The sequence below is a fragment of the Sus scrofa genome, chromosome 2 (assembly GCF_000003025.6).
Source record: "Sus scrofa isolate TJ Tabasco breed Duroc chromosome 2, Sscrofa11.1, whole genome shotgun sequence".
Taxonomy (NCBI): domain Eukaryota; kingdom Metazoa; phylum Chordata; class Mammalia; order Artiodactyla; family Suidae; genus Sus; species Sus scrofa.
In genome coordinates this window covers 7,390,811-7,672,479 of record NC_010444.4, presented here as the reverse complement: position 1 = coordinate 7,672,479, position 281,669 = coordinate 7,390,811, and the positions used below count along the sequence as shown (strand labels likewise).

The 281,669-nt window shown below is 55.6% G+C and overlaps 6 protein-coding genes across 10 annotated transcripts; 2 read left to right on the top strand and 4 right to left on the bottom strand.

The window, feature by feature from the left end:
- Window positions 68,913–82,089, top strand: SLC22A11 (solute carrier family 22 member 11). Its single transcript, XM_021083780.1, is given in 11 exon segments — window positions 68,913–69,532; window positions 69,535–69,746; window positions 71,460–71,563; window positions 74,173–74,327; window positions 74,430–74,598; window positions 75,524–75,647; window positions 77,224–77,339; window positions 79,553–79,767; window positions 80,845–80,926; window positions 81,856–81,932; window positions 81,935–82,089. Coding segments are annotated over 11 exon segments (1,578 nt in total). The 5' UTR covers window positions 68,913–69,363.
- On the top strand, window positions 106,679–114,658 carry SLC22A12 (solute carrier family 22 member 12). 5 transcript variants are annotated; one of them, XM_005660741.3, is made up of 11 exons: window positions 106,680–106,955; window positions 107,304–107,426; window positions 108,120–108,223; window positions 108,770–108,924; window positions 109,000–109,168; window positions 111,092–111,215; window positions 111,359–111,474; window positions 112,130–112,344; window positions 112,819–112,927; window positions 113,149–113,352; window positions 113,881–114,658. In XM_005660741.3, exons 1-11 carry the CDS (start codon window positions 106,914–106,916, stop codon window positions 113,942–113,944), a joined length of 1,425 nt encoding a protein of 474 aa, XP_005660798.2. In that variant the 5' UTR covers window positions 106,680–106,913; the 3' UTR covers window positions 113,945–114,658. The 5 variants fall into 5 exon arrangements, with proteins under 5 accessions (XP_020938533.1, XP_005660798.2, XP_003122618.2 ...); XM_021082874.1 differs by having other exon boundaries at window positions 106,679–107,426; window positions 111,380–111,474; XM_003122570.4 differs by having other exon boundaries at window positions 106,680–107,426.
- NRXN2 (neurexin 2) lies at window positions 118,300–217,709 on the bottom strand. The gene is given in 25 exon segments (XM_021082873.1): window positions 118,300–119,186; window positions 130,926–131,004; window positions 132,868–133,193; window positions 136,571–136,660; window positions 140,333–140,504; window positions 144,808–144,989; window positions 157,620–157,739; window positions 158,066–158,239; window positions 159,834–160,024; window positions 160,621–161,002; window positions 161,350–161,469; window positions 162,887–162,913; window positions 169,789–169,992; window positions 170,169–170,555; window positions 175,049–175,411; window positions 175,414–175,486; window positions 176,117–176,278; window positions 183,912–183,956; window positions 192,466–192,767; window positions 197,018–197,059; window positions 197,062–197,088; window positions 199,254–199,283; window positions 204,182–204,199; window positions 217,029–217,139; window positions 217,142–217,709. Coding segments are annotated over 25 exon segments (4,791 nt in total). The 5' UTR covers window positions 217,419–217,709.
- Window positions 232,076–247,675, bottom strand: RASGRP2 (RAS guanyl releasing protein 2). Its single transcript, NM_001244158.1, is given in 17 exon segments — window positions 232,076–232,290; window positions 232,709–232,773; window positions 233,848–233,872; window positions 233,875–234,023; window positions 234,390–234,426; window positions 234,697–234,838; window positions 239,034–239,149; window positions 239,478–239,600; window positions 239,820–239,897; window positions 241,528–241,809; window positions 244,227–244,343; window positions 244,496–244,669; window positions 244,882–245,032; window positions 245,789–245,920; window positions 246,239–246,301; window positions 246,809–246,911; window positions 247,559–247,675. Coding segments are annotated over 16 exon segments (1,824 nt in total). The 5' UTR covers window positions 247,632–247,675; the 3' UTR covers window positions 232,076–232,290; window positions 232,709–232,714.
- PYGM (glycogen phosphorylase, muscle associated) lies at window positions 251,224–263,150 on the bottom strand. The gene is made up of 20 exons (XM_003122588.5): window positions 262,478–263,150; window positions 261,299–261,400; window positions 261,132–261,210; window positions 260,933–261,036; window positions 260,447–260,578; window positions 259,067–259,178; window positions 258,898–258,980; window positions 258,061–258,204; window positions 257,622–257,714; window positions 257,229–257,375; window positions 256,876–257,039; window positions 256,242–256,356; window positions 255,626–255,727; window positions 255,135–255,282; window positions 254,768–254,826; window positions 254,510–254,651; window positions 253,870–254,077; window positions 252,043–252,177; window positions 251,756–251,822; window positions 251,224–251,647 (listed from the first exon to the last, which is right to left on the bottom strand). The coding sequence occupies exons 1-20, from the start codon at window positions 262,718–262,720 to the stop codon at window positions 251,498–251,500; spliced, it is 2,529 nt and encodes an 842-aa protein (XP_003122636.2). The 5' UTR covers window positions 262,721–263,150; the 3' UTR covers window positions 251,224–251,497.
- SF1 (splicing factor 1) lies at window positions 267,787–281,185 on the bottom strand. Its single transcript, XM_003122587.5, is given in 15 exon segments — window positions 267,787–268,432; window positions 269,812–269,991; window positions 270,120–270,179; window positions 270,523–270,796; window positions 271,061–271,241; window positions 271,942–272,049; window positions 272,149–272,264; window positions 272,354–272,537; window positions 272,866–272,955; window positions 273,149–273,301; window positions 276,354–276,429; window positions 279,122–279,250; window positions 280,613–280,775; window positions 280,778–280,839; window positions 280,842–281,185. Coding segments are annotated over 15 exon segments (2,025 nt in total). The 5' UTR covers window positions 281,026–281,185; the 3' UTR covers window positions 267,787–268,367.

Here is a 281,669-nt window from a genome sequence, read left to right as displayed (position 1 = left end):
GGTGTCTGTTTCACCCTCTCGGGCACCAGTGCCTTTGCTTTTGTCTTCACGTGTCTGTATCGTGTGCTTCTCCCTGGACACTGCCTGGAATAGCATCTGTTACCCAGAAGGTATTGAGTCCTAACCCCGAGGACCTCAGAAAGTGACCTTATTTGGAAATAAGGTCTTTGCAGACGTAGTCACGTTATGATGAGAATCTTAGGATAGACCCTAAGCCCATATGACTGTATCCTCATAAAAAGAGGTATTTTTTTCCTACCATGTGGTTTGAACAGATGCAAATTATCTCCTCATAGGAGATGTTTCCTTAGCTGATTCCCTGTTGGATTTTTTTATCCCCCCCGGCACCAAAAACAACTCTGGGATGAACAAACTTTTTCCATCATGTCATTTCACTTGTTTGCTTCTCAACAAAAGGTAGAATTGTTGAGCCCAAGGCAATGCATATTTTCGGGGTTTTGGTACCAATTAGCCTCTGAAAGACCAGCACTGTTTCCTTTCAAGCCAGAGGCACATGCTCCGTGACTGTGTGACCGCAGCTTTCCAATGGCCTCAGCCTTGGCCATGGCGACTGTGAGCATGGACCCTGCATTCTCCTGGATGTTTACAGGCTTTGTGTCCATGGCCTCAACACTGACCTCGAGAGGTCGAGAGGGCAGGAACCCATCCCTACGGCAGATGGGAGACCTAAGGCCATGGGACAGTGAGACTGTCAGCTCAAGCTCAAGCTCTAGCTGCCATAACAAAATACCGCAGACCGGGCGGCTTAAGCCGCATTTATTTTCTCACACTTCTGGAGGCTAAAAGCCCGAGATCGAGGTTGGATTTCTTCTGCGTCCTCTCCCTTGGCTGGCAGATGGCCACCTCCTCCCTCTGGCCTCACCGGGTCTTCCTCTGGGTGTGAGCAACCCAGGGGTCCAACTTTTCTCTTCTTGTAAGGACATCAAACAGATTGGACTGGGAGTTCCCACTGTGGTGCAAAGAGGTCTGTGGTGTCTTGGGAGCGCTGGGACGCAGGTTCAAACCCTGGCCCAGAAAGTGGGTTCAGGATCTGGTGCCGCTGCGGCTGTGGCTTGGGTAGCAAATGTGGCTCGGATCTAAATTCCTGGCCCCGGGGAACTTCATATGCTGAGGGGCTGCCAAAACAGAAAGAAACAACCCCCCCCCCCAAAAAAAAAAACCAGATTGAACTGGGTCTCACGTAACGGCCTCATTTTACTTTAAATTTATTTTATTTTATTTTATTTTTTGTCTTTTTGCCTTTTCTAGGGCTGCTTCCTGTGGCATATGGAGGTTTCCAGGCTAGGGGTCGAATCGGAGCTGTAGCCGCCGGCCTACACCACAGCCACAGCAATGCGGGATCCGAGCCGCATCTGCGACTTACACCACAGCTCACTGCCACATCAGACCCTCAACCCACTGAGCGAGGCTAGGGATCAAACCCGCAACCTCATGGTTCCTAGTCGGATTCGTTAACCCCTGAGCCATGACGGGATCTCCAATTTTTTTTTTTTTTTAATTAAAGTGCAGTTGATGTGTTTCTGTCATGACTCAGTGGTTAACAAACCCAACGAGTATCCATGAGGACACGAGTTCGACCCCTCACTCAGTGGGTTAAGAATCTGGCGTGGCTGTGGCTGTGGCCTAGGCCGGCAGTTGCAGATCCAATTCTACCCCTAGCCTGGGAATCTCCATATGCCGCGGGTGTGGCCCTAAAAAAGTCAAAAGACAAAAAAATAATAATAAAATGCCATTGATTTACAATGTTGTGTCAATCGCTGTACAGCAAAGTGACCAAGACATACATGTATATATATATTTTTTCTCATATCACCTCCCGTCCTATTCTATCCCAAGAGACAGGATATAGTTCCCTGTGCTGTACAGTGGTACTCATTTTACTTCCATCATCTCTGTAAAGGCCCAGGCTCTAAATATACCCACATTTTGAGGTCCTGGAGGGTGGGGGTTAGGGCTTCAACATATGAATTTTAGGGAGAGTGCAATTCAGCCCCTAAAAGCAAGTGAGCCAATTCTATGTCTGCTGCGAGCCAGCCTCTGGCAGGGGCTGGGGAACTGAATGTAAAAGCAGAGTTCCGTGCTGTCCGGGAGCTGGCAAGTCACCAACACAGGCTGTGCTTCTGTTAATTTGGTTTGGGAGAAAGGACACACTCACCAGGGGATTCTCTCTTGCCAGCACCGCCACCCCCCTTTGGGAGGGAGGAGGGATGCTGCTCGGATCATTTTACCAGCCTTTGTGGCAAGGACTCTTCCAGTCCAGAGATTCTGATCAGTTTTCCAGAGTGATTCCCATAAGCGGACCCTCAGGTCCTTTTACTGCCCATTCGCATTCATTAGCTTTAGGAGAAAGCAACACAGGGGACAAAGCCTTGGAGTGAAGATGAGAACGCAGATTGGCAAACTTGGCTTCCTAATCAGTACCTGCACAGCCTCATCTACAAAATGAGGAGGGCCCTGTTGTCCGGGAAAGCTGTAAATGAAAGGCATTATTAACATTCATAAAAAAAATGTAAGATCGACCATGGGAGTTCCCTGGTGGCTCAGTGGGTTAAGGACCTGACATGGTTACTGCAGTGGCTCAGGTCACTGCTGTGGCTCGGGTTGGATCCCTGGCCCGGGAACGTCCCCATGCTGTGGGTGTGGCTGAAAAAAGATAATAAAAAAGATATAAAATAAAACAAGAAAGAAAGAGACCAGAATCTGAATCACTGAGGTCTATAGAGGCGATAAAGTCGGTACAAATTGAAATAGCCTGGGAACTTCCAGATGCCACCCCTTCAGCCCTAAAAAGCAAAAAAAAAAAAAAAAAAAAAAAGAGAGAGAGAAAGAAAGAAAAGAAAAAGTACGACCTTCTAACTTAGCTTTGAAATTCAAATCCATTTTTGTCTGCTCTGGGCACTAATCACCGGATTGAAAGATAGACTTCTGACTTCGAAAGAATGTGTACGCAATGCTGACAAGCGGTTGCATTCTGGACCCTAACGAGCTAGGCTGCTGGGGATGCTTCTTGCTGTGGGCATTCGTTATCCAGCCATTGCGGGTGTTGCTGAGCTGCGTTAAGTGTTTCTTGGGGAAATTAGAGCCCAACTGGGTATTTGGAAGAATCTCCCAGTGGGCTGATTACCTCGGGTAAACTAGATCTGGAGTTCAAAACCCAGCTGCAGTGAATGGGAAAAAGAAGCTGGAGACACATTGACCACTGAGATAAGGACGAACGCCGTCTGCTGCGGGCATTTCCCAGGAGTCGCAGCAGCTTTGGGGCTGGCGAGATTTTAATTAGCATCAAGGTCTCTTGTTTAAGTCCTGGCACCTCAGATGTACGCCAGTCGATGAACTGAATCCAAATGTGGAGAGCATCATGGGACATTTGGAACTGGCCCTTAGGAGAGGAGCAGGGGCTGGCAGTATCGCCTCTGCATCCTTGACTCAAGCTGATAAGGAGAGCCTGGGAGGCACTGGGTCGTACTGCAGATTTTGGCCTTGCACTTGGCAGGCCTGGTCTGGACTTTGGAGGTGAACTTGGAATTCTCCTGGGTCAAGTAGGCCCAGCAAGGCCTCGGAGGTTTCGAAGATGAAATACGAGCCTGTAGTTGATTGTTTTGCTGAAATGGTCAGCCGGCAACCATCAGAACGCATCTTTTTGTCCCCACCACCTTACCTCAAATTCATTTAGTGAGTGTATTAGTTTCCTAGGGCTGTTGTGACAAAAAGCTATGAACCGGGCGGCTTAAAACAGCAGCATTTTGGGGAGTTGCTATTGTGGCTCAGCAAGTTAAGAACCTGACATAGTATCCCTGAGGATGAGGGTTTGATCCCTGGCCTTGCTCAGTGGGTTAAGGATCTGGCGTTGCCACAAGGGACAGCCTAGGTCGCAGATATGGCTTGGATTGGGTGTTGCTATGACCATGGCATAGGCTCCAGCTGCAGCTCTGATTTGATCCCCAACCCAGGAACTTCCATAGGCTGCACGTGCAGCCCTAAAAAGAAACAAACAAACAAAACAACAGCAGTTTTGCAGAGTACAGGGGACTCTACCCAATATTCTGTGATTGTCTATTAACCCCAGACTCCCAGTCCATCCCACTCCCTCTCTCTCCCCCTTGGCAACCACAAGTCTGTTCTCCAAGTCCATGAGTTTCTTTTTTTGTGGAAAAGTTCATTTGTGCCCTATATTAGATTCCAGATATAAGTGATAGCATATGGTATTTGTCTTTCTCTTTCTGACTTACTTCACTTCATATGAGAGTCTAGTTCCATTCATGTTGCTGAAAATGGCATTGTTCTTTTTTATGGCTGAGTAGTATTCCATTTGGAGTGGATAAGCAATGAGATCCTGCTGTATAGCACTGGGAACTATATCTAGTCACCTGTGATGGAGCACAATGGAGGATAATGTGATAAAAAATGTAAATATGTATGTGGTGCCTGGGTCACTTTGCTGTACAGTAAAAAATGGACAGAATACTGTAAACCAACTACAATGGAAAAGATAAAAATCATTTAAAAAATTCTGTGATGGATGGGCCATATGGGAAACGAATCTGAAAAAGAATGGATGTGTATACATGTATAACTGAGTCTCTTTGCTGTGCAGCAGAAATTATCACAGCATTGTAAATCAACTGTACTTCAATACAACTTTAAAAAATGAAATAAACAGACAATCCCCCAAACACCATGGCAATTTGTGCTCTCACAGTTCCAGAGGCGAGACATCTGAACTGAAGGTGTCATCAGGGCCACACTCTCTCCAAAGGCTCTGGGAGGGTCCTTCCCGGCCTCTTCCAGCTTCCGGTGATGGAGGTGTTGCTGGGCTAGAGCCACGGCCGTCGCGTGGCTTTCCTGCCAAAGCGTCTTCAGATGCCTCCCCCGTGTGTGTCTGTGTCCAAATTTCCCTCTTTGTATGGGGATAGCAGTTGCTGGATTTAGGGCTCACTTTTTTTTTTTTTTTGTCTTTTTGCCTTTTCTAGGGCTGTTCCTGCAGCATATGGAGGTTCCCAGGCTAGGGGTCTAATAGGCGCTGTAGCCACCGGCCTACACCACAGCCACAGCAACGCAGGATCCAAGCCACGTCTGCAACCTACACCACAGCTCACGGCCACGCTAGATCCTCAGCCTACTGAGCGAGGCCAGGTCGAACCTGCAACCTCAAGGTTCCTAGTCGGATTCGTTAACCACTGCGCCATGACGGGAACTCCCCTAGAACTCACTTTTATCTCACCTCATCTTACCTTTTCTTCTGCAAAGCTCTATTTTCACATAAGCTCACATTCTGAGGTTCTGGGTGGCTGTGAACTTTGGGGAGACACTATTCAACCCAGGACAGCGGGAGGTGAAAATTTGGGTAGCCCTGTGACTTTCCCGATGACCCTTGGGGAGAAATGTCCCATAGCCCCTTCGGGTCCAAAAGGGTCTCACTTCAGAAATTCGAGGTGTCCACACAAGCTTCTTCCTCCCGAGCCGAGGCATGTGGACCTGGCTGCAGGGGGCAGGTCTAAACAGCTTCCTCTCCCCTCCCAGCTGCAGGAGGGGGGCCCGGGGAAGAGTTTTGTGTGAAGGGGTGGGTTTGGGGGGGTTGCCTAGGATAGCTCTGCAGCCCGAGGTCTGTGAGATTTGACGCTGCCACTTTCTCCCCTGGGGGCTGGCATGGGCGAGGTGGGGACACTCCAGGGCAGGGGTCCCTCATCGCGGTCCCCTTGTTCCTGACCCACGTCCTTTATTCCACGCTCAGTAACTCCCGTCTCAGATCCGGGGAACTGAGCAGCCCTCAGAGGCCCGCATGTCCTTCTAGGTGGCCCACTGGACTCCAGAGCTGCTGTCTCACACGCGTGGCCCCTCGCCGCCTCTGCCTGGACAAACTCTGGAATGCGGCTGGTCCCTGCTTGGGACATCGGCCGTGAGGGCATCCCGGTCTCTCACTCCGTCACTGTGCCCCTAATTGTGGGGTCCCCATCAAGGCCTTTGAGATGCCCAGGCTCCTCAGGCTGAGTGGGGTGGGTGGGACTTCCAGCTCTCTCCAAAGAAGTCCTTTTGCCAAAGACTTTGCCATCTTGGTCCTTTTAGGGTTGAGGGTTGATAAGCTGGGAAACCTCTTCTTGGCTGCCCCGCCCTCCTGGGGCGACTGCCGGTCTGGGGTGCGGCTCAGAGATGGAGAGGCCAGCCTCTGGGAGCTGTGGTGGTGGAGGCTGCGCATGAGGTCACGGGGACAGGGCCTGCAGGAGGACTTGGAGACTGAGCCAGCCTTGAGGGTCCCCTGGGGTTTGAGCAGGAGAGCCTGTCCCAGACATGGGGGCTGCTCTGGCCCTGCCCCCTAAATGCCAAACACAATCCCGGCAACGAGCAGAACTGCTCCTACTAACTTCCAAATGCCTCTGGGGCGGCAGTGAGATGAGAGAAGCCTGGTCCAGGGTGGGTGCTGGGGAAGGAGGGAGGGAGGGAGATGAGGTGGGAGTCTGGATTTATTCTGAAGGTGGCACTGGCCAGGCGTGCTGGTGGGGTGTGTATGACATATGAGAGGAAGGGTGGAACCAAGCACGGACGAGCCACTGGCCACACGCAGCTGCCATTTCTGCGAGGGGGCCTGGCCGCCTGGCTGATCCAGTGGAGACGTTTTGCAGGAAGCTGGACATCAAGCTGTTGAAGGTAGACAATGCAGCTGGAGTGTGGATCTGGCTGAGCCTCCCCGCCCCCTGCCCCAGGTGGGTGGGCAGAGAGCGGAGCCTCAGTGTGAGCCCTTAGTGGGCAGGGCAGGGCCAGCGAGGGAGAAGAGAGAACATTTCCAGAAGGAACGAGCAGCTGTGTCAGGAGCTACGGGAAGTCCGGTAGCTGAGACGGGAGAGTTGCCCTCTGCATGTAGCAGCAAGGAAATCTCTGGTCGTCTCGACAAGAGAGGAAAAAGCTGCTTATGCGGGAGGAAGGGAGGGATTCAATAAGGGAGAAGGGAGACTCCTATTCCCTGGCCTGGGAACAGGTGCAGAGTGTGGGGGGCGCAGGCAGGTGGGGGCCGGAGGGCTCACTCGCGGAGGTTCTGGCAGCGGGCAGGAAGCTCGAGGCAGGAAGCAGTGCCATCAGCTGAGCGTGACGGCGGGAGAGGCGGCAGGGGCTGGAGGAGGTGAGGGGAGGCGTGACACTCAGGGCCTGGGGGACACAGCTGCCTGGTGTGGGGTTCTCTCAGCGGCGCAGGTGGAGGAGGAAGGGCTGATTTAACCCGGGCCGAAGTTTTGCGAAGTCGGGAGCAAGGGCAAGATGGGGAGTTGAGCACAACAGGTGAAGGGCAGGGCGGGAGGGGACGAGGACCGACCATCCTGGGCCTGCGGAGGAGGGGAGGTGAGAAATGGAGACGGCAGAGGGCTCTGTCATCGGTAATGACAAGGACAAGGGCGCGGCTCTGGGAGGCAGGTGGAGGACACAATGTCCCTCATAGATGGAGACTCCCAAGGATGGTCATTACATAATTAGGTCGAGGAAAGTCTAGCCGCCTGATCACTGCTTTTTAAAAATGATTTATTAGGAGTTCTCGTCGTGGCTCAGTGGTAACGAACCCAACTCATACCCATGCGGATGCAGGTTTAATCCCTGGCCTTGCTCAGTGGGTTGACGATCCTGCGTGGCTGTGGCTGTGGTGTAGACTGGTGGCTACAGCTCTGATTTGACTCCTAGCCTGGGAACCTCCATGTGCCGCAGGTGCGGCCCCCCCCCAAAAAAAAAAAAAAAAAAAAAAAAAAGCAAAAAGTAAAAACTATTTATTTATTTTATTAAAGTGTAGGTGATTTATAATGTTGTACCAATTTCTGCTGTACGTCACAATGACCCAGTCAACCCCCCCCACACGTTTCTTTTCTTGTATCATCTACCATCATGTTCTATCCCAAGAGATTGGATATAGTTTCCTGCCTTATGCGGTAGGACCTCATTGCTTGTCCATTCCACATGTAATAGTTTGTATCTACAAACCCCAAACTCCCAGTCCCTCCCTCCTCCTCCTCCTTGGCAACCACAAATCTGTTCTCTATGTCTGTGAGTCGGTTTCTCTTTCATAGATAAATTTCATAGATTTTAGATTTCACATATAAGTGATATCATATGGTATTTGTCTTTCTCTTTATTCTTTTTACATTTTATTTTATGGCTGCACTCGCTGCCTATGGAAGTTCTTGGCCCAGAGATTGAATCTAAGCCACTACTGCAACCTACACCACTGCCAGATCCTTTAATCCATTGTGCCAGGCTAGGGATCGAATCCACACTTCTGCAGCGACCTGAGCTGCTGCAGTCAGATTCTTCACCCACTGTGCCACGGTGGGAACTGCTGTCTTTCTCTTTCTGACTTACTTCGCTTAGTATGAGAATCTCTAGTTGCATCCATGTTGCTGCAAATGGCATCATATCATTCTTTTTTGATGGCCGAGTAGTATTCCGTGGTGTACCACCTCTTCTTAACTCATTCATCTGTTGATGGACCTTTGAGTTCTTTCCATGTCTCGGCTCTTGAATCACTGCTTTTTTGACTGAGTGGGAAAGGAGCTGGGGGTGGGGGTGAAACGGACAACAGGCCTTGCCCATCAAATATCACCTTCTGTCCAACAGGCGGCGAGGGGAGTGGTTAGCGCAGAATCTGGAGGCACCGCTGGGTGTCCATCCGAGCTCCGCCACCACTGGCCCCGTGACCGTGGACCAGTCAGTTCACCCCTTTGGGTCTCAGTGTCCTCATCTGTGGAATGGGATGATCACTGGACAGACGTGAGGATGAGGTCAGTTAAGGCCGGGGAGGCACGTAGAACGGGGCGGGGCACACAGCACAGGCTCCAGATGGTTTGCTCTTGTGTTTGTCTTGAGAGGTGCTTTTCCCGGCCCTTTTATAGGATTTTTATTCCCAAAGGGCCTTTCCCTGTTGCCCTGTCACTCTGTCCCTTGACTGTTCTGAGAGCTATTCCCTCTTCCAGAGTCCCCCCTCAGAGGTGCTGCTGGAATCTCTCCAGCCCCTCCTCACCGTCTTCCACGACCCCCCTGCTGGACCTCTGCCCCGTCCTGCAGCCAGAGAGGACCTTCTGGAGGCCTCTTACGTGGACTGGCCACTGACCTCACTGCCTGGCACTGGTGCTGCTGGACCTCCTCACTCTCTGCTTTCTTGCGAGGAACCCCTGCGGAGAGTTTCTGGAGAAGAAAACTCAGGAGAACCATGGCTTGGTGGGCATGGCCCAGGGCGGAGCTTCCAGGGGTAGGGCCTGGTCCCTACAGAGGGACTCAGGATGGTCCCACGGGGCTCAGCACTAAAGCACCTCCGGGGTGGGGGTCAGCCTGGAGGGATGGCACGCCCACCAGCTCCTGGAGACACTGGGGGGGCCCCTCGGGCGAAGGCAGGTGGATACCGTGGGTGCCATGGACCTGGTGGTGCCAACCAAGGAGCTGGTAACTCCTAGGAGAGTAAGTGAGGCCAGGGGTCGGGGTGGGGGGGTGTCCTCCTCTGGGGGCAGGGAGTGGGGCGGGGCATAAACCCGTAAATGGAGAATCAGAGCACAATGGGGTAGGAGCCGTCATGGTGTCACAGGTGTGTGCAGAAGGCGAGGGACTGCTCCGTGGGCTGTCAGTGGGGGCATGGGCAGAGGGCAGAGGGCAGGAGGGCAGAGGGCAGGAGGTCAGAGGGCAGGAGGAGAGTACATCGGGGGCGGAGGGGGGGGTGTCTGGTCTCCCAGCTCCTTGGCTGCCGAGCCCAGAGGTTGGCTCCATCAGATTTGAGGGCCCACACATCCCACCCCCTCAGCACCCCCAAGATCCTGTTACGAACCCTGTCCTACCCAGGGGCGGGGACAGGAGCCGGGGAGGGGGGTTGGCAGACCAAATACGTTTCTGTTTCTCCCGCTGGAGACCCAGGCCCTGCCCCGTGCAGTGCAGGGAGCCTGCTGGCCGCCCTGGAGAGTGGACCTGGGGTGCTGGCCAGGGCAGCAAGGACCACCGGGATGGGAGGGGTTGGGCAGGAGAAGGGCCTGGGGGACTATAGGGCTTTGAGGCCAGGCCTCGTACTCAGAAGGGTCCATGCTGGGTCTAATGCTCTTGAATTTTTTCTTTTTTCCTCTTTTTTTCGGCCGCCCCTTGACACATGGAATTCCCAGGCCAGGGGTCAGATCCCAGCCGTAGTTGTGACTTGCACCTTGGCACCGTGGGAGCCTTAACCCTTAACAGTCACCGCCAATCCTGTTGCACCACATCGGGAACCCCTTGAGATTCTTAATTTGAAACTGGTTTTTCCTGCTTTTTCTTTTTGTAGCGGATCCTGGTCCTGCTTTGAGGAATTAGCTGAGGAGGGTGTGGGAGATGCTGAGAAGAAGCTCTGAGCAGGGACTGGATACACTGGGGGGTGGGAGCTTGGCTGGTGTGTTCTCTGCTCTGGTTCAGGGAGCAAAGGGCCTGCAGGTGACTGGGGACCAATATCCTTGGTCTCTGTCTTGAACACGGATGAGCACAGGCCCCAGAGGTGGACTTTGGCCTCTTTTTATTGCTTTTCTCATTAGAGAAAAGAAGAGTGAAGGCCTAGGATGGAAATGTAGAAACATTCCTTGGGCTGCTGGGGAAATGCCCCCCCATCCCCCTTGAGTTCTCTCAGCAGGTCTGATAATTACATCGACACAAGACAGATCCACAGGAGAAAAAAGAAACTGAATTTTCACTTACGAAGCCTTATAGAAATGGGACCCCTGAAGTGACCCAAGCAGGCTGTGTATATGTCATTTGGGGTGGGGGGTGCCCGCAGCATGCAGAAGTTCTGGGGCCAGGGATCGAACCTGCGCCACAGCTGTAACCAGAGCCGCAACAGTGCCAGCACCAGATCATTAACCCACTAAGCCACAAGGGAACTCCTTATATACCATTTTTTAGACAAAGAAAAAATTATTTGTGGAGATATCATCAAACAAAGGGACCGTACTTGGGGCAGCAGTTTAATGAAGTAACAAAAATTCGTCTACACAGCTTTCTTAGCCTTGGGTTCCGGAACTCTGGTGATAAGGCTGCTCTCTCTCCTCCCAGTATAGGGAGGGTGAGAGGGAAATGCCCCTCACATGGGAGGGGCATTTCCCGATTTCAGGGGGAAAGAGGAGAGTCAGAGTGCTTTTTTTTTTTTTTTTTGTCTTTTTGTCTTTTTCTAGGGCTGCACCCATGGCAGGTGGAGGTTCCCAGACTAGGGGTCGAATGGGAGCTGTAGCCGCCAGCCTACAGCACAGCCACAGCAACACCAGATCCGAGCCGCGTCTGCGACCGACACCACAGCTCATGGCAACACCGGATCCTTAACCCACTGAACAGGGCCAGGGATCGAACCCAAATCCTCATGGTTCCTAGTCGGATTCGTTAACCACTGAGCCACGAAAGGAACTTCCAGGAGTGCTTTTTTAGATACCATTTCCCCCACTGGCTGTTTCTCAAGTAACTTTATTTATTAACTTTAGTTATTTATTTATTGCCATGCCCACGGCATGCAGAAGTTCCCCGGGCCAGGGATCGAACCCAAACCACGGCAGCAATAACACCGGATCCTTAACCCACTGTTCCACCTGGGAACGTGTCCGGTAATTTTAATTCAAAATAATCACTAAGCCAGTGTGACATGTCTTGGGGTGGCCTGCTCTGAGCTCCAACAAGACAAAAGGAAAATCAAGTTCTTGGCATTCCATCACGGCTTTGCCAAGGTGACCTGAGCCCGGGGCAGGCCTGCTCCTGAACAAGCCCTGTGAAAGGCTGTCACCAAGGCTCCCAGCTCAGAGCCCCATCTCACTCCAAAGCTGTGAAATGCTCCAGGCTCCAAAGAGGGGCCAGCTGATGGAGGCCTGGAGAAGCCAAAGGCAGAGGCGGTGGAGCCTCATTATTCGCACATCTGCTTCCTGCTAAGATTTATTTGCAACCCCAAGTCAACACTCACCACGGTGTCCCAGTCATTTGCAGACATGCGCAGAGTGCCAGAACTTCTGAGCTGCCTGAAGGGCATGTTCCGGCCTGGAGCCCAGCAAGGCTTCTTGCTTCGGCCCTTATGCTGTAAACGGGTGTCCTTTTCAATGTCTATTTACTGCCCCCCATCTGCATTTTTCTGCTTTCCCTCAGTGGTATTATTGTATTGGCTACACCTGCTGCATGTGGCTGTTCCCAGGGTGGGGTGCGACCTACACGGCAGCTGCGGCAATGCCGGATCCTTAACCCGCTGCGCCACGGCAGGAACTCCTCGGTGATTTTATTGTTTAAAATGGTCCCCAAGGGTAGCGCAGAGATGCTGTCTACTGTCTACACGATGAAAGGACTGGCATGTGACCGAGAGAGAAAACATTTGTGTGGGGGACACTTCGGGTGTAAGCTGTTGGCCGTGGGTTCAATATTAATGAGTCAACAATGTATGTTAAATAAGGGACTTTTGAACCGAAATACACATAAAACAAGGTTATGCAGGGATGGGTTGATAAAATGCCGGGACCAGAGGCTGGCAGGGTTTCCTAGCCCTATATTTCCCCTTTGGACAATGGCTGGGTTTCGATAATTCTGTGTTTGTGGTGAATTTATAGAATATAACTACCTCGAATAATGAAAAGCAACTGTAATCTGAAATTCCTAAGATGTTTAGAAATGTGTTTCAGGTTTCTTTGCGTTGTGGAAAATAGATATAATCTCCATTTAAAAATTTTTTTTTTCTTTCATTTTGCTTTTTTATGGCTGCGCCCACAGCATGTGGAAGTTCCCAGGCTAGGAGTCGAACAGGAGCTGCAGCTGCCAGCCTACACCACAGCCACAGCAATGTGGGATCCAAGCCACATCTTCGACCTACACCACAGCTCACGGCAACGCCAGATCCTTAACCCACTGAGCGAGGCCAGGAATGGAACCTGCATCCTCATGGATGCTTGTTGGGTTCGTTAACCACTGAGCCATGAAGGGAACCCCCCCCTTTTTTTTTTGCCTTTTTGCCATTTCTTGGGCTGCTTCCGTGGCATATGGAGGTTCCCAGGCTAGGGGTCTAATTGGAGCTGTAGCCACCAGCCTACGCCAGAGCCACAGCAACGCGGGATCCAAGCCGCGTCTGCAACCTACACCACAGCTCACGGCAACACCGGATCGTTAACCCACTGAGCAAGGGCAGGGATCGAACTTGAAACCTCATGGTTCCTAGTCAGATTTGTTAACCACTGCGCCACGATGGGAACTCCCCCCCCACCGCCTTTGTTTTAATCTCCATTTTTTTAGATGAGACCACAGGCTCAGAGAGATTAAGCAACTCATCCAAGGTGGCACAACTGGTTTTAGGCTGAGCTGAGGGTTGAACCCAGATCTTTCCGATTCTAAAGCCTATGCCACAATTTTCCACTCTTCCCCTAGAAGCATCCTCCACACAGAAGAGTAATGTGTCCCCCTGGGAACACAGAGAAGGAGCTGGAAATGACTCTCCCAAGGGTAAAATTACTTGCAAGTCTGATTACCTGGAAGATCCTCATGCATCGTTCATGCTACTCTCTAAACTCTCGGCTTTCATTTTACTATAAAAATGTAAAATGACTGCTGCTAAGGTTTCACCCCAGCGAACTCGACGTGCTCACTCGAGTGTCCTACACCTTCCCTGAGGGCAGGGGCTTGATGAGTCTTGTTCACTCCGGGGTCCCCTGGGCCCAGCAAGTAGAGGATGAATAACAAAGCCAGAGCATGACTCATCGCCAGCCGCCAAGGTGGGGCAGGGGGGGAGCCTGCACGTGGCATCACTTCCCCTGGGCATGGGCTCGCTCAGGAAAAGCCCCCTCTGGCCACTTTCCTAGAATCCTTCCCTCTCCGTGACCCGTACACTCATGCGCCTCTGCCATGACTGGCCACTTGGGGGCGCCCCACACAAGCGGGATCCGTATTCCCTTAGGATTTGTTTCCCCGGGAGGTCTGCACCCTCCCCTGTGGTCCACCATGGTGGCCATGGAGACGTGGCCACCAGCCGGAGCAAGTCTCAGGGCTGAGGGGCTCTGCAGGTTTGGGGCCTTCAGTTCAGCTTCGGCCATTTAGAAGACTTCCGGAGTTCCCGTCGTGGTGCCGCGGAGGCGAATCTGACTAGGGAACATGAGGTTGCGGGTTCGATCCCTGGCCTCGCTCGGTGGGGTAAGGATCCGGTGTTGCCATGAACTGTGGTGTAGGTCGCAGACGCGGCTCGGATCTGACGTTGCTGTGGCTGTGGTGTAGGCCGGTAGCTGTAGCTCCTGTTAGACCCCTAGCCTGGGAACCTCCATTTGCTGTGGGTGCCGCCCTAAAAGGACAAAAGACAAAAAAACAAAACAAGACAAAACTTCCATTAATAAACACGGCCCCGAAGGGGCCACCGGATGTCCGGGGGCAAGAATGAACACAGCGCTTTCCTGGCACCACCTCGATGAGCCCGCCGGACCACCTCGCTGGGGCAGCCACCCTTCCTTGGGGGGGGGGTTCCTCGGACGCATCCCAGGGTTTCTCCCAAGCAGGAGGGGCCCAATTCCATATTCGCACTGACCCAGAGCAAGCCGGTGGCCCTGCAGGTTCTAGGGTCAGGGAGAAATCTCCTCTGTCCCTTGTCCTTTCCTGTCACCTCAACTTAGCCCTTGATTGCTTCAGCCTCACGCTGACCAGCATTGGACACTGTGGACATTGGATCAATACATCCAGAGACAGGTGTTTTTTCATTTAATGATGGTTGCTTTTCCTGCTTCATCTCCTGGAAACTACACACACACACACACACACACATGCTCGTGCGTGCTCTTTCTCTCTCTCTCTCTCTCTCACACATACACACACACACACACACACACACACACACACACACACACACACACACACACACTTGTATTGCTCAAATCCACAGTCCTGGGTTCCTGGGACCCGTCTGACTGGTCAGTTCCATGTCCTACAACCACCTATATTCTGATTAGTAATAGTTGTGCACTCGGTTGTGTAAATTCAGTAATTCGTGGCTCTGAGGGAATCGTGCGAGGGATCTTGTTGAAAAACAACGTACAGGATCCCACCTGAGGCTGCTGAATCCCACCTTTGGGAATCTTCCTGGAGAACAGCTGTGCTATCTGTCAGCTCCCTCTGGCACCCCCTCTCCGCCACCATCTGTGTGATCTGACACTCTTGGGTGTCCCTGGCCACCCCTCCCGCATGCACCCTCCACCTGCGGCCACAGCCATTTTTGAGGAAATACCTTCTGATCGCATGGCCATGTTCAGTGGCTTCTCTGTGCCCCAAGGATGGGGGCAAATTACTGGACTGTCCTCCCTGGCCCACTTCTCCCTCCATCAACAGCACTTATTGCCTTTGTTAATTTCCCCTTACTGTTTCTTCTCAGTAGTTTTGTTTCCCTTTCCTAATTTATCGCAAGGAATGTAAGATTTTCATTCTTTAAATTACTTTTCCCTTTTTAGGGCCGCACCTGCCTCACATGGAAGTTCCTGGGCTAGGGGTCAAATCGGAGCAGCAGCTGCCCACCTACGCCACAGTCACAGCAACGCCAGATCTGAGCCTCCAACCTATGCTGAGACTTGCGGCAATGCGGGATGCTTAACCTGCTCATCGAGGCCAGGGATCAAACCCACATCCTCATGGATACTGGTTGGGTTTTTAACCCACTGAGCCACAGTGGGAACTCCTAAAAATTTTTTTAAATTAAGGCATAGTCCATTTACAATGTCATGCCAATTTCTGCTGCACAATAATGTGACTCAGACACACAGACACGTGCACACGCACACACATACATACACATTATTTTTAAAATATATTATTTTCCAGCATGGCCTATCCCAGGTGATTGGAGGTATGTATATATTCTCATGGATGCTAGTTGGGTTTGTTACCACTGAGCCACAATGGGAACTCCGAAATGTATGATTTTACAAACAAGTTTAAAAATGCCCATTAAAGAAATTTGGAAGATATACAAAAAGGAGAAAAGTTAATTATGTATCTGTTTCCATTTTATTATCTGGACATTTAGGTTGTTTCCATGTCTTGGCTATTGTGAATAATGCTGCAGTGAATATAGAGAGGTGCGTCTTTGTGTGTGTGTGTGTGTCTTTTTTTTTAGGGCCACACCCTTGGCATATGGAGGTTCCCAGGCTAGGGGTCTAATTGGAGCTACAGCTGCTGGCCTACGCGACAGTCACAGCAACTCGGGATCTGAGCTGCGTCTGCGACCTACACCACAGCTCACGGCAATGCTGGATCCTTAACCCACTGAGTGAAGCCAGGGATGGAACCTGCATCCTCATGGTTGCTAGTCGGATTTGTTTCCGCTGAGCTGCGATGGGAACTCCTAGAGGTACGTCTTTTTGAATTATAGTTTTGTCCATACTGTTTCCCATAGTGGTTGTACGAAATTACATTCCCACCAACAGTGTAGGAGGGGTCCCTTCCCTCCACACCCTGTCCAGCATTTCTTATTCGTAGACTTATTCATGATGGCCATTCTGACCAGTGTGACGTGGTATCTCACTGTGGTTTTGATTTGCGTTTCTCTAATAATTAGTGATGTTGAGCATCTTTTCATATGCCTATTGGCCAGCCGTTTGTCTTCTTTGGAGAAATGTCTGTTTAGGTCTTCTGCCCATTCTTCAATTGGGTTGTTTATTTTTTAGTTGGATTTTCATTCTCTTTCTTTCTTTCTCTCTTTCTCTCTTTCTTTCTTTCTTTCTTTCTTTCTTTCTTTCTTTCTTTCTTTCTCTCTCTCTCTCTCTCTCTCTCTCTCTTTCTCTCTATCTCTCTATTTCTCTTTCTCTTTTTGCCTTTTCTAGGGCCACTTCCTGCGGCATTTGGAGATTCCCAGGCTAGAGGTCTAATCGGAGCTGTAGCTGCTGGCCTACGCCAGAGCCACAGCAACACGGGATCCGAGCCGCGTCTGCAACCTACACCACAGCTCAGGGCAACACCGGATCCTTAACCCACTGAGCAAGGCCAGGGATCGAACCTGCCACCTCATGGTTCCTAGTCGGATTCGTTAACCACTGAGCCACGACGGGAACTCCCATCTTTCTATTTTAACAGCAAAAGCATCTAAAATAATGAGCTTTCATCCAAGTGTATTTTTTGTAGGATTCATATAGATTTTGAGAATGAAGTGTCCTCTTTCTCTTTGTTTTCAAGATAGTAAGCCACTGTTTTAAAATTTCTTCTTTGAGCTAAGTGTGAGCTAGGACCATGCCTCTTACTTTTACAGTCATGAATGTTTTGGGGTCATCTCTGTATTAATTTTTTCTAATCATTTTGGATCATGTTTAGAAGATGTGGTTTAAAAGCCTCTACTTTTTTTTTTTTTTTTTTTTTTTTTTGGCTGCATCCATGGCATTTGGAGGCTCATGGGCCAGGGATGGAACCCACACAACAGCAGCGACTTGAGCCACAGCAGAGAAAATGCCAGATCCTTAACTGCTAGGTCACCAGAGAACTCCTAAAAGCCTCTACTTTTAAAATATTCTCACGGAGTTCCCATCGTGGCGCAGTGGTTAACGAATCCGACTAGGAACCATGAGGTCCCTACCCTTGTTCAGTGGGTTAACGATCCGGCATTGCCATGTGAGCTGTGGTGTAGGTTGCAGACGCGGCTCGGATCCCGAGTTGCTGTGGCTCTGGCGTAGGCTGGCGGCTATAGCTCCGATTCGACCCCTGGCCTGGGAACCTCCATATGCCGCGGGAGTGGCCCGAGAAATAGCAAAAAGACAAAAAAAAAAAAAAAAAAAGAAAAAAAAAAAAAGAAAAAGAAAAAATATTCTCAAGGTTTTCTTTCTCTCTTTTTGGGCCACACCAAGGCACATGGAAGTTCCCAGGCTAGGGGTCAAATTGGAGCTGCAGTGGCTGGCCTACACCACAGACATAGCAATGTGAGATCTCAGCCGGATCTGAGACCTACACCACAGCTCACGGCAACGCTGGATCCTTTAACCCACTGAGCGAGGCCAGGGATGGAGCCTGTGTCCTCATGAACACCAGTCAGGCTCCTTTCCGCTGACCCATGACGGGGATTCCTCAAGGTTTTCTTGTTGGACAAAAATAGGAATGGTTTCTATGGACGTGAAAAAAAAAATTTCTCCATTCAGGTGATAAAAAGTTCTAGATATATTTCTGTTAAATGAAGATTTTTAGTCTTTTTTTTTTTTTTGGTATTTCTTTGGGCCGCTCCCGGGGCATATGGAGGTTCCCAGGCTCGGGGTCGAATCGGAGCTGTAGCCACAGCCTACGCCAGAGCCACAGCAACGCAGGATCCGAGCCGCGTCTGTAACCTACACCACAGCTCACGGCAACGCCGGATCCCTAACCCACTGAGCAAGGGCAGGGACCGAACCCGCAACCTCATGGTTTCTAGTCGGATTCATTAACCACTGCGCCACGACGGGAACTCCCCTAAATGAAGATTTTTTATTGTACTTATTGTATATATTGAAATTTCCCGCTATACTTATGTATATGTAAGTTAGTGTATGTATATATTATTATATGGGTGTGTATACGTATACACATGTTTACCTCTCTCAAGGTCTCCTACCATTTCTTTTTTTTTTTTCCTTTTTGGCCACACCTGCAGCATGCGGACATTCCTGGGCCAGGGATGGAACCTGAGTCACAGCAGCGACTAGAGCCGCAGCAGTGAAAATGCCAGATCCCTAACCCCTGGAGCCACAAGGGAACTCCCTTTTCTACCAGTTCTAATAGTATTTCTTTATATTTAGCTGCTGTGCTGCTTTCTGGACACGAGCTTACACCAATTTTATTTTCTTCATAAATAGGACCTTTATCATTACATAGATTTGCTCTTTTTTCCTAGGTAGCGTTTTTACCCTAAATCTCACGTTCGTGTCAATGGCGCCCTTGTGTTTTCTTTCTCTTTCCATCTGCCTGGATTTATCGTGTGCATCTTATCTGGGGTTTTCTATCGTCTTACTTTCCCTTTCCTCCTCTTTCTTGCCTATTTTTGGATTAATTTTTGCTCTTCCCCCTTTTTCTTATTATTTGTTTACTCTTTTTGTGATAACCATAGCTTTTAAAAATACATTTTTAAATTAATAGCATCTAATAACTATCCAATTTCTTAATAATAAAATGCTTTAATTCCTAGCATGACCCACCCCACTTATACACCCTTGTCTTCTGGTCTTTTAACCTCTCTCTTTTAACCCTTAAAATTACACATTATGTTTATTATTTCACAGTCGATATTTGGATTTGCCCACACAGTTAGCAATTTCTTTGCTTATCATTCCTTCGTATTTGTTATACCAAAGACAATTTCAATTTAGAAATGATTTGGTACTTACAGAAAATTATCATAGTACAAATAGCTTTCCCTCCGCCCCGAACCATTCGAGAACCCATTGCCAGTTGGATGCCCCATTATCTCAGATAGTTTAGAGTGTATTTCCTACAAACAAGGACTTTCTCCTGCATAACCACAAGGCACCATCAGAATCAGAACATTAAAACTCACACATTATCGGCATCGAATCAACAGAACCTCCCATTCAAGTTTTAGTGATTTCCCAATAACATCTTTATAGCCTCTTTCAATCTATGGCAGCTTCTCAGGCTTTTCTTGACGTCCATGACCTTGACACTTTCCGAGAGTAGAGGTCAGCTCTTCTGTAGACTGTCCCTCCAGCAGGGTTTGTTTAATGTTTCCTTTTCGTTATTTATGTCTTTCATCTTTCATCTTTTTAGGGCCTCAGCCGCAGCGTATAGAGGTTCCCAGGCTAGGGGCTGAATCAGAGCTGTAGCCACTGGCCTACCCCACAGCCACAGCCACAGCCACGCCAGATGTGAGGCATGTCTGCGACCTACACCTCAGCTCAAGGCAACACCAGATCCTTAACCCACTGAGCAAGGCCAGGGATCGAACCTGCGCCCTCATGGATGCTTGTGGGATTCGTTTCCACTGAGTCACAACGGGAACTCCTAATGTTTCCTTTTGATTAGAGTCAGGTTATGCATTTGGGGCTGGAATAGCACAGAGCTTGTGTTATATTTTCCTCTTTGCATCTGATCAGAGAGAACATGATTTGAATTTGTCCCATGACTGGTGGTGTGACGCTGCGACTTTGATCTCTTGATTAAGGCGGTATCTGCCAGGCTTCTCCACTGTAGCGTTACTCTTTTCCCATTGTAATTATAAGTGTTTTGTGGGGATGGGCTCTGGGGCCGTGTAAGTAACTCATCTCTGCAAACTTTCACCCACCAGTTTTAGCATCTATTGATCCTTCTAGGCTAACTGATTAATAGCTGTGATGGTTGTTAAATGATCATTTTTCTAATTCCATCATTCTTTCTTCACTTATTAGTTGGTGTTTTAAAGTTTTTTCCTCTCCTCATTTATGTATTCATTCATTTTTATCTGCATGTTTTTCCACTTCATTCCATAGGCTCTAATCTGTTCTCTCTCTTTCTCTCTTTCTTCCTTCCTTTCTCTTTCTCTCTTTCTTCCTTCCTTTCTCTTTCTCTCTTTCTTCCTTCCTTCCTTCCTTTCTTTCTTTCTTTCTCTTTCTTTCTTTCTTTCTTTCTTTCTTTCTTCCTTCCTTCCTTCCTTCCTTCCTTTCTTTCTTTCTTTCTTTCTTTCTTTCTTTCTTTCTTTCTTTCTTTCTTTCTTTCTTTCTTTCTTTCTTTCTTTCTTCCTTTCTTCCTTTCTTCCTTTCTTCCTTTCATCTTTTTAGGGCTGTACCCACAGCATATGAAAGTTCCCAAGCTAGGGAATCAGAGCTGTAGCTGCCAGCTTACACCACAGCCACAGCAACTCCAGATCCGAGCCACGTCTGTGACCTACACCACGGCTCATGGCAACACTGGATCCTTAACCCACTGTGCGAGGCAAGGAATGGAACCCACATCCTCATGGATACTCATCAGGTTCATTACGGCTGAGCCACAATGGGAACTCCAGTTATTTCCTTGTTTATGTTGGTGTTCAAGTCCTCTCAGAGCCAGTGGGAGCCCCTGAGAGCTGGCTCCTCTGTGCTTTTGATCTGTCTACATCAGTTTCTGAGCACAGCCTTATTTTCTGGCACAAAAGATGTTATAGGCTCATCTTGTAATTTTTCTGCCTCTATCTTGAAATTGGCCATTTCCCCAAGAAGCCCTGGTTCCTTTTAGGGGAGAAACCAAGCTCTGGGTACTGGGCAGGCTGGTTGCTCTTTCTCCCTGGCCTTGTCTGTGTGTAAAACTGGGGAATATGGGAGTTCCCTTGTGGTGCAGTGGGTGGAGGACCTGGCGTTGTCACTACTGTGGCTTGGGAGGCTGCTGTGGTGCAGGTTCCATCCCTGGCCTGGGAACTTCCACATGCCTTGGGTGCAGCCAAAAAAAAAAAAAGGCAATTTATTCCAGTAAATATTGAAAACCATGAGTGCAGTGATATTCTAACACACACGCTTCAGTTCTGTCCCATTTTTATAACCCCTTCCCTGACAGTGAGCAATCCGGCTGCCATTATCCTCTGTATTTTACTTATTTGATCAAATGTCTTAGTAACGTCTCTACTGCTGTGTTGCCACACGCCTCTCAGAGGCTGGGACCGTGGCCCTGACAGCCACACGTGCCAACCAACAAGGAGTGCTGTATCGGTGACACAAATATCAACAGGCTGTCACTGCCGCTGCTGACATGGGCTCCCACACCGGTGACCAAGTCTCGGTAAAAACTGGCACATGACAAGATACAATTTCCCTTTGTTTTACATGGTAGCTGTGGTCTTGAAAAACTGAGTGTTTAGTGAAAAAAAAAATCCATATAAAATGCTGTTAGGTTTTAGGTGTTGAATAATTATAAACAGGGACTTGTAATAAAAACTAATTTTGAGGAGTTCCCATCGTGGCGCAGTGGTTAATGAATCCGACTAGGAACCATGAGGTTGCGGGTTCCGTCCCTGCCCTTGCTCAGTGGGTTAAGGATCCGGTGTTGCCGTGAGCTGTGGTGTAGGTTGCAGACGCGGCTCGGATCCCGAGTTGCTGTGGCTCTGGCGTAGGCTGGCGGCTCCAGCTCCGACTGGACCCCTAGCCTGGGAACCTCCATATGCCGCAGGAACGGCCCAAGAAATGGCAAAAAAGACAAAATAGTAATAATAATAATAATAAATTTGAAATTGTAATTGTCACCTTTAAAAATCACAGTACATTTATATAATGATTTTAAATGGTTGGAAATCCAGTCCAGGGACACCTGAAAGCCTCGTGTGATGGGGGTGATTCTTGCCTCGTGCAGGAACCTCTCTGTCACCGTGACACCAAGTGTCCCCCCAGGAACTCATTTCCAGTTCGGTATGTTGAGGACGGGGTTTAGAGCAGGAGCCGGGCTGGTACTGTGAGTGGTACCAGTTCTGCTGACTGCCTTTGGGCCTTGCCACCTCAGGGGGGCTGTGGGGAAGCTGTGGCTTGTGTTGTGGAGCAAAGCGGGTCACAGGCTTGCCAACCAGTCCTCGTGGATTTCTTTTCAAACAGGACCCCTGGGATGGCTCCGGCAGGTCTGACAATGCGGAAGCCTCAGCCCGTGTGTTACCAAGTTCCAGCTCATACCACTGGCCACACGAGAGGCCAGTACATCGAGAGACAAGTTGTTGGGACAAGACATAGTGACTTGATCTGGAAAGCTAGCAGATCAAGACGATGGTGGCCTAGTGTCCCAAAGAACCATTTTCCCCGTGTTTCTTTTATACTAAATATACTAAGGGGAGGGAGGGCGTTCCCGTTGTGGCCCAGTGGGTGGTTGGTCATGAACCCAACTAGAATCCATGAGGATGCAGGTTAGATCCCTGGCCTCGCTCAGTGGGTTAAGGATCCAGGCGTTGCTGCAAGCGGGGGCATAGGTCGCAGATGCAGCTTGGATCCCGAGGTGCTGTGGCTGTGTGTAGGCTGGCAGCTGCAGCTCTGATTTGACCTTTAGCCTAAGAAGGGCCATCTGCCACAGGTGGGGCCCTAAAAAGTAACAAACAAACAAACCCCAAATATAAATAAAAGGAGAGGGAGGTGAAATCCTGTTTCTAGCCAGACTCCAGAGGTGATGTGTTAATTTCTTCCTTCCTGCAGCCACTTTCCCCCCCGGTGGGCCTGGTCAGGATGTTTCCTGGAGCTCAACAGATGTATTTTAGCTTAATGCTCATGACCTGGAAGGCAGGCTTCCCAGAGATGGGCTATTATGTATAATTTGAGTTTATAGGCAACATCCCTTTGGCGATTAACTTGTAATAGAATACAAAGTTATGACACATGTCCGGCCGGAGTTCTCCCCAGCTCACTAGAGAGGGACGTGGAGCAGAGAAAGGCTGGGAAGGGCCTGATTAAAAGCAAGAAGAGCTGCTGCCTCATCTTTCCCAGTGAGAGAAGATGCACGTCTGCAGCTGTGCCTGCTGTGGGCCAGAGTGAGTGCCGGGGCGGCTGTCAAGAGTCCTGCCCTCCTAGACTGGGCAGGACTGGGTGTGGGAGGTGGGGTGGGGAGACAGACAACGAGCAAGAAAACAGGTAAACACCAGCACACAGACAACAGCTGGAATGAACAGCTGCCAGGCCTTGAGAGAGAGCATTTTTGGAGGGCAACCCCCTTAGGGTGGCCCTTTGCTGACATGTCGTCATGGAGACGCACCAGAGAAGTTGTGGACAATTGAAAGAACTTCCTGTTAAGTTGGACCTAAATGCTGTGACCTCATTCAAATAAATACCCAACCCTATCAAATTCGGATACCCCCACCCCCCTCCCTGCCCCTCCCTGCCCCTCCCTGCCCTCCCTGCCCCTCCCCTGCCCCTCCCTGCCCCTCCCCTGCCCCTCCCTGCCCCTCCCCTGCCCCTCCCTGCCCCTCCCCTGCCCTCCCTGCCCTCCCCCCCTCCCTGCCCCTCCCCGCCCCCTCCCCGCCCCTCCCCGCCCCCTCCCCCCCCTCCCCCCCTCCCTCCCCTCCCTGCTCCTCCCCCCCCTGCCCCTCTCCCCTCCCCCCTCCCTGCCCCCCTCCCCCACAGTTAATGAATGGGTCAAAAGCGGGCGGTGGGGCCCAGCCCTCTGATTGGTGGGCTCGGGTCACATGGTCCTTGCGGAGGGATTCCCCAGCCTGCGAGATTCAAGGTGGCGCCCGGAGTCCGCCTGTGGGTGGCGGCTGGAAGGGCGGGAGCGAGGAAGCGAGGAGGCTGCACCACTGCCTCCTCCCGACCAAAGTGTCCCGGGTCATGGATTCTCCAGAGGGTCAAAGGGAAGATGTCTGAGGACCCTGGAAGTGTTGCTTCTTCCTTCCCCACGACTCTAGAGCTTTCTTTAGCATAAAAGGATTTCCTTTTCCAAGCTTGCACAACTTCTGAAATGGATTTTTAAAATTTTTTTGATTTTTTTTATTCTGTGCTAGTTGATTTACAATGTTGTACCCATTTCTGCTGTACAGCAGAGTGGCCCGGTCATATATATCTGTATATGTATATTACTTTTCATCATGGTTTATCCCAAGAGACTGGATATAGTTCCCTGTGCTGTACAGCAGGACCTCATTGCTCATCCACTCTAAATGTCATAGCTTGCGCCTACTAACCCCAACCAGTCCATCCCACTCCCTCCCCTCTCCTCCTTGGCAACCACCGGTCTGTTTTCTATGTCTGAGTCTGTTTCTGCTTTGTAGATAGATTTATTTGTGCCATATTTTAGATTCCACATGTTAGTGACATCATATGGTATGTGTCCTTCTCTTTCTGACTTACTTCACTTAGTATGATAATCTCTAGCTGCATCTATGTTCCTGCAGATGGCATTATTTCACTCTTTTTATGGCTGAGTAGTATGCCATTGTATATATGTACCACATCTTCTTAATTCCTGCATCTGTCAATGGATCTGAAATTATGATTTTAAAAACAGGTTTAAAAAGAAATTTGGGGCATTCCTGTGGTAGTGCAGTGGGAAAAAATCTGACTAGGAACCACCAGGTTGTGGGTTTGATCCCTGGCCTCAATCAGTGAATTAAGGATCTGGCATTGCTCTGAGCTGTGGTGAAGGTGGCAGACGTGGCTTGGATCCTGTGTTGCTGTGACTGTGGTGTAGGCCAGCAGCTGTAGCTCCAATTTGACCCCGAGCCTGGGAACCTCCATATGCCATGGGCGTGGCTCTAAAAAGCAAAATAAATAGATAATATAAATAAAAAAATAAAAATTAAAAATTGTTGCAATTCTCACTTAAAATTAAAAAAAAAAGAAATTTGGAAGGTATACAAAAAGGAGAAAATGTATGCATTTGTTTCGTCTTATCATCCATTTATGGCTCTGGAGTATAGACTCTGTAAGTGTATGGCCTACCACTCCCCCTAGGCACAGAGAGGCTAAGCAACTGGCCTGAGATCACACAGCTGGTAAATGTCAGGGCAGTTCATCTCTGCCTTGCAGCGGGGAGGGGGTAACCAGAGGAGCCGGAGCAGACCACCCTGGCTGACTCGAGAGAAGAGCAATGGCTTGCCTCCGCAGTGACATGATTTGGAGGGAGAATGTGTGTAGGAGGAGGGAGGGTGGTGGGGCCAGGAGACCAGTCAGGAGGCCATTGTACTTGTTCAGCTGACAGCTGATGGTTGTCTGAGTTGGGGGCGGCTAGAAAGGTGGGGAGAAGCATTAGAGGTGAACCTTGGGATTAGGTAGTAGATTAGACGCAGGATGTTTATTTATTTTCTTTAATTTTTATTTTCTTTTTTGCTTTTTCTGCCATGCCCATGGCACATGGAAGCTCCTGGACCAGGGACTGAATCTGAGCTACATCTGTGAGCTATGCCACAGTGGCAACACTGGATCTCTAAACCACTGCACTGAGACAAGCCAGATCATTTACTCACTGTGCCACAGCAGTAACTCCCTGGATGAGATTCTTGCAGATGCAGATGGTGAGATAGGGCTCACAGGCAGAGGACGGATTGAGGAAGCGCTACCGGGGGAAGCTGGAAGTGGAGCGGGGAGCAGGATAAAGAAGCTGAAGCCAACGGAGGAGCAATCCCAGGGGTACTCAGTTAAAGTGGCTCCAGGAGTCGGAGAACATGGCAGGTGCCAGCCCAGGAGGGAAGTGCTCAGTGGCTCAGGGAGGGCACACAAGCAGGAAAGAGGGTCTCAGGGGAGCACAGATAGCATTCTTTGCAGGGGGTGTGGTGGGGGGAGGAAAAGGACTCACAGGTGGCACCTGGGTTACCTGCGTCCAGGTGGAAGCTGCTGCAGGTGGGAGAAGATCGGGGGAGGATCGAGGATGGGACCTGTTATGTTTGAGAGGCCTGTTAGGCAGCCCAGTGCCAATGTCAAGTAGGCAGTTGGGGTGAGTCTGAAGCCTGAGCTGGGAGCCATCAGGGAATGGCTGGTGTCTGACGCCACGGGACCAGGCGGAGGTGACTGGTCAGATGTATGACGGTGCATATTTTATTGAAGGACCCTACCTACCTCTCTGCCTTCCCCTCATTCAGCTCTGGCCACATTCCTTCTCCCAGAATGCCCCACGCTCTATCCTGCCACAGGGCCTTGGCATATGCTGCTCCTTGTGCTGCTTCTTGTGCTGGGAGTGTCTTGCTTCTCCCTCTCCCTTGGTGAATTTCTATTCACACTGAAACCCTTGGCTTCCTCCGGGGGCTGTCTCTGACCTCTGCGGCCACAGCAAAGCCCCCTGTATACCCTGTCCTGTGAACCTGTATGCTTTTTGGAGTCAGCAGCCACAGTGGTCAGTTTCCATCTATTTGTGCGATTTGGTGAGTTTTGTCCACACCTGGTCCCTCTGCCCCTCTCCTCCATGCCTGGTAGGGAAACAAGCTCCCACAGCCCCACTCTGGCTGTGCCATTCCTGCCATAGAAGCTCATGCTTCAGTCCCCACGTCTCCCCAGCGGAGCCCAGGGGCCTTAGTGGGATTTGGGTCCCCCTGCCTGCAGCCTGCCATTTGTCCATCGTCATCCCTGGCTGAGACCTTCTCTGCCCAATGCAGCTCTCACGGCTCAGCCTCCCTGAGCAGGCTGCGTGCCTTTCTGCCCAGATGCCATGTGACCCAGTTAGCGGGCCTCCCTGTCCCCGCTGCTGAGTGCTGCCACCAGCATCCACATCTCAGGAACCCTTCCAAGGGCCTTTCCCTCGCCAGTCTCCCCAGTCCTCCCTCCTGGACACACCGTATTTCCGGGTATTCCCTCTGGGGCCTGTGTACCATCCCCTGGGGCCCTGAGAGCCTCCGGCCCTTCTGGAACACTTCTTGGCAGGTCTTTCTTGTGTCCTTTGTTCCCCGAGGGCAGCGGCCAGGCCTGATCACGTCACTGTGCCCTGGAACAGAGCCCAGGCCTGATGTGCGCTGGCTGGGGCAGGAGGAATAGATTCAAGCCAACGCAGAGTGCTTCTGTGCTTTGTGCGTCCCCAGAGCTTAAAACGTGACCGCATGTCCTCATCTGGTGTCCACAAGATCCCTTGTTAAGGAAAAGACGTAAAATCTCAGCCAGGATCCTGGAGCGGATGGGTCATCCTGACCTTTAGGAAGAAGCCCTGCCAATCACGGCCGTGCTGTTTTGTTTCAGTTTATCAAGTAGTGTCTGAAAAGCTTAGTGATCTCAGAAAACATGTTCCTTGTAAAAGAGTCAGCGGAGAATAACCCAAAGAATCACATACACTTATGTATGTAAAAGAGGTCTTTTAATATCATTGGGAATTGGGTTTGTTTGTTTGTTTTTTTTTTGCTTTTTTGGGCCGCACTCGCGTCATGTGGAGGTTCCCAGGCTAGGGGTTGAATTGGTGCCGGCCTACACCACAGCCACAGCAACGCCAAATCCGAGCCTCATCTGTGACCCACACCACAGCTCACAGCCACGCGGGATCCTTAACCCACTGAGAGAGACTAGGGATTGAACCTGGAACCTGATGGTTACTAGCCGGGTTCATTTCAGCTGCGCCACGACGGGAACGCCTCATTGGGTTTTTTATTGGGTAAAATATACGTAACATTAAATCCACCATTTGAATCATTCGGTGGCATCAAATACATTTGGATCGTTGTACAACCATCACCAAGTCCACCTCCGGACTTTCTCCTCTTCCCCAACAGAGACCCTGTACGTTAAACAGTAGCTCCCGTTTGCCCCTAATAACCGCCATTCTACGTCCTATTTCTATGAATCTGACTCTAGCGACCTCCTCTGAGTGGGATCGTACAGTGTCCTTCCTTTAGTGACTGGCTTGTCTCTTGACAATGCCTTCAGATTCCATCCGGGTGGTCGCATGTGTCAGCTTTTCCTTTTTAAAAGGCTGAATGATAGTCCATTGTATGTCTATACCACTGCATTGACTATCTTTTCATGTTTTCGTTATTCTGGATACTCTGGCCTTTGGGGCTTTGATCCTAGAGAGTCTGCCTCTCTCAGGGCTTATTAATTCCTGGACATAGAAACGTCTCTCCTCTGAGTGCACCTCTGACCTACAAACCACCAAGCCAGGGCCTGCACGGCCAACCAGCTTATCAGACTCTGCCACAGGCCAATATCCTCCCTGCTCTCATCACCCAGGGCCGGGTGCTGGGCCACTCAGGACCACCTCTCTAGCCCGGAGCCTGCTGAAATGGTTCCATCTATCCGATCCCAAGCTTACTCAGCATCCCCACCCTCCTCTCCCATTCACTCCCACAAAACCCCACCGCTGTCTCGGGGCCCCGCTCCTCCTTTGCTTCCATCTTTCTGCCTTCAGATGGACCCTGGTGCTTCCCCATGTGGCCCTGTCTGGAGTTTTGTGTCTCCTGTTTCTAGGGATCTGTGAGTATAAACTTCTTCCTGACAATCTTTTTTTTTTTTTTAAAGCCACACCTGAAGCATATGGCAGTTCCCAGGCTACAGGTCGAATCAGACCTGTAGCTGAGGACTATATCACAGCCACAGCAACACCAGATCTGAGCTGTGTCTGTGACCTATGCTGCAGCTTGCCCTTGCCACAGTGCTGAATCTTTTTTTTTTTTTTTTTTGTCTTTTTGCTATTTCTTGGGCTGCTCCTGCGGCATATGGAGGTTCCCAGGCTAGGGGTTGAATCGGAGCTGTACCCACCGGCCTACGCCAGAGCCACAGCAACGCGGGATCTGAGCCGCGTCTGCAACCTACACCACAGCTCACGGCAACGCCAGATCATTAACCCACTGAGCAAGGCCGGGATCGAACCCGCAACCTCATGGTTCCTAGTCGGATTCGTTAACCACTGCGCCACGACGGGAACTCCAACACAGTGCTGAATCTTTAAACCACGGAGGAGGCCAGGGATCCAACCCGCATCCTCACGGACACTATGTTGGGGTCTTAATCCACTGAGCCACAGTGGGAGCTCCCATGATCATCATTTTTGAGTCTGCATGTCTTACTGTAGTTGATGAAAACAAATCCTGGGTACGTTTTAACTAAATCACATTTCAGTTATCCATCCATCTGTCAATGGACATTTGGGTTGTTCTACCTTCTGGCTGTTGTTTTTTTAATGAACTATTTCAAGCATGCAACGAGAAGCAGCAAGAGTAATATAATGAATGTCCACATCCAGCCACCTGCCCTCAGACACCACAGGTGGCCACCTGCGTCCCCACCCGCCATCCCTCTCCTCCTAGCTCCCTCTCTTCAGTTCGTGTTTTCCATCCAGCAGGGGCTCAACTTCTCCTCCACAGGAAAGCCCTCGGAAACAGAGCCTGGTAGCGTGTGGTATGTTTTTTGAGATTTACAGAGACAGCGTTCGTTATCTGATACAGCCAGCAATGTGCTTTTTGCACTCAGCATGAAGAATCTGAAGTTCTCCCATGTTGAGGCTGCTGCTCTAGTTCCTTCTTTTTACGGGGCTGTTCAGAATCCCCTTGTTTGAATTGACTTTCACTTCCATATCATTCTCTAGCGATGAGCATTCTGGATGTTGCCATGTTTCACTAGAACACGAACATCCGTGTGTGTGCATATGCGTGTGTGTGTGTACGCGTGTGCACGTGTGTTGCATATCTCTAGGGGACAGACTGCGGAGGTGGGGGGCGGGGAAACAGGAGGGCCTGTAGGTGCATCTTCATTTTATCTGGTCTGGTCAAACTGTTCTCCCAACCAAGATAGCAGTTTCACATCTTGAGCAGCAAACAGAAGGGTTCCTGTGGAGACTGGAGCCGACTCCAGCCCTCAAATTCACCCCCAGACCAGGCCCCCCCTCCACCCTTGGCCATGCGGCTGCCTTCTCAGAAGCAAAGCCTCCTGTGTGGCTGGTCTTGGCATCAGCAGAGCTTCTTTCAGCCTTGGAGGCATCTCTCGGCCCGAATGTTTCTGCTGGGAACCCTGTGTTTCTGCTGCAGGAAGCCCCTATTGTGTGTAAGGGCACAGAAGGAGCCTGGCTGACAGCAAATTGTTCCTGCCTGCGAAAGCCTTCTCAGGGGCCATGCAGTGCCCATGGGTGTGCGTGCCAGTCCCTACCTGTCCCTGGGAGCCAGGCTGGCTCTGACCTGGGGTTCTGCATCCTGCCCATCTCAGGCAAGAATGGCTCCATCATTTGCTGGCAGTCGGTGTGGCAGATGTATGGGCATCAAACAAAAAACTGTTTGCTTAATAACTTGCTGGTTGTGAAGTGCCTGTGTGCAAAGGGCTTCGGCAAATTCCTTTGAAATTAGGACATTCAAAGTAACTACTCAACGCAGGCCTCGTGGTGTTGCTTTAAGAAATCTGTTTTGCCCATAAAATCATGGCTCTGCTGTTTGTGCCATTCCACCCACATTATTCCAATTTTCAGAGAGCAGCCTCTTCCACTTTACCTTCTGTAATTCAAAATCCGAATCTTTTAAGTCCGTGGGAAATTGTTTTTGTAATATTCGAAAGCGAAAACACTTGCAAATGTGTACTTTTTAGAACCAGTGTAAGTTTTAAATTTAGGACTAAAGTAACCTTTTATGTGCAATCTTGTCTGTACCATAAATCACCAAGTCTTTTATTCTCTATTCTTTGAGCAGGTCTCAGTTGCCCTTGTGTTTTCGTGAGATTGGAACTGCTAGTTAGGCAGTTTGATGGCCTCAGAAGTTGTTCTCTGTGCTGTAAATGCTGGGAGCATCTGCTGGTGGGGCTGGTGCCCCCGCAGGCCTCCCCATCTGTGGACACGAAGGATGCCTAGGGGTGGCTGGTGTCACAGGTCTGGTAGAACCTGGGATGGGCTCTGGTGCCACCCTTGTTGGGGCGGGGGCTCCCTCCCGCAGAGGTCTCTCAATGTGCATCCCCCCAATATCCTGGGCAGCCCACTGTGCTACCAGCTGGCTTCTGCTGGGTATCAAGACAAGTTAGCATACCAGCACCTGACTCTGCTGGGCCAAGCTGTCCCTTCCCTTGGCCCAGCCTCCTGGCTTCTGCTCCAGGTGGCAGGTGGGGGAGAAACCCCTCTCGCTTGTCTGCAGAGGGATTAGGCCTTGCCATTGAGCCCCCTGTGCCCAGAACATTTCAAGAACAGCTGTTTCAAGAGGTCCCGTTGTGGCTCAGCAGGTTAAGAACACGGCATAGTATCTGTGAGGATGTGGGTTCAATCCCTGGCCTCGTACAGTGGGTTAAGATCCGGCATTGCTGCAAGCTGTGGTGTAGGTCACAGATGCAGCTTGGATCAGGCTGTGGCGTAGGCAGGCAGCTACAGCTCCGATTTGACTCCAGCCTAGGAATTCCCATATGCCGCAGATGTGGCTCTAAAAAGAAAAAAAAAAAATAACAAAAAACAGCTGTTTTATGTGTTCCCGTCATGGCTCAGAGGAAACGAATCTGACTGGTGTCCATGAGAATGCAGGTTCAATTCCTGGCCTCGCTCATTTGGGTTAAGGATCCGGCATTGCCGTGAGCTGCAGTGCAGGTTGCAGACGTGGCTTGGATCTGGCGCTGCTGTGGCTGTGGCGTAGGCTGACAGCTGCAGCTCCAATTCAACTTCTAGCCTGGGGACGTCCATAAGCCATGAGTGTGGCCCTAAAAGGACAAAAACCAACCAACCAAACAAACAAAACCAGCTGTGTTAGGCTTGCCCTCTAGGGCCCAGATGTGTCCAGGCCAAGCAGTGGCCACCTGGCCTTGATCTTGGGCCCCCTCTGCAGTGCACTCCCCTTGTTAATGGGTCAGTGCCTCCTGCTCCAACTCCTTGTTCTTCTTCAGCTTCCTGCTCTTCCAGGAAACAGACCTCTGGGTTGCCTTCCCATTTGCCAGAAATGTCTTCATCCCAGCCTGAGCTCATCGTACTTGGGGACAAAGTCTCCTCCAGGCCAGTAATGCCTGTGGCCTGGTTCACTGTGTCCTGGAGGCTTCGTATCTCAGACCCCTCCTCAGAGCACCATCCTGATGCTGTTTCCCAAATGGTATAGCCAGGGAGTTCCCTTGTGGCCCAGTAGGTTAAGGACCTGGCGTTTTCATGGCAGTGGCTCAGATTGCTCCTGTGGCTTGGGTCTGATCCTTGGCGGGGGAACTTCTGTATGCTGTGGGTGTGGCCAAAACAACCCCAAACAAAACCCAGAGGGTACATGAGCCCAGGATGTGCCATGGGGACATTTTGGAGGGCTCAGGACAGACGTAAGAGAAGGTGGGGACAGGAGGACTAATGTCCCCAAACTCCCAAGGCCCTACTTCTCCAACCAGGAGTGAGTGATTGTACTAGTTGAGCTCTAAGGACTCTAATCTCTTTATTTTTAAAAATTAATCATTATTTGTTTTAAAGGCCGCACTTGCAGCATATGGAAGTTTCTGGGTTAGGGGTTGAATCCCAGCGGCAGCTGCCGGCCTACACCACAGCCATGGCAATTTGGGATCTGAGCCACATCTGTGGCCTGTGCCACAGCTTGCAGCAATCCCGGATCCTTCACCTGCTAAGCAAGGCCAGGGATGGAACCTGCATTCTCATGGATGCTACATCAGGTTCTTAACCCACTGAGCCACAGCAGGAACTCCCCTTTAAGCTCCTTCATAACCACTCAGGGATGGAATAAAAATTTGTTCTTTTTTAAAACAGTAGTTAATGAGAGTTTACTGGTGGCTGAGAGGGTTAACAACCCAGTGTTTTCACTGCTGTGGCTCAGGTTGCTGCTGTGATGCGAGTTCGATCCCTGGCCTAGAAACTTCCACATGCTGCAGGCATGGCCAACAGAACAAAACCAAAAACCGAAAAGAGTGGTTAATGGACAGATTCGACAAACATCAAGGCACTTCTCTCTTCAGTGACCTTGTTGGAAATGCCCATTCATTCTCTGCCTTTGTTCTTTGGGTGTTTTTTTTGTTGTTGTTGTTCATTTTTTTGTTTTTGTCTTTTTGCCATTTCTTGGGCCACTCCCACGGCATCTGGAGGTTCCCAGGCTAGGGGTCGAATCAGAGCTGTAGCTGCCAGCCTACGCCAGAGCCACAGCAATGTGGGATCCGAGCCGCATCTGTGACCTACATACACCACAGCTCACGGCAGCGCCAGGGATTAAACCTGCATCCTCATGGTTCCTAGTAGGGTTACTGCTGAGCAACGATGGGGACTCCCGGATCTTGGTTTCTAAATGCTATTCCAACAAAAAGAATTAAGGGTCCTTGGAGAAAAGGCTGATTCTCTGGGGCAGGAAAGATGCAAGCTAAGCCTGGAACCTCTTGTGTCAGGATTAAGAAGTGCTAAAAAACAAACAAAAAACCCAGTTCACATTAATAGGGGAATATCAAAGGTCACAGGAGTCAACTGAAAAAGTGCCCAATGGCGAAAGTTGGAACTATATGAGCAGCAAAATAAATGCAATATTGGACTACTTTTGCAATTTTTCTGTATGTCTATTCCTAGATAAAAAGTTCATTTTAAAAGAGTTATTGTATTTCTTTGTATTTCTTTTCTTTTTGAATAGTTATCTCCTTTGCCAGTTTTTGTTTTTTAGGTTGCTGGTGTTGCTTATTTGTAGAAATTCTTTATGTACTAGGATTTCACTGGAATGTAAATCCAGTTTGACTTTGTCCTTTAATTTTACTTGCAGTCATTTTTTCCCCCACTCAAAAATGTTTCAATTTACATAGTCAAATCTATTCATTTTCTTGGTGTATTTCATGGCTTTTATGTTTGTGTTATAGTTGAAAATACTTCCTCTCTCCAATAGTACAAAATAATTCCCTCATGGTTCACTCAAATGCCTAAGAAGTGTGTGTGTGTGTGACATTTCCAACATTAGACGATACAAACTTTTAATTTCTAAAACCGTCTCAGAGCAGTCAGGAGACAAAAACCATTCCAGTTCTTTGAATAAAGTGTATGATAGCATGCAAAAAACAAAAAAGAAGAAGAATCTTGGAATTCCCTTGTGGTGCAGTGGGTTAAAGATCTGGTGTTGTCACTGCTGCAGCTTCGGTTGCTGTTGTGGTTCTGCTTCAGTCACTGGCCTGGGAAGTTCCACACGCCTCAGGCTCAGCCAAGAAAAAAAAAAAAAAAAGAATTCTAGGTTTACAGTGTTAACTAGGTAACAGAAAAGGTAAAGAGGAGTTCCCGTCGTGGTGCAGTGGTTAACGAATCCAACTAGGAACCATGAGGTTGCAGGTTCGGTCCCTGCCCTTGCTCAGTGGGTTAACGATCCAGCGTTGCCCTGAGCTGTGGTGTAGGTTGCAGACGCGGCTCGGATCCCCGCGTTGCTGTGGCTCTGGCGTAGGCTGGTGGCTGCAGCTCCTATTCACCCCTAGCCTGGGAACCTTCATATGCCGCGGGAGCGGCCCAAGAAATAGCAAAAAGCTCCCCCCCCCAAAAAAAAAGGTAAAGAGAGAATTTTAAGGTATTGGAGGGTTAGCAACCACAGGAAGGAGCTACCACCTCCAGGGCTGAAGGAACAAAGAGAATGGAATCTCCATGCTTAGAAACTGAGGGGCCACCCCTCCTCTAGACTGGTACCCACACGGCTGAGGGGAGGTACTGACTACCTGCAGGGTAGCGTGAAGGCATGATGGAGTTGGTTTGCCAGTGTTGGCAAAACCATGTTGACCTGACCATGTTAAAATAATAAAATAGCCAGTTACTTTACCAGCAAAATGGGTTTAAATGGGAACAGCAAAGCATTGCCACTTGAAACCGACACTCTAGGGCACACCATAGGCAAGTCCAAGAAAAAGGAGAAGAATGTCCTTATATAGAGAAGGGGAAGCTGGGCCGGGCTGTTATAAACAAAGAGCCCATTGGAGGAAACTGGGTATTCAAAGTGTAGTGACTTTTCATTGGCTGAGTGTGGCTGTCTCTCATTGGTTGGGCTGTTGCTGGGCAGGGAGAAATTCTTCCTTTCTCCTGCTTGGGTGGTAAGTAGCAACCTTCCTGTTGGACATTCAAGGAACCTCTTTCTGTTGGGTCTGCAATTGAGGTCAAGGGGCAGGGCATAAGAACTTCCCCTTCTGGACTCTCAATGCCTTTTTTTTTTTTTCTGCACCTGCAGCATGTGGAAGTCCCAGGCCAGGAATCAAACCTATGCCACAGCAGCGACCTGATCTTTAACCTGCTGTACCACAAGAGAACTCCTTTCCTGACTCCATTTTAAATGAGGTTTCTGTTTATTAATATTCACAACTGTAAACTGGTACTGTGGTCAGGAACTGCTGCTGCCGGATTGAAAGCGGCTTTACCGGGATAAAGTTCACAAAACAGGAAGCAAACAGGAAGGAGTTAGTCCCTTTGCCCTCCTCTAGCTTTGCAGTCTCCCTCTCTAGTGCCCCCTATGGGCAGAACTGAACAGGGACCCAGCTGGCAAAGCAGACACGTTTGCTGAGTTCCAGCCCTGGGATCACAAAGCCACACGAGTGGTTTGGAGGTGGGTCAGTAATTGCATAACTGACCCATTTGCCTCAATGACTTTTGCACATTTCAGTCCATCCTCTTCCATCTCATAGTGGGGCAGCAAATTACAGCGGCTACGTGAACGTGCCTTCATCGTGTTTGTTTATTTGCTTATTTATTCATTTGGCCTTGCCCATGGCAGGTGGAGGGTCCCAGGCCAGGGACTGAAGCCATGCTATGGCAGCAGCACAAGTCACAGCAGTGACAATACTGGCTCCTTGACCCACTGAGTCACCGGGGAACTCCTAATTTGGTTTTTCAACCTTTCCAAGTAAATAGTAGCATGACTATTTGACACAGTCTGAGTCAGTGTAGACTTACCCACATTGCATCTTTCCCGACTGGCTTGCCCATCATTCTTCTTCCATCTCAGACCTTCTCTTATGGGATTGTATTCCTTCCTCCTGAAATGCATCCGTTAGAACCTCCTTCGGTTGGTGTCTATGGCTGGTAAACTCTCGATTTTTACTTGGTTGTAATTTCTTTATTTCATAATAACGGCGGTTTGAAATTATCTCACTGTCTTCTGGCTCCCACTGTTGCTTGCGCTAAGTCTGTTTTCAGCCTAATGGTCATTCTTTTATTGATAATCTATCTTTTCAGATACCTTTTATATAAGTGGAAAGACACAAAGGTAAATTAAAAAGGACACTGATTTGGGAAGAAAGAAATGGCAGTTAAACTCCTGCCCCATCTCTGAGACCTTAGGCAAGTTTCTAACCTCTGAGTCCCATGAAGAATGAATGTGTAGGAGTTCCCTTCGTGGCTCAGTGGTTAGCGAATCCGACTAGGATCCATGAGGAAGTGGGTTCGATCCCTGGCCTCACTCAGTGGGTTAAGGATCTGGCGTTGCCCTGAGCTGAGGTGTAGGTCACAGATGCAGCTCCGATCCCGTGTTGCTGTGGCTGTGGTGTAGGCTGGCAGCTGTAGCTCCGATTAGACCCCTCACCTGGGAACCTCCATATGCTGAAGGTGTAGCTCTAAAAAGCCAAAAAAAAAAAAAAAAAAAAAAGAAAAAGAAGAGGAGGAATGTGTACTCTGCATGGTGGTTTTGGAAACAAGAGAAGCCGCATACACAGCCTGGACAAATAGAGACACTCCACTGACACGGTGAGGTTTACTCCCATGGATTCTATCTCTTTTCACGTTTTTATGACACTTCAAGGTTACATTTGAGTCAGTCAACAGTGATGCTTAGTGTTTATTTTGAAACAGCAAGACATAATTCCAACTATGGCTCATTTGGTTATTTCCTGTTATATAGAATTTTCTTTGCAATTAACTTAATAAGAAAACTGACAAGCCTCTGCTAATTAACTTCTCTGCATCAACTACAGCAACTCAAACTCAGAATATTATCATGTCATGTCTCATCATGTCAAAATGGGACAAAAGGAGAAAGGGAGTTTCGGGTCCTCCTTTGGGCAAAAGACTGTGTTTTTGGTTTTTGCTTTTGTCCTTTTAGGGCCCCACCCTCGGCATACGGAGACTCCCAGGCTAGGGGTCCAATCGGAGCTGCAGCTGCCGGCCTACACCACAGCCACAGCAACTCTGGATCCAAGCCGCATCTGTGACCTACGCCACAGCTCACGGCGACGCTGGATCCTTAACCCACTGAGTGAGGCCAGGGATCGAACCTGAAACCTCATGGATACTAGTTGGGTTTGTTACCATTGAGCCATGGCGGGAAGTCCAGAGACTGTTAATTGCCCCCTCTTTCTATCCACATGGTACCACACTGGTCCTTTGCACATGTGTGGCTGTGGTCAGAACAAGGAAACCAACTAGTCTTGGGCTTGACAGCTTTGTGTCACAAATTTTGATTTAGAAGTTTTTCCTAAAGCAGTGGTCATATTTGTATGTGCATTGGACAACTCGACATTCAAAACAAGCCAGCTTCCCTTTGAATTAAAAGTAGAATATTCATGGCCATCATCAAAAAGTCTAGAAACAATAAGTGCTGGAGAGGGTGTGGAGAAAAGGGAACCCTATTACACTGTTAGTGGGAATGTAAATGGGTGCAACCACTGTGGAAAACAGTATGGAGATTCCTCAGAAAACTAAAAATAGAATTACCATTTGATCCAGCAATCCCACTCCTGGGCATCTATCCAGAGAAAACCATGACTCGAAAAGATACAGGTATGGTGCATTGCAGCACGATGTACAATAGCTGAGACATGGATACAACCTAAATGTCCATCAACAGAGAGTGGATAAGGAAGATGTGGTACATATACACAATGGAATATTACTCAGCCATTAAAAGAAAGAAAAAACGGCATTTGCAGCAACATGGATAGACCTGGAAATTATGCTAAGTGAAATCAGACAGTGAGACACCAACATCAAATGCTATCACTTACATGTGGAATCTAAAAAAAGGACACAATGAACTTCTTTGCAGAGCAGATACTGACTCACAGGCTTTGAAAAACTTTTGGTTTCCAAAGGAGACAGGTTGGGGGGTGGGGGTGCGCTGGGGGTTTGGGATGGAAATGCGATAAAATTGGGCTGTGATGATCATTGTACAACTATAAATGTAATTGAGTAATAAAAATGCTATAAAAATAAATAAAAGTACACTATTCATCTGGGAAACGTTTTACCTTCGGCTGAGTCGGCTGCTTGCTCCTCCAGGCCTTTTAACAGCCCTGCTCTCCACTGACTCATCCGTGTTCCTCTGCAAAGATCGCCTTCTCACCCTCGCCCTCAGCACGCAGACATTGTGCTCATTTGGAAATCACACCTTCTCATCTATTTTAGTGTATTGACGTTGTGCAAGGAAAAAAAAAAGATATATAGAGAAATAAATTGTGCAAGGACTGAGGAGTCCTCAACTATTAATCTATGAAGGTTTGTAATGAAAATCTCTCCCTATTCCTTAAAAGCATGGATGCAAAGGGACAGTAGTTTTTATTTTTATTTTTTTTTTGGCCAAACCCTCAGGATATGGCAGTTCCCAGGCCAGTGATCAAATTTGAGCCGCAGCTATGACCTACGCCAGATCCTCCATCCGCTGCGCCACAGTAGGAACTCCAGTGACGGAGTTCTTCTTCTTTTTTTTTTTTTTTAATTTTTTAGGGCTGCCCCTGTGGCATACGGAAGTTCCTGGGCTAGGGGTTGAATCAGAGCTGCAGCCACAGGCCTACGGCACAACCACAGCAATGCCAGATCCGAGCCGAGTCTGCAACCTACACCGCAGCTCATGGCAACACCACAACACCAGATCCTTTAAACCACTGAGCCAGGACAGGGATCCAACTGGCATCCTCATGGATTCTAGTTGGATTCTTAACCCACTGAGCCACAGCGGGAACTCCAGGGACCATCTTCTTGATTGGAACAGAAAACATCAATTCCTACCCAGTTGCTCAACAAGAAGTTCATTCGTTTGTTTGTTTGTTTGTCTTTTTAGGGCCGCACCTGTGGCATATGGAGGTTCCCAGGCTAAGGGTTGAATCAGAGATACAGCTTCCGGCCTACACCACAGCCACAGCAATGCCAGATCCGAGCCACATCTGTGACCAGCACCACAGCTCACGGCAACACCGGATCCTTAACCCACTGAGCAGGGCCAGGGATCGAACCTGTGTCCTCATAGGTACTAGTCAGATTCATTTCTGCTCCTACATATATGTCTGTATTTTCTGATAGCCCTTCTCTTTTTGTTCTCAGATTGTCTTTGCGGATGACGTCAACCTGCCCACTGCAGGGGGTCTATGGGACCCAACATCCACCTGAGTTACTCAGATGGCATTTAGATCAATGGAAGAAGAGTGACCTAAACGATTGTTCTACGATTCAACAAGGGGATGCTCAAATCATGTGTGCCCTGGGACCTCCAGGTGCATTTTCTGGTGACTGCAGTTTGTGATGGTGATTAAGATTGAAAATCACTGGAGTTCCTGTCGTGGCTCAGTGGTTAACGATTCCGACTAGGAACCACGAGGGTGCGGGTTCCATCCCTGGCCTTGCTCAGTGGGGTAAGGATCCGGCGTTGCCGTGAGCTGTGGTGTAGGTTGCAGATGTGGCTCAGATCCCGCGTTGCTGTGGCTCCGGTGCAGACCAGCGACTACAGCTCCAGTTAGACCCTTAGCTCGGAAAGTGGCCCTAGAAAAGACAAAAAGACAAGAAAGAAAAAAAGATTGAAAATCACCTTGGCTCTATCTGAAGAGGTAGCTGGAGAAAGAAGGCGAAACCCACTGGGACAACATGGGTCCACTGGGTTGTGTGTGTGTGTGTGTGTGTGTGTGTGTGTGTGTGTGCATTGTGTGTCTGTTTCTAACCGTTTACACACACCCTGTTGGGCATCAGAGGGGGTGCCGCAGGGCTGGCACGGCAGAGCGGGTAGCCGGGGTCGGGGCCCTTCTCCTACCAACTCTTCCAAAGCCTTTCCTCCCTCCTTCTGGGGCTTGGTCCCCATTTCCCGCCCTGCATCCTGAGAACGGCAGCTCCCTGTCTCGTTTCTTCGTGTCCCGTCTGGATGCACTGTCCCTGATCAAAGATGGTCTTTCTCAGCCCCAGTCAAGTCCCATCCTAGTGGGTCTCTGCATTTAGATGGGCAATTGAGAGGAATTTAAGTGGGAAATGGCTCAAAGAATTGACCCTTGGAGAGCCTTTGCATTTTCCAAGACAAAATAACAAAACTCAAAGGAGTCTTTATGAAGGGAATTTTTTTGCGTGAGGATGTCTAAAATGTCTTGATTCTGGAGTTCCTGTCGTGATGCAGTGGAAACGAATCTGACTAGGAACCATGAGGTTGCAGGTTCGATCCCCGGCCTCGCTCAGTGGGTTAAGGATCCTGCATTGCCCTGAGCTGCAGTGTAGGTCGCAGATGTGGCTTGGGTCCTGTGTTGCTGCAGCTGTGGCGTAGGACGGCAGCTCCAATTTGACCCCGAGCCTGCAGATCCCATATGCTGAGGGTGCAGCCCTGGAAAGCCAAGAAAAAATAAATAAATAAGTAAAAGGTCTTGATTCAACTAACTGGACATTGTCAAGTATTCTCTTCCTGATCTCATGTTGGTCATTCAATTTTTTTTTTTTTTTTTTTGTCTTTATAGGGCCGCCCCTGCGGCATATGGAGATTCCCAGGCTAGGGGTCTAATTGGTGCTACAGCTGCTGGCCTACACCACAGCCACAGCAACGCCAGATCTGAGCTGTGTCTTCGACCTACACTGTAGCCTGTGGCAACACTGAATCCTTAACCCACTGAGCAAGGCCAGAGATCGAACCCGCAACCCTATGGTTCCTAGTCGGATTTGTTTCTGCTGCAGCACCATGGGAACTCATTCTATTTTTAAAAAAATTCTTTCTCTCCATGTGTCACTTCCTCGGGGAATTTCTCTGGTATTTGCCTCCTAACCCCTGACCTTTATCTGACCTGTGACATAGATGTTGGCTCTGAGTCAGCATTGCTTTTGGTGCACTCTCTGGGCCACTTTGAACACTTTTTTTTTCTTTTCCTGAAAAAGATAAATAAATAAACGAGTCTATGGCTCCAGGTCTCAGACTTCAGTTCTGCTTTGTTTCTCTTTTTCTTTTTTTTTTTTTTTTTTTTTTTTGTCCCTTCTAGGGCCACACCTGCGGCATATGGAAGTTGTCAGTCTAGGAGTCTAATTGGAGCTGCAGCTGCCGGCCTACACCACGGCCACAGCAACTCGGGATCCGAGCCGTGTCTGCGACCTACACCACAGCTCAGGGCAACGCCAGATCCTTAACCCACTGAGCAAGGCCAGGGATCGAACCCGCAACCTCATGGTTCCCAGTCTGGTCCATTAACCCCTGAGCCACAACAGGAACTCCAGATCTGCTTTGTTTGAACGGAACTGGTCATCTGTATGCACCTGTTCACTTTTCCGCATCCCTTCAGTTGGTGGAAAAGGAATAGGTTTGCCTCGTCTAGCGCTGCAGGGCAACAGGGAATCCTGGAAGAGGGACAGGGCGGCATAAGAGAACACAGGAGACTCTTACATCTAGAAAGTGGGGGACCAGGAGGCACTCTGTCCCGCAGAACAAAGGCCCCTAGGCTCTAGCCCACATGGCTTTTATTAGGGAAGGGGATGGGATTATTATTAGTGAGATTAAGGAAGGTGACAGGATTCGTGGGCAGGACCAGGCACAGGCAATGACGAGGTTATCTTCTTAGTGATATCAAAGGGGGTGTCCTTAGGACATAGGGCAGCTGTTTATAGAATAACCTGGTTAATGCATAAGTCCTTTATCTTGTCTTGGAAGGAGACTGTACTTTAGAACTCTGCATCCATAGATATTTGCCTTCTGCAGAGTTCAGCTGTTCCGTGGTCTCCAACATAGGCTGAATCCACAAGGTCACAACCTAGACTGTCCAACATCTAAGGAGGGGGTGGAGGTCCCTGGAACCCCCAGGCTATAGGCAATTGGTCAGGAGCATAAGTGACCACTTGGGCATATGGTGGGCATCTTAAATGGGGGAGGGGAAGAGACTCAGGAGACCGAGCCCTTAACCTTGGACTCTGATGCTACTCGGGGTAGACAGTGGGGGATTGGGTTGAGAGGTAAGACACCCAGCTGGTGTCCGGAGAATTGACTGGTGATACGGGGAGCGCCCCAGCCCAACCCCTTACACACAATGGCTTTGGCTTCAGAGTCCCTTTTGTGTGGTCAGTTCTGGAAAACGGCCAGCGGGCACTTGAGAAGAACGTGTATGCCGCTGTCGTCGGGTGCGGTGTTCTGAGGCCATCTATTAGGTCTCGTTGGTTCATCGTGTTAAGCCCTCTCTTTCTTACTCATCTTGCATCGGGTTGTTCTATCCGTTACTGAGAGTGGGGTATTGAAGCTCTGACTATTATCGTAGAACCATCTCTTTCTGCCTTCAACCCTACCAGTCTTTGCTTCATGTATTTTGATGGTCTGATATTAGGCATTCATTGGCAGGGTTGGGGTCATATTAGCGTGGCATGAAAAACCACTGTGATGATGGGAAGGAGGTGTGCTACTGTGCCATCCCAACCACCAAATAGCGTCTACTTGATTTGTGCTTCATTTATGTCTTCCCTCTATAAATGCTTCACTTCTTCTATTTATTTGTATTATTTTTAAATTTTTTTCTTTTGCTTTTTAGGGCCCGAGGGATATGGGAAGTTCCCAGGCTAGGGGTTGAATCGGAACCATAGTTGCCAGCTTGCACCACAGCCACGGCAGTGAGAGATCAGAGAAGCATCTGCAACCTACCCCACAGGTCACAGCAATGCCTGATCCTTGACCCACTGAACAAGGCCAGGGATCGAACCCTTGTCCTCATGGATACGAGTAAGGTTTGTTTCTGCTGCGCCACAACAGGAAATTCCTGGGTTTTATTTTCCCTCTTCTTTAATATGTGTGCAATTTATTTCCACGCGTGATGTGAGGTGTGGATCCAACTTTCTCCCCATATTGCAGCCACTTGTCCTGGAACCATTGTTACAGACATTCTTACTCTTTTTTTTTTTTTTTATCTTTTTGTCTAGGGTCACACCTGCGGCATAAGGAGGTTCCCAGGCTAGGCGTCTAATTGGAGCTATAGCCACCGGCCTACACTACAGCCACAGCCATAGCAACACCAGATCAGAGCAGCGTCAGTGACCTACGCGGCAACGCCGGATCCTCAATCCACTAATGGAGGCCAGGGATCGAACCCATGACCTCATGGTTCCTAGTCGGATTTGTTTCTGCTGAGCCAGGACGGGAACTCCAGACATTCTTACTCTTGCCCTTGGGATATGATGCACTCATTATTTCTGGTAGGCTGATGTGTTCATTGACCTGCTGTTCATTCATGTACAGAATCAGTACAAATGTGTTTGGTTGCAGGTAGAAAACCCAACCCGCAAAGTCTTAGATTGACAGGGCTTTCTTTCTCATGTGTAGCAGTAACTCCAGAACAGTTTCTGGCACTGGTAGATCCCTAACAACGCCATCAGGGACCAGGCGCTTTTCTCTTGCATCCCCCATCTCAACCACATCTCTCACCTCCTGGTCACAAGGTGGCCACCTTGGCACCAGGCTTCATCTCTTCTTTCGGGACAGGAAGAATTGAGTGGAGATGGGGATTCCAGCAGCATCTGCCCCTTTTCCTCAGGAAGCACAAGGTTCCAGAACCTCAGCAGAATTCTGCTCATGTCTCATGCTGAGGTCAGTGCTGAGTCACGTTCTGCTTCCTCTAACTGCTGGGTGCTCTGGGAAAGCGGGTAACTGGACTGTCCTAGGTGGTTTTGAATAAACCTTGGGCTATGAATGTGGGGGCTTGACTCCCCACCCCGACCAGCCTCTGGACTTAGTTATGCAGCATTGTAGTCCTCTGAGAGTATACGACTGGGGCACCTGTGCAGGGAAAAAACAGACATAGGCTGGAACGTCCAGACGATAAGTTCCGTCAGTTATTTTTCAGCCTGTGGAGTGGAGGGGGCATGTCCAACCTTCCCCAGCAGGACTGGATGGTCTGTTTAAGCCACACCCCCACCCGATCCCACAGAGAGAAGGTAGAGGGCCCTGCATCGCCTTGTAGAGGCCAGAGCATGGGTGGGGCAGAGCACGGGGGTGGGATTAAGAAGGACAGTCTTCCCCTGTTGGTGGAGACTTGCTGCTTCTGCTACCCTGGCGTATGTATGAGTTTCCTACTGCTGCTATAACAAATCACCCCACATTGAGTGGCTTAAAGGCAACAGAAATGTATCTCATATTTCTGGAGGTCAAAAATTTGCTAAAATAGAGGTGCTACTAGGGCTGGAGCACCTAGCCTTCTCCTGGAGGCTCCTGGCATGACTCTGTCCTTGTCTCCTTCCAGCTTCTAGAGGCTGCCCCTCCATTTTCTAAGACGGCCGTGTAGCATCTTCATCTGCTTCTGTCTTCACGTCACTTGATTACATCAGGCCTACCGAGATACTCCAGGCTAATCGCCCCATCTCAAGATCCTTAATTTATTCAGGTCTGCAAAATATCTTGTCTATAAAGTATGATTTACAGGTTCTGGGGATAAGTCACTACTTGTTGTCCCAGGGGAAGGGCAGCAGCTGACTCTCCTTGGGGAGGAGGAAGGGATCTGAGGGCAGGGCAGAGCTGGGAACTTTCCAGAAAGGCCATGGCTCATGGGGCTCAGGGCTCAGCTGTCCGCTCAGCTCTGCTGTTGATCTGGGATTGGAGGGCCCTCAGCGTGGTTCCTGTTGTCGGGTCTCTGCCCTGCCCGCCACCCCTCCTGGCCCCCATCCATCCCCACTGCCTCTTGGCTGGTCTCCCTCGTCCATCTGGCCCAAGCATTGTGGCCAGAGTGAGCGTTCTGAGGTGGAAATCTGAGCAAGCCGCTCAGCTTACAATCCTGCTGACGGCCCTGGGTTACCTTTTAGGATGAAACCCTACATCCCAGCCTCGCAGACCCGCCCTTCGGGACCTGGTGCTGATTCTCGCTCCATCTCCCAGAGCGCGGAGAGAACTGCGCTTCCCCCAGTGTTCCAGGTCGATTCTGCCCTCTTTGCCTCCACACGTGTGGTTCCCTCTGCCTGATGCCCTTCCTCCCATCCCTCCTCTGCCAACTTCTATTCATCCTTTAGGGCCCGGCTTGGCTGTCACCTCCCGGGAAGGCTTCAGGATGTCTAGGACCCTGTGGATGCAACAGAAATGGATTCAGTCTGGTCCACATGAGTGGGGGAGAGTGGTCCCCAAAAGGCTGATGTTAGCACAAAGGGAAAGGACACTGGAAATCTGGGGACACTGCCCAAGTCTACGCCACCCTCTCTGATACATGGGCATGGGCCTGATGCCCCTGTGGGCATGGACGACAGTCCTGGCATTGACCACAGGCTGGTTACATGTCTGCCTCCCCGCCCCATGCCCTCCGATGAGGACCCAGCCTGGCTCAGTCAGGCCCTCTGGATCAGCACAGTGCCCAGTACACAGCTGCTTCGAGACTGTGGATGTGGCAGGGGTTTGAGAGGCAGTCAGAAGCTCAGAAACACAAGGAACTGAGAGGCTGTGAGCACTGGGAGAGCGCTGAAGCAAGGCAGGTGGAGGGCAGACAGGCTGGTAAGTGGGTCCTTCCTGCTCGGGCTTTCTTGCTTTGCTGTCTTTTTGCCTTTCCTAGGGCTGCACCCGAGGCATATGGAGGTTCCCAGGCTAGGGGTCGAATTGGAGCTGCAGCCGCCAGCCTACACCACAGCCACAGCAACGTGTCTGTGTAGCCACGTCTGCGACCTACACCACCGCTCACGGCAACACCAGATCCTTAACCCACTGAGCAAGGCCAGGGATCCAACCCGCAACCTCATGGTTCCTAGTCGGATTCGTAACCACTGAGCCACAACGGGAACTCCACGGGCTTGCTTTCTTGAGAACGGGAGATAGGTGGGGCATACTTTGGAGGTGTGTTTGGTGATGTCTGGAAAGATAAGTATTTTTTTTTGCTTTGATTTCTTTTTTATTATTAAAGTATAGTCGATTGACAATGTTTTGTCAAGTTCTGCTGTACAACGAAGTGACCCAATCACACGCATTTTCCTGTGCTGTACACCACGATGCCATCGCCATCCACTCCAAATATAAAAGTTTGCATCCAAAAAACCCCAAAATGCCCATCCATCCCACTCCCTCCCCTTTCTCCCTCGGGAATCCCAAGTCCGCTCTCCTTGGCCATGACCTGTTTCTGCCTTTTTTTTTTTTTTTCCTTTCTTTTTTTAGATAAGATCATCTGTCCCATATTTTAGATTCCACAAATAAGCCATATCATACGGTATTTGCCTTTTTCTTTCTGGCTTACTTCACTTAGTATAAGAGCCTCTAGATCCATCCATGTTGCTGCCAAAGGCATTAATTTATCTTTTTTACGGCTGAGTAATATTCCATTGTATATATGTACCACATCTTCTTAATCCACTCATCTGTCGATGGACATCTAGGTTGTTTCCATGTCTTGGCTATTGTGAATAGTACTGCTATGAACATAGGGATGCATGTATCTATTTCAATGAAAGTTTTGTTAGGAAAGCTAAATAGACACTCGTGCTCTGCCCAGCAGCTCCATCTCAGTGTAGACCCAACATAAATGAGTGTGCCTCCCCCTGAGACATCCCACAAGCCCCCAGAGAAACTTCATCTATGAGAGCCCCACATTGGGAGTTCCCCAGTGGCTTAGCGGTTAAGGACTCAGCATTGTCCCTGCTGGGGCATGGGTTCGATCCTTGGCCCAGAACTTTCATGTGCCATGGGAGAAGCTGAAAAAGAAAGAGGGTCCCAAACTGGCAAGAACCTGGATGTCCTCCTGGTGGAATGGAGAGAAAGCGTGAATTTTCTATTCACAAAATGGAAAGGAAGTTTGTGTCTGAATGGACTGGCCCTACACCCTTCCACGGATGAGAACCACCATCCAGTTGAGAAGGATGTGCTCGCGAGGAAACCTCAAATCTGTGTGGGGAACACTCGTAACCAGCGAAATTTAGAATTGAATTTAGAATTAAGTAGCGTGATGCCGAAGGAAATCAGGACGATAGCATTTATTTTCTTGTGTTAAGCTCAGAAAGAGACTTTGTATCATTGGCATTTTAAGAACTTGAACAGTTGAAGTGGGCACATCTGACGTTAATATCAGACTTGTGGTTCTAATTTTAAATGTGCTCTCGAGTCATTGGTTTCGACCTGTGATGGTAAGTTGAAATCTTATTAAGTTGGTAAACAGTTTTTGAATATTTAAAAATCTCAGCAATTAGAAGTTTAATGTATCTGATTGATGATGCTCACTTAAGGACTTGGGAAGATTTGTTAGATAATTGGAAAACTTAGAAAACTGAATATAATACACTTTGATTGCAGCTTAAAATGTTTAAAGGAGTTTAATTAACTAAGTAGGTAAATGCTACAAACATTAATCAAAGTTCACCTTAAAAATGATTGTTAAAATTGGCTGCATCTATTCATAGAATAAGATTTATAAATTGCATTTGAAAGCTCAGTGAAGATTTAGGGCTTAAAAACCAAAGTACTTCTGAAAAGTCTTTTCTCTGCCCAAACACTGCCCTCAAAAAATGCCAGAAAAATCCTTGGACCAGGACCAGAGGAAGGCTGGAGGAAGGATGACTCAGCAACCACCTGGCCAGCCAGGGCCCCAGACCAGTAGGGCCACAGGTCTGACAGGTGGTGCCCACGAGGGGGTGCCTTGAGCCCTCTCCCCATCCCCAGCTCGGAGGGACTCCCCAAAGAAGCCATTGGCATTCACCGGCAGTCCCAGCCCCTGTGCCTCACAGCCACTGCGAGAAATGAGCTTGGACGCATCCCAACACCCTCTGGACTTCGGAGCCTTTTTTTTTTTTTTTTTTGTCTTCTGTCTTCTTAGGGCCGCACCCACAGCATATAGAGGTTCCCAGGCTAAGGGTTGAATCTGAGCTGCAGCCGCTTGCCTACACCACAGCCACAACAACATGGGATCGGAGCTGGGTCTGCAACCTGCAGCACAGCTCACGGCAACGCCAGATCCTTAACCCTCTGAGCAAGGCCAGGGATCGAACCCGTGTCCTCATGGATACTAGTTGGTTTCGTTAACCACTGAGCCATGATGGGAACTTCGAGGAGCCTCTTGTCTGCATGGCGTTGCCCTCTGTGGTGTGGAGAATAATGCCTCCATGTGGGTAGTAGATGCAAACTACTATTTTTTCTTTTTTCTTTTGTATTTTTAGGGCCACATTGGTGGTTGCGCCAAGTTCCTAGGCTAAGGATTGAATCAAAGCTGCAGCTGCCGGCCTACGCCACAGCCATAGCAATGCCAGATCCGAGGCGGGTATGTGACCTACACCAGAGCTCATGGCAACACAGGATCCTTAACCCACTGAGCAAGGCCAGGGATCGAACCCATGTCCTCATGGATACTAGTCGGGTTTGTTACCACTGAGCCACAATGGGAACTCCGCAAACTATGACATTTAAGATGGATAAGCAATGAGGTCCTGCTATATAGCACAGGGGACTCTATCCAATTACCTGTGACAGAATACGATGGAAGATAATATGAGAAAAAGAATGTGTATATATGTATGATTGGGTCACTTTGCTGTACAGCAGAAATTGACAGAACATCATAGATCAACTATAATAAACTTTTTTTTTAAAAAAGGATTGTGCCCCCCAAAATATCCAGATCATAACCTCTGGAACCTGCAAATATTACCTTCCATGGCCAAAGAGATTTGTAGATGTCATTAAATTCAAGGTTTTTCAGTGAAGGAAGATTATCCTGGATTATCCAGGTGGAACCCGAATGTGCTCACAAGTGTCCCTGTGAGAAAGAGGCAGAGGGGGATTTGATGCAAAGAGATGGCAGCATGAGCACCAAAGCAGGAAGCTACGCTCCTAAGCACAAGGAATCAGCTCTGGAAACCGGGAAAGACGAGGAACGAGCATCTCCCCACGAGCCTCCAGAGGGAGCAAGTCCCTGCCGTCACCTTGACCTCAGCCTGGGGAGACAATGATTGTGGACTTCTGGATGCCAGGCTGTCAGAGAAGAAACGTGGTTTTAGGCCACCACGTTGGTGGTCACTGTCACAGCAGCGAGAGGAAACTGGTACACCTGCACGGAGCGTGTCCTTGCCCTTGGCTCCTGGCGATGCCATAGCTCTGCCCTGGGGCCCCGTGGTCCTTGCTGACCCCATGGACCAAGGGGGGTGGCGCTGGGGAGATGTCGGTCCATCACCTTCCACAGCGAGCTGCTGACATCTCACCATTGAGTGAAGGTCTAGGCGCAGGGTTCCCAAACTTGACCGTGGCACCATTGTTGGTGGATATGGCTGCCCTGGTGATGAGCTCCAGGCCTCTCTGTAAGTCTTTATGGGGGACATCCTGGGGCCTGACTGTGGGTCCCTTTCTTAGCCCACTGGTCTTTTTTTTTTTTTTTTTTTTTTTTTGTCTTTTCTGTCTTTTTGCCATTTCTTGGGCCGCTCCCGCGGCAGGCATATGGAGATGCCCAGGCTAGGGGTCCAATCGGAGCTGTAGCCACCGGCCTACACCAGAGCCTCAGCAACTCGGGATCCGAGCCGCATCTTCGACATACACCGCAGCTCACGGCAATGCTGGATCCTTAACCCACTGAGCAAGGCCAGGGATCGAACCCACAACCTCATGGTTCCTAGTCGGATTCGTTAACCATTGCGCCACAATGGGAACTCCAGCCCACTGATCTTAAGGCTGCCCTTCCCTGAGGGCTTCCTTGCAGCCAGAGAATGCTTCCCAAACTGGGCCTGAATCACAGCAGTGGCCATCATCACCTGTCACTATCAGTGGGCCTCCTACCTCTGGGGGCCCAGGGCTCCTGCACCCCAGACTGGCACCTCCTGCACCTACCATCTCTACCCCTTTCTTGTACTCCTGGCAGGTGCGATCTGGTTCCATGGCAGCTCAGAGATGCCTGGTGTTAAGATTAGAGGAGACAAGCCAAATACTTCACAACCGACCCCAGAGGTCACACCAATTCAGATTAAGCGGAAGTTCACAGGAAACGAGGTGTGATCTAGAGGTCTCCAAATGGGGGTGGCTAGCTTCTGGGGAGCCACAAGACAATCAGTTGGGGTAAGGGAAAAAATAGCAGAACTCGCATTTGTGTGTCTTTTTTCTTTTTTAGGGCCGCACCTGTGGCACATGGAAGTTCCCAGCCTAGCGGTCAAATTGGAGCTGCAGCTGCCAGCCTATGCCACAGCCACACCAGATCCGAGCTGCATCTGGAACTACACCACAGCTTGCATCAATGCCAGATCCTTAACCCACGGAGTGAAGCCAGGATTGAACCCGCATCCTCATGGATACTAGTTGGAGTCTTAACCCACTAAGCCACAAACGGACACTCCCTGTATTTCTTTTTAGCTCATTCTTTTGCATTTCCATGTCTTGAATATCTTTTAGATTATCTTTAATATATCAGAATAGGACTCTAAGTATATATTTATAACCACATCACCATGAAATGGTGAGAATGAGGCTTTAAACTTGTTATTTCATGAAGATGATAAGTAAAGAAAGTTTTCACACCACCAATCTCATCATCAAGCCTTTGATTACGGGGAGACAGAGAACTGTGCTAGGTACTGTGGGGATTTTGAAAAAGAGAGAGAGCACAGGGTATGGTCCTTAGCGTGGAGGTTAGCAGTGCTGCTCGGAACCACAGCCTGAGAAGAATATCTAACTCACATCACAGAAAAGCGCTGATTTTCCTAGAATATAAAGAGCATTTACAAATCAACAAGAAATTGACCGACAGCCCAATTGGGGGAGGGGAGAGGAGGGCTGAGAAGAGTCAACAGAAGTGAACTGCAAAGGGGCGTTGACCATGTGCGATGCTCAATGACCATAATCCCATGTCAAAAGAACACTGAAATACCAGTTTTCTTTCATCGTGTCGGCTGGGATCCACACGTGGGAAAAGCAGGCCGAATGGGTGATAAAGGAGGCAGGGCGCCCACGGCAACAGCAACAGCTTCAGAATTACAAACACACACCTCCTCCAAATTGGCCGCTCATCTTCTGGGACTTTACCCACCAGTACACTCACCTGTGGGAAATAACGTGCATCCATCCATACAGTGGGGAGTCACTTGGGCTTAGAGGAGAGGCAGGAGGCTCTATAGGTACCAATGTGGAAAGAGTTCCAAGAATTATTGGTAGTGGCAATGGACAGGGACTACGATGTGTGTAAGAAAGAAGGAAAGGAGTTCCCATTGCGGCGCAGCGGAAATGAATCCGACTAGGAACAATGAGGTTTCGGGTTCGATTCCTGGCCTTGCTCAGTGGGTGAAGGATCCGGCATTGCCGTGAGCTGTGGTGTAGGTCGCAGATGTGGCTCAGATCTGGCGTTGCTGTGGCTCTGGTGTAGGCTGCAAGCTGTAGCTCCGATTGGACCCCTAGCCTGGGAACCTCCATATGCCCTGGGTGCGGCCCTAAAAAAAAAAAAAAAAAGAAAAGGAAAGAAGGAAAACGCATATTACACACACACACACATGCACACACACACACAGACAAATCCGTGGAAGGCAGAGTGCAGATGGGAGAGGTGGAACCAGAGCCTCCTCTGGAGGGGGGGGTTGCTCCCCAGAACAGGACAGAGCCCTGAACAAGTCCAGAGGTGAACAGGAAAACGACCCACAGAGCCCTGCTCCTGGGCTTGCTGGATGTCCCATTAACAGAGACCCAGCAGTGTTTGCTGTCTGTACTGGGGCTTCTCCATCACTAGGCTCTGGTGGATTATCTCGCGGAAACCCCACAACAGCCCCGTGAGGGCGCTACTGTTCGCATCTCAGTGTCCAGGTGCTGAAAGTGAGGCTTAGTAAAGAGGTCCAATCATTGGTCCCGTGTCACACGGTGACAAAGCGAGATTCCAAAGCTGAGCCACATTCCTTTTCTTGGAGACAGGGAGACATGGAACATGTCTGGGATGGAATTCTGTTCTGTCTCATATCGCCTCTGTCCACAGCGCTGAGCCAACCTTGGGGTCCCCCAACCTACCCGGTTCGGGAGGGGGCTGCAGCCTCACGTGCTCTCCTTGTTCCCACGGGTTGGTGCTGGCTGCGGGTCTGCCCTTCCTGTGCCTCGGGAACAAAGCACGTGGCTGATGAGGGCTCCCAGGCGACATGGGGGCAGTGCTGTGAGGTAGAGCAGCAGGGAGATGGCAGCCCAGCAGCAGAAGAGTAGAGACCTCAGTTCTAAACAAAGAGGAAGAAAGCCGCAGCTACTCCTCTGACGCTTTCCCCATCATCTGAGTTAGAGGATCCCCACCTCCTCGAATTCCCCCCCACCCCCACTTTATCATCCTTTGCCCTCTGTTTCTACATCTGCTTGTTGACTGCCGTCCCTCGTCCTCTGCTGGAGTGGAGGCTCTGTGAGGCAGGGCTTGGGGGGGCGGGGGGGGACACCCTCAGGAGTTGCACAGCAGGAGTTCAGGAAATGTTTGTTGAATGAATGAATGAACACAAATGAGTGGGTAAGGTGTTCACCCCAAGTGCTCTGCCTGCTCCCAGGATGAGGACCAGGAGGATGAGGGCCGGGAAGGACACGGGGAGAATTCCGGGGCTACCCTCCAAGGGCAGATCTGGGGGCCTGAGAGCCCTTGCTGCTCCCTCAATCTCACATCGCTGCTTCCTCCCACAGGTGCTTCATTGGAGGGGGGGTCAGGGTTCCAGGATTGGAGTTTGTCAGCATGGGGAAGCTGGAGATGGGTTCATTAGAAGTGGGGCATTCTATGTGATTGGTCAGGGGAGCAGATTTGGCTTTCTCTGGCTGGTCCTAAGTTGGAGTGGAGAAAAAATTAGGGCGGTGGGTAGTTACTGATCTAGTCCTGGCCGTTTAGGGGTGTTGCTGCAGAAGCTGTGGTTTGGCTGCCAGGGCTGGTTTGCTGCAGCTCGTGCAGAGTTCTATTTTTATATGTGGTCTGGCCCTAGTCGGTTTGTACATTCGTGCCTGGGACTTGCTTGGTACACGGCTCCTCCCTTTTCGTGCGGTTGGTGGTGCTGGGGCGCTGTCCCACCCCAGGCAGATTTTCGGCACCGGCCAGCACGTCTGGCCGCCCCCGGAGCCCTGCAGGCTATGGGGAGCGACGGACTTCGCTCCCAGCGCTGCTGGGTTCAGTGCACAAGTCTGCAAACCCGCCATCGCCTCGCGCGGGCGCTGGACACGCTCCTGGGCGGAGCCAACTCTATTCCCCGGGCGCCCAGGTGAGTGCGCCAGGTGGACGGGGCGCCATCGCCTGAGCAGCGGCTGCTGCATTCAGGGTCTCAGCCCCTCCCTCCTCCTGGAGCCGGCTAATGGCTAACAAGCAGTTCACGTCTGCTGGTCCTGCTTGGCGGGGAAGCACCGCCTGTGATGCCAGGGGTACAGACTGGCTCACGTGTGCTGGGAGCAGCTGGAGTCTCCAGGAGGCCGGCCGAGAGGGTCTGGGAGCCAGGGTCCGCCCCCATGCTGGCCAAGGCCATGGGGAGACCGGAGGAAGGGGGCGGGGCGGAGCCGGGCACCCCGCCTTGGGCGCTCGGGAACTTCTTATCCTAGGGTGTTCCGCGGGTCCCAGGCTGTTTTATCAGGTCCTGCCCTGAGACCCCGCGCGCACGTGCTCCTCCTGCCCAAAGGCCGCTGGAGGCTGGGTCTGCAGCCGCCAGAGGGCCCAAGTTAGACAAACCCAGTCCGGGACCGCCCGGCCCTCCCGCCTCACCTCGTCTGGATCAGCGCCCGCCCGAGCGCACCTTGGCACCTGGGAAAGCGCGGCCCCTAAAGGCTTCCCTGCAGGGGGCTGAGCTCCCCAGGATGCGGGCGCCCGCCCACCAGGCAGGGGTCGCTCTAGGTGGTGTCCCTGGGCGTGTGTGGCGGGGGGGGGGGGGGGGGGGGGAAGAGGGGTAAATACATGCCTTCACGGGGGTACAGGTTGATTCCTTGGTCGCTTCTCTTTCAGCCCCCGGATTGGCTGATGGGAGAATCTTTTCTTAACCCTTGCTGGTGCTTTATTCTTAAAAACAAAGAGAAAGCTCAGAGTCCTCCGCAGGCAAAGGGATCCAGCTAGAACCCAGACTCTGGTGTGTTTCCACAGGATGTGTTTTTATAGTTTCCTTCTATTTATGACAAGTGATACTGGTTTTCCAGTTATGGTAGTTGATGAACATCCTGCAGAAGATAAATTATTTAGAAGTCAGTTGACTGAAAGAACTGCATGAATAAATAATAGTAGAACAAGGGAACTGAGGATGTGACAGAAGACAGGAAGACATGTTAGCGTTGGAAGTTTAAAAAAACAGGGCTCCCAGGCAAGGGGGCTGGGTCAGAAATGCATTTTATTACCATGTCTTCCGTGTCTTCGTTTTGGGCTCTTCTGATGCCTTGATCCTGGGCGGAGAGAATTTTAGAAATCCGGAACAAGTATTTCTTTATTAAATAGGAACATGGCTATTCTATGCAATTACGCACTGATCTAAGTGCTTTACAAATATTGTCTATTTCATCCTCACACACTAGGAGACCAGTGCTATTGTCCCCAACTTACAGATGAGGAAACTGAGGCACGGTGAGGTTAGCAAACTGCCCAGAGGTCAGAGCTGGGGGTTGAACCTAGACGGGTGGCCTCCAGAGTCTGTGCCATGAACGTCCATGGGGTCCTGGCTTCCTAGCCCTCACGCTCAGCGGCTCAGTGTCAAGATAGCAATTTGGTTCCCAGGTTCAAAGGCAGAGGGCGCTCTGCAGAACTGCAGGCCTCCCGCCAGGCTTTAGTGGTGGCCGGCTGTCTCTGAGCCTCTTGGGTCTGCATGGTCCTTCCTGCGCAGGTGCCCCGGGGCTGCAGCCTCAAGAGGGGGCCCTGTGTTTGGGGGACTGGAGAGAGACACGACGTGTTTGGGGTGGAGATCCCGTCTCGGAGTACGGTCACAGCTCCCCTGGCTGGTGTCCCCTGGTTGGGACAAGCTGATGGCACGGAGAGTGACGGTCATTGTCCTTCTAGGGCAGAGTTAGGGGAGTGCTGGTCACTGAAGCATAAAACTGGCACCCACAGGCTCCCCTCCAGGATGCAGGTGTGGGAGGATGTCCCAGCTTCCCAGGGCAGGGGAGTGATAACGTGTCTGCTGGCCTGGGGAGGAGCCTGGCCTCGGGCCCAAAGGTCACAGGAGGGACGTTACCTCTGTCCTGCGTGTCATCTGTGGTACCCTTCCAGCCTGAGGCTTCTCTCCTTCTTGAAACATCTTCCACTGCCAGATACCACCCGGGACATGGAGGAAAGTGAGTGGGACCCTAAGGAGGAAGAGGAGCAAGGTCCTGGTGACAAAACCACCTCCTCGGAGGTCACAGAGAAAGACCAGAGGTGCTAGAGTCCCCAGGGACCAGGAAATCTTGTCCTCAGTGCTGGACAGGCTCTGGGGATCTAGCTCTGCCCCTGGGCTCCAGTTCATGGACAGCCCCACATTGTAAGCCCGGGGGAGTGGGGGGGGGCTGTAGTCGGCCCCCCAAGGCCAATGTGGGGGAGCTGGCAGGGGGCCTCAGGTCATCGGTGCATCTAGGGACCCACCTGGCCCTGGGAGCCTCAGAGCCTCGGAGCCCGGGCTGCAGGTCCCCCGACCACATGCCGAGCCCCTCGGGAGCTGCATTTATCTTTGTGTTCATCGTTCCTGAAGCAGGAAACAGAACCCTCGGAGCGAAGCGAATGGTCGAGTCAACCAGTGTTTGTCCTTCTCCTGGGGCCTCCCGGAGACCCAGGTTCAAGCCTGCCCACCTCTGGAGACCTCGCTCAGAGGTAGCACTTCCCCGCCACCCCAGATCCCGGGTCCCTGCAGACAGGCCCTGGGAAGAGAACGGGGCCTAAAGCCCCTTCTCCTGGCTGCCCGTGGCCTGGCTGCCCTGCCTCTCTTCCTGATTCCGCTAAGAGTCCAAGAGGCAGCCCATCTCGCAGCCGCCCTCCTTGCCACGATGCCAGGTGAAAATAACAGCCCACCTCCCCCACTGCCTTCATCTGTCAGGGCCCTCCGTGCCCACACATTAGCCCTGGCCCTTGGCCTTGGGCTGAGGATTGTGATGAGCTGGAAAGAAATCAGGTTGGGGATGAGCAGAAGTATCTAATGAGATGTGAAACATTTAGAGTGCCAGGGCTGCTTCCTCCAGGCGCCGGTGCCACTGTGGTCCTCGTCAGCATCACCCCGACAGGATGTGACAAGCCCACGTCCCCGGGAAGCAGGCCTGATGTCCTTCCATGAGCGAGGCAGACAGCAAGGCCTTGGTCCGGGAGAGGCAGCGGCGGCGCTTGCTTAAGTGCACCTGGGCCACAACCTCCCCAGAGCAAAGCCGTGCCCAGGCCTGGCCAGGCGGCTCCCACTTGCCTTCAGGGCCCCCGGGCCTCATAGGGAGGGTGAGCCACCTCCTTAACGCTGCCCTGATCATCAGCATTTATCACTGCCTTTGTATCTTCATCAGACCTGTATGTGGCGCTCACTTGCCCTGTGTCCAAATCACCATTCTGATTGCTTCGCTTACGGCCTCAACACAACCTAGGATTCAGAAACTGCTCTTAGAAGTCCCACCTTGGAGTTCCTGCTGGGGTGCAGTGGGCTAAGAATCCGGCTGCAGAGGGTTCCCGCTGTGGCTCAGTGGAAACGAATCCAACGAGTAACCATGAAGAGGCAGATTCAATCCCTGGCCTCCATCAGTGGGTTAAGGATCCGGTGTCGCCGAGAGCTGTGGTGTAGGCTGCAGACACAGCTCGGATCCCGTGTTGCTGTGGCTGTGGCCAGCAGCTGCAGCTTTGATTCGACTCTTAGCCTGGGAACTTTCAAATGCCACAGATGCAGCCCTAAAAAGCTAAAAAGAAAGAAAGAAAGGAAGAAAGGAAGGAAGGAAGGAAAGAAGGAAGGAAGGAAGAAAGCAAAGAAAAGAAAGAAAGAAAGAATCCAGCTTCAGTAGCCTGGCTTGCTGCAGAGGCGTGGGTTTGATCCCCAGCCCAGCACAGTGGGTTAAGCATCTGGCGTAGGTCGCAGCTGCAGCTCAGAGTCAATCCCTGGCCTGGAAACTTTCATATGCTGCAGGGGCAGCCAAAAAATAATAATAATAATAATAATAATAATAATAATAATAAAAATAAAAGGATTCCCATGTTGCAGAGCAGCAAACTGAAGCACAGAGAGCTTAAATCACTTTCCCAAAGTCACTGAACTGGGAGGAGGCAGAGCTGGATTCGCACTGCAGAGCCCACAGGCTCTTACCAGCTGAGGGATGCACCTGTGCCCTAGCTGCCTGCCTTTGCGTCTGTTCCCCCTGGACCGGAAGCTTGGCGAGGTCAGGCGATGTCTGTTTTTCCACTTTCACGTGCCGGTACAGGTTTCACCCGTTATCCGAACATAGAGCTTTCCTCTGAAGTTATGAGATGCTGAATGCAGGTCCACTCTCGCTCCTGGGGTGCAGCGTCGCCTCTATCAGTGCTCACTGCAAAACATACGCTGATTGCTCTTTTTGCCTTTTTGCTGTAAAAGTGAAAATCCCCTTCAGATTTCTTTTGGTTAATGAAACCAAGGGCTAATATAGGTCTTTGTTAAAGAGGAGTGGCCTATAGGTAACTTTTGAAAAGTGGGGATACCTGTAATTGGCATAGTGCTCAGGTCCTCAGTAAAGCTTTTCCGTTGAAATAATGAAGGCCAAGGTTACCTAGTCATCGCAAGAGTCATGGGGGGAATTTACTCTAAATCATCTCTAGTTTCAGAGTTTAGCCATTTCGTCAAGTGTGTGTCATTTTTTCATTATTCCTGCTCAGCCGTCCAAACCATTCAGCTCAGAGATAGTTTTTCTCCTCTACCTTTTTTCTATAATTTCAAATCCTATGTTCAGTGTTTTCTCCAACATCTACTAGATGTCGAACACCCTAATTCCACATCTTGTAACTTTTTGTTAGTATTTTTCATCTCTGGATCCTTTTGCACTGGATTCTGGGAAATTCCCTTAGTGTGAATGTCTGTATCCACTTCACCATTCAACCCCTTAATTGATGGTTTCAAAACACACCCACAGCCATAGCAATGCGAGATCCTTAACCCACTGAGCAAGGCCAGAGATCGAACCCACATCCTCATGGATACTAGTCAGGTTCGTAACCCACTGAGCCACAACGGGAACTCCCTGAGCTGGTTCTTCTCTTTGCGGATCTGGCATCTCTTTCAGTGCATTGGAATCCCTAAGTGTTGGTGTTTCTTGGTTGTCTATTTATATTTGTAGATGAGGAGGATCTGGACAAAATTGTTGGATGCTGGAACATCCTTCCTCAGGCCACGTGGCCATTAGTGCCATCTGGCCGTGCGTGAAATCTCCGTCTGCAGGAGCACTGGCCGTACACAGAGCCTGTGAGGCAGGGGCCAGCGGGCAATGTCCACGACCAGGTGGAGGGAGTGGACGTGAGTTCCTGAGCGTAGGGCTCCGCTGCCATGTGGGACCCTTTCGTTGTTGGGGTGCCACCCTTTTTCTCTGGCCCTGGCATCCTGTTTTGGAACCCCCTTTATCTGTACTTGAGCCTTTGGCCCTGGGCAAACACTGAAGGCAGTGAGGAAGGGGAGGGGAAGGGGGGCTGGCATGATGAATCTGCTGATGCCCCTTGTATTGGGTACCCAAACACCCTTGGTCCGCTCTCCCCTCCCCCACATCCTCCCACATGGCGCTATTCCGCTCCCGCGAAAGCCCCTCCTTTTCCTCCTGTGTCGCGCGGTGGGTCCTTCGGTCTGGGGGTCTTCTTGTCCATGATTTCTATATTTCCCTGTATTCTTTCCTCCTTTGCCTTTCTCAGCTCTCTCAGTCCACTTTAGGGAGATGCACAAGGTCCCCTTGAACCTCACGCCCACTTTCGTGCCCCGGGGAAACCAGACCCAAGACTCAGGAGAGCCATGTGAAGCAGGGCCAGGCCCCCCACCCCCGCTCAGCCCCTGGGGGATGTCACCCAGCGGGTTCCTTGACAGCAGGCTCCGTGGCTGAGGGAGGTCCCTCTGTAACCGGGTCCAGTTCAGCGCAGAGGAGATACGGGATCGACCCGCGCCAAGGGCAGAACAGGGAAGCGGGGTGGGGAATGCACGTCCCCAGGTGTATGTCTCTGTGGATTTCTCTCTGCGAAGCACAAATTCAAGCTGGGCGCTGACAGGGGCAGTGTGTGCTGTCTCCCTCACATGCCGTCCAGGTTCCTGCGCCTGTTACCTGACCAGGCAGAGAATAAAAGTTGGCGAGGCAGGACTCTGCCAGCCTGCTTCCTGCCAGCGCTCCTTCCCCCACACCGCAAACACCCAGCGAGCACCCCAGTGCACAAGCGGGCTTGGGTGCTGGGGAATTTAAGGACGGGGTAAGACGCCCATTCTATTCCATGAGACAGTGGTGTAAACACCGACGAAGGCCCTCTTAGAAACCCCCATGGAGGAGGTGGAAGGGCTGGACCAGCAGGGGCTGCGGAGGAGGATGGTTTAGGCCAGTGCCCCTTGAACTTGAATGAGCCACCATTTCCTCGGGGATCTTGGTAAATGCAGATTCTGACTCAGGAGGTCTGGGTGGGGCCTGAGAGGCTGCATTTCTACAGGCTCCGGAGTGACGCCGATGCTGCGGCCCGTGGACCACACTTGGAATAGCCAGGGGAGAGGGAAGCTGTGGCTTCCTGTGACAGCCTCATTGCCATGCTCTGAGTGATGTGGGGGCCCCTGGGAACCCCAGCAGGAGCAGAACCCTGTGGCCTCTGGCCCAGACTGCCCTGCATCTCACTGGCCATGGCATCTCACATGCCATCCCAGGAAAGGTGCTGGGTGGGGTGGGTTGGCCTGGCTGGGACAGTGACCATCATTGTGGAGGCTTGGGCAGGTGAGACCCCTTTTTGGAATGGCTGGCCCTTTCTGGGAGGGAGCCTGGGCCAGACTAGGTCGTTTAGGCATCCACGTGTTGGGTTTCAGAGTTTGTCACTGGGTCCCCATAACTAGGTGAGGTCTGTGCATGAAGCCAGCACACGTGGTGGGTGCCAGGAACCTTTGGTTGTCTCAGGGCCGAGTGACTCAGTAGCCCATGACCTTGACTAAGGGCCAGAGTGTGGTGGGCCGCCTTGGGACCAAGCTGGCAAAACCCTCCCCAACCACAGAGCTCTGAGGCACTTTTCAAGACAGATGTGTGGGTGGGGAGTGTGGCCGCCCTGTGGTTAAATGGGCTTATAAATTAGGAGTTCCCGTCATGGCACAGTGGTTGGCGAATCTGACTAGGAACCGTGAGGTTGCGGGTTGGTCCCTGGCCTCGCTCAGTGGGTTAAGGATCCGATCCGGCGTTGCCGTGAGCTGTGGTGTAGGTTGCAGACGCGGCTCGGATCCCGTGTTGCTGTGGCTCTGGTGTAGGCCGGTGGCTACAGCTCTGATTGGACCCCTAGTCTGGGAACCTCCATATGCCACAGGAACGGCCCAAGAAATAGCAAAAAGACAAAAAATAAATAAATAAATTAATTAATTAATTAATTAATCCAGTGTGTGGCCAAGACAGGCTCACTCTGCGGGGGCTGGAGGTCAGGACGCTGACCCAGGACCAAAAAGAGACGCTTCTGAATTCTGACACATGGTATGTGACAGCAAGACCTTCAAAAGCCTCGTGCATGGGGACACGTATCTGGAGGCGTGTCACTGGGGCCCGCTAGTCATGTTGTGGGCGGTTCCTGTCGTTGCCTCTTTAACATTTACTGACTCGGCACTCCCTTCACCACCCTTGGCCCTGGCCCCTGGCACGAGGCCTGACAAATGAACGCCTCTTGCTGCTTTTTCTCTGTTGAGCCTCAACTTGTCCTAGTCCATCCCCACACTGGCCGAGAAGCTCTCTCCGAACCGTGAAGGTGGAGCTCCTGTTGTGGCTCCGTGGGTGACAAACCCGACTCATATCCATAAGGATGCAGATTCGATCCCGGACCTCACCCAGTGGGTGAAGGATCTGGCATCGCTGAGAGCTGTGGCATAGGTTGCAGATGCAGCTTGGGTCCCACGTTGCTGTGGCTGTGGTGGAAGCAGGCAGCTGCAGCTCTGATTCCGCTCTAGCCTGGGAATTCCATATGCCACAGGTATGGCCCTAAGAAAAAAAAAAAACAAAACCCAAAAAACTGTGAAGGTCATTGGCACTGGAAGCCGTACCTCACCCTCAGGGGCAGGGTCAGCGGGTGTGCTCAGGTCCCCCACCCACTCCAGTCCTGTTCCATCTCTATGCGTCCTTCTGGGGCCCAGACCTTCTCCTCCCAGCTCTCCTCAGTGCCTCTGCCTCAGGACCTTTGCACATGCTGTCTTTCTTCCTCAAATACATGCCCCCTCTCCCACCCACCTGTGCCCTCTCTCCCGTCTTCCTGAGTCCCTTCCCCAAGAGTTCATGTCACCTGCTTTGTCCTGCTGTGTGTTGGGTCCTGCTGCCATTGCACCATCAGACTATGTCGCTATGACCTTTCACCTCTGTCTCCCCACCGACGTAGCTCCTTGCTGACTCCCCTTCAGTCCCCAGGGCTCAGCATGGGCCTGACACATGGTAGGCGTTGAATACCTATTTGTAAGCCAAAGCAGTGATGAATTCTTCCATAGACTTGGGGATCTGAGTCTTGGTAGGTGGAGGGCACTTGCTGGAAAACAATTTCAAGAACCAAGTGGAATAAGTAAATGCGTGTATGAATTTCCTGGGGCTGCAGTAACCAAGTACCACACGCTGAGGATCTAAGAACAGCAGACTTTTATTCTCTCGCCGTCCTGAAGGCCAGCTGCCCAGAATCAAGGAGCCCGCAGACCACGCCCCTCCACAGGCTCAGGGGGACCCTGCATCCGTGTCTTTGTTTCTGGGGCTCCAGGGGCTCCTGGCCTGTGTCCACATCCCTCAGGTCCCTGCCTCTGTCCTCACCTGAACGCCTCTTCTCCTTGCGCTTCTCTGCTCTGCGTCTCGTACAAGGTCGCTTGGCATTGCATTTTGGATGCTTGATAAGCCAGGGTGTTCTCATCTCTAGATCCTTCCCTTCATCGCATCTGCTGAGGGAGACCCCTTTGCCAAAGAAGTTCATGGTCACTGATTCTGGAGCGTAAGACGTGGACGCATCACGTGGGGGCCACCATTCGAGCCTTTACAACGAACATGCAGTAAGATGAGTCCCAAGCCCTCGGGAGCAAATGCAGAGCGGGTCTTGCCACAGCTGGGAGCAGGTCAGTCCTGGCAGGAAGAGGCTGGGTGACCAGTGACTCTGTGGTCATTCTCCAGTGACCGCAGGCAGTGCAGAGAGAACAGAGTGGGGACACCTGCCTCTGGGCCCCACCCCATCGCCCTGCCATCCTGGGGCCAGCTCCTCACGTCTCTGTGCCTCTTATCCTCTGTGGCAAGATGGGGGGTGAGAGGGAGTTCCCGCTGGGGCTCGGCGGTAACGAACCCAACTAGTATCCACAAGGATGCGGGTTCCATCCCTGGCCTCACTCAGTGGGTTAAGGATCTGGCGTCCCTGTGAGCCGTGGTGTAGGTCGCAGACGCAGTTTGGATCCCACGTTGCTGTGGCTGTGGTGTAAGCTGGCAGCTACAGCTCTGATTCAGCCCCTAGCCTGGGAACTTCCAGATGCTGCAGGTATGGTTCTTAAAACACACCAAAAAAAAAAAAAAGTGAGGGGTGTGGATGCAGATCAGGATCCTTCCGTCTCTAAGTCTCCGACCCTGGCGGGGCCCAGAGCCTCCTATACATCATGCACAGAGGGAAAGCTCTCCGTTGTGTAGACTGAGGCAGGGTGCCAGAAACACAGACAAATTGTTATTGGTATTATTATTATTATCATCGAATTTACAATCTTTTTGGGGGTCTTTTTTTAGTTTTAGGGCTGCACCCATGGCATACGGAGGTTCCCAGGCCAGGGATCCAATCGGAGCTACAGCTGCCGGCCTACACCACAGCCACAGCAACACGGGATCTGAGCCATGTCTGCGACCTATGCCATAGTTCACGGCCACACCAGATCCTTAACCCCCTGAGCGAGGCCAGAGATTAATCCGTATCCCCCTGGATCCTAGTCGGGTTCATTACCTGCTGAGCCATGAAGGGAACTCCTGAATTTACAGTCCTGTGTTAATTTCTCCTGTATAGCAAAGTCACTCAGTTATATATACATATATATATATATACATACATATATTTTTTCCTTATTCTTTCCCACTATGGTTTGCCACCGGATATTGAATGTAGTTTGCTGTGCTAAATAGTGGGATCTTATATCCATTCTATATATAAAAGCTTGCATCTGCTAATCCCAAACTCCCAATCCATCCCTCTCCCACCCACCCCCATTCTTGGCAACCACAACTCTGTTCTCTGTCTGTGAGCTTGTTTCGGTTTTGTGGATAAGTTCATTTGTGTCATATTTTAGATTCCACATATGTGATATCATGTGGTATTTGTCTTTCTCTTTCTGATTTACTTCACTTAGTAAGATGTCTCTAGCTGCATCCGCATTGCTGTAAATGGCATTAGTTCATTCTTTTTTTATGGGCTGAGTAGTATTCCATTGTGTATATGTACCACATCTTCCTTATCCATTCACCTGTTGATGGACATTTAGGTTGTTTTCATGCTTTGGCTATTGTGAATAGTGCATAGGGGTGCATGTATCTTTTCAAATTATAGTTTTGTCCAGATATATGCCCGGGAGTGGGATTGCTGGATCATATGGCAATTCTATTTTTGGTTTGTTGAGGAATCTCCATACCAATTTCCATGGTGGCTGAATCAATTTACAACTCCATCAATAATGTAAGAGGGTTCCTTTTTTTCCACACCCTCTCTTGCATTTATTATTTGAAGACTTTTTTTCTGCATCCACAGCATGTGGAAGTTCCTGGGCCAGGGATTAAACCCAAGCCACAGCAGCACCCAGCCATCGCAGTGACAAGGCTGTATCCTTAAATGGCTGAGCCACCAGGGGACACCATGATTATTTGTAGACTCATTCATGATGGCCATTCTGACCAGCGTGAAGTGGTACCTCATTGTAGTTCTGATTGCATTTCTCTAATAACGAGTGGTTCTGAGCATCTTTTTATGTGCATGTTGGAGGCCAATTTTTTTCTCCTTCTAGGGATGCATCTGAGGCATACAGAAGTTCCCAGACTAGGTGTCGAATTGGAGCTGCAGCTACCAGCCTACACCACATCACAGCAATACTGGCTCTAAGCTGCATCTGCAACCTGCACCGAAGCTTGTGGCAACGCTGGATCCTTAACCACTGATCGAGGCCAGGGATCGAAACTGCAACCATGTGGATACTGGTTAGGTTCCTAACCCACTGAGCCACATCAGGAACTCCCCAAATTAGTTTTAATGAAGTATCACTTTGATATCAAAACCTGCAAGATTATAGGAAGGAAGGACAGAGGGCAGAAGGGCAGGAGGAAACCACAGCCTGATCTCACATGTGAAGGTTTGTAGAAAACGCTACATGAGACATTATCAAGCAGAACCTAGCAGCACGTTGATGAAATAATACACCTTGTCTAGGTAGGTTCACTCCTGGAATGAAAGGATGGTCTGGCATTCTTTGGAAAATTCATTCGCTGAAAGTTCAATTACTTAAAAAAATTCTACCTGCACAAAGATCAATAGCAAGAGCATGGTAACAAAGTCCAAAGAAACTGGAAAAAATATTCACGGCTTTTATCACGGGCAAAGAGCCAACCTCCCTAACATATAAGGGCTCATAGAAATTGTTAAGGAAGCCACAGACCGCAATTGAAAAACGGACCAAGGACACGAAGAAACAGTTCACAGAAAAAGAAATACAACTACATCTTAGGCATATTCAAAGATGCTCACCCTCATGCATAAGAAAAGAAAGGCACAACAAAGCCGCATTGAAGTACGACTTGTTGGAAGTTCCCTTGCGGTGCAGTGGGTTGAGGATCCAGCGTTGCTGCAGCCGTGGTGCAGGTCACAGCAGCAGCTCAGATTCCATCCCTGGCCTGGGACTTCCACAGGCCACAAGGGTGGCTGAAATAGAAAAAAAAAATAGTTGCAATCCACCTGTCCAGCCTCAGTAAACCAGTTAGATAAATTGTGGAAGTCCATTCAATGGAATGGAATACTACGCAGCTGTGAAAACGAAGGAGGATGTTCTCAGACACACAGGGTATATTGTGGGGGGAAAACACCAAGTGCAAAACTACCTTTTGATCAAAGGAAGCAAAATAAGAATGCACATGTACCCTTGCTTATGTTTTTTGGAAGAAGTCTAAAAGGATGCACAAGAAGCCAAAAAAGGGTGACCTGAGGGTGGGGGTGGCAGGTGAGAGCTCTGTGGAAATGGGCGGATGGGAGAGCCTTTTCATTGTACACCTTTGTTGCATTTTCTATTTTGAACCATGTGACTTGACTCCCTTTTTAACACCTTTAAAACTTGATGCAAATATTTAAAGATGCTCTAAGATTTTTCTGGAAGAATATACATTGTTCGTGACAGGTGCCTTCAGGCAGGTGAGGGTGGTGAGGGTAAAGGACTTTCATTTGTCATTTCAGGAACTTCCGGACCATTGGGTTGCTTGTCGTGTATACGTACAACTTCTCAATTAAAGACAATTATTAATGTTGACGTGTTTCTGAATCCAGAGAAAAAAGCACCTGTGGAGTTCCCATCGTGGCTCAGAGGAAATGAATCTGACTAGCATCCATGAGGATGCAGGTTCGATCCCTGGCCTCGCTCAGTGGGAGGATCCAGCATTGCCGTGAGCTGTGGTGTAGGTGGCAGATGAGGCTTGGATTGGCGTTGCCGTGGCTGTGGTGTAGACCGGCAGCTGTGGCTTCAATTGGACCCCTAGCCTGGGAATCTCCATATGCCATTGGTGCAGCCCTAAAAAAAAAATAAAATAAATTTTTAAAAACTTAAAAAAGTAAAATAAAGGAGTTCCCATCGTGGCTCAGTGGTTAACAAATCCGACTAGGAACCATGAGGTTGTGGGTTTGATTCCTGGCCTTGCTCAGTGGGTTGAGGATCAGGCGTTGCCGTGAGCTGTGGTGTAGGTGGCAGACGAGGCTCGGATCCCATGTTGCTGTGGCTCTGGCGTAGGCCCGTGGCTACAGCTCCAATTAGACCCCTAGCCTGGGAACCTCCATATGCCGCGGGAGCGGCTCAAGAAAAGGCAAAAAGACAAAAAATAAAATAAAATAAAAAAGGATTTTGTGTGGATTTTTCTGGGGTCTGGGATGGTTGGAATCAGGGTGGCAGAGACGGGGCTTTCTTTCTTTTTCTCCCATGAATCTGTGATGTATACAAGGCCCTTCCCCAGCTGCCGCATGAGCCCAACTCCAGGTTCTCCCAGGAGTGCAGCGAGGGACCAAATCCAGTGAGCCCGGCTGCATCTGAAATGCTATGACTTCAACTGGAAAAGGGGAAAAGGAAGAATAAAGAGCCAAGTGCGATGCTGGTGGTGACAACGGTGTCTTCGACCCGTCGTTAGGCCTGTGCATTATCTCATGCGACCTCAGTATAAGTGGAAGGCCCCCGCCTTAGAGATTCAGAGAAAGGACCTTGGAGTTCAGGGAAGGGACGTGAACTGCCCAAGGTCATTTGACAGCCAAACTTGGCCTGGGCTTTGATGGAGCCTCGGCTAGAAAAGTAACCCCAATGACCGTTCTGGTTCTGTAAGAATCAAGGGTTCACTTTACATGAATTAACTTAATAAGATACCCTGGAGGGCTTGGTGGCTACAGTCTGAAGCTGCGTGCATCCCATTCCAAGCCTCTTCCCACCTCTGCTTGGGAACTCTTGGGGGATGGGCACATAGGCAAGGATGAGCCCCACCCTGGGAAGACTGCAGTATCTGGTGTGACCACCAGGTGGCGGAGCAGCTGCACCCAGCCCTGCCCCCAGCCACCCCAGAAAAACAGAAAATAACAAATTAAAAATTCCTTGGCCTGGAAAGGGGAAATCAGTTGGAGATTCCGGGAACCTTCTGGCACATCCAGGAGGTTTGACCTTCTGCTGTCAGCAAAGCCTAGTGGTGTCCTGACAGGCAAAGGGCAGGGAAGAAGAGCATAGATTTTAAAGTGTAGAATCCTCTTGCACACCGTGGGATTTCAGGAGCCACCTCCAGGCCAGCCACAATTCATATGAGGCCCAGGTCCCAGTGCAGCAGAATCACCTGGGGGCTTATTTTTAAATGCAAATTCCTGGGCCCTTAGGGCAACGGCATTTTCACCAGCATTCCCGTGCTTTCTGAGCCCTGCAAAGGTTTGAAGGACCAACATGGTAACACTTCCTTTCGAGGGTCTGAAACCAGAGGCCAGAGAGGGGAGGTCACTGCTCCAGGTCCAGGCCTTCTTCCCTGTGAGGGTGGTGTTTGCACAAACAGGCATGAAACGCAATCCTTTCCACGTAAAATTTGGCCTGGGGCTGCCCTGGGTGCAGCAACTCTCCCGATCAGCCCCTCTCTCCTGGACTCCTGGCTGGCGTTTGGGCCGGTTCTTTCGCCTCCTCTCTCTATTTGCTATTTTAAAATTCATAATGAGTTCCCGCTAAGAGGCAGCAGTCCAGGCTTTGAATTCCAGGCCCAGAGCCCCGACTCCCAGCTTCCTGGCTGGGCACCATCTTGGCTGTGTTCCCCAAGCCTTCTGGGGAGTTTCTTGGAAGTTCAGGGTCCAGATCGCCACCCACACCTCACCCACACTTCCAGCACTCCTCAGGATCCACCCCAGAACTGACTCAGCCAATTCTTCTTGCATCCTGGGAGGTGACTGGCCCTACTTCTGACTCAGATCCTGAGTTCCAGCCTTTAGCAGGGAATTGGTCTATGATAGGCTGGAGGCCAAGCAGCAGCTGGCCAGGGACACCAGAGAGAGCTCAGGCTGTGGTGTCTGGTGCAAATCCTGACTAGGCTGTGTGGCTCTGGGCAAGCTGCCTGCCCTCTCTGAGCCCCAGTTGCTTTGTCTGGGGCATTCAGCACTGCTGCGCTTCTGGGCTGCTGTGAGGAATGAATGAGAGAGTGCAGGCAGCATGGTCAACACGGAGCTGAGCACACACAAGCCCTCCGTGCCAGGAGCAGCTGTTACTAAAAGGCACAGCACGGGGCGGGCGGGAGCCTTCCCACCTCCTCCCACCAAGTCGGGCTGGCATCAGACACTGGGGCAGGGGGGCGTGACTTTACTCACTTCCCCAGTCTGCACACCTGCTCAGCCCCAAGGCCCCAAGGCCCTTCTAAGAGATGCCAGGAAATGGTAGCTATGGTTTCCACCCTGGGGGAGCTTACAGTCTAATAAAGGCAGCTTGCAACCTCGAAATAGAAACTTCCTGAAATAGCGTGTCTGTCTGGGATCTGGTCTCCCCCGTGCTGCCTGGTGCCAGGCCCATGGTAGGGAGGGGCAGAGGATGGGGTGGCCCCCCTCCCTCCCCTCCCGCTTCGCAGCTCCCCTCACCCCCAGCCTCCCTGCAGCCTCGGGGCGGTGGAGACCCCCTACCCCATGCTCAGGAGGTCCCTGCCCAATCCTCACTTCTATGCTTTAGCCAAATGGACTGAAATGGTCCAGGAAGGGTGAAAGTTAGCCCCACCGTTTCCTGGTTTCAAGGACCGCACGCATGCTGGGGATTCTGAAAGTTGAGGCCAAAGGATGCCCTCTGCCAGCGCGCGGGGAGCTGGTGAGACCGCTCTTGGTAACGGAGCCTGATGCTCTCCCCCCGGCTCCCCGGCCCGGAAGCCTTCACCAGGATTAAGCTTTAACAGAGGCAACGAGGCCACTGCCTGGTTGATGTTTCTCCCACGGCCGTAATTCAGTAACATCAGCACGTCAAGTCTGTTTTTTTTTTTGTTTAACCTTCTTGACATTTCACTTGGTGCCGGAGAACAAGCCTCCCCAGATGCCCCCCCTCCCAGCGAGTTTGGTACCCTGAAGTCCCCTCACCAGAGCAGCGGGGCATCCAATGGGCACTCCTTTGTTTGAGGAGGCGTTTCTTTGAAGTATCTCAGGCATCTCGGGTCACAGGGCACCAGCAGCAGGACAGCCGCCCCATCCCTATGAGCGGTGCGCGGAGGCAGGTCCAGCGAGGCTGCGCTGGCTCGTGGTTCCCAGCAGCAGGCCGGACACTCACCAGCCCCCCGACCCCCAGGAGACCCGGCCTGTGCTGGCTGCTCGCTCCATGGCCTTCACCGAGCTCCTGGAGCAGACAGGGGCTGGGGGCCTCTTCCAGGCCCTCCAGGCCCTCACCCTCCTCCTCCTCTCCATCTGGATGCCCTTCCTAATGCTTGTGGAGAACTTCTCAGCAGGCCACCGCTGCTGGGCCCCCCTGCTGGACAACGGCTCTGAGGTCCCGCACACCTCACCCCGGAGGCCCTCCTGGCCGTCTCCATCCCACCCGGCCTCAACCAGGAGCCCCACCAGTGTCTCCGCTTCCGCCAGCCACAGTGGCAGCTCCTGGACCCCAATGCCACGGCCATCAACTGGAGCGAGGCTGCCACGGAGCCGTGTGTGGACGGCTGGGTCTCTGACCGCAGCGAATTCACCTCCACTATCGTGACTGAGGTGAGGGACCCCCTCAACCCCCTCCCCACCCCATCCCACCGCTTCCTTCCTCCCAGGCTCCCAAGGACTGGGGTTAGACGGCCTCCATCACTGCTGTTAAATGACATTTCTCTCCCCCAATACAAAATTACTGATTACTTAGCATGGCCCAGATCCTGACCTGGGGCCAAGGTTACGGGATAGACCGGGAGACCTCGAGCAGCTCACATTCTGCAGGAGAATTTCAGACTCAGCCAACGTTTCCACCAGTCAGAACGGCGGAGCAAACCCTCGCCCGCGCCCTTTAAGTGGCAGCCACCGTTCTGATGCTTGCCCTGCAGTCCCCATCTCATTCATTCTCATGAGCTCTGTCTTATTATTGAGCCCACTGAACAAGTGACAGAACAGAAGCAAGAGGAGTTCCCGTCATGGCGCAGTAGTTAACGAATCCGACTAGGAAGCATGAGGTTGCGGGTTTGATCCCTGGCCTCGCTCAGTGGGTTAAGGATCCTGAGCTGTGGTGTAGGTCGCAGACATGGCTCGGATCTGGCATGGCTGTGGCTGTGATGTAGGCTGGCGACTCCAGCTCCGATTGGACCCCTAGCCTGGAAACCTCCAGATGCTGCAGGAAGCGGCCCTAGGAAAGGCAAAGAAAAAAAAAAGGGATCAGTCACAAGAAGATTGGAGAGAGCCCAGTGGGGATGGCGACCCAAGGGTGAGCATGTCCCATGGTGGAGGGAACAGAACCAGGCCCGGTGTGTCCCGGCACAGAGGCTGGGGGGTCAGCCGATGGCTGGGGGACATGGGAAAGGGCCTGGACCTTCTTCAGGTGCTAAGGAGAGTCATTGGGACAAGGTGTCATGATCTGATTTGCATATTTAAGAGGTGACTTTGCAGGGAGTTCTTGTCATGCCTCAGTGATTAATGAATCCAACTAGTATCCATGAGGATGCGGGTTCCATCTCTGGCCTCGCTCAGTGAGTTAAGGATACAGCATTGCAGTGAGCTGTGGTGTAAGTCGTAGATGTGGCTCAGATCCTGTGTTGCTATGGCTGTGGCTGTGGTGTAGGCTGGCAGCTATAGCTCCAGCTGGACTCCTAGCCTGGGAACCTCCAAATGCCAAGGGTGAGGCTCTAAAAAGACACAAAAAAGAGAGATGACTTTGCAGAGTGGAGACTGCCTGGCGGGGAGGTGGGGGTTCTACTGCAGTAGTTACAAGAGGGAGCCATGGGCAAAGCAGCCAGGGTGAATAGAAGGGCTGACTTGGGGGGTGATGGCTGCCTGGTCCCCGCAGGAGGCAGAAGAAATCACGGTGCCACGTGCCCAGCCCTCTGTGCTCATCTTCAGAGCCCTGTGGCAGAAGCAATTGTAGGGCCCCGTTTTTGGAGGAGACAGGCTCAGCCACGGGCCAGAATCTACCCAGGCCCACCCAGGCGGTCAGCAGCAGCCTCAGAATTCCAGCTGTGGTTTAACCACCACCAACCACTACCCACTGCAAGTGGCCATCGTACCGTCATCAGACCCAGAGCCACGTCACACATGTGTCGCGCTGCTGGCCGAGAGTAGGGGGTTGAAGCCTGCTGTCCCCACACACCTTCCACCTGGGTGCCTGGCCCTAGGGATCTGGGGACCCCAATGGGGGGTGGTCAGATGGCTGAGGGTCCTGGCCCTTCCTCTGCCGCCTGCTCTTCCACACCCCCTGAGTCAGGCTGACCCGCTCTCCTTCTCTTCCAGTGGGACCTGGTGTGCGCCCACCAGGGCCTGAAGCCCCTAGGCCAGCCCATCTTCATGGCTGGGACCATAGCGGGGAGCATCGTCCTGGGCCTCCTCTCCCACCGGTGAGTATCTCCTCCCTCCCTGATCCTTCCAAACAGAGTGAGCCCCGTGGACAATGAAGTCGTATCCCCTAAGAGAGGGCCTCCCCTGGTCTGTAGTCTGAGTCCCAGCTTCCCGGGGGCCCCAGAGGCCAACATCTGAACCTTGATGCCAGGTTGAGCTGAGAATTTTCCCCAAAAGTTCGCTCTGTCCACAACGGTCTCCTCTTCAAACTTTATGGAGCACCTACTGTGTGCCAAATGTTATTGAGCACCTACTGTGTGCCAAGCGCTACACTGCTCCTGCCCTTGGGGAGCTGATGGTCTTCTGGGAAGAGACAGACACCTCTCTCTTTTAACTCCAATACATGAAGGCAGTGAACTGGAAATACTCGTCTCCCTCCCACCATCCCCCCCCACCCCCCCACCCCCGCTCCAGGACCCTGTTCAAGGCTTGGCTTCCTTTCCTGGGTCTGCGATTCTCTCCCTGCATGAGGCGCCGCTGTCCAGTGCTGAAATGCCCACAGTACACCCTCCCAGCTCCTAAATCTAACTTCAGATTTGAAGTTTCCACTTGGAGGCACCTCCCCTCTACCATGGCCAAGTGCTGTCTCTCTACCCCCAGCCCAGCCCCCTCCCTACCAGACTCCATCCTGGAAAACCGCCCCCCAGGAGCCGGCCCTCATCCCCGATGTTTGGACGGCTCATCCTCCAAAGCACAGCCCCAGCCCAGCGCCCCTGCTTGGTGCCATCCCCGTGCCCAAGCCAACACCCTCTCTGGCCTGGGCTGGCCAGGGCCTCTTCTGGGGTCTCCTGCCTCTACTGGCCTTCACTCTGCTGCGGCGCTCAGAGTGGCTTTGCAGATCAGGTGGCTGCCCAGCCTGAGGTCCCCCGGGTCCCCACCCTGAGGACAGGCCCCGCCCACCCCACCACCCCGGCTCTGCATGTGGCTTCTCCCCTTTGCCCTGCTGGCCCCTCCTGGAGCACCCCCTTCCAGCCCACAGAGCCCACTGCAGCCTCGCCTAGAAGTTTCCACCCACGGCTGCTTTGAGCGCAAGGCATGGTGGCCTCGGCTCCAGGCTGCTCCTCCAGGAGGCCTTCCTGCTTCAGGTGCAAAGGTTCCAGGGCCCTGCCCGCTCTCCCCTTCACAGGTCCTGGCTCTGCCGGTGCCCGCCTCTCATTAGCTCATTCAGCCTGTATGTCCCCACGGGCTTCAGGGAGTCAGGGGTCCTGGGTCCCAGCACGCAGCACACAAGCCTAATATGATGACTATGCATAAATGGCTCCTGTCTCTCCTGGCGGTGCAGACTCTGAGCCTCAGGTGCTCTGCTTCTTTGAAGATGGGTTTGTTACTTCTCCGTGCCGCGGCTTCCTCCTATAAGTGGGGACCCTGCCACCTACCCACGGGACTGAGATGACTGAACTAATCACATGCAAAGCCTGGGCAGGGGCTGGGTACGTGGTCACTCTTCGTGGGCCTTATATAATCCTGAGTGGCGGGGGGCCCCAGCTGCAGGGCACAATGTGGTCCAGCTTGCACCTTCAGAGGACTGGCTGCCATGTGGTCATTGCTCCCTCCCAAGGGCCCCCCATACCAGGAGACAAATTGCAGTCAGTCTGCAGGCCACCTGGTGAGCCTGGGGTTGGCATCGGGTGTCAGCCTCCGGACCTCACCCCGAGATTTAGGGTGCGGTCCCCACTCCTAGGCCCTGCTCCAGACCTCACCCTGAGATTTGGGGTGCTGTCCCTGCTCCCAGGCCCTACTCAGGCAGGCAAGGCCAAGGTTCACCCACGTCTCACCAGTCTAAACAGCACATCCTTCAACTCCGTGCAGGCAGTGGTTCGGGCTAAGCTGACCTGGGGGCGGCAGTGGCACAGCGGGCATGCGGGCTCAGGGCTGAGGGCCCTCCTGTCCCCATGCTTGCCAAGGCCAAGTGCACTCAGCCTCCAGCAACGCTGCCCTCTTATTCAGCATCATGATTTCGCAAGAACTCCAAGAAGCAGGTCATTGTGAATACCTGCATTTTACAGAGAAACTGTGGCTCAGACACATTCAGTCACGTGCCCAAGGTCACCCTGGAAGAACAGAGCTGGGCTCAAACCCAACACCTGATGCCAAAATCTATTCCTTCCTTTTCTTTTCTTTCTTTCTTTCTTTTTTTTTTTTTTTTTTAGGGCCTCACCTGTAGCATACGGAAGTCCCCAGGCTAGGAGTTGAATCAGAGCTGCAACTGCCAGCCTGCACCACAGCCACAGCAATGCCAGATCCAAGCCTCATCTGTGACCCACACCACAGCTCACAGCAACACCAGATCCTTAACCCTACTGAGCGGGGCCAGGGATCGAACACGCATCCTCGTGGATCCCACTGAGCCGCCATGGGAAGTCCTGCCAAAGTCTATTCTTGACCACGAGGTTACCCTGCCCACTGAGAGCAAGGCCTCTGCCATTTTTACAACAAACGCAAGCTGAACGGGGCCCCCCAGCGATCTGAGAGGGAGGTGCTGCCTGCCCTGGGAGGCTCCAGCTGGGGTCCGGGCTTTCGTCAGCCCTCCGATGACAAACACCTGCCTCTCTGCCCAAGTCCCCAGGGCCCCTCTCCAGGCCCCCACTGTGCTTGTCTCCAAAAACAGGTTGGGGCGGAAACCGAAACTGAGCTGGTGCTGCCTGCAGGTGGCCGTGGCCACCATCAGCACCATCGTCGCCCCCAATTTCCTTGTCTACTGTGGCCTCCGATTTTTGAGCTCTGTGGGATGGTCTGGCCTCCTCCTGACCTCGACAATGCTCAGTGAGTCCCTTGATCCCCCGCCCCGGCCACGGCGGGGTGGGGAGGAGGGGGCCCAAGGCCACGGCACGTGGCCCTCACCCGAGTGCCCACCCCTCCTTGCAGCGGTGGAGTGGACCACGACCCGCATGAGGGCTGTCACCGTGACGATGATGGCCTGTTCCTACGGCGTGGGCCAGATGGCCCTAGGCGCCACGGCCTTCGCCCTGCGGGACTGGCGACCCATCCAGCTGGCTGTGTCGGTGCCCTTCTTTGTCATCTTCCTGATATCCTGGTCAGTGCAGTGGGGGGCATTTTCCCTGGGGGAGAACATCACTGAATGGAAGGGGGACTTGGAAGGGGTTACCCTCGCCCCTGCCCCTCTGATTGGCCACGGCTCCTAAGATGCCAAGACCGTGGAAGAGAATGATGCGAGCAGACGGGAGAGAAGTCTCGGGGACTCAGAGTTCTGGGTGGCCACTGCAGTCCAGGGTCTGAGCTTTCCTCCAGCCCACTGACCTCTGGGCCTGAGGGCTCCGTCCTTCCCCCACACCCACCTGCCTCACTCCTTCCCATCACGCAGCCTGTGGGCGTCCAGGGCAAGCGCCGGATATGGAAAGATATTATCACTATTACTTGGGATGTTGCAAAGATCCCTGAAATCTGGAAATACCTGCTTGGGAGTTGGGGGGCTAGAGGAAGAGATAGAGGGAAATCAATACCCAGATTCCCGCCCCCATAAGTTCTCCTGTGCCTGTGGGCCAGAGTTGAGAAGAGTTTGTTATCACTGAGCCACAGTGGGAACTCCTGGCTGGGGATGTTTTAAATGAGTGTGTGTGTGTGTGTGTGTGTTTAATTCAGCACGCTGCAAGCTTTCTTTCTGTCATAGAGAGGGCCCCAGAATCACCCATGTCCAGGCAGCCTGTGTGCTGGCTGAATGGGAGGCTTGGGCGGGCAGCGGGGGAGCCCGATGGGGTGGCGTAGACTGGGGGCTGGTGAAGAAGGTGGCCAGGTGCTAGGATGCATTTTTATTCTGAGACCAATCGGGGACTTCCCATCCCGGTATTAGCAGTGCAGAGGGAGAAGCGGTGGCCTTCTCCCCACTCCTGCTGCAGCCAGAGGGCCTGCTGCCCACCCTCCCTCCTCATGACCCCGGGGGGTGTGGCCAGTCTCGGCCCGAAGGGAACGAAGACACTGCCAAGCACCTGCTTCATTAACAGGTGGCTGCCAGAATCCGCTCGAAGGCTGATTATTATGGGCAAACTGGATCAAGCACTCCAGGAACTCAAAAAAGTGGCTAAGATAAATGGCCACCAGGAAGCCAAAAGGACACTGACCATCGAGGTGAGATGCTGCTGTTTGTGACCCAGAGTGTGGGACGTGACCCAGGAAGGGACGTCCGCCGATGTTGTATCCACACCTTCCCCATCGCCACCGTCTACTCCAGCACCACCTCCATCAAACCAGCCATGCCACCCACACGACGGCATCAGCGTCACCACCGCATTGTCACCTTCGCCATCTCCATCATCACCGTCACCACACTCGCCACCCCTCAACCCCACCATCTCCCTAAGCACCCTCGCCCTGATCACCCTCCACAGCCGTCACCATCACCGCTCCCATCATTTCTGCACAAACACCACTGCCGTCACTGGCATCCACAATGACAGTAACAATGCCAGGGAGTTCCCGGCGTGGCGCAGTGGTTAACGAATCCGACTAGGAACCACGAGGTGGCGGGTTCGGTTCCTGCCCTTGCTCAGTGGGTTAAGGATCCGGCGTTGCCGTGAGCTGTGGTGTGAGTTGCAGACACGGCTCGGATCCCACGTTGCGGTGTCTCTGGCGCAGGCCGGCAGCTACAGCTCCGATTGGACCCCTAGCCTGGGAACCTCCCTATGCTGCAGGAGCGGCCCAAGAAATGGCAAAAAAGACCAAAAAAAAAAAAAAAGAAAGAAAAAGTAACAATGCCACCAACATCATTACATCAGCAGCAGCTTTCCAACGTTCCACGAACCTACCGTCACTATCACTTCCACTGCCATCACCTCCACCAGCGGTACCACCACAACCGACCTCATCTTTATCAACCGGCACCACCAATCCCGTAATTAACAGCAGCGTCTATGCTCTGCATCTTGGACACCGCCCTCCTCCCATCCCCACCAGCTGCACTGCCGTCATTGTCACATCCTCACCACCACCCCAGGTCCACCACGGCCACCATCCACACCACCACCGCCAACAACACAGCCCGTCTCAACAACAGCCACACACCCGCCCCACCACCTCTATTCTCCACCGCCTTAATCCACACGAAATGCATGCTTACCTCAAGGTATCGGGGGAAGCAGAAGCTTATTTGAAGGTTATTTCAGGGAAGTAGGTCTGGGAGGATGTGCAGACAGAGACTAGAGGACACAGGGCTCCCTGGGGGCAGGAGGATCCGGGAAGGCTTCCAGGAGGAGGTGAGCTCGTGCTGACCAGGACTGAGCGGAACACAAGGCAGGCAGCACCTGGGGTGCAGATAGAGACTGAGAGGCACTTGGGGTGCAGGGACGAGCCATGTGCCTGGAGCAGGTGTGCCCCAATGCCAGCCAGGAGGAAGGAAGAGGGAGGTAGGGCTTTGTGGGGTGGCTGCCAAGATCTTCCTGCAGCCCTCCTCTCAGAGACTAGAGCTGGGACACAAGACCCACGCCTTGGCTCCGAGTAGGGGGCCAGGTCTGCTTGATGAACCCTCAGCCCGGGGCTCGAGAAAACCCTTTCTGCCCTCAGCCCCACCTCCACTCCCAGGGCTCTCCAGTCTCTAGAGGCCAAGGCCAGGTTCTCCCCAACACTCTGCTCATCTGGACGCCACTCCCGGCATGGGGGTGGGGCAGGGCCATGGCCCCAACATTCACAGCCCCCCTTGTCCCTGGAGGTACTGACGTCCAACATGGAGGAGGAGGTGGCCACTGCCAAGTCCCGCCATTCAGTGCTGGACATGTTCCACAAGCCCACGCTGCGCTGGAGAATCTGCAGGTTGCTGGTGGTGAGGTACGCCACCCTCCCATCCCCCCCAGTGACAGGGCGAAGGAGGGAGGGGGTGTCCAGGGGAAAGAGCCCCTGCAGGCCTTGCGGGGTACATTTCTGGCTGGGACAGGTGGCTTCCCCAGGGGGCAGGAGCCTGGCAGGTGGAGGAGATGGAGCATGTACAGGTGTGGTCCAGAGGCCGGCTTGTATAAGAAGCCAGCTAGAAGGCAGGGCTGGGATGTGGTCCTGGCAGGGTGCCAGGGTCAAGCTGGAGCCCAGGGCAGAGGCAGAGCCGTGTCCTCAGAGCCAAGGGACCAGCGATAGCTGGAAAGGACCACTGCTGGTCCGCCCCGGACTCACCTTGGCAGCTGGACTCCTCCAGTGCGAAAGGACCACAGGCCGGCCACACACACACACACACACACACACACACACACACACACGCACGCACGCACCTCCCCATGAGATAAGTTCATTGACAGATGGGGAAAGAGTGGCCGGGAGAGACAAGAAACCTGCTCAGGATGACAGAGCAGGCATTTGGATCCAGGCTGTGCTGCCTCCTCGACCTGCCCCGTGACCCCACTCCCGCCAGCCCCGCACTGAGCGTGGACTCCCCATCCCGTCCCAGGAGGCTCCACCTTGGGACCCAAGGGTGCCAAGACCAGGAAAAGGTCCTTCAAACAAATACAGCTTAAGTGACTTTCAGAAGAGCAGATTGAGGCGTGAGGCTCAGATTTGAGGGGGATTTATCTTGAAACAAAACTCAGGATGAAGAAAATGTTTATCTTATGCTATATTTAAACACATATGGGTTATAATGGCAAATACGTGCTGCATTTTAGAACAAAGAATGCATCAAATGCTTCTCTCTCTCTCTTTTTTTGCTTAAATTTTTTTCTGATAAATTAGAAGGTTTTCTGTGCTACTGAAAGTCCAGGGCTGTTCTTTCAAAAACCATCAAGGCTTCCTCGGTTTTCCCAGGAGCCACCCCACATCCTTTATTATTTAAATCTCAGGCTGTGAGGCGGCATCCTCCTGGGTTTCCTTGTCTTTGGCTGTTAACCCAGTTGTTTCCCCGCTAAGGCTCGAGCTGCCCACATGTCAGCAGCTTTCAGACCCAGCCAGGCCCTTCTCCCAGGCCCTGTCACCAACTGCAGGAAACACTGCGTTCCTGCAGGCATTGCAGCCTTTTCTCTGTGGTCATTGGCCCAGGGGGATGCCAGATGTCTCCCCAGGGGCAGCGAGCAGGTGGCACTGAAGGGGAGCCTGGGAGGAGCATTCTGGCAAGGCAAGGGTGGGGACAGACTAGAAGAGGGGTCAAGAATAATTCCCCACCATGGCCACTTGTGGAGCCAGAGTCAGTCTCCGAGGTGCAGAAATGCAGCTACTGCAAGTTCACCTGCTCAGGAGCCTGTGGCGGGGGGCGGCGGAGGGGGGGGACCCCTGGGATGAAGATGAGCTGGAAGTCCATGAGCAGGGAGTCCACGGAGAGGGCCTAGGGATCACCGCCTGAGGAAGGGGAGGGGAGGGCCAGGGAGAGCCAGAAGCAGCAGGTGCAGGAGAGAAGTCAAGGTGATGCTGTCACAGCCAGGCCCCGGCCTGGGGACCTGGGAGTGATGCTTCGGAATTGTCCCTCTGGCCTGTGTAGACCTGCCATGGGATGCTAGCCCCAGCTGGGGCTGGGAAATAAGACTTTCCATTCTGGGAGGGGACCGCCTAGCATCCTCTTCTGAGACATTTGTTCTGTTATGAATCCCATGTTTCAAGGACAAAGGAACTGGCTTCCAGAGAGGGGCCGGCAGAGACTCACCCAGGCTCATGGCTAGCAGAGCAGGGCCACAACTGGGAATAAGAAACACAGCCAGAGGATGCTACAGCCTGACCAGGGGGCAGGTCACCCTTGATCCCCTGCCCTCTCTGCCCAGAGAAGCTCATGTCTTCCTGCTGGTTGGTGGACATGGAGCCTGAGAGGTGATGTCCAGCCCACCGCAGCCAACATCCAAGGCCCACACCCAAGGCCAACACCCAAGCCCCACACAACGAATGGATGGGCCACCTCTTCTCCGCCCTTTCCTGGGACAGCCTCACCCTGGGAGACACATCTTGAGTTCAGCAGGCTGCCCAGTGCAAGGCGGGCGGGTCTCTCCTGGGGAAGCTCTGCTGTGTGGGGTGAGGCGGCAGGGGGGCCCCCTCCTCCGCGGAGCAGGGACCTGACTCCTGGATTTGCCCCACAGCTTCTGCTTCAATCTCTCCTACTACGGGCTAGTCCTTGACCTGCAGAACCTGGGGCGTGACATCTTCCTCCTCCAAGTCTTCTTCGGGGCCGTGGACTTTCTGGCCCAGGCCACCATGGCCTTCCTGCTCCGGTTCTTTGGCTGCCGCACCATCCTGGCCAGTTCCCTGGCCATGTCTGGCCTCGCCATCCTGGCCAACGGGCTGATCCCACGAGGTGCGGCCAGGGCCTCGGGAGAGAAGGCCTCGGGACTACCCTCCCTGGGGCTCTAGCTTCCCCGTCCACCCGCACGGCACTCAGCCCCGGGCATCCTCCCTTACCCCTGGTCCCCAGGGTGGGCCTGGGACTCTGTGCCCCAGCTCTGCCCAAGCCTCTGATGGCCACAACCCAACCAGCCCCCCACCCATCTTCCCGAGGAAACTGGTTCTGAGAGGTGAGGCCGAGATCCCTCTGCAGCAAGGGTCAGAGCCAGGCTTGGACCAGACACAAGCTAGAGGCTGCGTCTGTAGCGGGACGAAGGGTCTGGGAGGCTGAAGAGGCCCCACGGGAGGCGAGAAAGGCTCAGACGGGGCCACGTGTGTGTGGTGTTCCTCTTGTCACAGAGGAGAGCACTGGGGAGGCCGGGGCGGCGGGGGGTGGGGTGCGGCTTCCCCACTGAGGCTGTGATGCCCAGAAACCTCTCCACATCTCACTTTATTGCGCCAGGTGGGTGACGTGGTGGGGAGCAGGCAGGGACAGGTGTTCTGCGGTGGCAGGAAAGCCAGGAGGGAGGTGAAGGCCTGATGAGAATGGAGGGCAGGTCCTGAGCCAAACTCTGAGCAAGATGCAGCGCTGAGCACATGAGAGCTGATGAGACTCTTCCTGAGGACATAGGGGAAGGGGGAGCGGAGGCCCAGGACGACCGCTGGGGTGTGGCATTGACCTGGGCCCCAGGCCAGGGGCCCCACAGGCAGGCTGAGGGGCAGTGGGCAGGCTCCAGTAGCTGGGCAGTCCAGGGCCTGGGAACCCTGGCACTGCCACCCCGGAGCGCCGTCCACAGCCGCCCCTTGATGCGCTCCCACTGCAGACCTGGCTGGGTCTGGCCTGCACCCACCGCAGCCCATCGACCTGATGCCTTCTTGAGCTGCATCCCTACCCAGGGCCCAGGCAGCTCGGCACCTGCTCAGCACTGCCTGGCACCCGCTCTCAGCCCAAGGCAGCCTTGTGGGAGGAGCCAGCCACTCTGCTCCAGGCCCCCAGGGAGCCTCCGGGGCAGACCCACCACCGTGACCCCTCACCCTGTCGTCTGCCCAGATTTGCAGGCCCTGCGCATGGCCCTTGCTGTGCTGGGAAAGGCATGTTTCGCCGTCAGCCTAACCTGCCTCATGATCTACAAGCCGGGAACTCTTGCCGACTGTGCTGCGGTAGGCCGGGCTGCAGGCTGTGCCCAGGACGGGCCCCCACCCCTGGGGGTGGGCAAGAAAGCAACACCCCTGGGAGGGGCCCATGGGAGGGGCTGGGCACCCAGGGACACACAGCAGGGGGCGCGAGGAACCCAGTGCACGTGAAGCTGAGCAGATGTCTCTCCTGGAGTCTTGCCCCCAAAGGCACGTGTTCAGCCAGTGCCTCCCCAGAAGCCCCTCCCTGGGCATCCAGGTGCCTCTGGGCTGGAAACCACTTTGATCCACAGAGCCCTGGGTTAGGTGAAATTTCCTAAGAGTCCTGGTAAGGAGACCAAGAGCTGCCAGGAGAGCCCCAGGTCACCTCCTGGAACCCAAGGGCCCCATGGGACATGGTGGGGAAAGCAGTGGTCTAGAGTTAAGCCAGCCCCCCATCCCTGCACTGAACAGTTGGGTAGACTGAGGCTGGCCAAGGACCTGCTCAGAAGACGGGTCGGGCTGGTCCCAGTCCCCAGAGGCCTGGCCCAGCCTCCCTCGAGATGCTCCCTCACTCACTCCTGTGTCCCTTCTTTGATTTCTTTTTTGACGCATCTTGATTGATTTTGTTGACACTACATAGAAAGCCTGAACTGGAGCTCAGGGGCCCAGTAGAAGCCCTGAGATGAGCCTCCGAAAGACCTGAGACCATGGAGAATAGGGTGGGCCCTAGAGAGTCCCCATGAAGGACTCTGGATATTTCCAAGAAACAGAGACCACCTCTGGATGGAAAAATCTAGGTGGGCTCCGTGGAGGAGGTGGTGTCAGAAGAAACCTTGAGGAGGGCAACTCCTCCAGTCCAGCTTTACCTCCCCTCGCATCCCCTGTCCCAGCCAAGCAGCACCTTCTCTGGCACAGTCCCCCTCCTCAAAGTGGCAGCTGTGACAAGGGTCCAGGCCCTCCTCTCTACCCATAGAATGACGGCAGAAGGCTTCCTGCATTCGGCGAGTCGACTGGGGTCTGTGATGAGCCCCTGATCAGGATGACACACCAGGTCCTGCCCCTGCTGCCCTTCCTTGCCTATGGCATCCTCCCCACCGTCGCCAGCCTCATTGTCCTCTTCCTCCCGGAGACCCAGGGACTTCCACTCCCCGACACCATCCAGGACCTGGAGAACCAGTGAGTGACCCACAGCCACGCTGGGCGTGATGCAGCTGGGCAGGGTCGCACCTGTCACCGCAGGTGCACCCACAGCCCAAGGTCAAGGAGACATCTTGGGCAGGGAGGGCGGGAACAGGGCCCGGCTGGTCATCGTGATGCTTGCAGCTCAAGTTCATTCAGTGTTTATGGCTTTCCTGTTGCCACACTCAGGGCAGCATATTTCCGAATCTGTTGGATCTTTTTTTTTTTTTTTTTTTTTTTTTTAGTCTTTTTAGAGCTGCACCCACGGCATATGGAGATTCCCAGGCTAAGGGTCAATCAGAGCTGTAGCTGCCAGCCTACACCACAGCCACAGCAATGCAGGATCCAAGCCGCATCTGCGGCCTACACCACAGCTCACGGCAACGCCAGATCCTTAACCCACTGAGCAAGGCCAGGGATTGAAACTGCATCCTCCTGGATGCTCGTCAGACTCATTTCTGCTGAGCCATGATGGGAACTCCCGTTGAATCTTTATGACAACCCTGCCTGGAGGAGGCCATTACAATCCCTGCTTACAAGAGGCTCAGAGAGTTGAAGCGATTTCGAGGCCTCACAGGGAGCAGGTGATTGTACCTTAGGCAGGAAAACAACCTGGTCAAGATCCTGGCTCTGCAGCCGGACAGCCTGAGCCTGAATCCCTGCCTATGTGGGCCGTTCCTTCCCGCTCTTACCAAACTGACACAAGAAGAGAAAGAGAGCCTCAACCGTCCTCCCGGGACCTTCCTGCAAAGAAGCCCAGGCCCAGCCCTCTGGTCAGGGCCTCCCTCTTAGGCCCTCTGGGGATGGACCATGCTAGTTTCACCTGCGTTTTTTGAGAGAATAGGAACAAAGGAAGGTTTTGTAACTTTCTTTAAAGCCAGAATCACTTTTTCCACTAACTCATTGATAAAATGGCTGCTGGGAACACACACACACACACACACACACACACACACACACAAGTCTAGCTCAGACCTGTTTTCAGTTTTCAGTGAATAACCGTATGAAAACACCGAGGACAGCGCCTGGCCCACAGCGCATGCTCTGTATACACGGCTGCTGTGTCTCGGGCGACGGGCTTCATGGGCGGCCCTCCCACTGAACAGCAGCCAAGCTCACAATAATAGTGACAAGAGCAGTGGGTGCTTAGGGAGCCCTATTGTTTCCATGCAGCATCTGCTTTGATCCACGCCACAACCCCATGTGGTTCTGTCCAATTTCACCATCAAGGAAATGGAGACACAGAGACGTTGTATGACTCACCTAAGGATGCCCAGCCAAGAGGCAGGAAAGCTGGGACTTAATCCGCAATTTTACTTCATTTGTTTTTGCTGTGTACCTACTATGTTCCAGGCACTGCCTATGCTTTGGGTAGAGCTTACACGCCTATAGGACTTAGCCCTCACCCCTTACCCCAGGATCTGGACGTGTAGCCATCTCACCACCCACTGCTCTCTCTTTTGATGACTCCAGGAGGTCAGCAGCAGCCAGGGGTGGCCGGCGAGAGGTGATCATTACAGAAAGCACCCGGTTCTAGAAAATTCTGCCTGCAGGAGCTCCTTTGGCCAAAGACCCCTGCGGAGGGAATTGCCTCTTCCACGCTCAGAGGGTGGAAGCCATCTGGGCGGCCTGGAGGGTGTGGCAGCAAGGCCATCTGCTGAGGCTAAAGGCTGCTTCACCACTCACTGCTGCTCTCCCTGCCCCGCCGGCCCCTCCACCAACTCAGCCCTGCAGGAGCCCCTGGCAGAAGCACACACTCAGCCAGGCTGCCCTCGCAGCCTCTTAGTTAACACGATGGGTCCTCCCCCTTCCCTGCCAGGCTCCCGTCTTCACACTCATTTCTCAGAACCTGGCGCTGTAAGTGTCTCACCTCCCAGCTTCTGAAGTGGCTCATAGGACAAGGAGGGCAGGGTCCAGACAGACCTGGGTTCCAGCCTCTTCCCTGCCACTCAGAGCCCAGTAAAAGGAGACTCGTGGAATCAAGCTCATGGTATGGGCAACAGGGTTAGCAGATCTTGGACCAGATCAGAACCCAACAAATAGGACCTCCTGCTGGATTTACCAGCTGCAGGCATCCAGGTATGCTCTGCCCCCAGGTACCAGCAGGGGAGGGACATGAGCCTGAAACCCAGCCCAGGCTGCACCAGCCCAGGCACTTAGCCTAACCAGGGGCTGTGTTCCCTCCAAGCAAGAGGCTGTTTTAATCGCCTCCTGCTTACACCGTCAGTGAAGGAGGCATCCCGCCCTGTATTACAGGGAAGGCTTAAGATGAGATGGACCAGGGTTTCTTAACCGCATATACCCACAGTCTGGGCAGGTCAACAGGTCACGTGGTGCTGCCCTCAGGAACAGAGAGAACCAGCAAAGGCTGCAGGAGGCAGGCTTTTTAGTATTGAGGATGGGGGGATCCCTGGTTCCACAGGAGTCTGTGTGAAACAGGCTTGTTTGAATAACTCCGCAGGAGTTGGCAGGGAAGGACCCCATGGCTGAGGGATGACAGGAACTGGTCCTGGCCCCTTGTGAGACGTTGGCTGGGGGACCTTCCCCGCAGGAGCAGAGTGGGGAAGGACACCAGCAGTTAAGTCATCAGTTTCAGCACATGCCAAGGCAGCGCAGAATACTGGGCCTTAATTATAGGCCTTACCTGGCAGGGGCACCTATTTGTGTCTGTCTGTCTCGAGAGGTCATCGTTTCCTAATTCACGCAGACCCTCCCGATGTGAGCAGCAGCCCAGGTGGTTAAAACGATGGGATCCTCAAGGCTGATCATTTATTTTGGAGGTGAGGAAACAAAAGCCCAGAGAGGTGGCGTGACGTGCTCAGAGTCACACAGCTGAACCTGGCCTGACTCTTTCCAGAACACCAGGCAATTCGCCCTCCCCTTCATCCCTCCACACTTGATACCTGCAGCCCTGTCACAAGGTTATACCCTTCCCCGGAGACCCAGACCCTTTAGACAACTAACTGCCCCCTCTCCTTGGACAGCTCAGAGAAACTCCAAGCTCAAGGTTCCTCCTCCCAGAAATCGCAGCTCCCCTCTTTCCCACCTGATGCACACCAGACCAATCAAGCCCAAATCAAATCAAATTCCCTGTTGGCTTAAATCCCTCTGGTTGCTCATGATAAAGATTCAACTTCCCCCGCCAGTGGCCCCTGTGAATCCTCAGCCTTACTTCACACATAATAAATTTAAAAGAATTCAGGGAGTTCCCGTCGTGGTGCAGTGGTTAACAAAAAAAAAAAAAAAAAAAAAAAAAAAAAAAAAAAAAAAAGTGGTTAACGAATCCACTAGGAACCATGAGGTTGCGGGTTCGGTCCCTGCCCTTCTCAGTGGGTTAACGATCCGCGTTGCCGTGAGCTGTGGTGTAGGTTGCAGACGCGGCTCGGATCCCGAGTTGCTGGGCTCTGGCATAGGCGGGGCTACAGTTCCGATTCAACCCCTAGCCTGGGAACCTCCATATGCCGCGGGAGCGGCCCAAGAAATAGCAACAACAACAACAACAAAAAAGACAAAAAAAAAAAAAAAGAAAGAAAGAAATAACAGAGGCATATCTAGGAAACTTCTTCAAACTGAACAACACACTTTCTTTCCTTTTCTTTCTTTCTTTTTTTTTTTGCTTTTTGCACATGGAAGTTCCAGGCTAGGGGTCTAGTCAGAGCTACAGCTGCTGGCCTGTACCACAGCCCCAGCAATAGCAACATAGCCTCTGAGCCATGTCTGCAATCTACACCACAGCTCACTGCAATGCTGGATCCTTAACCCACTGAGTGAGGCCAGGGCTGAACCCCAACCTCATGGTCACCAGTTGAAATCATTCCACCGCACGAAATCATTTCCATTGCACCACAATGAGAACTCTGAACAACACACTTTTTTTTTTTTTTTTTTTGGCTGCACCTGTGGTATGTGAATTTTCTTGGGGTCTGGGATCAAACCCAAACCACAGTTGCAACCCAAGCTGCTGTAGTGGCTACACTGGATCCTTAACCAGCTTCACCACAAGAGAACTCCAGAACAACACACTTCTAAATAACCCATGGGTCAAAGAAGAGATCACAAAGGAAAACAGAAAATATTTTGAACTGAACGAAAAAAAATTTTAATGACATATCAAAATTTGTAGAATGAAGTTAAAGCAGTGATAAAAAGAAATTCATCTTATTAAGTGCTTACACTGGAAGGAAGAAAGTCTTAAATAAAATACCCCAGCTTAAGAAACTAGAATAAGAAGAGCGAATGAAACCTAAGGTACATAGAAGAAGAGGATAACAAACAGCAGAATTCGGAGAATATAAAATGATCAAGAAAAATCAATAAAACCTTAAGCTGGTTCTCTGAGAAGATCAATAAAACTTGTAAACCTCTAACCATACTGATCAGAGAGAGGGGCAGGAGGAAGGCACACATTGCCAATACCAGAAATGAAAGAGGAAGCATCACTACAAATCCTACAGATGTTAAAAGATAAGAACTATTACGAGGGAAGTTTTACCAATAAATCTGACAACAGATTACATTAACAAATACTTAAAGATTACAAAATACTGAAGCTCACTCAAGAAGAAATAGAAAGCATTATTAGCCCTGTAATTATTAAAGACATTGAATTTATAGTTTAAAACCTTCCCACACAGAAAACTTCAGGCTTAGATGGCTCCTTTGGTTAGGTCTGCCAAACATTTAAGCAAGAAATAATACCAATTCTACAAAAAATCTTCCATAAAACTAAGATAAAACTTCCCAACTCATTGTATGAGTCCAGCATTACCCTGATGCCAAAACTTCAAAAGACATTATAAGAATAGAAAAATACGTCAATATCTCTTACAAACATAGACACAAAGATTCTTAACAAACATTAAAACATTGAATCCAACAATATATTTAAAAGGGCAATATATCATGACCTAGTGGCGTTTATCCAGGAATGCAAAATTGGTTTCACATTCAAAAATCAAGGTTAGCAACCTAAATTATTAACAACTATGGAAGAAAAACCAGATGATCATCTCAATAGATATAGAAAGTCCATTTGACAAAACTCAACATCCATTCCTGGTAAATAACATTCAGCAAACTAGGACTACAAGGGAACATCTTCTATCTGATAAAGGGCATCTTTGAAAAACCTGGGGGTACCATTATGCTTAATAACGAAAGACTGAAAGCTTTCCTGGTGAAATCAGAAATGAGGCATGGATATCCTCTCTCACCACTTCTATGCAACATTGTTCCTTGTCAGTGTAATAAAGCAAGAAAAAATAAAAGGCATATTGATGAGAAAGGAAGACATAAAACTGCCTTCAATTTGCAGATGATGTAACTGCAGAAAATCCTAAGAAATCCCCGCAAATATTACTAGAACGAATAAATCCGTCTAAGCAAGTTGTAGGATTCAAGGTCAATACACAAAAAAGTCTATTGTATTTCAGTAGCTAATAACAATCAGAAGTTGAATGTTTTAATGCAGGACCATTTCAAAACAGCATGATACCTGAAGATAAATTCAACCACTGAAAGGCAAAATCTGTAAACCCCAAACTATAAAACACTCCTGAGAGGGATGAAGGAAATAAATAAATGGAAAGATGTAACAAGTTCGTGGATCAGAAGACTCTATAATATCAAGGTGTCAATTCTTCACAAATTAATCTATAGGTTCAATGCAATCCCATTCAAATGCCTGCAGGCTTGGGGGTAGAAAATGACCAGCTCATCCTAAAGTTTATATGAAAATGCAAAGGACCTACATCAACCAAGCCAATTTTGAGAAAGAAGAACAAATCTGAACTTTTTTTTTTGATATAATAGAATCAAGTTCAGAAACAGGGAATTCCCATTGTGGCTCAGCTGGTTAAGAACCCGCCTAGTATCCACGAGAATACCGGTTTGACCCCTGGCCTGGGAACTCGCACATGCCACAGGTGTGGCCAAGAAAAAAATGTATTATAGACCTAAATACATGAGCTAAAATGTTAAAACTTTTAGAAGTTTAAAAACAAGGGGGAGTTCAGCGGAACAAATCTGACTAGGAACCATGAGGTTGGGGGTTCGATCCCTGGCCTCGCTCAGTGGGTTACGGATCCAGCGTTGCAGTGAGCTGTGATGTAGGCTGGCAGCTATAGCTCCATTTCCCCCCTAGCCTGGGAACCTCCATATGCCATGGGTGCGGCCCTCAAAAGCAAAAAATAAAATAAATAAAAATTAAATTTAAAAAATTAAAAAATAAAAAACAAGGGGGAATCTTAACCTTGGGTATGGCAAAGATAGACCACAAAAAATGAACTGTAGAAGAAAAAAATGATATATTGGACTTCATAAGACAGATTTTTGGCTCTCCAAAAGAAATTTTTACAAAAAAAAAAGGCAAGCCACAAACTTTGAAGAGAATATTTGAAAAATCTATACCTGACAAAGGACCTCTAGCTAGAAAGCTTGTAATTCAACTATAAAAAAAGATCACCCCGTTTTAAAGCAGGCAAAAAGTTTGAACAGATGCTTCACCGAAGAGGCTATTTGGGTGGGAAATAAGCACTTGAACCTTGATCAACATCACTAGGAAGATGCACATGAAAACCGCAACCAGACACCACCACACACCCATGAGAAGGGCGAGCATTTGCAAGACCACGTGTTGCTAAGAATGCGGAGCAACCCTGGGAATGGAAAATGGCACAGCCGCCTTGGAGAACAGCTTGGCAGTTTCTTAAAAAGTGACACATATGCCAACCATAGGACCCAGCCATTCCCCTGCTTTAATTTACCAGCAGAAATGGGAGAATTTGCCCACACAGAGACATGCCCTTGAAAGTTCACAGCAGCTTTATTTGCGACTCCCCAAAGCTGGAAACCACCAAAGGTCAGTCAGTGGATGAATCGGTAACACATTTTCATATATCTATACAAATTAAATCAAACATATATTTTTATAACATGCTAGAAAATGCAAACTAGGAGTTCCCATCGTGGCTCAGCAGGTACGAACCTGACTAGTATCCATGAGGAGGCAGGTTCGATCCCGGCCCCGCTCAGTGGGTTAAGAATCCGGCGTTGCTGTGAGCTGTGGTGTGGGTAGAAGACTCGGTTCGGATCTGGCGTGGCTGTGGCTATGGCGTGGGCTGGCAGCTGTAGCTTCGATTCGACCCCTAACCCGAGAACTTCTACACGCTGCAGGTGTGGCCCTAAAAAGACCACACAGGCACAAAAAAAATGCAAACTAATCTTTAGGGACAGAAAGCAGAATAGGGGTTGCCTGAGATGGGGGAGGGAAAGGGGGATTTTCAAGGTGCAAAAAGAAATCTTTGGGGTGACAGATGTATTCATTATCTTCATTATAGAGATGGTTTCACAGGCGCCTAGATCTGTACCAAGACTATTAAATTACACACATTTTGCTTAAATATGTGCAGTCAATTAATTTCAAGGCAACTGTAGTCGATTGTTAAAATTATAATAAAACAAACACACATGTATTTAAGAAACAGGACTTTGGTGACAGCACATCTACCACGCTTCAATAAAATTAAAAAAAAAAAAAAGAGTTTCCTGATGACCTGGCGGGTTAAGGACTCAGCGTTGTCGTGGCTGTGGCTCGGGTTATCGCTGTGGCGTGGGTTCAATCCCTGGCCTGGGAATTTTGCATGCCACAGGTGCAGCCAAAATAAATACACGAGTAAATATTTTTTAAAAAGAAAAAGAAATAGGAACGTGTGAGCCCTCGGCAGGTGCCAGGGCAGCTCCTCGCCCATGACCCAAGGTAACTGCTCCCCCGCATTCTCAGGTCTTCCTCATGCTGTGTCCCCTGCTGGCTCATCCCTCAACATGATGTTTGGTGACACTCTATGGTCCTAAGTCACTTCTTTTAAGATAATATTACATGTTCGAGACACGTCCTCGTCAATGGTTGTGGCTGCTTGCTCCATTTCTCCCCTTTATTGGTTCCTTAAGCTTGAAGCAAGCCTGGAGCAGCGTGGCTGCAGCAGGACAGCGCCCAGCTGGGGCCGAGGCTGCGTGTGCTTGGCAGAAGGCCAGTGCAGCCCAGGGGTGCGAGTGAGGGGGACACGGTGGGCTCTGGGGTCACACAGGTGGTACAGCCGGGTCCCTGGGGCCGTGTCTGTGAGAAGGAACGTTGACTCTGCTCTGGACGAGAAGGGGCCATGCAGGGTTTGGGGCCAGGCAGGGACTGCCGGGCTCAGACCTGACTCTGCAGGATGCTCTGGCCTGGAGCGGGGAACACACACCTGGGGGAGGGGCACGGAGAGGTGGTGGGAGGGCCGGTGCGACTTGCAGGAAGCATCCCTTGGATTTGCTCAAAGGTTAGGAGTGGAATCTGAAAGGGAGGCAGAGCCAGGGGACTGGGCACGGTGTGTCTGCAGCCAGCGGTGGGGGTTTATCAAGGTGGGTGGCATCTCCCCCCCCCGGCCCCCCGGGGAGAGGGAGGTTGTGACCTCAGACATCTGCGGAGACCAGGCGGCGAGAGCCCAAGGCGACCGGGGGCAGAGGTCGATCAGGCCCAGCCACTGTCGCCCTGGAGCTTGTGAGCCCAGGGGTGCCAACCAGTCAGAGGTCCCAATTTTCACGTGAAATCTCCAGAATGTTCAATGTTGGCTCCATTGTTTAAACCAGCGTTTGAGCCAAAGGCGTCTGGAGGCGCCAAGACCCTCTCCTCTTCCAGCCTCACCAGCCTCAGCTCCTTCCCGGCCCAGGTGGGGGCTTGTCCCTCGTTGGCAAAGTCATCCTGACCCGCCCTGGGGCCCCCACCCTCCCTGTGCCCCGAGCCCTCTTCCTTTCTCTCTCTTTTCTTTCCTTTTTTTCCTTCTTTTTTTTTTTTTTTTTTTTTTTTTTTTTTTTTTTTTTTTCTTTTTTTTTTTTTTCCTTTCTTTTCCTTTCTTTTTCATTTTTATTTAAAAAAATCTCCTAGTCCTCAACTTTCTTTCTCTCTCTCTCTCTCTCTCTTTTTTTTTTTTTTTTTTTTTTTTTTTTTTTTTTTTTTTTTTTTTTTTTTTGCTTTTTAGGGCCACACCCATGGCATATGGAGGTTCCCAGGCTAGGGATCCAATCGGATCTGCAGCTGCTGGCCTACACCACAGCCATGGCAACACTGGATCCAAGCTGCATCTGTGACCTACACCCCAGCTCATGGCAATGCCGGATCCTTAGTGAGGCCAGGGGTCAAACCCGGGTCCTCATGGATATTAGCTGGGTTCTTAACCTGCTGAGCCACAAGAGGAATTCCCAACTTTCTTTTTCTTAAGTTAGAGTTGTGTGGAGTTCCCTTCATGGCTCAGTGGTTAACGAATCCGACTAGGAACCATGAGGTGGTGGGTTCGATCCCTGGCCTTGCTCAGTGGGTTAAGGATCCGGCGTTGCCGTGAGCTGGGTGTAGGTGGCAGACGCAGCTCGGATCCTGAGGTGCTGTGGCTCTGGAGTTGGCCAGCGGCTACAGCTCTGATTGGACCCCTAGCCTGGGAACCTCCATATGCCACGGGAGCGGCCCAATAAATGGCAAAAAGACCAAAAAAAAAAAATAGAGTACAGTCGATTACAGAGTTGTATCAATTTCTGCTGTCAGCACAGGGAGCCTGCATGCGCACACATACATCCTTTTCCTCATGCCATCTTCCATCCTGTTCTAACCCAAGAGACTGGGCACAGTTCCCTGTGCTGCACAGTAGGACCCCACTGCTTATCCAGTCTAAATGTAATACCGCGCACCTACCAACTCTTGACTTTCTTCATCATCCTTATTATTATTATTTATTTTTTCGTCTTTTGTCTTTTGAGGGCCGCACCTGGCATATGGAGGTTCCCAGGCTAGGGGTCCAATCGAGCTGCACCTGCCACAGCCACAGCAATGCCAGATCTGAGCCACGCCAGCAACCTACACCACAGCTCATGGCAACGCTGGATCTTCAACCCACTGAGCGAGGCCAGGGATCGAACCCACAACTTCACGGTTCCTAGTCTGATTCGTTTCTGCTGTGTCACGACAGGGACTCCTGTGTATCACCCTTAGACTCTGTCTCCACAAAGTTGGGGGTTGGGGGCCTGTTGAGATGAGGCCTGCCCCCTCCCTGTACCCCACAGGCTGGAATGCTTCTGTCTTCTTCTCACCACCAAGCTCCAGGGCCCGACCCAAGGTAGCTTTTCAACAATATCTTTTTGTTTGTTGGGTGAATGAAGGATGGAATGAATGGGAGAGAAGAGAGTGTGGAGGCTGAAGAGAGCTCCCCATTGTTCAGTGGGGTTTCTGTTCTGTTTGCCTCCGACTGCAGAAGCTCAACCATTCCTGGGGTCCAAGCGCCACCCCCCCACACAAGGCTGGAATGTGGTCAAGGGTCTCCAGGGCCCCACCCATCCACAAACACCCCTTTTCCCACCCCCTCCTCCAGGAACAGACATCAGACCTCACCACCCACCCAAGGCCCTTCCGTACGGTGGCATTATATTCTTTGGGCCCAGGCTCACGTGTGCCCTCTCTGGGTCCACCAAAGTCCTCTCCTGGGATGCTTTTAAGGAAAATGGAGAAAGAAAAGCAACCCTCCTCTGGGGGTGCAGCAAGAATTGTAATCCTGCAGCGATGGCTGCCATGCTCCCCTCTCTGCGGAGAAAACTGATCTGTAATAAGAATGAAGCCGAGAGAGAACCAGAAGCAAAGGACAAAGGAGGGACACGGCCCCGAGGCCCCACACCCCCAAAGCAACCTCTCCCTGATCTCCTGCAAGCTGGGGACAGTGTCGGTCCCAACCCAAAGCCTGGTGATGCTGCGCGGGGATCCTGGCCCTGGCACAGAGGACGGGAGCCGGGCAACCACAGGACCACATACACCCCTTCAGGCTCGGTGGGTGCGGGGCCTGGGGAAGCTGCGTGCCTGCCTGGGTCCCCCAGGATGTGCCCATGGAGCACCAGTTTCATGTGGCACCTATAGCGCGCTCAGCTGAGAACTGACTTCTCAGAGGCACAGCTGTCTTGGCTTAGGGAACTCTCTGGGCTGGGACTCATGGGCAAAGGTGAGACCCTGAGGACACCAGTTTTGGCAAAGAAAACAGCAGCAAAAATGCGGACAGAACAATCCTGGGGCAGGAGAAACCTGGGGGTGGGGGCGGAGGCTCTCCAGGGAACCCAGAGGCTGAAGGCATCCAGGAAGCAAGACTGTCTAGTTCCAGAGTTCCCCAGCGACCTAGCGGTTAAGGACCTGGTGTCACCGTAGCTGCTCAGGTCACTGCTGTGGTGAGGGTCCCGTCCCTGGCCTGGGAACTTCTGCATCCTGAGGTTGTGGCCAAAAAATAGTAATAGAATAGAACAGACTGTCCAGTTCTGTTCAGGCACGGATGTTCTCATGGCTACAGGAAAAAACACCCTTTGTCTCTTTAAACCTCTAGGACTTAAATAAATGGTGCATATATGTGTGTGCACGTGTGGGGTGTGTGTGTGTAAATAAAGGCTGGGGGCTGACTTTCAGTTTCCAGGGTGCAGATCCATCCAGGTTAGAACCACAGGAAATCAGAAGCCCATGGCAGACAGACTCCAGCAGGACGGGGACGTAACCAGGAGCCTAGAAACCCCAGCTCTGCTTCCCACAAAAATCTCCTCCGATTTGCTCAAATAGCATGGATGGGAAGGAAGCCCAAAGGGCCAGTCCCCCCAACATCTTGACAAATGTTCTTTCCCAAACACGAAGAGTTCTTCGCTAAAACCACCAAGCCACGAGTTCTCTCGTAGCCTAGCCATGAAGTTTGCGGCGTGGTCACCGCAGCAGCTCAGGTTCGATTCCGGGCCTGGGAACTTCTGCGTGCCACAGGTGCAGCCAAGCAAACAAACAAGCAAAACCCACCGAGCAACATTAGCCACGTGCAATCCCGTTTTGACTCAGGTTTACACCAGCCTCACTCCATGGAGTGGACTCTGGCGCTTATTCTTCACACAGCATCTCCCTCCCTGATCTGAGCCCATGCCACCCCCGATCCCCAGAGGCCCTCTCACGTTGGCCCCCGGGCTCCGGTGTGTTCCCACCGTTCTCATTAGCAAAAAAGATGGATGATGATAATGACATTGACATGAATAACAGGCCTTTCCTGCGTATCAGGGACTGTCTCCGAGGACAAATTGAGTCTACACAGAGCCTTCCGAGCAGAGCTGCGATTGCCCCCATTTTACAGAGGAGGAAACTGAGGCTAAAGCCTTTCCTAAGGCCACACAGATTGGACAGAGCAGCAAGCGATTCAAATCTAGACAGTCGACTCTGAAGTCTGTAACCGCAGCGGCACACGGCCTCCCATTTCGGGAGAATGTGTGGGTTTGTTAAAACCCTGGCCAGCTCTGGCTACTCTGATCTCAGGCCATGCGCTTCTTCTCATCCACAGAAGCAGAAGAGAAAGCTTCTGATCATACGGTGTGTTTGCACGCTGCCGGCCAAATCCTGCCACTGTGTGTTCCGGGGAAATGAAAGGGATTTTGCCCAAAGCCGTGTCACGCCTCCCTGGCAGTCCCACAAGCGTTTCCCTGCCTCCGCCTAAAATTACTCCTTTTAACAAAGGCTGCAACTCACAAAATCAAAAAGAGACAGGGCTCTGCTAGAGGACCAGGCATCCCTAAGACTCCGCTCACCCAGCATATAAGCTATTCAGCAAAGATGATGGAATCTTAAAGGCCAAGAATGAGGGGGACCAGCAGCTGGGCCCGGACCCCCAGACCAGGGACCCCGTGGAATGAGCTCCAGGAAGATGACACAGAGGCTGGGCCGTGGCAGCATTTGCCTCCAGCCTTGTTAAAATGTGCCAGCTGGTCGCTGCTGGCTGCGGGCAAGACCTTCCGCAGAGCGGAGCAAAGTTCAGCTTGTCTGAGCAGCTCGCACTCCGACGCGCCTTATTCCGCTGGCTGGTTAACTTCTCTCCGTTGAATTTTAACATGAAATATTTTTTGACGCAGCAAGGAGAGCAAGTCCCTCTGGCGAAGGCAGGGCAGGCTTGCAGGAGCCGCCAGGCACATGAAAGGGATGAAGCGTGGAGCCGAGGCCGCCCAGCGCTCTCCTTGACCTACTTAAAGCCGATCTATTCAAAGGGCCCAGAGGAACCTGGGGCGGGGGGCTCTTGGGAGGCAGAGACAAACAGGGCTGGGCCCAGGCCGTGGCAGCTCACATGAGAGGCCGGCTAAAGCCACTATATGCTCACCCCCAAGCTTTGGCCACCTGCCCCAGATGGTGCTACGCCAGCCCCCTGGCCAAGGTGTAGCCTCATTGTGGGCAGTGGGCACACGCAGGTGATTGGCCTTACCTGCTCCCAGGGGTCGGCAGCCTTGAAGCCAGAGGAAAATGCATTTCAAGGCAGCCAGTGATTGCTCTGGAGTGATGCCACGGCCAGGAAGCAGGGGCTCTGTTGATGAGTTTCCAATAGGTACCAGGCAGGTGTCACACAGTGTGTCAGAGGTGGGAATGGGTGATTCTGGAAGTTAGCCTGGGGGGAAGGCTGATTTCTTGTCCAACTAAACCTTTTATCAGACCTCTTGGCTTCACAAAGCTGGAGCTAGACTGGGGTCCAGGCGAAGAGGAGGCCAAGATGGCAGCATCAGGAATCAAAGAAATCTATTTCCTGGTCTCTGAAGGGTGACAAGAGGTGTTGATCTGGTGCTTGGTCTAGGGAGGCTCTGAGCTAGGGGAAGGGGACCCCCTGCTCAAGGAAGAGAGGGTGGGAGGGAAGGGGCTGAGGATCTGATGGCGAGGGACCCCAGGGGGAGGACGAGGGGGCCGAGGCATCCCCGTGTCCTCCTCTGCCTCCCAAATCCTTCAGCCAAACTCAGGAGTTAAAAACACAAACATGAACAGGATCGGAGTCTTGATTTTGCCACAGAGTTAGTTGTATAACCCAGAATCACCTCTCTGAGCCTCAGTTTCCGCATCTGTAAAAATGGGTATAAGAATGATACAACCTAATTAGAAAGACTGTCTGAGGATTATACTATATTTACTACCTGAAGGAGTAGCTACAAGAAGAGGACTTAGAATGGGCATCAATACATGTAAAGACTCAATATGTCATTTACAGGTGGAATCTAAAAAGGCAGACTTGGAGCTTCCTGGTGGTCTAGTGGTTAAGGAGCTGGCATTATCACCTCTATGGCTCAGGCTCAATCCCTGGCCCAGGAACTTTCTGCATGCCAAGGGTACAGACGAAAAAAAAAAAAAAAGACAAACTTAGAGAAAGAGAGTAGAGAGGTGGTAGGAAGATGTTGGTCAAAGGAAGGGTACAAACATCCAGCATAAGATTAACAAGTTTGGGAGCTGAATACGGCATGGCGATTACAGCTAATAAAACTGTATCATATACCTGAAGGTCGCTAAGAGAGGAGATCTTAAATGTTCTCACCATAAAAAAGCAAAGTGACCACGTGATGGGGTGGAGGTGACAACTAACACACAGGGGTAAACATTTTGCCATTCATACGTGTATGGAATTAACACATTGTACCCCTTAAACTTAGGCGATGTTATTTGTCAATGACATTTCGGTCAGGCTGGGGGGGACCCTTCGGTATCAAGGACCCTGAGGTACCATCACCATCTGCATCCTCATCACCACACCGGCACCGGCCTCACCAGCATCACCCTCGTTAAGCCTCCAGGCATCTCTCAGAGGTTCCGTGGGGAATTTCGGGTTGAGCCTGCGGCCACTTGGGGGACATGTTTGGTGGTAACGAGGAGAGGGGCCAGTGCGTTTTTCCAGGAAGGCAAGCACACAGAACAGCCACGTGGAACAAGCAACACCCTGGAGACCAGATCTTCAGAGATTCTGGGCAAGGGGTTGGAACCCTCGGTATCCCGTGTGGTGGAGGCTATACTGGTCCTTACTTGGACACTCCAGGTGGCCAGAGAAGGTCAGGGCCCTCAAAGGACCATGACGTCTTGTCCTGAAATTGCCAAGTGGGGGGTTATAGGATGCCCTTTTTACAGACGAGGAGGAAAAACCCCAGAGAGCCCAAATTCAAACCGAGACCATAAGGACCGTACATGGTCCCTGCCCTGCCCGGGCCCGGGTCTGAGTCGCTGGATCCTGCTCCAGGCACCGTGGGGGCACGATGACTCAGCTCTAGCCCATTTGGAAGCCAGCCGGCAGCCCTTTGCCCACAGAGGGAAGAGCTCGAGGCTCCTCCCGCGGGCAGGGCCAGCATGGAGTTGCGCTGGGACCAGAGGAAGAAGCTTGGGGAAGGGGGATGATTTGTCCGGGGAGGCGGGGCAGTGGCCATGGTCCTCAAATAGAAGAAACTGCACACAAGGAAAGGAGAGACGTTGAGTATTTCTAGAACAAGTCAATGCTGCGTGGAGGCTGGGCCCAGGCCACGTGAAGGAGGCAGCAAAGTGAAGGCTCTGAAGATGGGCTGGGGGAGGAGGGTTCTGGCTGCCTGGCCTCTGAAGCACTAGGGAGCCATGGGAGGCTTAAGGGCAACAAGCTGGAGGCAGACACCTGCAGAGGGACCAGCCTGGAGTGTCCTCCCTGGACGGCCATCCCGTCTCAGAGCAGATGAGGGAAGGAAGGAGGGTGGAACTCAAGTGTGACATCCTGTGAACTACGCCCTGAGTTCGGGGGACCCCCGGGGCCCGAGCCAACCCACTAGCTGTGGCTGCCGCCTCCTCCAGCTGCCTGCTTGGGTGCAGCCCACCCTGCTGGCCGCCGGGGACTTTGCTGAGTCACTGACGGTAGGCACTCCTACCTGCCTTTCTCCCGCCTGGCCTGGGACCAGAGGCAGCTGCTGTCACCACAGGACATGGTGGGGGCGGAAATTGTAAAAAATCTGTGGCACCATCCAGCCAGAAAGGTCCACAGCGCATCCCCAGGTCCAAAACAAAACAAAAATCATGCTGGTGAACAGCCTGCCTGTGCCCGTCCTCGGAAGATCTATGATCTCACTCGTCCCAGCCCCGACGTTCCGGGGGAAGGGGGGGCATCCCTTTCTGCCACGTGATCTCCCTGCATCTCTTCACCCCCGTGCCTGACCCCTCTGCACCTTGACCTTTCTCCCTCCTCCAGTCACCCCCACAGTCCTGATCCAGATCTCTCTGGCCCCTAAAACCTGGAGAGCAAGGGCCCGGCCTGCGACCTCGTCTCTCTGCCGTGGAAGGTCACTCGCTGGGCGAGCTCACCGGTCCTGGACTTGAGATGCACCCTGGCCATGTGAGTCCCAAATACAACTCATGCCACACGCCACAGCCACCGCCAGTACCCAGGCCGGTCTTATCATATCCGCAGTCAAAGGATTTATTGTCCCTCATGCTCGCCCCACCCCCCGCCCCCACAGTGTTCCCTGTCTCAGTGGATGGACCCCTATTCACCCTCCTGACTTTAGGGTCACCCTTTCCTCCCTGCTGAGCGCCCACATTCAACCCCAACAAACCACTATGTCTCAAGTCTAAGCATGTCTCCCACCTGCCCTAAAGTCCCAGAGCCAACCCTTCTCATTGCTCACAGGGACACCCTGCCCCCCAGGAGCCCTCCTACCCTACTCCCTCTGCAGTGCCTTCTCTGCACAGCAGCCGGGGATCCTTTAAAAAACACAGATGGAGTTCCTGTTGTGTCTCAGCAGTAACGAAACTGACTTGTGTCCATGAGGGTGCGGGTTCCATCCCTGGCCTCGCTCAGTGGGCTAAGGATCCAGCATTGCTGTGAGCTGTGGTGTAGCTCAGCAGCTGCAGCTTTGATTCGACCCCTAGCCTGGGAACATCCATACGCTGTGGGTGCACCCCTAAAAAGAAAAAAAAAATCTGCTCAATGAATGAACAAACTCCTATAATGGTAAGAGGAAAGCACACTGATATCCTCCAAGAGAGCAAGGAAACAATTCCACCCATGAAACAAGAAGTGGAAGTTAGGAAATAAGAACAAGCAGTTGAAGGGAGGACTGAATATGAATTTTAAAGTATGAATTCAGAAATGAAAATTCCCGTGATTTGGGAAATCCGAGTCTCCGCTGAGGGGCTGAATGGCTGAATGAACTCGACTAAAGAGCAAATGAGCAAGCTGGACACTGGAGAGGAATACCGCCCACCGGAGGAGATTGAAGCTGATGAGTTGCGGAGTGTGTCTTCAGGGTGTCTGCCCATTCATTCACTTACTGTACTACTCTGTGCCTGGCATTGCTCCGGTGATGGGGATACAGCAGTGAGCAAAATGACCAGGTCCCCACAATGAAGGAGCTTATATTCTAGTAGGGAGGAGCCAGATAACAAGGAAATCTATGGTAAAGGAGAAGGTGCTGGCTGGTGGGAGGTGCAGGGGAGAGGGTATAGTGGGAAAGGGGGCCGGGGACAGTGAGGGCGGGAGCAGTGAACAGTTTTAAAAATTAAAGAGAATTGATTTACAATGTCACGCCAATTTCTTCTGTACAGCAAAGTGACCCAGTCTCAGACACACACACACATGCCTTCTTTTTCTTGTATTATCGTCCATCATGGTCTATCCCAGGAACTGGATATAGTTCCCTGTGCTACACAGCAGCTTTTTTTTTTTTTTTTTTTTTTTTTTTTTTTTTTTTGCTTACACAGCAAGACTTCATGCTACCACACAAATGTCATCTCCCCACCCCCCCCCCCCCCCCCCCCCCCCCCCCAATGTCATCGTTCGCACCCACTAACTCCAAACTCCCAGTCCATCCCACTCCCTCCTTCCTCCCCCTTGGCAACCATAAGTCTGTTCTTCGTGCCCATGAGTCTATTTCAGTTTCGTGGGTAGACTCATTTGTGTCATAGTTTAGATTCCACATATACATGATATCACATGGTGTTTGTCTTCTCTTTCTCTTTCTGACTTACTTCACTTAGTATGAGAGTCTCTAGTTGCATCCATGTTGCTGCAAATGGCGTTATTTCATTCTTTTTTATGGCTGAGTAGTATTCCACTGTATGCATATCTTCTTCATCTATTCAAATGTCTGCCAATGGACGTTTAGGCTGTTTCCTTGACGTGGCTCTTGTGAATAGTGCTGCTATGAACATACAGGTGCATGTGTCTTTTTAAATTAGAGGGCAGTTAACATTTAAATAGGGGTGTCAGGAGTTCCCATCATGGAGCAGTGGTTAACAAATCCGACTAGGAACCATGAGGTTGCAGGTTCGATCCCTGGCCTTGCTCAGTGGGTTAAGGATCCGGCATTGCCGTGAGCTGTGGTACAGGTCACAGACGTGGCTCAGATCCTGTGTTGCTGTGGCTCTGGTGTAGACCGGTGGCTACAGCTCTGATTAGACCCCTAGCCTTGGAACCTACACGTGCCATGGGAGAGGCCCTAGAAAAAGGCAAAAAAAAAAGAGACTAAATAAATAAATAAATAAATGGGGTGTCAGACGGAGTCTCCTAATGGCTCAGTGGATTACGGATCTGGCATTGTCACTGCTTTGGCTCTGGTTGCTGCTGCGGCATGGGTTCAATGCTGTGGGTGTGGCCAAAAATTTAAAAATTAAATAAGGAATTAGAGGGCCATGGAGAGTCTCCATGAGAACGTGGCTTCTTCACAAAGACTTGGAGCTGTGGGGCTCCGTGGCAGAAGGAATGTCAAGTGCAAAGGCCATGAATCAGAGACATGAAGCAGGAGGAGGCCAGTGGGCTGCCTGGAGGCAGCAAGGACAGAAGAGGATCCTACTGAGGTGGCAGAGGTTGAAAGCAAGGGGACTTTGGCTTTGCCCTGCACGAGCTGAGGCGACACTGCAGTTTCCCTGCACAGCGGTGACACAGTCGGATGGAAGTTGATGAAATAAAAAATTCACATCTGAAGGTAAGACGAGAAAAGTTTTAACATAAAATTTTCCCCCTGCCCTTATGCCACGGCTGTGGCAACACCAGATCTTTAACCCACAGTGCCGGGCTGGGGATCGAACCTGTACCTCTGTAGCGAACTGAGCCACTGCAGTCAGATTTTTTTTTTTTCTTTGTCTTTTCTCTTTTTAGGGCTGCCCCCGCGGCATATGGAGGTTCCCAGGCTAGGGGTCGAATTGGAGCTACAGCTGCCAGCCTATACCACAGCCACAACTACACGGGATCCAAGCCTCATCTGTGAACTACACCGCAGCTCATGGCAATGCCAGATCCTTAACCCACGGAGCAAGGCCAGGGATCGAACCTGCATCCTCATGGATGCTAGTCGGATTCATTTCCACTGCCCCACAAAAGGAACTCCCAGGAGAAATTTTTTATGAACGCAGATTCTTGTGCCCTCCCACACTCAGAAAGGCACTAAGGGAGTCCTCACCGGAGCACAGCAGGTTAAGGATCCAGCCCTGTCTCTGCAGTGGCCTAGATGGCCACTGAGGCGCAGGTTCGATCCCTGGCCCGGGAACTTCGATATGCCACATGTGTGACCAAAAAAAAAAAAAAAATGCTCTAAGAGCCTTCACTTCGTGTTGGTGTCTGGTGATTAGCAGCAGCCCCTAGTGAGATTGTGAGAGGGTATTTGTACCTCCTTCACTGAAGTCAATTCTACAGCGCCTCCCCTTTACCTCTTCAGAACAGTCTTTAGAGCTCTTGGCCAGACTGTCTCCCGGGTTCTGATCCTCAGTTTGGCTCCAATAAAAATTTCCACTTCTTTCTTAGGTGGATTATTGGTTAATTTTTTCATCCACAGAGTAAAACAGAATCTGTCTGTCTGCCTGGGGAGACTAGACGGCAAAATCTCAAAGGCAGGGAGGCCAATGAGGAGGCCCCTGCAACAGTCCAGGGCAATACAACAGGGGCTTGAGCCAGGGCAGGTAGCAGCAGAGGAGGTGAGACGTGGGCATGTCCGGGGCATGGTTTGAAGGTCAAGCCAATGGGATTTCTTGGCAAATGGCTGACTAAGCATAACAGGTTGACTTCAGGGTTTTGTCTGAGCAGCTGGAAAGATGGAGTCCCCAACAGCTGAGAGGGGAACGCCACAGAGAATCCCGTTTAAAGGGAGCTCAGCTTTGGCCTCCGTAAGTGTCTGATGTTTGTTAGGCTGGTTAGAAAATGATTAAAGGGTTCAAGGGAAGGGATGCAAATTTTACGGAACACTTCACAACAGGGACAAGACTGTCTTCATTCAGAGAACAGCCAAACGGCGTGGAGGGCGGGAGATTTCACAGGACAAAGAGCAGGATGAGAGGAGAAGAAAATATCAGCTTGGCAGGGGTTGGATTAAAGTCTAGCACTGGAGTTCCCGTCGTGGCGCAGTGGTTAACGAATCCGACTAGGAACCATGAGGTTGCGGGTTCCATCCCCGCCCTTGCTCAGTGGGTTAAGGATCCGGCGTTGCCGTGAGCTGTGGTGTAGGTTGCAGACGAGGCTCGGATCCCATGTTGCTGTGGCTCTGGCATAGGCTGGCGGCTACAGCTCTGATTCGACCCCTACCCTGGGAACCTCCATATGCCTCGAAAGCGGCCCAAAGAAATAGCAAAAAGACAAAATAAATAAACAAATAACAATAAAGTCTAGCATTCTAAGCCCTCTTACACTTTTGGTGAGACTATAAATTGGTGCGGCCCCTATGCAAAACAGTATGGAGTGTCCTCAAGAGACTAAAAATAGGAGTTCCCACTGTGGCACAATAGGATTGGTAGCATCTCTGCCACACCAGGACACAGGTTTGATCCCCAGCCCAGCCCAGTTGATTAAAGGATCCAGCGTTGTCATAGCTGAGGCCTAGGTCACAGCTCTGATCTGATCCCTGGCTGAGGAACTCCATATGCCATAGGATGGCAAAAAAAAAAAAAAAAAAAAGACTAAAAATAGAGTTGCCATATGATACAGCAATCCCACTCCTGGGCATATATCCAGACAAACCTATAATTCAAAAATATACACGAATCCCTATGTTCACTGCAGCACTAATTATAATAGCCAAGATGGGGAAACAACCTAAATATTCACAGACAGACGAATGGATTAAGAAGATGTGATACATATATACATTGGAATATTACTCAGCCATAAACAAGACAAAACCATTTGCAGCAACATGGAGGGACCTAGAGCGTGTCATACTAAGTGCAATAAGTCAGAAAGAGAAAGACACATGCAACATGATACCACTTATATGTGGAATCTAAAATACAACACAAATCACCGTATCTACGAAGCGAAAAGAGACTCACAGATGCAGAGAAAAGATTTGTGGTTGTCAGTGTGGCAGGGGCGGGATGGAGGGGTGTGGGAGGGATGGATTAGGAATTCAGGATTAGTAGATGAAAACCTTTATATACAGGATGGATAAACAACAAGGTCCAACTGTATAGCACAGGGAACTCTATTCAACATCCTCTGGCAAACCATAATGGAAAAGAATATGAAAAAGAATACACATGTGTATAACTGAGTCACTTTGTTGTCAGTGGTGTCTTGGGAGCTCTGGGATGCAGGTTCAATCCCCAAGCCCAGCACAGTGGATTAAAGGTCCAGTGTTTCCGAAGCTGTGGCTGGGCTTGGATCTTGTCGCTGGTCTGGGAACTCCATATGACACAGGGTGGTGGAAAAAAAAGAGGAAGAAAAAGAAAACATCACCACTTTGTTGTATAGTGGAAATTAACACAACATTGTAAATCAACTATACTTCAATAAAGTGTTTTCTTAAGTCTAGTATTCCAAGAAGAGATCCTTGAAGAGGTGAATTGTCCCAACAGTAGAGAAAAGAGACAGAGAAGAGGATGGAGGACCCTGTGGCCCCAAGGGTGAGGGTGTGAGTAAGGATAGAGATGGAGAATCAGGGGCGGGAGGAGAGCTGGGCCAGCCCTGGGGCCCAGAGAAGAGGGACTTTATGGCAAGAGAAGGCTTAGAGGCTGTGATGGCTCAAGTAAAGATGAAAACTGAAAATGCCACTGAGCTCGCAGCAGGGATGTCAGTGAGATGGTGCATGATGGGGCAAAAACTTGATAGGGATGCATCCAAAAAAAGATGGGAAGAGAGCAATTTGGGATGAATGTTGACAACCCTTTCATGGAATCCTATAGTAAACAGAAGCAGAAAAGGAGGCGGGCAGAAGAGAGAAGAGAGATTGAAAGCAAGGGTTTTTGTTGTTGTTGTTGTTTTGTTTTCTTTTGTTTTGTGGATTGGAGGGGAAAAACTGCCTATTTTTACACTGATGGGAATTGTTCAGTAGGGAGGGAAAGACAAATGCCAAAGAGAGAGGGATACTTGAGCAGGTAAGAGGTGGGCTGCTGGGCATATAAGGAGGGCCTGGCCGTGATGCAGGGGGAGGTGACTACAGCATTCACGGTGGCAGAGGGGAGGCAGAATGTGGGGACACCAAGGCAGGTGAGCTGCTGGGAGACTCAGACTGTTGGCTTCTGAGGGCTTCTATTTTTCTTAGTGAATAAGGAGAAAAGACATCTATTGAGAGGATGGAAGAGGAGTGGGGAAGTTTGAGGAGAGGCGACAGTGTAGTTTGTGTATTCAAATAGAAGTCTAATAGAAATAAAATGTACCACTGCCAGACCGAGACAGAAGAAAAAGAGAACAAGAAAATACAATGGAATCCATTGAAAACAGGAACAAGGAAACAGATTGGAAAGGAAAATGTGGTAAAGAAGAAAATGCCCCAAAAGTCATGACATGACAGTCATCACAATAAATATAAATAGGTTAGAATCACTAGGTAAAAGTCAAAGCTTTTTGTTTGGATTTTACAAAAGGAGATGTTTAGTTTGCAGTCTAGGTTTATGAAGCAGAACATAACAATGACTAAAACAGAGTCTAGAAGTATTTACACCAAAGTGTTACCAGCGATGATCACTGGTTGGTGAATTTAGGGGTGAGCTTTGTTTTCTTTTTGCCGTTCAATATTTTCTGAATTTTTGGAAGGTACATTCATTCATTTTATAATCGGGGAGTGGGGGGAAGCAGCTGTTTTTACAACCAGCTGAAGCAAACTTCATGGAACCTTGGTTTGCTGTCCAAAACAGCTGGTTTCCAAGGGTGCTCGGAAGAAGGGCCCTTGCTCTCCAGGAACCGGATGGAAATGAGGCCAACTGGACAATACCGGAAGGATGCAGGACAGTGTGGAGATAGAACCCCACTGCCCATTCCAAGCCCCAGAGGGAGGCAGGATAAGCAGGGAGAACTTTCTGGAGGAGAAGGCTCTTGTAGTGTGTGCAAGCTGCAGCCCAAAGGTGAGCCTGGAAACAAGATTTCTAGGCTGGGGGTGCTGCCTGAGCAAGGGCAGGAGCCCACTGAACCAGCACAGCGTTCTTACAGGAAGCAGTTGGGTAAGTTGGGGCACAGAGGCCAGGGAGGCAAAGAGGTTGTACCTGGTGAGCTACATAGAGGGGCAGAGGGAAGAAGGGGCGAGGTGAAAAGAAAGGGTGGGAGGGGAGTTATTCCTAAAAGGGGCAGCATCTTGCCACACAGCACATGAGAGCAAATGTCTGGGTCACCCTCCCTGCTCCATTGCCCATCTGCCACATGTCTCACACACACACACACACACACACACACACAGGTGAGCTCACCCACACATGTTCACACACATCTTGCACATTTGTACACACAGACGCATATATATTCACACAAGTGCCCCCATATCTGTGCACGTGTGTACACAGGCACATACTCTTTTTTGCTTTTTGTGGTCTCTGGCCCTTTAGCCTGGAGAATTAATTTTTGCAACTGAGAGGGGCTCTCTGGGCCCAGGGCCACTCTTTTGCTTGACCCGTCCCCAGCATGCTTTGCTCCCCCACCCCCTCCCCAACCAAGGGACCCATTGGCTAGCTGCTGCTGAGAGGGTGCTCTCTGGCTCTTAAGCAGGATTTGACAGGAGGGTTTTGCAGGGTGGGGGTAGGTTAAAGGGACAGGAACAGAGGCAGGGAGACCAGGAGGGGACAGCTGTGGAGAGGGAGAGGTGGGGAGGAGAAGTTAGTAGGGCTTGGCCTTGGGAGGTGAGAAGCAGAGGTGAGAAGCAAGAATGGGATTTGGGATAGTTCCCATCGTGGCTCAGCCGAAACAAATCCATCTAGGAACCATGAAGTTGCAGGTTTGATTCCCTGGCCTTGCTCAGTGGGTTGAGGATCCGGCGTTGCCGTGAGCTGTGGTGTAGGTCGCAGACGTGGCTCAGATCTGGTGATGCTGTGGCTGTGGCGTAGGCCATCAGCTGTAGCTCCAATTAGACCCCTAGCCTGGGAACCTCCATATGCCACAGGTGTGGCCCTAAAAGGACCAAAGACAAAAAAAAAAAAAAATTGGGATTTGGGAGTGATTTGGGAACAGGAGCAGAGGTCTTGGGGTAACACTGAGCCTGAGGAGTCCATGGGGTGTCTGGTGATGCTGGAAAGCCCCATGAAGGGCTCAGGAGAGGGTGACAGCAAAGGGGGGGTATGTGGCATCGATGACAGCAGACACATGCAAGTGAGGAGCCAAGGGTGGGGTGCTGGGCCACACTGGCTGGGACCTGAGGGTTTGGGTGCCTGCCGGTGACTCAAGCCCTGAGATCAGGAGGCCCCCGGCCAGCGTGGCCCCTGGGGTGGCAGCGATGCTGAGGGGCAGCAGCAGCAGTGTCCCAGGGCAGAGCCAGGGCCTCGGAGCCCATGCAGGGCAGGAGCTTCTGTTCCTTTGAACTTGCACCTCCCTCAGGGCCGGGTTAAACTTTGACAGAGGCTGCGATGACTAACCCCGACTCCACAGTGTCACCTGGTCACAGGAATCCAGCCTGGGTGACTTTAGTGTGCTCTCTTCCCACCTCCCCAGATCAGCTTCTCCCAGGGGCAGCTGCATCTCTGGGGAGGTGCCAGTGGCTTCAGGGTCACACCTCACAGTCTCAGGTCCCCGTCGGAGCCACCTGAGTGACGGCGGCTGAGCGGGCGCCCGGAGATCTGAGGGCCGAGTCTGCAAGGCGGGTGCTGCTGCCATGCTCCAGGCGGCCCGGCTGGCAGAGCTGGAGCTGTCGCAGGTGAGGGGCCCCTCTGGCCTGGGTCGGCCTCTGTGAAGTGGGCACCTCCACCGGCCCCCGGGCAGTCTCCATGGCCTTTTCGAACTCCTAGACAGAGTGGGCGGCCTGGGCAGGTTCCAGGTTCTCCAGACGGTGGCCCTGGTGGTCCCCATCATGTGGCTCACCACTCAGAGCATGGTGGAGAACTTCTCAGCCGCCGTGCCCAGCCACCGCTGCTGGGCACCCCTCCTGGACAACAGCACGGCCCAGGCCAGCGTGTCCGGAGCCCCGAACCCCGAGGCCCTCCTGGCCGTCTCCATCCCACCTGGCCTCAACCAGGAGCCCCACCAGTGTCTCCGCTTCCGCCAGCCACAGTGGCATCTCCTGGACCCCAATGCCACGGCCACCAACTGGAGTGAGGCTGCCACAGAGCCGTGCGTGGACGGCTGGGTCTACGACCGCAGCGTATTTACCTCCACCATCGTGATGGAGGTGAGGGCCCCCCTCCTCCCCAAGACCTGGCGTCTTAGAGGCCAAAGTCACAGCTCGCAGCTGGCCGGGCTCAAAATGGCCCAGTCCCAGAGGAGCCACCTCCACGGGCCTCAACGCTCGGAAGTGGCCTCCAGGTCTTCTTCGGCCACATGCTCTCCGGGGGGGGGGGGGGGAGGTGGCAAGAAGGAGCCTGCAGGCAGACGCTTAGCCAGGCTGCGGAAGAGCAGGCGGCCCTTAAAGAGGGTCTGACACCCAGGCAGCCCTGCTCCCGCTTATCCGCTCTGACGAGCGGCTTTCTCTCTGCAGGAGCCAGGGACTCTGGGAAGAATTCACGGGATTCCCAGAGGCAGCATCCAGCAGATGGGGGGAGAGAGGGAGAGGTGGCCGTCCCAGCGAGTGGGATGTGGGACAGGGCCTCTTACAGAACAGGAAGGAAGTGGCCTCGGGGAAGTGGGGGGAGGTGCCAGGGGAGGGTGGCTGCTACCGAAGGGCCGGAGCAGAGGCCCGAGAGGGCTTGACCCTGACCTATGAGAGATAGGGAGCTGCCGAGGGGCTTAGGCAAGGGGTGACAGCCCCAGAGGTCCCCAGGCTGGCCACCCGCCCCAGCTCCCTGGATCTTCCCATCTCGTTCCACTGCCCCTCCCCCTGGGCTCCCCAGCCTCCGGGGCTCAGCTCCCCCTCCTCTCCCACCAGTGGGACCTGGTGTGTGACTCTCAGGCCCTGAAGCCCATGGCCCAGTCTATCTACCTGGCCGGGATCCTGGTGGGAGCTGCTGTGTGCGGCCAAGCATCCGACAGGTGAAGAGCTCAGCCCCCTTTCCGCTGGCTGCCCCGCACTCCCCAACACTGACCCTGAGCGGCCCTGACCTGGCCTCCAGCAGCCGGGTCTGGGGAGAAAACTTTGTCTGCAGTGGGAACACCTGCTCGTGGCTCTACTCCTAACCCTTGAGCTGTGCCGCTGAGCAAGGCTCAGTCCCCCTCTGGGCCTCGGTTTCATGGACTCTCCTCTGGGGCTGAGAAGGCTGATTGCTCTTAGGCCAAAACCTTCTCAGCCACATGCCTAGCTTCAGCTGCTGCTTGTGTGCCCCTGCTGATGGGGAGCTCACCCCCTGCAAGTGCCTTCACTCCCACCTGGGTCACAGGGGCCCTGCCTGGGCTCTTGGCCCTCTGTGGATGGAGAATGTGGGTCTGACCCTGGGAGCCGCTTTAGCATCCCTAGGGGCAGGGTGGGCTCTGGGGGCCCAGGCCCCCGTGGCCAGCGCCGTGACACACCATGGACCTGGCCCCCCTCCCTGGCGTGTGTGTGTGTGTGTGTGTGTGTGTGTGTGTGTGCATGCATCACAGGTTTGGGCGCAGGCTGGTGCTGACCTGGAGCTACCTGCAGATGGCCGCGTCAGGCACGGCCGCCGCCTTCGCCCCCACCTTCCCCGTGTACTGCCTCTTCCGCTTCCTGGTGGCCTTCGCCACGGCGGGCGTCATGATGAACACCATCACCCTCCGTAGGTCCTGCAACCTGGGCTGTGCAGGGGAGGCTCGTGCAGGGCCCTGGGCTGACCCCCCTGGTCTCTTTGCAGTGATGGAGTGGACGTCAGTGCAAGCCCGAGTCGTGGCGGTGACTTTGAACTCCCTGGGCTTTAGCCTCGGGCAGGTCCTGATGGCCGCGGTGGCTTACAGTGTGCGCGACTGGGCGCTGCTGCAGTTGACAATCTCCGCCCCCTTCTTCCTCTGCTTCGTGTATTCCTGGTGGGTGCAGCCCATCCCCTCAGAGGGTGCAGTCCCGCCTACCCTCCACCTTGGGCGCAGAGGGCTGGGATGAGCAAGGTTGGAGGGGAGCCCCAGGAAGCTGCCACAGCCACAGCTCACCCACTTGACCCAGGGCCCAAGGGCTCAGGATGCTTCTCCTCCCCCTGCTCCTCTCAGGCTTCTCCCTTGTTCATTCTGCTCCCTCCCCTTCCTTCCCGTCACCTCTTGGCTTTTCCCTTCTCCTGTCCTCGCCTGCCTGCCGTGGCATGTGTGCCTCCAGGCACAGTTTCTGAGCCCCTGCTCCATGCCGGGTGTAGCAGCACTAGGCCAGGTAGAGGGATGGGATGCAAAGACACACACACGTGCGCTCACACACACACACACCACTCTTAGAACACAGCCTCAGTTGGTTGGCCTTACGTACTGACATTATTGCTAGAGGACAGCGACCACGGCCCAATCATCAGAAGGGTTCCCTGGTCCCCCACACCGGGCTGACACATATGGCGGTTTAGGAAATGTCTGCACTGCCGTGAAATAAACTAGGCATGGCCCTTGCCAAGCACCTGGCTTATAGTAGGTGCATAGTAAATATTTGGTGGATGGATGGATAGATAGACAAGCAGACAAATAAGGGAATAAATGGATAAGTGGGTAAATGGGCGGGTAGGTGGATGGATGGATGGACAGATGCATAGATGAATGGATGGATAAATGGATGGATGGATGGATGGATGGGTAAGTGGGTGGGTGGGTGGATGGAGGGATGGATGGATGAGCCTGGCTCATTCCCATAAAGGCCCAGCACTTGGCAGTCACTTGGCCATTGGAGCCATGGCAGAGGCCCGGTGAAGGATGGCACACCTGTACCCGCACTACCAGGAAGGCTGACTCCACCAATCTCTCCCAGCCCAACAGCTTGGAGCAGAAAAGCTCTTAAAATGGAGCCTTTAGCAACTAATTTGCAGTCACTCTCCAGAGCAGGAGGCAATCAGATCTGCCACAGTGGCTCTGAGAGGAGATCCTCGTGCCCAATAGGTGCCCTTCTGGGATGGCAGATTGACCCCTGTACCAAGAGGGAAGTGGGTAAAAGTCAGTGACGCAGAGTCCAAGGCGCCTCTCCTGGCTGCCTGATGCTGATGCAGGCCCATGGGGCCGAACCCCACTTTCCTTGGGCAGACCTGCCCACACAGGCGCCATGTGCCCACATGCATTCACCACCCCTCCTCTTCATCACGTCAGTAAATAACTACTGAGCACCACAGGGACGGGGCCCCGCTGCTGCAGTGGGGACGGTGATGTGCAGGACAGACAGGGCCACTGCCACGTGGAGCCGGCAGGAAATCCCATACGTCAGCATCTCCAACCACGCTTAGGGCGTGACTGCTCAGTGGGGGGCGTGGGTGCATCTGAGGACCCACAGCCCCTCAGCTTTCCGCCTCCAACCCAATTTCTCTTCCTGGGACCTGTCTGCATGGGCTGTCCCCATTCTCTCCCTCCAGGGGCCCTGCCACCATCCTCTGCTCCCCCCGCTCAGCCCACAAACGGGCTTCAGGCCCTCCCGGCAGCCACCTCACCTGTGCCCGCGGCTCTCCTCCAAACGCGTCAGGCCCCCAGTGCCCTCCCCAGTCCTGCCTCTCGCCGGCCTCCAACCACCTGTGTGACATCTTCACGACCGGGGTCTCAGCCTCACAGGTGTAACAGCTCCTTACACCTGCTCCTCCCCAGCGCTGAGAGCAGCCCCCCACCCACCAGGGACTGGAGTCAGAGTCGCCCCGGCACCTCCGTCTCCCTCATGGTTCCCACGCCCCAAGTCCAGCAGGCCACAGGGTCTTGTCAACCCTACGTACAGTGTGGGCGGTGAGGCTTATGCAGGCCAAGGCCGAGACCCCCCTCCCCACTTTCCTCCCTCCCCGACCCCAGGTGGCTGGCAGAGTCGGCTCGATGGCTTCTCATCACAGGCAGGCTGGAGTGGGGCCTGCGGGAGCTGCAGAGGGTGGCTGCCATGAACGGGAAGAGGGCAGTGGGGGACACGCTGACCATCGAGGTGAGGCGGGGCCCTCCCCCAGGGCTCAACCCTCAGCTCCCACCCCTGCCCCAGCAGAGGGCCCCTGGGACACAGACAGAGGGAAAGGGCCTTGGGGGGGGCAAGCTGATGCCCCCAGTGCCCATTGTCCCCTCCCACTCCAGGTCTTGCTTTCGGCCATGCAGGAGGAGCTGAGTGTGGGCCAGGCTCCCGCTACCCTGAGCACCCTGCTCTGCACACCCGGACTGGGCCTCCGGACCTGTGTCTCCACCCTGTGCTGGTAGAGGTCCCCTCAAGCCCTACCCGGGGCCCAGCCTCCACCCTCGGGATCAGGGCTCTGGCTGGCACCCAGCCAGGGAGCCTCTGCTAAATCTTCTGTTGCCCCCCCAGCACCTCCCCTGGATCAGTCAGGCTGCGAGGCGGGGCCCGGTGGGCGCAGGTGGAGGAGAGTCGATAGAAGAGATTAATAAAGAGGATTCACAGCAAAGGAGCTGGGAGACGGAGGAGGCAGTCAGAGAATGCAATGGCAGGAAGAAGGCACAGCCACCCTAGTTTGAAAGGGACCAGAGAGCAGCAAGAGGTATCATAGAGCTCAGGAGCTGGGGCCACCCAGCACAGACTGAAGCCACCCAGGCCACAGAGACAGGGCCTGCTCGGTGGAAGCTGGCGCCATGGAGAGGACACAGCCATGCCTTCCATGGCGCCCAGAGATGGGGAGGGAGGAAGACCCCAGCTTCTCCCCAGTCCCGCCTCCAGCCTTTCACCAGGGCCTCCCATTGGCCATGAGGCGAGGCGCTGGCAAGGGAACCTGGGAAATGTAGGCTGCCGACCACCCACCACCATGCGAGCCTGCGGAAGAGGGTGGAAACAGGTCTGTAAACAAACCAGCAGCCCGATCTCCAGGCTGACTTCACCTGCCCACCCCTGCCCTCCAGGTTTGCCTTCGGTTTCACCTTCTACGGCCTGGCCCTGGACCTGCAGGCCCTGGGCAGCAACATCTTCCTGCTCCAGGCCCTCATCGGGGTTGTTGACATCCCGGCCAAGATCTGCACGCTGCTGCTACTGAGCCGCCTGGGCCGGCGGCCCATGCAGGTGGCGTCCCTGGTGCTGGCGGGGCTCTGCATCCTGGCCAACATGCTGGTGCCCCACGGTGAGCGGGCAGGCCTGGGCGCAAGAGGCCATGGCCAAAGGCTCCCTCCGTGGAGGGCTTACGCATGAAGAGAGACCCTTGTCCCCCTCCTCTAAGGGCCCTGGACTAAGCAGGGCCCAGGGAGGAAGGAGGCTCTTGGGGCCTGGGGGAGAGATGGTGGTGGCTGGAGCAGAGTTGGAGGGAGCAGGCAACATCGTGAACATTTGTGGAGAGAGAATAAGAACTCGGTGATGGATCGCAAGGAGAGGGGAGGGCAGAGAAGTGGAGGGTCTGGCTCCAGGTGTCTGGGTGGGGAGCAGACGGGGGTCGGGGGCAGAGAATGCGGCCATGGTGTCACTTAGGACACAGCACATGTCAGGGATCTGGGGTCACCCAGGTGGAGGTGACTGCAGACATTTGGAAGGTCAAGGAGAGAGTCCCCATTTGACCCCAGGGACCTGCCCACGCCCCCACTAACCTCACCTCTATCCACAGAGATGGGGGCCCTGCGTTCAGCCCTGGCGGTACTGGGGCTCGGCGGGGTGGGGGCCGCCTTCACCTGCATCACTGTCTACACTGGGGAGCTCTTCCCCACCGTGATCAGGTGAGCCCCAGGAGGGGGGCTGAGAGGGTGCGGTGGGGGTGGCCTCCACCCAGATCCGGTGTTTGGGCCCCCAATCTTTCCTTCACGTGGTCACGGTGCTCCCCAGGTGCAGCCCAGCCCAGCCACTGTGCCTCCTAGGGCTGAGCAGGGCTGGGTCGGAGTGAGAGGTCAAGGCTATGGGCAGGCAGTGTGGCCCCTCACAGGTGCATCTGTGCCGGCAGGATGACCGCGGTGGGCCTGGGCCAGATGGCAGCCCGAGGGGGAGCCATCCTGGGGCCTCTGGTCCGGCTGCTGGGCGTACACGGCGCCTCCCTGCCCCTGCTGGTGTACGGGGCGGTGCCGGTGCTGATTGGCCTGGCTGCGCTGCTGCTGCCCGAGACCCAGAGCCTGCCGCTGCCCGACACCATCCATGACGTGCAGAGCCAGTGAGTGGACCCAGCCCCGGGACTGTCCCCTCCTCCCTCTAGAGAACCCCAGAACAGGGCAGGCCTGGCCACCCGCCCCCGATGCTGGACAGAGGAAGAAGCAGAGGCCCAGAGAGGGACAGGATTGGCCCAGGGTGGCCCAGCTCATCCTTAGGAGAGTGGGGACCAAGGGCTGGGGCTCCAGGCTGACAGCGTGGACTTCGCCCTCCGCCCTTCCTTCCACTATGGGAGATCTGAATGGCCCAGCTTGCACCTGCTGCACGTGGAGAGAGGTCAAGGGGAGGGGCGTGTTGGACCACTTTGCAGTGGGGAGAGCCGAGGGTGACCACCTGTTGGAGGTCCTGGCAGACCCCTACTCTACTGAGAAAGCCCCTAGATGCCCCATCCCTCCCCTGCGATGAGCTCAGAGACTCAGTCCTGGGTCCCCGAGGGCAGGGCAGCAGTATCTCCTGAGTCCTCAGGATGGACTCGGTCAAGGGTCAGGGGTCGCACCAACGAGACATAACCCTCCCTGTCTTTCCTGGACAGGGCCGTAAAAAAGGCGACACGTGACACTCAAGGGCATCTCGTCCTGAAATGCACACGATTTTAAGCCTCCTGTGAAGCCTGCCAAGGGACATGGGAGGAGGCTCTTCTCCGAGGAAGGAGAGCAAAGGCCTTGGCTTCCGACTTGACTTCCAGAGGGCCCGGGGCTGCCGCTGCAGCCGAGCCAGCCTCCCCCTGCTAAGGAAGGAGCCACCTCCAACACAGAAGGAGCAAAGGATGCTGTGACTGGCAGGAGGCTGCCGGGCGCCCAGCTCCTTCAAGGCTGCAGAGAGGAGCAGAGCCGGACTCTGTGCCTCCCTCACTGCTCGCTGCCCCCCGAGCCTGAGCCCGAGGCCCGAGGTCAAAACCTCCCTGCTTCTCACCCCACCCGGAGGGCCCCGCCCAGCTCCTCAGCGTCACAAGAAAGATGCCTCCGGCCCCTCCCACTTCTCGCCACACTCCAGCCACGTGCCCACTCCCTTGCCATCCCCGCAGCCGTGTCTTCTGCCCAGAATGCCTCTGCCACGGTTGCCACTACCTGACAAACTCCCACGCAGCCTCCCAGACCCAGGGCAATGGCTTCGTTCTGGGGCCCCAGGCTCAGCCCCAGGTGCTCATGCAATTGTAGCGCGGCCATAGCCACATCCCTGTCGCCCCACAACCCCAGCCTATGAGCTCCTAGAGGGCTGGGGTGGTCCTCCTCTGCGTGTCCCCAGCTCCCACGCAGAGCAGAGGGGCACTGGGCAAGAGAGAGAGCAAATAAAGGAACCGAGTCCAGTGATGAGCCCCCAGGGTCTGCTGTCAGCGCTTGCACGCACACACAGGAGAAGGTCAATGGGAAACGGGAAGAGGCTCCCTGCCCCCAGGAGACAGGATCACTCCGGGGCTTGGTCTTATCTGCTGCAGGCCCTGTGCCTCCAGGGGGAAGGGGAGCTCGTGTCCTTTAGCTGTCTGCCTGTGGCCGCCCCTCACTCAAGACCCCCAGGACAAAGGGAGATGATGTTTGGAAAGATGCCCAAAGGTGAGGTTGTGCCAGGCTGCCGTAGGCGATCTTTCTCGTCTGCCTGCTGCCCGGCCAAGCCCCAGATGCCTTTCTTAGCCTTGCTTAGCATTCTGGGGACCCCAAGGTGTCCAGAAGGCAGAACCCAGGGCTGCAGGAAGATGGCCATTCTCCTGCTTCTGGCCAGGCCAGCAGCTCACCCAGGAGGGCATGTGGGAGGAGGAGTGCCAGGCACCAGGGCTCCATACTCACCTCCAGGAGGACAGTGTCCTCCCACAAGAGCCCAGCACTGGCTGAGCTTGTGTTCCCTCCCCTGGGGGCTTTCGTGGCCAGAGCAGGTCTTCAAGGTCAAAGGCATCCGCCAGACTTCGCTGCCAGCTTCCTCCCCGACCCCTGCCTTTTGTCCCCTGCGGGTGGAATCTCCTGACACAGCCCTGCAAATACCAGTTGAGGAGCGGGGTGCCTGGAATTTCAGCTACCCCCAGACGCTGTTTGGATGATCGTGGGAGTCATTGCCAGGCCAGCCAGATCCCAAGGAGGCCACGTCAGGCCAGTGTCAAGTTCAATATCAGATGCATAGGATGAAGGAACCAAGAGCACTGTGACCACCTCTTACACAGGAGTGCACCAAGTCAGTGGCAGAGGCCAGGAATCTGTCCTCTTACAACGAAGTCCTTGGTGGCCGGGCCCTTAGCTTCCTTCCACAGAGAGAAAAGCACCCTGTCCCACAGCCACACAGCAATGAGCCGGACTGGGTACCCATCCTTCCAGCTCCTGCACTGTCCCTCTTTCTGGTCCCTACTCTGACAGACTATTCAAGGCCACTCTGGAAATTTCTGGAGTAAGGATGTTCCCTTCTTGACATCTAGGAACTCCTGCCTGCCTGTCGTTGTTTTCTTTGGCTCATGGTGATGGGGGCACAGGCATCGAGATGTGTCTCCATTCCTCGGACAGAGAGAGCAGCAGCAGAAGACCCAAGGGCAAAGCCATCACCAGCACAGGAACAGGATGTCCTGAAACATCTGCCCTCCCCCATTCTCCCAGCTGACCTTGGGAATGAGACCTCCTAGCCTGTGAGCAGGAGACAAGCGGGGCCCACCACTCCCTCCTGGTGGCTGGTTCAGGAGGGCAAGGAGAGGCCAAGTCCATGGAAACCCACACCCAGCAGCAGCTCAGGGAGAACCTGCTTTCCCACCCTTGTTAGGACTGGGGGGGGGGGATTCTCGAGGGCTGCTGGGGCACATCCCAGGGTGGGAAGGGTCCCACGACAAAAGCTTTGTCCCAGGATGGAAGGAAGGAAGGGGAGATGAGGTGGACCTGAGGGAGGCTCTTGCGGGCATCAAGCCCTGGGACCCTGGGAGGTGTCCAGGCCTAAAGAGGGACCAGGCTTGCGAACTGGAAGATGCTGCAAGGACCAGCAGAGCTCCCCGAGCATGGAAGCTCAGGAAACAGAATAGGGCAGGGCAAGGCGATGATGAGCCAAGAGCATGAGAAAGCAGAGCCAACGGGGGGAGGCAAGACCCACTAAGCAGAAGGCAGGAGAGGTGAGTGACAGAAACGTGGCTGAGTCACGTGTCCAGGGGCCTGATGGTCCACTGTGGCCTCCAGGGAGATGCAGACCCAGCCACACTCTGCCCTCCCACAGATGCCCAAATACTCAGGTCCTCCTGTCCAACCCCAACCTCGAGTCTCTGCTGCCTGCGAGTGAGAAGCTTAAAAAATACAGGCCCGTCTTGCGGTGTGTCTGGGGCCGTGGGCCTGTTTAGTGTCCCCATTAAGGAGCAAACGCCTGGAGGTGGGGTGTGATGGCTCTACTCCCACCTGCAGCCGCAGGGGCTGCCCACCATCAGCCCGTGCAGGGCAAGATCTGAACCGTAGAGACGCAGAAGGGGCAGACTCTGGGCTTTTTGCAGAACTGGGGGCAAATGTGAACTTGGGCACTGATTTGCCTTGAGACTTTGGACCAGCCATGGAAGCTCTTCGGATCCAGGAATAATATCGCCTCCCCCAAGGGCTGTGTCAAGGCCCTGCATGTGCGGCCAACAGAAGTGCAGGCCCTCTTTAGCCACTAGGGGGCAAAGGATGCTCCTGCCTCTGGGATTTGCCTGCCCTCTGGGAAGCTAAGGTCCAGGGCCCACCATCCAGAGACCAGTCATGGCTCACAAGACTGAGGGCTGTTTCTGGCCTCTGTCCCCAGCCCCCTGGGACATGGGGGTGAGACAAATGGCCCCAAGGTGCCATGCTCAGCCTAAAACTTTGGGGGCTACTTACCACAGCTCTCATGGGCTCCACATTGGGCCCAGACCTCAGCCCAGAGCTGGGACCAATGTCCCAACAGCACCCGCCCCGAACAAACTGCACAGGACCGTTGGATTTGGAAAGTTTTTGTTTTCTTTTCCCACACATTTCCGGGGTTGGGGTGTTTTCCAAGACTCAGACACATTTGTTAACAAAGAGGAAAAAAAAAAAAAAAAACTGGGGGAGCAGGGAGCCTGTGGGCAGAGAAGTGACCCCAGCAGTCCACGGGCAATGCCTGGCTCCCTCTCTTCCCTGCTGCCCGCGCCCAATGGGTGCCACAGGCCGCTGCTTGCGGTATCTAGATTATTTGTCTTCAATATATATCTGCATTTGCCTTTCCCCTCCCACCCGCCCCCCACCCTGCTCCTCCAGCAGCTTCCCCATCAATGCACGTCGCCCGGCGGCACACAGCAGAACAGACCTTCCCAGGCCGGAGCCCCTTCCCTGGGCGGCACCCGGCAGGCACCTCCTCCTGGTGGGCGGAGCCAGAGGTCTGGGGCCTCCCCCTGCACCGCCTCGCCCCGCCCACTCCGGGCCGCTCCGCCCCCCCCTCCCGCCCTTCTCCCACCGACTCTGGAAACCCAAAGGGAGGAAAGGAAGGGAGAAACCAGACACACACAAGAGGATCAACGGGGAAGGAGGGTGGGGACAGAGAGACACAGCAAGCCTGGGGTGGGGACTGGAGGTCTTGGGAAGAGAAGGAAGGCAAGAGGGACAGCGGGAGGAAGAAGAAAAATGGAGGAAAATGAACAGGACGAGTAGTGGACACTGTACAAAACCCCCAGCCTTCCTTCCCGCCCAACCCCACCAAAATAAAACTACCCCCCTTAAAAAAATAAATCAACCCAGGGCTGTGAGCACGTGCCCTGCCCGCCGGGCGCAGAGCTAAGAGGGCCGGACAGCCCCGGGACGGACCATGACTCGGCGCCAGACAGACGGCAGGAGGAAGGGGACGAGCACGGGGTTTTCCTTTCCTTTTTTCTTTTTTTGCGTTTCCTCTTCGTGAGAGAAGTCTGAGGCAGCCGGGGAGCAGGTCCCCAGGGCCCGGCAAGGAGAAGGCCGCACCCTCCTCCCGGGCCCTCCCGGGAGGGGCAGCTGGCAGTGGGGCGCGGTGCCGGGGAGGCTCAGACGTAATACTCCTTGTCTTTGTTCTTCTTGGCCTTGCTGGGCGTCTTGGGGGCCGCCGGCGCCTTCTCTTTCACCACGGCCCCGTTGCTCTGGGCCGAGTTACTGATGTAGTTCCGGCTCTGGTCCACCTGGTAGGAGCCCTCGTCGCGGTTGCGGTACTTGTACATGGCATAGAGGAGGATGAGGATGCAGAGCGCCGCGGCCGCCACGATGCCCACCACCATGCCCGTGGTGCTGCTGGACTCCCGGATCACCTCCACTGCGCCCGGCGGGCCCCGCTCCCCAGGCCCCGTGGGGTTGGCTGTGGGCAGACGGGGGAAGCCAGGGGCAGAGGTCACGCCGGGGCGCAGCGGAGGGGGCCTCCGCGGCTCGAAGGACGTGGGGGCCCCGGGCCCCAGGGGTGGGTTCTCCAGCAGGGGCTGCAGCGGGTCTCGGTGGTTCATTTTGCCCGCTGGCAGGTTGGGGGCCGGGGCGGAGGGGGCGAGCAGCACCCCAGGGGCGCCCTTGGCCCCATCTGTCCTGAGGTTGGGCCGGGGAGCGGGTTTGCGGGGGGAGAGGAGGGTGGTGCGGTCCGTGACCAGGGGAAACGTGGTGTAAAAGTCCTCGTCGTCCGTGGGGGGGAGGCTGGAGTCAAAGACCTCTCCAGAGGCAAAGCCCGAGGCCTCGATGGGCTCCTCGCAGTCGCTGTCGTCCTGCTCGGCCTGGCACGGGCCCCCGGCGGGCGGGCGGCGGGCCGCAGGCGGGGGCAGGGTGTCTTGGGTGGCACCCACGCCCGTGAGGAAGGGGTAGAAGGTGGGGGGTGGGGGCACGAAGGGGGATCGGGTGGCCACGGGAGGGGGGTCTAAGGAGTCCTCCGTGATAATGGGCAATATTAACTCTCCTCCTAGAACAAGAGAGAGAAGACAGAAGAGTCGGCGTCAGCGAGGGCCAGGGCGCAGGCGGCTGGCACAGAGAGAGAAACAACAGCCTCACACACCCAAATCGGTTCCAATTGGCTTTGGCGGAGACTAGAGCGGGCCGGGCCCGCCCGCCAGCCAGCCGGAGCCCTGCGCTTTAAGCGGGCAGCGGCTCGGATGCCCTGGGCACCCCACGCACGGGCTCTGTGGCTCTCTGGGTTTTGGTCTTTTGCTTGTCTTAAGAAACCGAAAGGAACAGAAAGGAAAGGAAATAGAAAAGAAATGGAAAAAAAAGAAAAAACAACTCTACTGGTTTAAGGCTTTAAAAACAGATACAAGAGCAGCATTTAAACAAACCTAACAACAATATCTTTTAGGGTTTTTTTCTAGATTTTTCTCTTTTTTTGCTTTTGGTTTTTTTTTTTTTTTCTTTTGTTTTTAAAAAAGAAGATAGCATACCACGGAATTCAGGCAACTTACATCAACAAATAGGCCGTGTGATTTTAGCATGAAGAAAAAAATTACAAACAGAGCTGTGTAAGCGGGTTCTCCCGGAAAAAATAAGAAAAAACAACTTTTCCGTACCACGTTTTCTGTCTACCTGTTTGGCATCTCCCTCCCTCACTCTTCTCTCCCTGAACGACTTGCTTCCTCCAGAATCCTCTCTCTCCTCCCTCATTTGTGCCCTCCTCTCCCCCTCTTTAGACACAAAGCTGAAATCTGCCCTGTGAAGGCTGGAACGGAGGAACTAACTGTTACCACCACTTGGTGTCAGCGTGTGGGGCAGGGAGCGAGCAGCGGGAAGGAGGGCTTGGGAAGGAGGACAGGACAAGCAGCTGTGCGGGAACTGCTACTGGGTGAAAGGACTTGGGAGGGGATGGTCACGGGGCGGGGCTTCGAATTTTGAAGACTAATTGCAGGTTGGCCATGGGGGAGAGGAGAAATCGAAGGCGGGAGGTGAGAGGTCCATGAGGAAGAGTCGGCAGGGAGACACGGACACACCGGAGGAGGGTCCTGTCCCACAGGACTTGGAGAGTGGAGGTGAGAAGCCATGTGGAGGCAGGGAGGTGGGGAGGGGCAGGGGGTGAGTGAGAGACGGGGCAAGGACACTTGATTCTTGAGCTAACCCTAAATCCCCAACTTCCTCTTTCTTCACCCTCCACCTCTGACCCCCACTGACTTCCCCCCTCCCCCTCCCCAGAACCCCCATGGGCCGCCAGGACCTGGCCAGGGCTTGACTGCCTCTGGCCCTCTTATTATTGTTAAAACAATAATAAAACAACGGAAAGAAGAAGAAAGCAAAAAAAGAAAAGAAAATACACACACAGCCATCTGGGAAGGATGCACTTGCTAATATAGGGCCCAGGAGAACTACTGGGGAAGGCTTTTGGGATTGGGGGGCGGGGGGAATCTCCTCACTCCCTAGGTCTGATAACTGGGGTCCCCTGGGCCAAAATTGCAACTCCCACCAGCCCCAAAGAGTGAGAACTACAACTCCCATTAGCCCTTACAGGGGTATGGACCACAATTCCCTTTAGCCCCTGGGTCAACAACTACAACTCCCATCAGCCCCCTGGGCCCCCCTCAAATCAAAGCACTGCAACTCCATTGGTCTAAGGTCTAGGTGGTGGGTAGGAGGGCCCTCTCCTCTTATGGGGAGGCTCTGGGCCTGGTGGAGGATGCAGGCTTCCTCTCTGGCTCTCCCTCCAGCACAGTCCAGGCCCTGCCCCCATCTGAGTGCTTCTCCCTGGTCCATCTGCAGGGTGTGACCTTCGCAGATGACATCACAAGTCTCCCTATCCCCTCCATGGAAGCATCCCAAGGTTCCACTGCCAGATCCCTCTGCCCCAGTGCAGCCGGGCCAGCCACGTGTCACCACCACACCTTGGCACCTCTTCTCTGCCTCCCCCACCCAAAGCGTTCCGATCTCTGCACTGCTGTTTAAACACCTCTGTTGATCCTTCAGATCACAAGCTCCAGCAACTTGGCAGAGCTGTCCTTGGCCACACTAGCCAGCTGCAGCCAAGATCTTGCTACTGAACTCACGACCTGGCTGAGCTCTCAAGCTACTCTTCCCACCAGGCTCCCATCTCCCCCTGGGCAGGGGTTCATCTGCACCCCAGATAGGGAAGCCTCAGGGCCCCTGGCCCTCCAGGAACTCAGCCACACTGGAAAACTCTTCGAGCCAAGAGCAGAGAATCATGTTTCGTGGAGCTGGGACTGTCCAACCCAGACTTTTTATGGAGCAGGATGCTAAGGCCTGGGGTGGGCAGCACTTCCAGGGTCTGCCAGGTGTCAGTGGCAGGCTATGTAACCAATGGACTATCCAGTCCCTTCTGTGGCTCTTAGAGGCCAGAGAAGGGCCAAGCCTCACAAGGAGCCCCAGAAGGTCTGACTCGTCCTCCTGTCCCCTCAGGATCTGCTAGGCGGTTGACTCTTGGCTTGGATTTTAACCTGAGAGGCTGAGACCCCTTCTATCATTAGTTCCTGACTGAACTGTGACTGTGGGCAAGTTTCTTTCACTTTCTGGGCCTCAGTTTCCTCATCTATAACATGAGAGTGTTGGGCTCCAGGTCCAGGGTGAGGCCAAGGCCTGGCTGCCATGGACTTCCAGCCTGGATGAACACGGTCTATCCTCCCACCCCCACCTGAGCCCTAGACCCACCAAGGATGGCCCAGCAACCTGGGCCCTGGGCGAGCAGCAAATTCAGCTGGCAGGTCTCCAGAGGCGGCTGGCAGCCCTTTGAGTGGCGGCATCTGAGCCCAGTCATGGCAGGGCTCCCTTTCCTGCATGGCCCTGGACACCTCTGGGGTCCTCACCACACACCACCACCACCACCACCACCACCTGCCCCTCCTGACCTTTGCCTTCTGTTTGGAACACCTAACCCCGTGAATATGTCACTCATCTTCGAATCCAGCCAAACACCTCCTCTTCCAGGTAGACCTCCAGAGGCTCCTCCCTGCCTTGGGTGCCTGGACACTGCATCCCTACTCTGTCCTGGAGGCACAGGTTTGGCCTCACTGCCAGGGAAGGCCCAAGGCCCATCAGTCTGTCTCTCTAGTACCCAGAACCAGGCCTGCACAGAGCCAGGGCTCACTGTGTTTTCATTAGGGGAAGAATATTCATCAGGCATTTCCTCGGAGCCAGGCCAGGCTAGGTATCCAGGGGAAAGGACTGGGATCCGCTCTCAGGGGCCAGAGCACCTGGCTTCTGATTACGCATTGTCCCCTGGCCCCCCAGACAGCAGGCACTGCTGAGGGTTCAGCCTGGCAGGGGCTCTCCTCCGTGGGCCCAGCTCCCCCACAGCCCCTCCACCTTCCTCCTTAGACTGGGCCATCAGGAGCTCCTGGAAACCTTGGGCTCCAGGTTGTGGGCCTCGGCCAGCTAGTAGAGCTAGAGCTCCAGCAGAATGCCAGGCTCAGGGCAGAGGACCAGGGGGCCCTTGCTGGGGACACCTCAGGCGCAAGAGGGGCCGATCGGGGCACAGCCCTTGGTGCTCTACTCTCTGGCTCAGCCCTACCCCTGCTAGATGAGGGCATGGGGGGGCTTCAGCCTTGAACCACAGACAAATCTGCCCAGCCTGAGCCCACTCACAGCCATCCGCCCCAACTCACTGGTTCTTTAGGTCCTTAGGACACACAGGCCCGCAGGGTCCCTTGGGCCACCCTCCGCTCCCCCTGCCCCCGCCCCAGAGCCCTCCCAAGCCTGGTCATGTTGACCTCTCACCCTGCCCTTCAACCCCAGCCACTTCCTGGCCTCCACATCTGGGTCTTAGCCTCATCCCTGCATCCCCAGCTTCTCTGGGGGTTCTCCCCTGCACCCAAGTTTCTGACAGCATCTCCTGAGGGTGTCACGCCCTCCCCCACATCCCCACACTGCCACAACCGCCCCTTGGTGCCCCCTTCTCGTGGCCCTGAACGCAGCCTCCACCTCCCACACCGCTTCCTCCCTGGGCCCCACACCCCTCGCACTCTCCACAAGATAACACGCTACGGAGACCCCGCGCCACGATCCTCCTCCAGCTGACCTGAGCTCTGGGGCAGCCAAGTCACACACAAAGTAGGGTGCTGGCATTTCCTGTGGTCAAACATTGGTCCAGGAAGGGTCAGGCAAGCCTGCCCCCTTGAGGAATTAGGGGGACCTGGAGGAGGGGAGGAACCCTCAGGTTCCTCACAGCAAAAGCCCAAGGGGTCCAGACACACGAAGACTCGGGCCTGGGACCCTGGATCCAGCTCTGCACCAAGCATGCACGTTGGGAGGGGTGCCCATGGGTGTCTGATAATGACAATAGACAGCCTCCCTCCCCTCCCCCACTTTAGGCGGCTGCAGCATGCAGGAAATACTCACAGGGGAATTATCAGAGACGCCACCCACCTTCTGCTTCCTAAATTGAATTTCAGTGCATGTCAGTCCGGCTTACTAAAGGGAATTCCATTCTGGCCAAAGAGACACAGGCCATTCCTGAGCATCCACCTCCTCCAGCTCCCCTGCCTCTGGGCGCTGCTGGTCCAGCAAGCTGGGCCCTCTCTGCCCTTAGGGCACAGAAGTCCCTTGACTGGAAATCTATCCAAGAACCCCGTACCCCCCCCAAGCAAGATGTGCCCACCCGCAAAGGAGCATCTAGAACTGAGGCTGTGCGGCAGAGACTGAGCAGCAGCTGCCTGAGGCCTCATTCGCCAGCACTGGGTGCCCTGCCCAGGCCGTGGCAGCAAAAAGGTTGCCACTCCACAGGGCATTGCATGTGGATTAGGAAAACGGCAAACCCTCCATGTGGCCACAGCCCTGTGGGTGCATGATTTGGCAAACGGCATCTCTATGCAAAAGTGGAAAAAGGCATTTTGTCCTCCTGGTGGACACAGCCCTGCTCCAAGGCCCAGGACACATTGCTTGGCAAGCAGAGCACTGGCTGGATTTCAGCCCTTACTCACCTGTTCCCGCAGAGAACAATCTGAGCAACTGCGTGCAGGGGCCTGAAGGGCGCCGCCCCTCCCCACCTGGAAACCCGCACAGCAAGGGCAAACGCCGGGGGGAGCCAAGGTCGGAGGTGGTGAGGCATATCCCGTGTGCATGCACGTGCACCACCCCTCCAGGGGTCTGTTTCTGTGCATCTGGGCGCGTGTCTCTAAGTATGCGTGCATATGTGCACTTGAAGTTCGATGGATCTGAGTGTGTGAGCATGCGTGTCAGCGAGTCAACAGGCATACTTGCATGTGAGTGAGCCTGTGGCTGCGTGTGATGGGCCTGTGTCTGAGCCTGGCTCTGAGCTCGTGTGCACACGTGTGAATGCATGAATGTGTCGCTGAGAATGTGTGAGCATGCCGCCGTGAACACCTTCGCTCGGGCAGGGAGACCACATTTCCCAGCATCCCTTGCAATCAGGTGTGAGCAGCGGGCAGCGGCCCATAAAAGCCGCTGTGTACAATCCTCCACACTCTTTTTCCTCCTTCCAGTGAGCTCGCGAACCACATGTTGAAAAGGGAGGAGCCACAGAGGGAAAGGGCCTGGATTCCCAAAGCACCCAGGCAAGGCCGCATCTAGTGGGAGGCTTCCCTTGAAGACCCCCCTGAGATTCAGGGGTTATCTGTCACAGAAACAAATGTCACCTTAACTAATCCAGACACTGAGCCAGAAATGAGTGTCACATTAACAAAAAACCTGTGGCACTAAGGTAGCAATCCAGGGAAATGGATGTGGAGGCTGAAAAGATGCAGCAACAGGACATGTGGTACCAACCCATTGCTTGTGATGATCTAGAGGGCAGGCCACGCACCTGCTGAGGCTGAGGCGCTAAGGAGAAGTGCCAGGGAAACTGGGGTGACATGCCGGCTTTTACTTTCTGCATTTGGTAACAGAGTACAAGACGGGTGAGAACTGGTGGGTTTGTGACAGAGGCGAAGGAACCAGAAAGAGCCCAGAAATGCGGGGCCTGTGAGTGTCAGAAGAGCCACGGCTCCCATACCCCAAATCTTAAGAGAGCAGGCTGGAAACGGCTTTCAGGGACAGTGGCCCGTGGCCTCCCCCCTATTGTTTCAAACATCCTCTAGAAGATCACCACTGAAATAAGGGAGGGGGGCAAAGAAACAAGGAAATAAATGGGCTTGAGAAGTCTGTCTGGGAGAGAACTCTGCATGGGGTTCTGCTGACTGTTTGAGCCTTAAAACAATCTTTGGGCCCAAATACACATGAGCAGGAAGTGGGCTCTCAAGGCTACAGTGCCTGCAGGGAGGACATTTTCCCAGTGGCCACCCAGAGACGACCATGGCGATAAGGACTGGGAAGAACCTGCCAGAGGGCAGCTCGGGGGCCCCAGACAACGGAGAGGGTAGCTTCTCCCAGACAGCAGAGGCAGGGTTTAAGGGAGAAATTTCCCCACTACTGGCGGCAGAGCCTCGAGCTGCCTGCTGGCTGGGTCTCCCCAACACTAGGAACCACAAGCTGCATGATGCCCTCCATCCTTCTCTTTGGATGCGGGGGTGGTCTTTGGATGGTGGTTGCCTCTGGCCCATCATTGTATTCTGGGTGTGTGCTGGGCTGGGCTGTATGGGGAGTAAGATCGAGTACCTCCCCCCCTTTTTTTTTGCAGCAACTGCAGCATGTGGAAGTTCCTGGGCCAGGGATCGAACCTGCGCTGCCGTTGCAATCTGTGCCCCAGCTTCGGCAATGCCACATCCTTAACCTGCTGTGCCACATGGGAACTTCCAATTATCCTTTTAGTTCATGAGTATCCAGACTACACGCAGGTCCCCAGCAGCCAAGTCCGGACCCCATGGGGCAGGTCCATCTCTCAGACATCCTCACCTGCTCCAGCAGACTGTCCTAACGGGGCGGGGCTTTGGGGTGTCTCCCTGGGGAGGGGTGGGTGTGCTCTGCGAGTGGGAGGAAGTGGGGAGAGCATCACTGGTGACTCAAAGGCCAGACTGAGGCAAATGCACGGCTAGCTGGTCACCAAATCTGATCTTGCTTCCTCCTGTGGGCACGGCGAGGCCGCGCGGAGGCCTGCTCCGGAATCAGCAGGGGCCGTGCCCACCTCTCCCTCCCAGGCCTGGCCCACAAAGCCCTCCCCCTTGTGCCCCTCCCTGCCCGTGCCCCTCTCCCACTCCTGGGGAAGGCAAGGTGAAGTCTTGCCGCCTCAAGGGGGCAGAGACCAGCCCTGGATCAGCGCTCAGAGAAGGGCCGCTCAACGATGGGGAACCGTGTTCCTAACTTTCCGTGAAAGAAAAATCAACTCCTACATCTTACAGCGCAGGCGCTGAGAGGTCATCTGTTTCAACAGCTAGTGTTACCTTACGACACGCTAGAAACTGAACACATCTGTGCCTCTGATTCTGAGCTGGAAGTGTGGGTCTCAGCATACACGTCTGTGTCTGTGGAATTCCACGTGGGAGCGCCTCTGAGCGCCCTGGGGGGTGGGGGGGGCAACACCTCAGAAGGGGCACACACAGCTGGGCTTTGTGCATGAGGCTGCTTCCGGGGTCTGAGCACACGTGGGCTTATGCGAATCTGGGCACACACGTGTGTGGGGATGCCTGTGGGCCTGTGTGCCCACCTGGTGAACACGGAGGCAAACCTTTTATAGCATCGGAACATGTGTGATTGGCTGAGGTCCACGAATATGCAGGTATCTGTGTGTACCTCTGAGCATAGGGGTAGATGCACCAGCAGCTGTGAGCGCCCGTGTGGGCCAACGCTGACCTGACTCTGTGCGTGCGTGTGTGTGTGTGTGTGTGTGTGTGTGTGTGTGTGTACACCACTGTGAGACTGAATACGAGTGTGCCTGTCTCTACGGGTCTGAGCACGTGTGCGTGTGTCTGAGCTGAGGGGTCCTCCCAGGGTCCCTCTCTGCAGACAGTGTGGGAGAGCGCAGGTCTGTGGGTCTGAAGAAATGTGTGCCCGTGCCTGGGCCCCTGGGTCTGGCACAAATGCGCCCTTGTGGCTCGGCACACGGTGCCCCTTAGGAGCACATAGGCAGGAAACTGAGGACGTGTGTGTCTTAGTGAATGTGAACAGCTATGCAGGCGACTGTGGGTCTGAGCACGAGTGGGTGCGTGGTTGGAACTGTGACACTCGTGCACCTCTGTGATCCTGGGCACAGAGGTCCCCGAATTCACGCACCCATGTGTGCACGCATGCGCCTGCACCTCAGTAGGTCTGCACACGGCATCTACCTGCCTGCTCTGAACAGGAACACCCACACCTGTGATGCTGAAACGTCTGTGTGTCTGAGCACACGTGTGAGTGTGTGATGCAGGTGGATTTGTACATGTGTGTGCATGTCTCTGAGTTGTGTGTGGATGCAGGATTCTGGGTGTCTGAGGACACGCACACATGTGGGCCTCGATGGGTCGGCACACCTGGCTGCACGCACTCAGGCCTGAACATGCATGTGTCTCATGAGTGTCTAAAATATGCTGGTGCTTCTGAGCATGTGCGTGTGATGCACTCGATGGAGGTGCGTGTGCAGGAGTGTCCTTCAGTGGGTCTGTGTGGGCACAGATGTGCAGCTCTGAGCATCCTTGTGCAAGGGAGTGCGTGTGTAAGAGAAAGCTGCGGAGCTGAGTAGGCAGGCTCCTGAGAGTCCTTGTCCAGCTGTGGAGCTCTGTGCACATGCCTGAAGAGGCACACGTGTGTGCCTCTGTGAGACTGTGCACGTGTGCACAGGTCCGTTGGTGTGTATCGAACTTCTGGGGCTCTGAACATGTGTGTCTCTTTTGGTCTGGACACGAATACATGTGCCTGTGGAGATGGGCACGCGTGAGCTTGCCAGTCGGTCCGTAGACAACATGTGCCTGGATGTGGGTGTGGCTCTGGTCAGACATGTGTGTGCCTGTAGTTGGGTCCCTCCGTGGCTCTGTATGTGCACTTCCGACGTGTCTCAAGGGGTGCAAACTCAAATCCCTCGGGGGCGGGGGACCAGGCCAGTAACACAAGGTGTGGGTCTGGCCGGTGGAGACAGTGAGGGGGAGCGGTCACGCTGTGACTATGCGGGCGTGTCCCTCTGAGGGCACGCCCAATTGGAAGAATTTAAACACCACGTCCATCAACACAATACCCTGCTTTGGCTGGGCTGCCAACCCAGGTTAAATAACTGACAGATGGCGGCCTCACTGAGCTGGGGGCAGGGAGCGCGGGACTGGGTCTGTGCCCAAGCCCTGGTCCAGGGAAGGCGTGAAATGTTTCAGGGACTACCTGAGCTGTCATACCTGGACCCAGGCGGGAAGGATCTGGCAGACGAGGGGGTGTAGAGAGCCGAGGGTGTGCCCCTGGGCAGTTCCTGCCTCCAGCCAGGCTGCCTCCATCACTAACACGGACCTTGGAGCTCAAGGGGCCCCGAGGCCTCTGCTTGAGAAAAGGTCTCCCTGCACTGGTGGGGGGCACAAGAGGGGCTCTGGCCTGAGTCCCCTCCCGCTCCTGGTCAGGGGTGTCATGGTCTAGATCAGCCTGAGGGACCCTGGAGTCACCTTGGTCCTTGTCTGGCCTCCCAGCATATAAGAATCCAACTTAAGCATTTCAGAGCAGGAGGCCTGGGGAGGAGCAAATGCGTGCCAGGCACGTCTTGGGAGGGTCTGTGGGTCCCGTCCTCGGCCTCCGGCGGCTCAAGCCTGCACCCTCCCCTCCCTCCCTCTTGCTTTTAAAGCTGGCTACTGGCCTGGCCCACTCACCTCTCCCCATCTCCCAACTTCCATCCCCCCTCCACCCTGCGCCCCCCATGCACTTGGCCCTTGGTGGAGGGAGGGCAGCTGACCTGCTCACTTCAGCTCCTCCTCACCCCCTGGTCCCAACACAGCCTATAAAGTGCCCGGCCCACCTGTGCACACACTCGGTGTCACCCCTGGGCCCCTGACAAGACCCCAGCCTGGGGCTGGAAGGACAGAACCTCGGGGGACAGTGTGTGGCCCCGGGATGGCCCAGTGTGTGCTGCATGTCGCTGTGTGAGGGCCACCAGCGGGGTCCAGGGAGAGCAGAGACCCCTCCCATCCGGCAGGTCCCATTCCAAGTGTGGGTGTGCAAACACAGGTGGTGGCGCCAAGCAGCGCCCTTTTCTCATGACCCCACAGCCTCTGTCCCCAGAGTCCCAGCCCAGGGCTCCTGAGGGGCCACTGGCCATAGCCCCTCACTGCAGGCCTGGGCTTGAGGCGCTGTGTCCACCCACAGGAAGCCCCGCCCGTGACTGGAGGAGAAAAGTGGAGGAGGGGAGGGCTGTGTCGCAGCTGCCGGATTCTCAGAGCCCCCAAAGCAGTGGCGGGGTGTGAGGGGCACCCCTGAGCCGAGACCACCCAGCAGAGGGGCCTCTGTGCAGTGGAGAGAAAGCACAGGTCCCGGGCTGAGGATGAGGCAGCCTTCCAGGCCCAGCAGCCCGAGGCTCCCCCGAGGACCTCAGGGCCAAGGTTGCCAGGACCACCCCTCAGCTCTGGCCTAGTGGGGACACACAGGGCGGCTGGAGCCTGCACCCCAGAAGTCCCCCAGCCCTTGCCCTCTGGAACCTAAGCCTCTGCCCCAAGGCCCCAGGTCTTCTGGCTCTACCCCCACTCCTTCCATGGCTGCAGCCCACCCTCAGCTCGTGTGCCTCCTCTGGGGCTGGCAGACTCCCTGGTCACCCCCAGGCCAGAGTTGCAGGATATGACCAGGCCACAGCGACCCCATCCCCTCCCTGCTCCCACTCCTGCAGGCACCTGCCCCAACCTCCAGCGGTCCAGTACCCACAGCCCAGGTGCCACACATTGCAAAGTAATGGAGAAGTCTCCAGAAACCCAAGCAAGGGATGAGGCTCCCAGGGGTTCACTCAGGCCACCCCCAAGTCCTGGACCCCAGGGGGAAATCTGGCTACACCCAGTCTCCCTCCACTTCCGCTGGCAGCCTCCAGCAGCAGGACCTTAGCTCCTCCAGACCCTCCCTCCCCTCAGCTCCTCCCAGCCACCCCCAACCTGTCGGAAGCACCTACTGTGCCGCTCTACACCCTACATTTCTCGGTCGGCACCCAAGGCCCACCCCTGCTTGGCCAATCTGGCCTCTCTCTCTCTGGGGCTGCTCCCCTCTCTCAAGCTGGAAGGATCAAGCAGGGGCCAGGAACATGACCCCAGGAAGCCTTCCCTCCCAGCTCTGCCCTCCTCCATAACAGCTCCCCCACCAGAAATCTGGGCCCAACCCCAGGTCCCAGTGTCCCCGCGCACCTCCCGCCCAGCGCACTGCCCGACGTGGTGTGCAGCGACTGCCCCAGCTTGGCCCTGGCAGGGTGTCTGGCCACCTCCCCGAGACTGGGAACAAGGAGGGTTCAGGAAGCAGCAGAGACCTCCCCTACCGACCCAGAGGACTGCCTCAGGGACTCATGGCAGTTGCAGTTCTGGACCCAAGAGCCGATGGGAATTGTAATTTCTAGGCCTGCATTCCCCACCCCGCCCCAGAAGGACTCCTGGGAGCTGCAGTTACTCATCTTTCTAGGGAACATCCCCCTCTTTCCCTTCCAGCATCCCTTGTCCCTCAACCTCAGTTCCCCAAGCTAAGGACCTCACTACCTTGGAGGGCTGGGGCCCCAAAAGGCCAGAAACTGCCTCGCCAGAGGGCGTCTGCGGGACCTGGGGCCACCGTAGTTGGGGGGGGGGCTATCAGGGAAAGTGAAGGCCTGGCAGCAGGCCCCTCGGGCTTGGGCCAGGTGGCAGGGACAGTCGCCCCCCTCCCATCAGCGTCGCAGTGGGCCCGGGGCAGGGGAGGGGGGAAAGGCACTCACCAGTACTGGGCTCACACTCCTCCAGGTCCTCGTCATCACTCGGACACTCGGCCGAGGCCACCAGGAGGTCATCTGTGTTCTGGGGTGAGAGGGGGGTGGGAAAGAGGGTTCCAGGGTGGGTGGGCGACCCCACAGCCTGCTTGAGGTATGGCACGGCACAGGGGACGAGCCCTGGTCCCACACCCTGGCTCTCTCATCACTTGCTGGGTGACCCTGGGCCTCCATGTCCCCTGTGCAAAGGGAGACTGAACAGCTCCTGCCTGGCAGAGGCTCCCGCGCTCTTGGGGATCATGAGACAGCACACGTTGTGCCTTTTACTTCTGGGAAGCGGGGAGATTGGGCACCAGACCTGGGGCTGCAGGGCAGGAGCGAGGTGCCCAGGGGCATCAGGGAGATGAGCCACAGGGGCCTCTGGAGGCCAGCCTGGGCAGAGGGGGAGCAGAACCTGGTTGGGGGGGGGCCGGTCCTTGGCTCCAGCCTCACCACCCCACCACCCTCATCTCTCTCCCAACCCCCTTCCTGGAGCCCGGGAACCAGGCTGCACACAATAATTAGGGCTGCGGTTCCCATGACAACGGGAGTCGACTTTGTCAGCATTTTCTCTCCTCCTGATTGCAAAGAAAGAGAATCCCCAAGATGAGTGAGTGGGGCGGGGGGGTGGGGGTGATGCTCAGGGGGTGCCAGGGAAGAAACCCAAGAAGGGAAACCCAGAATCCAAGCAGGAAGGGAGTCTGGAAACTTCTGAGAGAAGGCCAGGCTGAAGGCCAAGGATGGGAGGAGGCAGGGGTAAAGGTGAAAGGGTCCCATCCGGCCTCTTTCCCACCCCCTGAACTTCAGACCCGACAGCCAGGTGGGACCCAGAAGACTAATTTCCTTCTGCATCCCTGCCTCTCTGCACCAGCCTCCCCTGCTGAGGTCCCTCCAGCTCAGCCGTGACCCTAGAGCTCCCCCCCGCCAACCTGATGGTCTGCCCACGGCCTCCCACTGAGACAGGACAGCCCTTCTTGCCATCGGACACTGGACACGGAGAGAGCCCAGCCTTTTGCCCAGGGCTCCCTGGTCCCTGGGGCAAGGTCTGGCATTCAGGCCCCCTCAGCTTTCTCGGCAGTTACAGTGACGGCAGAGGGAAGGGGGGTCAGGCTTGTCCCTCTTGCCGGGGAGTCCCAGTCCCCCTGCAGCACAGACGGGCAGGGATGGGGATAGGAGCTCAGAGGGCCCAGCCTTGCCTCACGGAGGCTGAAGGAGGCTGGCGGACACGACCCCACGGCTGCCCCAGGCCCTGCCCTCAGCCCAGAAGGACAGACGTCCCTCCAGGCCCAGAGGCCCACAGCCACAGGGACAGGAGTAGCACGGACAGAGGGAGCAGGGTGACCAAGCAGGGTCCGACAGCAGCTCTGACCCACATGGAAGGCACGGGGGACACTGAGGCCTGCTCCATGGTGGTGTCTGCTCAAGGTCTCACAGAGAAGACTTGTGAGGGCAGCGAGTCCCACTGCAAGGACGCCAGCCATCAGACAGGGGCTGCTCCTGCCTCCACCAGCCTCCGGAGAGGGGCTGCCACCACCGGGTAAGCCACTAGCCCCTCCAGTGCTATCACCTCTGGGCCCTGCCCAGAACGATGCCATCATGGCTCCCTCCATCCCCCCTCGATGCCCACACAGCACCAGGTGTGGCCTTTGTCATAGGGCATGTGCATTCTGCCTTCACCCCAGCCCAGACTTCCTCCTTAGATGGCAGTGGCCCCCCTAGGAATAAGGGCCACCTCAGCAACACACCATCCCTGGTCGCCAGGGGATAACCGCTTGGGAAAGGAGACCTTGCCAGGCCCTCCTGAACCATCGCCCCCTCAGACCCTCCCAGGGCACCGCCGTTGCTCTGCAGACCTCGGCCCCTCCTCCGCCTGAAGCGCTGCCCCTTGTCCACCAGCCCGAGGGGCCCTCACCTGGGTGGTGCTGTCCCTCAGCGTGGGGGAGCGGCCCCGGCGCGTGGTGGTGGTGGCCATGGTGGTGGTGGTCTCCATGATGGTGGTGGCCATGTCGGCCAGCAGGGTGGTGGCCGTGGTCTCCGCACTGAGCAGCACGGACGGCCCCTCCCCCACCAGGCGCAGGTGGCCCTCAGTCCGCACATTGGGGTCGCTCTCGGCGGCCAGCGCCAGCACCTTGAGCCCATTGTAGTAGAGGCCGGACACCTGGCCCTGGAAGGGGCGGCCCTGATCCCGGCCCCCGATCTTGATGGCAGCCTGGCTGTTGAAGATGGTCAGCTGGCGGCCTGGGGGACGGGGGAGGGGCGACAGAGGGGGCACGGGCGGGCGGGCGGGCGGGAGACCAGAAAGGGGTGGGGAGAATGGAGGGGAGCAAGGGGCGGGAAGAGGGGTGGAAACCAGCAGGGGTGGGGAGGGAGGAAGGGGCAGACACCAAGGGAAAGTCCTTGTCAGCCACTGGCCCAGCCCGGCTGGGGGCGGGGGTGGGACCCCGGAGCGAGAGGGTCCCCAGGGCACACATGGGCTGGGAAAGGGGGCCCAGCTCCCCCCTGTCCCCACCATGCTCATGCCCCGGGCCTTCCCGTCCCCCTCCTCTCCTGTTCCCGAGGCATCACCCCCCCTTCTCTCCCTTCCCTCAATTTGATCCCCTCTGCCCTCTCTGCTTCCCCAAACCTCCCACACCCGGTGTCCAGCCTCGAGCCACGAAGCCCTCTGAAGCAGCAGACAGAGGAGACAAAGAGGCAGAGACAGAGGAGGCGACCGCCAGGCCGCGTGGTCAGTGCGTGTCAGGGCAGGGACGGAGGTGAGACCAAGGGCTGGACCGTGCGGGGGCCGGGGGCCGGCGTGCATGAGGCTGGGAGCACAGCGCGGACCTCACTCTGCCCTCCCCGCCACCTCCAGGCCCTCTGACCTCCGGCCAGGCCCCCTCTGGCCCCCTCCCCGCCAAGGCCCAGCCACTGCCAGGGATCAGGCCCGGAGCACAGAGTCCTTCCTCCCGGCCAGGACGTGCGAGCCCAGAGATGGAAAACGTTAAAGGGACCTTGCTTCGCTCGCTGACAGCCAAAAAAAACCACTCCAGCTCCAACTTCACGCTTCACTCAGCAGTTACACCTCAGAATTCCCACCTGGGTGGGGTTCGGCTGTTCCGTTTGGTTTTAGTGGATCTGGGGGTCGGTTTAACCCTCTGAGTTTGTTGCTTTGGTTTGGTTTTTAGAAAAGATATTTATTATGTTTAAGTTTAGATTTAACTTTGGTTTTGAGGTTGCTTATTTGGGGAGGGGGCAGAGGAACTAAGCTGGCCCCTGCTCCCCTGGACCTTCGGCTGCTGGTGCTGGGGGTTTAAGACCTGGCTTAGCCCTTGTTAGCCTCTGGTTAGTGCCTCGTTAAAGATCTGGTTTAGCGTTAGGTGCCTGTAAGCCCTGCCCCCAAAACCTGGGCTGAGGACGGTCCAACTTGTGAAACCCCTACTCGCTTTGGAAACATGGGTTCCCTGGGACACCGAGGCCTCTGGGGCACCCAACCTTCTGTCTGACCTCTGGCCAATGACCAGCTACAGCCGGGTCTGCTGGGCCCCTCTGCTCAGGCCCCTTCCTCCTCTGGCCCTCCCACTGTCCAGCATCTCACTCAGCCCTGGAGCAGTGTCACTATCTCACAGATGGGGGAGCCAGAGGCCCTGGAAGCTGGGAACTAGTGAGTGGCAGCTGGACACCGGACCCAGAGAGGCCCTCAAGGACCGCTGTGTCCAGAGTTTCTTCCTGTGCTTGAGAATTATGAGAAAAATGAAGGGGGAAAGGTTCCTGGCAGTCCAATGAGTTTGTTAGACAAACATTTTACAACTAAACAAGAGGTTTCTCTCTTGCAGGACTTGTCAGAACCTTTATTAAAAATCCATATCCATACGCATCTCCAAGAGGAAGGCACAGGACTCAGATGTCCCAAATGTGTGTCACTTCACCACACGTCTCTTTATTGTGAAGCATCTCGTGGGACTGATCCCTCCCAGAACATGTTCTGGAGCCAAAAACAGCTTCACTGGATAAATATTTATTGAGGACCTACTCTGGCCAGGTCCCTCCAAGCGTGCCCAGCCTTTGCTCTGGATGCTTGCCTGCTCCCCACTTCATCTCACCCTCACTGCACCCCATGTGAGGAGGCTGAGCTGGGATCACTGTTCCTGCCTCCCCGGGGAAGGAACTGAGCTCAGGAAGGGGAGCCCTTGACCAAGGCCACGCAACAAGTAAGCTCCTCCATCCACACTCTGGGACGTTCTAGAGTATGTGGCCCAATCCCTTCCTTTTCTAGAAGCGGAAACAGAGGCCTAAAGAGCAGGCGTGACCTCGCAGCTAGTTAAGGACAGCTGGGCCTCCAATCACCAGCCGGAGCTCTTCCCTCCTCTGGGCCACAAGTCACCCGCCACCCGGACTCGGGGCCTGTCCAGCTCTCCCTGCCCTCGGGGTCACAAGTTGTCCTGGCCTCAGCCCAAGCTGCTCCCTTGACCTCTCTGATTCCGGGAGAGGGAGGTGGGTAATGGAGAGGAAGCGACACAGGTGAGCCAACTTGGCCCCTGGGGCCCCACCCACCATGAACTCCTCAAAGGGTTAAAGTTCGCCCCGCTGGAGAGCAGCCCAGTGTGGCTGGGGGCTGTAGGTTTTAGCGGCATCTGTTACAGTCCCTTTAACTTTTTGTCCTGTTATGGATTTATCACATCTGGTTATCAGCATGTTTAGTCCCCGCTGGCCGAGTGGGGGGCTGGAAGTGACATTGGGGGTTTTAGTTGGGGCAGGCCCCAGGGGACATTTAAAAGCACAGTTATCAGCTGGTTAGGTGGAGGTTTAACAGTTCTACTTCCCCCCTAGAGTTTAGCCTTAGAGGTACAGAGCTCGCCCCCTCTCCAAAGGGAATGGGATGGCTTTGCCCTTGGCCCCAACTTCCCTTGGTGACAAGTGGCCTTCTCCCTCACACCCAGCAGTGCCTCACACATGTGGCCTCTTAGTGAGCCTGCTCTGTCTTCCTCATCAGCTCAGCAGGCACAGAATGCCCTGCAGGAGAGCCACCTCTCCCACCACCTCCTAGCGCCCTCCTCCCCTCCACTGCTCCTAAGAGGCCTGCTGGACCAAGGTGCGCCCATTCCAGAGAGAGCGGCCCCATAGCCACTCTCTTGGGGGGCCTTTCCAGTAGGATCTCGGGCCCCCGCTCCTTCCTCTGTCCTCAGCTGACCCTGGGGAGGCCTTCCTATGCCTCCTTTGGACCCGAGGATCAGCCTGACCTGCTGCTTCCCAAAGCCTTCCTGCTTCTCCGAGTGTTCTGGTCCTCAGCGGGCGGGTTCTCGACAAAACCTCCAGGCAGCTCCCGCCCAACCCCCACTCCAGCCTGCTGTAGCGGAGGGGTTCAGGAACCTCGCCACTGTCCTAGTTCCATCCCAGGTTGAGAAAGAGACAGAGGACTGGGACCCTGTTCTGGGAAAAGCTCATCCCGGCCCCAAAGCACCCTCTAAAGGCACAGACCCTGGGCTGCAGAGAAGGGAGCATCCTGGCTGGACAATGGTCCTTTCACTAGGGGCTGGGCGATGGGGAGGGCACGGATGGGGAAAGAGAGAGCTCTGCACCTTTAAGATAGTGTTTTTAAAGTTAATGAATTAATTGATTAATTACTTCTGGTTAATTACCTTTGTCGAGCAGCCACTCATCTACTACTCGACCAAGCCGGTAGGGGATTCTCTGTCTAGCAATCGCCAGGCGCTCGTTATCAAAGTTTCCTTGGAAAAGTTTAGAAAGACAGTAGGTTTCTCAGGCGGCGAAGTCCAAAGGAGTTAGAAAAGTAATTATGCATTTCTCAGGAGACTCAGCGTAAGCAGCAACATCCCACGGAGGGCGGCAGGCCCTCCCGAGGCGGCGGAGGAGAAAGGCCGACCCGTCCTCCTCCCTCCGGTCCCCCCCACACCAGGCTCCCATGCGGAGCCAACCCCACCCAAAGGAAAAGAGAGGGGCAAAGAAGAAAAGGAAAGGGGAGCGGAAGGAAAGGCGGCTGGAAGGTCAAAGGTCAGAGGTTAAACAGGTTTATCTGTCTGCCCGCCTCCTTCCCCATCCCAGAGTGGGGCGGAGGGGCAGGGAGGGGCATTTAGCGGGTTTAAGTTTGGGGGTGGGAGGCCTCGCTGGCCCAGCTGGTTACTGCGTTTAGAGGGTGGTTTAGAAGTGGGAGGGACGGGTTAAGCGGGGGTTTATGCGGCATTTAAGGGGTAGCCCGACACACACGCATTTAACAGTGAGATTTAAACCACTTCTCCAAGCCCCCTCGGCTCCCTTTACCTTCCATGCGCGACTCCCAGCTTCCCCTCACTCCCCACCCCATCCCCGACCCCACCCCAGCACCAGCTTCCACCTGAATCCCCCTCCCACCACTGCTCTCACTGCAGGCATTTCCAGCCTTCTCACCCTGGTCACAGGTGCCTGCCTGCGTGTGGCAGCTTGAAAGCCACCAGGGCGGCCTCCGGCCTCGCCATCCCCTGCTTCTCACCTCCTCTTCCGCCCTGGGGCTCCCCAAAGCCTCCTCTGCCTTGCTCTCTCCTCACTCTCAGCTCCATTCCAAGACCCTCCGACTCCTCTCTGCTCAGGTCCCCCGTCCCCCGTGGCATCCTCTTCTCAATCCTGGCCGCCCACCTGGACACACACCTGTTCTTCACTCACAGGGAGGAAGGAGAACGTGTGTGTGTCCGTGTGTTCTGTGAGCTTCTCCCTGGGCTGCAGCCGTGGAAATGGAAATGATTTCCTTTGGGAATCTGGTGACTCTACCACCTGAAAGCGCTTACATGCTGCTCGATAACCTGCCTGCCTGGGGCATTTTCCCTCTCGTCTCGCCCTGCATACACCTCCCAGGACCGAGCACACACCCAGTGTGTTCACGTGAGTGTGGAGGCCGCCTCCCTAGGTGCTTAGGAGGCAAGAAGACCCCGCCTTCCTGCGGATTCCACAGATTCGGAATCCACAGATTCAGGTCACTTGCGTTTCAGACAAAAATGGATCATTCACTCCTTTAGTCACTGTGTGTGTGTGTGTGTGTGTGTGTGTGTGTGTGTGTGTGTGTCCAGGTGTTTGCCTGGGTGTGTGTCCTGAGAGGAGGGAAGAATGTGTGTCTACCCCACGGAGCACATAACAATTCTATCAAAAGCTCCATTTACTGAGCACCTCTGCTATTCTAGCATCTTCCTTAGGTTATCTCATGGAATTCTCCCAGTATGGCTAGGAGGTAGATACGAGCCCCATCTTTCAGGGGTGGAAACTGAGACTCAGAGAAGCTAGGTGACTTGTCCAAGGTCACACAGCTTGTCAGAAGGATTAAAAGCCAGGTCCTACTGTCCTACTGACTCAGAGTCCCTAGACTGCACCCCTGTGCTTCCTAAGAGTCTGGGGCCCAGGCTCTGGGCCACCCACACTGCTCACCTGGCCTGCTGGTGTAGCTCGGCTTTGGTAGAGGATGTCCTTACATGGCACACAGGCCTCCACCAGACCCTCGGGTTACTCTGCTTGGCAGATGAGGGGACACCCAGCGGCCTTCCCCACCCCCAGCCAGGGGTCCCTGAGCAGAGGAGGGGGAAGGTGCAACTCCTCTAACCTGGCCTCTGGCCTGTTGGGCTCCAAGGGGAGGAGCTCTGGCGCCCCCCCACCACCACCCGCGCCAGCCCTGCCCAGCGAAGCTGGCCTTTCCACTGCTGCAAAGGTTGCCCGGTGCGTGTATCTAAAGTGAGGCCTCTGATGCCCACAGGGTGATCACGCCCACAAAGCCTGGCCTGTCCATGTCTGCACTTCTGCGGCATTTAGCATGGCAGCGCTTAAGTGCCTGAGTTGGCCCACACATGCCCAGGCCTCAGTGTAAGCTGGCATCCCTCTGCAAGCCTTTTTCCCTTGCGTCTGTCTGACCACATGAATATTCGCAGTTGAGTGTCAGGGGCTGGCCTGCCAGTGCATTGGCCTCTGTGTTTAGTGGGGGGCCGTATGGTTCTCTTTGCCTCCAGGGGCTGCCCGGGAATGTCTGGGCACAAGCCTGCAGGACTGCAAGTCGTGAGACCACACTGGCATTTCCATCCCAGCATAAGTAGGCCCATGAGGGTTGGCACACCCGAACCTCTCACTGTCCTTCTGCCCACGCCCCGCTGTGGGGCAGCTTCTCTGGACTTCGCGTCTGCCTGGGCGAGAGACTGGGCCTCAGACGCTCTCTCTGCCTCTGGGTCGGCCCCGTGCGTGTGACTGCGGTGCCGCTCAGCCTAGATCTCGGCATCTCTGTCTTCCTGAGGTTCCCCTGCAGTCCCTCCGCTTCCCCTCCCCCTGCCTCCGCACCAGGGCTCTCTTCCGCTCCCTCCCAAGGCTCTGGCCACCTCCTCTCTCACTGGCAGGCGGGGTCTGTGTGACAGCAGCTCCATATGTCTCCCTGCATCACTCGGGGAGCTGCCTCCGTCTCTGCTTCTGTCTCCGTGACTATTTCCATGTCTCTCCGTCGCTCCTCCTCTGGTTTCCTCTCACTCTGAGGCCCTTTCTCTGCCTCCCTCAGCTTCCTGCAGAGTGTCTGCCTCCTCATTTCTTTCAGGTCTTCACCCCTGTCCCTCCGATGCACCCCTCAGACCTTGGTTTGTCCTTGGCCACCACAGCTGTCACGCCGTTTAACTGGGTCTGCTGGCCTCCCTGGCCACCAGGACTGAGAGCTCCCTGCAAGCAGGGCCATGTCCCGTGTCCTCAGGGCTTAGCACAGGACTTGATAACTAGTGGGTTATTGATGAAGGTTTGTTGAAGGCACTTGTCCATGTATTTCGCTCTTGTCACCTGTCACTCTCTCCCTTTCCCCATATCCCTCCCACCTGGAGACACTGGGGCTCCTTTTCCCTGGGTCTCCCTGGTTACCGCCCTCCCTTCACCTAGATCACCTAATATGGATTTTTGACTGGCTCTTTTGGAAAGGCCTTGGTTCTTGCTTTGGTTCTGGCCTTGGAAACGGCCCTGCCTCCTTGCTGAGATCTGTTTTGAGTCACTCCTGGATCTTCTCTCTGGTTTCTGCATCTGCCTCCCCATTTCCGCCTGACCCTCTTTTCTCAACTCATCCTGCCCTTAATTATGTCAGACCCTTCCTGCCTCTGCCTTCTTCCCATTCTATTCTCCTGCATCCCCAGACTGGACCCTGGCCTTTCATCCTTCCTTGCTCAGCTGTGCTGCCTCCCTCCTAACTGACCTACTCCCAGGGTCTCGCTCCCACCAGACAAATCCCAATTTGCCTGGTTAGCCCCGCCCCACCATGGTCCCGCCCCAACAAGCCACGCCCTTTCCACGGTTGGAAGCCTCAGCGCTTAGCTCCGCCCCTAGTGCAGGCAGCCCTCCTATCAGAGGCGGCCCTGCCCTCCCTGCCCCGCCCCTCCCGCCGGACCTCTGCTCCCAGGGCCGCCTACCTGCCGGGTACCGCTCGTTGACTGGCCAGCTGTCCACCTGCAAGGTGGCGTTGCCGCCGCTTCGAGTGAAGCGCACCACGTGGTATTTGCCGTCACTCACGATGGCGTTGGGCTCGTCAATGGTAATGTCATCCGTGCCCACGTTAAAGATCACCCCCACGGTGCCCTGGTCCTGGGGACAGGGAGGCAGAGGTCAGTGATCAGGAGGGAGCAACCATTCACTCCTAGAACTCCACCTGTGACCACCACCTGTACAGTTCTGCTGCATTTAACAGCTTTACAACACACCGCTCCCAGCCATCTTTACTGGACCTTTTCATCTGCCCGAGGAGGTCAGCAGGCTTGCCTCCTCCCCCGAAAGCAAGCAAGGGAGTAAACTGAAGTTCAGAGAGGTTGGGGAAGCCACCGTGGGGTGCAGAGCATGGAGCCAGAGCACTGCCACTGACCACACCTGCCTTGGCTTTTAAGTTCAATCAAAGTGTCCACAAATGTTTATGCAAGGGCCCCGAGCCTCCAGGCCCTAGGCAGGGATGACCAAGAGCAAGCCGGGACCAGTGGGGACACAGAGGGTAGAGGCTTCCCTGAGGCACCACCAACAGAGGAGCCCACGGAAGCCAGGCCAGTGCCTGAGGAGGGTCTGGGCTCCCCACTCCTCCTCACGCCTCCAAGCTCAAGCCTCCCCTGCCCCGCACACTCAGCACCAGGGCATCAGCAGGCATCAGCCCACATGGGTCAGACCTGAATGTGGGGGTGGCCCCTCTGCAGTCAAGGGGGCGGAGGTGGGGGGTCTGGACTGTGCATTTTGGGGGAGGTGGGCGGTGGAGATGGAGGGCACAAACCACATAGGCCTCACTAAGGAAAGGTGAGCGTGGGTGTCAGGGTGGAGGATGGGGCTGGCAGCCGGGGAGGGACAGGAAGAGGAAAGACAGGGACTGAAGCCTGAGAAGGGGGGCAGGGTCCATCTGAGCAACCGCTCCCAGCCCCAGGCTCCAGGGAGGACCCGCCTGGGGAGCCCTGCAGAGGCACCGGGATCCAGCCCAGGAAGAGCTCCATCATTGGGGGCAGAGGGAGAGCCTCACGGAGCCCTGGATCACGCCAGGCCCTGTGAGGGCACTGCACGGGGTGCTCTCTCCAGCCCCACAGCAGCCCCCTGAGGAACACACAGCACCCCCGTTCCATGAAGGGGGAGACCGCAGCTCAGGGAGGTTGAGTAACATCCCCAAAGCTCACAGCTCATAAAAAAGGAATCCCAGATTTGAAACCCAGTTGGCCTGCCTGCAAAGCCAGTGCTCTCTCCACCTTTGCCCAGCAGTCTGGGGGACACTGACCCAGAGTGCTGGAATGGGGGTGATCTGAGAGGCTCCTGAGGCCAGCCTACCTTCAAGACCAAAGACACCTAAAGAAGCCAGCGGAAGGCCCACTAGGCCCTCGACTTGAGCCCCTGTTCCACTGGCCGGCACTTCCCAGCACCACTCAGAACTCAGCCTCGGGAGTGCCCGCAGCCCTCCTCCTGCGCAGCACAGACACTGACACAGGCGCACTCCGGCGTCACACGCAGTCACAGGGACCCAGGTCATCAGAAACCACACTACGTTCCTGGAGTCTCCCTGCAAGACGGTCCCAGTCTGGCCTGGGCACAGGAAACCACCTCCTGCCACCTCCTGCATTGGCACCAGAGCCAAGAGGCTTGGTGGCACTGAGAGTGGGGACAGGGTGGCTCAGAGATGGGACAGAGATTGGGGTTTTGCAGAGAGCACGAGGGGGCAGGGTGTGCAGCTGGGGCCCCCCTGAAGGCCCACGTCCTACCCCTTCTCCACTGTGGGTCTAGTTCTCCCCCTCCTAGAACCTGGGAAAGACACACACACACACACAGAGTCAGACACACACACAGAGTCTCTCCTGGGACTCAGCAAAGCAGGGAAACTAACAAAGAGCGCTAGCAAGCCGCACCCATCCACCACCCACAGACCGACATGCCAGGGAGCAGGGGTGATGGGCTGCTCCCCCAGCATGGGAGGGGAGCACCTGCAGAACCAGTGACAGAAGAGCGTCAGCCCCTTGGGTGCCTCTGAGGATGGCGGTCAAGGAGCAGAAGTGGTCTGGGAGCCGGGCTGGCTGAGGGCCGTCGGGGGCAGCTGGAAGGCAGGACGCCTGGGTTTCCGAGGAGGCAGCCAAGCCCAGAGCCATGTGCTCCGGGGGAGAGACAGCTCCCAGAGCTGCTCCCGACGTGAAGTCAGTTGTCACTTCTGTTAAAGTCATTAATTCCTAATTCCCCAATTACCTCATTAGGCGGCGGTGGGGAGAACGAGGCCGCTCCTACAGCAAATAATTATGGGAGTCAAAATTAATTTGGCAAAGTGGAGCGACGCTTTATTAGAAACGTCAAATTGCTTTTCTCTTATTTTGCTGCCGCCTCCCCATTCTCTGAGAGCTGCTAATGACGCCGTGGTGGGAGCTGATGTGTCACCAGGGGCGTTGGGGGGTTTGGGGGCTGCCCCTGGGGGCTTCAGCCCCTCGGGTGCCCCACTCTCCCCTCAGAGCTGCCCTCTCTGGTGGCTCCCACTCTTCCTCCAGGGCCCCAGCACCTTGGCCAGGCTCCCGTGCCAGGGCCAGCCCCGCCCCGCCCCGCCCTGCCCTCTGCAGCACCAAGCACCAGGCCTGCAACCCTTGCCATCCACACCCCGGCGCCTGGCAAGGGCCGCGGGCAACTGCTGGGAAGGGAAAGGAGGGGATTCCTTCTCCCCACACCCTGACCCCCTGCCCTCTCTCCTTGGCACCGGGGGCACCCTGTCGCCAAAATCTACAGCCACTGAGACAGAGGTTGTCAATGAGGCAGACGCAGCACATCCGCGGTCACCAGGTGGGTGCTCACAGATGATGGGGACATTAGCCGACACCGCGCTTCCCACAGGCGGGGCAAAGTCTTAAGTACTTTACGTATTTAACCTCCCAGCATCCCAGTCTCTTACGGTGCCGCTGACACAGATGAGGAAACCAAGGCTCGGAGAGACAAGGTGACTGCACTGGATAGAGCAACGACATGGCAGAGTTGGGACTCAAACCTAGACACCTGCTCCAAAGCCACACGCGGCCTCTTGCAATATGTGGTGAGAGAGCAGCAACCCTCACACACAGAGAAGGACCCAGAGACACAGTCACACAATCACACCGGCCACACAGAGACAGGAGGCTGAAATAAGGGGCAGGAAAACCACTCTGCCAAGAAATACAAATACAGGGAGACACACCTGATCAGAGGCCAGAGACTGTCCCCCATGGTCCCCCCCCCACCACCGTCACGCCTGACATGATCAACACGCAGCCGGCCCCACACTTTCACACACTGTCACGTGCACTGTCCAAGTCGCACGGCCTCTCGAGCAGGCGGGGACCCTGTACTACTCACATGCAGGGAACCTGGGAGCCTTCCCCCAGGCTACTCCTCACCCTGCCCGCCCCCCACCTCCCTGCCTGGCCTCCTGGCCCATCAGCTGCCACTTCCATGCCAGCTCCGCTCTGCCCATGGGCCATCTCTCCCCCTCCTGCGCTCCCTCGTGTCCAGCCAAGACCTGAAAAGCTGTCTGGTAAGGTGGGGCCAGTAGCCACGGTCCCAATCAGACGGAGAGGAGCCAGAGCCCAAACAAGCCTTCCCCCCTGCTGCCTTGCTCCCCTCAAAGCTCAGGACCCCCACCCAGCCCGTTCCAGCGCACAGAGCCTGGCCAGCTCGTTCAGCTCCCCCAGCTCGGGGCCCTGGCCAGGGCCTAAAAGCGGGAGGAAGGGAGGGAAGGGAGGTGGAGGTGGAGATGGAGGGCAGAGGCCCAGGGGTTAAGACAGTGGGGGCGGGGGTGGGGCAGAGAGCGGCTGAGAGCAGAAAGGGGAGGGGGCAGGGCCTGAGGCCACAGGGAAGGGTGTGGAGCTGGGGGTTGGGCCAGTGGTCAGGGAGGAAAGAGCAGGGCTGTGGCCAGAGAGGCTGTAAGGGGGCTGCAGGGAGGGCAAAGGTCATGGGATGGGTAACCTAGGGCAGGGCAGCGGCAGCGGCAGGCTTTAAGGGCAAGATGAAGAAGCAGCATGAGTGGCTGCTCGGGGGCAGGGAGGCCTGAGGCAGGGGTGGGAAAAGGTGCAGGAGACAGTGGGTGGCCTAGGTGGGGAGGAGTGAGCAGGTAGTGGCCCGGGGGTCACAAGGCCAGATGTTTCCACAGGCTGCAGGAGAAGGAGGCCCCAGACCACATTCAGGAAGGTGGGGGACACAGATGGTCTCAGACTGGGGAGCTGGGGAGCCTCAGGGAATAACCCCAAGGGGAATGGGTCCCAGGAGCAGCTCCACAGAGAGGAAACCCCAGCAAGCAGGGGACAGAGGTTCTGAGGGCTCCCCGGGAGAGGTGGGGATGCGGGGGATGGGGTCCCATGGCAAGGGGGACTGAGCGGATGTGGGGTAGGAAGGCTGGAGGTCGGGGACCAGGGCCCCGGGTCCTTACAATGTGCAGCTGCAGGTAGTCCCCGAGGCCGGAGGCGCTGTCCACCCGCACCAGCACGGCGCTCCGCTGGTGCGTGCTGAAGCCCACGGCCAGGCGGTCCATCCTCGTGCTCGGCCGGTCATTGGGGGGCCACGTGTAGGTGATGAGCGCCCCCCCTTTCCCAAAGATGTATGTGGTCCCGGCTGCAGAGAGAAGGAAAGGGAGAGGGAGAGATGAGGTCACAGGGCGAGATCAGCAGGCCTGTGGGGCTGTGACCAAAGAACTGGGACAGTAAGTTTAGGGCACAGGGCTTCCACTGTGATACCCACAGCAGCCGGCAGGCCCTGCAGTCCTAGGGAACAGTTGGCAGGCGGGTGCCCGGGCGGGAGCCCGTGCACGCGCACAGACAGATGTAGCTGCCTCATCAAGAATTCTAGCTTTAATTACAGCAAAACAGAGAGGTAATAGAGAGAGCGACACAGAGAGGGAGAGCCCAGGGGGAGGCTGCAAAGGGACGGAGGAGAGCACCAGAGGCAGGCAGGACCCAGGGGGCCTGCTCGTCTGCTCCCAGGGCTGACAGAGGTGACAGATTCGAGGTGTGTGCTTCTGTGGGCCGAGCTGAGCAGGTACCCAGGCAGAAGGCGCCCCCGGCGATGGCGGGAGGAGGAGCAGGGGCTGTGTTCAGCTCTGACTCATAGCCCGCAGGCTGGCGGCCCTCCAGCACCTGTCCCCCACCCCCTCTCAAGCCCCTGCAAATCCTGGCCCCAGTTTGCCCAGGACTCTGCTTCCACTCCCAACGAGGGGGCTGCCTGGGTGCCAAGGAGGGGGATCCTGGAGCCCTGCCTAGAAAAGAAGACTCAGAGGAGGGGAGGGGGTAGAGACTGACAATCAGAGGAGGAAGGAGGCAGCGAGACAGATGGACAGAGAGGGACAGAGATGGGTGTAGGTGAGAGAAAGTGGGAGAGTGGGAGCCAGAGATGATGAACGGATCCCTCCCCCCCACCTTCCCCCACCACACCCTCTCTGTCTCCTCTTTGCCATCCTGCCGGGGCGGGTGTGAGGTCCCTAACGATCTCAGCCCCAAAATAAACCCCATTAGTCGCCATGTTCCTCCTGCGGCTGCCTGGGCTCCCTGGAGGTGGGGGTGGGGGGCAGACTGATGGCCGGGGTGGGAGTGGAGTCTGGTCACCCACTTTCCGGGAAGGGAGCTTTGTCTAGAGGACTAGGACTCTGGAGCCGTCAGGAAAGGGAAGAGAACAGTCTTGTATTCTTTAGAACATAAATGGAGCAGATGAGATTCATAAAATGCTTAATTAAATAATTAGCCACTAACGACTCCTCTCAAAGCGCTTCTTGGGGGGCGAGGGGTTCAGAGGAAGACTTATCCAGAGGAAGAGAGGCAGATGGGGCCTGAGGGGAAAAGCCTGGAGTAGGCCTTGGGGGTGGGATGGAAAGTCGGAGTCAGGGAGGACCCCTGCTCTGGCAAGATGGCGGCCCCGCTGCTAACACCAAGGCCGGGCCCCTCAAGCACCTTGGGGACGAGAGCCCTGCTGTGGTTTGGGCAATCAGGGATCACAGTCTCCACCCCAGGAAGCTCTAGGCCCCTAAAGGAGAGGGGACTCCCCAAGTGCTTTGGAGGGAGCCACCAGCTGCAGGCTCAGCGAGGAGTTGAGGAGAGAAGCCGAGGCTGTTGCCTGGGTCCCAGGAGGCAGTGAGGCCAGCAGGGGGTAGGGTAGGGGGACAAGAGCTCACCCAGAGCACCTGTCATCCGTGCCTTCCACCATCTCCCTAGACAGGGCCAGGGAGGAGAATTGCTCTCCCGGGAGCAAGGCACGTGGGAAAGAACCACCTTGATGGCAATGAACTGACATCAGGTGACAGCATGTTGCAGGGAAAGCCCCCACCCCCAGCGGACAGAGGGAGCTTGCTCTGCCCCCTCCAAACTCAGGTATCCTTCCCACCTGGGGGCCCTAGAGGCCCAGTGGTGAGGGTTGAACCCTCACGATGGGACCCCAAGATCGGGGTGGAGAGCTAGATGGGGGCAGCGAGCCACACCCCTGCCTTCTGGCAGGGCACCCTCTGGACAGGGCTGGGCCTGAAAGCTAGGAGCAGGGTAGGCCTCAGCCGGCAGTCTCTCCACTCCCAACACTGCAGCACTCTGGAAAATCGGCTGTTTCCATGGTAACCATAATATCCAGGGTCCTCCCTTCCCCCTCCACTCACAACCTGCATGTCCAAATTGGAGGGGTGGGGAGGACCAGGGAGGCTGAGATGCTGACCTTCCTCCACACACACCCCTCCCTGCCTCCTCTTCCCTCCCCTGGAGGCTGCTGCCTCTTCACCCCCTGGGCTCCAGGGCCTCCCCATCAGACACAGGAGGGGCCTCCTGGGTCTCCTGGTCCCTCAGACCAGCGACGGAAACTCCATCTACCTGAAGCCTCCCCAGATCTCCCAGATCTGGGGTAAAGGAGGCTCTTCTCCTCACTTTCCCACCCCAGGAAGCCAGGCAGCTCATCACCCCGCGCCCAGAGAGGGCATCAGCCAGCAGGCCCGATGCCCCACAGGGCGGGTAGGGCGAGAGCACAGAGGCGGGGCGGTGGCCCCACACCCCAGGCCCCACAGCAGACGGGTTCCCAGTATCGCGCCCGCAGCCCCCACACCCACACACCGGCCACGACGCACCCAGCTGCACACAAAGCCCCAGTGTGGCGATGCAGAGCCTCGACAGCAGCCGCCAGGCAGCGGCGGAACATGGCGGAGGGCGCACAAAGCCGGGCGGGCAGGCGGCGAGGGCCGCGGCTGGCACCGCGCAGGACAGGCCCGGGCGCACGCGTCCCCGCCCCCGAGGCCCGCGGCGCACTGGCCGCCCGGCGGCCGGCCTCCCCGCGTCCCCCCGCCGGGCCCCGCTCGGGCCGGCCTCCCCCGGGATTTATTCCCCCGCTGCTCTCACACCGCCGCCGCCGGTTTATTACGCGGGGCGGGCCTCTTAAAGCCTAAGGGCGTTTATTGCACGGGGGGGGGGGGGCGGGGGGAATCGGGTGGAGAGACACTTCTCGGGCCGAAGAGGTGAAGGATGAATGGTTTATTGGACTGGGGCGGCATAATTACCCTGGGGAGACATTTCTCTCCGCGGCACCGCGCTCCCGCCCGAGGGCGCAGAGGGCTGGACTGGGCTGGGGCGGGGGAGGCCGAGGGGGGGAGGACCCGGGCGGGGGGGGGGGGGGACTCCTCCAGGTCCCTCCCCGCCCCTCCCCGCGGCGCTCTGGAGGCGCCTCCGCCTCTCACCCCGCCAGCTGTCCTCCGCCCTGGCCTCCGGACACTCCTTGGGGGTGGCATGAGGGGGGGACGCACACGGAGCCCAGAACACCAAACCACAGCTAGAATCTCTGCGAGGTTCCAGAAAGGCCTCGGAGAAGAGAGGGGCCTAAACCAAGGCTCCCTGTGTTGCAGGGTGGTTTTTTACTTCCCCAGGAAAAGGGTGGTGAGCTGCACGTAAAAACATCGCGGTGGGAGAGGGGAGGGGCAACACCCCCAAAGCCCAAGGCAAGAAAGCCTCTGGCCAGACCCAAAGTGCCACAGGCCCAAGTGGCCACCACCCAAAGGCCCAGGCCTGGCATCTTCTTCCCACACCCAACATAGTCCCCTCAGTGCCTCCTGGACCCAGAAATTCATTGATCCAGGAAAACACTAAATGATCAAGAATCTTCTGTACAATTCCCACACACCTGCATTCTAGAAAAAAACCCGACCATTAATAATGGTTAGCTAACCCAGACCCAAACAACAGAATCATCCCATGTGAAAAACCACCCAGGCGGGGCTGTCCCTGTGGTTAAAACTACACATGCAGACCCTCTGCCTGTCCCTGCAGCATCAGAAGCCATGACAAAAACCTTCTGGAAAATCTAGAACCATGAAAGGATAAAGCATCCTGCACAAGCCTGAAAAGCTGCGGTCCTGGGTACCCAGAGCTCCCACCAGCCCCTTGAACATAGACCTTCACAACCCACAGGGGGTCTCCCCAGATCCGGACCCCTGGGCTCAGCTCTCTCTTGATCCCCGAACAATATCCGCTCAATTCTTAAGCCCATTCTTGAACGTGAACCATTTAGTCAGAAACCCAAGTGAACACACCCATATCCAGGAGCAAAATAAACGCCAGCCCCCTTTTTAAGCTGGTGTGGTGAATCCAGAACCCCTGGAAGCTCCTGACTCAGAACCAAGCTGGGACTGACCCCTCTATGCCTGGCCACAGAGGGTGCAAGAAATGAAGGTTAGGGGTTGAAAGGTTCCTCAAAGGCCCTGAAGCCAGAATCAGGGTCAAGGCTCAGGAGCCTATCACTGCCGGAGGCCATTTTTAGGACCCAGGGGTACTGGCTGGGCCTCCCGTGCCCAGACTGACATCAGGTGCAAGAGTGTCAACCAGTGTCTGGCAGGTCGGTAGGCATATTATGTAACAGGAGGGCTTGGAAAGGGGAAATGAAAGAAAAAGTAAAGAGAAGGAGGGAAGGAGAAATGCGGGAAGAACTCAAGAGATGGGAAGTGGAGCTTGAGGTGCAGGAGAGAGGCATCTCACACTGGGGGATGCCAGGGAGACGCTGGGACAGAAAGGAAGGGTCTCCCCTGGCCCAGGAAGGTCTCCCCAGCCGGCGCTTCTTCCTCTAGCCAAGTCCATCCTTTTGACTCCCCCCACGGCTCAGGTGCTCAGAGGTGGAGTTCAGCCGTGGCACCAGCCTCCTCTCTACTCTCCTTTCTTTGACACTCTTGCTTCCTCTCACCTGCCTGACCAGGAACAGGCTCCTCCACTCAGTCTTGCCACCACCGTGCAACTGCCCTACGGCGCCCTCAGCTCCTCTGCGTCCATGTGGCCCTGGGGAAGCCATTGGCCCCCCTGGGGCCGCTTCTCTCCTCTGCACTGCAGGGGGGGGGGCATCCCAACACCAACCCTCCATCGGTTCCCACCCCCCAACACCCTCCCCCTGCTCCTTCCTCCATTTTCTCTCCCTCTCCCTCAGCTCTGGGCATCCTGACTCCAGCGCCTTCACTAAGCACTTCAGCTCCCAGGCCCCTCCTTCCAATCTGCTCATCTCCCCTGGGCAGCCCCTCTCTCCTCTCCTTTCCTCTTTCCCGTCTCCTCTTCACCCCACAATGGTCTCCCCGATTGCCTTTCTTCTCTCACCCCTTCATGCCTCTCCTCATTGCCCAGAAGGACCACGTCTCTCTGGGGACTGAGCCTCAAGGGAGCCAAAGGGGACAATGAAGAAAGAGGAGGAAGGAAGGCAAAGAGGGCCAGACTGTCCGGGGGGAGAATGGGGGGTTGAGATGAGGAGCAAGGGGGGGGGGGGGAGAGCCTGGAGAGCACTGCACTGAGAAGGCCCCAACTAGGGTCGAGGTGAGCCAGGGACACTGCGCTGGGCAAGGGAGGAGAAAGGGCGCAAGGAGGGTGTAGGAAGGGGCCACTCCTGGGAACTGGATAAAGAGAAGGTAGAGGCATGAGAAAGAAGATAAAGATGAATTAGGAGGAATGGGAAGGAAAATAGAAAAGGGGTGGAAAGCCTGAACGTACTATGGGGGGAGCAAAGATTGGGCAGCAAGGATGGGTAGACGTAGAGCAATGATGGGAGGCAGAGGTGAGTGCAGAAATGGGAAGCCATGAGGACACAGACGGGACGTAATGAAGATACTGGCATGGAATATGAGGGAGGAACAAAAATGGAGTGAAAAAAAATAAGAGGTGATAGATGGATGGAAATGCGAGCAATGGAAATACAGAAATTGGAGGCAAGAAGGGAACATGGTGAAGGCACAGTGATGGGGGTCAAGATAAAAGCTGATGGAAACGTGGAGATGTCAGGGTACCAAGGCAGGAGGTGATGGGGGTACGGAGAGGAAAAGTGATAGGAGGACAGGTATAGGAGGTGATGAGAGTACAGGGATGGAAAGTAATGAAGGGACAGAAACAGCAAGTGTTGGAGGGCTGAGATGAGGACCAAAGATGAAAGGTAATGAGGCATAGGGATGGGAAGTGATGGAGGTACAGAGATGGTGGGTGATGTGGAGTCCAGAGAAGGGAGGTGATGAGGGGACTAAAATGGGAGGGGATGGGGGGTCTCTGAGATGGTAGGTAACAGTCGCTTTGAGATGGAATGTGAAGGAGACTGAGGTGGGAAATGATGGGGTCTGACATGGAAATGAAATAAAACGTGAAGAGGGACCAACATGGGAGGTAATGGGGAGTGCAGAGACTGGAAGATGCAGGAATGGGAAGTGATGGGGGCACCCGGAATATGGAAGACAGAGAGGGAAGCTGGCAGGGACAGACACAGGAAGCGATGACATACAGAGAGTCTTAGAGGTCTCTGATATGAACTGATGAAGAGACTGGGCTTGGAGGTGATGAAGGGCAGAAACTAGAAGTGATAAAGATCAGAAATGAAAGCGATGGGGTCAGAGCAGGAAGGTGAAGTTCTGAAGAAGGTTTTGAGATGGGAGGTTATGGTGGTGGGGTGCTGCGATGATAAGAGGTGATGGAGTAAGTAGGAAGTGATAGAGGACTGACAACGGGAGGTGATGGGGAGCCTGGGATAGAGGCACAGAAATTCGAAGCAGTGGAGCTACGGGATGTGGGAGATGCTGGGAGTCAGAGGTGCAGGTAGGGCCAAGATGAAGAGGTGTGGAGAGGAGAAAGAGGCTGGGAAATGATGGGACAGTGGAGGAGTTGATTGCTTGGGAGGAGGCGGAAGGACAGTCATGGGGAAAAGACAGGACAGTTGCTGGAGGAATGGAGGTGAAACAGAGACAGATGTGAAAAGGTGAAGGAGGAAGAGGTGGGACACATCTGAGGCAGCGATGACAGATGGGACAGAGATGGGAGGTTGGTGGGGGACAAAGATAAGATCATGGATTCAGAGATGCTAGACCGGCCATGGAAGGCGATGGAGAGGCAGAGGTGGAGGAAAGCCAGATGGAGAAATAGGAGGGGCAGAGATGGGGGAGGCAAGGAGGAAGGGAACTGGGGAAAGGAGAGCTGGCAGAGAGGATGAAAGGACAGACAGGGAGGTGGTGAGGGGACTGAAGCAGGAGGGCGATAACAAACCAGAGATAGGGGTAGAGAGGTGAAGGTGAAGCCAGGAATGAAAGTGATGAGGACAGAGATGAGGGTGATGGGGGGGGGTGATGGAGAGGCGAGGGTGGGGCTGAGATGCTGGGAGCAGAAGATGGTAGGTGAGGGGGCGCGGGCCCCACAGAGCCGAGGGGCTGGGCCTCGGCCTGCACAGGCTGGGGTGCGGCCCGCAGGGGCCAGGGCCGCGCACACAGGAGGCCCGGGGGCCAGCCGGCCGGCTGGTATCGGCAGCGCCACTTACCGTGCCCGCCGCGGGTGAGGAAGGGCATGCGGTTGATGGCGATGGGCACGGTGCCGTGCTTGCTGTGGAAGTGGTGGACGTGGTGGGTGGTGCTGAGGCTGGAGGAGACCCGGGCCCCCTCGGCCGTCCCCAGCAGCAGCAGCAGCAGTAGCAGCAGCAGAGGTGGTGGCGGCGGCGGCGGCGGCGGCGGCAGGGGCCCGGCCAGGGCGGGGGGGCGGCGCGGGCACCCCCCCGGCCCGCTCCCCCCGGGGGGCATTTCGGCCCGGGGGCGGCCGCTTCACAGCCCCATGGCCCGGGGCGGGGACTCGGGGCTGCTTAGCCCCGCGAAGCCCCCCTCCGGCTCCGAGCCGCGGGAGGGGGTAGGGGTGAGGAGAAAGAAAACCAGAGCCCAAGCCTCGGTCCGGAGCCAACGAAATCAACTGGATCCCGCCGGGGAATCCGGGGTCCGCGGAGTGGCAACGCCAAGGTCCAGGACGCCTGGGTCCATCGCGAGGAGCTAAGGGTCTCCCCGCATCCCGGCGGGGTCGAAGCGGCGCAGAGGGCCGTCAGAAACCCGGGGGAGCGCCCGGGGGAGGGGGCATGGTGCCGGGGGGAGAGGTAGGGGAGCGCGGGGCCCAGCAGGGAGAGGAGAGCGGGGGAAATCCTGCGGAAAAACCAAGCCGCGGAGGGAGGGACTGGAGCAGAGAAGCGGGAGGCCGACGGGGACTAGGGCCGGCCGCTCCGCGGCTGCCGCTGCCGCCCGACGGAGACCGGGGGAAAGGAGGGAGCGGCCGGGGGGGTGGGGGCGGGAGAAGGGGGAAGGGAAGCAAATCCGGGTGAGGGGGAAATGAGGGGAGAGGAGAGGAGGGGAGAGGAGAGGAGGGGAGCGGGGCTGAGCAGAGGAAAGGCGCGAGCCTGCGAGATGCCGGCGGAGAGATGGAGGCAGCGGAGTGTTGCTGCAGAGGCTGAGAGGGCTGGAAGGGAGAGGGAGGGAGAGAGGAGGGAGGAAAGGAGGGGAGGGGAGAGGGGAGGGGAGGGGAGGGGAGCACGGAAGGAGGAGCGGGCAGGGCGGAGGGACCCGAGCGGCTCCCGATCTGCGGGCGGCGCTGGGCAGCTCCGCCGCGCGGCACCTGGCTGGCCCGCTCGGCGCTCGCCTCTCCTCGGCGCGCGCCCGCCCCTCCCCCGCGCCCGGGCGCGCGCTCCCCTCCCGCCCCCTCCGGAGAAGGGCCCCTGCTGAATAATTGAACAGGACTGAGGCTAGCAAGAGAGGCCGCTCTCTTCCACCTCCTCCCCTGCCGCCAACCTGGACGAACCCCAATAGTGCTCTCTGGTCCAGTGCGCAGAAATGTGGCCACCGCCACCTCTGCACGCGCCCCTCGGAACACACGTGCCCGCTAGGATGTGGCCGGGCGCGGATACGGAGACATCCACGTGCCCATACAGGCACCAGGGTGCGCGCACGCACACACAGGCTCAGACACATACATGCCACACATGTGCTCATAGACACTGGCGCACGATCTCACACTCAGCCGAATGTGTACACAGGCTCACAGAGGCATGCATGCACACACACATACGTGTTTAGTCACAGGCAAAGAATGAACAGCCAATTTACAACAGACACCTCCCCCCAGCTCACCCTCCAAAAACAGGGTCACCCATATGCATACACAAGCAATGCACCCGGAGCCTCAAAGCCACTCGAGAGTAAGACATGCCACACACAGTCCCTCACCACCTCCCCAAAAGCGCTCCCCTCACCCCTGCACACCCTCCAGGACTCCTGTCCTTCCTCTCCATGCCCCCCCCGCCCATCCCCCAGGCTCAACCTCTCCCTCTTCAGGGGGTTCCCAGGATACCTTTCCACTGAGTGTTCCCCTGGGGACAAAAACCTTCCTGGGCCACTTATGTCCAGACAAGGAAGTCACTTCTCCTAGGTGCCCCTCCACTGGGATCTGCCCCCTAGACTTTGGGGCCCCTCTGGGAAGCACTTGTCACAGGTAGGGAGGCTTTCTTCCCTTCATCTGGATGTCACCTCTGCACTCGCATCACCCCGAGTTATGCTCAGAGGCGGCTTTGCTAGGACGGGAGGAGAGGAGGGGAGGGGGGAGAGGGGAGAGAGGGAGGGCAGGCAAAGAAGAGTGTCGTAGAGTGAGGAGAAGAGACAGTGAAGGGCAAAGGGGGGGTGCAGAAGAGGAGGGTGCAGAAGAGGAGGGGGCGGGGAGGGGCAGGGAGGGGCTTGGCTCCTGCTTGTTAATTCTGAATTCTCTTTTGGAGCAAAAACTGTCACTATGAGCCCCATGTGTGCAGCTCCCAGCTCCTGGATGCAGTCAGGACCTAGGACAGCTCCTCTGCCCCAGAGGCCGCCTCCCCAACCTTGCTAGACGCTGAGGCCCCATCTGGCCCCCAGCCCTTCAGAAGGGAAGAAAGGGGTCCTCAGAGGCACCCAGGAGGAAGCTTCCGGATGCTGTGTGGCCCCACAAGGGAGGAAAGACGGCGGGCTGGGGAGCAGGCCTGGGGCTCCCGAGGCCCTGTCCTCCTGCCCTCTCATCCCATGCACGCTCTTGGCCCCGGCTCTGACACAGCTCTGAGCAGGCAGAAAACGTATGGTCCCAGAGGGATGGAGGGAGGAGCCGGTGGCGAGAGGAGAGGAAGGGAAACCGCCTAGAGGCCAATCAATACCAGTGAGTGGGAAGTGGAGAGGGCCGGAGGGGGTGACACTGGGGAGCTGGGGGCAGGAGTAGAGGGTAAAAAGAAGGGAGCGGCAGAGGTGTGCAAAGGATCAATAGAGGCTGTGGAGACCCGCGGAGCAGGTGGAGAGATGAGAAACAGACGGAGGGCCAGAGGTGGGGAGAACCGACAGGCTGGGAGCCAGCCGAGCGCCTAGGAGACAGTGTCGGGGGAGTGCCCGTCCCGCCGACCTCAGCCCTGGGGCTTCAGGCCATGCCAGGAAATGTGACTCCTTCCTGCTTCCTTCCTCATTTCATCATCTCTTTTTCATCCTCTCCCCACTTTCCTCTCTCTCACACTGGAGATGACGTCTCTCCCTCTGCTCTCTCTTCCCAGGGGAGACTCCTGAGCCTCCCAGAGGTGCCGTCACCCCCAGGTGTCATCCCCATGCCCCAGATGGAGACGCTGAGGCCCCCCCGGGGGGAGAGGTCTGACCCCTCCTCATCCCAGTCTCTTTAGACCAGACAGTGCCACACCCCAGACCCAACCCTCTAAGGTCACCTCGGCCACTCCCACCCCCTCTCTCCAGGCACAGAGGCCCTCGGTGCCTAGGGGTCCCTCTAGGACCTTTACACTTGGGGGCGAAGCAAACGGGCCTCCGGGCCAGGTTTCTGCTCTACCTTGTACATCAGCGGGGCCCCAAGAAGACCCGCCCGTCATGGAGAGACAGCGCCAACATGAAAGAGACGAGCCCAGAGAATCAGAAGAAGGCCCAACTTCGAGAAGATGGGGTGTGGCCTGACGCCCAGACTCCTGGGCAGGGAGCTCAGAGGTACCCCAGGGCCAGCGTCAGAGGCCCCCAGATCTCACCCACCTTGTCTTTGCCTCCACAGCTCTGCTTGGGCTCTGCCACCCGACACACACCGGTGCTCGCAGACAATGACACTCCCCCAAGACGTGTTCCCCAGCCCCTACTCTCCATGCCTCCCACCTGCAGGAACGCAGAGAAGTGGCACCAAGCTCTTGCCCTACCCCTGCTGAAAGATGCCTGATTCCCCCCCCATCCCTCGCTATGCTCCCTTCCAGAAGGCTCCATCGTGTAGGTGTTAACAGTGACACTGGGCAGCAGCGCTTCGCCACCCTGATCCCTGGCAGCCCAGGCAAGAAATGCCCACCATCAGCTCCACCTCCACCTCCACCGCCGCCGCCACCACCACTCTGGACTGAAGGAGAAGCAGCGGCCGCCAGGGTTAGGGATGCCTATGTCCTGGCTGCGCTCCACCCCCAGCACCCTGGGATGTAAGCGCAAGGAGCTGCCTCTTACGGAGGCCTCAGTTTCCACAGCAGCTAAATCGGAGGGTTGGTCTCCATCCTACCGCCCTCTCTGAGGAACCAATGAAAGGGGCTTCGTAAGCTGCAAAACACTAAGCCATCGGTCGGCAATGTTGCTATTAAGTGCCAAAGTTACCACCATCTGCAGATCTCCGGGGCAAAGCTGAGCGAGCCGGAGAGGAAGAGGCCCAGCCCCGCCCCGTCTTGATTTTCCCTGGCAACCAGGGCTGGAGCACCCCTGAGCTGGCCATCTCCACGGGGCTTTGCAAAGCACAGAGGGTGGCAGATCGGGCAAGAAAATTCCTGGGGGACAGGGTGGGACGTGGAGGTGCCCACGGCTGGGCCTGCCTGAGAGCACCGGGAAAGCTCCGAGGGAGATGAGCTGGGCGTTCTTAGCAAGGAGAAGGAAAAACCAAGACCCTCCCAAGAGCCCAAGCCCTGAAACCAGTAGGTCATCCAGCCCGTAAGAAACAGGATTCTCCCCGGATGACTGAGGTTCCAAGCAGGGTGGAGGGCCCTGAGCCCGCTCCCCGCCCAGATCCACCATTCACCCCTCCAGGCCTCAGTGGCTGTGTTTGTAAAACAGAGAAGCCCATCCTCGTGTGTGTGTGTGTGTGTGTGTGTGTGTGTGTGTGTGTGTGTGTCTTTTCCCAGCAGCTGACACATCATACCCTGGTCTCTCAGCAGGGTCACCCCCAGAAAGACCATTCAAGTGACACCTGAGGAAGTGCACCCCCCGGCCCTTCTCCCAGGCAGGAGGTGGTCTCCCCCATTCCTGCCTGCGCCGCCCACCCTCTGACAATCTCTAACCAGCTGCTGGCCACCAGCCCCTAGGGACTGGAAACTGCTGCCAAAGCTGCCCTCTCTGGGGAGGGGCCCCCAACAATATACAAGCCGGCAGCAGATGCCCAGCGGAGGAGGAGAAGAACCGGGGGGATGCTAGGGGGTGTCCTTGTGCTTCCAAGGGACACACAGCAGCTGGGTGGAAAACCGGGGAACTGCGCCACGGCTGGCACCCAGGGAAGCCAGCTATCCAGAGGCCTGGCCTCCTGAGTGTCCTGAGCCTGTCCTCTAGGGCATGGCCCTACTCTGGCTGGGAAATATAGGCTTCCATCGCAAGCTTCTGGGGACACCAGAGGAAAGGGGGTGCGGGCCGACCTGCAGGACAGCATGGAGGACTGTGGCCAGGATTGCCTGGGGAGAGCGAAGGAGACGGATGCCTTTGGTGAAGGGTGAAGGGAGCAGTATTCCACCAGCTCAGAACAAAGAAGAGAGGCCATCTGTCAATGGCCACCCCAGACGTGCTGGTGGCACAGTGCTGCACAGGGCCTGTAAGGGGACTCTGGGTGGGCACGGCCACGTTTGACCAGAAAGGATGAGAAGGAAGCAAGCAGCTGGGTTCTCAGAGACTCTCCCCGCTTCGGAGCATCCCTCTGGCTGGGAAGGGGCCACCACTCCCCAGCCTCCCACCACCCTGGCACTCACGGTCATTGCAGACAGGGCCTCCGTAGGAGGTCATGGTGCAGTCGCAGGTGAAGCCGTCCCACTGCTGCAAGCAGACGCCCTGGTTGGCACAAGACTCTTCGGTGCAGGTGGTGCTGGGGCCTGGAAGAGGCAGGAGGAGGGAACACCCCCCGCTCAGCCGAGCCCCCTCCCATCCCAGGCAGGGTAGAAGGAAGCTTCTGGGCCAGGAGCCAGGCCAGAGGCCCTGCCCTCAGTTCCGCTGCAAGGGCTGAGTCCTGCCGGGGGTGGGAGGGGGTGGGGGTGGGGGCTCCAGGACTGCCAGTCTTGGCCTGGAACTGTGATGGGGGCCAGGGTGAGGCGACAGGGTGGGAAGGTGACCCCTGACCCGCCCCCCCCATGCCCTTCGAGGCCTGAGAGGAAGACCTCTTGGCTGAGGGTCACATCGAACTCCCGTGCCCCACACTCACCATCACAGCCCCTCTCCACCTGCCCGATGCGGTGCAGGGCGTCGGCGATGAGGTCCGGAAGGCGCCCATTGAGGTCCACCGAGGCCAGGCAGCCCTGAAAGCCATCCCGGGAGGCCACCAGCTTGGGCAGGTTGTTGAACATGTTCTTGCTCAGACCGCCAATGTACAGCTCCCCTGCAAAGGGAGCAGGTCAAAACCTCTGCTTCCTGGCCCCCGGGTCCCCATTGCCCTCCCAGGACACCAGCCTCCAGCCATCAGCTCCTGCATCCCGGCCGGACTCCAGTTTCCTCAGAGAGAAGCAGCGGCCAGCAGAGCCCCCCCACTCCTCCTCCTTCCTTCTCCGCTCTGCCATCTGCCTGCCCCCCTCCCAGAGAAGCCCAGATGCCTGGGGAGGGGGAGCAGCTGGAGGAACCTGCTCCCTGCTCTCTCCCACACATCTGATTCCAGTTCCGGCCTGTAATCAGGGCCTTTCAGAGATGTGCAGCCCGGTCCCCTCCACCCCCGGCTCCTTACTTCCCAAGTCTTCCGTCCCAGAACCCCAGAACCCCAGAACCCCTTCAGGCCTGTGCTGGCTGCTCCTGACTCTGAGTTCGCCCCGGAGGTGGGGGTGGGGGTGGGTCCAAGCCCAGCCCAGCACCCATCGCCCCCTCCCAACAACATCTAGGGAAGCCTTGACCTGGGGACGCTGGGTGACACCAGAAAGCAGTTCTGAGGGACACTGATTCCCCCCGGGGACCTAACTCCTTGGAAGTCTTGGGCATCCCAGGGCAGACCTCCAGTAAGAAACTGTGGAGCCCTCGTTCCAGGCCACCCCCAGTGTGCTGCTGCTCTGGATTCTCTGAGACACATCGCCCCCTTCTGGGAGCAGGGAGAATTGACAGCACTGTGCCACCCAATCTGGCCCAGGATCTGACCAAGCTTCCAGTTTTGGCTCTGCAGCCCGCTCACTGTGTGACCTCAGGCAATCTATGTAGCCTCTTGAAGCTTCTGTTTCTGCCTCCCCAAGAGGGAAGCAAATTCAGGGGTCTTAGAGGACCCTCCCCAAGCTTGGACAGTCTTAGTCTGAGTCACTCTGACACCAGGGGTCCCGATAGGACTGAGGGAGTCTTTGGGCATGTGAAGGTCGCTCATGTGGCCCCAGTGGGCTCTGGAGAAGCTGCAGGCCCAGGTCTCTAGGCTCGCCCTCCTCTTCCCTCCCCTCTCACCCACCTATCCTGGGGACAGGCTACTTCAGTAGCCACTGAAGAGGGCCTGGGGAATGACACTGAGCCCGGCAGGGAAGCCTCAGTCCAAAAAAGTCCGCAGAGCCAGTCCAGCCAATGCCGAAGGAATATGGGGCACCCAGCAATGGCTCCTCCTTTCTCCCTCTTCACTGCCCCCTCCCACCCTCCGGGGGGCATCTGCCAGGACACTGTTCTGTCTCCATCCCCCAACCAAGGCAGACTACTCAGCCCTGGAGGGCCAGGAGGTCTTTGGAACCCCAGGCTGCCTACTCCTAGCTTGAGAGTGTGGCCGTCGGGCTCCGCAGATGACAGGCATGCCCAGGCTGTCAGTGTTGAAAGGGCAGCCTCACGGGAGAGCCAGGCACACCTGAGCTGGGCCAGGAAAAGGGCCGGCTAGACACAGTGGTGAGTGGAAAGAGTGAGGGGGCCATGGGCAGGGGAAGGGGACTCACGCCCCTGAAAGGCCATCCCAGCCAGGGTGACCTTGCTGGGCTGAGGGGCGTCTGGGCTGGGGCCAGGCCTTCTCCAGAGGCCCCAGGCCCCACCTTTGAGATCGAGGTTTCGGGCGCCATTGGAGTGCTGCGTGACAGTGCGGGAGTCAATCTTGAGCGTGTGCACGTTGCCTGGGTCCCGGGACACCACCACGTTGTGCCACTGGTTGTCATTGACTGGTTTGTCTGAGTTCCCCTTCATCAAGGACGGGCCATTCCCCAGGTCAAACACGTAGTGGATGTACCTGCCTCACAGTAGGGAGGAGACACTGGGTCAAGGTGGGGGCGATGCTGGGAAGGTGGGGTAAGGAGGAGCTATGGCGGGGCGGGGAGGTGCTGGGAGCCGCAGGAGGAAAGGGTGGAGAGACCTCAGAATGGAGGGACCCAAAATGACTCGAGGACTCCGGAGTGAGGTCCCATCCTGAGGGGGAGGGTAGCGGGGGGGGGCACCTGGCTCCTGGGACAGGCTCAGAAGCGAAGCTGGTGGGGGGAGAGATTTGAGAGGGCAGCACGGTCCCCTGGGGACAGGGACAGAGCTGCTCTAGGGTGGGGACCTCCAGGGACACAGCCTGTCCTGCTGCAGAAGGGCCAGAAGGCCTGAGCCAGGACAGTGACTGGAGAACAGATACGACTGGGAAATCCCTGGCAAGGAAGCAACTGAGGAGTCACCAGGATGGAAGAGGGGTGCTGCTTCTCCATCTGGGCTGGTGGCCGGGGACCTGAATCCTGACCTACAGTCTGGGGACATTGGACATCGCAGCCGGTGGCTAAGGGAGCTGCCTCTTGGTCATCAGGGGCAGGGGACCTCGTCTTGAGAGCGATACAGTGCCCAGCACCTCACCCCTTGACCAGCTCGATGACAATGAAGTCGTTGCCGTTGCCCGAGTTGAACAGAAGGAGCCCGTCGGGGGCCGTGGTCTTAAACTGGAAGAAGAGGTGCATGGAGGCGTAGGCTTGGAGCGTGGCGAGCGCCAGGTAGCTGCTGCGACTCTTGAAGGTGACGGGATCAGCCACGATGGCACGCAGGCCAAAGCGGGCGTTGAGCTCGCAATAGGTGATGTCGCCGTCCTTGCACTGGTCCATGTAGGGCTGGCCATTGAACACCAGCCCGCTCAGGTGCCCGATGAAGTTGGAGGGCACCACGGAGATGAAACGCCGCTCCGTCATGATGCCTGTCTCAATGTTGTGGAACTCCAGCCGCGTGTGGGCTCCGGCCATCTGTCCTGCTCGGGACAGGAGATGGAGGTGGGGGCATGGCTTTGGGGCCCAGCCTGTAGGATCATCCCTGGGGCTGGACCTTGGGTGCCCAGAGCCTCCCCTCCACTCAAGGGCCACGTGGGAGACACGTCACCCAACACCTGCAGGTAGGTGCTGGCAGCAAGCACAGTCCTGGGGCTCTTTAGGCCAGGGCTGCTAGGCTTGCAGGCGATGCTGCCTGTGGGGACTTGAAACGGTCCCCAGGGTCCAGGACCCCAGGATACACCACCCCTAGGGAAGACACGGCAGCAGCAGCTCGCCAGAACGCTGCCCCAGGGGGCGGCCACCAAGAACGGGGCCGCAGGCCACCTACCCTCCACGGTCACGTTGTCCACGGACAGCTGCAGGCTCTTGCCACGCCGCACCACCCTCACTGTGTGCCACTCGTTGTCATTGAGCTTGTGCCCCGCAAAGAGCGTCTCGGGCCCTTTACCTGCAGCACCAAGGGGGGGGTGAGCGCGGCACCTCCAGATGCTCGACACAGAGCCTCAGCCCCGCACACACCCGTGCACGCAGGTACACACGCCCACACGCAGCTTTTACACAGGCAGCCGTAAAGGTAGACACGCTCAGACCCGCCACACCACGCAACTTCCGCGGGTGCTGATTGCAAAGAATCCAACGTAAATGGTGCAGAGCCTCTGGAGTTCTGCCCTAAAACCCTGCACCCAGACACACTCCTACAACCAACATACTCCTCCCCGAGTCTCCTAAGGATCTTCAAGGTCAATTTAGCCAGCAGCCAAATTCCCAGCATAGCTGCATAGGCCTAAAACTTTCAAAAATACAGAGCCTTACCGCACACCCAAATGTGACTACGCACCCACAGCCTCATTGCTGGCTGTGAAAACTCCACACAGACACACAGCTCCCGCACCTAGAGGGACCCAACCGTGACCTTGCTGCCCAGCTGGTTAATTCCACACCCAGTCATGCCATCGCATACGTAGCACATCCAGCCGGCCAGAGAGCAGAGTGTTTCTCAGGAAGAATGACCATTTATTTAAGACCTGGATTAACCACTTCCAAGTCTAAACCAAAACATTTAGCTTTCGAAAGGGGCTGCACTCCGTTCACTGTGCTCCCAGGTTGCCCGGGCCCCCCTCATTGCTCTCGCCTGCAGCGACAGGGTTCACCACGCATGCGCACTCAAGCGCCGACCACACAGAGACAAGCCAGGTCCACACTTTCTCCGCCTGTGGCTGCTGTGTCCCTGTCCCTGTGCTCTTCCGTGACCTCAGAGCACACCATGCAGAAACACGTTCAGAGACAACATTGGATCCAGGCACACTGGGACGCTCTGAGATGTCCACACCATCTCTCCATCTCACCCCTGCTGAGATCCTCGCTGTCACCTCTGAAAGCACCCCCATTTGGCAGAACCTCACTCCCACCCCAAAAAGGGGCAGTGGGGGGCTGAACTTTGAGGCCCTGCCCACGATTCCCTCCACTCACCGCCCGGCTCTCATCTCCTTTCCTGCGTGGCTCGCCCTCCCCCTTGTGGCCGCCTCTGGAGATGCAGCGGGATATCCCAGCCCCTCGCTGGCTCCTTCCTGGCCTCTCGCTAGAGGAGCCACCAAGCCTTTAACCCTACCCTCCAGAGGACTTGAGATAACAGGGTTTCCGGGCCTTCTCATCCTGGGCCCTCCACCAGCTCTCCCTGGTTCCGCTTCATTTGGTTCATTCCGCCCTCTACAACCACACCCCCTCCATCCCCCCCACTCCAGCTCCCTGCTCCACACCCACTGCCAGCAAGGACGCCTTCTCCTCCCCACCATCGCCCCCCAAATCCCAGTGTCCAGAATCCCAGGCCCCTTGGGGCTCTGCAGAAGAAGAGGGAAGCCACTTACTGGGTGCGCAGCCGACGCGCAGGCAGTCTGGGGGGGCCATGGGGCGGGCAGAGGGGGAGGGGAGACAAAAAGGCAGAACAAGTTTTTTTGTTTTTTTTTTTTTTTTACATCCTTCACAGGGAGGGGTATCTGCGGGCGGGGGTTCCCCCCAGGGCCACTTTCCGGGGACCACGCGTGCTCAGGTGCCCTCTCCCCTTCCTCAATTGGACCCCTGTCCCTCCTTCCCCCGAGAGGGCTCCAACCCTCCCCAGAGCCAGGAGGCAGGGCAGCCAGATGGCAGGAAGAAGGCCTATCTCTCCCTTCTTAGAGGGGCCCAGGCCTCTCACGTCTGAGGGAGAGGGGCACCTCGGGAACCCCAGTCGTACAGGGGATCACCGGGGGGCTGAGGGCCTGACAAACCCCACATCTTCCCATCTCTGAGAGGGAGATGGGTGGGGAGGGCCAGAGTCCCTGCACCCCCTGCTCTGGGACAACTCCCTGCTCAGAGCGCAGGCGGTGACAGAGACCTCTGGGCTCTGAGCTAAATGGAGGGATCTGTCCCAGGGCCCCCTTCCCGCGGCCACACACCTCCCAAAGTCCCAGGGGGCTAGCACCACCCATACAGGAACCTTCTTTCTACCCTTCCTAACCTGGAGGATGCCAGGCTGCCACGGGGGGGCCGGAGTGGTCCTTCACCATGAAGAGGAACTTGTTTTAATTTGTTTTCCTAGGGAGGAGCCGAGGGCTCACAGATGATGATGCTGAGGCTCCCGAAGTATGACTTCTGAGGACTTCAGCGACAAGCAGTCACCATGAGCCAAGTCTCCTGCCCCTTCCCCAGCCCCAGCTTGGCTATCCTCCAACTCTGGGCTCAGAGGGCCCCACATGCTCAAAAAGCACACTGTCTCTGCAGAGCTGCAGCCCAGAGCCCCGGGGCCTCTGGCCATCACCCTGCCGGGACATGTTACCCACAATGTGTGTGTCAGCCAGCCTTGCAGAGGAAATAGAGCACCAGAGTCCTGCGAAGTTGGGGCTTGGGGCCCTCTGGGCGCCTGTGATGCTCCATCAGAGCCGGACAGCCTGGGGCTACAGAAAGTCCTGCATGTTGAAGCAGAAAAGCTGGATGCTAATCTTATTATGTGACTGTGGGCAAAGCTCTTCTCTTCCAGCCTCGGCCTCCCTCCCTGTGAACTGAGGGGCTTGAACAAGAGGCTCCTGAACTGAGAGCAGGAAACAGGTGTCCACTGGGCTAGTCCTTGCCTCTCAGAGAGGGGCAGTGCCCAGCCCTCTGTTAATAGCACTGCCCTGCCATCCTGCAGCTTCTCCCAGGACAGGCTCTGCCCACCACCCCAAGGCCCAGGAGGCAAAATGGGGTGGGGGCGCCTGACATCCCTGGGCCCCCGAAGGTTCCTGCAGTGGAGGTAAAAGGTTCCCCTGTGGCTCTGGGGGCACGGGCCCCTCGGGCAGTACGGCTGAGCTCCACACGCGTTGTCAACCGCAGCAGAAGAGTGGGGGGGAGCATCCGGGACCCTGAACCACGGCCTGGCACCAAGGAGGGGAAGAAGGAGGTCAAGGGGCGGGTACAGGGGGAAGTCAGAAATGACTGGGAGAGGAAGGAGGTGGAGAAGGTGCAGAGAGAAAAGAGGAAGAAGAGGGGAGCAGAAGGAAGGAGAAACTGGACCAGGGGAAGAGGAAGATGGCGTGGGAGGGCAGAGGGGTGGGGGCCAGGCCAGGAGTTGGGTCACGGGTGCTCTCTCGGGGCCAGCAGAGTCTTCACCAATGAAGGGTCCAAAAAAGAAAAAAGGGAGCTGGAAGGGCAGGCTGATTCCCTGTTGGAGAAAGACCCAGAGGGGAGAAGTTCTCCCCCTCCCCTGCAGGGGAGCACCGGGAAGGGGTGGGGCCGTCTGTCCAGAGAAGAGGTGTCAGCTCCAGGCCCACCCCCTGCACTGAACCCACCCTCAGGAGCCCCCACTCCAGTGCGGTTCAAGGGAGCAAAGTCCCCTTGAACACAGGCACCCCGGGAGGCAGCCAGCACCATCCCAGAGGAAAACCAGGAGCCGAAGTAAGTGGGAGAAACCGCCCTCAGGCGCACACACCCGCCCAGAGCACAGCTCAGGGAGCCTGAGCTGCTGTCCTGTCCACTAGTCACCTGCGCCTCCAGTTCAGCACACGGACAGAAGTGACTGCTCCGCACAGACCCACCGAGGGCCCTGGCTGGACGTGGAGACCAGGGTGATGGTATGAACGTGTGATAAGACAGATGAGGAAAAGTCGTCTGCATGGAAAGAGCCCAGGGAAAGAAGCCAGGCTTCCCGCTCCTCCCCCACCTGCTCCCCTCCCCGCACCAGGCCCTGCGGATTGGAGACCAAGGCTCCTCGAGCAGCAGGAGCCCCCTGGCTGGAGTCTCGGAGGTGACACTACAGAGTGGCCACGTGCCCTCCAGCGCAGCCCTGGTTCAGAGCTGTCTCCCCAGCAGCCCAGCCTCAGAAGAGGCTCAAGAACTACTGAACAGGAGTTCCCGTTGTGGCGCAGTGGTTAACGAATCCGACTAGGAACCATGAGGTTTCGGGTTCGGTCCCTGCCCTTGCTCAGTGGGTTAACGATCCGGCGTTGCTGTGAGCTGCGGTGTAGGTTGCAGATGTGGCTCGGATCCTGCGTTGCTGTGGCTCTGGCTTAGGCTGGTGGCTACAGCTCCGATTTGACCCCTAGCCTGGGAACTTCCATATGCCGTGGGAGCGGCCGAAAAAATGCCAAAAAAAAAAGAACTACTGAACAGCCCCTGGTGGGAACAAGGCAGCATCCTGTGGCCCCAGAGATTGAAGGGCTTTGGAATGTAGTGTGCATGCAGCCTGGCTTACAGCGCACTCGAGGGCAGAACTAGGACCACGAGTGGGAATCTCACAAGGGGAGGCCCCACCAGGAAGGAGTGACCCAGTGATGAGAACCATCTCAGAGGTGGGGCGCTCCTGGTGCCGAAGGCTTCTGAACAGAAGTGCCCTGTCGTCGGTGGCAGCAGCACAGGGGAGGCACAGGCAGGGCGGGCTGATGGAGAGGATTTCTAAGGGCCCCTCCATCGTAGAGGCTTTTTAATTACAATGCACCCTTCATGTCTATGTCACTGAGAGCTGGGACCACCCTTGGCCAACTGCTGGTGGGGCAACTGGGGTGGGGGTGGGGGGTTGACAAGGGCAGGCCAGGCTGGGAACTGGTTCCGGAGGCCATGCCCAAAGGTTGAAGGAACCCAGGAACCCAGGTCACACTGGAGCAGGGCGAAGAATCCAGGGCTCTACAGTCCTGTAGGGACCGAGACCAACCATCCTGCTCGGGGACCACAGATAGCACAGCTCCGGGAACTGGCCCAGGGCCTGTGGACGTGGTGGAGGCCAGGCCGGGGCAGGAGGCACAAGCCGGTTTCTCTGGCATCCTCTGGAAGGAGGCAGGTGCCTCAGGCCTTCTCACCTCTCTCTGGACCAACAAACAATGGGTCACTGCTGGAGGCTGGCACTGGGCACCTCCCCCAGGAGTCCCGCCATGCGGTCACAGGCAGCTCCGCGCTCTCTCTAGGACCCCAGCACCGAGTCCACTACTCCAGGGAGGACCTGCACAGCCGCCTGCGGAAGCCTGGCTTCCCTCCCAACAGGGTGAGACCACGAGACCAAAGACCAAGCAGACCAGGCTCCTCTCCATCCTCTGCCAGTGAGTCCAGACCAGGCCTGGGGCCCAGGCTGGCCAGCAGGATGGTGATCAGAATGGGGCTCCGGAGCTGGGGGCCCGATTGGGTCCTGCGATTCGTAAGCAAGCCCCGGGCCTGGCTCTAAGCCTAGGTCCCCATGCCAGTACGATTCCCCAGCCCCCAGCCCCCAGTCGGCTGGGCCCATCTCCATGCGTGTCTCTCATCTACATAATATCTTCACTCTCATGATTCCACTGGAGCCTCAAAACCACCACAGAAAGGAGGCAGAGTGAGGATTCTTACCCCCATTTTACAGATTAAAAAACAGGCTCAGAGAGGGACAATGACTTACCCAACAGCCAAGGAGGCCAGGGCCAGAACCCAGATCTTCCAGCCCTGGGCCCAATGCTCTTCCCCTTGCAGCCTGAGGCTTGGTGGCTGGGTGTGGACCACCCGTGTGTCTGGGTGGCTCACACAACAGCCCCACAGCTCCCTGTACACACATCACCTGGTATTTGTGGACTGATGCATGTGCGCCAAGCAGCTGGTCACAGCTTATCATGAGCCGTTAGAGACGGCAGCTCTGGGGATGGAGCCGGGCACAGCCAGTCATGAGAGGTGCTGGGAGGACTGTCCTGCTGGCCACCCTGTCCCCTAACTTCTAAGTACTTATGTGGCACAGAGAGTGGCATGTCCATGGGAACGAGAGGGTAGATCCTGAGGGTGAAAGGCTCTGAAGGGAGTTCCCATTATGGTGCATTGGAAACGAATCTGACTAGTAACCATGAGGTTGCGGGTTCAATCCCTGGCCTCACTCAGTGGGTTATGGATCCAATGTTGCCATGAGCTGTGGTGTAGGTCACAGACGTGGCTCAGATCCCATGTTGCTGTGGCTGTGGTGTAGGCCGTCGGCTACAGCTCCAATTAGACCCCTAGCCTGGGAACCTCCATGTGCTGTGGGAGTGGCCCTAAAAAGCAAAAAAGAAAAAGAAAGAAAAGGCCCCGAGGACCCACCCACTAGGGTGCACTGTCCTGGTCGAGGCTGCTGCATCCCGTCTAATCTAAAGCAACCCCAGCAGGGAACCTAAGACCGTCCAAATGAGGAAGAGGCATCTGCCATCTCTGCCGAAAGAAGGCCCCAGGTTTCCCCTGCAGTGTCCGCACCAGACACAGGGCCACGTGCTCTACCACACGGAGAACACACACGTCCGAGGCAAGGGGTAGCAGACCTGGCTACACAGACCTGCGCAGTCCGAGAGGCATGGGGCCACTCACGGGGTCCTAGGCTGGTGTCTTCCTCCTGTGACCGTTTCAGAGGTGCCAGGGGACATTGTACGGACCACGGAAAGCTAGCCGAAAGCTGTCTCCCATTCCTCTTCCCTCTGCCACCCACCACCCATTGGCAGTGATCATGGTTGGAAGCAGAGCTTCGGGGAAGCTGAGGCTCCTCACCTCTGAGGCCCTGGCCACCTGCACAGCTCCCACCTCCAGCCCCTGCCTCACTCGGCAAATCCTGTCCTAGGAGTGCAAAGGCCCGGTGGCCCAAAGGGGAAAGGACACAGTATACATTTATTAGCAGGGTTCCCACTGTGGCCCAACGGGATAAGCAGCATCTCTGTAGCACCAGGACACAGGTTCGATCCCTGATCCGGCAGCCGGTTAAGGCTCTGGCGTTGCTGCAACTGCGGCTTGGACCCGATCCCTGGCCTAGGAACTCCATATGCCGTAGAGCGGCCCAAGAGGGAAAACAAACAAATAAATAAATACACAAATAAATGTATGAGCGAGGTAATGGGCCCCTACAAGGCCACCATCTGTCCCGCAAATGCCCTGGAGACGAGCATTAGGATGAGACTCCAGATCAACACTTAAAGCTCAAAGCTCCGAGGTCTCACCAGCTGAGGATGCTAATCTGCTCAGGAGAGCCCAGCTTCTCTTTCAAGACCAGGCCACAACCAGGGACCCCAGTGGCCTGAGTCTTCCCCATGCCACAGGCCCTCGGATGCTACACCTCTAATGCTCAGAGGCTAGTCAGAAGTGGAGAGATGTGACCCTAGCCCGGGCAGCTTAGGACCTCAGGCCTCAATGTTCCCCTGACTGAAAGCTCCATGAGGGTGGGACCGCGTCTTTTTTTTTTTTTAAGGTCGCACCCAAGGCATGTGGAAGTTCCCAGGCCAAGGACTGATCTGTCACTGCAGTGACAATGCCAGATCCTTAACCCACTGCACCACCAGGGAGCTCTGGGACCTCATCTTATTCACTTATACTATATCTTATCTTATACTATATACTATATGTCTTATGCTATATCTTATACTATAGCCCTGGGTTGAGAATACACTGGCACTGATAAGGTGACCCATCAACAGTAGCTGAATGAGTGACCCTGCTCTGTTCCTTTGGGTCCTGCCCATGAGAGCTGAAGCCCACAGAAAGCCCACAGAGCCTCATGGTGCCACCCACTCGGATGCCCCAGGGACCACCAGGTGAGGTGGAACCACACCTTCTCCAAGTCGTGGCAAAGGCATGGAGCATCTGGAGGCAAGAGTTCCTGTTGCCCCCACCCTCCAGCCCAGCCAGAGGCACAAGAAAGCACAGAACTTCAGGGCAAATAGCCTGGGTTTGAGTCCCAGCTCCTCTCCGACCATCATGAGCTCTGTGATGTTGGATGGTCAGTATGCAGATTTCACAGTCTATGAAATGGGGACAGCTATGGGGACTCACACGTGAAAGCAGACAAGGAGATGACATGTCCCCACACGTCTCCCTGTGCACCTACGCATACACACACAGTCACAGCTCTAAATGCAGAGCAGACGAGGGCGGCTGTTTGCGGGCCAGGTCTCCGGATCTGCCGCCACACTGAGCTCAGGCTGAGCACCAGTAGGCGTCTGCGAGTGCTTCTCAAGTGAATGAACCAGCGGATGAGCAAGCAGATGAGCCCACAGCAGGGAATGAGCTATGTCCTTACGTGTGTGACGCCTCCCGAGACCCGGGAGTCCCTGGGTGGGGAGGGTAGTTGTCACACCCTAGACACCCTCGGGGTCCCCCTCCCCACGGTGCTGCTGAGCGCGAGGCATCGCCCGACACTGTGTGCCCTCGCTGGCACCAAGTTCGCAGGGGCTCTGACTCCGGCTGGCACCTGCCCACCTCCAAACTCTTGCTGGCGCCACCACCAACTTCTCCAGACAGAGGGGGTGGAGTCAGAGGCAGGGGCGGGGAAGGGGCGGGGCACGGGCGGGGTGGTTACCGAGGTTGACAGTGAGCTTCATCTGGCCCCCGTCCAGCTCCAGACGCAGGGTGTCAGCGGACTCCCTGGAGGTGGTGGCCATCATGAGCCCGTAGGCGCGCTGGGACATGAAACGCAGAGACACGTCCTCCGCCTCGGTGTGCATGGCGTTGGGCAGCATGATCTTCATGTACATGGAGCCGTCGTAGCTCAGGACCGTAGCCTCTGCCCCAGGAGGTGGGGAGCAAGAAGGGGGGGAACAGGCAGAGGCCAGTGGAGGGAGAGAGGAGACGGAGAGAATCATTACAAAGACGGCACGCCCCGGCGGCGCGTGGTGGAGGGCGCGCTCAGGAGCAAGGGGCACGGGATGGCAGGGGCGCGGGGCTGAAGGCCAGCCTCACCTCTCTCACACACCCGCCCCAGGAAGCCGGTCCCGATGCAGTCGCAGACGAAGCGGTTCCAGCCCTCTCGGCAGAGGCCCCCGTTGCGGCAGGGAGCCGAGGCGCACTGCTTCAGCGTCTCCCGGGAGCAGAAGGGGGCCACGCCCACAGCCCCCTGCGCCTCCGCCAGGCCCCGGAGGTCGCGGCTCCGCCCGTCGATGAAGAGGTCCCGCACGCAGCCCACGTAGCCGGCCCGGAGCGCCGCCGTCCACACCTCCGGGGGCAGGGGCAGGTCCACCCGCCCGCCCTCAGGGAGACCGCCCAGGTAGAGCTCGCTCTCCAGGTCCAGGATCTCGCTCTCCCCGGTGGCCAAGAAGGGCGTGCTGCGGCTGTTCACCGAGATGGAGCCTGCGGATCGGATCGAGGGGGAGTGGGCCTCCGTGGGGAAGGCAGGACCTCCAGGCACCGCCGCAGGCCCAAAGGGATGCCCCGCCCCGCACCCTGCGAGCGAGCGGCAGGCCCGGGCTGCGGTCGCTGCCTGACAAAGGTTCCCAAGGTCAGGAACGTGTGTGAGCCAGCCCCAGCCCCGCTGCAGTGTGCCCTGCGCCTCTGTCCAGACTCCCCCTTCCCACCTGAGCCAGTCCTCGGAGGATGTACAGGAGGTGGCCATGCCGCCTAGGGGACATCACTCGCGTGTCTTCCCCCGGCCCTTAGACCAGGAGCCAGAGGCAGAGACCCCCAAGGAGGCTGAAAGGCCTGAATCCAAAGGGTTCCCCCCCACCACCGCTACCATTTATTGAGCTTCTATGACATATGCCAAGCACTTAGCACTTCTCGGCATCACTTAAGGCTCACAGTAACCCTATGAAATTGGTCCTTTACAATCCCCTTTTGAAATGGCAGACAAGGCTTAGAGAGGCTGGGGAAGCTGTCCATCGTGCCACAGCCAGCAGGGAGCAGAGCCAAAGTAACAGAGGCCACAGGACCCCAGAGCCTGTGTCCTCCAACCCCAGATCTGGAGCCCCTCTCTGGCTGCTGGCTGGACAAGGTCGATCAGCTCCTGGAGCCTGAGAGACAGGATGGCAGCCAGGAAAGGGAAACCAGGCACAGAGCTTCTGAATTGTATGAGTTCTTTGGAAGTAGAGGCTGGTTATCTTAGGAAAAAAAAAAAAAAGGATTTGGGATCAGGTGGGAGCTTCCAAGCCTTTGCTGAGGTCTTAGGAAGCTGAAACCTATACATTAGAATCTTTATTCTGTTTGTAATGTTTATTCCATACATTCTTCTTCCTTTCTCACGTTTGGAAGAATTCTCTCTTTTTTTAACTTAATTTTTTTTTGGCCACACCCAAGACATGTGGCAATCTGGCCCAGGGATTGACCTCACGCCACAGCAGCAACAGGAGCTAGGGACACTCCAGGAAGAATTCTTCAAAAAATAAAAATAAAGGGAGTTCTCTTGTGGCACAAGGTTAAGGAGCCAGTGTTGTCACTGCAGTGGGGTAGGTTCAATCCCTGGCCTGGGAATTTCCACATGCAGTGGAAAAAAATAAGTTAATTAAACATTATTAAATTTTTTAAATAAAAATTAAAACCCCATCCATCTTAGTGGGGTTAGAGAGAGGTAAGGATGGTTTGGACATGCTCGGCTGATCAGGCAGAGTCGGGGTGGGGCAGGAGGACACTGAGCATGGGCACTAAGTGTGGAGCTGAGAGGGAGCAGGATCAGAGCCTCCTCTACAGACATGGCTCCTCATCTGGGGCATGTTCTCTGCACAAAACCTTCCCCGCATGAGAAAGGCCCTTCCCTTGGGTCCCATCTTAACACCATGGTCCCTGGCTCGCCCTCCCCTGACAACGTGACAGCTCCCCACTCCCCCACCAGGCCCTCCAGGTGTGGCCCCCGATCACCCGCACTGCTGTCTGTAGCAGGTTCTCCAGATGCCTGCCCCACCATCCACCCTGGGCCTCCTAGACTTGGATCCCACCCAACTGGACTCTCCACAAGTGGACAGAATGGAAAGGAGGAAGAGGAGGAAGGACGTGGTGGGAAAAGGGTGTATAATGGAGAGTCAGTAAAAGGAAATTAAAGTGAATACAGGGAGTTCCTGTCGTGGCTCAGGGGTGATGAATCTGACTAGGATCCATGAGGAGGCAGGTTTGATCCCTGGCCTTGCTTAGTGGGTTAAGTATCCGGCGTTGCTGTGAGCTGTGGTGCAGGTTGCAGCTGTGGCTCAGATCCTGCTTTGCTGTGGCTGTGCATAGGCTGGCAGCTGCAGCTCCTATTTGACCCTAGCCTGGGAATTTCCTTATGCCTCAAGTGAACCCCTTAAAAAAAAAAGTGAATACAGGTCTTGTTTCAAGGTCACGCTAGGAGTTCCCTGTGGCACGACAGGTTAAGGATCCAGTGTTGTCACTGCAGCAGTTTGGGTCACTTTTGTGGCATGGGTTTGATCCCTAGCCTGGGAACTTGTGCATGCTGCAAGTGTGGCCAAAAAAAAAGAAAAAAGAAAAGAAAGAAAAGGAAAGAAAAGATCGCTCTAATACATGGAAAGGGAACAACCCACATGTCCAACAGCAGGTGGATGGGTAGACAAAAGGTGGTCTCTCCACACAATGGAATATTATTCAGCTTTTAAAAAGAAATGCTGAAACAGGCTACAACTTGAACCTTGAGGACATTATGCTGCGTGACATGAGGCAGATACTAAAGGTCAAATAGGGTATGCTTCCACTTGTAGGAAGTCCCTAGAGTAGGCAATTCGTAGAGACAGAAAGTGAGGTAGTGATTCGCAGGCTCATCAGGTGGTTATCCGGGGCTGGGCAAGGGGAGATGGGGAGTTAGCATTTAATGGGGACAGAGTTTCAGTTTGGGGAAAATGAAAACGTCCTGGAGGTAGACAGGGGTAGTGGCTGCACAATGGTGTGAATGCCCTCGACGCCCCGACTGTGCCCTTAAACGTGATTACGTGATAAGCAATGTGCAATGATAATCACGGCAAATTCTACGTTATACATAAGTTACCACAAGAACATGTTAAAAGCATGAGAAAGGTGGAAGAGACCTTAGGTGCAGTGGTGGCCCCAAGTCTGTGCTAAGGTACAGGTGAATGTGGGCCAAGGGGATGGCCGAAGGGACGCAAGGCCCATCCAGGCCTGGCGGGTGGGCTCTGGAGATGGACTGGGGTAAGGGGACACTTCCTGAGCACAGAGGGGAGCCGGAGGCCCTGCAAGCAGACCTCTAGCCTAGAGAGTTACAGCTCCCCTGTGTGGACACCCTGGGAGGAAGGGGGACTCTGTGACGAGCCCTGGTACCATCATGACACAAAAGCAGGGGACAAACGCACTTACTGCACAGCCGGGGAAGGAGACATTTCTCTGAAGAGGAGAGAGGAAGAAGAGCAAGCCCAAGGAAGCCATCGCTTCTGGGAGCCAGGGCTGCCCCCTCCTCCCGGTGTGTGGAGATGGTCACTCCACCCAGACGAGAAGGCCTAGCACAGTGACAGCTGGGGGAGTGTGGAAATTTAGCTGACGTTGATAAGTGCTTCAATTGGATAATGTGTCAGTTCTCATTTGTATCAGTTCTTTCTCTCGTGTCCAGCAAGATGGAGAAAAAGAAGAGAATGAGGCATAAAACAAGAAGAGGATGGGAAAGGAAGACTGAAAAGGGAGAATGGAGGAGGGGTGGCAAGAAGCAGCAGAGGGTTCAAGAATGGCACCTGCACGACCCCAGGGCCCTCCCCACCTGCCACGGGATCATGTAAGAAACTTCAGGTGAGGCCTGAGCCGCACTGTTGTGTCTCCCCACGGGAGCTCAGAGCTCCCTGACAGCAGAGGCTCTAGCTCACCGTGGCCCCATCCCAGCATCCTGGACAGCGCCAGGCACGCAGTAGGTGCTCACTAAATACTTGAGTGGTCATAAAGAAAGTTGAATGGATCTAGATAGAAGGGAGGTGAGGCTGGAAGGTTTTTTTTTTTTAAGAATGGGATATCCACTGTCATGCATGGCGCCTTTTACACGTGTTCTGTTTTCCCCTCTTGATGACCCCAGATTTTCTTTTTTTTTTCTTTCTTTGTATTGATTGACTGATTGATTGAGTTTTGTCTTTTGTCTTTTTAGGGCTGCACCCTCGGCATATGGAGGTTTCCAGGCTAGGAGGTGAATTGGAGCTGCAGCTGCCAGCCTACACCACAGCCACAGCAAAGCCAGATCCAAGCCACATCTGCCACTACAACGCTGGCTCCTTAACCCACCGAGCAAGGCCAGGGATCAAACCCACATCCTCACAGACACTATGTCAGTATCTTTTTTTTTTTTTTCCTGTCTTTTGTCCTTTTAGGGCTGCACCCGCAGCATATGGAAGTTCCCAGGCTAGGGGTCTAATCGGAGCCATTCCTGCCAGCCTATGCCACAGCCACAGCAACGCCACAGCAGAGCCGCATCTGCGACCTACACCACAGCTCATGGCAACACTGGATCCTTAACCCACTGAGCGAGGCCAGGGATCAAACCCGCAACCCCATGATTCCTAGTCAGATTCGTTTCCACTGCACCATGACAGAACTCCCTATGCCAGTATCCTAACCACTGAGCCACAGCAGGAACTCCTGACCCTGCTTTAATGATCCCTTTTATAGAGAAGGAAACTGAGGCTGCAAGGGCTTGAGTGATGGGCCTAAAGTCTCACACACACAGGGAGTGGGAGAGCTGAGGCGTGAGCCCAGGTCGGACTGACACCACAGGCTCCGTTCTTCCCACCAGGGCACCAGAGCAACAGGGACAATGGAGGGGCCGGGGGTGGGGGGTGTCCAGGGGAGGCGGGGAGGAGAACAGCCAAAGAGACTGTCAGGCTGGGTGGAAGGGGGCAGCCAGGGGAAAGGGGAAGGTCCAGAGACCTCCTGACCTTTGCGCCCGTCCCTCTGGAAGTCCACGTGGCACCACTCGCCGTCATTGACCTTGCGGCTGGAGGCCCGAAGCTTGATGCCCCCCGAGCCCATGTCCAGCAGAAGGTAGAGGTAGCCGTCCAACAGCTCCATGGCAAAGTAGTCGGCCCTCTGGGCAGTGCTGTGGCTGCTGGCCCCGGCCCCGGCCCGCCGGCCCTGGCTGAAGAGCAGCAGCCCGTTGGGCTCAGTGGTGCGGAAGTCCAGGGAGATGGAGCCAGTGCGCTTGGCGCTCCAGCGGGGCAGCGCCACGAAGGCCTCAGGGCTCTCGAAGGTCACAGGGTCCAGGGCCGCCACGTCCTCACAGCGGAATGACAGGTCCCCTGCAGCTTCATCTTGGGGTCTCCTTCCTTTGCCAGGCGGGACAGTTCCAGCTTAAAGTCGTTATTCTTATAGACCACCTGCGGCGAGGGAGACGGTCCAGGATGAAGCAGCTCAGGGCTTGGGCACTGCTGCCCGGCGGCAGCCAGCCCCACAGGCCCCTGCTCAGTGCGCCAGACTGCTGTTCTAGAACCGCACGCACAGAGGCTGGGAACAGCAGCTCTCTTGCCCGCTCATCTCTCAGCCCGTCTCCCTGCCCAGCACTGCAGTTCATAAGAGCAAGACAATCGCCACTAAGGTTTGGTTGACATTTTACCCCCTTGCCTGCTCCTGGAGACGCAGGTAAGGGCCCCTCGTTTCCCAGACAAGGAAACCAAGAGTCAGACAGATCGAGGCCCCGGCCAGGGTCACAGGACCGGTGAGTGGACAAGCTGGGCCTGGAATGCAGGTCTTTAGTTTTCACAACCATCACTCTTTCCTCTGCACACAGCTGCCTCCGGGGTCCTCTGGAGAGGAGGGGAGCCTTTGGGGCTCAAGGAAATGAGAGAGGAGAAGCCTCTGGCCAGAGTCGACGGGCCTTAGGATTTGAAGAGGAGGCCTCCCCACGTGGCTGGAGGGAACAGAGGTCCCGGGCAGCTGGCCAGGTCCGACCGAATCACACGGAAAACAGGGCTCCCAGGCTGCCCCCCGCCCCGCCTGGCCCTACTCACATCCTTGAGACAGCCCATGAAGTTGTTGCTGACGGGCGAGCCCGGCAGGTCGGCCGTGTTGGGGCTGCCCCCGATGTAGAAGAAGTCGTCAGAGCCCAGCATGGTGTAATCCTCCTGCGTGTAGCCGGTGGTGGTCAGGATCCCGTCCACGGAGATGGTCACCTGCCCAGCCCCGGGAGGGAGGGAGAGACAAGGAGACAACCGGCATCAGCCCCCTGGGAAGAGCCGCGGGCGGGGCCAGGGAGGGGCCGGGGGCGGCGGGGGGAGGAGGACCCCCCATTTTTATGTCTGCTTGTCTCCGAGGAGGAACAGTGGGGGTGGGGAGAGGGAAGCGGGGAAGGAGGCAGCACAAGATTTGATGGTTCCAGGGTGGGCTCAGGCCTGCCCCCCGGCCCAGCTCGGCAGGCGGAGGCCTGAAGGGCGCGCCAGGTGCCCCGCGAGCGACACCAAGCAGCCGTTCCTGGAAGCAGCTCTGGACGACAGTGGGGGCCCCGGGGAGGGCCCCATAATGGCAGGAGACACAAGGTACCCTCACGCCTCTCCTCGTGAAGGGGTCTCTGCACTCCCACGTGAGCTCAGAGCGTTTTTCGGGGCAGAGCACAAAACGCTGGGCTCCAGCTGCCTGGCTCCCTGGCAGCTCTCCCTCCAGGGCGCGGAGGAGGCCTCCCCTCTCAGCCAGCGGGGAGGTGGGAGACAGCAAGGGGTGAGGAGCGGGGCCCAGATATTCCTGGGGGGTCCTGGAAGTTCCTGGGGGACACGTAGCACCCTTCGGGGCTGATTCCCACCACTACCCCCCACCCCTAACTGGAGGGTCCCCACTGGCGCTGGGTCCCCTTGCTGAGTCTCTTTCCTCCCCGGGTCCCTCTGTATTGGGGTCACCTTCTCTGCCTTTCACAGCCTGACCTCCCTTCTTTGCATCTGTCTGCCCATACTACCTCTGCTGCCTAGGGATTCAGGGCCAGGCTAGGGATCGAGGTTAGGGGCAGGGCTAACGTCATGTTACCTGGACCGTGGGCTGAAAAACCAGACAAGAAAGCAAGGTGGGTGGGGACAGGGGCATAGCATACCTAGTGTCCCAAGGAAGTGAAAGGGGCTCAGTGGTGGCCTGGGGAAGGCAGAAGTGACCTTGGGGCACAGTGGAAAGTACAGGGAAATTTCCCGATTCCCTGGTACCAGGGCAATGTCCGCCTGACCCCTGGAAGGTCTGGCCATAGGAGTGTCCGCACCCAGCCAGGTTGGGGGGAAGGGCTGGGGGGCCACAAGCCTCCACTCTCAGATTAGGACAGTGAGGCTCCTGCGGGGCAATCGTGAAGCTGGCTCACGGAGAGTCCAACACTGCCTCTGCAGGGCGCAGCTCACCCCACTTCCCACTCCCCAAACAGGCCTCAGCACCTCCTTTTCGGGCAAAGTCTGGAGATTGGGGCCTTCCAATCACAGTCTGAGATGTCCCCACCACACCATTCCAGACGCGCAGGTCACCAGCCATCCTCCAGTGACTGGTCTCCAGGGCACCAAGGTGGCAGGATGGGGAGTGGGTGTTAGGAACGCCTCTGGGGCCGGGCGGAATGGGGGCGAGGGGAGCTTCCCTCCGAGGACCCTCGAGTTCCCCTCGTGCTGGAGCCTCACAGTAAGTGGGGTGGGGCTGAAGGGGCCCCATCCTGGGAACCATCAAACCTTGTGCTGAGTGGACCAGATTCAAGGACAGAAGTAGGGGTGTCTTTGTGGAGGGGGGCAGTTTGAAGCCTTTGAGCCTTGTTTTTAGGGAGAGCTGGTCGTTGCTGTTTATTTCTTCTTCCCTCCACCCACCCACCAGAGGTTGGGAAGTGGAGGTCTGGGTGGAAAAGGGAAGGGTCAGAGTTAGTCACAAAAACATGCAGACAAGATTAGAACGGGCAGAAGGGGGCTGGAGAAGGGGCAGAGGGGGGCTGGGATGCGGGAGTGGGGTGAGACAGGGAGGGGTGACCGGGGAAGGGGCCTCCATCCTGCCCTCCCCCTCCGCTCCTGGGGCTACACTCAGAGACCAGGAACTGGGCCACTAACTCGTTCCTGAGCCTAAGCCTGGTCACCAACTAGAGAGTCAGCTTCTTTTTTTTTTTTTTTTTTGTCTTTTTAGGGCCACACCCGCAGCACATGGAGGTTCCTAGGCTAGGGGTCTAATGGGAGCTGTAGCCTCCGGCCTACACCACAGCCACAGCAACACCAGATCCGAGCTGTGTCTGTGGCCTACACCACAGCTCACGGCAACACCGGATCCTTAACCCACTGAGCAAGGCCAGGGATCAAACCCGCAACCTCATGGTTCCTAGTTGGATTCATTTCCACCGCACCAAGACGGGAACTCCGAGCTGTGGCTTTTGAAGGAGGGGCCCAGGGTCTGACAAGTCCCCATCTCCCTACTAATCCTAGCACAGTCCAGGGGACACATCATGGTCATTAAAGTGAATATTAAGTCGTCTTGCGACTCAGGGCTACGCTCGGCCTCACTGCCTGCATCCCATCCATGAACCAGCCACCCTGGGAATCTTTGGCAACAGAATCTCAGCCTCCAAGACCACTCTGATGGACGCCTCTCCCGGCCCCAAAGCTCCCAGGAAGAAGCTCTTCCTCGCTCCCATACATACGCTCCTTCCAGCCCACCTGAGCCACTCGGCTGCCCTTCTTCCCCACCCGAGGGCTCTCCTCGCCGATCCATTCAGCCAGCGCACCGGCCTTGGCCCTCAGAGTTAGAAGGACCTAACTGGGGGCCCCTCCTCAGCTCCCCTCCAGACGGAGCGCAGATCTGACCTCGCCCACCACAGCTTTGTGCAAATCACCTGCATGTGGTGCTCCCTCTGGGAAAAGGGCCACCCTGGTCCCTCTCTATCTGTCCCTGTGCTGTATTGCCACCCTGGCCCGGGCTGGGGAGGGGGGAGCGGGAGGCAGGGGAGGTCGGCCTGCAGGTGGGGGAAGGAGAGGGAGAAAGGGGGAGACCGGGTAGAAAGGAAGCCCAGGGGCAGGGGGTAGAGGAAGGTCTCTGGGGAAGGCAAGGAGGGAGATGACTGAGATTAGTAAAACCCGACTGTTCCCTCAGACAAATCAAAGTCCAGACACAAAAATGGCAGGTTCGTTAGTAAAAGCAGGAAACAGGGGAATTATTTCCCCGGTCCCCCTCCACCCCAGGGGTTCATGATGCCCCTGCCCCCCAACCCCCCCGCGCAGCTTCTGGAAGGGGAAGGGCCGGCGGGGGAAGAGGGCAGGGGGGGCATGCGACACAGAACAGCCACTGCAGCTAGGACACGTGCGGGTTAGAGGGCGAGGGTGGGGCCCGGCCCAGCAGGAGCGTGGAGAGAAAGGCAGCCGCAGGTGGGAAGGCATGCGGGGCCGGGGGCCCAGGGAGCAGCAGAGATGGAGGCGAAAGAGCTGCAGGGGTGCAGGAAGGAGAAGCTTCCTTTCCCTGGAGGAAGGGAGAGGGGCCACCATTAGGACAGAGACATGTACAGGCTGAGAAAGAAAGGAAAGGGACGTGAGACTCAGACCTTCCTCACCGGAGCGGGACCCAGACACTCATTGCCACTGCCCATTCGCCACCGATCACTGACCCCAGACACACCTGCTCACACACCACAAACGCCTGAGAGCGGCGCGAGGGACACTTGACGGCTCCTCTCCCAGCAGCAGCCTCGGCATCCTCAGGACCACGGCTAGCGCCCGACACAGCAGCGCCTCTGCACCCAACCCACGCCAACCTGTCCACTCAGTACAGACTGCGGCCTGAGTGAGGCTGAGCAGGGCAAGAGGAATGAGCCACGGCCCCACCCAGGAAGAGCCGTGCCCAGCCCAGCAAGAGGGGAGGGAGCAGAGAAGACGCAGAAGCCCACTGCCAGGCCTCTGCTCCATTCCCCAGGAGCAGGGGAGGGGGCGGCTGCAAGGGTGGGTGCTCAACCCTCCCTGCTGACCCCAGCTCTCTTCTGCTCTGCTCTGCTCGCCGACTCCTCCTGAGGCGGGCTGCTAGGATGTGAATCCAGGTCCGGATCACAGTTCCCCCAACCCAGGGCACTCCATGCACACCAGGGCACTCCATGCCCACCAGGCCCCAGGGGGGGAAAGGCTGAGGAAGAGGAGGGCACCCCTCTGGCATCATCTGGAGCCTTTTCCAGCTCCCTGCTGTGATCACTGACCTTCTTGGGAGGGGGATGACTGGGGAGAGAATAAGACTGAGGGCAGGCGTTTTTAACTTGTAGGTTAGGTGGGCTTTGGAGTCAGGAAACCCTTGGCATTGTATGCAAACTACTTCAATGGGACTCTTTTTTTCTTGTGAGTCCACTGCTGTCACCAAAGTCTCAAAAGCCTCATGAGCCACGGAGGTTCAGAACAATGAGTTTAGGAAGAAGGTCCTGGCCTGCCCTTGGGACTGAGAGCATGGGGCTGGAGAGGGGTGGTCTAGGGAGGGTGTGCAGCCCTGTTCTGTGTTTGAGTTCAGCCATCTGTTTGGGGTGGAGAGATGCTAAAGTGAGCAAAGGGTTAGAAACACACAAGGAAGCTGATCTCCCAGGAGTCACAGCCCCGCAGTGAATCCTGATGACTGGATTTGATCAAGTTTGGGAATAGAAACTTCAGGTTGGAAATCCTGAGTTCTCCCTTGGCCCTTACCATCTTCCAGAACAAGCTCATTTTCCTCTCTGACTCTCACCTGTAAAGGGGGTTTCACAACTCACTTCACTCCTGCTTCTCCCAGCCTTACCATGAGGATCAAATGAGATCAATCAAGTGAAAGCACTGAACTCTTCCGTGACTTGCTATGTAACCACAAGCCTTCTTGGGCCTCAGTGTCCCCATCTGTTAACTGGGTATAATCTCAGCCTGCTGCCTGCAATCCAGGCATTCATCGGGATAAATGCTATTCAAAAGGTGAGGGCCATTTAGAAAAAGCAGAGCCCCCAGGGTTAAGTACAGAGGACCCTTCCTCGAGCCTGACCACCCCCGACCCAAACCTCTCCACTGGTTGGCCTTTTTGGTCCGTATCCACACTCTCCCCAAAGGAGAGATGCTCAAATGACAAGAGTCCATAGAAACGAGTTAGTGAAAACAAATGCAAAACCCACCAGAGCCCGGCTGAGGAATGCCTGGGAGCCAGAGTGGGCTGGACCTCGTCTTTTCTTGGTGCCAGGTCCTCTAACTTCACTCTTGGCCTGAAAGAGTTGATCCCTGGGACAGGTGTCCAAGGGCTTATGAGGTAACCCAGGCCATCAAGAGGCGCCAGCTCTGCTCATCAACCAATGATGCTCACGCCAGAAAGTGTGGGTTCAGAGACTACGAATTTAACAGGGACTTTCCTTGCCAGGGCTAAAACCTGACGGAGCTGTTTGCCTCTTGACCAGCTCAACCAAATCACTCCATCTTTCCTCCTCCTTCCCAGGCTCCACTCCCGGGGGCATTCTGAGGTTTCGTGTAGTTATTTTGGGACGGATTCCCAAGAAAGGATAGTAATGGGCTCTCCAGCGGGGCAGGAGGGGCTGTATTCTCCAGGGTTTGCTATGGGAAGGGAATTGCTTCTTTACAAAACATCCCTGCCCTGGAAACACGGAGATAATCAGTTCACATTTTATAAAGCTTAATAAAATTATCACTCCCTTTGCAGAGTCCAGATGCTGCTTCCACTGCCATTCCCCTTCTTGATCGTCACATTGACCCCACGGCATGGGTATTGCGGGTCTCTCAGCTGCCCGTTTCATAGATGAGGAAACAGTATTAGCCCCAGTTCACCCCGTTTTTAACTGAATTGGGACTAGAAGGAAAGTCCGAGGGGCCCTAATTCTCAGATGGTATTCCCCAGGGGCTGGATTTATCTCGGCTCTCTTCCATCCCCAAAGTTGCAGGCTGGCTGTCCAGGGAAGCTCTGTAAAGAAAGCGTTGCAAATGTCCAGCTCTTAACAGGGCATTTGAGTGGCCCGGCCTGAGGGTAGGGGGGTGGGAGGCAGCAGTGAACTCCTAGAAGCAGCAGCTGGAGAACAGGGCCTGTGGAGGGACTGCCACACGGCTCCGCTGAACACTGGGATGACGGAGTGGCCAGATGAGGTCTTGGACTGGGGAGGGCTAGGATGGCCGTGGCCATGGACATGAGCTCAGGGAAAGGGCAAAGGACAGGACGACTATAGGTCTGCATGTGCAGGGCCACATGGCCCTGGGAAGGCATCAGGACAGCCCAGACGTGGCCTCAGAGGCAGAGCCTCCTGGGGAGATGGGGCAAGCCGCTCAGACCGGGAGCCCCACTCATCACGCTTCCGTCCTCTCCAGCCAGGCAGCTACGCACGGACCCAGGAGGCTGGGGAGGCCAAGCAGCTGCCCCCAGAAGCGCGGGCCCCGTGGGAGCCGACACGTCCATCTGCAGGGTCCCCAGCCTGGTGCTCAATCACTCTGCATTATTAATAGGCGATGACTAACCGCCTGCTGCCGCAGAGCCAGGACCGGGCGGGCAGGAGGGGATCCCAGGGGATGGCGCCCGGGCCTGCAGCCACACACTGCAAGGAGGCGAGAAGCGAGGGGCCAGCCTCAGCCTCTGCCTGCTCCTGCCCCCTGCAGCCCACAGCCCACCTCCCCCAAGCCCTCTCCAGCTCAAGACACAGTCACGCAGCCCCCAGCGCACGCCAGGGTTTACACTTGCAGAATCACCAGCAGAGTCTCACAAACACACGGTACAGGCGCCCACAAACGCCCCCTAAATGTCACACCAACATTTACACACAGTCGCACCCACACACCAACACAGCAGCTGCGTTTACACAGACACCCACACCAACACTCACCAGGACTGAGCCCAACCCAAACAGAGGGGCTTGGCGACACCTCTACCCTGACTTCACCCGGGCTGGGCCTCCTCCTCTCACCCCCTCAAAGGGAAGGAAACCAACCCTGGTCAGAGGCCATGCCGGACAGGCGAGGGGGCAGAGGGGGAGGGAGATGGAGGGGGAGGGAGACAATGGGAGACACGGTGTTAGTCAGAGCAGCAGAGCGGGGCTGGGGACTGGACGCTGTCCCTGGTGGGGGGAAAAGACCATTCATGCCATGCAAGATGTGGGGGACACGGAACCAGGACCCCTTGAGGCTGAGAAGGGAGGGAGGGGGTGCCACTCTTCCCTGGCAGCCAGCATGGGGCAGCCCCCAAATCCGCCAAGGAGCTCTGGACTGGAGCCCCCAAGCCCCCCCCCCCGCCCCGTGCAACCTGTGGCGCTGGCTGCCACTGGAGGTCTCACCCCCGCCCCCTCCCCCAACTCCAGGGGCCTGTCCAGGAGCCTGACAGTGAGCAGAGCATAGCATGTCATGGGATGGTGTTTTCCATGGATTTTCAGGAGACCAAGAAAGAAACTAAATCAAAGAAAAAAAAAAAAAAACGAGGGGGTGGCGGTGGGGGCAGAAAAGGAATAAAATAAAGCAATAGAAATAAGCAGCCTGGCATCGGGGCTGGTCTAACCAGAGCTGGTGAACATGGGGCCTGCCCCCAGGTCTCTCTGGCCAGGAATCTGAATTCAGGAGTGGGGGTTAGGATAGGGATGAGCCAAATTCTTCCATTTCTGTTTGTCTTTTGGATTTGAGTTTGGGCCAAAAAAAGAACGTAAAGGGAAAGAGGGGAAAACGAAAAGAGAGAGAAGCAAAATCTAAAGATTGTCCAGGACGCAAAAAAACAAAAAAAAAAAAAAACCACAATTGGAAGAGCAAAACAACCAAAACCAAACGGGGCAAGGAAACCAAAGAGGGAGAATCGAACAGTTAAAAAAACCCACGGCAAACCAAACGGTAAGACAATTAGAGTGATATCTACCAGATAATGCAGTTTGTTTACCATAGCGTGTCCAATGCCTGCGTGCTTCACCGGAGATATGGGGGAGGGGTGGGGGGGTCAAAGAAAACAACAAAGACGACGACAAAAGAACAGAACGGAAAGAACAGAAAAAGAAAATGACCAACTGTGAAACTCAAGGAAGGAGGAAAAATATATATCCATATATATTTGGTTGTCTGTTCAGACCCTCCCACCTTAAGTTCCGCTGAAATACTTTGTTGTTTAAAGAAAATTAAATTAGAGTGGGGGGGGGGATAAAACACACACACACAGCAAATCCCTTCTTCTCCCAGTCCCCACCCCCACCCCGCTCTGGATTCCTCTCCCCTCCATCCCCTCCCGGAAGAGCCGGCTGCAGAGAAGGGGAAACAGTTAAAGACCTTGGTTAGTAGAGAAGAAAACAACAAAAGAGCTGGACCAGGAAAGCAAAGACTTGGAGATGGCGACATTCCGCAGATGAGACAGAAAGGTTAGTTCGGTTTTTCACTCATACCTTGTCCCGCCTGTCCCTGCCCATCCCCGGGTCCCCCGGGTTGTAAGCGTGTTAGTAACACACACAGAGTCGGCAACGGGGTTTTCCAACAGAGGGTGAGGGGGGAAGGCAGGTTAAGAAGCAGACCCAGTTATGCAGGATTAGTAAGTCCTATGGGCTGAAATGTTAGGGAGCTGAGGGGAAGGGAGGAGGGGAACGGGGGAGTGAGAAAGGCAAGGGCTGCTGACTCTGGTCATGGATGGGTTTGTCGGCTAACTGGTCAACCAGACGGCTTTCCAGAGACCTGGCTAAAGAGCCAGTTGGGGCTGGCCAACTGGCTGACCAGTGACCATGTTGAGTTAATGGGTTAACGGGTTGGTGATGGTCCCGCTGGCCATCAGCCCGGGAGAAGAATGGCTGAGGCCCCTAGAGCATCCCAGGACTGGCTAGAATGAGAGGCAAGTTCATTTGGAGGCAAAGGGAAGGGGTTTCCCAGGACACTGGAGGAGAGAGAGGTGTCTGCTTTTCCTGGGGATGGAGGCTAGCAAATAGATCCAGGGGGTCGTGGGGGGGGGCAGCTTTTCTTTTCTTTTCTTTTCTTTTTTTTCCCCTGTTTCTCTTCCTTGAGAAAGGAAGAGAGAGTGAGTCACCACCGGAACAGGGAAAAGGAAACTCTGCCCTCCACAGACTGGCAGAGGGCTCACCCGCACATCATACCGAATCATCCCCCACCCTCTGCCCTCTCCTCCCCTTCTCCCCGCCACAGCTGACGCCGCCTTCCTGCCTAACTTGACTTTTCAGAGCCCACCTTTCCCCCCAATTTCCCCTGGTTCTTTAGTCACCCCACCCCCATTCCCTTAGGTTCCTCTGGGCACAGCTCTTCCTCCCAGAATGAAGCCCCCACCCCCCTACCCCCACCCCCACCCCGCAAGTCCCTGGAACTGGTCAGGTTTCCCAGCAGCTCAGCCTCCTTTCATGCACATCCATAGACCCCTGAGACTCCGCTCCCACAGCCAACACCAAAAATTCACTCCCCCCACAGACCACACCTGAAAAAGGGACGCAGGGGTCCACCTACCTCTAAAATCCCTTACACCTCCCTGTAGCTAGAAACCAGTTTCTTCCACCCTAGACTCTAAGCACCCCCCACCCCATGTGGCTCTAAGTTCATTATCTCGCCTCATGGTCAAAGACAGCAGCTACAACCACCTTCCAAACGACCCTGGTCTTTGGGGAGGGGAAGTCAAAGGGCTGAGGCAGCTTCACTTCGCATATCAGACATGGAGGGACACGATTACTTAATGTCCCTTAAACCGGAAACGGCACACCCAAGAATGTGACTGTGTGGGGAGAGGTCTTCTAGGGACAGATCCATTAGTTAGAGAGCTATAACCAGTGGGCACAGGACTAAATCAGGAAGACAATTAATAAGGGCCTCGTGTAATTAAAAATAACAGAATTCAATATTTAGCAGCTAGAAGAAGTGTTGAATAACCAATATTAATTATTAGTGATGCAGAAGCCGTTTACATCGCAGGAAGACAAGAATCCAATTGCGGGTGCAAGGACTCACAGCATGGGGGTGACGGGTGGCACAAGGATCGGTCCTATCGGCTGGTAGGACTGTCAGGAAATGAAGAGACCAACTAGTCAGGACAAGGAACAACTAGCTTTTCAGGGCAGCTAAACCAAAGGCACCAGACTTGTCTGGTATCACTGCACCAGTCAAACAAGGTGGCAGGAGAGAGGGGTAAAGCGTTGGAGCCAAAAATTCAACTACTGCTCTTTTTGAATTAGAACTAGAGACGAAAATCAAGAAAGAATAGTTTTCAGCTTTCATGGACAATTTCAATTCTTAACAAGTAAAAGAGCGATTTAAGAAACAAGGTTGAGAGGGAAGAAAGGTGAGTTCGAAGCCTTCTGCTGATGTGTTGAGAGATCTGGGCTTCCTCTGATAAACAGCGAGGTTGTGGGGGGCGGGGGCGGGGGGACAGGCCCTTCCAGACCTAGGGATTGAGGCTCCAGAATCCAGTCCATGGTGATCATACCAGAGGGGTCAACTGTGGCCAAATGCTAGAAGGGAGCCTGCCCCCCCACCCTGGCACCTGCGACACCGCAGCCCACGCCTTCCAGAAGGCCAGGATCTGGAGAGCGGAGCTTCAGGCTGACAGATGAGCGAGGAAGGCTTTTCCCCACAGAAACAGCAAGAGAGCGACACTGCCCGACGAGAAGGGAGGGCATCACGTCACAGGCGGAGAAGTCGGTCATTACAGCAAGTGTAACTGACCATGACCGAGGGCCACTGGACAAAACTTGACCCCGTCTCCACCTTGACCTCTCGGCGTAGGTCCATCCCCCACCCCCGAAAGTCCGGAGGGGGGCTGCACACAGCACACAAATCTGGATGGAGGCAATCTCTGCAGAGCCTGAGCAAGAGCAGCGCAGGACAAAGAGGAGTCTTCGCCCCCCAGGGACAAGAGGGGCGTGTTTTTCCCAGCAGAACAATCAGATGGTTCAAGATGTGGCAACATCCGCGAATGGTGGGACTGCAAGACCCCCTAGTATTTGGTGCCAGGGCTCACAGCCGGGCACCCGTGGGGACAGGGAAAGGGAGTGACTCTGAGGTCAGACAGATTGTCGTTCTTCCGCTTTCTACTGCACAGCCTTGGGCCGGCTCTTCGACCGAGTTGCCGTCTCCTCGCTGGTGGAATGGGAGTGCCTCCCACTTCACAGGACTGTTAGGAAAGTTAGGCGAGATACCAAAGGGAAATGAGACCCATGAACACAGGGCCAGTGGAGAGAGGCAACGGTGAAGGTCCTGCAGAAACACTGAGGAGGGAGCGGGAGAGGAAAGTGAGTAGGAGTTTCTCCCAGGGGACAAGAGGTGGTTCTGGGCTCGTGTGAAGTTAGATCTGCCAGCTCCTTGTGTCCAAAACCTCACCCTCTGGTTCAAGAAAGAGCCCAGGATTTCCCTGGTGGCCTAGCGGTCAAGGATTCGGCATTGTCCCTGCTGTGGCTTGGGTTGGATCCCTGGCCCAGGGAACTTCTGCATGCCATGGGCTCTGCCGAAAAAAAAGAAACAAAGAAAGAAAGAAAGAGCCCAGATGAACTGGCAAAAAAGCCACAAAAACAAAGAAAACATTCAAGAGTTGCTGGTATTAAGCCCTCAAAAAGCTTACCACCTCAGAGTTCCTGTTGTGGCTCATCAGTAACAAACCTGGCTAGCATCCATGAGGACGCGGGTTCGATCGATCCCTGGCCTCGCTCAGTGGGTTAAGGATCCGGCTTTGCCACAATCGTGGCAGAGGTCGAAGACACGGCTCAGATCTGGTATTGCTGTGGCTGTGGTGTAGGCCAGCAGCTCAGCTCCAATTCGACCCCTAGCCTGGGACTTTCCATATGCCATGGGTGCAGCCCTAAAAGGACAAAAAAAAAAAAAAAAAAAAAAACCTTAGCACCCAGAACTGGAGAAAAGACGTGAGCACAAATATGGACCACACAGACAGAGTGTGATGATAGGGCCAGAACACAGCAAAGAGGGTCACCAGCCAGGGGGCTGGGAGGACAAAGGAAGGCTTTATTTTATTTTATTTTTTTTATTTATTTATTTTTTAAGGCAGCATCCACAGCATGTGGAAGTTTTTCCCAGGCTAGGGGTTGAATCAGAGCCGCAGCTGCCAGCCTACACCACAGCCACAGCAACACTGGATCCAAGCTGTATCTACCACCTGCACTGCAGCTTGTAGCAATGCCTGATCCTTAACCCACTGAGAAAAGCCAGGGATCAAACCTGCATCCTCATGAACACTATGTCTGGTTCTTAATCCACTGAGCCACAAGGAGAACTTCTATTTTATCTTTTTTTTTTTTTTTTTTTTTTTTTATGGCTACAACTGCAGCATATGGAAGTTCCCAGGCCATGGATTGAAGCCAAGCCACAGTTACAACCTACACCACAGCTGCAGAAACACCAGATCCTTTTTAACCCACTGTGCGTCAAGGCCAGGGATCAAACCCACACCTCTGCAGCAACCCAAGAGGCTGCAGTTGGATTCCTAATCCGCTGTGACACAGCAGGAACTCCCAAAGCAGTCTTTATGAGAAAGGTGGCAGTTAAGCTGGGCCCGAATGATTGGAGGAAAAAAAACCCACAACTAACAATAATGGTGGCAGGGAGCCCTCGGGTGCTCGCGTAATGCCCAGCCTGGGCAGCACCGCAGCCGCAAAGGCCCTCTCACTTTGTGCACAGAGGTTACAGAACTTGCATCAAGTCACTCAAACCAGTGGCAGAGCTGGGATTTGAACCCAGTTTGTCTGACTCAAACCCAGCAGTACAGTTTCACCCAGAAGGGGGGTGAATGGTGGTATCAGAGGGGACGGTGCAGGAACGAAGAGGGACGCTAGGGAAGCCAGTGTAGACCGGGTAGGCTGAGCTGCACAGTTAGGCCGGAAGAGGGGTGACAGGCCAGAGAGGCAGGGCGGCCTCGGCTGGAAGGTGGGGAGGGAGGCCCAAGTGCCTGAAGACGGGGCCCCATCCTTAGGGAGTTACCTCCTTAGGATCTGGGGGGCTCCTGACAGTCTCCGCTCTGGGCAGGAGGAGCGCCACGAGCTATTCTGGGTGCCAGCTTGTCTTCCAGAGCTGGAGCTGGTTGGTGGTGAAATGGCTTGGCACCCAGCTTGCGGGGTGGTGGGAGGCATGCTGGGTGGGGGAGGGGAGTGGGCACAGGATTCAAGATAGGCCTCAGGGAATCCTCAGAGGGACTCGTTCCTGCAAAGATCCCCCAGGAGGCACCCCCGAGCTCAGGGTCCTCAGGCTGGGTTCGGAGGGAGAGAAGAGTAGAGCGAGGTGTGGTCTCAGGCCCCCTCCCATCCCCGACCGCAGGTTCCAGGAGCCTCTGGATGATTCCAGGGATAAGTACCTGGTTCAGAGGAGGGGGTGAGTTCAGCCTCCTTCCAGGCTTGGGAACTGGCCTCTCGACCCGCTCCCAGGACTGCAGAACCAGGAGGAAGGGGACCCTCAGGGCTTGTCCTGGGCAGGCTCTCCCTAGGAGGCAGTCTCCCCACCAATGGAATCACTTGGGAGAAAGGGCCTGGAACCCCGTGCCCTCTGATCCACCATCTACCCTAAAGGCGGAGGCAGATGCCATTTTCTTATGTCACCCCTGTCCTGGCTCCTGGCCACGCCCAGCATCACTCCTCACATCACAAAAGGATCTTTCCAATCCCAGGACGCCACTGAGCCCCCAAATCAACATATCTGCACAGCGTTTCTCCCCCTTGGCGCTACTGACATTTGGGACCAGGTAAGTCTTTTTCTCTCTTTTTCCTTTTTTTTTTTTTTTTTTTTTCTGTTTTTTTAGGGCCGCACCTGTGGCATATGGAGGTTGCCAGGCTAGGGGGTCAAGTGCGAGCCGTAGCCTCTGGCCTACACCACAGCCACGCCAGATCCAAGCCCTGTCTGCGACCTACACCACAGCTCAGGTCAACGCTGGGTCTTTAACCCACTGAGCGAGGCCCGGGATGGAACCTGCATCCTGATGGATGCTAGTCAGATTCGTTACCACTGAGCCACAACGGGAACTCCAGGGCCAGAGAATTCCTAGCTGTGGGCTGTCCTGTGCATTATGGGATATTCGGCAGCATCTTGGCCTCTACCTGCTGGACGCCAGCGGCACCCTTCCCAAGCTATGACAATCCAAAATGTCTCCAGGCATTGCCCAATGTCTCCTGGGGGACACTGCCCTCGGTTGAGAACCTCTGCTCAATAAATTGCGAGAGGCCCTGAAAGGCAGGCACTCAAAAGGCCTGGTGCGGATGAACTCGGCCACAGGCTGGGCCCTGAGCAAGGGCAGTGGACCCAGAGCACAGCCCCGGGGCTGCCCTTCCATCGCCCCCACGGTCACGATGACCATAACAGGGCTGCACTGCACCTTTGTGGACGTGGACTGGCGTCACATCAGTCTCTCCAGACACGCTTCCTAAAGCGAGCTCTCAGTCACAGGCTTGGCACCGACACCCTCTCTGGCCCTGAAGGCCTGTGTCTGGGTCAGCATGACCTGGCTCTGCTCTGATCCATCCTCCCAGGGGAAATGGTCTCCATCAATCACCAGCGTGGACCCAGGACTGCGAGCCCCGGGAAGAGGCTGCGGGTCACTGTCCACATTCGCTGCTGCAGAGGCCAGGCCTCACCCCCTAGACTGTTTAAGATTCCTGCCGCTCAGTTGGTACTTGTGTGACCTGACTTTTAAGAGACTCATCCTGTCTCAAGAGCCAGAGGCCTGGGAGGGTGGGGACCACGTCTTTTTCTCCCTCGGTACCCAGAACAGACAGGCAACATACTGGCCAAAGGACACGTGGGTGGGGACTCTGGGCGCGGGGCATCTTGGCCCAAGGCAACAGTGCCAACGGACAGCCTTGGTCCTGCGGAGGGAATGCCAGCAGGAAGGCAACTCCGCCCACCGCTGCAGTAAAATGGGGGTGGCACCTAAAAGTGTGACAAAGGCACACAGACGCAGGTTCGCTCAGACAGCGGTGACAACAGAGGACAGGCCCCCAGCTAGGTCAGGGGCTGATGCCACGGGAAGAGCCCTCCCCAAGGAGGAGCGCCACTCTCCAGGGCAAGAGGCGCGCACCAAGAATGAGTGCCTGGGCAGGAGCCCAACCACGACAGGGAGCAGCAGGCTCGGAAAGAGCAGGCGGATGAGTCACCGTGTCCTCCCAGCAAGGGGGAGGCACTCAATGAGGGGGGCTCCCCATTAGATCATCACTCAGTGGGTGGGAGAAGAGCAGGTAGGAGGAGTGCGAGGTCAGCCGGAATCCCCCCCCGCCCCCCGCCAGTGGGAGGAAGCGGAGGACAGAGAAGGAGACCATCCATGATGGCGAAGAGGAGGGACAAGGGAAGTTCAGGAGACACGGAGAAGATACCGAGTAAGAGAAGGGCTGCCAACCAGCACAGACGAGCCTCTGCTGCCATGGATGCTCCGGGTTCCTGGGGCGGAGCTGGAGGAGCATCCCCGCCCCCAGCGGCAAGAGAAGTGGTAGACTTGGCAGAGAAGGACCAGCCAGAGCCTGGGCCCTGGGCCCCAGGTGCTGAGTGAGCAGGACAAGGAGTCAGGAGGGGGAGCCAGGGGCCGCAGAGGCTGCACAGCCACATCTCCTGCTTTCCAAGAAGGGACTGGCTTAGATGCTGTCAAGCAGAAACCCAGCCAGAGAGAGAGCCCCACCAGCGGTAGCCACGCTGGGCCTTGTGGGAGGCGAAGAGGCCACTCAGAGGACAGAGGTGATGCCTGGAAGCATCAGCATCACCCCTGGCCCCGGGGCGGGGGACGTCTGGAAACTGAGAGGACGCAGAGGAGAAGCGCCCCATCCTACCTGCAGGGACCAACCCACAAGTCTTCTGAGTGCCTGCCTGGCCTGGCAGCTGCGGAAAGACAGCCGTGGACCCCGACAGGAGGGGACAGGAGGGAGAGTGGCTGCCCAGAGGAGATGCAGGACCTAGCACCCTCTCCAGCCCCCTCTCCTGCTCACACCTGCTGCCCAGACCTTGCTCCCACCCCAGCCTGCCTCTGCCCTGGAAAAGCCCCACCCAAGGGAGGGCGGCCCCACCTCGTCCCACAGGGCCCAGGCTTTCTTCCGGACACCTGTTCCATCAGGACAGAGTCTCCCCATCCTGCAGCACCCCAGGGCCCACCTTTTCAGGCTCTATCTCACCCTTCCCATCCCCCGAATCACCCTTCTGCCAGAGCACCTGATTCTCAGCCTCGGCCCCTGAAACCCCAGCAACGACCATCAGTCTGAGCCCCGCTCTTCCTCTTCCCTCCGGCTCTGGCCCTGGGCAGCTCTGTGCCTCCTCCCTAGTGCCACATCCTGATTCTTGAAGCCCGCCAGCTGTGGTCTCACTCCTGGGCCCTCATAGCCGCCCTTGAAGCCTCAGTCCTCTTCAGAACCACGCCTTGCTGCCCGGCCCTGACGCCTCACACCTGGAGCCCAGGCAGCCCCCTCCCCTCACTGCCACCTGCCGCAGACGCAGCTGGCCCCCCGTCTTCTTCTTGCTCCCCCTACCTGGCGCAGGTTTCGGGTGACCCGGACGTCGTGCCAGGCGTTGTCGTTGAACTTGCCATTGACGGGTTCCACAAGGGCCTCAAAGGCTCCCGAGCCCAGGTTGATAACCAGCCAGACGGCCCCGGACTTGAGGGAGAGGTTGACGTAGTCGGCCGACTTGCCCGTGTGCAGCATCAGCCCGTTGCGCTGCAGGGTGCGAAAGGCCAGCGTGATCTCGTCCGTGCTGCTCTGGATCGGGTTGTGTGAGAGGTCGTAGCAGAAGAACTCATTGCCTTTGAAGGTTGCCACAAACTCCTCCTTGCCTGGACGCCACGGTGGGGAAACGGGAGAGGGCTGAGTGGGGCAGGGCGCACAGACCCTCCTTCTTCCCCTCCAGCATCCCAGGCGCAGGACCTGGCCACCCGGGGCCCCTCGGTCCCAACTGCAGGCTGCAGGCCCTCTCCCCTCCCCCCACCTGTCCGCCCTCCTCTCTGGATGCTGCCGTCTTTGCTGCCAGGAGTCAGCTTCCCCCATGTCTATTTCCAAAGAAATAGGAGGCTGCAAAGTGGCTCTCACACTGACAGCTGACAATTAAGCTGCCACAGGGCCAGGAGAAGCAGACATGGGCACTGTCTCCTCCCCACCGGCCCTCCATCGGCCCCTCCCCTTCACAAAACGGTGTGGAAGAGAAACAGGGTGCTGCGCCCGACTTCCTCCTGGGGGTGCCCCTATGGCGAGGGCACCAAGGGGCGCCTGAGTGCAGCCCACCGCCCACTCCTGCCTCTTCTCCAATGATGGCCGTTCTCTGGACAGTTTCAGGCCTCACTATATGGGATGGGACTCGCAGGCCTGCCTCACAGCAGTGAGCAGATGAAGAGGAAGGGTGGGAGGAGGCAGGGGAAAGACACACGGGAGGGCGATGCAGGGGACAAGGATGTACACCAGGAAGCAGGGGGCCACTGGGCGGCCACCCTGCCAGCCGTCACCCCCACCACCAGTTTCCTAGCCCACCGGGAGAGGCAGCACAGACAGGCCCTAGGCAGAGAGCCCCCGAGGGTCCCCAGAGGGCAGGTGTGGGACCCCTGCATGCCAGGAGGTGGCCGGGGACAAGAGGACAAGGGCAGGCCTGGCCACTGCACATGTGTGTGTGTGTGCACACACGTGTGTAAACACCTGGCACAAGGCTCCTTCCACTAGCATTTTTTAAACAGAATCAAAAAACATCTGGGGAGCCGTAGGGATTTCTTGCGTTGTGTTAGTGGGTGACAGTGGCTCAATAGAGGGAAGCTGGGATCCCAGCTCTACACCTTCACAAACCAAAGCCCACACAGAGGGAAGAAAACGGGCCGAGGAGTCAAGGGAGCACGGAGGACCTGGACTCGCTTCTCCTCCCAGCAAGTGGTGGCACACCCGCTCAGCCTGCCCCCTCACAGGGTGGACGGGGGTAACAAGCCGGCCGGTCAAGGGCCTTCATGGAGTGCAGAGGCTCTCAGCACAGGCCCCGGCCCAGGAAGAAGCAGGGCCCGGTGCCGGGGGGCACATGAGACCCTCGGAAGGCACCTGCCGTCCTGTGGGCCAGGCCCGGGCCACAGGCGCCGGCGTGGATGCCGTGGCTCTCCAGGCGCGTCTCCTGCAGATGCCTCTTCCCTGCACAACAGCCCCACTCTCTCGCTCCGGGCAGGCTGCCCACAGGCTCAGTCCTCACTGCCTCCGGATGCCAAGGCACCAGCTGCTGCCCCAGAGCCTGGCACTGCACTCACTGCAGCTGGCAAAGCCCGGTTTCCTGAGGCCACAGGGCAGCGAGGCTGGTGGGGGCCCAGGTCTCATCGGGACAGCGGGAAGCCCGCTCTGCTTACCTTAGGGCTCCAGAGGGGAGGGCCAGGAAACAAAGAGGAGTCAAGCGGAGACAAGAAGGGGAAAGTGGGGAAGAATGGTGATGCGAGGGAGGCCACATGGAGGAGAAAGATGGACCATCAGGGACAGAAGGGGATGGAGACGGCTCGGCGCTGCGAGGGAGCACGGGGTGGTGCAGGGAGCGATCTGGGTAAAGGCTAGGAGCGAGCAGCAGGGACAGGTAAGGGTGGTGGGAAGAGGGCCAGCAAGGAAAGGGGGACAGAGACCTCCAGGGAATGGAAGCCAAGGGTTTCTCAGGGCCTTGCTGTTTCCATAGCAACCAGGCCTGCTGCCCAGGCACTGGCAGAGCTCGGGGGGTGGGTAGGGTGGCTCAAGGACCAGAACAGGGAACGTGATTGACCTTGGGTTTGGTTTGCTACGCGTCCTAGTCCCTCCCAGAAGCCAGGCCTCCCCTCCCATTCCCTCACCTCACTGCAGTCACAGAAAATATCATTAAAGGGAGAGTCGAACAGAAAGAAAGGAAAGAATAAGGCAACCACGTGAAAAAGTGATCGGGACAGAACAAAAGAGGCCAGTAAAAAGGAAAAAGGCAGGCGGAGGGCTGGACCACGGCTGCCAAGGCAAAGTGGAGAAACGAGGCCGTTCCTCGACCCCTCGGGGCTCGGCTCCAGTCTCCCAGGAGAGGAGGCAGAGCCAGCCACACCGGAGCTGGAGTCTATAGGATCTCCAATGCCCATCGCCAACAGAGATGCCCAGAGATAGAAAGGGGCCTGGAGTGGCCAGAGGGAGCCGGGAAGAACTGGAGGAGAGCATCAGAAAACAGTAAATGTGAATAAGAAAACCCAAGGGCAGCGGGAAGGATAGAGACAGCCCCTGAGGGGGGAGGGGGCAGCAGGACCTCTAGGGATTGAGGGGGGCTGCCCTGCCCACCCAGCCTAGAAGAGCACAACCCAGATCTGAAGGGCTAGACCCAAAGCAGCAGGGGGCACTCTCCCCCATCTCGATGACCCCGGAACTACAACTCCCAGCAGCACTTGAACAGTGGCAGCCCCTGACAGCCCCTGGCACTGGAAGAGGGGCATCAGGGCTGATTCTTACCTTCCACCGTGGGGGAGTGTGGAGCCCCACAGGTGTCCCCAGGCAAGCTGAATACAACTAGAGACCCATTGTTGTGGTCCTGGCTTTCTAAAGGCCATGCCGGGCAGAGTAGCTGCCACCTTTCCAGGCCCAGCTCAAAGCCCTCCTCTGAGAAGGGCTCCAGCCCCCTCAGCCCCTCCCTACTCTCAAGGCTACAGCTATCTGTTCTGCTCATCTGGCACTTACTGCTTAGTAACATCTTGTACTGCTCCCTTGAGAGGAAGTGTGATATGAGAAAGAAGACCTGGGCACTAATGCGGGCTCTTGCACCAGCTTTGTGACCTTGGCCAAGAGGCAACATCCCTAAGCCCCAGCTTCCCCCTCTGGACCAACGAGCCAATCACAGGTTGCTGTGGGCCTCCAGAAAGAGATCGGGCCGGGTGAGGCTTCCTAAGCTATAAGCCGTCCCACAGATACACGAGTCTTACACCGGATGTCGCTTTCTGGGTGTGTGTGTCGTGCTGCCTCTCTGCCTAGATCAGTGAATAAATTAACTCCTCTGCACCAAGTCCACACTTTCCCCATCCTTTGCATGAGCCACACTTTATCCTGGTTATTTGTTAGCACGTCAATGAGCCCCTTGAGAGCAGAGCCCATTCACCCCTTTGAAATAAATCTGCTGGGCACATGCCTACATATGTGCCGGGACCCGTGTAAAGCACCAGGGATCTATGAACGGAAATACCCAATCCCTGTCCTCAGGGAGCCCCGCTGAGTGGGGGAGGCAAACAGGTAAAGTGACAGTTCCGATGCCAGGTGGCGTGTGACAGAACGGATGTGTAGACAAAGGGACAGCCAAGCAGCAGTGTCCGGGTTTGCCCGGGGAGTTCGGGGGAGACTTCTAGTGTGGATGGCCTGGCTGCTGTTTCAAGAGTCAGCTGAAAGGGATGCCAAATGGTTGGGGAAGAGGGCAAGGATGGCAGAAATCCAGGCCGACAGAACAGCGCGTACCAAAGCCCGAGACGCGATAGCCCCAGGGCTTGGCACCCACTGGAGCTCCTCAAGGGGTTGCTGCACTGCCTGGCACACTTCTTCGGAAAGAGATTCTCTTAAGAGAGGCAGCCTTGGTGCAGGAATAAAAGGAGCTTGAAACCTACAGCCCTGAGCCAGGATAAAGGGCCCCGGGCAGGTCTCAGAGGCAACGCGAGCATCAGTTTCCTCATCTGTAGACCAAAGGCAAGGAGCCCTTCCACAAGGGGTCGTGAAGGCCCATTTAGGTGACGTGAGTGATACAGACCTATTATAAATGCCACCCCTCCCAACCAGAATCCCCCTGGACTGACACCTAGCGTGGTCCAGAGTTTGATGGTTAAATGGGGGCTGGACCCTGCTGCCTAGCCCCCCCTCCCGGAGAAACAGATTCTTTCTAAGCATCCCTGCTCTGTGGGCTGAACAACTGCCACAAAAAGACATCGGTATTTTAGAAAGAGGGCATCAGGAGCAACTGGGCTCTGGGAAAGAAAGGGAGGTTGGTGGCCCCCAGGGGTGGACCTCAATGGGGGCAGAAGGGGATGTGCCTCTGTTGATCAGCTGGCCTGCAGGGGTGCGGGCTGGCCTCTCTGGGGGTCGTGGGGTCACTGACCTTTTGTCGGCTGGTGCACATCGCCGGCTCCTCCTCTCCCGGCCCCCCCTCGGAGAACAGTAAGGACCCTACTGGAGAAGCAGAATTGGGGAGTCAGGTGCGGGGCCTACCCAGGCAGTCCCACCCCAGCCTTGAGGTGAAGGAGGGCCCTCTCCAGGGCGGAGGGTCTGCTGGGAGCTACGGGGTGGGGAGCTGTTTTGGGGACTTGCTTGCTTCAGGGCCTCTGGGGAAGGAGCCGGTTGACAAACCAAGAACCATCAGCCCACAGTCCCCATCAGACTCACAACCACCGACTTCCACCCTTTGCCCAGTGGCGGGGAGACTGCGGCGGAGGAGCTGAGGCCTTGCCTGTGGTTCAGGAGCCCCTTCTGCCCGAAAGCATGCAAACAGGCCAGCCCCTGGGTCCTGAGCCCTGAGCTCCTGAGTCCAATTTCCCGCCCATCCTGGCCCCGTTCTGCATCTTTGTTCACACCCGCTCTGCTGGGTCAAGTTCCTGCTCTTGGACTCCCAACAGCCTGACACAGCCCCCTTCTTCCTGAACTGCCCGATGCCCTCTCCTACGCCCAACCCCTCTTCTGCTCTGTGTCCACCTTGAGGCTACCCTGGCCCTCCCTCCACACCCAGCCATTCACTGCAGTGAGCATCCTCCACAGCGCCTTCCTGGCCAGTGAGACCGAGGGGCTTCCTAGGGGCAGGGCTTGTGCCTCCATTGTGCCTTCAGCGGGGCTGCGCCCACCAGGGAGGTCCTGCCCGGCTGGGTCCTCGTGGCTGTGGGAAGGCCCTTCTCCAGGAGGACTTCCCATGCCCCACAGCCCAGCCCTCCAACCCCAGGCCTCCTCTCCAAAGGCCCCCCCAGGCACTTGTTACCATGGCTGGGCTCCAGGCGGCCTGGAGCTCTCCACCCACCCATGCCCAGCAGTTCCTGGCACCACACCTACCACCGGACCCCACAGATGGTTCTTAAGGGGAACTCAAGAATGGAATTTAAAAGTCCCTGTCAGGGCCCGTACGACAACCACAGTGCCAAGTTCCCAGGACTGACACCTGAGCTGTGGCCTTTCAGGGAGTTGGGGGGCAGGGGGCTTTCTGGATCCTTCAGGTCTTCATCTATGACAAAGCACCCCTGGAACCAGGTGCTGAGAGGCAAGAAGGATGTGAGGGAACCAGCCCTGCTTGGACGTGCTCTTCCCCACACTTCTTGCCATAATCTCACATCCCTACAAGAACCCCAGTTCTCTACCTCCCCAGACCTAAATCCCTCCCAGTTCCAGATTCAGACTCAGAGGTCTTCATCCTGCAGGCCTCTCCTGCCCAGAGCCTAAGGACCCCCCCCCCCCGTGGACGATGAGCCCCAACAGAGCACCATCCTGGGCAGGGGGAGGGGCGCAGCGCCTGCGGGTCCGCGAGGGGGTCAGGGACAGCAAGGTCCCTGGGTCCAATTTCTGCGAGCTGGGGGATCACTGTCAGGACTCCTGGGCTCGTCTCCAGGTCTGCCGAACACCAGGGCTTTGAAAGATGGTAGGGACTTGGTCGAAGGGAAGCTAAAAATAGATGAGCCGTCCCAAGGGTACCACCAATTAAAGGCTGTGTAATCACTAGCAAGTCACTTCATCTCTCTGGGCCTAAATGTCCTCATCTGTCAAATAGGGTCAAGAGACATCCTCAGACAGCGGCGTGAGCGTGTACCGGGGAGGGGGCGACTGCGGAAAGGGGGCCTCCCGCAGCAGCAGGGGGAGGGGAATGAGGCTGACGGCCATCCTCTTCCTCCAGCCCATGCTTTTCTCTTTGTATTTGGGTTCGCAGAATAGAAAGAATGATTAGAATGAGTGGAAGGAAATAAAACACCACCATGAAAGAGAAAGAAAAAAAAAAAAAAGCAAGATACACTATCAGGAAAACGCCAAAAAAAAAAAAAAAAAAAAAAAAAAGTGGCTGGAGACAACGGCAGGAGTTCAAACATCTCTTGATGTCAGAAACCAAGGTGAGATGAGGGCGGATGGCGTGTGTCGGGGAGGGGGAGAGGGGTGCGCACACACGGGAACCAGCCCCCCCCCCCCCCCCCAGCGCTGGGAAAAAAATAAAGACATGGCAGAGGAAGGGCAGGAGGGAGGCAGGACAGGTGGAGAAGGGGCAAAGGGCACGGGGTGAGGTGGCGGGGTGGGGGGGGACAGGAAAATCCAGGCGCAGGTGGGGTCATCCAATCCGATCCAAACCAAACCAGAACTTCAAACCATACCTTCGCTGTTTAACGTCAGGTGAGCCGGACCTTGGAAAGGGGAGGGAGAGAAAGAAAGAAAGGGAGAAACAAAAAAAGAAGAAAAAGGAAAGAAAAGGGGAAAGAAACAAAGAAAACACGAGTCATCAAAATCAGCCAGAGAGAGGGGAGAAAAAAGCTTTCCTGCCACAATTTAAAAACCCTTTTTAACTTGTGACAGACATCGGGGGAAAGCCCCCAGCCCAGAGCTGAGGGAAGGGGCCCCGATGCCGAGACAGTGGGTAGAGGGCGCGAGAGGGGGAGACAGAGAGAGAGAAGGGGGGCCGGGGGGGCGAGCGGGTGCGGGCAGGACCAGAGGAAGGGGTCGGGCAGGGAGTCACTGCGGGGGGAGAGAAGGTTTTGGTTTCTTTTTTTTTCTTCTTGCCGGAAAAAAAAAAGGAAAAGGAGGAGAAGCATGAGGCTGGGAGGGCTGCTTTTTCCTTTTTCTTTTTTTCTTTTTTTTTTTTTTCTTCCGGGAGGCGGAGAGAAAAAAAAAAACGGTCAACGAGAAAAACGATTCGGATGGAGGAGAAAATAAAACACGACACAAAAATCAAAGCCACCTGGAGAGAGAGAGAGTGTCCTGTTAGCATGGGGCCGAGTGGGCAAGGGAGCGCCACCCGCCCTCACCCCAGCCCGTTGTGCCCCACGAGCCTGGCAGGGACCGGAAAACGGGGCTCTGAGGACCTGGGCCTAGGGGGGCTCTCCCACCAAAGGGGGCTCTGGAAAGGCACCTGTCCAGGTCCGATCCCCCCTCATCATGGTCCCCCCCCATAGCCACCATATGGGCAGCAGGCACCCTGCGCACCTGGGCTCTACGAGGAAACTGGACTTTGGGGGACAAAGAGCAGCAGCAGGTGAGAGGAAGCAGAATCTAAGGAGATGCTGGAGCAAGCACGGCGGCCCGGATCCTCCCGCAGGACCAGAGACCAGGCTGGCGCTCACGGACAGCAAGGACCCATGAGCACAGCCACCACCCGGTGGGGGAGCACCAGCTCCCTGAGAGGTTGACACACCTCGTTTGAAACTATCCTACAGACCCCCTTTCTCTAATCAGGCCCTCTCTGAGGTGACCCAAAAGCTGAGTTTTGAAAAGAGAAGACAGAAGCGCTCCATCCAAGACTGAGAGCAAGAATGGCTGGCATGTCTTTCAGGGTGGCCTTGGTCCCTTGAGAGAGTCTGGTCAGCCCAGCTGTGGGGGACCAGGAGCCCAATCTCCCAGCGAGGCTGGTGGCACCAGGCCCCTCAGCTGGGTTGAGACCCCAGCTGTGAGACCCCAAGGCTCCTGAGGTGACCAGCCAGCCCCACCAAATCCCAGCCCTCACGCTCCGCACACCTGCACCCCAGGTGTCTGGCCAAGAGGTTGGGGAAGGAAGGGCCCCCTGGGGTACCACGCGGTCCTTGGAAATCAGCTCAGCTGCTGTGGCCTGTGAGGTGTGGGCCCTGGGGGCGGAAAGCCGGGACCAGGACGGAAGGTGGGGTAAAGCACTCAGGCGTCTCTGGGACGAGGCTGAGGGCCAGGGTGCCTGGGCTCCAGGAGGAGAGGCAGCCAGGAGGCCAGAAGGGCACGTCCAGTGGCCTGTGGAAGACGCACTGAGATGGCCTCTCGGGCAGGCACCCTCGGTCCCACCCCACCTCTGTGTCTGAGGCCAATTGGAAGAAGGGGCCACGGCCCCAAGGGCCACCTGGGGACAAAACAGCTCCTGGGAAGACACAGTTTTGTCCTCAAAACAGCAAGGGCCCTGAGCATCTGGACTGAGTCCTTATTCCTTGCTCTGAATGCCCCCCACTCTTTGCCCAAGAACTACCAGCATTTTCTTCCAAACCCCCTAAATCCAGGACCCAGACCCAGGCCCTAACCCCTCATCCATCTCTTCCAGGCCCAGGAGCCAAGTGCCCTATGAACCTGCCTTCTGTCCCCACAGGCCTGTGCCACTGCTGGAGAGGAGCAGCATCTCTGCCTCGCAGACCCTTCCACTGCCCAGCTCCCAGCCAGCCTCATTAGCATGCGGCACTTTCCCTCTGTCGCCACGGCAACCAGCTGCTCAGCTCCCTCAGGCGTGACAGTAGCAGCCATCCTGGGGAAGGGGAGGCCGGCTCCCTGCCCTGTCTACCCGAGGCTCAGCCCAGCCTGGCCCCAGGGTGCTCCCCCTAAAGCCTGCCTCTCTGCCTGTCCTGGAATCTCTGCCCCACCCCCGTCCAGCCCCGCCCTACCCCCCACCATTTCCACCTGTGGCATCAGCCCCTCCTCCCACCATGGAGAAGAGGCTGGCAGTGATGGATGGCATTACCAAGGGTCCTTTCCTAGGGCACTTTATCTGGCTGCTTCTGGGTCTTCTCTCCCTGATACAAAAGGCAAGAGGGGAAAAGCCGGGGCTACTGGGATCCCCACGAGGAGATGCTGGGCAGGGCCTGGGGGAGCGGGAGGGTGGGGTTCCTGAGAGAAAGCTAGGCCTGAGGCTCAGCGTTGAAGGAGAGGAACAGAGGGTGAAGGCACAGAGGACTCAGAGATCTGAAGAGGGACCTGCAGAGTCCGGAGTGCAGTGCCCCCGAGGAGACCCACCCCGTGAAGCCACACCTGCCAGGCCCACGTCCCCACTCTCAGCCTCACCCCCTTACTCTCCTACCAAAACCCCAGGGAGGACCAGCAATGAAAGGAAAGAAGATTCTAGGGGGAAAGATTGTGAGACACACAAGCAGCTGTGTCACAGAGACATGTGGATGCCTCACATCCCTGGGTTTACACACACGCACACACGCACACACACACACCCGCACATGCACAGCTTCAGACACACAGCCCGGCACAGCCACTGAGATGCAGGCGCGCACAGGGCCACGCTCAGACCAGCAGACCACCTCGCTGCCCCCGAGAGCTAAGTGACGTCCACAGGTCTCGTTGCCTGCTTGTCCCCAAAGCCTGGCTTCCAGTCTTGTCCCTCTCCTCCACCTGTTTGGAGAAGAACTGTTCCCTTTTCCCTCCCCTCCAGCTCCAGGCCGCACTCCTCCCCTCAGCAGCTTCTTCTCCAGGCCCGGCCGCTCCCGCCTCTACTTCTCCCTCTCCTTCCTCCTCTGCAACCCCCCCAGGTGCTCTCCTCCACCCCTTCCCCTCTCCCTTCCTCCTCCATCCCTTCCTTTGTTCCGGAGGAGACATGACATCAGAGCAAGTAAAAGTCACCTCCGCACTCAATCTTATCTCCAGCCCCCAGAAGGCTGCGTCCACCCAGACGCTCAGCGCTCCCCCTCACACTCACAGAGGTAAACACCGCCACACGGAGGGGGACGCAGACAGGACAGAGGTGACGCAGATGCCCCTACAGAGGCGCCGAGATGGGGCCACGCCACGGAAGACACGATGCTGGAGTGCACACACCTCCACACACACTCAGACACACGTGCACAAGCAGACGTGCACAAAGGCACCCAGACATGACAGAACAGCAGAGCTGCATCAACACATGTGCACGCAGATATGCACACACACACACATGCACACACACATGCACGCACATGAATGCACACACGGGTGCCTGCCCACAGGCCAAGAAGGGACCTCAGAGAGACAGAGACGGGCCAAACAGTGGACACCACGGGGGGAAAGGATTCCAGCCCCACTCTCACGCCGAGGGCCCCTCGCCTCCTTTCCTCTCCCGGATCCCTGCGTCCAGGGCAGGGCCTCCCCAGGAGCTCCCAGCCCAGGGCTGCCCAGTGCCTCCGACTCCCACTGCTCCAGGAAGAGAGCATGGGGCAGATCTGGAGACGGGGATCCTACCTGCCCTCTCTACGGGCCCACCTGAGCTCCCCTGCAGCCCAGACTTCAAGCCTGGACCATCGCTCCCAGTCTTCCCTCCCTGACCTGGCCCACGTCAAAGAAGGAAAAGAAACAGGGAAAGGCACAGCGAGAGAAGAAGGTTCAGAGAACAGGAACCCAGGAGAGCCTGGGGAAGGACAGAGACGAAGAGGTCCAGGGACAGAGCCGTGGAGAAAAAGAGAGGCAAAGACAAAGACCAGAAAGAGAGAAAAGGCAAATGAAACAGAAGACAGGGACAGAACGAGCAGAGACCCCAAGGAGAGGCCCGCTCCCTGCCGTCCCCTGGCCTGGGCTGAAGGACGAAGCAGACCACTCCGACGTACCAGCCAGTGGCACAGGAGCTGGGGGTCGGCGGCGAGGGCACAGGGCGAGAAGCTACCACCTGGCCCACACCCCCTGGCCCCGGCCCTGACCCTCCACCCCCTGCCTGCACTCTTCAGACCCCAGACCAGGTTCTACCCAAGCACCACTGCCAGCCCCACCCTGGCCCCTGGCAGTGCGGCCTTGCTAAGCTTCCTCAGCTGGACTGGGCAAAACACATCTCAGTCATTTCTGGACACTTCTTCTTTTTTTTCTTTTTTTCAGGGCCGCACCCACAGCATATGGAAGTTCCCAGGCTAGAGGCTGAATCAAAACTGCAGCTGCCGGCCTACACCACAGCCACTGCAACACGGGATCCAAACCATGCCTGCAACCTACGCCACAGTTCACGGCAATGCCGGATCTTTAACCCGCTGAGCAAGGCCAGGGATTGAATGGGCATCCTCATGGATACCGGTTGGGTTTATTACCACTGAGCCACAAAGGGAACACCTCATTTCTGGACACTTCTGAATCCTCCGCCCCCTTCCCTCCAGCTCCCCTACCCCTTCTGGTCCCCTCCCAGGGAAGAAGAAAGGGCCCATCAGGCAGTGGAGGGGCTGCCTCCGCCAGGCAGTTCTCCGCAGCAAATTGTAAAGAGGGACCGGGCAAGAGGCGGGGCCGAGGCAGCCAAGAGGACATCCAGACATCCTTCCCCGGGGGGCCCATACATGGGGGGGAGCCAAGAGGACCCCAGGCCATTGATCCGCCACCCCAGTGACCAAGAGGCATCACTCACCTTCCATGGGGTGCTCCTCTAGAGGCCAGCCAGGTTCAGGAAGGGGAGGCAGAGAGAAAGAGAGAAAAGGAGGCTGTTAGCCAGGGTACCAAGGACAGCGCTCCAAGCTGCATGATAAGAGGTGGGTTCAAGATCCCCTGGCCCGCCCGCACTCGCCCAGACACAAGTCACCCGACCTAGAAGGCCCAGCAGGGAAGAGACAGAGACCAAGCTGTCCCCTGAGTCAGCGCCTCACACACAGGGTCACACAGGCCAAGGGGACGCCAGCCTCAAGTTACATTTCAGGAAACTGAGGCCCCAGACAAGGAAGTGACCACTCAAGGTCACAGGGGGAATCGGATGCAGGACCAGGAGCAGCAGTCAGGTGTCCTGACTCCCCCAGCATGCTCCTCTGAAGAGACAGATGGGGACACGCTCGTGAGGGCTCACCCTGTGACGCACTGACACACAAAGGCACTTAGCAATGCAGAGACATATATAATCATTACAATCTGTCACACAACTCACACCTGAAGCCTTTGCACAGTCGGACCCACAACTCCCCACCCCCACCGGCCCAGGGGAGGAAAGTCAGCTGGATGCAGTCAGAAAACACAATCCGGCCTCAAAGTGCTGTGTGACTCCCGTCCCAGTTGCTTAGTCTCTCTGAGCCCCCAGTACCTATTCTGTAAAAATGAGAGAGGTGGATTAGATCTCATCTGAAACCCTTTCAGGCTCTGGTTCTGTGATGCGGGAAAAATGCCTTTTCAACAGCTGGCTGAGGTGTAGGGCCCCCAGGCTGGACGGGGCACTTCAGTGGTGGAAGGGGTTCAGACTGGGCGCATCCCTCGGTCAGGCCACAGGCCTTGGAGCAGTCAGCTCCTCACCCCTTAGGGGCCTGCCTGGGCCTCCCTGGGGCTCATCAAATAGGTCAAGAGAGAAGATAGAAGGCAAAGAGAAAAGAGGCAGTTTCTTCAACTAAGCTCAAGCAGGCTGGGCTCCGGCTCTGCAAGAAGCCAAGGCCCCTCTCCTAACATTTCTGCCCACCTAGAGGGAGCCTTCCCAGGAAGCATGGGGAGGGAAAAAGACCAGCTCGACCTACAAACACACAGACCCAACACTCACACACACACACACACACACACACACACGCACATGCACACGCACACGGACCCTGGGAAACCCACATACACATGCAAACGGCAGTCGGTACACACTCAGGCCCGAGTGCACGCGCCTCCTCCTACTCCGGCCTCGCTTTGTGCTCTTTGCTCATCCGCTCTTAGGGGGTTAGTTACACCCCAGAAACACACACTGTCATTTGTCACACCTTATACCATCCCCACAATACACACACACACACACACACAGGCTTGATGCAGGATCGATACCACACTGTGAGCTCACACATAATATGAGAAACACACCCCACCCCAACCCGCGGGCCCTCCAGTGGCTACAGACCCCCCCCCACCAGCCCCGCTGCCGCAAATGAGCACAGTTCCCTTTTTTCTCTCTATGGATCCATTGATCTATTTTCTAAGCCTGCACACGCAAGCCTTTAGGTATCTACATGTGTTACAAACACCCCACTATACAACCCAGAGTTTCTTGTACCTGACAGCTGCATCCCCCAAAGCCATGGATGCAATGATTTCCTTAAAGAAACGGGATCACATTCCATTTACGGAGGGGGAGGGGAGCTGGGGGAAACCCTTGGGCTCCTGTGAGCAGCCCTATGTCTGGATCGCTTTGGCCCCAGCATGCTCAGGCCCTGCCAGTGAGCACACTCTCCTCTCCAGCCCCTGCAGAAACAAGGAGGCACAGGGGTTCCAAATAACCCAATGCGGCGGGGGGTTTCGAATCAGAGTCCCACCTGCCACAACTGCGGGTCCTGCTACAGTCAGGAAGGTGAAACAACCGAGTGTGGTTCGCTGCCTGCAGGAGTCTCCTCTCTCCTGCCTTCCTAGAGAGGCACCTGGGAGGTCACCTGCCTCTCCTCCTCCGACGCCCTTCGCTGTCTGCCGATTCACCTGCGCCCCTTCCCTGTTGTCATGGGCCCCTCCAGGCTCAGCCCTGTGCCCTCCACACTCCTCTTTCTACTCCTGCCCTCCTCCACGAGAGCTCACTTTTGTGGCTGAGGGACCCCCCAAACCTGTATTTGCAGCCCCAGCCTCTTCCCTGGAGGCTGGTCCTACACCCCCCACCCCGTGCGCTCAGCAACCACTCTGCTCCTGCCATCCCGTCCGCCACTAAGGCCAGCCCCGCAACCAAGTGCCCATTTCCCTGGTTCGGCAAAGGCACTGCTTTCAATCAACACTTCCTGAACCCCCACGATGTGCCCCACACTGTGCCTGGCTCCAGAGGCCACATGCTGGGCATTGTCAGCATCAGCTTCACGGCAACCTTCACAGGCTCAGCGTGTTACCCACTTCCTCGACACAGAAAAGGACACTTGCCCAAAAGCACAATCTCACCTCTGCCTTTGTCCACTGCACTCCTAGGTCATCAGAGCCCCCCACACCCCCAACCCCGTTTCCTGCATTAGCCTCCTGCTGGCTGGTCCCTTCCCATGCCCAGCCTGGCTCTCTCGGCACAGGAACCAGATACACCTGACCAGGTACTGCTGTGGTCAATACACATGTACACACACACACAGGCACGCACACACACTCAGACCTTTTTGGTGGCTCAGACACAAACCTCTCTGTGATCTCTGCCACCTGACCTCAGGGAAGCCCTGTCTCATGGGCTGGATGTCCTCATGTCCAAGATGGACCCCAATACCCTCCCCCCAGCCCAGGAAGCCTGCTTCTCCTGCCCGAATCCCTGATCACATCAGGCACCCAGAAATCAGCCTTGCTCTTTTTTTTCATCCCAATCGCCAGGTCCTACCAGGTCTACCTTTTAAAACCCTAAAACTTCGACTCCACTCCTGGAAACACTTTTCATCCCTTTATCTCCATCAGCACAGCCCCAGGGCCAGACCCTCATCAAACCCATTTAATGATCTTCTTAAATGATCTCCCCCAACAGCCGGTCTTTTCACCCTTCAATTCACAGGGCGAGCCCCACCAAGGCGGTCCAACCACGTCAGGAACCTGCTTAGAACGCTTCAAGGTATCCCTTGAAGAACCTGGAGGATCAAATCCAATCTTCTCAAGAAAGTCCATTCAAATTTGACCAGACTGGCCTCCCTCCAAGCTCCTTTTCTGCAACAATCCAGCTCCAGCCACAGACAGTTTCTCCGGGCTTCCCTAACCTGCCACGTCTCTGCACATACCCATTCCCTCAGCTTTGAAACACCCACCCCAGCCTCACTCCTCTCATCCTCAGCTGCCTGAGAAAGTTGACTCCTGCCTTAGGACCAGGTCAGTGGGTGGTGGTCTGTGTTCTGAACTGACTTCCCCGACAGAACTAGCCACCCCTTCTTTGCGCCCATTCTCAGTAAGTAGCTCATGATATTATTTCACTTATCGGATCTCTGTTGTGATTATGTTTCCATGTCTGCTTCCTGGCTGGACTGTGAGGTCTCCAAGAGCAAGGACAATGTCTCATTCATCTCTCTCTATCCAGCTGCTGGCACAGTCCCTGGCTCAGAAAAAGGCATGTCTGTGTTTGTTGAATGAATACAAAGTAAAAAGTGAACGTTTCTCACTTACTGAGTACTGAGTGTGCCTGGCTCTTTCCATGCATCGTTTCACTACTATCCTGTCAATAGATAGTGCTATTATTCCCTTCAAGAGATGGGGAAATCGAGGCTCAGAAAGTGGAAGAAACTTACCCAAGGTCACACTGCTGGCGAGGGATAGAGTCAAAATATGAACCCCAAACCTGTCTGCCTTTAAAAGTTCCAATGGGGGAGTTCCCACTGTGGCGCAGCAGGCTAAGGATCTGGCATTGTCTCTGTGGCAGTGAGGGTTCCATCCCCAGCCCAGCACAGAGAGTTAAAAATCGCAGCTGCAGCTTGGATTCAATGCCTGGCCCAGGAACTTCCATGGGTGTAGCAAAAATAAAAAAATAAAAATAGGAGTTCCCGTTGTAGCTCCAGAGTAATGAACCCAACTAGCATCCATGAGGATATGGGTTCAATCCCTGGCATCACTCAGTGGGTTAAGGATCCAGCGTTGCCATGAGCTGTGGTATATGTCAAAGACGTGGCTTGGATCCCAGTTGCTGTGGCTGTGGCATAGGCAGCAGCTGTAGCTCCGATTCAACCCCTAGCCTGGGAACTTCGATATGCTCTGGATGCAACCCTTAAAAAAAAAGACAAAAAAATAAAAAGAGGAGTTCTCATCGTGGCTCAGTGGTTAACGAATCCCACTAGGAACCATGAAGTTGCAGGTTTGATCCCTGGCTTTGCTCAGTGCGTTAAGGATCCGGCATTGCTATGAGCTGTGGTGTAGGTCACAGACACGGCTCAGATCCCGCGTTGCTGTGGCTCTGGCCTAGGCTGACAGCTACAGCTCCGATTCGACCCCTAGCCTGGGAACTTCCATATGCCGCAGCAGTGGCCCAAGAAATGGCAAAAAGACAAAAAATAAAAATAAAAAATAAAAAGTAATAAAAATAAAAGTGGGCTACATTCTTGGCCAGCAAGTCAAGACTTCGAGATGCTGGCTTTCATCTGCAGTTCTGATTTCATTTCCCACCAGGCACACGCACACCGAACCATCTTGGTCAGATACACTCAACTCACATCCCCTCGACTCCTCACTCAGGCCGATCTCCTAGAGGGAAAGCCCTGGCCTTTCCTTGCCACCTCCGCAAATCTCTCTCAGTCATCCTTCGAGATCTGGCCAAGTCCCACCTCCTCCTTGAAGCCTTCGCTGACCACGAAGGTTAATCATCACAGTCGCATTTATCGATCACTTACAATAGTACCTGGCATATTGGAAAGGGTTTCCATGTATTAACCCACTCAATCCTATCAACAAGAGTTCTCATTGTGGCTCAGGGCGTTAAGTACCTGATGTAGTCTCTGTGAGGATTCAGGTTCCATCCCCGGCCTCCCTCAGTGGGTTCAGGATCCAGAGTTGCCACGAGCTGCAGTGTAGGTCACAGATGCAGCTTGGATCCAGCGTTGCGGTGGCTGTGGTGTAGACCGGCAGCTGCAGCTCCAATTTGACCCCTAGCCTGGGAACTTCCATATGCTGCAGGTGTGGCCCTAAAAAGAAAAAAAATGCTAATGACAGCACATGACCTCCATTTTACAGAGCAGAACACTGAAGAACAACTCGATTCAGCAAACGGTCCAAGTTCACACAGGTAGTGAGAAGCAAAATGGGGATTCAAGCCGAAAGCCCACACTCTCGACTGTCCTGCGTTGGAGTCTCCCCTGGGAGCATCTACCTCGTCTCTGGGCTCTTAAAGCAGTCGCTCCCCACACAGCTCTCTTGAGCTGTCCATCCCATTCTGCCTGGAGCTGTTTCCAACAGCAGAAACTCTCAGGAGCCCAGACATTAGATGTTAGAGCTGACAGTGATTCCACACGTGTGACCTCATTTACTCAATTTTCATACACGCAGGTCTTGACTGGCTCCCCAGAGGGCATAAACGCTACTGTCTTAGCTACTATGACCTCAGGACTGCAGCAGATTCATTATAAAGGACAGTGATGAAGACCAGAACCAAGAAAAGGTTCTGAGCAGCCCAAACCGACATCCTAAAAACTATGCATTAAAACCTGTTATCTTCTCACAGGACAGCCTCTCAGATCCCAGCCAGAATCCACTCCCTGTTAGGGACACACAATTCCAACATGCTGGGAATGCTGATTTCCAAGTTCACCAACAGAAACAGGGGCGAGGATAGGCACGGCTACCTGACAACTCCTTCTAAGGGTGGAGATGGCAAATCCAGAAAAAGCTAACACAAGAACTCCAAAGGACAGCAGTCAGGCATCGCTTCAGGCAGGGGCAAACCCCAATGAGGGAACCAGTGTGTGACAGTCTGGTGCCACACCAGAGAGGAATCAGGCCAGCCTGAGTCATCCAGAAAAGGTTAAATCACACTCCAAACATGCTTAGGGAGGCAGAGAGGTGTGCCACATATTTTAGAAAGATTTCCATCTGAAATGTGGTAAATGTTGGTGAATTGTGTATCCTAATGGGAGACTGCCCCACTTTCCAGGGTTGAGTTCCCTCTGGAAGGCTGAGATTTTCCTGCTGGATTTCCACTGTCCTCTCTCTGTGCCCGGACAGCTGGCCGGCAAACACAGGAAAACCCCATCACACTCTGGCTGAAAGGTGAAGCCGTGATGCAAGGAATCTGGGGTGATTACTGGTTCCTGATGAACCAGGGTCCCTAAGTACCTGCACTAAACCAAAGGCAGGCCCCCCACAGACACAGCTGACTGACCGCCTCTCCTTGTTGGCAACAGCATGGAGAAGGTGGGGGGCGACAGGCCTGCAGTCAGCTCAGGTTCAGATCCCAGCTCTTACATCTCACAGGGTGGCCATTGCCTTCAAGGCACCAAGCAAACGCCCACTAGCTGTCAGGCCCTGCTCCCTCCCCCCTGGACGTGTGATTCTAGGCTCTTTGCGTTCTAACTGCTCCTTTGCTGGGTCTGCGGCCCCTCCTTTCCCTCCTCCTCCTGAATGAGCCCCCTGAAGCCTCTTTGACCTTCTCCTTGGCCACTGCATCTGATCCCAAACTTCAAATACTCTCTCTCTACACACTGCAGCCCCTCCTTCAACTCAAAGCTCTGGGCTCACATTTCCAACTGCCTGGACCCCTCTGTCTGGGATCAGAAGAAGGGGGCTCCATCTGTGACCCAAACCTACTCCCCTGCCAACCTCCCCCTCCCCTTTCAACCACTCTCACCATCCTTCCAAACAAACCTCACCGTCTCTGCTCCTCCATGTGGAAAAGGCAGTCCTATGGCTTCGGTCTCAGCAGTGGCTGTCAACCACTGTTGCCACAGCTGTCACCACCCTTCCTCACGACTTCCCACGATAGCCAAGGTTCAGGGCCTCGACAGCACTTTCCAGAACATCTCCCAGCAGATTCCCCCACCGTGTAATTCTGCCCTCCATATTCCATTCCATTCCTCACTCCCAGCTTCCAAAATCCAGCTCTTATTAGTCACGGGCCTGCTCGAAATTCTTCCGTGGCTGCATTTACCAGCACCCTCTACGCAACATCCAACAAATGTTAGTTGGACGATGTAAGTTGAAATGCCAAGACCTGGTCTCAACCTTCTTCTCCTGCTTTAGGTTCCAGGTGTCCCCATACCCCTTGGTGCCCTTCTCCGTACATGACATAATTTCCCCCTCCTACACCTTTGTTCTGACTAGTTCCTTTGCTTGGCATGACCTCCCCAAACCAAGCTACTAATTGACGTTCAAGGCCAATCTTAAATAGCACACGTTTTATTACCAATCTCCCAAACTGTAAACTCTCCCCTTCTTCAAAACTCCGAGGGCCCCCTGCTTGTAATAGTAACTGCCAGGTACACCACTCGTTATGTACCAGTCATGCATTAAATTCCCACAACAAACATGTCAGATAAGCATGCTTATCCCTATATGACAGGTAAGGAAAAATGAGCCTGAAGGCTAAGTTCTCACTTGACTCACAGGCCTAGTGAGTAGAGAAGTCAGATTTAAACCCAGATCTGAGCCCCAGGAGTCTGTGCTTTAATCACAAGGCTACACTGTCTCACAGTATCACTTTGCATCTGGCTGCAAATACCATGCTGTTCTTTGCTATTTTTTTTTTTTTTTTTGTCTTTTTTTTTTTTTTTTTTTTTTTTTTGTCTTTTTGTTGTTGTTGCTATCTTTCCGTTCTTGGCATATGGAGTCCAGGCTAGGTGAATCGAGCTGTAGCCACCGGCCTACCCAGACCACAGCAACGCAGACCGACCCGCTGCACCACACCACGCTCACAGCACGCCGGATCCTAACCCACGAGCAAGCCAGGACCAACCCCGACCTCATGTCCTAGCGGATTCGTAACCACTGGCCACACAGAACCCCTTTTGCTATTATTTACTGAGCACGTTTCTGTGCTGGGTACTATTCGAAGCCCTTTATGTGAATTAGCTAATTTAATTCCCATAACAACTCTGTAAGGTAGATACTATCATCCCCATTTTACAGATAAGGAAAACAGAGCAGAGAGAGCTTAAGTCCAAGGTCACTGCCCAGATAGTCTGAGTATAGAGTCTGTGTTGCTTTTTTTTTTTTTTTGCTTTTTATGGTTGCACGTGTGGCATATGGAAGTTCCCAGGCTAGGGGTCTAATAAGAGCTACGGCTGCCAGCCTACACCACAGCTACAGCAACGCGAGATCCAAGCCGTGTCTGCGACCTACACCACAGCTCACGGCAAGGGCAGATCCTTAACCCGCTAAGCGAGGTGAGGGATCAAACCCGCATCCTCATGGATCATAGTCGGGTTCGTTACCACTGAGCCCCAAAGGGAAGTCCCCAGAATCTGTGCTCTTACCACACACTGGATGGCCTCTTCATCTGCTTCCCCAATTAAGCACTCAACTCCCATAGCAGCACCTTATTCACTTCTGAGTCGCCTTCAGCCCCCCACAAAAGGCCTATCACAAAGGAGGCCTTGACCACAACCGGTTGAACTCAACTCCCAACAGACTTACAAAACACACACTAGACCCACGCACCCCCTGCCAGCATGTGCGTTACCACTGGTTTCATTTCTCTCCCAAGCAAGGTACGCAACCTGACACTCCACTGCATACATCTGCACCCCCACTCATCTCAAGGTACCCCCCACACACCTGCACACCCCTCTTCCTTGATGACTTTTCAGCCTTTTTTCCCCACGCATGAGTGACACAAGGAGGAGTTCATGTGTAAAGCAATGCAAAGTCCCAGACACTTGATTGCAGCCTTGGCAGACAATCAGCAGTGGTCCACACACACACTCAGTGACTCAAACCGAGCTCTGTCTTCAACCACCTGTGGCCAGACCCTCCCCAACTCCCAGAGGAAAGAAGTAGATTTCCCAGCATGGAGGTTCTCAGTCAATGGGTGAACCCAGACCCAGAAGAGGAGGGGTTCGAAACGATCCCCAAATCCAGATGCACACCAAATACCGGAAGGCAGATCCACATGTGTTGCATACCAAGCGAAAACTATTTTTCCAAATAACCACAATGGCAAATATTACATCAAAGCCATCTAAAACTTTCCCTGGTGGCCTAGCATTAAGGATTCGGTGTTGCCCTGCGGGCTTGATTTGATCCCTGGCCCAGGAATGTCTGCATGCCCCAAGCATGGCCAAAAATAAATAAAGGCAAAGAGCCTGCATTTCATCGAAAAATTAAAAAATTAGTGGAGTTCCTGTCGTAGCTCAGTGGAAACAAATCTGACTAGTATCGAAAAGGAAACAGGTTCAATCTCTGGCCTCACTCAGTGGGTTAAGGATCCAGCGTTGCCGTGAACTATGGTGTGGGTTGCAGACCCAGCGTGGATCTGGGGCTGCTGTGGCTGTGGTGTAGGCAGGTGGCTACAGATCCAATTTGACCCCTAGGTTGGGAACCTCCATGTGCTGGAGGTGCAGTTCTAAAAAGCACCCCCCAAAAAATTTTTAAATTAAAAACAAAAGTTTTCTTTAACTCACAGCAAGGAAAGCTTTTTTTTTTTTTTTTTTTTTTTGGTCTGCACCTGTGTCATACAGAAGTTCTTGGGCCAGGAAACAAACCCGCACCACAGCAGTAACTAGAGCCACAGCAGAGAAAACACCAGATCCTTAATCCCCTGAGCCACCAGGGAACTCCTAGTAGCCTTGTGTCATCTATTTTTACAATAAATCGATATAAAAATAACTACTACTATTTGGAAGGGGTACTATGATTTAATGACTTTTTTAAATGTCCTCTCTCTCAGGAAAAGCAGATAACAATGAAGCAAATGTAATTTCCAGGGAGGCTTGAGGCATCTGGCCCTGATCAGGAGCCAGACCTGGTCCCCTTAAAGGCATCCTACCCCAACCCCAATACTCAAGGGTGGGAGCTCATTCCTTTCCTCCTTGGCTGGGTGAGAAGATACTCAAAGAAGTGTAATGAGCACTTTGTGATATCCTGTGCTCATCCAGGAAATAAAGAACAAATATACGGGGAGAGAATGAGGTTATGGGTGGGAGGCGAATCAGTAGAGCTGTCATTGTGCCTGTCATCTCCACGTGTAATCAGTGTTTATCAGTGTTGCCAACCTTCACGCCTACCCACAATGTGTATCTGAAAATAAACACATATATATTTTCATATATACATACAGCCTTACCTCAAGCCTTCAGTCTATCAAAGGCTTGTTAATATCTCTTCATTCATCCCATAGATCTTTAGCAAACACCTACTAAGTGTCAGATACTACATTAGGTACAGGGAATTCAGAGATGTATATCCCTACTGTTTTATCACAAAGCACAACTCTCTCAACAAACCCTTCCTCTCTCTCTCTCTCTCTCTCTCACACACACACACAATGGTTCAGATATGCAGCTGCCTCTCACAGCTCCAACACAGCTGAAATAAACATTCATCTGCCACACATTCAGCACATAAACATATGACACAACCACCCCTGTCACACACAGGTACTCAAACACATCTCTGACACAGAGCCACACAACCTGCACTCAAAAGCACACATTCTTGTTTGGCTCACTAGGAGCCTCCGGCCAATGAATCCTTTCAGAGAATGGATACAAGGTTTCTGGTGGACCAGGGGACCTCTGGCTGCATTTTTCACACACCCTGGCCCAACTCTGCAACAGTGAAACCAAGGACCTGTTACTGCAGCTTCTATGTAGCTCAAATTTCCCTTCCATCCAGCTAGATGGATGGTACATCCTCTCTTCTTAGGAAGGTTTGGTTGGAGGGGAGGGGTCATAGGGACCAGAGAATCAAGTTAAAAATCATGAAAGAGGCCTCAAAAAGTCCAGGTGTCTTACTGAGGTCTCACGTGAAAACACACGCATGTGGATACCACACATGAGCCCACGCCCTCACACTTGTGTACTACTCACTCTGCTAGGCACTGGACTTCTATTTGCAAACACTACGTTTCAAACAGACCATTGGCACATAATATACACACTGCCAGACTCACGCACCTCTGCATGCAAGCAAACACACACAGACACACAATTTCACAGTTTAGGGAGCACCTGCACTCCTTGGAGAAAAGGCGAGAAGGTGTCAGATTAACTTAATACACACAGTTCCTGAAAATACATCCCACATCCTTGTACAAATAACCCCCCCGCTCCCGAGCAATCCCCAAACCTGCCTTCTGTATTCCTCTACACAACTGCAGATACATAATCAAAATACTGGGCAAACGGCAGACTCTTCCCAAGCCCAGGGCCACACCTGCAGACGTGGCTCCTCCCACGATTGTCCACAGGATCCCAGCCGGGAAGACACCATCCCCAAGTGGTCCCAGGGCCCCCGCTAGTCTGAGGGCACACACCACACGGGCACACACTCCCCAAAGACCCTACCTCTTGGAGCGCAGACACCCCCACAACTGTTAAGTGGCCCACAGCTTCCAGGGGTGCTGGGGGAGAGGAAAACTCGTCTGTCTGCACACCTGACAAAGGCCGCCAGCCGAGGACTGACCGGGGAGGAAGGAGAGGAACGGTGGGGACCCTCTCCCCGACTCCGCAGCCAGACCCAAGTACAACAGGTACCTCAACACCCTCCTTCCCTCCATCTCACTAACCCCACGCCCCACCCCAGGCCTGGTGCCCCCCTCGACCTTGTCCCCTCACTTGGCCCATCGCTGCCAGGGAGCTGGCGGAACCTCTCCCTCCCTTGGCCTCCCTTTCGGGTCCCAATTCCATATTCAATTCTATATCCCAACGTCCTCACCGCCCCTCTCCAGCCTCCTAGTCTCCCTTCCAAATCCCACGCTCGCAAGGGTGCCAGTGTTTAAACAGAAGCTTCCACTTCCAGCCTCTCACCCGGGAGAGACGACCGGCCATCTTTTTTCTCCCCACCAAACCCCGGCAACTCTAGTCACGAGCCTGAGAGGCCTCGGCCACCCTCTCCCTCGGGCTTCCTTCAGTCACGAAACACTCGATTCCCGCCTCCTGGTGCGCGCAGTCATAGCCGCGCCATCCGCACTCGCCCGCACCTGCCCCAGCACGCGCCGTCCCGCCCTTCTCCCCAAACCCACCGCCCTCACGCCGGGCCGGGCCCGGGGTCTAGGTCCTGACCTCTAGGCAGTGCTTCCCGCCCACCCGCGGCTCCTCCCAGCTGCGGCCCCGCCCGCCCAGGCCCCGCCCACTCCGGCCCCACCCACGACCCTCGCAGGCCCCGCCCCCCGTGCTCACGCTCGCGTCTCTACGCACAGCTGAGCTGTATAAGCCCCACGCGGTCTTCAGGGCCCTCGCAAGCCCGCGACCTTACGCCGCCAACGTCCCCCCTTACAAGGCCCCACCCATCGCCTCTCGATGGCCCCGCCCACAGAGAGCACATCCACCGGCCCTCACCTGCGTTGGTCACCCACCGGACCCACACGCCCTCAAGCGCTGGACCGTCCTCATCTCGCCAGCAGGACCCGACTACACAAGTCCCCACAGGATCCCCACTGGGGGACGAGGGAGGTGCACTGGCTGGCCTCCCACGGCCGCGCCCACGCTAGCCACGCCCACGCCAACCTGCAGCACCCCTCGGCTCCTGCTGTTCGTGGCTGACCGTGCAAGCCTTCTCTTTGGGACGGGCATCTTCACACGCCCTCACAACCCTCGCCTGCTGGTACACACTCTCACTCGCCCTCGTGCCGGAACCGCGAGCCGCAGGAGCCCCCACAGACCTAGATCCCGGGAAAACTCTCCCGCCCCTCATTCCCGCGCCCAGGCGCCCTGCGGCCGCTCCCCCTGACTCACCTTCGCTGCAGAACTTGCCGCCGAAGCCCGTGTGGCTGCAGTCGCAGCCCACCTCGCCGGGGGCCAGCACGGTGCAGAGGCCACCGTTGGCACAGGGGTTGCGCGCGGGGCGCACAGCGGGTCGGCGGCGGCGCCGCGCAAGCCCTGGCTGCCCAGCAGCGCGGGGGGTCGCTCGCCCAGCTTCAGGTTGGCCAGGAGGCCGCGGAAGGGCGGCTCGTACTTGACTGTGCTGAGCGTGAGCGCCGAGAGTCGCACGTCGGGTGGGATGCCTCCCACGAACAGGTCGCTAGCCACCTGCATCTCCCGCCGCTTGGAGCGCACCTCGGCGGCACGGGCCTCTCCGTCCACCGCCAGGGCCGTGCGGCGTGCGTCGCGGGTCAACAGCACCATGTGCCAGCGGTCGTCGGCCACTGGAGTGTCCAGTTGCAGCGTGGCGGGCTCGGCGCACGAGAGCGTGAAGCGCAGCCGCAGGCGCCCGTCCACCAGCAGTAGCTCCAGGAAGTCGCAGTCGCCGCCGTCGTCCAGGTAGAGCAGCAGCGCGCGCGTGGCGTTGGTGCGCAGACTGAAGCTGAGCTCGCCGCTGCTCGCAGCGCCGGCCCAGCGCGCGTAGCGGGCCCACTGCCCCGGACCGCCTCCGAACTCCAGGCCGCCCGCGCCCGCCGCCAGCGTCAGCAACAGCAGCAGCGGCAGCGACGGCGGCCGCCACGGGCTCCCGGCGCCATGCCTCTGGCGGCCCCGGCCCCGCCCGGCCCCCGGCCCCGCTCAGGCTTCAGAGCCGCGGGTGCATGGGGCGGGGAGGGGGCCGGGCGCCCCCGCGCCGAGCGGGGCTCCCTCGCCGGCTCACAGTGCCATGGGCTCGGCCGCCAGCAAGGCGCGCAGAGGCCGGGTGCCGGCTTCCCCGGGGCTGCGGCGGAGGCGCCCCTCCCCCGGTGCGGGCTCCGACGGAAGATGGGGGAGGGAGGCCTGCGGGGAAACGGAGAGGAAAAGGTTAATGAGAGACTCCGAGGAGGGAAGGCGTTGGTGTCCGGCTCCCCCGGCCCCCCACCCCCGGCGCCCCGCACACCAGCAAGGGCTCAGTTGTTTCCCTTTAGGACTAGAGGATCCTGGCCAACCTCAGAGGGTCTCAAAGAAAGAGACACCCCACGACGTGGGTACTCGGGGCTCAACACTTGGCGGGTAGGAGATGACACTTACTAGGGCCATAATTGATTAGAGATGTGAACAGGTAGGGAGATAACACCTCAAGTCCAGTAGGTACCCACACGCCCTCACCCTTGCCTTCCATCAGGACCAGGGCCAGCTCCTGTAGGTGAGGCCTAGAGATTCCATCACCGCAGCCCTGTCCCCTCTGAGCCACCCCACCTTTGTGTATGGCTCCCACCACCAGCCAGGGCTCTCTCATCAGTTCCTGACGCTGGATAATGAAGTTGCTACGTAATTCATTGGGATTAATTAAATGCCAATTTGTCAGTGTATCACTGGATAACCTGACCGGGAAGGGGGCAAGGGAAAAAAGCCAGTTAGGACCCAGGCATCCAGGTCCCAAGCTCTCTCTGTCCATGCAAAGACACAGGCATCTGACTCCGTGTCGCCAATTCCCCCCAAACCAAACATTCACCCCGTCCCTGGACTTCAACCCCTGACTCACCAGCCCACATCCTTCCTGAACCTAAATGTCTGTTACCTTCAACCGCCAGCTCCCGGGTCTTCAGCCTGGGACCTGGGTCCATACCTGGGTTCTCGTCACCCCTCATTTCCACCCTCCTCCCCATCCAGGGCTGGGGGAGCCACCAGGAGGCAGGCAGGCTCATTTGCATAAAATTGCCTTTCTGAAATGATTACCCTTGTAACGGGCTGTCAGAGAGCAATTTATACCCCACGCCAGGGAGGGGAATTTGCATCTCGTTAAACTCCAAGTCGTAATTATTTATATCCAACAACCCTCCTGAATATTGCATTGATTTTATTTTGGGGAGGGAGGAAGGGAAAGAGGTGGGGAGAACCCTGAGAGAGGAGCAGGGAAGGACCAGAGTTTAGGAAAAGATGGGAAAGGGGAGGGGAAGAGGAAGAAAAGAAATCTCACATGAAAAGTGACAGAGACAGACGAGTAATAGAGGAGAAAGGTGGCCTGATGGGGAGAAAAGGAAAGAGAAGATAGAGAAAATTAAGTTCCAAGTTGAAACAGCATTTGTCAAGGCCCTGGATGCTGAGTATTTTTACTAATGTCATTTTACTAATCACTCTGAGATGTCCTATTATTCCCATTCACGACAGGGGAAGCCCACATAGGGAAGTCTAGGGACTTGGCCGAGGTCACATAGCCCTGCCAATGGGGAACTGGGACTTTGATCCACGTATGTCTGACTCCAGCATCTCCACGAAGGAAACAGAGGGCAGGGCAGCCACAGGTGCGGCTCAGAGAAGTGTGACCCACAAGAAGAGAAGAGGGGTGACTTGGGGAGAGAGAAGCTTGGATGTCTGTGGTTCCCCCCTACATGGCAGGAAGTTATGGGATGAAAGGAAAGAGAGAAAGCTGGGGGTCCCCTAAGAAGCCAGAGTGAGGGGTGAGCAGAGAGTCTTGGGAGGGCAGGGATGGTTGGAGGGATAAAGATGGGGCAGAGAAGCCCTTAGGAGGCTGGCCGTAAAGTCTGGGGAGCCATCTCCAAGAGAGCCTCAAAATCGAGCTCTCAAGCCCTTCCATCCAATTTCTTCTGACTGCTGTCCCCCGCCCCCACCCAGTCCTGTAGGCTCCAAGAGGCACCGGTCAGAGGGCTGCTCCATCCCAGGCAGGGAGGGAGGCCATCCAGGCAGGCAGCCCCCTCTCCCTCCCAGCTCTGTCGCGGTTTATATATAGCTTTGCCACTGCCTCTCCTCATTGGGTAATAGAGATAATTAACATGCGCGGGCTAATTAGCCAATCAAATTAAATGCAGCACCTGCTTCCAGCCTGATTGACGCCCTTACCCCCACACACATTCACCCTCGCCCCAGCCCAGGGCAAGGGAGAGGGACCCTCAGGCTTGGGGGAGGGAAAGACCAAATGCCCCCTCTTGTTCAGAAGGGACAGCCAGAGACAGCCAGGAGAGACACAGCCCCAGTGGCCGGAGAGTGACATCCTCCCGCCCTCCCCCAGCCCCCAGGGTCTGCGTCTCCAGCTGGCCTTGCCTCTCTCTCCCGGCCCCCTCCCCGACCCCGGACACTATTTTGGGGAGGGAATTAATTAGCTATCGATTTCTGCTGGCAGAGGGAAGAGGATTCCGTGCTGCTGTCCACTCTCCCCTCAGCTCAGGAAAGGGGGGGATGAGCTCCCCCGCCCGCCCCCCAGCCCAGTCCCATGGTCGTACTCATGTCCGCCACCCTCTTGAGAGGGGATCTTGCTCGCAAAGCCTAGAGGGAAAGCCTCCCTCACTCAGGAAGCTGGCAGAGGACAGAGAGTGAAGGAGGAGGAGGAGGCCTCCAGAGGCTCCAGACACCTGGGCCCTAAGAGCCGGAAGGAGTGTCCCCTGGCTGGGGGTGGGAGTGGCCGTGGCAGAGTGGATAAGAGCCCCGGAGGGGATGGCTTGGCTAGTCTCTAGGTGCCCAGAGGTGGGGGAGAGTGTGGCAACGGAGGAGCGCTAGGCACAGGCACGTGCCCCTGAGCGACACGGGGCCAAGGCTGGGCCTGCCGCCCCTCAAGGCTCGTTACTCATTCTCCCCACAGCCCACAGCTCTGCAGTGCTGGCCAGCCTGGCTCAGTACCAGGGGCACGGGGGCTGCAGGGCCGGCCAGGATGAAGCTCCGGCCCTCCCTCTGTCCTCTCTCCAGGGACCCAGAGACCCTTGGGGACAGCCTGAGGCTTGTGAGGCAGAGAGATCCCCAAGAGGAGCCTGAGCTAAGCGGACACCTGGGTCCTCCCCCCCCACTGCCCGCACCCCACAATTCCCAGGAAAGCTGCTGCTTTTCATCGCTCTGTTCCCTTCCTTCAGCCTCCCCCACCCCAGGACCAAGTTCCTGCTGAACAGCCTCCAGCCCACCCCTCCTCCCAGGACACGGGGGGGGGGGGGGGTCCTGCTAACCTAGGACAATCCCTCCATCCTTCCTCAGCTCCTGGTACCCAAATCTCTGGCCTCAGATCTCCTCCCCCTGGGCCAAGGCCATTGCCTCACACAACTACATCAAGTAAGTGGTGTCCCCTGGAGTTGGGCAAGGCAGAGTTCCCTCCCCCAGGCTCATGCGATGCAGTGGATGCCCTGCTGCACCCACAGTGTCCAAGCCCCGCCCCCCCAGGCCGACTCTTCTCCAGTGGCCACTGCCAGCGCAGGGACATTTGCCAGAGCAGCCTTGGGACATCCTGCCTGCTGACTGACGTCAGTGCAGTGCACCCTGCCAGCCACTGCTGGCCCAGGGCCACTGTTCCTCTAGGGAGCTGACCTCTCCCCTGCCATCTGGGATTCTGCACCCAGCCGGCTCCCTAGCGCCTCTACCCACAGGGGGACTCTGTAATCTTGAGCCAGTGGTGGGCGCTAGAAGGGGTAGGGGTCTGTGTGACTCAGCTGCTCCAGGACCTCAACTCACTCTCTTCCCCCACAGCATCCTACCCACAGATCCTGTCTGGGTCCTCATAAGTGCAAGCCTCCTCTTCATCGCCCCACAGCCAGGCCAGCGCCCATGCATCTGGGCTGCAAGCTTTAGGCTCCCCTCTGTGCCACAGGGACCAGCCTGGATCACCGCCATTAGATAAGTCTTGTCTTATCTAATCTTCCAGTTCTAGGAGGTAGTATTGTCACCCTAGGCTTACAAACAGGGCACCTGAGCTTTGAATGATGGATTCATTTGCCCAAACGCAGGTAAAGGGCCAGCTGGCTCCAGCAGTCACGGCCTTTCTTCTACCCTGCAACGTCGAGAGGCCACAGGGCGGTGTCAGGCTCAGAGCTCACCCGTCTCTGACCTGAACTTCACAGGGATGCCTGCCCCCTTCAGACAGCCCAGACTCCGAGTTTGCCCTGGAGATGAACAAATAGAGACCTCACAGCTCATGGAGTTTATCCCTCTCGTTTTTTCTTTTCCTTTTTTTTTTTTTGTCTTTTTAGAGCCACATTTGCAGCATATGGAGGTTCCCAGGCTAGGGGTCAAATAGGAGCTACAGCTGCTGGCCTATGCCACAACCACAGCAACGCGGGATCTGAGCCGCATCTGCGACCTACACCACAGCTCATGGCAACACCGGATCCTTAACCCACGGATCAGGCCAGGGATTGAAGCTGCAAACTCATGGTTCCTAGCTGGATTCATTTCCACGGCGCCACAACGGGAACTCCCCTCTCGTTTTTTCTGAGAAGGAAACTGAGTCCCAGAGAGGAGCAGCAACTGACCCGGGGCCATGGAGAAGAGAAAGTCGCTGGCCTTCCATTCCAGATGCTCCCCACTGTACCCACAATTCCACTCCTGAGCCTTCTAGCCTGACCAGCCCAGACTGAGTGAACAGATGTGAATCCAGGGTGAAATCGTCTCTACCCACCCTGGCAGAGTGCCTGGTCAGGGTGGCTCTTCTCTCAGTGGGCACTCAGCCCCTTCTCTGGCCACATCTCCAACACACACACAGACAGACACACACACACACACACACACACACACACACACACACAGAGCCATGGGAACGCCAGCCTCCCTCTGGCTCTCTCTCCTGATGCCAGCTCCCTCTCACGCCAGCTGGGAGTGTGACAGCAGGGGCCTCCCCCAGGCACCAGGGAGGAAGAGCTGGGTTTACACACATTCTGGTGGCCCCAGAAGGCAGCCCGTGGACAGGTGGGAGAAGTACGTGCTACAGGGAGGGAAATTTTGGCTCGAGCTAGAGAGAAACTTGCTGGCAACCCAAAGCATCCAACAGTGGAGTAGGCTGCCTCCGGGGGAGGGGGTGAGTTCCCCGTCTGTGGAGGTGTGTGAGCTGAGGCTGGATGACTACTGCTCAGAGAGGCTCAGAGGGGGCTCTTGAATCATAGGAGAGGGGACATCAAACTGTTTGAGCTCCGAGGGCCCTTTCAGTTGCCAAAGGTATTTGGGAAGGGTCCTCTCTCCTCCTGTGAATAGGTCTTACCTCCCCTTCCTGCTCCCTCCATCCAGCCCTCATGACCTAGAAGTGACAAGGGACGACCTCAGGCAGGTCCACATCCAGCCACACCTCAGCAGAGGGCAAGAACAAACCCAGACAGTGCAGTGCTTAGAGGCGCTGACTCAGGGGCATGGGTTGATGCCAGCACTACCCCTTTCTAGCTGTGTGGCCTTGGACAAGCTGCTTAGCTTCTCTGGGCCTCCATTTCCTTATGTGTAAAACAGAGATAATAGCAGTGTTGTCAAAATTAAGAGTTAATATATGTAAAGCACTTAAAACAGTGTCAAGCAGAGGCTAAAGTGCAAAGTATGTGTTATAGCATTAATCGCTTTTTTTGGCTGCATCCACAGCATGCAAAAGTTCCCGGGCCAGGGATCAAACCTGAGCCGCAGCAGTGACCCCAGCCACAGCAGTGACAACGCCAAGTTCTTACCACTAGGCCACCAGGGAACCCCAGTAATCACTTTTTAAACTCCTCATCTTAGGAGTTCCAGCTGTGGCTTAGTGGTAATGAACCCAACCAGTATCCATAAGGATGTGGGTTTGATCCCTGGCCTTGCTCAGTGGGTTGAGGATCTGGCATTGCTGCAAGCTGCGGTGTAGGTCGCAGATGTGGCTCAGATCCAGTATTGCTGTGGCCTGGGCATAGGTGGGCAGCTGCAGCTCTGATTAGACCCCTCGCCTGGGAACTTCCATATACCATGGCCCTAAAAAGCAAAAATAAATAAATAAATAAACTCCTCATCTTAGCATTTTACAGTTTGCAAAACACCGTGTGTCTCACGTTTCCTTTGAGTCTCAGGAGGGCCTGGTGAAAGAAATAAGCAAGGCAGGCCTCATAGCTGCCCCTTTGCAGATGGGGAAATGGACACTCAGAGAAGAGAAGGGGCCTCTGAGTGTCAATTTCTGTGGGACAGGATTCCATGGAGGAAGAGGGGGTTGAGGTCCTGAGAGCAGCTGAGTCACCCGGATGCACCCCCTCTAGCTCCCATCACCATGGGCTCAAGGCTGCAGTGTCCACCTGTGGGTAGGGCCCCAGGGAGTTGACTGGGTGCAGAATCCCCAAGGTCACACACTTGTAAGTGGCAGAGCCGGGACTCAGATCTTGCCCCCTGTCCCAGGCCTTCCTCTACCGTGCGAGGGGCTTCCTCCGACTCCGGAAGGTGGGAGAGGAACAAAAGGGTCTGGAGACTAGTGGAGGTCCTATAGTAGCACAGCTGGGAGTGGGTAGGTGTGTGTGGCGGGGTGCCCCTGAGCAGGTGTCTGTGGACATGGAGAGAAGCATGAAGGGGGCTGGGCACAAGAGTGGCAGCTCAGCGTGTGCATGATGAGGCTGTTGCCAGGTGTGTGGGGCTGAGAAGATGGGTGGGTTGGGGACCGAGGTGCAAAAGAATGACTCGGTGGAGTGGGGGCTGGAGCACAGGTGCCTAGGAGCTTGGGGGTAGGCGGCGGAAGGGGTGCTCACCCCTAGGCCCAGCCATTGCTGTGCACAGCTGACGGATGATGCCCCAGGTGGGCACACCCCAGCGACGTGGAGAGAACAGATGGTTTCCAGGGGCAGCCTTGTGAGTAAGCATGAGGTTCCTAAAGGTATCCACGACAGGTGTATATGCGCATGCGCTTGTGTGTGTATGTGTGTATGTGTGCATGTGTGTGTGTAAGGTCATGACGATGATAGAAATAGCTGCCATTTACTGGGGGCTTTCTACATGGTTGACAAATAATCAGACAAAGTAAAATTCACAGGGGGAGTTCCCTGGTGGCTCCGTGGATTAGGGATCTGACACTGTCACTGCTGTGGCTTTGGTGGCTGCTGTGGTGAGGGTTCCATCCCTGGCTTGGGGACCTTCCCCCTGCTATAGGCATGGCGGGGGGGGGGGGGGAGAAAGTGAAGTGCACAGAGTGCTTAGCACAGGGCCAGACTCACAGTAGATACAGTGTACAGGAGTACCTTGGAGAGACTGCGGGTTCGATTCCAGACCGCCACAATAAAGCTAATATTGCAATAAAGCAAGCCACCCGAATTTTTGTTTCCCAGCACACTGTACTGTAGTCTCTTAAGGGGGGGAATAGCATTATGTCTAAAAAAGCAATGTACATACCTTATTTTAAAATACTTTATTGCTAAAAAAAAACGCTAACCATCATCTGACAACAAAAGATTGCTACAAACCTTCGATTTGTAAAAAAAAAAAAAAATACATCTGTAAAGTGCAATAAAACAACATATGCCTGTAAATACAGCTGTTACTATTATCATTGTCATTGTAATCATCTCACCTAGTCCTCAAAAGAACACCATCAGTAGGTATGAGGAACCCCTTTTTACAGAGGGTGAAACTGAGGCTCAGAGAGGGGCAGAGCTGAGCCCAGGCAGCCTCACCCTCACCGCACCCCACCGTGTTAGACGGCAGAGATGGTTTGTAAGGATCAGCCAGGTGCCAGGCACGTGCCAAATTATTTGTTGAATGAGTCTCTGAGAGCGGGAGCCCTGCCGGTGTGGACCGTGTGGATGGGGCCAGGCGGGGGGCCACCCGGCAGAGGGAGCAGCAGGGCGGGTGGCGTGTGCTCGCACTGTCCATCGGGGTGTCCCCATGAAGACTGGGCATGAATGGGCAGCGTGGCTCTGGCTCCAGGCTGGGCCGGGGTCCATGGGTGAGGATTAGGGCTGGGGGAGGAAGGCACCTGAAATGGGAAGGTTATGGGGAAGGCCAGGCGTGGCTGAGCGCTGGGCCAGACCAAGAGGGACTGTGATCATGCGCACGAAGGCTGGGACAAAGCACTTGGGACCAAGAGGAGAACGTGGTGCTTAATGATGGGGGCTGCTATCTGGGAGGAGAGGGTGTGTCCCAGGAAGGGAAGAGAACAGGTGTCCCTGTGTGACTCCGAGGGGGTGAATGGGTGGATGGGGGGCTGTGTGCTTCTGAGGGTGAGGGCCGACCCTGCAGTGTCGTAGGGGCCATGAGTGTGTCGTGTGCGGGAGAGCAGGGCGCCTGGCGGAGGTCTCTGAGGCAGGCAGCGAGGTGGCTGTCTCTCTGGGCGGGGAGTGTAGGCGGTGTGCTGCCGGGAGGTGTATTGTGTACGCAGGTGTGTGTGCCTGTGTAGGTGTGTGTCTGGGTGGGTGCCACCGAGCATATGTATCAGTGTCAGGTTGTCTGTGTCACTGACAAGGGCAGGTGGGAGGGAGAAGCCGGACCTGGATGGAGACTGAGAGCCTGGAGGGGAATGAGGGTCCCCCACGGCCCCTCCAGAACGCAGCCCCCTCCTCTCAGGACCCCCGAGTGTGGATTCAGCAGCCAGGAGAGGCCCCAGCTCCAGGAGAGAACTCCCCAGCCAGCCTGCGACTGCCAGCCTCCGCCTGGCGGTCAGTCCCGCCCACCCCTGTGGATCTGAGGACAGGCTGGGGCTGAGAACACCTCCTCTAGAAGGAATGAACACCTCCTCCCCAGCCAGACTCTTCTCCCTGGCCCCTAGAAAGATCCAGCCCAGGCTCGGATGCCAACCTCCCTGGAGACATCCCTGGAGGCAGGAGTTAGGGACCCCAGTGGTCAAAGCGCCCGCAGAGCAGAAGGCCTTACAGTTAACAGATCAGCCGACCTCCCTCCTCTGTCTTCCTCCTCTCTTTCTACTTCTCTGGCAGGAGACAGACGGCAAAGCCCTGAAGTCTCCCCTCCCCTCAAAGGAACACCCAGACCCTGGGAAGGTGGTCAAGAGGGAGGGGCAGGAGTGAACGGGAGGTCCTCGCCCATCCGACCCCACCCCCCCACACATAAAAAACCCTGAGTCTGTGGAAGGCAGCCCCAAGGCACTCAAGAGGACCGGGGACCCAAGACCCACACCCTGAGGTTGAGTCCATCCCTCCAGGTCTGAGCAGCTTCCCCCTCCACCTCCAGGCACCAAACCCCAGCCCTGTCCCAGCCCCTGCTGGCTTAATGAGGGACGGAACGCCTTCGCCTAGGACTCAGGTGAGGGTCGAGGGTAAAGAAGACAACAGCCCCTCCAGGCCGATTTTGCCTCCAAGGGCCCCTCAAGGCGTCAAGGGCTCACACCCCAGCCCAAAGAACCCCGGGGCAGATGGTCCCCTCAGCTGGGGAGGAGGCTAGGACAGGAGGAATGGTCCCCTCCTCTTTAGGGGTGGGGGAGCAGCCCGGGGCCCTGCAGCTTCCTCTCCCTGCAGCATTCTCTGACCATAACCCTGTCGCCGCCCCCAGCGCATTCCCACCCCAGCACAGCCCCCTCCTACCGATTTCCCAGTCTCCCTCTCTCATCACCCCCAACCTTCCCCCGCAAGCTTCCGCTCCTCTCCCTCAGGCCCCCCATCTTTGCCGGCTCTCCACTGCACAGACCCATCTCTGCCTTGAACACCTTGGCACCTTCCCCTCTGCTCCCTCCCAATAACCTCCTCTCCCCTTGGCTCCCATCCCCCAGTAAAGCCGGGTCCTCCGAGCGGGGCCCCCCCAGGATGGAGCCCTTGGCCTGGCCCCTGCTCCCTTCCACTTCTCTCCTTTCCCCTTTCCAGCCCTCTTCTCTCACGAAACCAGTTTCTCGCTGGTTTCTCCCTGCAGACCTTCAGAGCACAAGAGCTCCCCAGCCCCTCTGACAGAGCACTGCTTGCTTTCAGCGGTTGGGGCTAGCCTAGGCTGGGGACCCCCCTCTTCGGAGCCTCCCTCACAAGCCCTCTGGGTGCCCCTCCTTCTCGCCCCATTCCTTCCCCTCAGCGACCCTCCCTCCCACCCCACCCCCTCCATTCACCCAGGCTCAGGGCCAGTGACCCTTCCAGAGGGAGGCTTCGACCCCCAACCCCCCCCAGCTGCTTAGCCGCCTCGCTGTCATCCAGCCAGTCCTCTCAGCGCGGCAGCGCCCCCGCCCCCCCAATCCATCCTTCCTGCCTCCCCCGCCCCTCCAAACGCTCCCCTCCCCCGAACTGCTCCCGCCCCCCGCCCCCCGCCCGTTTCCGCCGCAGCACCCCCCACCCCGTACCTGGTTCTAGGGGCACCAGGAGCTGGAGGGTGGGGATCAGAGCCCCGGGGCCTCCCCGTCTCCGGCGGGTAGTAGAGCCAAGGCTAGCGGTGTCGGCCGCCTCGCGCCTCTCTCGCTCCCCACGGCGTCCCCGCCCGCCTGCCGGTCCACCCGCCCAGCCGCGGTGCCGCTCGAAGGAGGATGCTCCGCGAGTCAGGGCGGCTGCTCCCGCCGCCGCATCCCTGCAACACCGACTGACGGCAGCATCAGCACCAGTGCCCGCCCCCCAGATGCGCGCATTGGACCACGCTGTGCTAATGGACGAGCGGCACAGCCAATGCGAAGGCCCAGAAGCCGCCAGTCCCGCGGCTCCACAGGCCCACCTCCCACCCCCGGGAGGGACCCAGGCGTCCCAGCCTCAGGGCATCCGAGCTCTTCCCCGCTTCTCGCGGTCCTTAGCCCTGGCGCACAGGCCTCCAACCAGGCAGACCCCCAACCCAGCCCCAGTGCCTTTTCCGGAAGCCCAGGCGCCCCAGCCTCTCGCCCGCGGGTCCCGCATCCCCTGGCGGGTGGACCCATGTGGCAGAGCCCAGGGCTGAGGCGAGCCGAAGGGGAGGTTGAGGCCCCAGACTTGGGGCAACCAGGGAGCAGGACCGGTGCGGAGGCCCGGGCCGCAGCGCCCTCTGCTGGCTACGCCCAGAGGCGGCCCCGGACTGCCTGGAGCCTAGGGAACCTCGCCTGCGGCTGCTGGGGGCCTTTTCCAGGCTTTGCCTGGAGGGTCCCACGGCCTAAGGGGCCCCTCGCCGCCGCTAGAACTGAGGAGGGAGGGTCTTTGGTGGGGAAAGGACGGAGGTGGTGGGGGAGGGAAAAGCAGAGATGGAGGTGGAGTAGACCCAGAGGTGTGAGGTTTCCCACCCCTACCTCATGGGAATCCCCGAGTTTGAAGCCTGATTCCCAGTCCTGCCTGGAAGTCTGGCCTGAGACAGAAATAGGTTTAGGGGGCAGGGCACCGGCGCACACTACCGGGACCTCTGTAGGGACGCTGGCGGCATCTCCCTTCTCTGCTCTCCCCTCAATCAGGAAATTCAGAGTGAATGTGGCGCCGGGGTGAAGGTTTTCCCTATGAGGGCGTCTGAATCGCTGCGCGAGGGTGTGAGTGTGGACGGAAGTGGACCCCTTCACTCAGCCAACCCAACGTGGACCTGGCACCTAGCATGTGTATGCAAAGTTGGACACTGGGCTTCTGAATGATGGTGAGTGTGTGTGTAAGACCATTCTGCCAGCTCACTCCAGGACCCTGATTTCTGTTGCAGAGTCTGTGATCTGCACAGCCAGTGGTAGCTGGCACTTCCTTAGCTAGAGGCAACCTGCAGGAATGCTCACATTCGAACACCAATGCGCGCATGGGCACTCGGGGGTGTACTCACAGCCGTGCACACCTATCCGTGTGCACACAGGCATTCCCAAAGGGACACACAGGGACACCTGCAGAAATGCCCCCCTCCCAATAGAACAACACTCAGGAAGCACATCCTTGCTCAAGAACATACACAAGCTTGTGCACACAGGTGCTTGAGGCAAATACATGCCCAGGGGAACAGGTGTACACAAAGGACCGGCCCACGAGGTCGTCCTGCGCCCCCCCGCCCCTGAGTGCAAGGTGGTCAATTATTGAATAGATCCATAGGGACATCCCCCCACCGCAGGTCTCCCTCCCCAAGCTGTGGGGGGATGAGAGGGGGACCGGGGCTGCAGGACCCTAGGGGTTGGGAAGAGAGATCCCTGAGCCGGTTCCCACACTTGGGGGGGCCCACTCTGACCTTGGAGAGACACTCGGGATGGCCCCACCAAGGCTACCAGAGGAACCAGAGAATGGGAACTGCTGAGTCAGGGCCTGTGGATATGAAATTGCCTCTCTGACCCCAGATCCCACAGCCCTGCCCCTCCCCCACGCTCCTCTTCCTGCAGCGCCCCTCCCACCCCATACACACGCAGACTGGTCCAGCCAGGCACCGGGGCATAGATAGACAGACAGACAGACAGGTACAGCGACTCATAGAGACTGTCTCTCAGACCCTTATAGATGGTCGTGGGAAGGGATGGGGGTGGGGGCAGGGCAAGATGTAAGTATGAGCACTTGTCTTGGTCCCCACCCCCAGCTCCCTGGGCCACCTTTGCCCATCAAGGGCAGGGAAGGTCACCTAGCAGCTGCTGTACCTCCCTGCCCCTCCCCCAGCTACAAGGATGTCTCCCCTGACCCATGTCCAAGGTTCAGCCTGCTGGATGTCGCTGGGACCCTCCACTTCAAGACACCCCCCCCCAACAGTCCCCACCCAACATGGTCATTCCCCTGTGTACAGTCCAGTGAGGACACATGGTGCAGGGGAAATGCAGCAGATACAGCATGCGTGCCCATGCACACACATGCATACACACACACAATGTGCAGCTCATCCACCAAATTCGCACAGGCAACCATGAAAAGGCAGCCACACAGCACACTCCCAGGTGGAGCAGACCTGTGCGCGTGGACGCAAACACACACACTGGGACGAGGCCAGGCTGGGGCTGGGGGAGCAGCAGGGAGGGGGCAGACCAGGCTGCAGGGATGGAGGCAGCGCGGGAGGCAGTGCAGGGAGCGAGCTGCTCTTCACAACACAATCGCCGTCTGTTGTTATAGCAACTCAGCCCCCAAATCGTGAAACGGATATTACCGCTTCGAGAGGGGGAAGGGCTGGAGGGGGCTGGGGACAGGAAGGAGGGGCAGTACCGAGGCCCCAATGGGAGACTTCGGGGGGAGGGGGGGGCGCAACAGGGGGCAGAGCTGCAGCTGAGAAGTAACAGGGTGGGAGGAGGAGGTACCCCAAATGAGTAGGCCTGGGGGAGTGAGGTCTCAAAGAGCAAGATGGGCATGGGGTCAAGGTACCTTGAGGGAGGGGGCTGAGGCCATTGCCAGGGCCTCAGATCTTGTGCTTGGCAGGTAAGAGTTGGGGTGCTCAGGCCTCCACCCCCAGGACAGCCTGAAGTTGCTGGAAGACACACCCCACCTTGAGAGGGGTGCTGGGGAGGCGGCGCCCACTCTCAAACTGCCATCTAGAGTCTCCTGTCCCCAGGATGGCCTGGCCCAGCTTGAGAACCTCTCAAAGACCCCCCCACACTCCATCTTCCTCACCCAGACCGGCCTTAGCAGTGGCCTTAGCCTCTCTCAGGCAGTGGTGACCCCCAAACCTCCATGCTGCAAACTTGAGAGGGAAGAGCTGGGTTGGGAGAGGCTGCCGGAGGCTGAGAGCAGGATCAATATGCATTTCCTCTGGAAGTCACTGTCCTTCCTGCTGGCAGCAGCCCTGGGCCTGGAGGCTGCAAGCCCAAGGAGTACAACCCGGCCTCCCTCCTCCCCCACAGCCAGCGCTCTGGGCTGCCCTCTCCTTCCCACGATTCTCTGTAGTGAGCTCCCCGTTGCTGGAAGTATTCAAGCAGAGGCTGAAAGGCCACCTGTCAAGCAAGGGAATTTCAGCTGTGGGCTGAAGGCTATGGTTAAACAAGACCGCTAGCCTCAGCCATTCTAGTTTCAAGTGCTAGAAACCCAAGATTCTGGACTCCTCAAGATTCTAGACCCTCCAAAAAACTGTTCTAGGGTTTCCTTGTTCTTAAAAAAAAAAAAAGAAAGGAAGAAAAAAGATAAAAAAGGGTAAAAAGGAAGTTCCTTTGTGGTGTAGCGGTTTAAGGATCCGGTGTTGTCACAGCTGTGGCCCAGTTTGCAACTTTGGCTCAGGTTTGACCCCTGGCCCGGGAACTTCCACGTGCCGTGGGTGTGGCAAAAAAAAAAAAAAAAAAGACAAGGTTTCCTGGTTCTAAGGCTCTACCCTCCAGGATTCTCTCCCCTCAAGATTCCAGATCTCCCAAGATTCTCTAACTACAAAGTTTTAGCCTCCGTGATTCTAGTCTCTGTGATTAATGGACCCCTGCCCCCGACGAGGATTCTAGGCGCTGATGGTCCAGGTTAATTACACGGGCCTTTTTATTCCATCTGGAAAATACAAATATTCACAAGAGTCTGTACAACCTTAGGGACACCAGCCCTGGCCCTGCCCTCAGCCGCATGCCACCCTCACACCCCGCCCCCCAGCCCCAGCCTGCTGCCCCAGCACCCCCGGCTCCCTGCTCTGGTCCAAGTCTTTTCTCCAAAGCAGGCATGAGTGCTCGATCCAATCACAGCTGGGAAGAGAAAACAGAGGTTGTGAGGAAGACTCCCCTCCAAAAGTCGGGATCCGACTGACCTGGGCCATTTGCCTTTTTTTTGTTTGTTTTTTTTAGGGCCGCACCTGCGGCACATGGAGGTTCCCAGGCTAGGGGTCCAGTCGGAGCTGTGGCTACTAGCCTACACCACAGCCACAGCGATGCGGGACCCGAGCCGTGTCTGTGACCTACACCGCAGCTCGAGGCAACGCCGGATCCTTAACCCACTGAGCAAGGCCGGGGAGCGAACCTGCATCGTCATGGAAGCTAGTCAGATTCGTTGATGCTGAGCCTCGACGGAACGCCTGACCTGGGCCGTTTGGACAGAAAGCCCCCTGATCCCCGCCTCCTCCAGCCCTGGGTGGGAAGGCCCTCCGCAGGCTTCGGGAAGACTCACCATCAATTACAAGTGGATGTCGAAGACGCCATCCTCCACCGTCTGAACCTCCTCCTCTCGGATCTCTGCAGGGAAGGGGGTCGCAGGACCAACTCCTGGGTCTCGTGCCCTCAGCAGCCCTCACTGGACGCACCCTGCCCCCTCCCGGAAGCAGACCCATCCAGCAAAACTCAATTCACTGAATGACCAAATAGCCCAATTTTCGAGGCTCTTTTTCGGTTTTCATTTTGCTGGAGCTTTTGCACAGCCACAGATGTGTCAGTGCAGTTTGCTTAAACGGCAATTTTGTGTGTGCTTCACATTTTAGACCCCAGCGCTTCTGGAAGGTTCGATGCAAATGGTTTTATCTTTTCTATTTTTGAGTACTTATGCCTCAATATTTGAGGACTTATGCCAATCTGAACTGTTGTGGTCAACTGTCTTAGACCCCAGTTTAACATGGTTGTTTAGAGTGTTCTCGGTAAAATAATCATTTGAGAAAGTGTCATTCAGAAAACTGACCTAGAACCGCCACTGACCCCAAGAGAGCCGCTAAGAGATTTTTGGGGGCAAGGGACTTTTCTCAGAATAGCCTCCAAAGCAGTCAAAAAGGGAAACGGGCAAATGGCTCACTAAACTCCCCCTCCAATCATTGTCAATTCCCTTAACAAAATAAGAGTGTAATTGCATCCTGAAGCCGCTTTCACTTTACTCTTTTTTTTTTTTTTTTTTTTTGGTCTTTTAGGGCCTCACTGGCAGCATATGGAGGTTCCCAGGCTAAGGATGGAATCTGAGCTATAGCTGCTGGCCTACACCACAGCTCACGGCAATGCCAGACCTTAGCCCACTGAGAGAGGCCAGGGATCGAACCCTCATCCTTATGGATGCTAGTCGGGTTCGTAACCACTGAGCCACGACAGGAACTCCCACTTTACTATTTCTTATATATTAATTTCTTTCCTCCTTAGCCTCAGAGGGTTGAGGGTTCCTGGCCACTTTCTGGCACCCTTACCTGTCCAGCCCTTCTCCATCGCCCCACCAAAATAAGAGAATTTCAAACTCTGGAATGGTTTCCATCCTGGAAAAGCTAACACTTTGCCAGAATGGCCTTCCCTGCCTCTCTCCCTCCACATGCCAGACAGGAAGAGACCCTCTCTTACCTGGAGGCCGGGAGCCTCGCCTGCCGGGCGGGGCAGGGAGAAGCTGAAGGCCCGATGGTGGGTGTGGGTGGGTGAGGGTGAGTGTGCAGACCCCTCCAGACTCACACTCTGCGCCCGGCGCCGACACTCGACTGACAGGCGATCTTTGCACTGCTTGTGGCAGTTCACACCACAGGCTGGAGAGGCAGGTGGGGAGCCCAGCCGGGCCATTGGTCAGAACACCCTCATCCCATTCTGCGGGCCTGCACCTCTTCCCAGGTCCATTGGCTCCTGAGCAGCCGCCCCACCAAAACAAGAGCCTCCTTTCAAAGTGCTCTCTTCATCCTACTTGCCAGTCTGTGCCTTCCCCAAAGTTCCCTGTTCCTGGACAGCTGTCTCACCAAAATAAAAGCCCTGTTATAGCCCTTTCACATCAATCAGCTGTTCTCGGACTCTAAGATACTCCACTCCTTGGCAATCGCCCCACCAAAATAAGAATCTCCACCCAGGTTAGTAACTCTTCCCAAAAGACTCAGCCCACCAGTTCTGCCACTCCATCTCACCTCGGCATTTGAGGCCCTGCTTGTAGATGCCCAGGATCTGAAATAGAGGAGGGGGACCGTGGTGGAGGGGAGGGATTTAAAGGTGATTTAGAGGTGACTTCTTCCTTCCCAAGGGCGGGAACTGGGACTGACCCTTTATGGGGCCTTAGGGCCCTCTCGGTTTGGCTCAGAACACCGAGAAGAGAGGCAGGTGGAATGAACGCTTGCCTCCGCTGAGAAGGCACTGGCAGGGGCGGGGCCAGAGGGGAGGGCGGGGCGTCGAGGGACGGGGCGGTGCTGGAGGGGTGTGGCTTGGGCGGGGGCTCACCAGGGCCTTGCAGTGGCGGCAGGCGACCGGGCGCAAGGAGTTGCTCTCGTGGAAGTTGTGTACGAAGCCCATGCGGCCCCCCAGCACGGAGCTGGACCGCAGGAAGTAGGAAACCATCTCCTCCCTGCTGATGCAGCCATCCCTGTCCGGGAGGGGGAGCACCTCAGCTCTGGGGGCCTCCCTGGGACCACCTACCACCTGCCTAACCCATTCCCCTGGGCAAACCCTCTACCAAATAAGAGGTCCTCGGCAGCTCCTGAATTTGGACCCTTGGTGCAGGGAAGAGAAAGAACTAGACTTGGACTCAGGCAGATAGAGTAGCTGCTACGAATTAGGCGTGTGATCTTGGGCCAGTCACTTGCCCTGGGTTTCCTCCTTTGAAAAACAAGGATCATAAGGCCTGCCCTGTCCACTTCACAGAGCTGGTGTGTCACCTAAAACTGCTCTGCACTTTCCTGTGGGATTATCAGCCTCTGTTTCCCAAAGGGAGCTCTGGGAACACCAGTCAGGCGCCCTGAGCATTAAGGGATCTCTAATGAGTCTGGGGACCAGGTCAGACTGGAAAAAGCTGCACCATCTCCTCTTGCCTAATCCTGCCAGAAAGACACCTGTCATCGGGGTTTCCCACATAATCCAGGGCTTCCCACAGAGCCCTTTTTTCACCTCTTCACATATTTTAGGGCAAGCATGAGCACGTGCCCTGTGATGGACAGAACTCTGTTCAAAATTGGGCTCTGCCGCTCCCTGGATGTGCGACTTCAGGCCAATCTCATGCCTCACTTTCCTCTTCTTGAAAGGGGCCATGACAGTTCCTACACCTCAGAGGGGTTTTAGAAAGGATTCAATGAGACCGTGCACATGCAGCCTGGACAATCATGCCTGTGTGGTTAATAGGTTCTGGGCCACTGGGAGCTACTTCCGTCAGGGCTAGCCCGTGTCAGAAGCTCCCGCCCATTGTATCTGGATGATCCAGGTGGTCCTTCAAAATCAGTGGCATATTGGGACAACTGGCCATTTAAAAAATACATAAACCAAAAAAAAAAAAAAAAGATGATAGCTAGATAGATAGAGAGAGAGAGATAAACCTAGGTTCCGACCTCATACTGTGCATGACATTCCCACTGAATTGAGAACACTAATGTAAAAAGCGAAATTATCAAAGTATCTGGAAAGGTATAAGAGAATAACTTTGTGATCTCGAGGGGATGAAGGCCTTTCGACACACAACACAAATCCAGAAGCCATAAAGGAAAAGACTGACATACTGAGCACACAGTTTTAAAAAATTTTATATGGAAAAGGACAACATAAATGACAGACTGGGAGAAAATATCCGCAAACGTAGTCAACACCAAGGGTTAATATCCATTAACAGAGATCCTAGAAATCAATGAGGAAAAAAGACTCACAAACCCAGGGGAATAATGGACAAGGGATATGAACAGGCAATTAACAGAAGAAATATAAGAGGCCAATAAACATATGAAGATATCCTACCCCCGCTAGGATTAAAGCAATGCAAATGTAACCAAGACGCCGTTTGCCAATTAGACTGGCAAAATTGTAAAGCTTATTTTAGCATCCACTGTTGGCAAGGAAGTTGGGAAATGGGCACTTGTTCACGGCTGATGGGGGTGCAAGCTGGCACCACCTTGCCTGAGGTCACTTTGGCAGCCTCTCTCCCAATTTAGAATGTGCATATCTTTTGATCCAATTATCCCACTTCTAGGAATTTCTCCTACAGAAATAGTGCCCTGAGTGCACGGGCACAAAGATGCTCACAGCGGCACGGCGTATATTAATAGCAAAAAACTGGGAACAGTCTCCTTGTCCATCAGCAGGAGGATGGCGAGGTAAATGGTGGCCCAGCCACACAGTGCAAAACTCTGCAGCTGTTCCAAAGAATGAGGTAGTTCGGCATGAACCGGCATGGGAAGAGGTCCACGATAAAAGTTCGAGTGGAAAACGAAAGTCAAAACACACAAGGCGTGCGGCTCTGTCAAGACAGTGATCTAAAAACAAAAACAAACAAACCAGCCACCCCTGAAAAGCCCACTGCCGCAAATACATAGATGTTGCTTACAAATGTATCAAAAGCTGGAGTTCCCGCTGTGGCACAAGGGGATTGGCAGCATCTCTGCAGCACACCAGGGCCGAAGGTTTGATCCCTGAACCGGGACAGGAGGTTAAAGGATCCGGTGTTGCCTCAGCTTCAGTGTAGGGCTGCGGCGTAGCTGGAAACTGTGGCTCAGATCTGAACCCTGGCCCAGGAACTCCATGTGCCATGGGGTGGCCAAAAGAGAAAAAAAAAAAATATATATATATATATATAGTATATATTTTATATATATAAATAAAAAATATGGAGTTCCCATCGTGGCGCAGCAGAAACAAATCTGACTAGGAATCATGAGATTGCGGGTTCGATCCCTGGCCTTGCTCAGTGGGTTGAGGATCCGGCATCGCCATGAGCTGTGTTGTAGGTTGCAGATACGGCCCGGATCTGGTGTTGCTGTGGCTGTGGTGAAAGCCGGCAGCTACAGCTCCGATTCGACCCTTAGCCTGGGAACCTCCATATGCCGCAGGTGCGGCCCTAAAAAGAGAAAAAATAAAAATAAATAAATAAATAAATAATATATAGTATATATTTTATGTGTGTGTGTGTATAAACACATATATCAAAAAGTGCTTTGGTGTTCCCGCTGTGGCACAATGGGATCGGCAGTGTCTTGGGAGCACTGGGACACAAGTTCAATCCCCAGCCTGGCACAGTGGGTTAAGGATCTGGAGTTGCTGCAGCTGCATCTTAGATTGCGACTGCAGCTCACATCTGATCCCTAGCCCTGGAATTCCATATGCCGCAGGGTGGCCAAAAAAGAAAGAAAGAAAGAAAAAAGTGCTTTAAATGCGTAGGTGCGGAGTTCCCGTCATGGCACAGTGGAAATGAATCTGACTAGTATCCATGAGGATGCAGGTTCGATCCCTGGTCTCACTCAGTGGATTAAGGATCCCGCATTGCCGTGAGCTGTGGTGTAGGTCAAAGACTCAGATCCTGCATGGCTGTGGCTATGGTGTAGGCCAGCAGCTAGAGCTCCGATTCAAACCCTAGCCTGGAACTCTCCATACGCCGCGGGTGTGGCCCTAAAAAGACCCTCCAGAAAATGAAATAAAACAATAAATGCATAGGTGAGTCTGCAAGAAATGGCAATCCCCAAGTTCCTTCAAACCGAGGCAGTCAGTTGTTGGGGCCTGATGGTGCAGCTGCCCCAGGAGCCAGGTGCTGAGTTTTGGTACCCAACCAGGGGCCCCGCACAAGGCCTGGGGCCTGTAGGAGGTGGGGAGTTAAGGCTGAGCCACCTTCGTAACACTGGAGCCTTGATGGCGCCCTCACTAAAGGGGTGGCCTAGAAAAGAAATCCACTCCACCCAGGGAGGTGACAGAGAACTCTGTTTTCAACTATTTGTTCTCAACTCTGGGAGAAGAAACAAAGCAATGACAATAAATGCCACGGGCAGAACAGATTTCTACTGTAATCCTATTTGTCCATGAAGCAGACACAGACAAATTCGCTATCAATTTGCAACATGCATGAAAAAAAGACTGGAAAGATACAGGCATTGCCAAACCAGTAACCTGGCTAACTGGGTTACGAATGACAACTTCTAAGTGGGAAAGGAGGGAAGAAACACTTCTTACTTTATACACTTTGGCACTATAAATCTATTTTATTTCCTGGGTTTGTTTTTTTTTTTTTAACCTATATAACGTATTTAACTTCTGGGTTTAATTTTTTTCATATAACCAGCTTGCAATACGGATATCATTAAATAAAATCCACCAGGAATGGACTATCAGTTTTGATGGGAATTTTGCCTGCTCCACAAAACAGGTGTGACTAGGCAGGTGAAAAACCAGCTGTTTGTGCAAACTGTCAGCAGGTGAATTGCTAAGCGAGTGAGTGCTGCTTATTACAGGCCTTTCGTATCTAGTCATTAAGACGGGCTTCCCGGGAGTGCAACTTGCCCACACTTTTTGCCCCACAAATAAAATGGCATCTATGTAGCAACCGTCCCCAGGCCACCATTCAGGTAGAGTTCTCTCCCCACCCCACCCGCGGCCCCCCCATCGGTCTGAATAAGCGAGGTGAGCTAAGGCTGTGCCTGGGCAGTGGGTGGCGGCCCCCAAAATAAGAGGGCCCCCCCGCCCCCTCGCCACCATGGGTGGCTTCCTCTGCCGAGGTCATCTGATTAAATGGCCTCGTCTTGCACAGGAGGAAACTAAAACCCAAGGGGAAGTGAGCCTGCCTTCCCTCTCTCCCTGCCCCCAGCCCTCCTCACTGGTTCTGGTCGAGGTCCCCAAAGGCGCTGAGGTAAGGAAAGTTCCCACGGATGATCTGGAACTCCTCCTGCGAGATGTGGCCGTCCCCATCGACGTCAAAGTTCCGGAACACAGACTGAAGCACACAGAGGCACGCGTGCAGGTGGCGGGGGTAAAAGCGGCACTGCCCCATCCCGCCCACGTTCCCGGTCCGAGGTTCGAAGGGTGTCTCCGAGGCCCGCAGCTGCCTGTCACCCCCACCACCTCGATTCTCCACACCCGCTTCCCAAACCCACCCGTCAGCCACGCCCCCGTGACTTCTGGAGACTGAGTGTTGACCCTTGGACATGGCCCTGGTGGTGGCTCCCAGGGCAGTGCCCTGGCAAAACCAGCCTCGAGGGCCCCTAAGGACCAGTCCCCCGCAACCCCCTCAGACTCCAGAGCTGGCTTCCACCGACTCTCACCTCCACCATCTTCTCAATGTGTTCCACCAGCAGCGCCTGATCCAGCTTGGGTTTGGCCACCGAGGTCCACTCCTCCAGCACTGGGGGCCGGGGAGGCGGCGTGCAGCTCGTGGGGCTGGTCGGCTGTGCAAATGGTCAAGCCTGAGCGAGGGCTGGAGGCGAGGGAGCCCAGGGCCCAGGGGAGGAGAGAGCGGAAGCCCTGGGGAGGAGGAAGCCTCTCCACCAAGCAGGATGGGTAAGGTAGCCGCCCCTGCTGCCCTCCCATCCTGGGGTTCCCAGGAGGGCAGAGGCAGGGGTGGAAGACGATGGGCCGAGTGGGTAAGCGTGGATTCCCTCCCTTACCGAGGACTTGGAGCGAGGTTCCCGCTGCAGTGACAGCTGGTAGAGCTCATCCTCCGTCTGATACTGATCCAAAGACACCTGGGACACACAGGTTGATCGCAGTCACTGGCCCCTGCTTCTCCTGCTGGGCAGGAGCCCACTGCCCAGAACCCAGAGCCACGGGTCCACCTAGAGGTCACAGCCCAGCCTCAGCGGGGTCCAGAAGCAGGGCTCAGGACAAAGGCCAGCTCAGAATATGCCCCCAACAGGGAGTTCCCATCGTGGCTCAGTGGAAACGAATCTGGCTAGTATCCATGAGGACGCAGGTTCGATCCCTGGCCTCGTTCAGCAGGTTAAGGATCCAGCGTTGCCGTGAGCTGTGGTGTAGGTTGAACACATGCATGGATCTGGCACTGCCGTGGCTGTGGTGTAGGCCAGCGGCTACAGCTCCAGTTCGACCCTTAGCCTGGGAACCTCCATACACCACAGTGTGGCCCTGAAAAAGACAATGAATAAATAAATAGGTAAATAATACACCCCAAAAACCACATGCCAGCGCAGCACACAGACCAGAACCGAGAGCATGGCCCCAGATTTTGAACACAATGCACTGCCAAGATCTCAGCCAAGAATTCAGGTCACAACCCAGCTGAGAGCTCTGAAATTTACCTCCAACATAGAACAAACCCAGAAACCAAACTCCAGCCCAGATTTCAATCTGAATCCCAGACAAGAGCCTAGAAGCAGGTGAGACTTCACACCAAGCCTTGACAATTACGTCCTAGGCCAACAACTAGAACCCAGTCCAGATCTGGACCAGAACTCAACTCCTACCCTGGAACTCAAAACCAAGAACCACAGAGCTAAGGGCCATGTTTAAAAACCACCCCTGGGGAGTTCCCTGCTGGCCTGGCAGTTATGGATTTGTCATCATCACTGCTGTGGCTCAGGTTCAATCCCTGGCCCGGGAACTTCCAAATGCCAAAGGCAGGGCCAAAAAAAATACATTGAAAATAAATAAATAAACTCTATTTTGCGGTTCTTCTGTGCTGCAGTGGGTTATGGATCACTGCATTGGCTGGGGTCACTGCCGTGCCATGGGTTCTATCCCTGGCCCAGGAACTTCCACATGCCACGAGCATGGCCAAAAAACAAAACAAAACAAAACAAATAAAAAACCACCCCTGGGAGTTCCCGTCGTGGCGCAGTGGTTAGCGAATCCGACTAGGAGCCATGAGGTTGCGGGTTCGGTCCCTGCCCTTGCTCAGTGGGTTGACGATCCGGCGTTGCCATGAGCTGTGGTGTGGGTTGCAGACGCGGCTTGGATCCCGCGTTGCTGTGGCTCTGGCGTAGGCTGGTGGCTACAGCTCCGATTCGACCCCTAGCCTGGGAGCCTCCATATGCCGCGGGAGCGGCCCAAGAAATAGCAAAAAACAAAAAAAAAACAAACACCCCTGTACCCAGAATCCCGTGTTTGACCCCAAACCTTGAACACAATCCACTGCTAGGAATTCAATCCAGGAGCCAGGTCCAGCCTTAAGCCCATACACCAGCCTCAAGAGCCAGCCGCAGCCCACAGCCCCATCTGGAGCCTGGAACCCATCTCCCAGCTCACCCCGACCCTGGGGCCCAGGCTGGGTCTTGGTTTCTTGACCAGAACGAAGAACCCAAGGCCAAGCCCACAGGCTTGTGTAAACACAGGGCCAGGTGTGTGTGCCCGGCCCCTCACCGTGAGCAGGCTCAGCAGGTCAGGATTGGCCTGCACTGGGGGCCGAAGGCTGGTCACCATGGCCAGCTCCTCCAGGATGCTGAAGAGCTGCTTCATCTTGGCCCCATTCAGTCGGGTCCGGGCGGGATCCAGCCAGTCAGGCAGTGCCAGCTGCAGGGCCACCAGATCCTTGAGGTGCACACCCAGGATGGGGAAGCGGAAACCCACACAGGCTGCCAACCGGCGTCGGTAGTTGCCATAGTTGCCGGTGGCTGTCACTAGTTCCGTCAGACCTTCCCAGAGCTGGGGACCAAAGGAACACGTACATCACAAACACACACACACACACACACGTCACATATCACGGGCTCAATTCTGCCCCCCGCCCCGCAACCGCCCCGGACATGTGGGAAAGGGTGTGGAGTCAGTCAGGGATGGGGGAGAGGTCTAAAGCCCCTCTCGCTGTCCCCCAACACTGGCTCCCCTTAGCACCCGGGGGTCGGATTTCCTAGGTCAGGAATTCAAAGGACCACCCATTGCCAAATACCACACTTCTGCACCCGGCCTGGGCACAGATCAGCATTCACAGCAACAGGAGAGGGAATTGAGGGTGAGGCAGCAGAGCAGCACAGGACAGTGATTTCAAAGAAAGGTCTTAGTTGGGTCATCCGTAACAGCCCAAACTGGGAAAACCTCAAAGCTTAAACAGGAGAGGAGATACATAAATCAGGGCGGACAAAAATATTACGTGGCACCAAAAAGCATGGACGTTTGCTCCACAGCACAGAAGGTAAGAAGCAAAGAAGCAAGAAATAAAATGACAGCAGTTCCCTTGTAGCGCAGAGGGCTAAGCACCTGGCATTGTCACTGCAGCAGCTTGGGCTGCTACTGTGGCTTGGGTTTGATCCCTGGCCCTGGGAACATGTATATACTGCAGGCGTGGCCAAAAAATAAATAAATAAGTAAATAATATAAACAACACCATTCCATTCACAGGAAGTTCACAGATAGGCAACAAAAAATCTGCATTATTTGGGGATGCATTCATAGTGGTAAAGCTATCAAGAAAAGCAAAATCAGAAGTTCTCGTTGTAGCTCAGCAGTAACGAGCCCGACTAGGAACCACAAGGACGAGGGTTTGATCCCTTAGCCTCACTCAAGGGATTAAGGATCTGGCGTTGCCGTGCACTGTGTTGCAGTTTGCAGACGTGGCTCAGATTCCATGTTGCAGTGGCTGTGGTGTAGGCCGGTGGCTACAACTGCAAACCCTAGCCTGGGAAGCTCCATATGCCACAGGTGCAGCCCTAAAAAAAAAAGACAAAAGACAAAAAAAAAAAAAAAAAAAAAGCAAGATCAGAAGTTCCCATTGTGGCTAAGCGTAATGAGCCTGACTAGTATCCATGAAGACAAAGGTTCAATCCCTGGCCTCGCTCAGTAGATTAAGGATCCGGCATTGCTGTGAGCTGTGGTATAGGTCGCAGACTTGGCTCAGATCCTGAGTTGCTGTGGCTGTGGTGTAGGCTGGCAGCTGTAGCTCCGATTTGACCCCTAGCCTGGGAACTTCCATATGCCACCAGTGCAAAACTAAAAAGCAAAAAATAAAGACAGACAGACAGAAAGAAAGAGAGAGATGGAGTTCCCATCATGGCTCAGTGGTTAACAAATCTGACTAGGAACCACGAGGTTGCAGGTTCGATCCCTGGCCTTGCTTAGTGGGTTAAGGATCTGGCGTTGCTGTGAGCTGTGGTGTAGGTTGCAGACGTGGCTCAGATCTGGCGTTGCTGTGGCTCTGGTGTAGGCTGCGGCTACAGCTCCGATTAGACCCCTAGCCTGGAACCTCCACATTCCATGAGTGCAGCCCTAGAAAAAGATAAAAAAAGGAAAGAAAGAGAGAGATGGAGGAAGGGAGGAAGGAAGGAAGGGAGAAAGAAGAAAAAGAAAAGCAAGATCATTGTCATTATGAAGGCCATGGCAGTGTCCACCTCTGATGGGGAATGAGTTATGCTCTAAAGTTCTGGGAGCTTCGGACGCTGGCCATGTTCTACTTACCTGAGTGGTGGTTACACGGATGTTTTCTTTATCTTTTTTGGCTGCTTCCCAGGCCAGGGATCAAACCCATGCCAGAGCAGCAATCCAAGCCACAGCAGTGACAACGCCAGGTCCTTAATTCTCTGAGCCACCAGGGAACTCCTTTTTCTCTTTTGGCTATAATTTTTAAACTATAGGAGTTCCCGTCGTGGCGCAGTGGTTAACGAATCCGACTAGGAACCATGAGGTTGCGGGTTAATCCCTGGCCTTGCTCAGTGGGTTAAGGATCCGGCGTTGCCGTGAGCTGTGGTGTAGGTCACAGACGTGGCTCGGATCCTGCGTTGCTGTAGCTCTGGCGTAGGCCAGTGGCTACAGCTCTGATTCAACCCCTAGCCTGTGAACCTCCATGTGCCGAGGGAGAGGCCCTAGAAAAGGCAAAAAGGCCAAAAAAAAAAAAAAAAAGGAGCAGAAGAGGAAAGCACAAGCTTTGAAGTGCAGCAGCCCTGTGAGCCCCCACACTGCCACTTTCACTGTGCAACCTGTGAAAGGGGGAGCCTTGGTTGCCTCGTCTGTCAATGAAGATAGGAGCCCCAGCCCGCAGCACTGCTGGGAGTTCTCGGTGAGGCCAGGCCTGGCAAGGCTGGTCCCAGCACTTGACCAGGCTGTCCCCCTGACCCCCAGGTCTCAGGCACCTTGATGGTCTCTGGGCTCACGTGGCTGTGGGTCTCCTTGAGGCGGGAGATGGAGCTGTGGCTCAGGCCCCCGACCACCGCCATCAGCGTGTTGAAATTCTGCAGCTGCAGCAGTTTCTGGGGGGGTGTAAAAGAGGAGGAGGAGGCGGTGAGTCACGGAGTGGGCCCAGCCTTTGGCCCAGCCTCTCTGGAGAAGCTCTGGCCCTGGGTTAGGGGAAAGGAGGCCCCGCTGTCAACAGGGGAGGTTGCAGTCGGGGAGGGGCAAGCACCTCTGCTACGTGGACGAAGTGCGTGATGACCAGGGCCCGCTGCGGCGCGGTGGGCTTGCTGAGAACCATGAGCTGCACCCACTGGGAGACGCTGTTGAAGAGGGAGATGAATCGCTCCAGGACAGGGTTGTCCACAGTGCAGCCATGAGTCACGAAACTGTGATAGTCCTGGAACTGGGGGGAGGCGGGGGGAGCAGCCTCAGCACCCTGGGGCCCCTCCCCTCACCGAGGGCCGCCCCTCACCCGCCAGTCGCCTTTCGGTGGTTACACTGAAGCCCCAGGCCCACCCTGTCACCCTGCCCAGCCCAGGGACACTGCCCCTTCTGGGACACCCCCCCACACCCCGGCCCACACTCGACTCCTGACTGAAGGCCCTTGGGCCGCACCAGGATCTTGCAGAAAGAGCGATACTCCAAGTACGTAAGATGCTCCGCCAGCTCCAGGGGCTCCAAGTGGTCAAACAGCAGGGACATCTTGCGCTTTTTCTGTCCCACCGGGTTCCGCTGGGTCACCTGCCGCTTCCACTTGTAGGTGGGGCTGGGGGGCGAGGCGGGGAGAGTGAGTCCTTTGCTGAAGATGCCCCGCCCCTCGTGGCCCCACGCTCACGCCCCTCGGGCTGACTGCGAGACACCGTGCAGGACAGGAATGCCCCCAGTCCCAGCAACTGCTGCAGTCTCCCCTTTGTCATGCACTCGACACAGATTTATGGAGGACGTACTCTGTGCCAGGCACTGTGCCAGGCGCCGGGGGTACAGAGATGAGCAAGACATGGTTCCTGCCCCGAGGAGCTCACAGTCTACCGAGGGAGACAGACACAGAAACAAACAATCACAAAACAGCGTGGCACACGAATGTGGCTTTACACGGGGTCTGAACAAAGGAGGAGGAACAGAGGTGGGAACGACAGATCCTGCCCTGGAGGACGCCACAGACACGCCACACCTGAACTGAGTTTTGATAACACGGAGCAGGAGGCAAGGAGACAGGAGCAGAATGCCAGGGTGGGAGAGGAGGCAAGGGCTATGGAATGGTAAGTGCACCCGCGTAGCTGCAGAATGAGGGGCTGGGATGGGCGGTGGGCTGTAGAAGATGAGGCAGGAACGCCAAGCTGGCCTGAGACAATGGAAAGCCTTAATCCCCAGCCGAGGCGTCTTGAAGGCAATAGGGAGTCATAGAAGGTTTTTAAGCATCAGTGACATGCCCCTCACCATTCAACTCCACAAACACTCATGAAGCACAGATGCTGGAGGATGCTGAATGCCCTTTCCCGCCCTCCGAGCTCCCGCCACGCACACGCTCTCGATGTCGATGAGGCTGCTGTGACGGCGGTTCCCTTCCTGGTCTAGTAGAGCCTTCAGCTCCTTGATCTGCTCAGCGAGCTCAGGATTCAAATCAAACTCCGCTGGGAATGCTGAGATCCAGTACCTGGTGGAGGCTCAGAGTCACCCAAGGCAAGCCCTTCTCCCACCATTCCTTGGGACGGTGGCTCCCCGAAAAGGGGGAAAGAGCCTCAAAATGGGGCTCCCCTCACCCAGCTCTTTACTTTCCGCCCCCCCCCCCCGGGCAGATCAGAAGACAGGACCCGGGCCAGGACCGGGAAGGGGCAAGCCCGGGGCAGCCCACCCACCATGGACAGGGCCAGCGTTCGAACCCACACGTCCAACTTCCAGAATGGGCTAGTTCAGGCCAGTCTGAAGCCTGAGAGAGTGGAGGAGAGGACAGAGACCCAAGAGGAAGACTCACCTGACCAGATGGCACGTTTTCACCTGCAGCGAACTGGAGTTGTCCTTCCGGGATTGTTGGTAGGTGAAGGAGAGTTAAGGAAAACAAGGATGGGGCCTTACCCTAGCAAGGGAGCCAGGGATGGGACCCGGGTTCTGGAGGGAGGCTGAGGGCAGCGACTGATTCTGGGAGAAACTCTGGGGGTGAGGTCTGGGGCCCGGTGAGGCTCAAGCTCCAGAAACAGGCTGAAGGCAGAGGCGAGCTTTGTGAGGGTACATGGGTGGAAAGGGGGCTAGGCTCTGGGAGAGGCTGAGAGCGGGACCTGGGTTCTGGGAGCAGGGACAGGTCCTAGGCTGTAGGGAAGGGGAGGGCGAGGCCTAGGTTGGGGGGCAGGGGGCGGGGCCTTAGTCCTGAGGGGCGGGAAGGGGTGGAGCCTATGCCCTCGAGGGAGCCTGGGCCAATCCCAGGACGTGGGAGGGGCCCACGATCTAGGACCCAAGCCCATCCTCTACCCCCACTGGGCAGCGGGGCGGGCGGAGCTAGTTTATGGACTCGGACCGCAGGGCCCTTGGCGTGGATGGCGAAGGATATATGTGGAGCAGTTTCGCCGCCAGCTGAGAGGAAGGGATGTACCAGGGGTGCATCATGAGGAACATACGCACCAGCTGCGGGTCCCGCACCTTCCCGGAGTCATCTAACTCCGAGGGGTCAAAGAGAAGCGAGGTGACCCTTGGTCCAGCAGCCGTGGTCCCTAAACCCTAGCCCGCAGCCTGCCGGGTATCTGGCCCTGGCCATCTCCCGCCTTCCCAAAGCTCCAAAACCAGGAGGCAGATTATAAAGACAAGGTCAGTTGGGAGAGGGATAAGGCAGGATCCAAGGAGAGAAGCGTCAGAGTGGGGCTCGCAGTCCGGAGGGGAACCAGCTGGGGCGGAAGAAGCCTGGGTTCCCCGGGGTCAAGAATCCAGAGGTCATTTCCTGAGTGCTGGGGGAAAGGGGCACCCCCTCACCAGATAAACCGCCCCCCATCAGCCGGAAACAGCTCCCAGGCCGGAGATAGCCAGTTCCTCCGGATCCCCCAGGGACACAGATACTGTTCCTCTGTGTGTCAGAGTCTGGGGACCCTGTCCCTCCCTTCAACCCTGGCATAATAAGGAAGGGACACATTTCATCTTTCTGCAGCATGTGGATCTCTCTGCCCTGTGATGAAGAGGAGACTTTCCCTAGAGGCTTTGGCACGAGGAACTGGGTGGGTCCGGGACAGAGGTCTGCCCTGGGAGGCAGGAGCCCGGGTTCAGGCTCCCGGCTGGGCTCAGGCTGGGTGTGTCCTCCGGTGCCACTCACCGAAAGCTTCGATGCAGCCACGGAGCAGCTCCTCCACGGTGCAGCCCTTGTCCAGGTCTAGGGTGCCCGCCATGGCCGCCGGCGGGGTAGGCTGGGCCAACTTGCGCTCCGGGAGCCTCCCACGGGGCTCGGACCGGACCCCTGTCCGGAGACAGGCAGAGCGGGAGTGTGAGGAGGCGCGGGCCGGGCGTGCGGCCCCGTGGGCAGAAACGGGGCGGGGCGTGCACGCCCCCTGCTGGGCAGGGGCGGAGTCGTCCGCCGCGGCCACTCCCGGGGTTAAACGGTCTGGTCCGGGATGGTGCAACCCACCAGTTGGGAAACAAACCGGCCGAGAAGCTTCCGGCCCACCCTTGGAGTCGCGGGAGGACTGAGGGACTCCCCGGGGATGGAGACGAGTCAGGACTCTGGGGGCTGGGTGGTGTCGCAGCCCCCTCTCCCCGTAGGCCCTCTCGTCCTCAAGTCCTCTCCCCAGAGGCACCTGCAGCACCCCGCAGCCCGGTTCTGCGCCCCTCCCGCTTCCCTCCCTCCACAGCTTCCCTTCCCCCGCAGGGTTATTTTGGGAACCCAGAGCCTGAGGGGACCTCGGAGGAATTTCTCCCTGGGATGAGAGGGGGGAGGAACCCAGGCGTCCTGCCCGCGTCGCCCCCTCTCGGGCTCCCAGGAAGGGGAGGCGGGGCTGTGGCAGCCCCCAGGGGCCTGCCCTTAGGAGGGGGGCTGGAGTGGAAAGGAACATTCCTGGGAGGGGGGGCGTGGGGGGGGGAGCCCGCTGCGGCTCAGAGGCGTCAGCGGGAAGCCTGAGCCTGGGAACCGCGCGCTCCCAAGCCACCTCCTCCGTGACGGCCCCAAGGATCCCGGCTCAGCCCTTCCGCAGGCCATCTTCATCCTCAGCCCCGACTCCTGACCCAGGCTCCCATACTGCACAGTCGAACTGAATGCACACACAGGCCGTCCACACTCGGGCACGCAGAGTAGGGTGGCCAGAAGGGGGCGCTAGTGCCGTGGGGGGTGAAGTGTGCCTGGTGGAGAGACTCCACCGGCAACTCCAGTCACTGGCAGAGTCAGACGCACCCGTGCAAGAGCAGACACCCATTCCATATACCCAAGGCCAGGAACCCCCCACTGGGGTGCCAGAGTTCTGAGGTTCACAAACAGCCCGGCCTCTGACAATTTCCTCCCATCCTCTCTCACACACACAATGGCCCTCAAACCGCGCACACCTGCACGAAGGAACCCCCGCACACATACCGAGCTCTCAACCCCAAAATGCAAACCCGCTGAAGGGGCCGGCTTCCGGACCTGCTGTTCACTAGAGCCAGGCCAGCCTGGAGCTCTGCAGCCACGACAGCACTGACATCCACACACGTGTGCACACACGCAAGACCGTGCACCTACACGCATGTACACTCTCCCACACATGAACACACCCCGTGGGTGCACACACACGCCCATTTCGCCCCCGCCCCCTTCATCTGCAGTATAGGACCAGCCCTGCGGTCCCAGCTCCCTGACAGTCCTCACCCCTGGACGCTGGCAGAGCCGTGCCTCACCGAAGGTACCCCGCCCCTACACATACTCCCCCAGGCCTGGGGTGGGAAGCCAGGGGCTCCTCTATGGAGTTCTCTGGTAGACTTTTCCTAGGAGCCACCCAGAGACATCGCCGCCTGGTTCTGCCGCTTCCTCGCTGTGTGACCTTGAGAGTCACTTGGCCTTGTACAGCCTCAATTTTCTCATCTGTCAAATGGGGGGGTCCGCCGGGGAAGGTCCCGCTGAGACGCGGCTAGGAAGACCTGGGTACGCTGCAGATGCCAACCCCTCCCGCCGTTGTCCGGGGAGCTTCGGCTCTCTCTGCAGGTCCCTCCTACCCCCGACTCGGGCTGCAAACTCCCCACCTACCAACCCACCCGCCGCCCCCAGCCCGCCTGCGCGGCCTTCCGGGGCCCTAGGGGCCGGGCCTCCGCTGCCCGGCGCCCCGCCCGCGCTCGCTCACTCACACTTGGGACCCGCGGCAAGGAGCCCGCACCCGGCCCGGCTGGCGCCACCTCTGTGCGCTCCCGCCCGCCGACCTCGCTGCGGCTGCGACTCCCGCCCGCTTTCCGCGCCGCAGCCCTGCTCCCCGCCGCCCCGCCCCCGCGCCGCGGCCGCCCCCTCCCCTCCCTCCCCGCCCCTCCCGCCCCAGCGCCGGGCTCCGCACCGCCGGCTGCACCTCCCCCATCGGGGGCTCCCTCGCGCCCCGCACACGGCGGTCCCTGCGGCAGCTTAACCCCTCCCCTGCCGCGCCGCCCGGGAGGCCAGGGCCGCGGGCGGGGGGCTGCGCCACCCGCCGAGCCGAGGGTGGGTGCGCAGAGGTCAGGCCGCGCGGGACGTGGAGGGGGGAACTAAACCCAGGGCCTTCTCCCCCCACCCAGACACCCCCAGATGCCCCCCGCCCTGCCTAGTGTTGGGCAGAGGAAGCCGGGAGGGGCAGGAAGCGGACTGCGGTGGGGAAGGGGCGCCCCGCCCAGCCCCCGGCCCGGGTTCCTGTTTTCGAGACAAACCGTTCCCACGGGGCTAACCCGGCCCGGGGCTGGGCGTCTTCCTGCGGGCAGCGGGGGCCACAGGCCTGGTAGAGATGGGGGGGTGGGCACTGAGTCCTTGTGATAGCCTGGGGGAGGAGCTAGGCCAAGATGGGACTATTTGGGGGAGAGGGGCTTGTGGGGCTAGAGGAATGAGAACGCGGCCCATCTGGAGAAGGGGCCTCGAGTCTGGGGATGCTGGGGGGAGCTCCACCTCCCACAGGAGCGGCTGGAGCCCCGGAAGCCTGGCTCCCCATGGGACCAGATAGAAAGGGGCAGCTGCAAGCGACGGGTGGGTTCTCCGCAGCTAAGAGACTGGAGCCTGGAGGCCTGGCCTCAACCCTCACCCCTCCCCCGCCCCCCAGCTGGGAGGAACTTGGGAGGGGCAGCCGCAGGCCGTTGGGGTCCCCACAAGCCAGGCCTAGGGGCACTGGTAACCGTTTCCGGCTGTTCAGGTTCAGACACACTCACTGTGAAACCACTGGCCCCAAACTAGTCTTCTGAGGCTTTCCCCTCCCAGCTCCCGGGCTGGGGAGGGAGGACTTGCCCCACAACTCAATCTTGGTATTATGAGACCTAGAAACAGGCCCTTTCTGGCCCTTAGTTTCCCCAAGTGAGGAAGGGCAATACTGGCCTCAATTAGACGGTCAGTGAATGTCCCCGGCCCTAACATTCTTACTTTGGACCCAGCGTAGCCACCTGCTTAGAGACCCTTAAACGCCGCAGTGGGGCGGGGCTGAGAGCGGACTCAAGAAGGTGCCAACCACCCAGAAGCTCCTCCCCCTTTTGAGTCCCGCCCCTGACAGCTTGGATCCTCAGTAGTCCTGGAGGCCTGTGCCTAAGTCCCGGCTCCCAGCCCCCGTGGGCCCCACCCAGGCGGTTGCCACGCCCCCGGCCAGCCTAGCAGGCCGCTGACCTAGTATGGACACACAGCACTGGGAAGAGAGGCGTGGAGGGTGACGCCTGAAAGGGGCCTGGAGAGTCCCGGGCCCCGCCCCCACAGGCTGCCCCCCCCCCCGCAAGGGGACGCACCTGCCACGGGTGTGGGTAAGGCACGGTGACTGCGCAGCTGCTGCTGTGCCGCCCGGAGCTATAAATATTTCCCAACTGAGAGAGGAGGGAGGAGGCTCCCAAGGAGAATCAGTTTATTGGGGAGTGGGTGCAGCTGGTCGGACCCATAAATAGGAAGGGGCAGGGAGCCTGAGGACAGGATGGGAGCAGTGTCCTTCGTCGCGCTGAACACTGGGATCTGGAGGCTGGGGAAAATGGGGGTTCCAGGAAGAGGTTTAGGTCTAACTGCAGTACCCCAGCCTCTGGATGAGGAGCTGGCGCAGGCCTGAGGGATTGCGAACAGACTCAGGGGCAGGTTTGGGTCTGGTCTAGAGGCTCAGATCTTCTCATCCGGGGCCGGCAGGCGCTGGCGGGAAGGCTCCACGCCCCAGATCTCCCTGGCATACTGGGCAATGGTGCGGTCGCTGGAGAACTTGCCAGAGGTGGCTATGTTCCGGATCACCATCCGCGTCCACTCTCTCGGGTTCTACAGGCCAAAAGGGAGCTCTGGTTTCACTCTGCCAGTGGGGACCCTCCACCTCATGCCAACCAGGACCCCCCAAGCGCAGCCACCTCGTGACCCAGGACCCCTCACCTTGTACAGGGCACTGACTCTCTCCTGGCACTTAATGTAGTCTTCATAGTCCGCGAAGACTTTAAACCTGAAGGGGAATGGAGAAGCAGGATGCCTCATGAGGTCAAGAGCCAAGCCCATCCTCTCCCAGCGGACTTCCAGGGACCTGGACGGCGATGCCTCTTCCAAAAGGAATCTGGCCCCAACCACCCAGAATCCCTGCCCAGCTTCCCCACCCCTGCTGCCCGGAACCTGAGCCTGTTCAGCCCAGCAGCCCCCGTGCACGGTTCCCTGGCCGGCCCGCTCACCGGTCATGGTGCATGAGCATGTTGACAATGTCCTTGAACAGGTCAGGTTGTTTCGGGGAGAAGAAGCCACTGCTCAGCTGATCGATGACGTGCCGAAGCTCAGGAATTCGGTCATAATACTCCTGGGCGTTGTACCTGTGGGGGGCGGGGGAGGGGGGTAAGGTGGGGGTGGGGGGTGGGGAGAGCCGTAGTTGGCACCCTGGAAGGGAGTTCCTGGCTCCTCCTCCAGCAGACATCCAGCAAGTTCCAAGCCCCAGGGTCAAAACCCAGCCCCAGCCTGCTGCTGCCCTCCCTGCAGCTGCCATGCTCCCTCTGCAGGTCCTTCCAGGGGGCCCCCTCCCTTGTCAGCTCGGCCTTTCACCCCCATCCCATCTTGTGGATGAAGAAACTGACGTCTGAAGAGGGCAGAAGGGAAAAATGCCAGAGCCAATGCCCCAAGCTGAGCGCTCTTCCCCCCCCCCAACAGGTGTGTTTCTTCCACGAACCGCTTTTCTCTCCCCATCCCAAGTCCATCCCAAGTCCATCCCTGGCCTCGCCTTCATGATCCAGGAAGAGCCAACAGGTATCTCCTGAGAAAGGTCCTTAAACTCGCTGGCCAAGCTCATCGCTGTCCCTGGTACCAACTTTCCTCCAGTGTCCCACTTCCTGAGGCAGCACAACCCATCCCCAGGCTGCCTGGGTTCAAATCCCTCCTCAAGACCAGTCTCGCCTCTTTCCTTCCCTCCTCTCTTCCAAACAGAAACCAAGGCCACCTCCTCAACTGTGTCCCTAAACCCCATCCCTGGCACTGGCCTTTGGCAAAAGACTCTCCCTGCTATGTGGTGTCAACCCCCCCACTGGTCCCTCACAGACACTTTGCCCCCTGTGGTCCGGCCTCCATCCTGCAGCTGAAAGTGTCCATCTGGAGCCTAGTTCTGAACATGCTGGACTCTGCTCAAAACATTTCCTATATCGGAGTTCCCGTTGTGGCTCAGTGGAAACGAACCCAACTAGGATCCATGAGCACAGAGGTTCACTCAGTGGGTTAAAGATCTGGCGTTGCCATGAGCTGTGGTGTAGGTCGCAGACGCAGCACGGATCCAGCCTGGCTCTGGCTGTGGCGTAGGCCAGCGGCTATAGCTCCAATTTGACCCCTAGCCTGGGAACCTCCATGTGCCATGGGTGCGGCCCTAAAAAGACAAAAATAAATAAATTACTAATAATAAAAATAAAAACATAATGCTAGGAAAATATCTTCTCTGAAGATCTGCATTTCTGACCATCAGCACTGTTGTAACTACTGTATTCATATTTCTCTTTTTGCTATGGCTGCCAGGAGGCTAAGAATTTAATTTTACTCCCAATTGCAGGAATAGCATTATCTCCTAGGGTCAATACTATTTTCTCTTCCTTTTCCTTTGATTCTGTATTATTTCCTTTCCAATTTCATTTATCTTATTTGTTATAAGTTATCTCAAAAATTTTCTAGGAGCTCCTGCTGTGGCGCAACAGGACCAGTGACATCTTGGGAGCGGCTGGGACGCAGGTTTGATCCCTAATCAGGCACGGTGGCTTAGGGATCTGGCATTGCCAAAGCTGCAGCTTAGGTGGCGACGATGGCTCCCATCTGATCCCTGGCCTGAGAGCTCCATATGCCGTATAGTGGCCCCAAAAAATGACCAAAAAAAAAAGTTTTCTAGACTCTAGATGGCCATCACTAAGAGACCTTGTGCAGCCTGGACCAGCCTTTCCAGCCATGCCTCTCGCTCCCAGCTCTACCCGCCAGCAGCCACACTTTGGCGCCTCGTGCCCATGGACTGTGAACTTGGCAGCCCTTGATTCCCATACCCTTTCTGGTCAAGCCGTTCCACGTCCTCCACCCGCATGCCGAAGATAAAGAAGTTCTCCTCCCCCGCCTCTTCCGCCATCTCCACGTTGGCCCCATCCATGGTGCCAATGGTCAGGGCCCCATTGAGCATGAACTTCATGTTGCCCGTGCCCGAAGCCTCGGTACCCGCAGTAGAGATCTGCTCCGAGAGGTCAGCGGCCGGGATCACTGTGGGGTGGCAGCAGGGGACACGCTTAGTCAGGGAAGAGCCCCACATCAGCTGGAGACTCTGGAGTGAAACCCCAGCTGGATTCAGGGTCCCCTCTCCGTCCCAACTCTCCAGTCTTCAGCAACTGGGGGCCCTCTCAGGCCCCCACCTCTTATTGATTCTTGAACATCTGGGATCTAACCAAGACTCCCCGCACCCTACCCCCAGCTCCATTGTGTGATCTGAAGGGCACCACCGAGGCCCATCTCCGCTATCATGTCACCCTGTACTGCATGAAATGCCACCCTCAAGGGGACAGCCTCAGGATCTGAGTGTTGTCCCCTCCAGATGTTTCTTTAAAGTGCGAGCACCCCAGGATGCGGAGACGAATATCGCTCCCTGGGACGGAACTAATCAGAGCTTCCCGAGGGTCCCCACGGGCGGCCCCCCACCTTTCTCGGCCAGCGAGACCCGGTAGTTCTCCAGGAAGATCACGCGGAGGCGGTCTCCCACCACGGGATCGTGGTTGACCACATCCCCAATGGCTGTAATGAGTTTGATGATCATCTTGGCCATGTGGTACCCAGGGGCAGCCTGTGGGGGCACAGTCTGGGATCAGCTCCACGGCCCGACCTCCTACCCCCATCCTGCAACCCAGCCAGGCTGACCTCAACCCGGATGTGTCAAAGGTCTGCAGCCCAGCTTCTCACCTTCCCTCCAATCATCACCGTTCGAGGCACGACAAACTTATTGGGTTCCTTCTTGATGCCTATGGAGAAACAGAGGGATGGCGTGAGGGGGCCTAGTTCTCCCTCTGGGCAGGAGCTCCTGACAGCACCCATCCAGCCAGGCCCCGGCTGGGAGACCGGAGCCCTGACTTGGGCAATCACTTGCTTTGTGACCTCCGATCTGTCACGTCCTCCGTAACAGAGCCTCCGTCTGCCCATCTGTGAAATGGGACTAATTCCACATCCCAAGAGTTGTTCCAAGGCCGGAGGAGAGGTGGGTCAGGAAGTATGTAGTGTGCTGAGAGGAACCAGAGGGGGCCCCGGAGCCAGAGGGCACCCTGCAACTCACGGTTGTACAGTGTGATGACGTGGAGGCAGTTGAGGAGCTGGCGTTTATATTCGTGAATCCGCTTCACCTGGATGTCGAAGAGCGAGTTGGGGTTGATGTGGACTTTGTATTCCCTCTCTAGATACGCAGAGAACTTTAACTTGTTTTCCTGAAGGCAGGGGAGGTGGGGAGAGCTCACCAACAGGCCTCAGCCTCAGGAAATCCTACAGTCTCATTTCTTTCCCAGGAAGGGAGAGGATAGAAGCCATCCTGGCCACCTTCATCCACGCCTGCGTCAGGGCAGACATTGCTAATCAATGTCAGCACTCTTCCAGGGAAGCCAGGCGAGGCCTTCCCACCATGGACTGACTCCAGGCAACTTCTACCAATGGCCTGAGGTTGCAGGAGAGATGAGCTCTATTGGCCATCCCAGACCCCGGCATCCGACCCCTCCAGCACCTTCCACGCCAGCCCCAGCACAGGTGTCTGGCCCAGGTGGCAGCGCTCCTCACCTGCTTCACTTTGGCCACATCCCGGATAAAGGCTTCGTCGTCCACGTAGGAGAGCAGTTTGCGCAGCTGGTCCAGGTCTGCGATGTACTCCTCCCCGATGCGCTGTGGGAACACGGCACTCAGGCCCAGGTCACTCCTCCATCCTCCCTCGTCCTTGACTTTCCAGGTCAGCCAGGCCCCGTCCACTGCAGCAGCGCCTTCCCCTGCAGCCTCCCAGCTCAGCGGTGGTATATGCATCTCCCTCCCCGCCCGACCTCCAGCGCTGATGGCTGAACCCATCTGACCCCCACCCCCATCCGAATCCTCCTGGCCTCTTCCTCTGATGGGCAATGACCTTGGTCCCAGTCTCTGCCCCTTTCTGGCCTCACTTCAGATGTGACCTATTGATAACCCCTCCATTAGACAGTGAACTCCACCAGGCTGAGCTTCATAGTCAGGCCTCTGTTAGCGCACAGGCACCCTCACGCAAGCAGGGGAACAGTTCCTCTCCTCCAGACACGTGCCAGGCTTGGGGAACGCACTGCGCAGGATGGATTTCAGCCCTCAGCTGGGGCCCTACAGTGAACCACGGATATGCCCACAACCAGACCCCTATTGGCCACACAGGACCTCTCACCTCAGCAATGACCTCCGCCAGCCCAGGGTTACACATAACTAGCCAGCGCCGAGGGGTGATGCCGTTGGTCTTATTCTGGAACTTATGAGGCTCCAGCTCGTAGAAGTCCTTGAAGCTACAGGATGGGGTTGGAGGGTCACCAATTACCCCAGGGGGATGAAGGCCACCTCCCTGGGGCCCTTCCCCTGGTTTCTTTTTCTTTTTTTTGCTTTTTAGGGCCGCACGCACAGCATATGGAGGTTCCCAAGCTAGGGGTCTCATCAGAGCTACAGCTGCCGGCCTACACCCCAGCCAGAGCAACGCAGGATCCTGGCCGCATCTTCAACCTACACCACAGCTCAGGGCCATGCAGATCCTTAACCCCCTGAGCGAGGCCAGGGATCGAACTTGCCACCTCACGGTTCCTAGTCGGATTTGTTTCCACTGCACCACCACGGGAACTCCTACCCTGGTTTCTTGATGAAAGGGGCGGGGAGGTGAAGGGGCTGCTGTGTGTAAGAGGGGTCACGTGGGGACCGCCCGGCTTAAAAGAAGCGCCCGGCCGAGGGCGACCGGGAGCGGCCGGTGCTGGGCAGTGAGGCGGGGTGGGAGGTGGGGGCAGAGGCAGGGGCAGGATCGGGGGCGCGGGTCTCACATGGTCTTCTTGAGGATCTCGGAGTGGATGCGAGCCACGCCGTTGACGGCGTGCGAGCCGGCGATGCACAGGTGCGCCATGTTGATGCGCTTCACGGCGCCCTCCTCCACCAGAGACATGCGCCGCAGCCGGTCTACATCCCCAGGGTACGCGGCCGCCACGCGCTGTGCCGGCAGAGCTCAGAGCTAGGGAGGGACCCGGGGCCCCGGGTCCCCCAGCCCAGAGCCCAGAGCTCCGCCATAGCCGTCCCGGCCAGAGCTTCAGGAGCCAGGCCTTCCATGCCGTCCTCGCCGCACCCCCCCCATCCCCCACCCCCCCACCTCCAACACCCCCCCACACACACACAAACTCACATTAAGGAAGCGCTGGTTGATCTCATAGATTATCTGGAGGTGCCGGGGCAGCAGGGTCTCCATGAGGTGCACAGGCCAGCGCTCCAGGGCTTCTGGCAGCACCGTGTGGTTGGTGTAGGCACAGGTTCTCACGGTCACGTCCCATGCCTGAGGGATGGGGCGGAAGGACCCCCCGGGTGTAAGTTCCATGGCTCTGCACACACACTGCGCCGCCAGGAGCCGCGGCCCCGCCGCTGCCTTGCCAGGTTCTAGGACGCTCGCCCTCTGGGCCTCACACTGCTGTCTGTTCGGTGGGGGGGCTCCACCCACATCTTTCCACCCCCCCAGACTGGGAAGGGGACCCTGCGACAGAGAGGGTGAGGTGGGGGTGGAGGGAGGGGTCCTTAAGCCCACCTTCTCCCACTCCAGCCGCTCCTCATCCACCAGAATCCTCATCAGCTCAGGGATGGCCAAAGAAGGGTGGGTGTCATTGAGCTGGATGGCCACCTGGGTGGGGAGGAAGGTGAAGTCAGTCTGGGCTCCAAATCAAGGCTCTGGTCATTGTCCTTTGCCCCTTGACCGCCCCCCCCAAGGGCCCCTCATGGTTCTAGGGCTGAGCTGGGGGTGGAGGGTGTCACGGGGGCAGCTGTGGGCCAGGAGGAAAAGAGGGAAGCGAGGTTATAATTAGGGTCCTGAGCAGATCACCCACACCCACACCCCAACCCCAACCCCCCCCCCCCGCCGCCTCCACTCGCTCATCTATAGAATGGGCGGTGCGGACAGAGGCTGGAGCGGGGAGGGCTGGCACACATCGCAGGAGGTGAGGAAACCCGCCCTCCCCGGGGCCGGGTACCTTATCCGGGAAGGCGTCGAAGCTCGTGCGCACGGGGTCACGGCAGCCAAACTTGGAGGACTTGAAGCGGCGGATGATGTCCTGGAGCGTGGCCGCCACCACGAAGTACTCCTGCTTCAACCGTAGCTCCTTCCCTTCAAAGAACTGCGGGCAGGGCGACGTCAAGGTGGTGGGCGTGGCCACACTGCTGCGGGTGTGGCCAGGAGAGACTCCCAGCCACACCTAGAGTCCTGAGGCCTGAGCGGCCCCACCTCAGGGACGCAGGGGTCTTTTCCCCACCAAGAAGTAGCAATGCAGACGGACAGTGTCAGGAAGGAGGCACATAAGGACCAGGGCTCTTGTGGGCGTCACCAGGGAACAGCTCCTCCAAAGCCCACTCTAATCCGCTGCCCCCAGTATTCAGGCATCCTCCCACGGTTTTGTTTGTTTGTTTTTGTCTTTTTAGGGCCGAGCCCTTAGCATATGGAGGTTTCCAAGCTAGGGGTCTAATCGCAGCTGTAACTGCCAGCCTTCACCAGAGCCACAGCAACGCCAAGATTCGAGCCAGGTCTGTGACCTACACCACAGCTCACAGCAACGCCAGATCCCTAACCCACTGAGCAAGGCCAGGGATCAAACCCACATCCTCATGGATACTAGTCAGGTCCTTTAACCACTGAGCCACAACTGGAACTCCCAGGCATCCTCCCACTTAAACAACTGGAGGGAGGAACAGGACCCATGGGGACCAGCAACATGCCCTGGGTGGGACCAGGTTGCCAGCGAGTGTCACCCCCACTTCCCCTGCCCTCTCCCATGCACTCTGGCTTCTGGTCCCCATCCCAGGGGGTAACATACATTGTCATTGGGGTACAGGACCCGAGAAATGTTCTCAGCCAGGTTGCGGTCCAGCACAGCCTGGATGTAGCCACCGACGTTGACTGGGGAACGAAAAGGGGACAGGGTCAGGTGTGGGCTGAGTGTGGGCCGGGGTGGGTGGGGGCTGCCAACTTCTGGCTGAACTCACAGTCTTTGAGGTTGAAGTCATTGGGGGCCTTGGCAGACCACAGGCGCATGGTATTGACGACGTTGTTGCGGTAGCCAGGCACGGGTGTGTCGTAGGGCATGGCCAACACCACCTGCGGGGCACCCGGCATGGTGTCAAGAGGTGGGTATCTGCCGTGTCTGGGAGGCCCTGAGAGTTGGAACTCCATGCTTGTCCTTGCCCTCTGCCAACTCCCAGTCCCGGGTTCTAGTCCCAATTCTGGGTAACCCCACGCAACCCCTCAACCTCCCTGGATCTCACGCATAAAGAGGGGACATCCCAGAGCCACCACCACCACCTCCCTGCCCCTCCTTGCTAGGCTGTTGTGAGGATTCCAGGAGGAGGCAGGGATGAGCCCAGAGCCCAAGGTGGAGCCCTCTTGGTAGCCACTCTGCGGTGATGGGGAAGAGCTGGCTTGCCTGGCCTGAGCACAATCTAGAGGACACTCTGGACTCATGGAAGGACTGGGGGATCATGGAGCAGCTGACAGGGTCACAGAAGTCAAGCCAAGTCCATGCAAAGAGTTTATGGCCAGTTGACCTCCGGACTAATTAACTGTGACTGATGCTGTCCCCACCTCCCACAATTAGCCAACATCAGGAACCGTTGCTAGTAACTGCCACCACCACGGGGCCACATCCACGCCCCCCTCCCCACCATGAAGTAGCCCCTCATTGGAGCAGAGTGCAAACTGCAGCTCAGAGTGGGAAGGGGCTGCCCTGAGAGAATACAGCCAGGTGGGCAGCCAGTGCCCTGCTGGACCTTAGCGAGGATGACAGCAGAATGACTCTCACTCTCGATTCTGAAAGACTAGAGCTTTCTGTGCAGCCATCTGGAAGCCGATGACCTGCAGCCACAGCAAGAAGACTGGCTGAGCTGGAATTCAGACACCTGGTTTAGCTTTAGGCTCCAACTTGCTCCATGACCTTGAGTGAGTCAGTTGCCCTCTGCAGGCTCTAATTTTCTCCCCTGTCCGCATTTCTGGGCTGTCGCTTTGTTTCCTATGGAGCCCCCAGGTCAGACGTGCAGGGGGCCAAGCGCCCGTGACTATTCTTTGATGAGTCTTGTGGGCTGGAGGGGAGCCAGGTCAGGGAAGGAACATGGGTAGAGCAAGCCTCTCTCCTCCTCCCAGGCTCTGCACTTGGCCTGGCTCCCCTGTGATCTTGTCTCTAGCCTCTCCTGGTTCCAGCTGTGTGACCTCGAGGAAGTCACTTAAGCTCTCTGAGCCTCGGGGTCCTCTATTATAAGACGGCACAGGGTCCAGTAGCCTCCGGGATCTTTCCCTGTTTCTCCCTGTTTCCTCTAGAACTTCCTCCCCTCCCCATCCCTGGATCCTCCTCTGCTCCCCAGCGTCCCCCTCACCTGTGTGTCCACCCACTTGGCCCCCTGGTTGGTGTGCTCCACTCGGCCATAGAAGTGCACAGGCAGCGTGAATTCGGGTCGCGCCTTCTCCCAGGCGTTGCCATAGCGAAGCCAGTCATCAGCCTCCTCCATCTAAGCCCAAGCAGGTCGGGGAGAAAGGAAAGCAGCGTCAGAGCCAGGCTCACGCCACAAGAAGTGGCGGGCAGGGCAGGAGCAGCAGCTATACAGCCCCTGTATAGGGAGGGCATACATGAAAGACTCTGGGGCAGGCGGGCCCCTGGTCTGGTGGGATAGCCAAGCGGACACGGTGTGTGCATGAGAGTCTGAGAGATCCCACAGGTACGGCCCTCCCATCCCAAGAGATAACGATGGGACTGGGGCCGGGGGCTGGGCCAGTTCTGGATCTATGCACAGATGAATGAGCACATAGGGGGTCTTCCCCCTCACAACCAGGGCCCTACCCGGCCAGGGCCCAAGGTTGCTCACCTGCCAACCCCCAGTGATCTTCTGGTTAAAAATCCCAAACTCATAGCGGATCCCGTAGCCATAGGCAGCCAGGCCCAGTGTTGCCATGGAGTCCAGAAAGCAGGCTAGGGGTGTGCACAAAGGGGTGTCAGAGACGCAACACAAAAGGACCCTTCCGCCCACCCCCGACCCCCACCCCCGTGCCACCCGGCTCATTCACCTGCCAGCCGGCCCAGGCCCCCATTGCCGAGCCCGGCATCCTCCTCCATTTCCTCCAGCTCTTCCATGTCCAAGCCCAGCTAGAAGGGGGAGGGTGTGCCAGTCGTCAGGGCCAAGGGCCAGCGGGTCCATGCTGCAGTCCCTAGGGCTTGCCCCACCCCTACACACCTGGTAGGTGGCCTCATCACAGGCATTTTCCAAGGCCAGGTTCACCATGGTGTTTTGTAGCGTCCGGCCCATGTAGAATTCCAGAGACAGGTAATAGATCCTCTGTCCGGAGAGACAGACGGGGTCAAGGCTGCCCTCGGACATGCATTCAGCCAGGCTCGCTTGGGCCGCACCTCTCACACGTCCTGCCCCATGCCTAGGCCCCAGCATGTTCTTTCCCCGCTTCCTCAGGCTTTGGGGACCCAACAGGTAAGTTCCAGCCCCAGCATTTCTTTTGACTTTTGCACAAATCACTTTTCTTCTCTGAGCCTCAGTTTCCTCATCTGGAAAATGGGGCTGGCTGTATCTCCCTGGGGGGCTGAGGTGCTTAGGAGAGGTGGGAACCCCTTCCTGTGCAGGAAATCCTCCCAACAGCCCCTCAGGGAGTCAGGATGTGGGGGAGCATCTCCAAGGGCTCCCCAGGAGGGGGGGCCAGGCCCAGAGAAAAGTCTTTGGCTCAAGGTCACACAATGACTCAGGGCTAGAGGCAGCCACCTCCCATCTTTGCAGGGCCCAGCTCCCCTTGGCCCTCAAGCCTCTGTCCCAAGAAGGGGCCAGAGAGGCGCCAGGCTCCAGGATGCGGATGGTGCATGGTCTCCTGGTTTCCTGGGTCCCCTCCCTGCCCCACCCGTCTGCCCCTCCCCCACTCCTGCCCAGAGGTGTCAGGTTGCTGACATTTACCAGTGACCCCAACAGACACTTGATCTCCCCCCTCAGCTGCCCCAGCCGAGCCCCACCCGCTCACGGACGCGCTGTGCACACATTCAGTGACATGTCCTTCCACTAAGGGTCCACCCCAGGCCACAGGGGTCTTCCTGCCCCCTCAACAGCCCCTCGCTCCGAGATTCTAGCCGAAAGAGGGGGCTGGACTGTGGGTGGCTCTCAATCAGGGCCTTTGCCACCAGCCTGCCTTGACCTGAGGCCCCTGACCCCCACCCCACCCCTCGCACCCCGCCCCTGGGTCCCCGCACCCATTGCACCTGGCACCCTGCATCTTCCAACCTCAGGAACCTGGAGCGACCCTTTATTTTGCGCCCAAATCCTGACCTCAGGAAAGGGCTGCCACGTGTCACGATCTCCGGGCCCCCCGGGGCAGGGCCCCCCCAGCCCATCCCCCACCCGGGGGGCCCCAAGCAGCACCTTAGGGTCCTTCTCATAGTAGTGCTGCTGCGTGCGGATCCAGCGGCCCACGAGGTGGTCGCGCACGGTGTAGGCCAGCGCGAAGTAGTAGTCGCGGGCGTTGGCCACGTTGCGGTCCTTCACGAGGGTGAAGTGCAGGTGCCGGTTGAAGTTCTTCTTCAGCTCCGCCACATTCTCCACGCCGGCCAGGCCGCGCACGCTGATCTGCTTTCTCTTCTCCTGGTCCGTCAGGGGCCGGGACATGGCTGCGGGAGGGCGGGCCGGACGGAAGGACGGACGGTGGGGACGGGGGCCTGAGCGGTGCCTCCAGCCAGGGAGTGGAGATCCCCGGCCGGCCGGCGATTTAAAGCCCGGCTCTGGGCAGCTTGCCCCGCCTCCTCCCTCCGGGGGAGGGTCTTGGCCTGGGTGCTCCGGGAGCTATTTTGGGGCAAGCGCAGGAGAGGAGAGAGGGGCAGGGAGAGCAGGCCGGACCTCCGCCTGGGCTGGGCCCGGCAGCCCTGTGCGGACCCACGTCCCCCCCCACCCCTCGCACACGGCGGCCCTTCTGCCCTCTGGCCCCCTCCCTGCCTTTTGCAGGGTCAGAGACAAGATGCAGCAGGCGGCGGCGGGCTGGCCTGAGAGGCCTGAGCCTTGACCGGAGCCGCTGGGCTCCAACTTTGGCTGAGGCTGCCCTGCTCTGGGCCCGTTCCTGGGTTCTAGATGAAAGATGGGGCCGGACCTTGGCGGCTGTCCATCAGGGCTCCTTGGAGGGGCCAAGTGGGATGTCAAGGAGGACAGGTCAGGAGCCCCAGCCCCCATCAGAGCCTCTTGGCTTCTGTTCCAGACATTCACAGAAGAGACTGCAAACCCCAAGCGGGGTGACCTCCGGTCAAGCTTCCACGGCAGCCCTGCAGCCGGGTGGGGAGGGACGGGCTGAAGGCCCAGGCGCTGAGGATGAGCCCTAACAGAAGTGCAACTAGCAGAGGATACTGGGTGTCTGCACGAAGGGGCACCGGGACCCTGCGTTCCAGGGGGTGGTATGGGGAAGGTTGCCTGAGGCAGGGCTACAGTGCACACCCCACCCCCCCACCTAAGTCGAGCCACTCTGAGCTCCCCCTGTTGCTGTCCCTCAAGGGGCTCTGAAGTGACCTTTGCAGAGGGATGGTCAGATTACAGGCCAGCTTTGGCTAGGGACCACCAGCCTGGAGCAGGGGCCCCTGGGAACTGTAGTCCTGGGGCCCACAGGCGTAGGAGAAACTGAAGCGCCCCCTTCATGCGCACATGCACGTGCGCGCACACAACACTGGCCAATGATATCAAGTCGCCCATGATGCGGCTGCCAGGTGAGTGGCTGGAGGCCTTCTCCTACCCATCTCTCCCACCTGGGGCCACACAGTGGACAAGGGCTTAGTGGACCAGGTTCACAAGTGTGACTCCACCTGTAAAACGGGCCTCTGCACCCCAGGAATTTGTCTTCATGGCCTGACACCTCCAGACCCCTCCCTTTGAGGCTTTGCCTGCCCCCAATTCACTGCTGGTGCCCTGGCCCCAGCATTCATTTGCTATGTGATCTTGGGCTGGTTGCTCTGCTTTTCTGAGCCTTGAATCCCTTCACCTAATGAGAATATAAAGACCTGCCTCCTCCAGCCCCTGCCTCCTAATCTCGTGGAGGCAGACTTTGGAAGCTGCTTTGTTCTTTGAGCAAAAGAAGACCAGGGCCCAGTGCTATTTCAGAGGATGCCTGAGCCTCCTGGGGCAGAGGGCCCGTGGAAGCAGAGAACTGGGTGTTCTGGCCTGTGGGCCAAGGAAGCAGATCTGGGCTTGGACAGCTGCAGGATGCTATTGAGAGTCTGGCTCAGGGAGGGCCAGGCTGTGTCGGAGGACTTTGAGCCACAGCAGACCTGCCCTGGGATCACCCACTTGGTGTGGGGGCCCAACTCCAAGCCTCCCTATGGCTGAGCTCTGCTCTGCCCCTGCCCCCCAAGCAGCGTCTGGTCTGATCTGCCACAGAGCATGCTTCAAGCAGAGAAAAAAGACCAAGAAGAAAACACCAAAACACACCTCCACAGATAGCATGAAAACATAGAAAATTGTCTAACATTTTTTGCATTTTCCAATTTCTCTTCTAAAAAAGTGTTTTACCCATTGTATTTCAAAAAAGAAATGCCCGATGGCTCTCTTGTCTTCAGTTCTCATCCTCAGCCTCTCCTCCCCGGCTGTGCCTTTGCAGAGGTTCACCCACTCTGGCCTCCGGGCTTGGCCAGCATCTCAGGCCGCCTGGCCTGTGGTCCCTCTTGGAGGGCTGTGTAGAGCTCAGAGGTTCCTTGGCACATGGTCATTCCTTGACAAGGCAATGCCAGCGACCCATGTTGTCACCTCGTGCCCCAACTGTGGCCATACAAACCTTTGCACTGACCCATTACTGCCTGTAGGACTTACTTTTCCTCCTAAGGCCCGGCTCCCGCCTCTCCCAGGGCTGGCCCGACGCCCCTCTTCCTGCTCATCCACCCAGCGCTCGCCCTGCCCCTGCACTCAGAGCTCTTACCGAACTGGGACACGTTCTGTTTCCACTGGGAAACAAATATACTCTGGACGGGTTTCTCCCACTACCTTTTTTGGGGGTTCTTTCAATCTTTGTCAGTGGCCCCGCCTCTAACTTTCCAATTTTTTTTTTTTTTTTTTTTTTTTGTTCTTTTGTCTTTTCTATGGCTGCCACTTGCAGCACATGGAGGTTCCCAGGCCAGGGGTCTAATCGGAGCTGTAGCCTCCGGCCTACGCCAGGGCCACAGCAACATGGGATCTGAGCTGCATCTGTGACCTACACCACAGCTCATGGCAACGCCAGATCCTTAACCCACTGAGCAAGGCCAGGGATGGAACCCGAAACCTCATGGTTCCTAGTCGGATTCATTAACCACCGAGCCACGCCGGGAACTCCTAACTTTCCAATCTTATATGGAGGTTCCCAGGCTAGAGACTGAATCGGAGCTGCTGCTGCCAGCCTACACCACAGCCACAGAGCCACAAGGGATCCAAGCCTCATCTTCAAGCTACACCACAGCTCATGGCAATGCCGGATTGTTAACCCGCTGAGCAAGGGCAGGGATTGAACCCACGTTCTCATGGATACTATTGGGCTTCATTACCACCGGGCCACAATGGAAACTCCAAACTTTCCAAACTTTTTCAGGGGCAACACCACCCCCCAGCCCAGCATGGAGCCTTGAAGCTTCAAGCTGACCAGCTCATTTCCCCAAGTCCTCCCCCTGCCCCCCCACTCCCATGTGTTGTGTGCAGTTTTATTTTCGAGAAGCCTGAGACCGCTTTTCCAACCTGAACTCTAGGTTATGTCCAGACAGACACCTGAACTAACTCAAGGTTGTTTGTGTGCGACTAGGTTTCTAACCAGAAATCCCGCCTCCTTCCTGGGACCAATCTTGGGTTCTCCGGAGCACTTGGCTGGGCCTCAGTAACAGAGCCCTAACACTGACCTTTCCAGCTGACATTCCTTTGGCCAACCCAGCTCTGAGGGGGTGGGGATACTCTGCTGCAGCAGCAGAAACAGAACAGGGTCAAGCAGAGGGCTTTTCTCTACCCTGGCTGTCTCAGGTGGGCGAGGAAGCACTGCTCATCCCACGGGCTCCACTGCCAAGGCAGGTGCTTGCTGCGGTTCCGAGGGCTGAGGCCTCCTGCTGTCTCTCTTCCATTTCGGGGCATCGGGCAGCTTGGAGAAAGGCCGGAGACTGATGCCTCCGTCAGCCACTTTGTTACTCTCCAAAACCTTAACAAAAGCTGACGGCGGCTGGGGAACAGAGGAGGAGTGAGCACAGGAATGGAGCTGGCCCCAGGGGAGAGAGATGGAGGAGATAGCTGGGCTGTGGTTAAGTCATTTATTGATTTTATTTCTAAAACCCACATAGCGCCACTTTGCCTCTTCCAGAGCTTCAAAGAGCTAATTAACCGCCCAATGAGCCCACCAGGGAAACCGAGCTTGTGGGGGAAGCAATGAGGGGAAGCCAAGGTCAAAGAGGGGTTGCCAGGCCCCAGGCCCTGCCCCCGTTCTGTCAGCTAAGGACAAAGAGATCTCCCCATTCCCTTTTAAGTTCAGGGCTCGCTTAAGGAGCCCCAGTGTGTCTGAGGCATCGTTAACCCCTGCAGGCCTACTGCAGAGTAGAGGCATCCTGGACGGGGCCCAGAAGCCCAGGCCCTGCTCCGTGTAAACAGCAATGGCCAGCCCCGGCTTGAAGCTGGAAAGCAGCCCAGGCCAGAGCTGTCCCCACTGGCCAGGTGCCGCGGGCAGCAGGAGCTCACTGTCCCTCAGCCTCCCCAAAGGAAGGAAAGGCAGCCAGGGAAGGGTAGGCCCCAATGCAGCTCTACCCAAGGGAACTGCAGCAACACAGCAGCAGCAGCAGCAGCCGCTGAACAAGGACCTCACTGCCTCAGGGAGGCCGGACAAGGATTTTTCTGATACATGATGGGCCTCGCCTGCAACCCTAAACATGAAAGAACAAAAGAGCCGGAGACCCTCTGCAAAGTGCTTACAGAGCACAAGACAAGGCCCCTTCTGCCCCCACCTCTCCCTGAAGCCTGCAGTGCTGGCAGGCTGCAAGTCACCAGCAGAGAAAGAAAAAGCCACTTGGCGGTTTTAATTTTAGCAGCTCTGAGCCTGACAGGCAGGATTAGTCGGCTTGACCTTTAGTGCTGATGCCTCCCTAGGCCCAGGGCCTCAGTCAGGAGGCAGCTTCCAGGCACAAATCACAACTGGAGCTCATCAAGTGCGGGGGTCCAAGCCCCAGGGAAAGGCCTTCTAAAGGACAGGGACCAGGGAGGGGGGAGCTGGTTCCCAGCCATTAACTAGTGAACAAGGGGAAGAAGGTGAGGCCGCCCACACACCAGCTCCCCCAGCAAAGCCGCACAGGGAGGTAGGCAGGGGGCTTCCTTAATGAAGCTCCCAGAGGCCCCGTCAGGGAGAAGGGGATGAGTGGCGCCAGGTGCTCAACGCAGGTAAGGGAACTGTGCCGGTGCTGACGGTGGCAGAGGGGACTGAAGAGAAAAGAAAACAACCAGACCGGGAAAACCACACTGCTCTTTTATTCACTGGAACATCCCCCTTAAACGCAGTGTTGAATCAGACACCAGAAAAAAAAAAAAAAAAAAAAAAAAAAAAAAAAAAAAAAGCCCAGAGAAATTTCTGCAGATAAACCAGTGAAGAGAACGCGCATTATACATTATTGTCAACATAATCACTCCATGAAGAGGGAAGGAGAAAAAAAGGAAGCAGAACGAAAATGAGGGGTTCAAACCCCCCGACACTGCAAAACATTCAGACGTTTGGGATTAAAATAAATTTTAAAAGGAGACCTTCCAGGAAGGAGAGGAACAAATGGAATCTGAGGCAGCTCAGATGCTCAGGGAACGTGGAAAGGGCTCTCCGGGCTGGCAGACAGGCCCAAGGTGGCTCAGGGTGCCAGGATGGATACGGACCCTGGACCTGGGGATTAACCCACTACTCTACTAGGGGAGCAGAGATGAAAGAACTATCTCCCCGCAACTACAGCACCTTGAACATCTCAGAAGCAAAGGAACACCCCTCACCCTACCAGCCCAACATGGATGGCCAAAGGTCTTTGCCGGGAAACCATTTGCTCCTCTCTCCTTAGAAAGAGAAGAACGAGAAATGAGAAAAGGGAAAGGAATCTAATTGCAGCAGAAGACCGGGGAGAGCATCTCCTTGGACGGAGTCTGAAGAAAGGAAGAGATAAGGAGATAACAAAGGAAAAAGAAAAAATTAATAAAAAATTCACAATATGGAGCCAGCGTGTTCCGATTCCGTCCACAAAAATAACTCAGGCTGCTTTGCCGAACCATCCTGTCCACCAGGGGCGCTGCTGAGGCTGTCTGCCTGGAAGGGTCACCAATGGGCGCGGAAAGTCCTCACTCTCATGGCTCGGGCCATCGCCGCTGCGGGGAGGGATCCTGGCGGCCCGGTTTGGGGAGAGGCAAAGGGATTTGGGTGAGGAGAGAAAGAAGACAAAGAAGACACTCGATGCTACGGGGCGCCAGGAGAGCCCAAGCTGGCGCCCCTACTACCACCTGCCCGTTCCCAAGCGAGTCCTCAGTCGCTTGGCCCAGCCCGGTGCGTGCACACACACACATGCGTGCACACAATCACATGCGTGCGTCCCAATGTCTGGCTCCATATGGTGAGGTTCGGCGTGTGTTTAAACGAGACCAATTCTCTCTCTATATAATATATATTTTCTTAAAAAACCGAGTCTAGTTCTGTGGTGGAGGCGGTGGGGGAGCTGGAGGCATCCCGAAGGGTGGCATGCCCGCCACCCCCATGCCCATCATGGTGACAAAGTTAGAAGGGTCCATGGGAGGCGGAGGAGGGGGGGGCGGGGCATACATCATGCCGGCGGAACCAGGCGGCGGAGGCGGCGGAGGGGGAGGGGCCCCGGGCGGCAGAGGCGGCTGGACCCCTGGGGGCAGGGGCACCATAGTGGGGTTGCCTTGCATCTGAGGGGCTCCTGGAGAAGCTGCGGCAGCCGCCTGCTGCTGTTGCCATGGCGGGATGGACCCTGTGCCAGCGCTCGTGGTGGTAGTCGTCGTATCTGGGGTGGTAAAGAAGCCCAAGGTCACACGCGCGGGGGCACACCGCGGCTCTCTGCGGCTGCTGCCTTGGGATGGGGGGCGAGGGACGCCTGCTCCTTGCTTGGCATGCGGTACGGTGGTGGGGGGCGGGCGGGCGGGCGGGGCTGTCCTGGTGATGGGGAATGGAGGGGTGGGCAGGACTACCCTGGGGTCAGCCTCGAGGTCTCTAGGCTTAACAGAGTAAGCCCTTTGTCACCAATGCCCCTGCGCGGGCTGAGGGAAAGGTACCAGACACAAGAACCGGTTCTGAAATCCCTCCGCCCATCCGCCGCCACCACCGAACAGCACATTCAACCTCAAGGCCACAGCTACTCTCCCGACTGCCCGGTCCCATCCCCACAGTCTCTCAGGCCCCAATCACAGCCCTCTCCAGAGCATGCATGCACCCCCCCGAACCCGGGCCAAACGCAGAGGCAGCCAGCAGCTCACCCAGCCGGAGAGCCTGGGCTTCTGGCATTCTACCTGTGATGGTGGGCTCCCCTCCGGCCCCCCCACCCGTCCGGAGACAAAACCACACCAAACATCACATCTCCTCCCAAGACCCCCAGAGGCCACAAGGCCCTATCTGGCAACCCCCCAACAGAGACCAGAGTCTCCTCTCATCCCGAGGTGCCTGCCTGTGTGAGCCGCGAGGGTCTCTTATTCCTCAGCCCCCTCCCCCCATCCCACCCACCCCCAGGAGTCCAAAATATTCCACTCACTTTGCTGCCATGGCAAGGGGGTACTGGAAGCCATACTGCTGCTGGGCGGAGGGGGCGGCGGAGGCTGCTGCTGCTGCTGTTGCCATGGGGGAAGAGGACCAGAGGGCGGGGGCGGGGGCTGCCCACTGGGAGGCGGCGGCGGTGGCGGCATCATGCCCATAGGTGGCGGCGGCATCATACCTGCAGGTAGGTGGAAGCAAAAGTGAGGCCTCAGGGGAGAAGAGGGATTTTCCACAGCACCCCACTCACTCCCTGGCCCAGGGAGGCAGAGCCTCCGCTGCGCTGCGCAGACCCCCAGGCTCCATTACCTTTTCCTTGATGCAGGCGATAGACCCCAGAGCCCACAGGCGTACTTCCCAGGTACTGATCTTGATGGAAGGAAAGAGCAGGGACTTAGCAGGACATTGCAGCCGGCCAGGGAAGCTGCCACCCCCACGAAGGGCTTACTCAGTCCCAAGGGCTGCAGTCACCGCCCCATCAGAGCAGTTCTAGGACCCTGCCTCTAAGAGACAGGCCTGTGCCTGCCCCACAAAGAAACCCCTTCCTGCACCAGAATGGAGTCTTCTTCCTCCCGGAGCCCACGCCTCGGCAAGAGACTCAGAACCAATACCCGACCACTCTGAAGGCTGCTTCCGGGCTGCAGTGACTTGATGTAAACCAAACCCTCACTGATCCCCAGGCCCCAATGTTTCTGGTCTGACACTTACTTACCCATTGGAGGAGGGCCATGGTGCCCAGGTGGGTGGGGGCCCTGGTTCATCGGTGGCGGCGGCGGCTGCATCCACGGGGGTGGGGGTCCGTTGGGGTTGTGCTGCATGGGATGTCCACCATGCCCACCTGTCAGGCTGGGTAACGGGTGCGGGAAGCTATGGGGCCCACCTCCGGGCCCACCGGGCCCACCGCCGTGCATGCCGTGGTAGGGCCGACTCTCCGAAGGGCCAGAATTCATCCAAGGCGGGCGGCTCTGGGTGGTGGACATGAGAGACTATGTGAGAGCATTTCCCGCCAACGTCCCTGCCTGTGCCCCCTGGTGGCAACACTGTTCTTTCGGCTCTGCCACAGGACCAGAACGCAAGGACAAGGTCTGCCCAGAATGAGAGGTCCCCAAACATCCCTGACATCTCGAAAGAACAATGTTGCCAGCTGTGTCCACCTGTTCCACCCAAAGCGCCTGGCCACATCCCCCCGTCTCTCAGGAAGAGAAAGGGGGCCCAGGGCCAGGCTGCGAGCAGCAGCCCCTGGAGCTCACCGGTGGAGGTGGGTTGTTGGCGGGAGCAGCAGGCCGAGGCGCACTGGCCAGGGGCGTGGAGGCAGGCCCAGACGTGGAGCCCACAGATGCGGGCACAGGAGCCTCCCCCAGTTCGGCCATGAGGGACAAGTACTCTTTATCCATCCGCGCTTTATCCTGAGCTGACTGGGGGTCACCAGGCCTGAAAGGAAGGTGGGAGACAAAGGGAAAAGGGGGGAAAACTCATTAAGAAGAATTTCCACAGAAATTTTGAGGAATTGAGCCAGCCTTTCTAACCCCTTCCTCAAAACAGTCTCCGTGAGCTCTCCAATCCCTCGCCCAGCCCTGCCGCTGGGATTTCCACACGTTCCTCTGCGGCTGCAGAGACCCTTGGGGCAAGAAGGAGAGAGAGGCAGCACCAGGCCACAGCCTGCCACGCCAGCCAGGAACGCTCGGCTTGAATCCACGTCTGCATTCCAGGGCTGAGGGAAGGAAAATCTACGCAAGACCAGAGCAACTGCCAGAATTTCCTTCATTAACAAAGCTTTTTGTTAACGTAGAAAAAAGGTGCTGTCAAAGTGCTGGTGTGCAAGTGGTCAAACTCCACAGACTGCTGTCTTCTTAGACCAATCTTAAGCAGCAAAAGGCACTCAGTAACACTAAGCAATACTGAAAACACACAGGAAGACAACTTCCCAGTTTTCCTGGGCTCCAAATGAGCAATAACCGAGGGGTGGTTCTGCACCAGCTGTCTCTCATCATTCTGGGCTTTTAAATCACCCCATGGCAGGCCATTCAGAGAAAGGAAGCTTCTCTTGGGTCTACGGATTAAGAGCAACCCACCACTCTACTTCAGAGCGGTCCAGTACATCATGGGCTATCAGGAAACTACAGCCTCTCACCTCTGGAATTTGCAATCAGAAGCAATGTGGCCAGCCCCTCCACACTTGGTACACACTGTGGTATTGGTAATGCTGCGGGTCTCTGAGCTCTGCCAGGGTCTTAAGATCCTGCCGAGAGAAAAAAAGTCACCTCCAGGGCTATGGCCAATCACCTTTCATCCATGGGCCCCTCAGGTTTCTGTGCTCCCCTCTAAAGCAACTGCATACCTGTTATCATCTTCCCGAAGGGTCCCGTTCAAGCGAGCCAATTCTCGCAGCTGCATCTTCCGCAGATCATTCTGGTCCTCAGGAGTCTCAATACCCTGCTTCAGGATGTTTCTTATCTGATGGAGACGCAACGGGCAAGAGTTACCTACGACCTGGGACTACCACCTGGATTTCTGGCAAGGGGCTTCCTTTCTGGCTCCCTCACCTGTTCTACTGCTTTCTTCACATTCTCCATAGTATTAGCAGTAACCAGGGCGTGAAGCGGCTCGTCCTCTCCAGGCAGCATCTGGCCATCCTTGCGCCCGACTTTGCCTTCCTTCACAGAGCCTTTGCCCCGGATCATGATCTTGGCGTTACACTCCTTCTCTATGTTCTTCAGAGTGTTCCCTCTAACAGAGACAGACAGGACCGCTGTTACACCTGCCACGCAAATTCACAGGCCAGAGGGGCTCACAGGCACCGGGAGGAAACTGTGAGCGCAGAGAATGGGATTTTCCCACCCAGAGCTCCGTGATCTCTAAGTCAACCTCAAAGCTGACTTCTCCGCGGTGAAATGGGGAAATTTAAGAGATTTTCTCAAAGAAACATGAACTCAGCCAAAGTGAACATCCTGCCAAAAACAGGAAGCTGAGCCACCAATGGCACCCAATCAAGCACAAGACAGACACATCTCAGTCCCTTAGGAATTCCACATCCCACAGGATGGCAGTCACTCACCTGGGCCCGATGAGCAGCCCCACAAAGTTGATTTCTGGATACTCATCTTGCGGAATCATTACTTTATCGCTCACACGTGTTGCTGGGGGTCTATTTGAAAGAAGAGACTCAGAGACTCATTTCTCAGATGACACAGATAGTCCGCAGTCTTCTAGAACTAACCCTTGGCACCCCACCCCCCGCGTTAATCCCAGGTGACTGGGAGAAAGGGCGAGATGTTAGTACCAAAACTGCTCTACCAGACCACACCAATGTGTAGGTGTGCCTGTCCCAGCTCACTTACTTGTAATCGGCAGGTGGCTTAAAGTCGGGGTTGAGTGCAACCATCTCCGTGATGAGGTTATGCCGCTCCTCTTCGAGCTTTTTGCGGGTGCGGAACTCCCGAGTGTTGAGCCGCTTCCCCTCACTATTGTAGATGGGCTCAGGGGAAGGGGACCTGTGGGAAACGGACTACCGTCACTGCTCTGCCCTCGCCCTTCTCTCATCCCCACATGGGCTAAAATAAGTCTTCCCCAGCCCTCTGCCTCTCACATCCTAACACAACTCTCTTCGGAGGAACCGACCATAACGTGTGCTATTCAAGATCGTGTGGAATGGGGAGGTGGAAGGTGGCTTAGCATTGCGGGGACTGGGGTGTGTGAGAAAGAAAAAAAATGCTTTTGCTTCTAAAAGTGCCATGAGGAAAAATAGTCTGTCCGTCCCGGGGAAATCTTTGGACTGTAAATGGCAAGGATAGGATCACCCTCTGGAGTCATCTTGCCAAATATAAATCTCATTTGGAAAAAAACTAACAGTATTACAACTTTACGAACCACAGGAACCCCAAGTTTAGGTAAAATGTTAACTCTTGCAGAGCTCAAGCCCTATCAGGAAGAGTGTCTGTACCCCTACCACGTAGTTAAGCATGAGCTCTTTAACCCAAGGCAACTGGGACTCAAGGTTACTGCAGCTACTTGGCCCCCACAATGGAGAGAGATGGTTCAAGGCTTCGTCTCTGCTTTTCCTTCAATGGCCTGGCTGGCTGTGTCCAAGGCCCAGGAGTCAACCTGTTTTCTGGCTGTTGGAGGTTGGGGAGTCTGGGTAGAGAAAAACGTTAAATTGCTAAAGCAGCTTCTGAGAGAGGCTGCAAATGCAGATTTGGTCAAGTACTTGTCTAGGGTCTGAACCTGCAAACAGCAAGGGGAAAACCTACGATTCTCCACCAGAGTTTACAAGTCCAGAAAGCAGATTTTCTCTCTCTCTTTTTTTAAGGAGTAAAATGCTGTTGCTACAAGTAAAAAAATAGTAATGATAAAATGGTCAGTTTACCACAGCTGGATTTTGCGGTAATTAAAAAAAAAAAAAAAAAAGATGTTACACTCCTAGAATTCTGAGTTAAGATTACAAAAAGGACCATAGCTTGATATTCTGAATGAAAATTTAGTAGCAGCTGCAAGAAGGGAAGAGACCATGTGGATCAGGTTATTTAAAAAACATCCTGAAAGTAGTCAAGACTCCTATATACACCCTTGGTTTAGTTGAGAGAACCTTGCCTAGTTGGAGAGCAAGGACTGAACTCGGCTGCTCCCACTGTCTTCGGCCTAAAGGGAACCATGTCATACCACGTTACACACACGATGGAATAAAAGGTCAGGTTTGTTCATGGCTAATGACGACTAAATGAAACCTCCGTTTCTAGCATTTGTATAAACTGTTAACACAATTCAGTAATAGTGAACAAAAACAAACATACCCCAGCTCATTAGACTATCATCTTATACGTTTAAGTCTATAAGAAGTTTTAAAACATTTTTAACTGTGCAAATTGAGCAACATCAAAATGGCATAAAGTGGCTTAATATTGAGAATACACCTTCTTAAGAAATAATCTTAAGTAAGAAAACTCATGCATTTCCCTCCAACCTGGGCTCTTTCAAAGCAAAACCATCGGGCATTAGTGCCTCTTTCAAACTGAATACAAGGGAGAAAAGAACCTGCTCTAATTTTATTTCTAACATGCTTGACATTTCTAATTCCCACCCCAGAGCTGTCTAGAATTAAGCATTTCTGGCTAATCACCAAAACAAGTTTTACCAGTACCAAATTGGTCATTTTTTAAAAGGCCTCACAACAGTGTGACCTCGTTCCAAACTGTGGATGGCAAAGGCAAAAGCCAATATTCTAGAGGTCAGATTGGCCCAACTTCTTCACTTTGAATAGGCATCATATATAGAGCATCTAAATTCTATTCCGAATTCTCCAGAAAGCAAAGAGGGTTTGTTAAAAATTCAACCTTTTGAGGAATTGCCTGGTAACCTGTAGACATGTTATTAAAGGGAAAAAGGCCAAAAAGGCCCTAAACAGTTGTGGTCTACAATCTACAAAGTAAATCTTAAAAAAAAAAAAGTCAAAATATAAAACATAGCAACCCGCCAACCAAAATCTACAGATGAAAAAAAATAAATTTAATAAAGTAAAATTAAAAGAATCAATATGGAGAAATAAACTGTTTCCTGACAAAGGGCAGCAGAAAGATGCTTGAGTGAGTGGCTTCTAAAATCATTACATAATCTTTCTGATTTAACAAGTTATTAATTAATGGGTAACAAAAGCCAAAAATACTACTTTTTAAAGCAAAGCATTTTCAACTATATTGCATGCACCAAGAGAAATTTCGAGAGGGAGGTGTACTGCCCTTCTATTAAATGGACCGATTTTAGCTGTTCAAAATCAGCTTGCCAATAAAATTCCTGTTTAAAAAAAGTTCATTTCCCTCGGACTTTTTAACTTTTCAGAGGTGAGAGAAATTGTAAATGGAAATAACATGACCACAGCTGTTTGAGGACCACACTCCCTTTGAAAAATAAAAAATAAAAAAATAAAAAAAAAAAAAAAAAAGGGAATTTAGAGCTGGTTGCTTGCCTTCCCAAAACAAGTGAGAATATTCTGGCCCCTCCCAACACCCCAGGCAATGATCAAGGCTGAAAATTAACTGGCAGTGAAGGAAGTTGGTTAGAATCTCATCTATTTTTAAAACCATGTCAAAACCATGAGCAGGAGACTACATCAACAAGCTGACCAGACTGAGTTTCCGGCCTGCTCAGACTCAGCGATGCTCAATATTCTTAATCCCTGCATTGTGTAGTACCTGTAAGGAAAACTACACCCTGGGCCTTCAGCCAAAGCAGGTACTGAAAAGGCTGGTTAACAGGCCACCTCTCTGTCCCTATCCATAGGTAAATCAGGTTAAAATCTACAGGCTTACCAATTGAAAACCCGTTGTCCATTTTCCTGTAACTTTGATTCTGCTAGTAATTGAATTTCATTCCAATTTACTAACTGATAACTGACCATACATACTGCTATTTACAGTCTAGTACCCAAAATGGTCAGAGTACCAGTCTTCTTACTAGGATTGTATTGAACTGACACAACATGTTGCCACCAGTAAAACGTATTGAGAAAAAGGTAAAAGCGTTACTGTCAGCTGGTTAAAACTGTTTCCCAACCTGTCCTCAGGGTTAGGGGGGATGCCCAGGTCTCCTGTGCGCAGTTTACGAGTCAGGTCTTCTATCTGCAGTTGCACTGGAAGAAACCAGGTTAGGAAAGAAAAAAAAAGGATGGAAAAAAGACAATGTTACCAAAAAACATCTCAAATCTCAACAATAAGCATGAAGAACTCGGAGACTTTGAAAAGGGACGATTGATCAGTGAACACATTGAGGCAAAAACCCCCAACCACCTATCAGCAGGAGTCCATTTACATCTTTAAGTATTTTTTCACTTCAAAATGGTTATCACTTAAGGAAGCAAACAGTTTGTTGGAAGAGGGGTTAGCAGTATAGACTGTTCACTAAGGCTAACATCAAAGCAATTATTAGGAGGTGTTCCACCTCTCCCTCCCCACCAAGGCTTGCTTATACAATTGGCACCCAGAACCAAACCATGTATGTTAGCACCAATACCCTGTTTCCCACCAATTACTCTGAGTGCAAGACTCTTGTCTCAGTTTTTCATTATTAAACACAGCCCAAAATGAGATTCAAATTAACATGGGACAAGGAAAAACACCAGTCAAACAAAGACCATTTTCACTGATACCAGCCTTAAAATTCCTTAAACAAGTTAAGACATTAAATAACCAATTCAACAACCTCATAGAAGTTTGTCCGTTCTCCTGTACAACCAGATCCATACTAGCAAGGATCCCCAATATGTGCTGCTTTTATTCAAATTGTATGACAATCCATATACCTTAATAAACCAGTAACCACAAAGTTTGAGAAGTCTGTTTTTACACTTGCTTCTTATGTGGGGAGTAAAAGGAGGGGTGCAGAGGATGGAAAGTGTGGGTTCAGGAGAATATGTGTGGCCCTCAGATCTTGACAAATGAGGCTGTATGTGAAAAAGAGAAATGAGGGTTTCACAAAAGTTCAGTGACTCCAGGGAAGTATCACCCGGCTGACTGCTCAGAGAATGGGAACTGCGGAGCCAGACTGCTGTCTTCAGCACACTGGATCATCAAACCACCTCCTTCTTACCTTTGCAGCATCTGAGTGTTCTAGGCAGACATCTCTAATAAGGGCAAGTCTGGGTTGGGTTAAAGTTGAGTTGGCTCCAAGTATTAATGCATGTCTAACTCCAGACGCTCTTCTAAATTTTCAATACATCCCACAGAGCTATGTATTACCACACACCCACTCAAACGTGGAAGAAATGAGAGTCCATATTAACATCAAGAGCAAATACTGGGGCATTCTGTACAAGGCAGTATGTACATGAGAGAGAGAAAAGGACACATGTGGGCCCCTAAGCTCTTTTATGCCAGAAACGTTTTGACATGGCATTCAAGTATTAAGCCCAACAACTCAAGGTGAAAGTCACCTTCACAGAGGTAACTGGACTGCGTAAGGGTGTGGGATCTGACCTGAGGAGGTGGCTGGCACATCGAAAGCCCGCTATCTACCATGGAGCAGAGAGCTCTACTAGCCTTGGCTTTCATTCTACGTTGATTACAGCTAAAAACAGCCCTTAGGGCCCAGAGCATTAACTGCCCCCATGGGAAGAGCCGGAGATGTAAAAGAGTTTGTTTTTCCCATGTTCTAAGTCTGCTTGTGTTCTTGGGCTATCACTCCACAAGGGGTATTTTCACAAAGTTATCAAGACCCAGTCATGATAACTGAGACATAAGGGGGTGGGCGGGAGTAGACTGGAACAGCAGGGAAGAATTATTAGTATCACAAAGAAAACTGACAACTCCAGCACCTCAAAATGCTCAGCAGTCTAAACACACAAGAAATTAAGATCCTTAAGAACATGTCAGGCGTGAAGCTTTTTATTGTGCAGGCCACAGCCTCACAGATCTAGGAAGCTTCTGCCCTATTTTACTCCAAAGGGGATGTTGATTTGGTTAGTAGAAGATGTTTATCAAGTGAACTTTTTTGAGACAGCTGCAGAGGCACATAAAGGTAAAACTTGCATTAAAAACCTTGTATTTAAAAAAAAGGTAATTTTGAGGTTAATTTCATTTCTACTGTGGACAGTCATACTTGATTTTCAAAACTTCCCAACAGTTAAACTCTTTTATTCTAACCCTTCGTTATTCCATCAGAGAGCTGTACCCCTTTGTCAGCAGAGCTCTTTAGTAGTAAATACTAGAGCCCCCATTTTAAGACAGCTCTCCAAAGACCAACCAGAAAAGATGCTGAAGGAAAAGTTAAATTCAACGAAAATGGTAAAAAGGGGTGCACTGTAAACACACTTTCAGAAACACCTTTTGATTAAACTGAGGTTTTTTTTTTTCTCTTTCATAAAGTACCTATAAAGAATAAAAGACCACATTTTAGGGAAGGGAAGAATATGAAATTATGGTGAAAGGCCATGCTGTGAGAAAGGTACTTGGTTTACAATACCTGCAATGTGCTCCACTGGGGCCGTGTCCAGAGAGGCGTGAGACACTCACCTCATCAAGTGGCAATGAACAGCAGCTGAAAAGGGTGGGGGAGGGTGCTGGACGGGGGACTATTCTCACTCCTAAGTGGGCCCCTCTACCCTCCTGGCACTCATGGAGAACACTATTGTTACAAGCAGACTGAAACAAAAAGCTACAAATGCAGGCCTCTTGGAGCAAAAGTGAATTATATCAAAGTCACAAGCATACCTGACAACACCTCCTCTCAAGAAAAGAAAACACTTCAAAGTCTCAAACTTTGAACAGATAAAATGTTTCTCAGAATAATAACGTGAAAAAGCGTTTGGGTGCAGAACGTGTATTTACCTATATAAGCTCTTTCTTGTTCCCGAGTAAGTCCAGGGGGGATAACTGTAGGCATTCCTGGAATCACTGTCTTCTGTTCCATTGTGTCTTGGTTCCAGCGGCTCCTCTTCCGTTTCTTACTTGGGAAGTCTAAAGAAGAGAAAGTTCATCAGATGCAAATATAAACTACCAGGATAACTTCCGACAGGCAGTTCAGGGTACTAATGGTCCTACACACAACCTCAGCAGACTGTGAAACAGAACGTGACCTAAAATGAAATGGCAAAGAATGAAAGACAAGACACACACACACACAAATATGGCCACTAGAAGGATACCTGGACCAGAGTCTGAAAAGTTAACATTCCACATTTACAGTTTTTGACCACAGAAATTCTGCGAAGCACGAGAACAACCTAAATCTCAACGCACAGTTTCAAGTAGTGAAATAAAGTGTTGAGGACATATATGTATATTACACAGTTGCCCATGAACACATTAACAGCCCCAGAGGCAATAAGAGCAGACTCAATATTCAGACAAGTCCATAAAACAACACTGGGACCTGCTGGCTCCTCCCACTTCCACCTCCCCACCTGTCACCTTTTGAAGGGAGCCAGAACACAACCAACCTTACGGTTACTAAGTGAAAAAGTTCCTTCAGCAAGATCACTTTCTTTCTAAGTTTAGCTAAGATCAGCGTTGAGTTTTCCTGGCCAGTTAGTTGGTCACTTAATGTCTAAAGGATACATCAAAAGGTCAACAAAAAACAAGCTACACAATAGTAGCCAAATCCTCCTACCCTAGTCCACAGGCAGAACTCCCTAGCACTTGGTTCACAAAAGTGTTCCACTTCTCAGGAGCTAGGCCTAAGGGGAAGCCTCAAGAGAGGAAGGCGGGTCAGACTTCTTTTAAGGTACATAAAGGAAGATAAGAAGGAGAATTTCCTTCCCCAAAATGAACCCCCCCACACACACCAAAAAACCGGACCCAACCATCCCCTAAAGACTTTCAATCTCTTTCATTCTCTGCAATGAAAACGCTGCCTTACTGTAGAAACAGAGGAGCTACTCTCTGTACTTTCCTCCCTTTACGACTCTTCTACAACCAGAAAAGGATGTTCCACGTCATCAGTTGACCCTTCCAAGCCCTCCAGACATGCACACCCAGCACCCCATCCACCCACTCGACCCCTCCACACCACTCCCCTACACTAGGAGTGGAGAACAAGAGAGCTCCCGCCAGATTTTAGTGGGGGCCTTAAGGCCCGGCCGCCACACTGCGCCTGCGCGCAACAAACCTCCTCCCGCCGTGCCCCCACCCCTTCCCCTACCGCGCGTGCGCACTCGAGGCCCGAGAACCAGGCCGCGCGCCCCGTGGCGCCTCCGCCCGGGCCTCCCCGTGCGCGCGCGCGCCCCTGCCGCGTGCAGCCGCCGTCGCCACCGCCGCGCGCCCCTCAGCCGGCCGGGCCCATCCGCGCGGCGCCTCTCGCGCTCTCTCGGCCCGACTCACCTCCTCCGCCGCCGGCCGGGCCCGGCTGCTGGTCCTGACGCGGCGGCTGGGGTGGCGGCGGCGGCGGCTGCGGTGGCGACACGCGCTGGTAGAGCGGCGGCGGAGGGGGCGGCTGCGGCGGTGGGTACGAGGAGCCCGGGGAGGGCGGCGGCGGCGGCGGCTGCTGGGGAGGCGGGGGGGCGGCGGCGGCGGCGGCGGCGGTGGCGGAGGCAGCGCCGCGAAGGGAAGGCCGCGGTCAGGGCCCCCACCGAGCCCACAGGCGGGGGCGGCGGCGGCCCGGGCACCAGCAGCCCCGCCCCAGGCCCGGGGGCAGGCGGTGGCCCCGGCTCGAAGCCCCCTTTGGGGCCGGGGATGGGGGGAAGGCCGGGGGGGCCGAGCTTACCCAGCGGCGTGGCGTTCGCTCCAGTCGCCATGGCGCCCCCGGGGACCGGCACCGGCGGCTCCTTTTCGGCGGCGACGGCTTCTCCTTCGTGACTCTTCCGAGGGGAGGGAACCTGACTGCGTTCCGCGGAGCGCGCGGATCCCGTCCTCTCACGCGGCGGGCGGGCGGCGGCGGCGGCGGCGGCGCGAGACGCACAAAGAGGGAGGAGAGAGGGCGCCGCGGGGGCGGGCCGGGGGCGACGGGGCCGGAGCCTGGATTGGCCCGGGCCGAGGCAAGGGGTCGAAATCTGCGGCCTCCGATTGGTGGAGCCTTAGCCCTTCTCGATGTGCGTTGGGATTGGCCGGACCGTTAGGCCTGGCGAGGAAATGGCGGCCGAGCCTGGCGAGCTGGGAGGTGTCGCAGCGCGCACTTCATTTGTTACTGCGCGGACTGAGCTCGGAGTCCAGAAAGGAGGGGATCGGGTGGGGCAAATTCTATGACGTGTGGGGCCAACAGCTCTATCATTGGCTGGAATTGATGGAGTCAATCAATCACGATTGCGTCGTAGTGTCATGGGATTGGCTGTCGCTGTTTCGATTCTTTCTCTACTCCCCTCCCACGGGGAGTAGTCTCGCCGGGTTTAAGCGAGAGGTCGCGCCGGAAAAGCCCAGGCCGAATGAGATTTAAGGTCGGGGA

What these genes read in the sequence shown, in the direction of transcription:
- SLC22A12 (XM_003122570.4), top strand. Translation starts at nt 107,109, where the DNA reads ATGTGGCTCACCACTCAGAGCATGGTGGAGAACTTCTCAGCCGCCGTG. An exon ending in CCTCCACCATCGTGATGGAG is followed by an intron (nt 107,427 to 108,119) that starts GTGAGGGCCCCC and finishes CTCTCCCACCAG; the next exon opens with TGGGACCTGGTGTGTGACTC. An exon ending in GGGACACGCTGACCATCGAG is followed by an intron (nt 111,216 to 111,358) that starts GTGAGGCGGGGC and finishes CTCCCACTCCAG; the next exon opens with GTCTTGCTTTCGGCCATGCA.
- PYGM (XM_003122588.5), bottom strand. Translation starts at nt 262,720, where the DNA reads ATGTCCCGGCCCCTGACGGACCAGGAGAAGAGAAAGCAGATCAGCGTG. An exon ending in TCAACCAGCGCTTCCTTAAT is followed by an intron (nt 257,040 to 257,228) that starts GTGAGTTTGTGT and finishes CTGCCGGCACAG; the next exon opens with CGCGTGGCGGCCGCGTACCC. An exon ending in GAGATCCTCAAGAAGACCAT is followed by an intron (nt 256,357 to 256,875) that starts GTGAGACCCGCG and finishes CCCATCCTGTAG; the next exon opens with CTTCAAGGACTTCTACGAGC.